Source organism: Micromys minutus (assembly GCF_963924665.1).
Source record: "Micromys minutus genome assembly, chromosome: 28".
Taxonomy (NCBI): domain Eukaryota; kingdom Metazoa; phylum Chordata; class Mammalia; order Rodentia; family Muridae; genus Micromys; species Micromys minutus.
This window is the reverse complement of record NC_137963.1, coordinates 19448295-19736652: the sequence shown is the minus strand read 5'-3', so window position 1 is coordinate 19736652 and position 288358 is coordinate 19448295. Positions and strand designations below refer to the sequence as shown.

Genomic DNA, 288358 nt, shown 5'->3' with positions numbered 1-288358 from the left:
AGCGCAGGTTTGACTCCCAGCGTTCACTTGGCAGCGCTCCAGTTTGAGGACATCTGACACATTCTCTGGCCTCTTCAGACACCCGGTGCACACATAGTACACAAATACACATGTAGACAAAACACTCATACACATAAGTAAATGGAATTTTAAGAAAAATCAAAATGCGCATTCCACAGGCTCACACACACACACACACACACACACACACACACACACACACACACACACACACACGTGTGTGTGTACATTCACAGATTCTGACTACAGAGCCTGCATGTTTTCATTTTTCACAGATGCCCCAAAAGTGATCATGCACTCATCTTACACTCAAAAGCAAAAATATGTGAGAATAAGTTATTTCTTCGGGCTCTTTTCAGATCCAACACACACACACACACACACACACACACACACACACAGCTCAGTACCAAATCTTTTAACACTGGCATGTGAAAGAAGACAGCTATGCTGAGAAATTGAAGAGCCAGGGCTGGTAAGATGGCTCATTCAGTGAAGTCCTGGCACAAGCATGAAGGTCTGAGTTCAGATCCCCTGCACCCGTATACTCAGCAAGGTGTTGTTCGCAATCTGTCATCCTAGCACAGGAGGTAGAGACAGCAGTAGATCTTTGGATGCTTCCAGCCTATCTCAATCAGCAAGGTCCAGGATCAGTAAGAGACCCTGGCTCAAAACCAAAGATGGAGAGCACCTGAGGAAGACACCTCTATGTTGATCTCAGGCATCTACAGACACATCCGTGTGTGTGTGTGTGTGTGTGTGTGTGTGTGTGTGTATACACCCACTGGAAGATATGCAAACAGCACCACACACATACACACCCTCTTGCACGAAAAGAAAGAGAAGCACCAAGGCCAGGTGTGTGGGACACACTTAAAATCCATTTGGGAGGCAGAGACAGGAGGATCACAAGTTCTACATGGGCCTAGGAGAAGACAGAAGAAGAGGGGGGAAATGAAGAACTCACAAAGCCAGACTGGCTGGTGCTACTCTCCTGTTTACCAGCTGTCTGAGAGTCTGAGCCCAGCATAGCTTGTAAAAACAGGCACACATGATCTGCCTCAGTAAGGCTGCCTTTAGGATTAAGAGTGGGTTGTGAGTTCTGGTGCAGCACAAGCCAACCAAACCTGTGCTGTATCCGCTCTACTCCTATAGACGATCACTACCTCATGTGGCCGCTGAACACCTATGTGGCTGGATGAGACCAAGGAACTAGAGTTTTCAGTGTATCGAAGTCTTTCTCTTCTACAGCTTCACGTAACCAATGGCCGCCGCACTGGACGGCACAGCCCCAGCCGTCGGTCAGATCCTGGCGACTTTGTTATTAGATTGATGAACACACTTCACCCATAAATCCAAAGCATTCAGGGCCCCAGGCTCAAATATTTGCAACATCAAGTATCAAATCTGCAAACATGTCCAAACTGAGAAAAACATCAGCATTTCAAACACTCCCAGCACCAAGCACTTCTTAGATAATAGGCTTCTCACCCCCAAGTCAGTTCCATTTCATCAGTAAAGTTATGGAAACCAACAGAGAACATAAAGGTCCTCAGCAAGGAGTCGGGGAGGGGTGTGCCAAACAACCCTAATGGACGGACACAAACCCACTGCTGCGCTCATACACAAAAAAAGGAGCTGTCATTCTCTAAAACACACGGTCCACGTCATAAAGCGATTGCCAACCTGAACCGGAAGCGGGAACCCAGCCGGATGAAGTCGGATCTGGTGGACTTGCTGTTGCTGGGTGTGCGCAGACGGAAGAAGGCGTGGTGCTCCACAGCACACTTCCACAGGTGCTTGCAGGTGCGCGCACTGTCCAGCCGGAACACGAAGGTGTGCTCTTGCTCACGCCCCTGAGGGAGGAAGCAAAGGTCCTCGTGGGGGCGAGAGTCACAGAGATGCCGGGGAGTGGCAGCAAGAAGGACACTGGAGAGCAAGACCTACCTGGTCATCATCCTCCACTACTACGAGGGTCAGTTTGCTCTTTTTAAAGTCCATTTTGGTGATCTTAGGCCTGGTCAGAGAGAAAGCATTTTAAAAAGGGCAGTTTACAGCCAAACTGTCTACACATCAAACAGCTTCCTTTCTACTTATAAAAGCTTAGATTGGCTAAGAGAAGAAAATCATCATTCATTCATTTAAATACGATTATCTAGAAGTTCAGTGCACTGTTCACACCCCCACAATGACAACAGGATGCTGTGATTTTTTTTTTTTTATAAAGCAAATCTGGTGTTGCAAATACCCCTCAAAATCATCCATCACATAAACTTTCCAACACAAAATAGGAAAAGACATTTTTAATATTAGACAAAACTAAATTACCAAAAGAATAAGCCTATTTTGTTAGCTCCTTCAAAGATTAATATGCCTGTCGGGGTCAGTCCAAGAGAATATTCACAGCCATCTCTTCCCTACAAACAAACGAAGTGACAGTCGGTAGAAGGTTCTAACAGGTCGTCACAGAGAAGAACGTAAAAACAATTTCCTCACCAAAATTTACTTTGTTGGCACGCTATACATTTTTTTCCCCAGAAACAGCGAAATAAAATGAAACAAAACACACACAGTTCTTACCCTGACAACATGCATGTCCACCCCATACATTTCCAGCCACTTCGCTTTGTTCAGATAGGAGAGTTCCGCCTGGGCAGGGCTCTTTCCCCTTAGAAAAACCAAGGGAGACACATGTAAACTGGGCCTCACTCACAGGCAGGGATGTGAAGGGCCCGCTGTGAGGTGGAGTGAGTCCCTCAGTAGTTACAGCAACAGAGGGTGCGAGTTTGTAAGGCTGGGAAACTATCTCCAAGAACCCTTAGGATAACCTAAGAAAACAAGAGCAGGGCCTAAGGCAAAGGGGGGGCTTGTTGCTCCTGCCCTTCCTCTGGGAGAAAGCAGGATGCATGTGGGGGCGTGGGTGGGCGGGACACGCTGACTGTACCTCTGCACACTTCCCTATCACGGGACGAGAACGCATCAAGCCGTCTTCTATTTTAAAAGTCACCACAGGACTGAGGGACGAGAAAAGGTCACGCTAAGTGCCAGGTCCAAGCGTAATTATTAATGGGTGGTTTGTGGCGTGTGTGCATGTGGGAATCATTGGGAAACTTCCTTATTGGTCCAGGCTAAACAAAAATAAATTCATTAGGTGAGGGTGGTGGTAGTAGAATGCCATGAGATGTGGCTCTCAGTGTGCTGGGCACACTTCTGGATTGTATGTCACATGGTCTCAATGATGAGTATTCTTTCACCACAGGTGCCAGGCCAAGTGTGAGACCAAAAATGCCTCCCCCCACCAGACTTTCAAATACTAGTGTGAACACTATGAGATACCCGGGAGAGACCCAACTCTGAACATGAAAGTCATTTATGCCACATTAACGAGAGGTCCTTGAGGTGACTTCACACATATCCTATGACTGGATTTCATGCCTGCTGCAGGAAGCCAGGAGTTGGCCTTTCAAATGTGTCACCAGGTTGGGGTTGAAAAGCTTGGGTGGCAGGGATGCTCCCCCTAGATTTCTAAAAGGTCTGCTCCAGAACAGTGGTTCTCAACCCACGGGTTGCAACCCCTTAAGCAGTCAAACAACTCTTCACCGGGGCCACCTAAGGCCATCAGAAAATACAGGCATTCATATCATGATTCACAACAGTAGCAAAATTAGTTACGAAGTAACAACAAAAAGAATTTTATGGCTGGGGGTCACCACAACATGAGGGACTGTATTAAGGGGTCCCAGCATTGGGAAGGCTGAGAAGCACTGTTCTAGAAAGTTTTGTTTGGGAATAAGATAGGACTTCTAAGTGCAGCGTCTCCTCATTATCCACACTTGGGGTGTTACTAGTAAGCAATGATCAAAATCAGACAGAAGCTGTATGTACTTCAAAGACAAAAATACATCATGGCTTGACCTTTGCACACTTCTCAGGGAAAAAAAGGTGACACACAGGTCTTTGGGAAACAGGACAGGAGAGAGGCTATCACCCAGAGCTGTGGCCTTCTGGTCATTAACTGAGCGCCTCTGTGTGAGGCAGTGGACACACTACACTTCGGAAGGCATGCAATAGTTTGTCAGAGGGTCTGACGGACACACAGCACGGAATAAGCAGTTCAGACCACGAGAGAGGTGCATTAAGGTACCTGTACTCTTTCCATCTCTGGAAGATATCGAACTCCATGGCTTCTGTCTGATTTGGGATGAACCGAAACTCAGACACAAGCTCTGGTGTGTGTTCCGGGAGCTCACACTCTCCCAGCTCCGCTGTGCAGTTCATAAAAGGGAGGAAAACAGGAGACATTGAACACTTTGTGTTATGGCTGCAACCGAGTCCAAAGGCATTCTTTCTGATCGGAAAGCACGGGCGCCCCCGATGTACAACCCTTTCATTATCAGGTTCCCTCGGAGTCCCTGAGAGTCATTCTAACACCCTCCTGACAGAGAAGTACACCGCCATCTTAATCACCACTCTTTCTCTTCAATGCTTCTCCCTCCTACGGAGGCCTGGCTCACATTTCCCCAGGAAGTGGAGATTTGCAATAAAAGGCAATTGCAGGCAATGAGGATATGCCCGTGAGCACCTTTTGCACAGGGCTCTCGTTAAGCATAGGTCGGAGCAACACTTTAGTGTTTTCGGGGCTGGGAAGGGTGGATCAAGAATTTGGTGCACACAGAATGCAGGTGAGGGGTAAAGGAGCATCGAGGGAGGGTGAGCAGGCTGCAGGAGCAACTGTGGCAAGTCAAGCAGATTGGAGAAGGGAGAAGGGGAGAAAGGGAGAGGGCTGGGCCAGAGAGGGAGAGCAACAGGAGCCTGCCCGGGAAAGGGTCCAATGTGCACTGCATGATTCTTCTTGCCAGGACACGAAACAGAGGGTCCCAAGGACATGGTGGCCCCTATCTCTCTGGAGCACTGTCTCTACCTCAACCTGTCAGAACTCAGAATAAAAGGAACCTCCCAGTTTCCTCTATAAGCTGATTACAGTAAGTGTGGGCTTCAGGATAGCAGGTATAGATGATGCCCTCAAGGCCTGGATCACCATGCGGACTTGCATGTTCATCCAGAAAAGCCCAGTCTATTCTACAAGATCCTCGGGAACTGGTACGATTTCCTAGGAAAGGCCCCGCCCCACAACAATTGTTTTTGAACGTGGCGTGCAGAAGAATCATTTGGTGGACTCGTTAAAACATGACATCACTGTGTCCCATACCCAGAGTGGTTGGTCTCCATGAGCACCCAGGCCCAGAATTGAATGTAACCGTCAGTGACCTTCAACTTCTGACCCTCCCTCCTATCTCTCTGGAGTGCAGCACTGTGCCTCATTTTGTGTGGTGCTGGGGATGAAACTCAGGGCTTCATACATGCTAGGTAAGCGTGATACCCATTGGGCTGCACCTCCAGCTCACCGAATTTGCACTGCTAACAAATCCACATGTGATACTGGCATAGCTAGCCTAGGAATGAGAGAAAACCTGGAACCTGAGGTCTCAAGACATCGAATCTACCAGTGGATGGAACCCACACATGCCCAGGAGCCCGGGGAACAGCAGCAGCTCACTACTTATCTAATATCTTCTCGTCACCCTATTGGGCCGCCGTGCATGGCCAACATTTGGCTTCTGAGGACCAAAATCTCACAGTCCAACTTTCAGGAAAGGGACTCCATCTGAATGGCAAAATAAAATGTCCCTGTGACCAAGTGTGGTATGTAAGTAACATCCTGAAATCTCAGCAATGAGGTGGGCTATGGTTGGTAGTGAGAAACCCAGCCTCAAAACACGAAACAAGTCAGTTCCATTCCTGCACAGGAGGGAATGAGATCAAACCCAAGAAGACGGAGCCTTTACAAGACAGTGTCTGGCAGAGCGGTGGTCTGATAAATACTTCGTTGGAATGCCAACTTCCATATTGCTGAGTCCCACACACAGAAGTCTGGGTCAAAGAATGTGGCAGTCTTATACCCTGGGCAAGGTGACACATGTGAAGTCTTGTTCTAGAAATAATGGATAGCCAGAGACTGGGTGTACCCAAACTGGAGACCACCACTGGCCTTGGCCCAAGAGGTCACGGTGGAATGGTCCTGACAAGCCCTGAGCTTTGTATAGTCGAGAAAGAGATTCCTTTGGTATTTCCTGTACCCAAAGGCAAGCATGACTCAACTGGACCCTGCGTTTACTGGTGTCCTAAATTGGCAGGATAAAGTATGCCAAGCACACCAGTGAGAAAGAAAGCAGTGTACCCTCCAGCCTTTGTTGTACTGGAGCAGGCCTGAGGACACCCTGGTCACCACTCTGCCTTCCAAGAACAAGCTGAAAGAGCTTGGCACTCCAAGGATCTCCTAATTCTGCAGCCAGGCTCTGGTTCCCTGAAGGCCGTAGAAGGCGAAGGAAATAGCTCGAATGTAAGAGACTAAACTCCAGCAGCTGTCTGCGTGCCCCAGGCAAACCTCAGAGCTGTTCCAGCCCAAGATCTCCACTCGAAACATGGGAGTGGTCATGGGAACAAACAAAAACACTGAACTCAAACGTTCCTTTCGCCCTTCGCTTGGATAAACTTTCAAATCTACGGCCATGTATTCCCCAGAGAGCACATCCTCCGTGGAAGGCCACAGCATCTCAACTCAGGGACACGATTAACTCAAGAACAACGCTAAGATATGCCTGAAAGGCTCAACCACCAGATGGAACGCTGCCCTTTATTTTCTTCACACCACAGAGTGAAGCTAGTGTTCACTCGGGAAGGGGGGGGGGGGGGGAGGAGCAGCTCCCGGCTTGGCCAGAGGACAGCATAGGGCGAGTTGACAACCTGAGAAGGGCTTCCCCATGTGTCCCTCAGTCTTCCAAGTATTTATTCACACTTGGCATAATGATCACTACTAAATTATATCACAGATGTGACAGGCTCACAGACGATTTCTGCAGGTGGACCAGTGAGGGCAGGGATATGCCTCCTCCTCAAGTCACTCGGGACAAGACAAGCTTACAACACTGCCAGCGGCCTCAGGAGAAAGCTTCCGCAATGATTAATGGCCCAGGGCCTGACGCGGGTGCTTGGGTGCTTTCCTTTCATTAACACCACCTTGGCAGAGCCTTAGGGGCTGCCAAGCCTGACTAGGCCTCTTGCAGCTCAGGAACCAGTGGACATGAAGGCTACTGTCTGTGCTGGTAAAATTTGCATGTAACCAACCAAAGAAGCCAGGAGCACTGCCATGATCCCAACTCTGCCTACATTGTGGTGCTCACCAGATCAGCTGCATCAGACTGCACGGGGAGAGAAAGCTTGTAGGTCTGTGTTTGACACCGTTAGTATTGGAACAAACTTCTGTTACTGTTACCACCAGGGCTCTTGAACTACACTGAGGGTCTCTCCAAGCTCATTCCTCTATTCCTTCTACACTTACTGAGCATCTGGTTAAGAGGTGACTAAGGACCAGAAGTATTCAGGAATGGCAAAATGCATATTGTCAACAAAACATCTTCACATATATAACTGTGACGGCATACAGTGACTAGATATAGGAAGTAGGGCCAGTCCTATGCCTCGGCAGGTGAAGGTGCTTGCCACCAAGCCCCAAGACTGAGTCCAAGCCCCATGACCCACATGTAGAAGAGAAGGGACTCCTGCAAGTAGTCCTCTGCATACACACTAAATTAAAATATAACAAGAAACCACACACAAAAACAATCTGTACTATCCTCATCTGAGTTACATTTCTTACAAAAAAGAAAAGTCTAAACTCATTAACAGATGTGGGTGCTGGCGAGCGGCAGGCTGGGACGCCATGTCCTTCCTTTGACCTGCCTGACTGCTGTGCCGTCCTACCTGGAGTCTGTAATCAGTGTGATCTGATCTTGTGATACCTCTCAGATCAGCTCTTCTTAAATTAGTAAACTGTGAGCTGGTGAGATGGCCCGGCAGGTCAAGGCACTTGCACTGAGCCTGAAGGCCTCAGCTGGATGTCCAGAACCCACAGAAAGGAAGAACACACTCCACACACACACACACACACACACACACACACACACACACACACACACACACACACACACACGATCGCTTTTATGATGTTCACAAATACCATACTCCAGGGAAGCACACGCTCATGAAATCCCGTTCTCTTAGGTAGCTCTGGAGACTTAAGTATTTCTTGTGTATTTTAACTGAAGACCCACCAGCCCCTCCCACAGACAGTCAGTCAGTGCGGATGGCGCTGCAGGCAGACCTCCTGCCGACCAGATCCCACTTGCATGCTGGTGACTTCTTGGCCAAGGCCCACACAGCCACTTCTCCACAGGAGCCTCCTTCTTCTCTGCTCACTCACAAATGCCACCACCTACCCTCAGCAGCAGCCTGAGTCATCCCACCCTTTCCTCACCTGAAGGCTCCTGGGAGAATCCAGCTCCTGGCACTGCAGTGGTGGCTGCATTCATCGTGTGAACACCCACCAGCCCTGCTCAGGTTTTTACTATGTCTATTACAGTGACAGCCTTCACTCTGCCCGGACCGAGCCCCACTCCAGTACTTTCTCTTCACACAGCCGTTCCAAAATACACACCACCCAGGCGTGCCGCCTCAAGAACGTGAAAGGAACTGCTGCTGACCCCATGGAGTTTATATTCTTCAAGAGGGACCAGAGGCTGTTCGCCAGTTCACACTATGCCTACACACTTGTCCCTATGACTTCCATTATTGTTTGTTTGCTGGATTTGGGGGGGGGGGTTGTTTGTTTGTCTGCTTGTTTTTTCTCTGGGATGGGGTTCTTATGTAGCCCAGTCTAGACCCAAACTTGTATCCAGTTAAGGATGACTTTGAATTTCTGATTCCCCTACCTCCTTGTGAGTGCTGAGGAGTAAACTCAGCCGAGTTATGTCTCTATCAGCCCCTTATTATAAAACCCCGTGAGTGAGGTACTAGGCATGGAACCCCAGGGCTCTGTGCACACCAAGCATGAGCTGAATCCCTGCTCCTCTTTGTACTTACACCCTGGCTCTTCCAGTCACCTTCCCCCCACTTCCCCCATGGCCCTCCCTCTCCCAAGCCTCCTGTGCGACTCTGCTGCTAGGGAACTGCTGTAGTCTCCGTGTGCATTCCTCAGCAGAGGGCAAGCTCCTGGAGACTGCGACCACGTCCGTGTGCCCTTACATCCTGGGAGAAAGCAAACCTAGCACACAGCACATTCTCACTTAGGAAATGAAAGCAGTGACTTCAAGATGCTAACTGTCACAAAGGAGGAGTGTACCTTGCAGACAGAGGGCAGCTAGCTCCACGGCTGTTTCATAGGGGCACTTCAGTCTGGGGGAAAAAAAGAAAAGAAATTAATACTAAGCAGGAAGGTTACATTTGTAACCATGTAACACATGTCAGTAAAAGTCAGCAGTATCTATGAACAGGTTCTGACTTCGGACACTAGTCTTTTACATTTTTAGTGTCTACATTAAAGAACACAAACTAACACGGCAGTTCTCGACCTGTCAACCCAAGAATCTGTTTTATCAACCACGAAGGGCTCCCCGTGAGTATGGAAAGAACCTGGGATGTTCAGGAACATTTGCAATAGCGTGAGAACCTCACCTTTGTAACACTACCCTAAGTTTACTTTCTCTCGATACAGCCACTGTCTTTTCAAGCTGCCTTTGATCTTCCTTAAAACAACGTCCAGGTGGTAAACACAGCACTGTACACACTACTCCCCGAACCTCCAGATGTCCTCAGTATCTACTGGGTCCAACTGAGGCAGAACTACTGAGGCTACACTGCAAGCACAGTGATTTTACTCAGTCGACTCTCAGGTGAAGCCAGCGCCCTGCTCCCCATTTCCTTCTCCGGATGAGAGAGTGGGGCTTCAGTATCGCGGCTGAGATCGTGCAGCTGACAGGAGGCAGCGCTGGGCTCAGAACTGTCTCGGTTCCACGCTAACTAGTCGGGTGGGAGTGGAGACACACTGAAGCACTAGACACAGACGAAGTACCACCCTCAGCGTTTTTTACAAACGGAAGACAAGTTCTAGAGTTACGAGGCCTTGAGTATGATGAGCACGGAATGGACAGAGATTAAAAGCGCACACACACTCAGCACACAGCTACCAGGAATTACCGCATGGCTGAGTCAGGCCAATGTGTGCACCATACAGTCTACCCATTCCATTACCGCTCAGCAACTGAAATGCTCAGAGTGAATTTTCTACCAAGAATTTACAAACACATAAATTACATTTTAACTCAAATTTTACTTATTTACATAATTCGTTTATATCTGGATTTGTTGTTTGAGACTGGGTCTTACTGTGTAGCTTTGGCTGGCCTAGAACTCACTAGGTGGACCAGACTAGTCTCAGACTCAATGAGACCCTCCTGCCTCTACTTCCCTAGCTTTGCAATAGGAGGAGTGGGCCACCATAACTGGCAAAAATTATCTACTCCATTTCCCTCAGATAACATTTAAAATCAGCACATATTCCTGTTGGTAATATCAGGCACTGCTTCTTAGTCTTAATATAGCCTCAGGGTTTTTTTAATATAACAAAATATTTAATAACTCTTGCTGGGCAATGACAAAAGCTAATTTAAAAAATCCTTCTTTACATTTATTTATTCATATAGATGGTGTGTGTGTGTGTGTGTGTGTGTGCTGGGGTAGGGGCATGCACATGTATGGAGCACAGAGGACAACTTTCAGGTCCCAGGGATTGAACTCAGGTCTTTAGGCTTGGCTGCAGGATCCTTTACCCACTGAGCCATTTTGTCAGCCTTCTTTCTCTAAAACCTCAAAACCAGCCACTTCAGTGATGATGTGTTTGCACTTCATGCTCGCTACGAGCCTAATGCTTCGAGTTTAAAGAGCATCAGTGAGATGAGAAACCCACAGCTCCTTACAGGTCAGACCAGGACCTCTCTACATTGCTGCAGTGTGATGGGGAGGAGTGAGACTGTGTGATCTGCACAAACACTTGTCCATGTACACGTGCTGACGGCATGTGCTGCTTGCAAATAGGACAGAAACCTGCGTGAATGGGGCAGTGATATGGCAGGGAGAAGGTGGTTCCCAAATACACATCACTCAAGATCCTCGGGGCCCTTGGAAATGCTCCAAGCCATATAGGATTCGCTGGAAACGGGGCAGCTGACAACAGTGCAAACATCTGACTCGCCTGACAGGACCTGGTGCACTGCTCTGCATTTGGTAAAGGGAACGAGGGTAAAAGTTAACGGTGAATTACTTATACCCTGCTCTATACCGGGTTAAGAGTTACAACAAAAGCATACTTACTTTCCAGAAAGAATGTCATGCCTGAGTTGTAAAACAAACAGGTACCTGACAAACATATACAAAAGTCAGCAGAGGGGAACCCTCCCCTTCCCCAGCCGCCTCCGGTCCCCAGCCACCCATCACTAATACCCCTGCACAAGCCCTGGGTTTCTGCACTGTCAGAAGGGGAGTCCAAAGCAAATGAGGAGGGAGGGAGCCTCCCTCTGAGCCTGTGGAAAGGCAACCCTGGTCTCAGTGGGCTGGGAATGCACGTGGGAGTTTGCACGATGCTTGTAGAATGGGGTACAAATGCCGTCTGATAGGACCTGCAGGATGGCTTTGGTGCAGGAGAGTCTAGCCCAACAGGCACGGAGAACTCACTGCATAGGCATTCAATGCATCCAAGAAAATGGGCTGGGTGGAACCACTGAGGTGGCAGCTGGCCAGCTATACCTAGCAGATCCAAGGACTTTTCAGAAAGTCTGCACCAGACTACAGAGTCTGCTAGAGACTACTTGACTTCCTGGAGCAGGTTAACTGCTGACTGTCTTTAAAACAAACACTCATGGAAACCATGTAACTAACTAACACACAGTCTCTGTCTCTCTCCCCCCTCCTCCCCCAACCCTATCTCTCCTAGAATTACACTACAAAAATTTACAGGGATAATAAGAAATAAACAAACAAACAAAAAGAGTCAGAAAGCATAAAGAGGGCTTACCGAGTTAAAAATAGATGCATGGGTCTTAAAAAATCTTTCATTTCTAGGATGATGTGGCCACCTATACCACTTTGTATCAACCAAAGATTCCTACACTCTAGGCCTACAGAATCAGGATCCTACACTTGAGAGTAGTCTCGGGCTGGAGAGATGGCTCAGTGGTTAAGAGCTGATTGCTCTTCCAGAGGTCCTGAGTTCAAATCCCAGCAACCACATGGTGGCTCACAACCATCTGTAATGAGATCTGATGCCCTCTTCTGGTGTGTCTGAAGCTACAGTGTACTCATATACAATAAATAAATAAATAAATCTTAAAGGGGGGGGGCTTGCCCCTAGGAATCCAGTTTGGTTTTGACTCACATACCCCCCATCTTTAAAATGACCTACTGTGGTGACAGCTTGGGGCAACCTGTTTTATAAAGACCTCCAAAGAGAAATACTGAAGTTGCTTGATGAGTTGCACCTTGGAAGTCAGGAAGAAGAAGTTCCTTTTCTGTAGAATGGCTTCAGGAGACTTTGGATGATCCAGAAATCAAAGTGGGCAGGAAGGCTGAAGGTTCTACCTCATTTCAGAAGGTTCTGCTTCCCAGCAGGGCCTAATTATAATTGAACTTACGCTTCTCAAATTTAGAACATTAACATGTATAGTGCACCAACTACAGCATGGTGTCCATGTGGCCAGACGTTCTGAATCCCATAGAGAAACCCCGGAGGAAAAGCCCCAAAGGCCCCTGTCATGGGCATGAGTAATGACTTTCAAATGTCACTTAGGTAGTCCTCTCCAAGCTGCTGACCACCAACGTAGGCCACCCATGTGGTACAAGTCACCACTCCAATGCATCTCACAAAAAATCGGTGACAAGGACACTCTGGGGATATCAAGAACTCCATACCGCATTCCATAGATGGAAAGGAAGCTCCGTATCCCAATCCCTCCCTCCCTGCTCACATCCTCCCTTTCTTCTATACTGATTCTGAAATTTAAGACATAAACACAGGCACCCACGACATAAAAATATCCAGTGGGGCTGAGAGATATATGTGGGTCCTAACAAAATCTTTGGTGACTGAGCTGCTTGTGTGAAGTGAGGGGTTCCTTTAATTTCAACAGTCAGAATGTTTTGCAACACATAAAAACAAAAACAAAAAACAAAAACAAGGAAGAGGAGGAAGGAAGGAGGAGGAGGAGGAGGAGGGAAGAAGGAGGAGGAGGAGGAGGAGGAGGAGGAGGAGGAGGAGGGAAGGAGGAGGAGGGAAGGAGGAGGAGGAGGAGGGAAGGAGGAGGAGGAGGGAAGGAGGAGGAGGAGGGAAGGAGGAGGAGGAGGGAAGGAGGAGGAGGAGGAGGAGGAGGAAGAGGAGGAGGAGGAGGAGGGAAGGAGGAGGAGGAGGAGGAGGAGGAAGAGGAGGAGGAGGAGGAGGGAAGGAGGAGAAGGAGGAGGAGACAATTTCTGACTAAGAAACCTTCTTCCAACATCTGCTTTGGTTGTTTGTAATGGAGACAAAGACAACTTGGCAAAGATAAGCCTACTACTTCCCAAGGGCCAAGAAAACCCATCTAATTTGATTCAGATGAAAAATACCAAATTAAGCAGACTTGTGGGTTTCTTAACAGGGTGTAGGAGCCCAGGGAAAGTGCTAGTAACTTCTGCTTAGAAACACAGGACTGAAAGGGACTCAAGCCCCTGGCTGAGTAGATTCCCCCATGCTGGCTGAGTCGGGGCTACTGGACAGAGTCCTGTCTGCGGTGGCCTACCTTGTAAATTCCTCTCGAAGGTTGTTTGGTTCTGAAGAATAGTATTTGACTCGGAAGTGCAAAGCATAGGCAGGTCCAACTAAATGTTCAGAGACAGAAAGGTAAAGACGTTTGTCCCCATCAGACAAAAGGAAACACATCCCACTGACAACTAGCTCACTGCTCCATCTGGAGTTGGCTGCCTAGAAAGATTTAGCTGGGAACCTCTCAGGCAGGAAACCCTGCCTGGGTGAGTTACAAAGAGCTGCCATCTCCCTTTCGTCTCTGATGGGGTTACTCCAGACTGGCACCCACATTTCACAAAACGCAAAGCGGGCTGGAGGCTAGTGACATAAATAGGGCAAGGTGTTCTGTGTGTAGAGACACCGCCAAAAAATAAAAATAAATAAAATAAAATAATAAAAGGATTTAAGAGGATATGATCTCCCAGTGATCTGAGAGTAAAGGGCATTAGAAACCCATGGCTAGCACACCTGTGCGGTTGGGCTGGAGCTTTCCTGTTGCCTCCTCCTGAATCTGCCTTGAAACTTACTTGGCAGCGAGGAGAGGACGTGACAGGTTTCTGAATAGAACATTAGTCAGTTCTCATTGGCAGGGGTGTCTCATGTGAAATGAGAGCACAGGTGGGTTTTAATATCTACCCAAAATACTCACTCAATTTTAAAGCTCTGCTTTTTGGCCGGTTTACACGAAGTAAAAACCACTCATTTAACACTGGATCTATTTACCAATCAAAAGATCTCAAAATCCTGACAAAGCAGTTTACTGTTAGATTTTTTTAAAAAGGAAAAAAAAATAGACATTAAAAAAAAAAAAAAAAAAGACATGAATAGACCGGAGTCTGTGTCTTACCTTTCATCTGTTTCCTTATGGGTTTCGAGTGATCCAGCCAGTGCTGAAAGAAAGACAGCGTTTCTTTAGGAACCAGGTATGCACCCCTAGAGTTCCCCTTCTCTACAGGCCTGGGTGCACTCACAAAGATCTGAGACTGAGTCAGATCTTGAATTTCTCACTGGAGTTCTGCAAATTGCTGTCTAGGACACCGAAAAATCCTATGCTCGGGTTCAGCAGCCAGGAACCCAGGCTGAGTTCTCAGCACCCACGTGGCAGCACTACCTCGCCACCTTCTAGGGGGGATCTGATGCTCTCCTCTGGATTCTTTAGGTATCCGGCACATACTACATGTAGTGCACATACATACATGCAGGCAAATACTCATACATACAAAAGTAAAAGAAATACTTTCTAAAAGTCTTTGCTCACCAATGACTGGCCCAACTTTTAAGACCCATCCTATGGGCAAGAATCAATCCCTGAAGCTATTAATGATACTGTTACCCTTGCAGACAGAAGCCTAGCATAACTGTTTTCTGAGAGGCTCCACCCAGCAGCTGACCAAAACTGATGCAGAAACATAAAGCCAAGCATTCGATGGAACTCAGGAAGTCTTATAGAAGAGATAAGGGAAGGACTGAGGAACCCGGGGCAGACGGAGACTCTACAAAAAGACCAACAGAGTCAACTAACCTGGACCTAGAGACTAAACCACCAACCAAAGAACATACAAGGGCCTAGTCCCACCCACCTACCCCCACATATGTAGCACATGTGCAGCTTGGTCTTCATGCAGGTCCCCCAACAACTGGAGCAGGGACCGTCTCTGATTCTGTTGCCTGCCTGTGGATCCTGTTTCCCTAACTGGGCTGCTTTGTGTGGTCTCAGTGGGGAAGGATGTGCCTAGTCCTGCAGTGACTTGATGTGCCAAGCTGGGTTGGTACCCAGCAGGTACTGCCTCCTTCTCAGAGGACAAGGGGAGGCTGCGATCAGGATGTAAAGTGAATAAATAAATGAACGGGGGAAAGTCTTTGCTCAGGTTGGGGAGAGTGTTCCATGTGTAGTTAGCACTTGCCTTGCATTGAGGCTTAAGAGAGAGCTCATCAAGTAAGAACACTGGCTGCTTTTCCTGAGAACCCAAATTCAATTCTCAGCACCCACATGGGTTAATCATCTGTAACTCCAATTCCAGGGGGATCCAATAACCTCTTCTGACCTCGGTGGATGGTGTACTTACACGGTGTATGACATACATATTCAGGCAAAACACAACACACATCAAATGAAAATGACATTTAAAGTGTTTGCTCTAGGGATCCGAGTTTGGATCCCCAGAACCTATAGAAAAGCCATGGAGGTGTAATTCCAGTTTAGGAAGACAGAGAGAAGATTCCCGGAATGAGGTCACTGATGAGATTACCAGTATCGGTGAGCTCTGGGTTTGACTGAGAGACCCTGCCTCAGTGAGTGAGGTATCAAAGCAATATCAACCGCCTGTATGTGTACCCACATATATGCAAACACACACACACACACACACACACACACACCACCACCACCACCACACGTAAATAGAAAAAACGGAAAACTAATAATTAGCTTGTGCATGTAAGTGTGTTTTTTTATTAGCCAAAGTTTCCCTAAGCTTTTTAAAGTGGTCAGAAAGCCTTTGAGACCCCCTAAGAAACTGATTTGTAAAGTGCCTTCGAAAAAGACTGCGTTCCTGGTGTTATAATCGTCCTTCCCCAGTAATTCCAGGTCTCCACTAATCTAGCTAAAATTACAAACTCCATGCTAAACTCTGATTACATACTGGCCCGTGGTTCTAACACCCTCAAGTCTGACATCAGGAAAACAATGTCCCTAGCCTCCTTCCTCCTTCAACACTCCTAGGCCTCCTCCACTGATACGAAGAGGCAGATGGTTGAGCTGGGGCCAGGGAGGAAATGTCAGCTGCTCCTCTTATTTACCAGAAAACCTACTTCAGTTTTATCTGCCTAAGGAGGTTGCGAAGCCATTTCTCTCATATAAATATTTACGTCAAAATAGTCGACATGCTCAGTAGTGTAACTTCTATAGGAAGCTGCATATAAGAACACTATAGATACATCACCCAGATAATCCATCTGAGACAGAAAACACTGTAAATTAAAGATGCATTTAATCCCTCTGACCTGCACATCAGGCCTGACTACACAGCAGACCACAGGGTGTTAGTTATTTAAGCCTGTGATGACGTGGTTATCCCTGGGATCTTACGGCTGAAAAGCACCAGTAATCAACAACCCAGGAAAGGTCAAAAATCACAATCTGAAGTCTGGTCTCTACTGAATTCTTATTGTTTTTGTAGCACCATAAAGATGAGCTTTCATGAATTGGGGGCTCTCTGTACTGTGAGTCTTTTAGAGCAAACTCTAATGGGGAAGGGAGGTGTGGCCGATGGCTTCTGCTTTCTGGGAGAGGGACCATCCAGGTGTGGCACTTAGCATGTTCTTCCTGGATTGAGAAGTAAGTGTGACTTTCAGAAAATTTTCTTGTGTATGCATGGGTATTCTGCTTGCACTTACGTCTGTGAACCCAGTGTGTGCTTGGTCCCCAAGGAGGCAAGAAGAGGCTGTGGGATCCCCTGGAACTGAGGCTACACTGGTCATGTGGTGCCAGGGACTGAAGTCCTCTGAAAAGGGAACCAGTGCCCTTAATTTCGAGCCATCTCCCCAGACCCAGAGTGGAAACCGTTTCTTAAAAAGGGAGATAGACATGTTCACTATCACCATAACTAACAATGCATACTGGAGCTTCACTGTTCTGAAAAGGAATGGAATGAAACCGGCAAAGTAGGTTTCTCTCCAGCTATGCTGAAACAGAGGCTAATTCCGCTGACTACCGGGGACTTGCAGAAGCAATCTACACGGTGCACATGTTACTGATGAGAAAGGGCGGGGCCGAATGAGCACAGTGTACTCCACACCTAACCACAAAGCCTAAGAGGACTGTGTGGGAGGAGGGGGTGTGAAAACACACACACATACAAAAAAAAAAAAAAAAAAAAAAAAAAACCACACATAACAGATGAATCAGAATACAATGAGCATGCACAGGGTGCTAAGGTAAGGAGGACGTGGGCTCTGTCATCTCTGCCTAGGCTGGGGAACAAAAGCGGATCGCCACAGCAGGGCGCCCACCTCAAAGGCACACTGGCTGGGGTGCTACATCTCATTGTTGATAGCTTCGAATTGGCAATGACCTAAATGTCCATCAACAAAGACGGTTTCAAAAATGGCTCATCTGTATAGCGCATTACTATTTTAAAAGGATGCAGGCTGGTATTTACTGGTGTGGCGAGAGATACACAGCATAATGTTACGGTAGGAATAAGAAATCGGGTAAGATCCTACTTACAGAGAATTATTATTTTCTATCAAGGTATGCTCAGAAAGACTTGTATGTTTTTATTTTTTTATTTTTTGATGGGGGAGGGGTGTCAGGGACTGTGGGAATGTGAATGTCATTTTCTACTTTTCTGAACAGCCTTTTATATTAATGAGATTATTACTTAGTATGGGAGGGTCATCCTTTTCGGATTTACTCACTGTTTGCCTACTAGGCATGTTTATATTATATTCTAAGACAGGGTGTCATGTCCCTATGTAGCCAAGGATGGCCTCCAACTCCCTATGTAGCCAAGGATGGCCACGAACTTGTGGTCATCTTACTCCCGTCTCCTGAGTGCTAGCAATGCAGGTACGCACAACCACACCCAGCCTATGGGAGTGTCCAGCCCAGAGCTTCCAGCAGCCTAGATAACCAGGCCAACACCCGTGCTACATCCTCAGCTCCCGGCTAGGCAATTTCGATTAGGAATTTGCAGGTAAGAATTAGATCTCACCCTTAACCATTCGAGGTGGGGGGGGAGAGCAAAAACAGAGAGGATAGATGCATACTTTGTTTCTGCCAAGCACCACGATAATGTCTATGACCAAACCTGTACTTAATGAATTCACCATTCCCAGGCACACCAAGTTCTCCTGTAGTCAGATTTCTAGTCTAAGTAGTTCCAGACACCCACAGCTTAAAGGAACCCGTTCCTTTCTTTCTCTGGTCTCCTTACCCTTAGTCTGAATAGATCAAATGCAAGTCCATCCTTCATCTCCCCCCCCACTCTCCCTCCCCCTCCCTCTGATGTTAAGCTCCTGCCTTGGTCCAAGTCTAACTTGTGTGATTTCGTTGGCCTGAGTTTCAGCTCTGACTGCACCTCACAGTGCTGGAAGAACTAAATGGATGAAGCTGATACCCAGGGCTCACTCTAGCCCCATCTGAAAGCATCAGGTTCACAGACATTCCTAGTGTGCTGCTCAGTTTTAACCACTCACTCTTCCACATTCTCCTCTATAGAAAGATAACCTATGGGTCTTCAAATGTTGTTAGCTCTATGTGAGCTCTATAAAATCTCAAGCAATCCCAGGGTTTATGGGCTAGTCCAAGAGGTGAGATGGCCAAATGTCCACACCCGGGGCTACTGTATGAGGAGACAGTTGCCAGATGCTTATATGGGCAGCAGCCAGCTCCACGCTGGGTCCACGCTGGTAATGGGGTTCCCGTTATCTATCTTCATGGAAGCTTTTATCCTTCGTATCTGAAGTGGGGCTTGCCAAGACAGAGTTCATAAATATCTGAAGCTCAGAAAGGAGTCAAAAGTGAAATCAGTATTCTGAAGCTCCTTGGCCCCATGGGATTTTCTAGAACAAGGGCTGGTAGCTCCATCAGAGGTGACAAGAAATCTATCTGTGATCCCAAAGCAGAGATGATAAATCTTATCTTGTACCCAAGCAGCTCAAAATGACCTGGCTTTCTTCACAGCTACAAAGGCTTAGCAGGTGCTGATAGCTGGTACCACATCCCACAAGAATCCCTCTCCCTGTGACTTGAATACTAGAGCAACAAAAGGCCTGGCATCTATGAAGTTTTATGTCATGAACATCTTTGCTACTGTATCCAGCAGTAGCAAGACCTGTCTGGAGTGTTCACCTGCATCTTCCCTAAATAAAGCAGACCATCCATCAGTGAAGGCTAAGGCATTCAGCCCCTAAGCCCCTCCACAGACCATTAAACCAGTCACCGCAGGCAGACTGATGCATGCTTTGAGTTCAAATGGACACCGGACTCAGCTCTCTGGTGGGCGTTAGAGGGGTGATTTCTCCTCTGTCTCCCTAGTCCATCTGGCAAAGCCCTTTCCATAGATCAAGATGTGGAATGTGATCCTGGCAGAGCCCATCTGTTCTGGTAGAACATGAGTCTGGAAGGACGGCCAGCATAGGCTGGCTGCAGAACTTAATGGCCCGAGCCCTCGTGGGGAGCGCTGAAGCTGAGGTTAAAGAGAGTCTAAAGTCTCCGCCCATTGCTATGTAGGCTAAATTATAAGACTCAAGATCTAGTACCTAGAAATCTCCTAGGCTTATAAGGAATATGTGATTTGCCTGAACATTAGAGCCAGAAAGGATCTGAAGAGGCATAAAGGAAAGAACACTTGAGATTCGGGTCTGGGGATAGGAGGGTAAAAAGGCTGTGGTGGGATTCAAACTCACCGTTGTTAATGTCAGTGTCCCCAACCCAAGGCTCATCACAGCCAAAACTGATGCCAAGCACCCTACCTACATGCCAGGGGGTCACCCTTCTTCTTCATCCAGAATGGAGCCCAGAAAACTCACAGCAATGACTAAGAGGTTTCCTTAGGGATTGACTTAAGTCTCTCCCACAACAGCTTTAAATTACGCACTGGTCACCTGTTTACCTGCCCCTCGAGGCTGATATTCACGGATGGGCCCCTGTTGTACTCCCTCAGTCCACACGACACCTCTCTGTTCTCCACTGAAGGAGGCAGAAGGCCAGAGCTCCTTTCCTGCTCTGCAACCTTCTGGTATCTGGCCACAAGTGTTTCTCACCACGTGCTGGCCCCTAATATGTCTGCAGGGTGGATGGTTGTCTGCAATAGATACACAGATAGCCACAGACCACATTTATACAGGACCACTTCTTTCTTCTTTCCTAAATGTTAGGGCTCAAATCCTTGCACACGTTGGGCAGGTTCTTTACCCCTGGGTTCCAGCCAGCCCTGCTCCTTTCTCTTCCAATCACATCTGAAGCACAGGTGCAGGTAATGACCTTCTGAGGCACGGCTGGCAGGAAGCCAGGGGCACTGCAGTATCTCCGCCACAACTGTGTGTTAACTGCTGCACAGACCTGACTCACCTGCCAGACTCAAAGCCAGAAAGAACAGGAAAAATAACACATGGCCTGTCTCGAAGGAAAGGACAAAAATCTCGGCTTCCCTGAATCTCAAGCTGTAAAACATACTGCCATAAAAATGCCTCTATTCCTGTTGGGAAGGAATGAGTGAAGGAGACTCCAAGGCCACATGTGTCCTATACACACCTGCCCCTTGTAAAGGAAGGGAGACATCTTCTATGAAGACTTTTGTTAGGAGTCCTGTCCTAATGCCCTGCCTTCCCCCCTCGTATTCTGATGATATCAATGTGCATGTGTACACCACCCCCACACACTCTCTTCTGTGAGCCTGGCCACCCTCTGATGGAGAACTGACCACACTGTACTTACTCCATGGGAAATGTCCGTCCGTCTCCCCAATCCGAATACAGTGTCTATCTAGCTGATGTCTGCAACCAAAGAGCTTGGCCCTGGTATGACCAAGTTTGGCAAACGTTCTCTTTTCCTGTGTGTGTGTATGTGTGTGTGTGTGTGTGTGTGTGTGTGTGTGTGTGTGTTTGCTGTGTATACAGCAAATACTTGTATAGTCCGGTGGAAAGTACAGGACTTTGGAGTAAGATCCAATTTTGGATCCTGACTTTGTCCTTACTTTATTGTGTACAAAGTCTCCAATTTCTCTGAGCCTTAGACTAATCCTCCTGTAAGGCGTCTGCTTTGTGGCGGCTTCACTGATGGATGATGAGTGCTGAAGCCTTCAGCTGAACGCTAGCTCAGAGGGGCTATCACCTACCATGACCAGGTAGCACAAAGGCCTGGAGGGTGGAGGGGGAGAGGGGGAGTCAGGCCAGAGGCCCCAGCTCTCTGCAGAAAGCTTCATTATGTAACCTCACTCCCAAACTCAGCCCTAAGCTGATCCCAAGTGCAGATCCGCAGTGGGTCCCTGGGTGGCCTGCCTTTACGATGAAGGGAAGCAGGAGGTCCCAGCTCCAACTGCTAAAAATAGGTGATGCCAACAGGGTTTGACAGTTGCTTCAGGGCTGGGCAGGGTACCATGGAAACCAGGCTTGGCTCTTTTTAAGGAGCTGGAGATATAAGCTTGGTATACACAGAACTGTGCCAAAGCCTTACCACCACAACCCTTGGCTGCTCATGCCAGAGGCTGTGTGGGGATGTGGATATTTGGGGGAGACTCTAATGTGTGTGGGGGGGTAAGCTAATGAATCATTTCTTCCCAGCATCCCATCTGTTGCTCCTAAAATACCTCCCACGGCATCTGACCACCTCCCAGACCCTGTGAGCACCAGTAACACCCAGCAGCTATCTCAGTAGACTCTCTAAAGGGCTGTTTACATCCACTGAGCGCTCTCACAGGCATCACAGGCTTGTGGCTTCCAATGGGCTGTGTCTTCTCACCTCGATGACTTTGTGTCCCACCCCCACCCTGCCCCACTAGAGGGAAGAGACTGCTATGATCTGAAGAAAGTTGGTTCTCAAGGCTTGTGCCCCCAGTGTGATAGTGCTGAGGTACCTGAACCCTTAAGGTGTGGGGCAGGGCCCAATGGAAAGAAATTAGGTCGCGCACGTGCACGCGCGCGCGCACACACACACACACACACACACACACACACACACACACACACACACACTTTACCGACAAGAACGCCCAAAGCACAAGAGCACAGTGTACAAGGACAGGAGCATATACAGATATTCATAAAACTAAAAACTTGGGTTGGAGCCTAAGTTGTGCTATTAAATGATTCACCAAGGTCTAAAGGCTTTCCATCAGATGGAAAGAGATCTAAGAACCTCTCCTATGATGGCTGCTAGTGGGTATGTGCCTTGCTCCCAAGTAAAGGAGAAGCAGTCATGCGTCTCAGAATGTAGTCAGACAGATCTATTTAACTTTTTAAAATGCATTTCTCTTATGTGTGTGGTGAATGACCGGATATATCATAAGCAGCACATGAGGTGTCCATGGTGTACCACAGACCAGAAGAGGACACTGAATCTTCTAGAACTGAAGTTACAGGTGGTGGTGAGCTACACTGCCATGTGGGTGCCAGGTCCAAACCCTGGTCCGCTGAAAGAGCAGAAGTGTTCTTAACTGCTGGGCCGTGTCCCCAGCGATATTTGTTTATATCTACAAATACAAAACCCAAGGATGTGTAATAAGGCTCCAGCAAAGGCAAATAAGCCCCAAGGTTTACATAGAGGAAAAACACTCAGGGAGCTCAGGACGTATTTGAAGAACCATGAGTAGGTCTGTGGAGTTGATGTAGAGAGACGTCCGGAAATTAAAACGGGGTGAGACATGCCAGTCGGGGGATGGACACCATCAGGACCAGCCTATGACAGAATCCGCTGAAAAAGCAAAGGTCAAAGGGCGGGCCGTGGAGGCAGCAGCCCATCTCTTACATCCTTGGACTTGAAAACAGATGGGGATCCCACACTTGCCTTATGTCTGTAGAGTAAGATGCTGAAAAGACTTCAGAATACCCATAGATGTCTAGTCTGTGCAGGACACCCGGGACCTGCTGTGAACATCTCTCCTGCTACATGGTGACAGGGTACCATAATGGGAATGCCTGCCAGCCAAGTCAGCAGGGCTTAATGGCAAAGCCTTTCCAAACAGTCACATCCAAAGCTTTCCAGGGAGCTAAAAGGTTACGGAGGGGTCCCCTGAGGACTCGGACTTGATGATAGGCCAACAAGCCCTTGGTACTAAAGACAAAAATGATAGATTCCTAGCTGAAGGAGACCCTGGAGCACCTGCACACACTGGTCATTGACCGTGAAGACTGAGGGTTCTTAGGCTTGAGACCCAAACTTCTCTTTACGGGTGAGGAAATGGAGGCCAAGAGAGAAGAGACGGATTATCTGAAGGCCACCAGACATGTCAGAACCAGGACCAGGGTCAAGGACCGATTCCAGTTCCACGGCTAATAAAAAGCACTATCCACCTGAGTCGGGACGGAGCTTGGGTGAAGTGAAAGGCTCAAGAGTGCCAGAGGCTGAGGTGCTCAGAGAATACTGAGCACAGAGAAACTCTGAGCATCATCAGAGAGGAGAGAGTCTCAATTGAGAAAATGCCTCCATAGATCTTGCCGTAAGGATCAGTCAGGGGGTCCAGCCCTCTGTGAGTAGTCCTGGATTCTATAAGGAAGCAGGATGAACAAGCCATGAGAGCTTCCTGGTGCTCATCACAGCAATAGTAACCCTTATGTGGTAGTTTGAATACGCTTGGCCCAGGGAGTGGTATAATTAGAAGGTGAGGCCTTGTTGGAGTAGGTGTGGCCTTGATGGAGTAGGTATGGCCTTGTTGGAGTGGGTGTGGTCTTATTGGAGTAGGTGTGGCCTTGTTGGAGTAGGTGTGGCCTTATTGGAGTAGGTGTGGCCTTGTTGGAGTAGGTGTGGCCTTGTTGGAGTAGGTGTGGCCTTGTTGGAGGAAGTGTGTCACTGTGGAATGGCTTTGAGACCTTCCATCTAGCTGCCTTGGAAACAGTCTCCTGACTGCACTCAGATCAAGACATAGAACACTCAGCCCCTTCCCCAGCACTATGTCTGCCTGGATACCACCATGCTTCCTGCCTTCTACAGGTAACAGAACCTCTGAACCTGTAAACTAGCCCCAATTAAATATCGTAAGAGTTGCCTTGGTCCTGGTGTCTGTTCACAGCAATGAAACCCAAACTAAGACAGAGGTTGGTACCAAGGACTAGGGTATGGCTGTGACAGGCCTGACCATGTTTTTGTCTGGAGGAATGTAGACTTGAGGACTTTGGATTTGGGAAGTAGTAGAAGGCTTTAAGTGAGCTTTATGGGCCATCCTAGTAGGAATATGGAAGACATTGGTGCTAAGGATAATTTGAACTGTTGAAACCTGGCTCTAGAGGTTTCGGAAAATAATTTTAGTATGTGGCTAGAGACTGTTCTTGTGATATTTTGGTGAAGAATGTGGCAAATGAAGGAAACCACTGGAAAACAGGAAGCTGGTAATGATGTAATAGAAAAGCAAGCCACGTTCCATCCCCAATAAGCACCAGGACTAGGCAGCTTCAGCCATGTGCTCTGGCTTTAAGGGAAAGCGTAGACGGGGTTACTGGGACAAACGGTCCTAGTCAGCTGGAGCTAAGAAATTAGCAGTGATTAAGAAGCAGCCAGCACCACTCAAGTGAAATCTTCTGGGAACTGTTTTCTGAAGTACAAAGGGGATCCTGTGTTCCATAGATAACCAAGGTTGTACCTCATGCTGCAGCTGGACTTGGGAATGTGTGAGAGTCACTCAGGTGCTACTGGTTTTGAAGGTATGAGGGGGTTTTGGAGAACAGCTGAGGCTTGGAATTGTGAGAGGTCAAGAAAGGCCATTGGTGAAGGTGCAGCCTCAGCTGTAGTCGGTGGCCCAGGACTGACAGGGTCATGCAAAGGAGTTGAAGCTTGGCACCATAGAGGGAGCCTAAAGAGGTTACTGGTGAAGCCGAGTTGTAGCAGAAGATCCAGTGAATTGGAGATGCCAGTACCACAGAATGACCACCAGAAACGGCAGCAGCAGTGGAGTGGAGTCAACCAGACCCTGGACTGCTACAGGGGGCAGAGCTGGAGAAGTGACCCAAGCCCTTTGGAAGAGTCTAGAAGATCATGTGTGGATCCCAGACATTTGAACAAGAAGCTGTAATGCTGATGTTGCCTTGGAAACTCCCAAGACGTTCGAGATGCCAAAGCCATTGGATACCCGCTGAGGAAAGCTGCTAACAGGGAGTGGAAACGGCCAAAGAGAAAGAATTGTGCTGCAGTTAATAAAGCAGAAAGGAATTGGACATTAGACATGAGATGCAGAGTTTGGAGTTTGCCCAGCTGGCTTTTGTTCTTGCTTTTGCCCCGGATTTCCTCATTATGTCATTTTGGAATGGTTAATGTATATCCTGTGTGATGTTAGAGGTATGTCATCTGCTTTTTAATTTTAATCATATAGGTGATTACAGTTAAGTGACGGGGTAAATCTCAGAAGAGACCCTGAGCTTTAGACTTTTAAACATTGTTGAGCGTGTGATAGACCATGGGAACCTCTGAAGTTGGACTAAATGTATTTTGCATTAGGCTATGACTAGGTATGGCCCCCATAGACTCATGCATTTGAATAAGCCTCTGGGGGGCAAGGAGTGGAATGTGATGGTTTGAATATACTTGGCCCAGGAAATGTCACCATTAGGAGTGTGGCCTTGCTGGAGAAGTGCATCACTGTGGGTATGGGCTTTGTTTCCTAGCTGTCTAGGAAACAGTCTTCTGACTGCCTTCAGATCAAGATGTAGAACTGTAGCATCATGCCTGGACTCTGCCATGCGTCTTGATAACAAACTGAACCTGTGAGCCAGCCACGATTAATGCTTTTCTTTATAAGAGTTGTCTTGGTCATGGCTTCTCTTCACAGCAATAAAACCCAAACTACAACAACAGTGGAATAAACCCTTTCCTCCCCAGGTTGCTTTTGGTCTGATGTTTCATCACAGCAATAGTAACCCTAACTAAGCCAGTGGTTTTCAGGAAGCAACTGGAAAGGAACTGTGGGCTGTGCTGCAGAAGAAAGATGCAGAGGCAGGCCGATTGCTTTACTCGAGGATGGAGTAAGGATAAACAAATAAGAGAGGCTAGAAGGTGCAGGGCAAGAAGCACAGGAGTTTGGAGCAGATGGCCTCGGTCTTCTCTGCAGATAGAGAGCTGTTAGACAGGATTCATGCGGATTTGACTAGAGGTCTGTGGTAGAAACCAAAAAAAAAGAACCCAGGGGCATCCAGGCACCAGTGAGAAGCTCCCACTCCTGAGGTGCAGCCTGGAGGACTGGACTTGGCTGAACCTGTGATCTCTGCTGCCAACAAGTGATACAGGCTCTCGTCTCCAGCATCGTTTGGCAGCCTAGGAAAAGCCACAGAGAAAACAGATGAGCCTGGTTGCCAAGGGGAGGCCAGAGAACAGTTGTAGTGGCTGAGAACCAAAGGCTGAGTGTGGACCAAAGCCTATTTCCTCTAAGGCAGGAAAGAAGGAAAGAAAAAGAGGAGACTGTGGGATAGATGGGTCAGAGGTATGGAAGTAAGGGAATTTGAGATTAGCTTAAATGAGAGGAAACAGTGCCCAGAATATGGTCAGGGCCAGCGACATGAATTCTAAGTTAATCCAGGAAAAGAAAAGAAAACAGACACAGAGATGGCTTCGATGGATGTGACGCTCAGAGGCCATGGGGGCAGAGCTCAGCTTTAAAGCAGACTGGGCTAGAGAGGGAGAAGTTGGGAGGCCTCCCTAACACTACGGTAAAGGAAGTCTCTAGCTGAGAAACAAGGAACCAAGATCAGTCAAGGAAGCAAGAGCTGTTGCAAGGTAAGGAATTTAGAGCAAGTCCTAAGGTACAGAGGGAAGTGGTGGGATCACCCAAAAGATGTCCCCCTCAGGAGGATGTAGCCAGGAGCACCAACAGTCAGATTCTATCACCTCAGGGCTCAACATCTCCCTGATAGTAAACCCAAGTACCAGACAGCACTTTTGAGCAGCTATATCTTATATCCCCAGGGGATATCTGGTAAGTGTCTCCCACATATAAAGAGCTTCAGATTTCCAGGTTCTCAGAATACCCGGTTTCCAAAACATGGTCTCACCCAGCACCCTATTCCTCCTGTCCCATGCTTCTTCTAATTAGTCAGTGTGGTAGGTATGTGTCTATGCATATGCACATATGTGCATGCAGGTATGCGTGTAGTGGCTACGCACTCCTCAACCATTCCACACCTTATTTTTTGAAACAGGTTTTTAATCACTGGGCCTGGAGCTCACAGATTAGCAAGGTTAAATGACTAGCAAGCTCTAGGCTACAACTCTCCCCACTTACCCTAGGGATGGGGATGGAACTTTGCTGGCTGGGGTAGCAGACATGGCTGAGGGGATCGGGAACTTGGGTCCTCAGATTTGCACTGCTGAGTGATCTCCCTGTATCTACCTGTCACGCTGGCTCTATCTTCTGTATCCACCACCTTCTCTTCGATGCTTAGAATAGAGCCTGGTGTACAACAACCACTTGGAAAACACATTCGGAATGCTGAAGCCCAAAGGCACAGCTGGTGGGGAAGAAGGACTAGGAAGTCACTCCTGCTCTCAGAAACGGAAGCGCTAGGACTGGATGGCTCGATGGTTAGGGGCACTGGCTGCTCTTTCAGAGAACCTGGGTTTCATACCAGGAACCACATGGTCGAGCCCAACTGTATGAAACTCCATTCCCAGGGGATCCAAATCCCTCTCTGGCTTTGGGCACCGCATGCACAGGGCACATGGACACAAGACACAGGTAAACACCCATGTGATAGAAGTAATTAATTTGAAAGGAAATATACGCACTGAGCTTTGTGGAGGTCATTCATCCTAGCATCTGTCTCCAGAAAGATGAGGCGAGTCTGTTCTGACTTATCGTTGGCGGTGACCGCCCCGAGACCCTCCCCCATTTCAGCTGTGCTCACAGCACCTGCTTACTTCTCGCCCTGGTTCTGCAAGGTAATGGATCCCCTAGACCTATCACCAAAAAGATGTCTACAGAAGGGTTTCCTCTTCCTCCCCCTACATTAGCAAGGTTCCCATCACAGACCCCTGTGTTCAGCCATGTTCCCAGAAGGTATTCTGTGCACGAAGCCTCCTGGTCAGTGGTTACCTCAAGAGGGAGAGAGTCTGACAGGCGTTCTGCATGCATTTCATTCAGGCACCCGCACTACCTGCCAAGCCTATTACTGGGACAATATCTCAATTTTTCTCTTTTCTCTATCAATGCCTCGGTCTCCATAATTAGCACAAAGAGCCATCGATTTTTAAATGAATCACTGCAAGACATACCGTGACCTGGGCGGAGTCGAGGAACTGCAGACCAAAATAATCTGTTTCCACCAGATCCAAGTGGTACACAATCTGGTCGAACAAATCCTGGCCTTTGGCATGTTTCTGGAAGACAAAGAGGGACATGGAAATTGAGGGGATGATAAATGGAAGCAAAAAAAAATTTTTTTATAAATCCATTTCTCTCTATAAACAGCATGCAGGCATACAAATTTGTAAATTTTTAATTGGTTTTATTTAAGTGAAGTAAGAATTGGTAATTAAAGATAATTCCAATACCAAGTTACCCTGTGGAGTCAGAGGCCCAGCTGAACACTGTCAAATCTCTCCTTCCCTTTCAAGAAGGAAGCTTTTTGGCAGAATGACTTTAGGCAATGCTAAGTTCTGCCCAGGCCAGGCCCTCTGTAAAGTGCTGTGATGAGACCCTGGGCTGGCTGTCAAGGCAGGCCACCTTAGCAAACCCGCTAATTCTTATGACCTGTCTTGTCCAGCCTCCTGATTTTACAGTGCACCTAACCAAAGCCCAGGAAAAAGTCTGCCACAGAGCACAGCGACCTAGCAAGGACTCAAACCCAAATCCCGGGTCTGCTCCAGGGTTCTCTGTGGTCTTCAGATGGAGCACGAATACAGGAAAGAGTCAGATGCAGCAACCACACGCGCTCCTTAGAAATGAGCACAACCTTGGACAAGCCGCCTCTCCTGCTTCCCCTGCTGCTGTGCAAACAGGCTGCTGTCAGGTGCCTTTCCCCAGCTCCTTCTCAGAAAACAGACACCTCAAAAAGGAAGCTACTGCAAGACAACTCAGACTTCTGACTAGGAGGCTTACTGGTACCCACTGAAGCAAAATGCTGATAAAATCGACACCATAGCAAAGACATTTCAACTCGGTGTCAAAGAAAACTTGACAAAGAAGCAAACAGCAACTTCACACGTGCCCGGAGAACCCACTTCTTACTACAAACACCAGCAATCAACAGGAAAGCTGGCATCACACAACCTTCCCGGTACTGAAAAGTAGGTTGCAGCAAACAGGCAAATTAACTGAAGATGGAGTGGGTCTCGGTGGAAGAGAGACAACTGTGAACCTCCCTGCACGGCATGATGCTTTGTGAGCTTGGGTTGGGCAGTGCTTGATGAAAGCCGTCGACAACAGCATAAGCTAAGTAACAAAAGGAGCAGTGAACTATATATCTAAGAATGAAACTTCTGTGCTTCAAAAGCACTGAGACGTCAAAAAAAAAGCAAATCATATATAGCCGACACTCCAGCCTGTGGGGAAACGTTCCAGCGCCAGTCAAGAAGACCAAAATGCGAAGATGCTCAAATCCCTCATACGCACGGCAAATAAATTCTGCACAGCCTCTCACGTGACTTCAATCCTCTAGCGAACTCTCGGCACCTCAGACAACAGCTGTTATGCAAAGACTTGTTCTTACTTCACAGAGCTGTTTAGGGAATGACCAAGGAAGAGTCTATACGTGTTCGGTAAGGACACGGTTTGTTTTTTTTTTTTTTTCCAGTAGTTTTGATCCAGATAGTTGATGTCAAGAGCCAACTGTGTCTGATGAGACTTTTATCCAAAATAAACAAAAGAACTATTATAATTCAATAATGAAAAGACAAGCATCTAATTAAGAACCAGTAAAGAGAGCAGGCCGTGACCTGAAGATCTGCAAGGGTTCGATAAGCACCTGGCAACGTGACCAGCATCAGCAGCCAAGGGACCTGTAAACTATGACAACAATCAGACCCCACTTCATGCTCAATCAGATGGTTGGGATGGAAAAGCCCTAACAAGTGCTGGAGGCACTGGAATCCTCACACGCTGCTGGCAAAATAACGGAATGCAGCCATACTCTATCAGCTCCCAAAATGGTTAAGAACAGATCAGCACACAGCCTGGAAGTCTATCTGGAGGTACGAACGAATGAAAGAATGAAAATTCATGCTCACGAAAATGTTGCACATGGATGTGTTCAGCAACCCTATGCATCATACTCAAAAGGGAGAAACACCAAAAGAAAAACAAACAAACAAAAAAACCCATCAACTGATGATCAAAATACAAAATACTCATTTGGTGAACAATTATTCACCATATAAAGGACTGGTGGGGTTGGAGAGATGGTTCAGTGGTTAAGAGCACTGATTGCTCTTCCACAGGTCCCGAGTTCAATTCCCAGCAACCACATGGTGGCTCACAACCACAGCAATGGGATCTGATGCCCTCTTCTGTTGTGTCTGGGGAGAGTGATGGTATACTCCCATACATAAAACAAATTTAAAAAAAAAGACTGGAATATTGATGTATGTTACCATGGGGATAAAATAAGAAAACCCTAGGCTTCAGTCAAAGAAACTGGTCACAAAGCACCACACCTGTATGACCCTACATCATAAGAAATGTTAGAGCAGACAAACTCTAGAGACAGAAGTTAGTCTGTGGTTACTCAGGATTGAGGGAATTGGGAGGTGACAGCTAGGCTGATGTTTGACCAATAAAATGTCCTAAAATTGACCATGTAGACAGATGCAGAATTCAGCATATGCAGAAAGCCCCTAGACTGGACCCCGCAGAAGGTGACATGTGAACCACAGTAAGCTACTACACACTTGAGTTGTCTTTGTTGAAGAGTCCCAATATGTAAATTAATTAGGAACAAGAAAGTTGCAACATCAACACCTCACAGCCTGAATGGCAGCACTCTGGCAACGCCTACCCTGTGAGGTAGCCAGCGAGCATCCGTTACAGAGTACCCCACCTCCTCCGTCACAATTGCTTTCAAGTCTCCACAAGATCCAGCCTAGGAAAAACTCTAGAAACCCCATAATGCCAACTCTCCAGTTTCCAGTATAGAAAGAAGAGACAAGGTGGAGAGAGGCAACTTTGGGTTCAAAGACTCTTCAGACAGACAAAATCAAACCACAATGACTAGGACAGATGGACAGAAACACACACACACACACACCACTGACAGACCATCTAGGAAGCACACTTGGGTGAAGAAACTTGTAATGACCACACTCAAGTCAGGGTAGCTGCTACTCACGAGGGAGAACCCAGAAGGTGGTTGGACATGCCTGAGCATGCAAGTTTTACCGCAGGAGACAGGATGCTGCATTCCAGTTACTCTTCAAACTATCCCTTGGTTTTATCTGCACATCTCTCTAGGAAATGTACAAAGGGTAGGGATGAAGGGCAAGAACATCAAAAGGTCCTGGCTTCAAGCCTCAGTATCTACCACTAGACTTCAGACTGATGACTCTTTCTGGACCAGCTCCTCCAAAGCAACAACAGATGCAGAGGGTTATATGTACAATGAGGCAGGGGCATGGATAGCTGTACCTCAAGGTGATCTTATGTAAAGTTATAGGCATGTAACAATGAGATTAAGAGGAAGGAGGGTAAACCTTGCTCCGTGTGCTGAGAAGCCTGACAGTACAGGTAAACTGAGTCATCTGGAGCCTCTTTAGGTTGGAGAACCGACTTTGCAGGACAGGAGAGCTGAGGGTGGACTCTGGTACAGTGGCTTCCACCCACCCCCCATCTTCATCTTTCTAGTCTCCCTCTGGGTTTCTGCTTTGAGGGCCCCTGGAACCTACCCTTCATTTCACCTCTGTCCCTGAAGCTGCTAGGGCCACTGGGGATACACTGTTCCAACAGAAGATACAGTAAGGCACAGCTGGTGACATGTTTACAGATGCTCAGGAGACAGTCTTGAGTCCACCAAGGGAGGCTCTGGCATGGCAGAAGGAAGGATCCCTTCCCTATGGAAAAGTCCCTTCCCTGCCTCTACCCAAAGGATAGAGGCAGAACAGTGCCTGGAATGACGCATAGTGGGCCGTGTGCACTGACCCTGTTCACTTCCCATTATCAGTTAGTAATCTGGGATTGGGCCCCATTCATTCAGGGCACCGTGTGAAACCTACGGGGCAAGCCTGGGTTGGAGACGGGTTTAGGGGAACTATGAACTGCTTAGGGTCACAGTGGGTAGTCCGGCTGGTTCCAGGACACAGGCTCTGGCTTCCTCCCAGCCTAGGTCTTCTGCCATGTCCTGCTGCTAAAGCCTTTCTTAACTAGTTCTGTCCCACTAGGAAACTGTTTAATGAAGCACCAGCTCCACAATAGCAGGTGTTGCCTGGGCTGGCTGCACTGGAGAGCAACCGGGAACATATCCGGAGGATTGGTTGTTATGGAAAAGAAGACAGCTCCAGAATTAGGATTTTTTTTTTTCTCCCTCCCAAATTGTATTTGTTGTCTGACAACTGTCCAAAGGTCAGTTTTAAAGAGATGTTTAAAAGAAAACACCCACAGTTTTCCATTTGAATATGCATGTCTATTTTCGTCTCAACAAATATGCTGATTTTATAAAGCAGTCCACGATATATAATACATATGTTTTAACATTTTATTATTGTATGTGCCCAATGCATGTGGCAGGGGGAGGGGCTATATGTAGCACGGTGCATGTGCAGAAGCCAGAGGCCGATTCTACGGAGATGATTCTTTCTTCCCACCTTTACACGTAATTGCAAAGATCCAACTCAGGTGGTCAGGTTTGCATGGCAAGTGTCTTGACCACTGAGCCATCTTGCCAGTCCTGCGATGCATAAACTTTCATGTAGTTGGACTCAAAGTTCATCTGCTTCTTTACACTTCTGCCTCCCTCTCTGTAACTATACTCTCTACTTGCACAATCTCACTGCTCCTGGGCGAGCACTCTCGAGGGCAGGGTCTACCATGCTCACCTGAGTAACCACACCTCTGTGGCTCCATCTTCAAAGCACAGAGCCTAACACATGTGGACCTAGGTAGGTGGTGTATAGGTAGATAATCAGGGAGACATATGGTAGGTTCTGGGGCAAGAAGGAGATGCAGCGGACGGGCTGTCCTATGGCAGTAACCACAGACTGCAGGCGGTGTAGGCACGGGAATGTGTTTACTGCTGTATTTTCAAACCATGAATTCACAAGCAGCACCTAGGGAACCAACTGTACTTCCAAGGCCATTTACCCAAACACAATTTGGTTGTTATTATGTGAAGAGCAGTCTAATGGTTACCATAGGAGATAAGTTACTGCGAAAGTCATCCTTGATGCTTTAAAATAAACGAAGTCTCCCCATCTGTGCCACATTTGTCATTCGGTCATTTAACGAGTATGTGCTGAATGTTCATCGACTTCCAGCCACCATTCCATTCCATGTCCTGCACATGTAACGGGGTTAAGCTTTCGGGGAGTGCAGTGGGACATATCTGTATCCCAACCCTGAGTGCTGGAGGCAGGTGGGTCAAGAGTTCAAAGCCATGTTCCTCTGAGACCTCTAGGCCTCAAAAACAAAACAAAACAAAAACAAGCAAAGAAACAAACAAACAAAAAGGCATAGTGGTGAATGCCTTTCATTCTAATATCTGGGAGATCTCTGAGCTAGAGACCAGCCTGGTCTACAGAGCAAGTTCCACACCAGCCAGGGCTACATAGCAAGACCCTTTCCCAAAATAAAATTTAAGAATTAAAAAGCCTGGGTTGGAGACATGGTTCAGAAAGTGGCATTCGGTTGTTCACAGCACCTGCGTTAGGTGGCTTCCATGTATCTGTAACTCCCGAGGATCCGATGCCCTCATCTATCCTCCAAGGACAATGCACATACACGTGCAAACCTACGCTCACACACACATAAACGAATAATAAGAAATGAAAATGGAACTTTCTTTTAAAGCTTAAATAAATAGTCTGAAACGTGGATAGCTATGTTTGCTCACTGCAGGACGTCCTAGGTGAATGAGCTCTCGCTGAGAAGCTAAGTTGTACAAAGCAGCTTAGGACACACGGCACGTACCTCCCGCCCACTGAGGCCACATGTCCTGAAAGGGAGGCCACAGCCAGGCCTGCGGTTCTTATCGACAGATTTATATGCCAAGCTGTCCCCAGATACCGCAGACTCTACCTTGAGTGCTTGCAACCCTAATTCTTAGGCCTCCCGTCTCAACAATATTGTTTTCCCAAGAACCAGCAGCTTTGATCAGGATGTAGCTCCTTCTGATCTGACAAGACCTGACTGAAATAGCAAGCTCATTAAAATCTGTGTAAGAGTCCACAGTTGCCAACCTTGGTTGGGTTGGGAGGCAGGCAGACAGACAGCTACTAGGGAAAGGCAGGGGACTCTGTGCAGTCGCTGCTGGCCAGCCAAGAGGTTATGTGCTGACTCACTGGTTCCCAGCCATGTTTTTGATAAGGAAGAGAGACTCCTGGACAGCAAGTGTCTTCGCTGCATGTCTTAAATGAAAAAACCACACGACCTTAGATAAGACACTGTTAGAAATGTCTTACTGCAACCTGCCCCAGCTTTGAGGCACATAGGTCAAATCTAGTTGTGGAGCAAAGATGACAGAAACCAACTGTCCAAATCTCATTTCATCTCCAAAGTGGAAACTGCCAGGCATCCCAGGTGGACTTCAAAGGAAAGCATAGGCTAAGCTGGCGCATGCTCAGTGAATAAGTGTGTATGTTCTAGGTGTGAGCTACACTGGGAAGAGATAGCGTCCAAACCATGTAAGCAACTTCAGGGGCCCTCTCAACACACCAGCAACACATCCTCCCCATGCTGTGAGCCTGTGTCCCCATGCTCCCTTCCACCTCCTCAGGAATATGTCATACCCAGACAACAGCCATGGCCCTGAATGACTCTGAAACCTAGAGTTTTGTGTCTGCCCACTACCACCCTTCCCTGTGTCTCTAAGAGGAACTGTCATCCGAGGCACCCTTCTCTGCTCGAAAACACCTACTAAGAGAAGCAAGTTTTTCTTGTGGGTACCTTGCAGCCTGATCGGAATCCTAACAAGTTCTGCCTCTCCCTAGGGTCCTCTGAGTACCCTGAACCCCAGGTCGAGCTCTGAAGCCTGATGCCCTCCAGATACAACATGATGCCACCTTCCATTCCTACGACTGCCGTTTGACTGTGTCCTTTCCTTTGCCTATGATGCTCCTCCCAACCCCGTCCCTCTCCTTACCTACAGCAAGCTCAACTCTAGGCTCAGCACCCTTCCTGGTTCATCTTTTTGCTTTACTGCCATCTGGTGTTTGGAGGTTGACGTAAGCATCAGCGCTGATAGATTAAGAAGAATCCTCTGTCCCCCCAAAAAGTTTTCACATGACTCACTGTTTCAGAAGTCTGATCTCCCCGTTCCAATTCTGTTAGGAATTCTCATAGCCAGCTGAGACTTGAGACAAAACTCTAGTATAACCATGACCCACCCAGACCCCCTTGTCAGCTCTAACACACACGATTACTGGCGTTTTAGAAATCATACCCCACTGTGGCCTCTTTAAGGCTTATACAAATCTATTTATATATTTCTTGTTTATTTATCTGGTTTCTAGTGCTGAACTGAGGGTCAAATCCAGGGCCTTATACATGCTAGGAAATGCTTTCTTTTATTTAAACAAGGGCTTTTATTTCTGTGAAGAGACTCTTTAAAAGGAAAATGTTTAATTTGGGCTGGCTTACAGTTGAGAGGTTTAGTCCATCATTGTCATGACAGGAAGCATGGTGGCACACGGGCAGACATGGTGCTGGAGAGGTAGCTAAGAGTTCTACATATGGATCTACAAGCAGCAGGAAGAGACTGGGAGCCATTAATCTTGGTTTTGAGCTTCTGAAATCTCAAAGCCTGACTTTTAGTGCTATACTTCCTTCACCAAGACCACACCTACTCAACAAGACCACACCTACCCCAACAGAACCACACCCACTCCAACAAGACCACACCTACCCCAACAGAACCACACCTACTCCAACAAGACCAAACCTACTCAACAGGGCCACACCCACTCCAACAAGACCACACCTACTCAACAGGGCCACACCTACTCCAAGACCACACCTACCCCAACAGAACCACACCTACTCCAACAGGGCCACACCTACTCCAACAGGCCACACCTACTCCAACAGGGCCACACCTCCTAATAGTGCCACTCCCCACCGATTTAAATTTACAGGGCCATTTTTATTCAAAGCATCACACTAGGGAGTACAGGCTGGGACTACAGTGCTGACATTACAGGCATGTGTCACCTTGTTCTGTTTTGTTTTTTAAAATAAACTTCAGAATCCCATGCAAGAGTTTAAAAAAAAAAAAAGAATTAAAAGAAAAAACACTTTTTGAAGTGCTGAATATCAAACCCAGGGCCTTGAACAAACGAAGCAAGCTGTCTACTGAGCTGTATCCTGTCTACTATGCTCATGACCTCTGAAGAGAACAGCTGGTTATTTTATGTTTGTTTTCAATTTTGCTCCCATTAAGTTTCACCGTCCCTAAACTGGCCAGAGCTCTACTACACGGTAAGTACATTCTGGTCTCTCACTCCATCTCTGCTATCCGTCTCACTTCGCTGACACGTGCTGGAGGTGGAACTGGGTGAGGACAGCAATGCTGGACCCACAGTGCCTCATTAAAGGCACCTGTGTGGTCAGAGTGTGACTATCACAGTTGTTCCACAGGCCTGTGCTCTGTGGGGACACATGCTGTATTAGAAACCCAGGCCTATGACACCCCCGCCCCAGCAAACCAAACATGACCTTTGCCACTCTTGAGAAAAGGGCAACAATCTCGTCTGTTCTGTCCACCTTGCTCAACAGCTCTATCAGCAAGAAAGCAAGTGGGCATCATGTCCCGCCCTTAGCGGAGCCTAACTTTCACCCAAACCTATCTGCTGGTAGGACTCCTGCTTAGGCCTAACGCCATGCGCTTTTAGTCGAATCTTACTACAGTTCAAGGTATCTGAGGTCTAATAATCCCATCAAAAGAAAGATTGAGGTTAGTCTGGTTTGGGGATTTTTGTAAACCTGCCTTGATCCCTAGAGATCAGTTTCCTTTTCTAACATGTTAATACCCCCAGTCCGAAGGTGTTTCCGAGTCCTACCTGGGATCATGGTTGGCTTCACAGTTGGTAATTCTCAGAAGCCCCTGCCAGGAGGCTAGAGCCCACAGTTTCTGGGAAGTGCTACTTTCACGATTAGTCACTCAGCCTCCTACTCCCAACCCCTGCCGGACTTGCCAGTTTTCTCTCTTTTTGCTTGTCTCTGTCTTCTTTCCTTACCTCCTTCCTTCTGCTAACAGAGCTGTTAGGGTTAGTGCCCAAGCCCTGGTGGCCCTAAGAAGCTCAGCTCAAAAAGGAGATGTCAACCTTGTCGTCCCATTGCTAATTGGAACAGAGCACAGCAGTGAGACATTGTCTACCTCTACCCCAAGTCCATCTTCAGAATCCTGACATGAGGCTTATGTCTAAATAGAGTATCAGGGCAAGAATTACACACACACAAATAAAAGTAATAATAAAATAAAATAAAGCAGTCCTGGCCACGTGTGATCCACCCATCAACTGACCCATCCATTCTGGGTTCCAGTCTCTCCGGTAAGGTATTGAGCAGAAAGGTAGGAAATGTCTTCGGGGCAGACACAAGCCCTTCCTCTGGCTGTCACCAGGTTTCAACATTTTCCTTCTCCCAGCATGAGGTTCCTGGAGAAAGTCTAATTCCTTGGGACTGTTTCTTTACTATTCTGATGACCAAGAACAGAATCCAGAATGTCTTCAGGATCTCTCCATTCCTGCCCAGACGACTACACCTTTCCTTTTTACTTGAGACTCTGAGGGTCTAGTACCTGCCGGGTAGATGTTCTATCACTGCTGAGCCCCAACTGGACAGTCTTCCATGAGCCTTTGTAAAAAAAAAAAAAAAAAAAAAAAAAAGAAAGAAAAGAAAAAAAAAAAACAAAAACTAGTTCTCTGTTAGAGAACACACACATCCCAAGGGGCCTAGGCATGTCCCCATGTGTTGAGAACTTGGCTCCCAGAGTGACACTGTTGGGAGTAGCTTACCTTTTGAGCTTTGGGGGTTGAGGGATGCCTAGTGGGGAGTCTTCAGGTCACTGGAGACATGCCCATGAAGGAGCTTATAAAAGCTCACCCCACTCCCATCTGCTTTCACTTTGTGACTCCTGATGTAAATGATTTTTCCTCAACCACCTGATCTGTGCCTGCTGACTGCAGGCCCAAAGCAACTGGGCCAGCTGCTCTTGGATTGTAACCTGCATAAACACGGGCCAAAATAAAGCTCTTTCTTTTCCAAGTAATTACTATGAATAATTTGAGAGAGTAACAACTAGCAAAGTCCCCAGGGTCGACAGAAGAAAATCGTGATAAACAAAGATAAGCTGTTGTTAACATAAATCATCATAAACAAAGAAGATAAGGCTGTCATAACACAAAACAACTGAAATTACCAAATAAGTCACCCTGACGGAAGAAATACTATTTCAGCAACTAGAGGGACAGCTCAAAGATTAAGAGCACTGTTTGCTCTTGCAGAGAAGAGCCACGTTCAGTTTCCCAGCACCCATGTGGAGGCTTACAACCATCTGTAACTTCAGTTCCAGGAAACACAATTCCCTCTTATGGCCTCTGCAAGCACCAAGCATACAAATGGTCCGTACTCACATTTGTGTGAGAAGAAAGGTACTATTGTAGCCATTAGCAGAACTGGGTTGTGAGCCTCTGGGGTATGTACACCTGTAATCACTGGGCCTTTCTAAGAAGGCTGAAGTAGGAAGATCCCAAGTTCAAGGTCACACTGTCTCAAAATAATGCCTCCTCCCAAAAAAGGAAGTTAGGCCTCACAGAAGTCACGTGACCAGACTATACTATGTCTACCTGGCAATAAAAAGCTTTGGAACCCCAAGGTTTCCTGATTTTAAACACAGAACCATCTCACCTTGGCTCTGAATACATGCAACAAGTGTCTTAGAACAAATAGTATTATTGCTGGGCAAGGCTGTGCATACTTTTTAACCCAGTACTTAGGGGTTCAAAATGTCTACACCTGTTTAAAGCCAATCTGGGCTACGCAATAAGACTTTGCCTTAAGAAGGAAAGGCAGGCTGGGCATGGTGCAGTTTACCTTTAATCCCAGTACTTCAGAAGCAGAGGCAGACGAATCTCTGTGAGTTTGTGGCCAACCTGGTCTACACAGCAAGTTCAAGACCAGCCAGAGCTACCTGAAAGACCTTGTCTCGGAGGGGGAAAAAAGAAAAGAAGAGGAAAGAGATAAAGGAGGGAGGAAAGCAAAAGAGAGAGGGAGGAAAGACACTTTTCTTTTTAAGTAGAGAAAAAGAAGAAACAGATTTTTTTTTCTTGAGACTAATTCAACACACGAATACCAAATGCTGCCTGCAAATATGGGTCTGGTAATAAATGGGGTATAGTCAGATCTCAGAGTAGGAGAGGAAACTCCCCTTTGGACAGCTGGAAATTCACAGCAGTGTGGGAAGTACATTACCTGCTCACACACTGACACAGAAGCTGAGACACTGCAGAGAACTAAACATCAACAGTCTGGGTGGCTCCTAGAAATTGAATTCTGGTGAAGCAGAGCACATGTTATTAATTTCCTGATTTGCCTGGCTACCAATCTCTTAGAAATCAGAGAAAACAACATTAGCAACTGCTCTTAACCAGGAAGCAGGAATCCTTTTAAAAGAACTTTGGTCTGGGCTACTCAATCTGTCAAAGGGGCATTGCTGCCAGGTCCACAGGATCCTCCTGGGCCACCGTGAGGGCTCTTGATGAGGTGAGGAATCTGGACAGGGGCTGTGAGCTATCCCACCACAGAGCCACTGCCATGCTAACATAAACTAATGGAGAGATCGATAGAGAACATGGAGGCTTTGTGCTGTATTATCGATCAACTATTGAACAGCCTGTTCCCAGCTGATAAGCTGCCTTTGGGTCAAGCTGTATTTACATCTGGGCAGAGATTCAAAACTCTAGGCTCTTCCCTTTACACATCCCTTACAGGATGCAGTGAGGACCACAATATTCTACCGGCCTGGATCCTATGAGTTCTGGATCCTATGATCTTGGCTGGGGGCCGGGTGAGAGTACAGCACGGACCAAACTAAGGGTCTCACATATTCGAAGCAGATGTGCTCCCTTGTGCCACACCTCTAACCTCTTGAGCTTTGATATATAATGCATGCTGGAAAGCTCCATGTCTGTCTGTCTGTCTGCCTGCCTGCACTTCCATCCACAGTTAGTCTGAGGGACTGGCCTCCCAAAGTTCAATTTCGTGGATGCCCTAAGAGACTTCAAGCATGCTTCCTATTCTCCAGAAGGATCCTCACACTGCTGGGGGCCCCTTACTACCTCATTTACTACCCCCATTGACAAAGACCTCCCTAACATGATGGCCCAGAGCCGTTCCATTTGTCTGGTATCACGCCGCCTGTCACAGAGCTTCAGTCCCACAGAATTCTCTCAGTTCTCGAGCAAGTAGGAACAGGGATAGAATATACTCTGAATAACCTTTGAGACAGGAGCCGCCGCACAGGGGTTTCTGTCTCCCATCAAAAGGTGGGTAATAAGCCAGGTCACGGCAGTTCTGCCTGGAATTCTAGCACACGAAAGGCTGAAAACTCCCTAGTTTGAGGCCAAGATGCTACACACAAAAAAACAAACAAACAAGAAGCCGATAGAGTGACGTGTGCTGACAGGTCCTGCACTCAGGAAGCTGGGGACCAGCCTGGGCTACTCAGTGAGAGCCTGTCTCAGAACACCAACACCAGCCACAGATGGGCAAAGTACTTAGGGACTGGAAAAGTGTCAAGTGGGAAGGACTTCAGGTATCCATTTTTATGCTTTCCTTCTAAAAGGTAGCACTTGCAACCTGGCTGCAAATTCTCTCCCACCTCTCCCACCAAGAAAGGGTCTTTGTACCCTTCCCTTGAATCTGGAAGAACTTGGCACGGCTTCAAAACAAATGAACAAATGATGGTTGTTTTGTGTTTTCCAAAAATGAAGTAATAACCCCCCACACACATACATTCTCTCATATTCTCTCTCTCATATTCTCTCTCATATTCTCTCTCTCTCATATTCTCTCTCTCTCATATTCTCTCTCTCTCTCTCTCTCTCTCTCTCTCTCTCTCTCTCTCTCTCTCTCACTCTCTCACTCTGGAGGAAGGCCTCTTCAGCATGTAAGTTCACCTACCCTATCATGCTCATCAAAGCCATACAAAGGTTCCTGTCCACTATCCCAGCCTTCCAGTCACTCAAACACATGAGGGCTCCGCCCCTTCCTAGTCCATCATCAATCAAGCATCTCTGCAGAGCATCAGCAGATACCCTGAGGAGCAGAAGGTGTTGCCATGTAAGCTCTGGTTCAATTCTTGACCAACATAATTCACAAACCATAAGAAATAGCCATTTACAGCAACCCTGGGGAAAGATCTATACCAATCCTATATCTGATAGAGGACTAATATCCAATATATACAAAGAACTCAAGAAGTTAGACTCCAGAGAAGCAAATAACCCTATTAAAAAATGGGGGACAGAGCTAAACAGAGAATTCTCAACTGAGGAATCGCGAATGGCTGAGAAGCACCTAAAGAAATGTTCAACATCCTTAGTCATCAGGGAAATGCAAATCAAAACAACCTTGAGATGCTACCTCACACCGGTCAGAATGGCTAAGATCAAAAACTCAGATGACAGCAGATGATGGTGAGGATGTGGAGAAAGAGGAAACTCCTCCATTGCTGGTGGGATTGCAAACTGGTACAACCACTCTGGAAATCAGTCTGGCAGCTCCTCAGAAAAGTGGAAATAGTTCTACCTGAGGACCCAGCTATACCACTCCTGGGCAAATACCCAAAAGATGCTCCAACATATAACAAGGACACATGTTCTACCATGTTCATAGCGGCCTTATTTATTATAGCCAGAAGCTGGAAAGAACCCAGATGTCCCTCAACAGAGGAGTGGATATAACAGAAAATGTGGTACATTTACACAGTAAAGTACTACTCAGCTATTAAAAAGAATGACTTCATGAAATTTACAGGCAAATGGATGGAACTTGAAAATATCATTCTGAGTGAAGTAACCCAGTCACAAAAAATATGCATGTTATACATTCACTGATATGTGGATATTAGCCCACAAAAAGCTCAAAATACTCACAACACAACTCAAAGACCATATGAAACCCAAGAAGAAAGAAGACACACCAGAGTGTGGATGCTACAGTACTACTCAGAAGGGGGAAGGAAATAATCTCAGAAATGCAGGGACAAAGAATAAAGCAGAAACTGAAGAAAAGGCCATCTAGAGATTGCTCCACGTAGGGATCCACCCCATCTGCAGGCACCAAACTCAGACACCATTGATGCCAAGCAGCGCTTCCTAACAAAAGCATGGTATAGCTGTCCCCTGAGAGGCTTTACCAGAGACTAACCAATACAGATGTGGATGCTCATGGCCAACCATTGGACTAAGCACAGGAACCCCAATGGGGAAGTTAGGGCAAGGACTGAAGGAGCTGAAGGGGTTTGCAACCCCAAAAGAAGAACATTATCAACCAAACAGACCCCCAAAGCTCCCAGGGGCTAAAACACCAACTAAAGAGTACACATGGGGGGGGGGGTCCATGGCTCCAGCTGGATATGTAGCAGAGGATGGCCTTATTGGGCATCACTGGGGGAGGAACCCCTTGGTCTTGTGAAGGCCAAATGACTCAGGGTAGGGGAACACTAGAGCACTGAAGTAGGAGTGGGTGGGGGCATGGGGGAGCACCCTCATAGAGGCAGGGAGAAGGGGATGGGAGGCTTACAGAGGGGAGACCGGGAAGGGGGATAACATTTGAAATGTCAGATCAAAAAACCGATAAAAAATAAAAATAAATATAAATAAATGGCCATTTAAGGCCCGAAGCATTCCGGAAAAGGCTTTGTATGGACAACAGATAAGTAGGATAAAAACCAGACACAGCATGTGTGTGTGGCATATGTGTGTACAGAACAGATTTCATACATACCAAGTGTTTTCCAAATTTAAAGCCAAGTTTTTCAAGAAATACCATACGCTGATGCTAACGGGAGTATCACCTGCTTGGAAACAAAGGCGAGCGGGGGGGGGGGGGGTGGGATAAACAAACTTGGGGTGTGGGGGGGAGAAAAGAGAAACTAGAAACCTTTTTAAAAGCCACTAATTTTGTTTAGGAGAAAAAATGCTTACCTATCTGGGGGCCTTAGACACACTGTTAGCCAGCTCCAGAAGGAGTTAGAACAGAATCGGGGAAGAGGCTGTCAGCACAGGGGGAGATTACCAAACTTAACGTGTGACCTACTGTGGCTCCTAAACCAAGTGAAAAAATAACCAGGTTTAAGTGCTGGGTATGTAACATTAAGAGATGGTTATTTTGTACTGGAGATGATAGTAACGTATGAACACATTTGTTACATGCGTATTTGTTAGAGGTGACCAATTAAGAACCAAGAGCCTAAACAAAGTATGGGATTTGCTTTAAAACAGTCCAGAAACTGAGTCAGGGATGTGGGTTAGAGGTAAAGGGGCCTGTGAGAATGTGTGAGGCTCTGGTTTTGATTCCTAGTACTATGAAATCAATTAACCAATTAATCAAACCAGTCCAGGAAATAAATGGCTACTCTGGATATTAGAGTTGCCTCCATATGCCGTCTCTACTTATATCCGAATTTTCCCAGAGCAAGAATTTAAGCAAAATCTGACCAGGTACACATGAACTGGAGACAGCGGCAGCAACATGAGACTAAGCCTTGCAGCATCAGGACCACGTTTGGGAAAACAAATTCCCATTTCCACAGTGAAGATGACCAGGTTGTGGGATGCAGACAAGAAAAATTGCTCCTAGTCATGAGCAGTTAATTTATTTGATTCCATACCATTACAATATAATACAGTAGGAAACTTCGAGTGGACCCAACTCTGCACCAACAAAGTACCTCAAACCACCGTTCCATCCATGGCCTGGCCCCTTGGGCAGCCTATACAAGTGATACCCATACACTTTGTGCTTGATGTCACAGACACAAAATGAGGTACTTTTACAGAAAGCTCTCGTTTGAGCTTAGGACACAATGAAGTTCCCTTTCTTTAACATCCAATAGCACAGAAGTAAGGTCTCTCTCACTCAGAATGGCTCTGGAGGACTGACTTCTGACCTTGAGCTTAAAGTGTGATCATCCTTCCTCCAACAGAGAGGCCATTGTGTGAGACAAGAACAGCCTTGGAGGGCCGAACTAAATGGACATGGCTCAACAGCCAAGTTACCAGGTTGAGAACCCAGGAATGATCTAGACACTTACATGTTCAAACCTTACACCTGACAGATGCGACAAAGGAGACACAGATCAGTAGGTCACAGTGTGCAGACAGCTACGCTAGAACCTTCCGAGAACAATGGCTTTTCTTAAGACCGTTTTGGAGAGTCTGCACTCTGCGGCCTAGGACAGCCAAGCAAGAGACATATTTGCCCTTCTGCTCCCAAAAGGTTGAAAGCCAAACATAAGACACTGGAAAAGTAGCTACTTAGATGTCAAGAACTCTAACATTATAAGAAGTGCTTGGGGGCTGGAGAGATGGCTCAGCGGTTAAGAACACTGACTGCTCTTCCAGAGGTCCTGAGTTCAATTCCCAGCAACCACATGGTGGCTCACAACCATCTGTAATGGAATCGGTGCCCTCTTCTGGTGTGTATGAAGTCAGCTACAGTGGACTCATATAAATAAAAATGAATAAAGGAATGTAATCTTATAGTCTAAAAAAAAAAGTTCTTGATTTGGAGGACTAGCTCTGTGCACTTGCATTTTCTCCCTAACCCCCCTCCCAGCCTCACCACTCCTCCCTCTCTCTTCTCTCCCTTTCCCTCCTCTTCCTCTCTCCTCCCCCACCTCCTTGGAGGCAGCCCACCGACCACTACACAAAAAAAAGCACAAGTGAAATGAAATAAAGCAGTGCCCATCAGAGCAGAAACACGGATGTCTTCTGTGTCAGAGATGGGTGTAAAACAAGCTGCTGGGAGAGGGGCCGCCCTGGGGATAAACTGCAGAAGTACTTTTTTTTGCAGACACCCCCTGCCCCCTGCAGTTCTGCAACTAAATAAGTGTACATCAATAAATATGTAGCACATACCCATGGAAATCAGCCAAGAAACTGTGAGCAGAAAAAAACAAAGTTTTAGTGGATGCAGGTGTTCCCCCAAACTGTCCCCCTACAGCCTATGTGACAAGGGCTCCAAAGTGCTCTGAGCGCTACAGAGAAGACTTGGCCAGTAAAATACCCGCCCTAAAAACAAGATCGCTAGAACCCATGTTAAAAAAGGGGGGGTATAAGGAAGGGAGAGGAAGGGGAAGGGAAGGAAGGGGAAGAGAGGGGAGGGGAAGGGATGGTAAGGGAGGGGAGGGGCGGGGCCAGGCATCCCTGTTACCTTAGCAGTGAGGTGGGGGATGTAACATGTAGATTGCAGAGACAAGTGAACCCGAAGCTCGTTGGGCAGTCTAATGAAATGGCCAAGTTAAGATTCAGTGAGAGACCTTGTCTAAAAAAGTTAAAATTAATAAAAAGTGAGAAATATTATAGGAAAGGTATCACACACACACACACACACACACACACACACACACGGTGAGGCATATTACAGATCTGACTGTCCACTCTGGACAATGAGGACACAGGCTTGGGTTTTTGAGTCCTGACTGATGTTGAAGAGTTTTTTAACCAGGAAAGACTTCTCACAATTACATGAGGCCTAGTGATGAATTTATCAGGGCCTTGCCCTGGTTTGCCCACAAGACACACCTAGAGGTGGCAGCAGCCTCATTCTAGGTAGCATGTCTATCAGCAGAGGGTGGAGATGCATTTCCCCAGGTTATGTGGCTGAGCTGTGTTGCAGGCCAACTTGCATTTTGACCCTTCCAATTCTTACATGGCAGCCCTGACCTCAGAATGCTACAATATTTGAACACAGGACATTTAAATCAGTCGGGTTAGAATAAGGCATTCATGATGAGCCCTAGTCCACCTTAGTTAAGATGGCTGAACAAATAAAGATGCTTACTGTGAAGCCTGGTGACCACCGAGTTCAATCCCAGAACCTACATGGTGGAAGGGAGAGAACTGACTCCCATCACTGGCCTCTGACCGTGTTTTGTGCTGTGGTGCCTCTGTGAACACACACAACACATAAATTAAATATGTGTGAAAGAAAGGAAGAGAGAGGCCAGGACAGGACACACAGGGGGAACACATAAGGAATGAACAAGCCCTGAGGAAAGTCCACCGGAAGTCAGGAAAAGGGCAACAGGGGTACCATCCCCATCCAAAGAGAGGAGTGCTACCAGCACTGTGTTTTTAGCTCTAGGCAGAAAGCAGACTCCCAGGTTTAAGGTTCCCAGCAGGCAGCACACTGCTAGGGCAGCTCTAGCCAACTGACAGAGAGAGGGTCTGGGGCTTCCAGTAAGGGAGGCTGGCCTCTAGGCCAGCACCTAACGGCCAGCACAGGCAGACTCGGACCCTTCTCCTTGTAAAGTTTGCTTCATCTGTAAGGTGAAGCCTGTGCCGCCAAGGGGAGCGGGCAAAATGAGGACGCACACCCAGCAAGGTCCCTGCTTCACGGGGAACAAGAACAGCTGTCTAGGTCCTCTCAACCCACCCCACTGTAAGCAAGGGCCTTCATTCACTGGTGCCCAAGAGGAAGCCTGGTGGCCTGGTCACAGACAAGCACGCAGTGCTCCTTAGGTCTCTGACATCTCAGAAAACAGAATAACACCAACTGTTACACACAGAGCGGTTTAACTAGACGTGTGTGCAACAACAGTGTTAACACGTAGAAAAGCCAAGGGAAGTTTTCCTTTAACACCGTCCATGTTTACAACAGATAGCGGAGGCATCTTTATCCGCGCGCCGGATACAGGCATATATAATTGAAGCTGTTTCTATAGATGGGTTTTAACTTCTGATCTTTCTTTTGGGGGTACGGGGTGGTGACTGTAGTTTTATTGTTCTTGTTGTTTGGGTTTTGCTTTGGGGGGGAGGGTTTTGCTTTGGGGGAGGATCTCTTATGAGTTCTGGGCCCATCGGTTGTACAAAGCAAGTTCCAGGTCAGCCAGGGCTACAGAGGTACAGCTTGTTTCAATCAAACCAACCAACAACCAAAACAAAAAACCTAAAAATCACCGCCTGTCTGCGGGAAGACAGGAAGGCGCTAGGCATGAAGCTCGGTGGCAGAACACAGAGGAGGGGACAGCAGAGAAAACCACAGGTTTTGTGGAAAAAAGGAAGGTGTGTGACTCAGTCCCCTCAGGTTTGGGTCTGCAAGGAGGCGTCAAAATGTCTCTCCAGGCATACGATTTTCAATTAATTCGAGCTGCAGTGATTAAAATTTTGGCTGTAAGTTCACCATACAAAGTCAGCCATTAAGTGGGAGAAAAATAATGCACCCCATTACATATGCATTTTGTAAGGGATAATGGAATGCCAGGCAGGGCAGGAGCTTGAGCTGGGACTGTTGTGAAATGTTACTTTAAAATAGAACGCACATGTAGGAAATTATTTACAGAACCAAACACCTAAGAACAAATATAGTAACTGCCCAGGTTGGTCATAAACTAACCTCAACTTCTACCAGCTCAGGCAGAGCCCTAAGGCGCTGGCACGGAACCAGACTTGAACCAGCCCCAATCCCATGCCTTCTAAGAAACTTAGAGTATGGGGGGGGGAGTATCGATAACAGGGTTGTCCCGCATCCTGAGGAACTAGTGGATGCTGCAGAAACCAAAAACTGATCACAAGGGGTGAGACAGGGCCACCATAAAGACCCAACCCACTGCCACCCTGAGGCAAGGCACAGTACATATCACATTTTTCCCAGTGTTTGAAGAAAATCTAAAAATACAAATTTTTATATAAAATGGATAGCATTGTTTTAAGACTTTGCTTAGACCTCTCATTTCCTTTAAAAAACAAAAACTGAAGTGTGACATAGAAAATGCACAGGTACAGTTAAGGCATTCCCCGTATGGACGCCCTGGGTAGCCACCCTCTAGGACAGGAACCAAACCTCCCCCAGTTTAACTTAATTTGCGGGAGGCTTCCATGCGCCTCTTCCCAGGTTTCATCCTTTCCCTCCCTCAGCACCACAGATTTACTGTGTCTGTTTTGAAGCCCATATGGAGAGAATCACAGGGTGTTTATCTTTCACCAGAGTGCCGGGAGGGCTCCCTCAGATTCCCAGCCCAGCCTGCATCCATGAACAAAGGCACAGGTGGCACTTTATAATTCTAGAAGGAAGAGTAATGACAGCCAGTGAATTCCCGCTTTGTGTGCTCACCCACGGAAGAGAATGACAAGGGGCACAGAGCAGGGAGGAGATAAGAAGACTCGGTGATGGGTGGTACCTCGGTCAAAGTCAGCGGAAGGGAGGGTCTGTTTGCTGATAACAGGGATGGGCAAAGGACTGGGCAGTGCCAGAGGACAGAGGGAGAAGCCAAAGTTCTCGGTGCCCAGGAAAGCAGAAAACAAACAAACCCGGATGACAGCCAGGAAGACAGGGCTGATCCTCTGTGTTCTCTACTGACTGTGGCAGACAGGTTTCCAGGAAGGCCGAGTCAACAGAGGACTGGAGAGGCTGCTTATTTACAGCTCCCCACTGGCTTTCCCGGGTTTGTCTTCCCTGCCCGCTAGCCCGCGGCTGCCCTCCGGGATGCTGCATTTTCCCTCTCTTAATCAACTGCCTCTATCTACACCAGTATAAACAATACAATACATCTCGGACAGTTTCAGAGAAACGTCAACGGAGTGGTGAGCACCTGTCCCCTTGGCTTTAGCCACAGTCAACATTCCATGCCATCTTTTCTTCTCTGGCTCTACAATGATTTAAAAAAAAAAAAAAAACTTTGGAGCAGGCAGTAAGTAGTGTTTCTATAGAAATGCATACATCTAAGCTATCTGACAGATGGGAACATCTGTGTAGCCCTCCCTCTTCCATCCACCAGAGGCAACAGCTATTCTAATTTGCTTCCTCCACAGATGAGTTCTGCCCATTCAGACCCGCATATAAATGGAAACATGGCTCCCCTTTCCAGCGAGGTTAATTGCACTCGGTGTAACGGGCGTGAATATCGAAATGCATCTTCACAATCCATTTTGAGCTTGGCACAGTGGTATACACCAGGCATGGAGGCTGAGGCAGGATGACTACTTGGGCCCAGGAGTTCCGGGCCAGCCTGGGCAACACAATGAGATTCATGTCCTATTTTTTAAAAAATGAAAGGAAGGAAGACAAGATCAAGCTTAAGCCAATCTGACATCGGCACCTCTCTGTCACCTTTCCTGTACTTACCTCTATAAATACCCAGGAAGCCTTGAAAGCCACGTTTCAGATAGGTATAGTCCCCACTGGGACTCAGAGGCATGGCTCTTAATGAACTGCTAGAGCTAGGCTATCCTTCCCAAGTCTGTGTCACAGACCCCAGTTTCTGTCCCTGCTGTGTCCACAGCGTCTGTCCCCAGTGCTCTGACAAGAGCTGGCTTCTGCCATTCTCAGAATAGCAAGGTGGATTTTCATGGTTTCTTTCTCCCCTCCCATGTTCTGCCTCAGCAATTCGTGGTACATCTGTATAAACTATATAAAACCCAAAGCGTTCTCTGCAGTTGTGGAAGGCACCATCTCTATCTTGCCGGTAACTTGGGGAAAGACACACTCTCGGTCTTGACTGAGTCTGGTACCAGGTTTGATTTTGTGTACACAGCAGCACTCAATAAATGCCTGCCTGCTCGCTCCCCCCTCCCTTTGGAAAGTGTTGACACCTTCCGTGTGTAAGGCAACAGAGCAGAGACAGGCACCGCCTCTCTTTCATCACCTGTACCAGCTGGTACGCCCATGCTCAGGAACTCTAGGCTCAGAGTTCACCGGAGGCAGCTAGCTGGCGCCTAGCAGGGCGAGCATCTTACAAGGTCCGCTGTGGCTCCCTTTCCTCCACTGATCCTCCTGGCTATAGGTTCCATGCAAGTCTTCCTCCATCTCTCCCTGGGGGTCTGACCTACTGGTCTCTTGTGCTGACCACATGTAAACCAGCCAGGAATGAAGGCGCCACGGGTTGTGGCACCAAACTTTACAAAATCAAAGATCTAGTGACCCCTTTCTTTAAGGTGTTCACCTCCCTGGACTCTCAGTATCAGCAACTTGCCATGCACAGAACATCTGCTCTTTACCATAAGTCCCACCATTAAATCTAACCACCAAGTTCACTGGCTTCCAAGTTCACAACCAACCCCTCAGCATCCATCCTCCAGCCCAGGCCCAGCACCAGGCTGACAACTGCAATTCAGCTCACCTGTGCCTGCAGACTGTCTAGCACCCTGTAAACCCTAACTCCGCTGCCCAGGAACAGTTAGTGGCCACAGCTATCCTACCATCTCCCCAGCCTCAGCCTTCAGGGAGTCACTGCCTTGTGCCCTCAGAGAGGCTGTTCCTACCTGGACCATCTACATGAACTCTGTCATCTCCCCCCCAAAACCATCCCCAACCAAAGCCTCGTCCCCTCCCCCCCCAGTGAATTTGGTGGAGCTTGGTTGGTCCAGGTGATACGGTGCTTGTCATTCCGTTTCACATAGCAGTCACCAGAAAGGCATGGTGGCATGGCCAATAGCCAGCTCCAAAGTCAAAAGAGCACGCAGAGTTCTCCAGGCCCCGGCTACAGAATCCATCTGTTCAAGATGTCAGAACAAAATACCACGGACTCGTGGCCGAAACAACAGAAATGTACTTCCTCCCTATTCAAGGGCTAGCAGGTCTGGAGGCCTCTTTCCCTGGCTTATAGAAGCCCACGCTCTTCCTCTTGCTCATTCAGTGGCCCCAGTGTGTCCGTGTCCTGAACCCCTGTTCACATGAAGACAAGTCACACTGGACTGAGGACTGTCCCCACACCCTCCGTTTACTTTAATGGCCTGCTGAAAGACCTTATCCTGTAACAGGGGCTAGGATGTCATCGTATAAATGAGAGTGAAGGGGCTTGGCCCAGCCCATGACTGCGATCTCTTCAGCCAAATAACATCAACTATACCATGCCTCATGGGCTTCTCCTGAGGGCTGCAAGTATGCAGGAAGATCCACAGCCTCCAGGCCAATCCTTGCTCCTACCGGGAGCCATATGCACCCAGTGTCTTTTCCACCAGGGACACTTTGGAAGGGTCTCCTTCCCCATGACAAGGTCCAGACTCCCTCGGCTGTTCTAGAAATACAAGCAGCAGTGCAGTGTAAAGACTGGAATGTGTTGCTGTGACTTTGCTTCTTAAAGGGACGGGCAAAGTGTCTGGTTGCTTTTTTTTTTTTTTTTTTTTTTTTGTAATCTTAGGGGAAAATGTTCTTCCTCTTGATTTAAAAGCACAGAACTGTCATGATAGGTAATCACCTCTTCTAATAGAAAACAGTGTTTTTCCTCCTCCTTTTTCCATTTAAGCAACCAGACTGCTCTGTTCTCATGGTCTAAGAAATGTATGTTATAGCCCAAAATGGGGAAGGGGGTCATGCTGGTGTATGGGGACTGTGTGTGGGTATGGAAGCTGAGTGTGACATCACGTCTCAGGCACTTCTGCAACCTTGCTTTCATTTTGCCTTCATGCATGTGCCCCGTGTGCGTGCCTGGCACTGACTGAGGTCAGTAGAGCATATCGGATCCCCTGGGAATAGAACCTGGGTCCTCTAGAAAAACAGCTGAGCCATCTCTCCAGTCCTATCATTATAGCATCTTGGGGTTTTTTTAAATAGATGTTTTTAGTGATCATCTTTCCCCATCTCTGACAAACCTTGCTGATACACATCTCCCAGAGGATAGCTCTAGTATCTTTTCTTCTTCCTTCTCCCATGTGTCTCTTACATCTCCCACACCCACCCCAACCCCACCCTTTGTTGACTGCTTTTTTTTTTTTTTTTTTTTTTTTTTGAGACACTGTCCCACTAAACCTAGTCACCCAATCGTCTTAGCTGGGCCAGAGAGAGCTTCAGGATCTGCCTGTGCTGGTTCCCCAGCCCTGAGATTGTAGGCACACACCACTGGGCTTTTTACACGGCACTGTGGATCCAAACTCTGGTTTCTCATGCTCACTTGGTAAACTCTTCACAGACTGGGCCACCTTACCAAACTCCCCCCACCCCAAATGTTAAAGAAAAGATTGAAAGCTGAAGCACAGAAAGCTGGAATTAGGCCTCCTGGGTCCACCCCGTTCTAAAGACAAGATCCCAGACGAGACTTCGCTGTGTGGCACCTCTGTTGCTTCCTCCATAAAACAGGGAACACTACCTCGTAAAGCACTGGACGGCTATGGAGTGGCGCCAGGGTGGCTTTGTGCATAGCTTGGAGCTCTCCTGGTGCAGTGGAGACACAACCTTTAGGGGATGCCATTTATTTGAGGTAACTGCTACCTTTCAGGAGCCCTCACATCATTTTCAACATAGAGAGCTCTTCCAAAACCAGTTGGCTTACCACACTATACACACAGCTCAATCAATGCTCAACATGAAACATCTGGGGGACACAAACAAAACTGACCCAGTCCATTAAGCCAAGGAACTTTGAACTAATAGTCCTGCTCAACAGCTCCCCAGGAGGAGAGTCTCTCATAAAGTTTCATGCTTGCCCTTCCACTTCAAAGGCTGAGCCTACAGCACAGGCTCAAAGGGTCAAGGTTATGAGGAGACACCAGGAGGTCAGTGCAGAGGCCAGGGATCTGCCTTTATATACAGTGTGCACGCTGGGGGTGGCTTACGTGTCCAGTAACCCTATTTCCCTATTTGTACAGTAAGGGTGTCAGCAGGGCTGTCTGTGACATAGACCACACTAAGCCATAAAACTGGGGTACTGAAGAAAGAAAACGGCTGGCGCACCTTAAAGACATCATGCTAAGTCAAGGCAGGCAGAGAGAAACTACCACCCGTCGTTGGGTTCTACTTAAATGCCCAGCGTCAGCAAATCCACAAAAAACAAAAGATTAGGTTGCCTGGAGCCAAGGAGTGCTGGGGAGTGCCTGCTTAATGGGTACAAGGTGCACGCCTCTGAACATAACAGATGCCCTTCTCCTTAGACGTTAGGTCACTCCAGCTTCACAACAAAAGAAATCATTTGCAAGAATAAAAGGTCAGTAGAGCTATACATTATTCTAGTTGCTACATAAAGAACAGCCATCCCATGAAAAGCATCAGGTCCACCTGTAGCCAAAGTGTCCCTCCAGGAAGTTCCCAGGAAGGAAGGGAAGGAAGGTGAGGAGATGGCAAATGACAAGCTCCAGCCGTGTGGTAGCGGCTGAGAGAGAACCGGGCCCTGAAGAGGTTAAGAGTCAACTGAAAAGAACTCAGTACCAATACCCGCCTGAATCCTAGTACCTGGGAGGCTGAGGCAGGAGGACTTCTGTGAGTTCAGGGCCAGTCTGAGATACACAGTAAATTCCAGGATAGCCTTAAACTGCAGAGCAAAACCTTGTGGGGGGAGGGGTTGGGGGGGGTCATGGGTGGAGAAAAGAAAAGACAAAGAAGAAAAATGTAGATAACAAAAGGGAGGCAAACAGGAATGCTGAATGAGAAGTGGGGGCTAGCTCAAGGACTGCAAGGTGACAGTCGCAGGGACTGTGGGGCTATTTATTCTGCACCTGAAAACAGTTCAAGTCTAGCTCTGTTGGTTCTCGCTGTAGAATGTCCCTAAAATTAGAACATCTGCAACTCTGCCAGAGAGGTACCACAAGTACAAAATAAAAACTAGAAAAAGAAAGAGCCTCACATGAGTGAGTGCGCGCACACAGAACTTTTAGGATGTGGACCTGTAAAACGCTAGTCCTCCCTCTGTTTTAATGATGCCCAAGAAATCACCTAGAAGCCTTGGAACACTCTAGGGATAGCATCCTACCCAACCCATACCCAGCAATCCTGGGGTTTGCCAAGAACCTGAGGCGTGTCCCAGAAAATGTACTTCTAAAACTTCCCCAGGAGATTCTAGAATATTAGAAAATGTTTCTAAAAGGCACTAGTCCATGAGCTGAAGAGATGGCTCAGTAGTTAAGGCCATTGGCTGTTCTTCCAAAGGACCCACATGCAATTCCCAGCACCCACATGGCAGCTCACAACTACCTGTAACAGCGGAACCCACACCTTCAGGCCTCTACAGGCACCAGGCATGCCCATGATACAGTACACAGACATGCCTATCGGCAAAATGCCCACATATGTAAACGAACTAAACAAACAACATCATTATAACCTGAGGGCTGAGCCACACCACTCTGAAGGCTGGCACCTGGACAGACAGGATCCAAGAGCCGGGACCACTTGAAGCCTGGGCAACTGGGAGTTGTGTCCCTTCAGTGGGATCCTAGAATGCTTGAGCTTAGGAGAGTAATAAACCTGAAGCAGGTTCACATCACAAGCCACTCTGTTTTAGGAGGGGCAGGGACAGTAGGAGCCTGTACCCTGCTCTGCATGTGCTTCTGAAAGTGGGGCTCTGCTTCTGAGCACCTGCCATCCCCACAGAGGGTCTTACGTAAGCTAGGCGCTCTATGGCTTACCTCTTTTGATAAGTGAAATTGCTATAACAGAACAGGTCTCTTTGGAAAAATAGAATACTCTAGCCATCTGGGCAACTCCTGAATGGGAAAGGCTCGACTCTCTTCGAGTGAATAAATTAAATGGCGCATTACAGTAATTCCAGTTCGTACAATCCTTTTTCTTTTAAAAGGAGAACACAAGGCCGGGAGGGTGCTCAGTGGGTAGCTTCTTGCTATGCAAGCTTGAGGACCTGAGTTCGAATGCTCAGAACCCATATTTAAAAGCCGGGTGCAGAATTGCAGGCATCTGCAATCTCAACACTCCTACAAGGAGATGGGAGGCAGAGACGGGAGAATCCTTGGAAGCTCACAGGCCTAGCTTGATGGACATACAGTAAACAGGAAACAGATCTTGCCTCACAGTGACCTCCATTGGGCACCTGTCTCACACACACACACACATCTGCACACAAAGACAACACACCAAATGTCCATTTTTCCTTAACGAAGAAACTATGATCTTGTTAATGAAGAAACTGTTTATGGGGTTATTTTTGTTTGTTTTGGGGTTTTGTTGTTATTGTTTTTCCAGACATGGCTTCTCTGTGTAGCTCTGGCTGTCCTGGAACTCACTCTGTAGACCAGGTTGGCCTCACACTCACAATACCCACCTACCTCTGCCTCCATAGCTCTGGGGTTAAGGAGTGGCACCAGAGCCCGGTGAGACTGTAGCTTTTACTTTAGATGTCCTTGCTTTTGCAGACAGGGTCTCACGATGTAACCCTGGCTGCCCTACACTGACAATGTAATGAACTTCCTGCCTCGGCCCCCTCAGGACTGAGATTACAGGACAGGTACGCCTGCATGTACCTCCACACTTGGCTTAGACTACAGACTCATTTTGCTCTGCAGCAAAATGTGGGGGAGGGGCAGAGGGTCCCGCCTCCTCCTCACAATGCTGAGGCTTTCTGGATTCAAAGCTCAGCAAACTCCCAGCTCTAGAATAGTAATGTATCCTGGAAAACATTTTCCTAAGCTTAGATTCCTCCTGTTTCCATTAAGACAGTCCTGATCCCATAAAATCTCCGTGCTCTACTACACCTGCCACTGGCTCAGATGCCTGACCTGGACCCCAGTTCCAAGCCAGCCTGGGCCCCTCCCTGAACTCTGACCAGCCATCCTGACTGTCATCAAAGAGGTACTGGTGCTGACTAACAGACACAGAGCAGGCTGCTTGGGCCTTGGTCTCAAGCCCCAGCCCACAGGAGCAATAAAAGGCCTGCGGCTGATGAAAGCCAGGGATGGGCAGCTGAGAGTGCATGGCAGGTTAATAACTAACTCACCCTGGCCTTTACCAAATATCAGGTGCCTGGAGGACGCCGGTGTCCATACCACAGGCTGGACAACCCCCGCCATGGCTGCTTTAGAAGAGGCAGATAGTGGGACCTCAGGGGGTAGCTAAATGCGCTGAATGGAGAGAGCAGTGAGCATTTCCGGCAGCTGAAAACGTAAATCCACCTCAGAAACAGTGGTCTCCACTTGGCTCCAAGAAGCCTAACACTCAGTCACTCCAACCGACCCACAGTTAGATGGCTTCACTCTGTCTGGAGTGTTTTCTGGCTCTGTGTTCCCTGAAACACGCTGGCATACCCAGCTGGGAGAGACAGACAGGGCTTGCAGCGGGCTCCCTGTGAGGGTAAAGGGAATGCAGACGGGAGAGAACACAATTAAAAAAAAAAAAAAAGTGTCTATCAAGGAGCTGGTGAAGAAACCGAAAGCACACAGAAGAAAAAATGTCCCTTCCCCCATCCACAGAGGGAAATTTGGACCTCTTCAAAGAGACAAGATCAGTGGGAAAGAGTTAGTGCTGGCGGGCACAGAGCTAGGAGCAGGAGCCTTGAACATGCTGTTTCAAAACCCAGTGCCTTTGCATACCCAGCCCCCTGGGAAGCTGACCCCCTGCAAAGTCTCCTCAGGATATTTTCCCATGTTAGGCCTTCCCACTGAGTATCCACATCAGGTACAGTTAAGTGTCTCCACCCACACTTCCTGAGCATAGCAAACCTATCCCAGTGATGTACATGTCCTGATTTAGGGGCCTCAAATGCAACCAGTTGCCAGGGTGACCAAATGCAGCAATATCCAGAAAATTAGGGACGTATATGGGACAGATGTCTCAGCTTCTGCAACAAGTCATGGTAGAAGATGAAAACAAAAAGGAGAGAGGGCTAGCCATGTGCTTCATGGGGACTGTCAACAAAACACAATTAGACCCTGCTAAAAACGGTGGGAAAGCATGACATCAGCTAAATGCACTATACCTAAAAGCAATTGTTACATTATATTGCAATGTTTCAAAGACCTATGTATATATTTTAAAGTGGAACATTATGTTCCAGAGACACCTAATGAAAGTACATGTTTGAAACAGCATGTACACACACACACACACACACACACACACACACACACACACACACCAGCATGAATATGGGCAGAATTAAGCCAAGACTGCCTCACCACCCACTGCTCACCCAAAGCCCCCAGCAGCTGCTACTGCAGCTCATGCTGTTGGGAGTCAAACACCAGCAACTCCTCTTCAGGGAGGAGAGGCTGCCAGGGAAGCCTGCAGACTGTGTTCTCTGGTGGAGGGGTTAGACAAACCCACTGAGGAACGGGTGTGAGGGTGAAAGAGCCCAGCACAGCAGGGAAAACGCAGTGGTAGCAAACTGCGGGCACTGGGGCTAAGGCTAGGCGGTCTAGAAGGAGATTGGGTGACTGAGGCAAGGTGGGGGGTGGGGTGCTGTCTCAGGAGCAGGACACCTTCCCAACAGTCAATCCCCTGCACCGAAAAAGGAAGATACAGAAGAGGCTGCAGAATGCCTGCTGCCAGAGCAGAAGGATCATGAATGTCTTTACGAGCTGCTGGGGTGCTGAGAAACAAGTTGGCATAATATTCAGAGGTCCAGCCCACCCCCATGGTTTATGCATCCTGGAGGAGATACTTGCACAGTGCACACCTAGGGACCAAGTCAAGGAGGTTTGACAAAATGTTTTTTTCCATATAGTTCCGAGCAGGCATGGCAGCCCACATCTAGCACTGCGGACGCGGCGGGCAGGAGGTTCCTTGCGAGTTTGAGACGGGCACAGGCTGCAGAATGAGTCTAGGTCAGCCTGGGCTAGAGTGAGACAGAAGACTTACCAATACCGGGCAACTCTGACCAAAATGTAATGGGAGAAAGGAAACTGGCTCATCACCTCCCACCACCACCAGACTAAGCCAGGGTTACAAGACACTGGGTACAGAGCAAGTACCAAGGGAGACACCAGAGTTCCAACAACCAGGGGGTAAGGGCACAGCAGGTAAGGGCCTGCTCCCACCCTGAGGACCCGACATGGCAAAAAGTAAGCACCAACTCCTGCAAGTTGTCCTCTGCCTGCCAAATATACACCAAGGCACGTGCACAGAGTCCTGTCCCCAAACACACAGTCATTAACTAATTAATTAAATTAAAAACAAGAGATAAGGGCCGAGAGCATCCTCGACTCCAAAGACAGTGGCACTATTGGATGGGGGAGATTAGGGTAATGCAGTCCAAACCCATAAAATTCTCAGACTTGGATATGCAGTGTGCAACCCACCACTAGGAGGTTCGATGCTATATGACACAAGCCTTACACGAAGGGCAAATGCTGTAGGAATCTATTTGATGAGAGCAGCCAACTTCAAAGGGACAAATGGTGGGCACCAGGAGCTGGGGTTATGTCCCTGGAAGTGAGGAGGGGTAAGCTGGCCCTTTTAATACTATGCGAAGTTGTTTTCGAGCATCCCAACAAGGATGCTGTGTGATCCATCTGGATCCAATATGGGCTCCTGGAGCCCCTTTTCCATTGCTTCCGCAGCTCAGGTGCACAAGCAGTCCTCCTGTTTCACGAGTGTCCCTGGAACTCTCTGGGAGGGTGGTAAAGAATCCCGGGAGGAGGGGGGAGGGGGCGATAGAGAGGAGGGATGTAGTGTGGTAGGGAAATGAAGAGTTAGCGTTCAAATGGAGCTGGAGTTTCCTTTCAAAAAGAGAAAAGAATTCTAGAGGTGGATGGTACAATAGTCACACGTTTAAAACTGTTACCTCGGTAAGCTCCATGCTACCTGTAAGTTTTGAAACGCTTGCTTTAGAGTAGATGCAGCTGCACAAGGAAACGGGGTGAGTTGGCATTTTCAGGCCACTCAAAACCTGAGGTCATGACACAGATGACAACGCTCTGACAACTCATCACAAAGCTCAGGGACGTCTCCTCTGCAGGCACTTGTGGGTGTACACTCAGAGAGGCCAGCAAGGTGGAAGACCCCAACCCTAGGGCCGGGAATCGTTGCGTAGTACCACAGTAGGACAGAACCCTGAGGGATCTTCCAGTTCTTAACTATAAGAAGAAAAAAGCTGTGCACACTAGCCAGCTAAGACCAGGGGAAAGAGGCAGCAAAACCTGAGGTGAACCGGCCGAGCTGCTTGTGCACGTGAGCTGGGGGAAGCAGCGGAAAGAGAGTCCAGAATCCCAGACCGAATCCGGATGGACCACATTTACCAGGCACGTGGCCTGTGGCCATCTGCTCTCTGGAAACCCCCTGGAAGGAGAAGCTAATACCTTGCCAGGCAAGGCCATTAAAGAAATGACACAAATTCTGTGAACCTGGGAGGCAAGGTGCTCAAGAGGCTCCAGAGCAGATGCTGTGTACAACCTCCAGCCCCCAGAGACGAGAGAAGGCGGCGGCAGGCATTACTCACCTGCCACACACAGAGAGGCGGGGCAGATTTAAGTCAGCCAGAAGCCGAACCCAGAGGGTGAGAAGCTCAGGAAGCCTGTGCAGTTGGGAAATATTTTGCTAAGAAAAGAACAAGCCTGACAATGGAGAATACTTGCCTAGCCACGTATAAAGCTCTGGGTTCAACTCCCAGGTTACAAAACAAATCAAAACAAAGCCTGCCATGCTTCTACAGAGACAAAGAGTGCAACCCAACAGTTGCTATGCAGCAGAATGAGGAGATGAACAGCCATTTTCTTGATGATAGGGTTTGTTTGTTTGTTTGTTTGTTTATGAGTTTGCTGTCACTTTCTTCAGACACACCAGAAGAGGGCATCAGATCCCATTACAGATGGTTGTGAGCCACCATGTGGTTGCTGGGAATCGAACTCAGGATCTCTGGAAGAGCAGTTGGTGCTCTTAACCGCTGAGCCATCTCACTAGCCCCTTGATGATAGTTTTAATGTTGTTCTACTAGACACTTTATGAAGACTGCTTTTGACCCAAGTGTTGAAGAATGGCATTCAAGTCAGAAGACCTGGCTGGTTGTAGCACACGCCTTTAATCCCAGCACTCAAGAGGCAGAGGCAGGTAGATCTCTGTGAGTTTGAGGCCACAGAGTGAATTCTTGAAAAAACAAATAATAAACCAAAAACCGAAACCAACAAAAAGAAAAAAGAAACAAACTGCCCTCGGTCTACAAAGATGTAAACTCGGGCTCTGGAATTCCCAAATGGCCTTCAAAGGCAGAAATCTTGACTCTGGGGTCCCCATGCACCTATAAATCCCTGGGACAGACTGGAAGCCACTCACCCATCCTGTGACCAGACCATTCTCAGACCATCTTCTTCAGTCTGTGCCTGAAGCTGGACCTTGCTAGCTGTGTGGCTTCAGGCAAGTTTCCTAACTTGCCAGCTAAGTCTGACTCTCCTGTAACACTCTGGGAAGACAGTCTTTGTGAGCTTCACAAAGATCACAGATGAGAATCGCTTGCACTTCAAGGTCCCTCACAAGGCACAGTCAGAGTTTACAGCCCTCCAGACCTGCCCCAAGGAGCCCAAAAGGTGAGCGGGCCTCCTCCTCCTCCTCACTCCATCCTCTGGGCCTTTGCACCTGCCGCCCAGATAACCCTTTAGCAAAAGGTAACAGCTGTGCTACTGTGTATGTTTTGGGACAGCCCCATCTCTACAGGAATCAAAGCTTTTCCAAGTCCACCACACACTTCAGCAGCCCCTCCCCTGTATTGCTTCCTATGCAGTTACATGTCTACCACTATGAACTGAGAAAGACACTCACCCTACACACACACACACACACACACACACACACACACACACACCACTGGCACCGCCAACACACTGGAAGGGCTTCCATAGGTCTTTGTTAACGTCAGAAAATTTCCCTTGCACAAGCACTTTGAAAAACAATTCTTTGTAAACAGACATTAACATCAAGTGACCAGTTAGCTGGAGAGGAACCACAGAGGCTCAAGAGGCAAGATTAGAGACACTGGAATCCAACAAACCAGCTCTGGCTGGGGGCTTTTACAGGTATTAAGGACTGTGACTTCTTCCCTTTCCCAGTTTCCTTTCTGTAACCCGGGTCTGTGCTGTGCTCGGAGGTCCCGGGAATGCTAGCCTTGAGTTTGACAGGAGAGGGCTGGGGGCTTAGCTGGCAGGGTAAGAAACAAACTAACAAAACAGCAGCCGCAGCAGCAGCAGCAGCAGCTTAGGGGAGGAAGGGTTCATTTTAATTCACAATTCTAAGTAATAGGAACCACAAGCAACTAGTCCCACCCACAGTCCAGCAGAGAGAATGAATCTGTGCACACCCACTGCTTAAACTGAGTTCTCTGCTCACACAAATCGGACCGGAACTCAGGGCAACGGTGCTGCCCACACTAAGGCTCCTCTTCCTGTGTCAATTAACAACCAAGACGACCCCCCCACACACACACACAGTCAAGCCCAAGCCAACCTGATCCAGACAATCCCTCACCAGAGCAAGTCCCAGGTTGTTCTACATTATGTCAAATGACACTTAAAACTAACCACCACCCTGTTCCAACTGAAGTTCCTTGATGCAAGGAACACAAGAAAATCCACCAACAGGAGGAAGAACAGAGGCAGGGAGGGCTCCTAGCTTGCTTCTCAGCCAGGTAGAGAGCTCAGAGGACCAAGCACACTGCTCTACATTCCTAGAGTGTGACAAGTGGGGGGCGGGGGCATAGCTCCACTGCAAAGTCAGGGTCCACAGAGCCTCTCCAATTGGCCCTTTCCCATTCCCACATTTCCATATGAACACAAAGATTAAAAGTACTGTCACCAGAGGTTCCAACCTCCCAGGAAATCTGAGAAGCTGTTCCACACTTTCTAACCCTTCTGCAGACAACCTATTTTAGCTGTAGATGTGGGGAGGCCAGCACACTTGAGAAAGCACACCAATGAATCCGCAGGTGACCCCGGCAGTGGAAAGCTGGGGTGGGGTGGGTGGGGTAGGGGTGTGTGTAATGGATAGACAGTGCAGACCCTTCTGAAGAGGGTTTTTCACTGGGTAGAGCAGAGGAGCTGAAGGGGACATCTGCAACCAGCCAGCAAAAGAGGTCCAGCAGTAGGCAGGACACATGGAGGAGAAGGGGGATCTTTATGGTTACCACAGTAGAAGTTTTCTAAGTTCTCACACTTAGGTAAGGAAAAGGCTCACCCCCATGGCCTTCTGCTATTTCAAAACCAGGGACGGAATTCAATGAGATTACTCACATGGGAAAGACTTAGAGAGTTAATGTTTGTTTAGAGCTGGTACCTCTGGAGAGACCAGGAGACCCCACCACACTCATCACCCCGTCCTCCCTTCCTCACACTGACCAGTGTGGCGCCAGCTTCAGGCAGTCTCTGCCACATCCTACGGGGAAGGACGCGGGCCATTCACCTCGCTTACTCCTAGCTCAGCTTACCTTTTATAATAAAGGCACACTTTACAGAAACAACACAATCTCATGGCCCCTGGGGACAGACACCCAAGGCTCCCCAGGGTGGAGCAAGGGCTGCAGGGCTGTCACTCACCAATATCTATTTATATGAAAAGACCTGGGCCCGGAAAGGCAGCTGAGGCAGTCAGACCTGGGGGGTTTCCCTTGTGCCCCTCACTTTTCCTACAATGGAGGGGGGGCCTATCACCCACGCATGCTCCACACTGGCACCTTGTCCTTCCCCCACATGCTCACCTGATCCATCTATGAACTGCCCCAGGGCCTTCTGTCCCTTCTCCCAGAGACGCCCTCCTCACCCTCCCCCTGGAATACAGCATCAAATCCCTCCTCCAGCCCAGCCTCCACTACAGCAAAAGCAGGCTCTCTGCAACACAGGCCAATACCCAGGTCAAAGACTGCCCCACAGCCACCACATACAGGGACACACTCACAGGCACACCAGTCGTGGGTTTGATATGCAGTGCCAGAGCCACAGTGTATTAGAGAATGCAAAGAGACAAAGAGTGACCAGCATCATCTGCAGTGGAGGACTGTGGACAGCAGGGAGCCTGGTTCCCTCAAATACTGAACCCTGAATGCTAGGCGCGAACTCTGTTTGTTTGGGTTTATTATTATTATTATTATTATTATTATTATTATTATTATTATTATTATTATTACTTTACGTGTAAGGTGTCTTGCTTGCCGTGTATGTCTGTGTACCAACTATGTGCCAGGTGAGTGCTGTGGGTCCTCTGGAACCACAGTTTCAGACAGTTGTAAGTGGCCAAGTGGATTATGGGAATTGAACTTGGATCCTCTAACAGCCAGTGTTCTTAACTGCTGAAGCCTCTCCAGCCCTCAGAGCGCTGCAAATATTTGAGGAGGGAAATCACACACACACACACACACACACACACACACACACACACACTTATTCAGATAAAATGAAAACATTTAAGACACGCCTGCAGTCCCAGCACCAGAGAAGGCTGAGACAGGAGGGTTGCCGGGGGTTGTAAGGTTGTAAACTGGGCAACACAGTGAAACTGTTTTAAATTAAAAAAAAAAAATGTACACTGGATGAAAAAACCTGCTTCGCTTTGCACCATCAGAAACACACCCACACACCCCTACACCCTCTCTGCATAAGTAAGACGAGAGAGGGAGAGAGACAGACAGACAGACATTAATGGCAACATCCTACACCCTAGCCTGTGTGTCTTCCTGGAACAGCCCATTCCAGCCCTCCAGGGAGTGACCAAAGGGAAGTCACTTTATGGCCCCTTAGTCACCCATATACACACTGGACAGGGTGTGATTTCTCAATTCCTAAATAAGGCAGACGATCTTTATATTCTAGCAGTCCTTGTAAGAGCCTGTGGGGAGGCGTCTTTTCCCGTCCAGCGCCCAGCTTCCCGTTCCACTGAACAAGAGCCTGCCCTGCTACAGCTCACTTTTATTTTTCTAAAGTCCATATTACAATTCTTTAAAACTCCACATTCCATAGAAAAGGACGAGATGGTTATAAAATTAAGGCTTTCTAGCAATCCTCCAATGCCTTGCCGTTTACTGAAGCATTCCAATTTGCTTTTGATCATTTCATCTCCCCATTTTCAAAATGGGGAAGCCAACGCTCGGAGCCCAAGTAGCCCAAGGTGGCAGTCGGGCTATAAAGTAACGCTGAAATTCTCTGTGTCTGCACAGTACCCTGGTGAGTCTATGCCAAGTTCCAGATACACTGAGAGCAACTGTGCCAAATGCTACACTGGCCAACCAGCCTTCCCCTGCAAGGCATGGCGGGAGTGCTAACTGGCAAGCCACTGGTCCCAACGGCTATGTACACGGGGCTGCTGAAAGATCACACGCACTCACACCGGCAACAGAGGCGGGGCTGAGACTAGCGGCCTAGCATGAGCCACGCCAGGGATTTAGTCAACAGAGAGCTAATGAGTCAACAGTGGGTGCTGCTGCCAACACACCAAGCAGTGGGATCCACAGACACATTCACAGGAGGAAATGCCTGGCTCTCTCAGACCAGACCACACCTGAAGGCTGCCCATGGCTAGACTAACAGGAGGAAGATGCCCGGCGGTGCTGCTGTCCCCCGGACACTGGGGACTTGTACACCGAGCCGGCTTTGGACTGTGTACTCTAGGTGAGACCTTCTGATTCATTTCTTTTATTCGGTGTTTATTCAGAGAGTCTGACTCTCTACATGAAGGACTCAGAACATCCAGGCATGCTGGCAGATTCAACCAATCAGACCGCCCAACTCCAAGTCTGTCGGGAGGGGACTCACTAGAAAAATGACAGTGACATCTTTTATTAGTGGCAACTGGACCATGGCTTTGACAAGTGACAGTGGATTTAACCTGTTCCCATTTCAAGCATCAAAAGCTTCAGGAAGTTCTTCTTACCTAACACCTCTGACACCTACACCCCAAACCTGCACACCTCAACCTTCTAGAACATCCCACCAGGGAGTATTTCCCCTGCTCGCATCACTCCGGATACAAAACATCTTTCCAAATGTGTCTTCCAGGAGTCTCCAGGCCATATCTCCCTGACCTCTGTGTTGACAGTAAGTGGCTCGGCACACTCGGGACACCCCATAAACAATGAGTAAGTGCACTGAGGTGCCACAGCCTGGCCATTCTTGAGTGTGTTACTGTGTCTGGGGCCATTTTGGAACACAAGTGTCTGTCCTGAGAGGGGCTAATAAAAAGGTTTATGACAACACATTACCACTTTTGTGAGCAAAGGACTTCTTGAAGCTACCAGAGGGTTTAAATTACAAAGGAGTTATAGTCTGGCCAGGTCCCTGTGGAAGAGATTCAACATACAAGGAAGCTTAGGGGTACCAGGTCAAAGGTAAATCTCATCTGTGTGACAAGCATCCAGGAAAAGGCCAGAGCCCGGAAAACAGTAAAAAATAAAAATCCAGAGACAGAAGAACAAGCACAGTGGGTCAAATGCCTAGAAGGAGGACTAGAAGGGGATCCAGTAAAGTGGGTCTGAGGAACAGTACAAACGCTACAAATCCACAGGGGACCCACCGCCTGGCGGTAAACTGAGTAACTGGGAAAATTAATTACAGGAACTAGCACTCCGATCTGGGAAGATCAGTGGAGGAGACTGATGCAATCCCAATATCTAATAAATCTTTAAATCAATGGGCTGTGCTCACTGGCAATCTTTCTTCATCTCTCCTCCCTGAGAGCTCACGCGACAAAGCCAGCCTTTATGCGCTTTTTATTTGTCTATGGGGCATGGCGCATGGTCATACGGCTATATGCAGAAAGAAAACTCGGGGTTCATTAAATCACACCTATTTTTAAAAGGCACCGAAAAGATCTGCCATCCAAAGGAAACCCGAGATGGAGGAATTATTCTGTGCCCTTTTATAAAAAAGAAAGAAGCCGTTCAGGATGCCACTGTTCCCCCCTCCCCCATGGCCCCATCAGCTTCCCAACCTGTTCAGTTGTGGACCTGTTTGGATCTCTTCAGAACACAGGCACTTCACTCCGTTTGCAATTTTTCATCTCAGAAACACCACTTAAGCCTGTCGTGCAAACCTGACAGTAGCAATACATTTTATAAGCCAATTATCCCTGGGGAACAGACAAGAAAACTACCAGGCAAGGGAGCACCAACGAAGTTTCCAAGGATAGCATTCCTTTGCCAGATGCAAACTGCGCCACATCCTCTCCCAACCCAAGCTGCCCACTCGCCTAGCCTCTGCTCGCCGCTCTCAGGCTGCCTCTGCATCAGAGAGACTCCTTCTTGGGGAGCAGTGTCATGTACGCTTTTTAAAAGACAACAGCTCCGGGCTGGGGAATGTTGGCACCTTTTCTATGAAAAGGCCTCGAGAGGATATTTTTGTGACAAAATGCTCTCCTATCGAGCACAGGAACCACAAAAATGAAACTACCATAAATTGAAACTGTCTCCAAATTAAACCCACACGAAACAGCACTAGAGCCCAAGCCAGCAAGGCTGATTTTTTTCCCATCTGAAGCCCTTACAGGTTAAGTGGTCTCTTCTTGTGTCCGAAGAATTTCTACCACCCAGTTACAGATTGTCCGGAGGCCTAAACGCTCCGGACAATCTGTAACTCATCTAAAGCTCAATTACTGCGGTGTCTTTTGTCATGCTCAAAGATTCCCGAAGGCACTGTCTGCCGCAGCGCAGTGGGCGCCCGTTAGTGCGTCGTTTGATCGGATCTGACTGGCCCCTTCGGCCAGAAAGGCTCTTTTTGGCGGCAGGGCTCCCTGTCAGAGACACTGGCGCTGGCCTAGCTTGCCCCTGGAACTGGGCCCTGGTGCAACCACCTGTGGGTGTGTGGCCGGGACGCAGGACCTGGTGCTGCCACCCCGGGATGCCCTGCACGTCCCACGCACACTGCCGGGTGTGGGAACGAGTGGGTAGGCCAGTCCGGAGGAGGGGGCCGAAGCCAACTCCCAGCACCCCTAGACTTCGGTCCATTCAAAGCCGACCTGGCCTGAGTTGGCTCCCAAGTCACTCCACTCCCTGCGAGGTTGTGAGCCAGGGAGCACTTTGGGATAGGCTCCCTATGGGGGCCATCCACTGGGAATCCGCAGAGGGCAGAGAGGCAAAGCTGTTCCCTAAGCCTCTCCCCAAACTTGGGGCACCTGCTGAGCACCAGGCAAGAATAATTTCCCCCTTCTACTAAGGCCTGACACCCAAAGCGGGATAGCCCGGAGCAGCCCTGCGTCGCTTGAATAATTCTACTCAACCCAGCATCGGCAGGGAATGCCGGCCACCTGCGCCAAGAGGAGGGGACCTGGGGACGTGTGCATGGGGTAGCATGGGGTGGGAGTGAGGTACAAAAACCCTAGGTGGTCGCCAAAGAAGGGCCCCGCAACCCTGTGGTTCCAGATGTCAAAGGCTGGGCCCCAGAGCATACTCTGGCTGGTGGTCCGGGAGGGTTCGTGGCTGGGGAAGACCGGCAGAAGATGGGGGGAGGGGTCCCGAAGAGCGGCCCGGGAAGCTTCCCGGAGGGAAAGAACCACAGGGGCAGGGGGCTCTGCCCCAGGGAGCGCAAGGCTGCCATCGCCCCGCACGCGCCGCGTCACTCACCGGTAGGTCCACGCTCACTTCGGTTCCGTCGAGCAGGAAGACACGGCAGTAAAGGGTGGCCTTGGCAGCTCCGGAGGCGGAGATGTGCACAGCCGCGCCGCCCGTGAGCAGGGGCCCGCCGCCGGCCGGGAACACGCTGCCCCCGGGCGCGGCGGGCAGCACGGAGGAGCTGGCGGCGGCGGCCGGGCCCCCTCGCGGCCCCCCGTCGCGCTCGTCCCCCAGCCCGGCGGCCCCGCGCCCCGCCGCGCCCCGCGCGTAGCGCTGCATGGAGCGGCGGCCAAAGGTCCGGCGCAGGAACCGCAGCATCCTGGCCGGGGGCGCCCCCTGCCTCCGCCCCCTGCGCTGCCGCCGCGCCGCCGCCCGGGAGCGCCCGGCGCCGCCGCCGTCAGTGCCCGCCGCGCCGCGCCGCCTCCCGCGGGCTGCGGCCCGGGGCTCGCTCCCGCCCCAGCCGAGGCCGAGGCCGCGCTCCGGCCGCCCGGGGGACGCGTCGGCCGGGCCAGCGCCCGCCGAGAGTAGCCGCGCGGGAGAGAGCGCGCACGGGCGGCCCGAAGGACCGTCCCACCGCTGTCGCCGCTGTCGCCGCCGCGCGCTTGGGGCAGTCGGTCGGGGGCCGGCTGCTGCGTGGCCGCTGCCCCGCGAAGAGCGCCGCGGGGAGACCCGGCTGCGGGCTGCTCCCGCGCCGCGCGCCGGCCGAGGGCCAGCCGGAGCAAAGCGCCTGCGTGCTCCCGGCGCGCTCGCTCCCACTCGCGCCGCGCCCGGCCCGAGGAGGCCCCCGCCGAGCGCCCGCTCCCGGGGCGCCTTTTCCTGCGCCCGCAGCCCCCGCCTCCCACCTGGGAGGGCTGCACCTCCAGCCGCCGCCGCCGGCACTGCAGCACGCCCTCCTCCCCCGGGGCTGCGCCGGGCTTGTGCTGCCCCCTGCCGGCCCGAGCGCCCCCTGCTGCTGTAGGTGCGCTCACGTGCGTCCACGTAGGTGAGCACACACGTGTTTCCGGGCGCGCAGGACCCCCGAGAAGTCCGAGAGTCCCCCCCCCCTTGACCCGATGAAGAAAATAAAGCTGCCTCCTTCCAGGGAAAGCTTACCCCTGGGGCAAAGGAAAACGCGTCTCTTTCTGAGCGAAAAAAGCAAAACAAAACACCAAAGGTACTCAGTTTCCCCTTCTGCAAGAAGTGAAGTAGGCGACCTAGGTTCCTGCCACTTAATAAAATTCTATCTGTTTAAAATCTCAGCCCTGGCTGGAGCTTTAACCTTCCAGTCCAATGAGCCCGTTCCAAACAAGAAAATTGAGGCCTTTGAGGAGGGGGAAGTACTTTTCCATACTCCTGGGGAGATACGGTGCTTCAAGGTGCTTCCTTAATTCGCCCATGTCTAGAATTAAGGAAAGGGCCTGCATAAGCAATTGCTACTGAGAAGGTTGGTCAAGGTTGGACACACTTCTGGGAAGCGAAGTGGAACAGGAGAATGAATTACATAGGGCACCTGGAGGAAGCTGGAGACAGCGATTTGCTAACTGGAGACGGCGAATAGCTAAACGAGCAATGGCTATACTCACTGGTTCAGGGTTTGCCCACAGACAAGTGGGTTGGTCCGCCCTGCAGAATGAGGAGTGTGGGAAATGAGGCTGAAAGGAGGCCAGGCCTTTGGGGAGAATAACACTACTGTTTATCAGGCCCTAATGTGCCAGACGTTACGGGAAGCCCTTGCGTGTGTCTTAATGTAGCCTGTGAGCGTACAGGCTATCTCCGTTGCACAAAGGAGGAAACTGAGCTTAGCGAGCTGGAGACAGACATACACACTCGTTGACTGGACTCCAGAGCTATTGGTGGAGCTTGTAACATGATTAGCGAGCAAATGATAGTTTAAGAGAGGGTTTGGGGAAGCAGTGACCTCAGCAAAACGCACCGAGAAGACAAGGGATGCGTGTAGGAACCATTCCAAAAGAGACATTTATTGAAAGCCAGGCATTGTCTTTCTGCACCTCCATTAATCCTCACTCCAGCTCTCCCAGACAGTTCTGTGCCTTCCCGTTCACCCAGATGGACTGGGGAGCTTAGGTATGTAACATGCTTGCCCGAGGTCTGAGAGCTGCCCCGAATTCATTCTATGGTATCATGGGGACCGCCCATGTGACAGGTCACTCTGTATAATGGCATCTACAATGAACCCACTCCGCTCTCGCCCCCACACCACGATTTAACACGTACTATGTACAAATGGGTGTAGCCCAGGTCAGCTGGTTTCTAAGGATATCCCCAGAAATGCTGCATCATACTAGCAAAGGAGAGAACTGTCCCAATAAAGGTCTAGAAGCTAAGGGATTCATGCTAGAACTGTGGTTCTCAACCTGTGGGTCGCAACCCTCCTGCGGTCGGGTATCAGGTAGCCTGTGTATCAGATGCTTACGTTATAATTCGTAACAGCATGATTACAGTTGTGACGATTGTGACACAGCCATGAAGATAATGTTATGGTCGGGGGTGACCATAACATGAGGAACTGTATTAAGGGGCTGCAGCATCGGAAAGGCTGAGAACCAGTGCTGAGAAGCAGGAAAGGTAAAGGGTGAGCCGTGCCCTAGAGAGTCTAGAAGGAATAAAACATTGGCTTGAGCCTCCAGCGTGGCAAAATGACACTTTTGTGGTGTTCTAAGACTCTGCATCTTTACGTTAGCCGAGGAGGAAGTCAAGCAGGAGCACGAGTGAGGTCACTTCGGAAGTCAGGCAGGCAAGCTACGAGTGATGTCACGTTGGAGAATCACGGCTCTCAAAGCTGTTCATCTGCATCTTCTGAGTAGGTAGGTAGGCAGAGCGACTCTCCTTTGAGCTCCAGGCTTTCTTCAGATAAGACGTTTTCTTATTTATCTGTGTATCCCCATCCAGAACCTAGCCCCTGCTGGGAAGTAGTAAGTGCTCATCAAAATCAAATACTTATTGAGTGTCCACAAGATCCCACTTCCTCTTCCTGGTGGTTCTTTAGGGTACACATTATTTCCTCTTAGCGATGAGGAAGATGAAGGTTTTCGGGCCTACATCCCCACACTGTGATTCTGTCCAAGCTCAAGGGCTACTGACCGTGACATGCTGAATTGTATGAGGATTCCTATATGTCAGGCCCCTGCTCCCTGATGGATCGAATCCCATTTAGCTCTTAAACGGAGGAGAGATAAGTATCCAGGTATTACTAACAATGGTTCTTGTCACTAACATTACAGACTCAGAATTTGAACGTTTAATGAGCAAACTTGGGCCTTACTGTTACAGGACTGTTGTCTTCAGACCCGAAAGTCCCTGTTTCATCCAAAGTCTACAACTAACCCCCCAAAGATTTTAATAGTCTTTTCTTAGACCCCCCTTTATAAGTAATATGAGTGAGTCAGAGCTGCCTGCATGTGATTGTATTGGTCCTTCTTTATCTACTGGTGTGTAAGTGTTTGTGTGTGCACGTGTGTACGTGTATGCCAAAGCCAGTGGCGGATGGTGGGTGTTTTCCTAGTCTTTGAGACGAATTATCTGACTGAACCTGAAGCTCGCTGGTTCAGATAGAGTGAGGCTGGTAAGTCCCAGATATCAGGCCTTCTCAACTCCCCAGCACCCGGATTACAGGGGAGGACTGCCGTGATTGGCTTTTATATGGCTTCTAGGGATTAAACTCATGCTATGTGACAAGCACTTAACCAAGTCTCTACTCTGCTCCCCAGTGTCACACTTTAGTGACACTGTTGGGCCTTAAACTACTTTAGAACCCTGGCGCTATGAATCTGAATGCCAGAGTCCTTTCAAAGCCCATGAGTCACGGCCTTTGTGAGGTGATTAAGTTGTGAGGGCTCTGCTTCTGTGAGTAAAATAAGGTCTTTGTAAGAGACTCTCTTTCCCTTTTGGCCATGGGAGGACACAGCTAGGTTTCACCTGTATATCAGAGAAGAGGTCCTCACCAAACACCTAAGTTTGTTGGTGCCTTCATCTTGAACTTCTCACCTTCCTGGAACTATGAGAAATAAATTTGTGTGTTATTTATGAAGCCAACCAGTTTGTGCTATTTGGTTGGAGCTCCTAAGTGGACAAAGACACCAGTGTTTCTCTGGCATCTTTGTCTAGAACCACCTCAGCTGACCCTCAGGAGAATCTATACTAACTTCCTCTCCTGGATTACAGCAGTGACTTCATCTTAACTGTGTAGCAGCGGTCCTCAGCCTTCCCAATGCCGTGACCCTTTCAGGCACTTCCTCATGTTGTGGAGACACCCCAATCACAAATTATTTTCTTTGCTACTTATAACTGTAATCTTGCTACTGTTGCAAATCCTAATATAAGTATCTATGTTTCATGATGGTATTAGGAGACCTCTGTACAGGCTCATTACCCCCAAAGACCCACAGCTGAGAAACACTACAGTGTTGTTTCATCCAGAATAGAACCCATAGCTCCTGACTCCTGACCATCAACATTTTACCTCTCTGCCCAGGACCTCGGCTCACAAACACTTTACATGACCCTTCCCATCTCAGTAGTTTTGTGCTGTCAACAAACCCTGACATTTCCTATAGATCTGCCCCCCTCCGGTGTAATCAAATCACTAATTAAATAACCTTTACCCTTCTTAGTAAAGCTCCTCTAGAAATGTTCCATTTGACCCAATCCTTTGTTTCCGGGATTGGGGCTCAGTACATTTGTGCCTGAATCCCACAGGGCTTCTTTCCCTCCTCCCAGAGAACAAGATGACACTTTAACCTAGGTCGCTACTTCTTCCTTTGTAATTTTATTCTTTCTGGAACATTCCTTGAGGTTATTACGTAATACAAAATCTTTTTGCAAATGTTGCATACGTATTAGCTTACTCGTTCATGGATGCGTACATGCAAACACAAGCCAGAAAGTCACTGTAGATGTCATTCCTTAGACAATGTCTACTTGAAACACTGTCTCACTGTCCTGCAGTTTTTGGTTGGGCCAGGTTAGCTGTCGTAAAGCCAAGGAATCCGCCTCCCCGTGTCCCCAGTACCGGAGTTACACACACTTGGCTTTTTACATTTTCTTTAATGTGGGTTCTGGAAACCAAACTCAGGTCCCAGGCTTACAATGCAAGCAAGCGCTTTACCAGCTGAGCCCTCTCACCAGCTCCTACATGTCAGCTTCACCTTGCGGAGTGGGCCGCTGTGCTTTCTACGAAGCTAGCGTCTGCCGTCCTTCTTTGAGTCGCCATATAAACTCATTCTGTCTTGACTCAAAGACTTCAAAGTCTAGAATGCTGGTCCTCAACTTTCCTAATGTTTCGACCCTTCAATACAGTTCCTCATGTTGTGGTAACCCCCAACCATAAAATTATTTCATTGCTACTTTACAACTATAATTTTGCTAGTTATGAATCGTAATGAAAAGATCTGATATGCAAGATCTCTGAGAGGGTGGGGCATCATCCACGAGTCTAGAAGAAGTCGACCTCATCTTCTGCCGCAGATTAGCCCTGAATTTCAATGGAAAGAAATTGCTGCAGCATCTGCTGGCTTTGCACTGCTTCTTATAGGCCCGCTTGGACATAGTATAGAGAAATCCTGAGGATGGTGCCAACACAGAGAGAGGCAGAGTCAAGAGACACAGGAAACACAGATTTCTGATGACAGTGTGTTCTAAGTACCTAGATCTGGCCATTGCCTGTGATACGAGTTTGAAGAAGATAATGGCAGACTAAGATATAAATATATAAATATACAAATACATAAATCATGTAACACTGTCTAAGGGCAGAATCAAGATCGAGATGATTTCCGGAGTCCCAGGTCCTCCCTTTGTGCCTCTGTTCTCTCCCTTGAGCAGGAGACAAACGGGACTTCGAATAAGCATTCAGTTTGTCCCCACCTTGAAGGACTTGGCCCCAGGCAAATAATTAACAACACTTCCCGTCTCTGAATTTCGAAGAACTAAATGAGCAGTTATAAGTAACTTAAGCTCTTAATCCAGAAGTAGAAACAACAAAAGGACCCAAATCTGTGGTTTAGGCCAATCTTTTCCTTCTGCTCCACATCATAATTGGGACTTCTGCCTGAATATCTGAGCCCTAGGTCCCCAATACAAACACCCGCTATCTAGCCTTCGGTCTAGACACACGAGATCCTATCTGGACAGAAATGGTACCTCGTCTTTGCCTGCTGGCAGCATGAGTGTGGGTTTCCTAAATGAGGAGCCATGTCTTCCCTGCAGGGTATGAACACCACACTGAGGAAGCATCCATGGCTCCGATGGGGTGGCTCCTCTAGCCAAACCCAAGGTACAGTTAGAGGGAGCGAGGGCATTTACTGTGGTGCCTGGTCAACCTGCTTCCTCCGTCTTCCCAGCTCCAATATGCCCTGCTCTTCTGAGGTCACCCAAGCTAGGCTTGCTCCTATTGGACATCTCTGGTGACTCTCGCTAGGGAAACACTGAATGGTGGGAACCAGGTCTTTCATCCTAGAAAGGAGGCTGATGACAGACTACAGAACATGGTTCCGCCCCTGTTTAGCTTGGTAGACCAGTGAGTTTATAAGGGTTTCTTACTAAGGATTCAAAGGCAACTGTATCACTAAAAGCCACCTCAGTACAGGTTACAGTTCATGAAAGCGGCATCATTGGCGCTCCCCACCCAACCCCAGCCTCCAGTAACTGTTTCCTGCTCAGAACCTTCTGAGCATAGAAGCCTTGTAAAGTTGCCTTAGCTTTCTGAGTCTTCTGAGGTGCCCTTCTCCCTCCAGGAGGGAGTGGTAGCCACACAACGTTTATTCCTTCCTAGAATACTTTTGGCCTTTGCTTCTTTTTCAACCACTGGAATAATATCAGTGCTGACCAGTGGAACTTTCAACAGCAGTAGGGACTGGAGTGTACGTGTGTGTTTGTGTGTGGTGGTGTGTGTATATGTTGTATACGTGGGGGTAATGCAGTGTATGTATGTGTGTGGTGTAGGTGTGCAAGTGTGTGCATGTTTATGTGTGGGTGTGCTTGTTTGTGTGTGATGGGGTGTGTGTATGTGACATGTTTGTATGTGTACATGTTTGTGTGTGTGCATATTTGTCTGTGCGGTGGTGTGTATGATGTGGTATATGGGGTGTGTGGCGTGTGTGTGTGTGTTTGTGGTGTGTGCTGGTGTGTGTATGTGGCATGTATGTGTGGTGTAGGTGTGTACATGTGTGCATGTTTGTGTGTGTGGTGTATGCATGAGGGAACACATGGGTGCACACACCATTCACATATGTGTAGAGAGGGACATCAGGCATCCTGCTTTCTCATTCTGCCATACTCCCTTGAGACGGGGCCTCTCACTGATCCTGAAGCTTAGTGTTTTCCAGCTAGACTGGCTGGCCAGCAAGCCCAGATCTATCTGCCTCCCGCCCCACCCCTTCCCCAAAGGTGGGGTTAGAGACGTGTGCTGCCGAGCCTCCACTTTTTATGTGGGTGTTTAAGATCCAAAGTCAGGTCCTCACTCTTGTACTCATGCAAGTACCCTACCTATACTGCAGAGTCATTTCCTCAGCCCCGAGCAAAAAAAGCAAACAAAAAAACACCCTTTTAAAATATTTATTTAGGGCTAGAGTGATGGCTCAGTGGTTAAGAGCACCGACTGCTCTTCCAGAGGTCCTGAGTTCAAATCCCAGCAACCACATGGTGGCTCACAACCATCTGTAGTGAGATCTGATGTACTCTTCTGGTGTGTCTGAAGACAGCTACAGTGTATTATATATAATAAATAAATAAATAAATCTTTAAAAAATATTTATTTTGTGTGTGTGTGTGCGCGCGCGCGCACGCACGCACGCACGCACACACTCTCTTTCACTAAGCATATGTACCACATCATGCATGTGGAAGTCAGAACACAACTTTAGGGTAACTGACTCTTTCTTCTCCCTTATAGGTTCCAGGGACTAATCTTAGGTCCTCAAGCTTGGCATCGAGCTCCCTTTCCCACTAAGCCAACTTGCCAGCTTCTACCAGACAACCTCCCAAGCCCCCTCCTTTTTTGGTTGGTTAGTTGGTTGGGTTTTTTGGGGGGATGGAGGAGGAGAGTTGGCCCTGGCTGTCTTGGAACTCACTCTGTACACCAAGCTAGCCTCGTCTACAAGTGGGCCTCTGTCTCCCAAGTGCTGGGATTAAAGATGTGTGCCACCACCATCTGGCCTTACCAGCCATTTTTAAACAATCATTGGTCACTGGGAAGGTGCTAGTATGACTAAGGTGCTAAATATTACTTTGATCTCATTTGAACTTAAATAGTCTCGAGTAACTAGGTGGTCCTATTGGGCAAAGCAGGCTTACACAGCACCACACCCTATCACCTTTACATGAAATAATTCTTCTTGCCTTTGGTCCACTCCAATTGGAAGGGTCTAGATCCAAGGAGTCACCCTGTGCTGCATGCATCCCTAGTGGCTGCTGGCTGATATTAACTTTAGATGCCTGACCAAATCATAAGATACAAAAGGCCTGCTATCTAATCACCACCAGAGGTGCCGGCCTCTAATCTCAGCCATTTGGGAGGCTGGGGCAAGAAAGCTGTAAATTCGAGTCTAGTCTGGGTAGCTTAAACTTGGCTTCAAAAGAAAAAGGCTAGGCACACAGCAAAGTGATCAAGGATTAGCCTCAAATATACAAGGCCTTGGCCTTAATACCCAGCATTGAAAAAAAAATAGCATCACTTTTTAAAAAATCATATATCTAGCTGTTGTCAGCTTAGTCCAAAACAAGATGACTCTTCTTCTGGGAGGCCCTCAACATCTGAGCTGCGGCTGCTGGCTGATGTTTGAGGACCGTTGTCACAAATCAGAGCTCCCAATGGAAGCAGCATCCATCCTGATGTGGCCACGCTGACCTTACACAGCCAGCGAGGCAGGAGGCGCAGCCACAGAGACAACTGTCCCCACTGGACTCCACTGTAGACTTGATGTTCTTATGCAAGCCAAGGAGAGAAATGTCGTTGAATATTTTTAATCCTGATCCAGGGGTTTTCCCCACCTTTTGACCATTTAGTTCCCAAATAAAAACATACAACCTTTATGTTTACAATAAACCTCAAAGCTGGGCAGATGTCTGTCCCCTCTGCTATTATGTCATTTCCCGATCAACAATCCCATTTTATAATTTGCCATGTTTCATCTGCGCTGCTTTGAACTCCAATTAACCAGCCTGCGTGGCCATTATTTTAAGATTCTTACTCCGAGGCATCTTTCCCCCATTTCAACTTCTTCTCTCTCCTCCTGGTCTCCTCAGGCCCAAAGCCCAGGAACCTAAAAGCCTTCCCATCTGTCTTCTGCCCAACTATCAGCAGTAGGCATCTTTATTCACCAATCAGGGATGATTGGGGAGGGGCAAGATGACAGTGTCACTTGGGTCCATGGGGTCTCTGGGAGCTATCAGTATTTAGCATAGCAAAAGACCAATCCTCAACCAGGAAAGAAACTGGAGGAAGAGAAGGAGTAGTTAGAGTCACATGCATGCTGTGGAAACACTGGCAGGCACCAGGTCTACAGAGCGCCCAGAAAGTAGACCTGCTAGGCTCGGCCTTCTTCTGCACAGTATGACTCAAGACACAATGAAGACTGGGAGTGTAGACGGTAGATCCAGACCAGCCAAACATCTTGGCATCAAAGGGAGGCAGTGAAGGGTCTGAAAAAAAGACCAGGAACTTCCTGCTGATTTCGGTCAGATACTTCTTTCCTCCATAAAATGGGCGCATAATCCGGCTAAGTTCGTTGTGTGATGTCACCGTATGGCCAAACAGATAACCAAGGCCCCAGATATGTATTGTATGATCTGCAAAGCTCCATAGAAATGTAAGCCCAGGAGAAGTATACAGTACCTGTGCTGGGTGGGGCTCAGAGATTGGACAAAGGTTTGGGTCATGGCTTTGATTTTAATATTTACAAGGCTAGTGGGACGGTAGTGACATGCACCTCTAACCCCAGCACTTGGGAGGAAAAGGCAGGTGAACCTCCGTGAGTTCAAAGCCAGTCCAGTCCGTTCCAGGAGAGCCAGGGCCCCACAGAAAAACTCTGTCTCCCAAAACAAAACAAAAAAACAAACTTCACATTTTAGAAAGGAATGCTGTGGAAGTGCTGGCTTTCTAAAAGACAAATGGGGTAGGGAGAAGAGCTTAGGGAACAGCAGTGGTGTTTCCCCGACTAGAAGGAAGACAAGCAAGCTAGAGGAGATGGGTGGGGCAGGATGCTGACAAGTGTTTCTCGGAGATGCCCTGTTTTTTTCATTCCCAAGGGACTAACAAAAAAAGGATCACACCTCTGTATTCCTGTAGAGATTTATGGCTTATTAAGGACTGCCACAGAAACTTATTGCCAGGATTAATTACCCTTCCCACCCCTCCCCCACCCCAGCAGGGATGTGTCTACTGAGGATCCTAGGACTCAGAACAGCAGTGGGTGCCCCGGGTCACATAACTACCAAGCAGCAGCAGGCTGGTTTGGGAGTCCTTCTGTCCCACAGCCATGTGTCTGGGCCTCTCTAAACTGAAACCAGGCTCTTCCAGGGGCCACACCCAGCTCCTCCCAAACTGACTGACTCATTGGGAGGGGACAGGGGCCCCGTTCTTTTGCTCCCCAGAGCTAGTTTCTGGCCTGGAAGGCACCACTCTCTCTTTGGCTCCTGCTCTGAAAACACCCGCCCTTCATCTTTCCAGCCTTGTTTTCTCTTTTGTCTAAGCAGTTAGAAATAAAGGCGGGCGTTCTGGTGAGACTAAGTGGGTGCCGCTGCGGGAGAGCCTTGCCCTGTCACTCCCTGCTCTGCCCTTGAGATTTCCAAGGGACAAGACCACTGTGGGCTGCAGCTACTGGATACACTGCTCTTTGGCTGCGTGAGCCCAGTACCTTCTCCAGTCTCTGACCTTTCCTTCGCTTTGGGATATTTCCTCCTCCAGTCAGTGGCCGCTAAAGGAGCAGAGGAGACTACTTAGGTGTGGGTGTGAGGAACAGAGGGCTACATTCTTGAGTGCCATTTTTCCTTTACGCTTAGTGACCCAGCGCACAGGTAAACTTGGCCTCACCCTGGTGCTGGCATCCAACCCATCAGATTAGCATTCTCTCGTCTTAAGAAGAGCTGAGAGATGGGCAGGAGTCCTTGCTGCTGTGGGAAGTCGGGCATGGCCTTTCTGTCCACAGTTGAAGCTAAGCTAGAAACATGTATCTCCCCTTTTTCACTCCTTCTCCAGCCTCTGTCTACCCACCTCCAGAATCTTCATCACCTTTGTGATGGGCCAAGGCTTTCTCTCCTACTTACAAGTGTGCAACAGAGCTGGTACAAGGGACACTAGTAGAGACGGCAAAGCAATAGTAGTCTAGAAGGGGTACCTGGGCTGTATGCTGCCTACTGGGTGAGCCACATGAGAAATGTAACCGGTCTGCATTTCCCAGGGAGACTGCACACAGATGCTCAGAGGCCTGTCTTTAGATGGGAAAAAGCCGTCTGATAGTGTTGCTATGGAAAAGCTGTCTGATGCTGTTGCTATGGACAGAGCTCTACCATCCACCCTAAATGGTTGCTCTAAATCATTGCTCTTCGGTCACCCTAAGATTCCTTCCCAGACATTATAGGTGAATCTGTGAAACTATCTCAAATAGTTTCTCTTCTTCCCACAGCAAATACTTATTCACCCTTGGGGATACGGGTGAGTCTGTCCTGTAAAGCCCTTTCTGACCCTGTCCATTGCCAGTACCATATACATACACATCCCCTCTGCACGTAGACTAGGCTGCCATGCTGTGCTTGCTAAAAGGTAGCAGTGTTTCGCAGTACCAGAGTGCGAGGCTTGAACTAGTGCAGAGAAGGAAGGAGCCCCCCCCCACACACACACTGTATGGTGATACATAGACTTTGAGGGACAGACAAAAGGTAACTCTGTGTTCTCCTCTGGCTGCCAACACTGTTTCTTCTCAGATCCAGAGGACTTGAGTAATTAGGTTTTCCCATCAACATGACACAAGCTAGGGTCATCTGGGAAGAGGAAGCCTCAGTTGACAAAATATGTCCATTAGATTGTCCTGTAGGCAAGTCTGAAGGACATTTTCGGGGGGAGTCTGCAGACTGTTGCAGGTGGTACCACCCCAGGGCATGTGGTCCAGTATAAGAAACCAAGCCAAAGCTGGGTGTGGTGCTTCACACCTTTAATCCCAGCACCCTGGAGGCAGGGGCAGGCCGATCTCCGGGAGTTCAAGGACAACCCGGTTTACAGAGTGAGCTCCAAGATTGCCTAGGCTACATTCTAAGACCCTGTCTCAAAGAAAACAACAGCAAACTAAAAACAAACAAACAAATAAACAGGGAAGAAAGGAAGGAAGGAAAGAGAGAAGGAGAAAAGGAGGGAAGGAAGAAAGGTAAGCAAGTCAGAAAAGCAAGCAAGCAAGTCACAGAGAGCAAGCCAGTAAGCAGCACTCCTCCGTGGCATCTGCTTTAGTTCCTGTCACCAGATTCCTGCCTTGAATTCCCACCCTGACTTCTCTTGATCATGGACTCTAAGATGTAGAGGAAAATAAACCTTTCTTCCCCACATTGCTTTTGGCCATGGTGTTGCTCACAGCAAAGTAGAAACCAGGGCTTTGAAGGGTAGCTCTTCTTCCTTACGTCCTTATCCTTCTTGTACAGGCCTCTTGGAGGGAATGCCTTCAGAATGGGCAGGCTTGAACCTGCCAAGAATGCAGTATGAGTGAGTATCAGTGAGTCTAGCCAAGAGGGGCAGAGAATCAAGCCCAGCCTGTAAGTAGTGCGGTGTTGTGTTCCAGAAACTTCAGTTATCGGCTGCCTGATTTTGTCTGCCCCCCTAGCCTTTCATGGCCCTCTCTAGAGACCGTCAGTGTCTAGGGAGGATTAGAAAGTCAAGACACATATCTTTGCTAAAGCTCTCCCCTACCCACTCCCCAAAACACACACACACACATACTGACTCAATCGCTGTCAGTCAGGCAGTGAGGATGAGCATCAGAGGTGTCACATTAGTGACAGGCAATATATGAACCCTGATTGTGCCACTCACTGGCTGTGTGACCTTGAGCACAGAATGTGAGCCCTTTCGACTTAGTTTCTTGTCTGTTACAGGAGTGGGGTAATAATATCGACCTCAGGCCTGCTGTGGGTAGTTAACGATGCAAGGCATGTAAACTATGTTTGGTAAGTACCCAATAAATGGGAATTGTCATTGTTAGCATTGCTGGTTGTTTTATTATCGATAATTTTATACCCATTAAAAAAAACATAGGAACCTTCTGGGTTGGAGCCTGACTGGTCTTGGCAGGGGGCCAGGGGAGGAAGGGCACACACGTAGGCAGGCCAGTACAAAGGTCAGCAGCTCAGAGCCTTGGATCTGGGGGAGTGGAGGGGGGTGAGAACCGTCTACATAGAGGCTGGGAGAAAAGAACGGAGAAAGGGAAGGAATACACTGTGAGAGAAGAGGGGGAAGCAGAAAGAAAGAGAAAGGGCAGGGGGGCAGGTTGTAGGCTGTGACTAACTGAGCCAGCTCCAAGGAACAGAAGCCTGCAAACCGGTCTGAGCAGTCCCAAGCAAGGCTGTTTGGGTGGCATCCAGAGGGAGCAGCCTGGCCTAGCACAGCAGTCCTTGGGTGCTGCCTGAGGCCTCGGCTACCTGGGAGGTGTTGTCAGGGGTCCCACCCCACCCTTCTGGCTCTGGTAAGGAGACAATGAATGCCTTAGAGACAACTACCGCCCACACTCTATTACAGATTTACCTTCTCACCTAAAGTCCCTCAGAGCCATATCTGAAGCCCTTTTCCATCAAGGGTGCCAGGATCGGTCAACATGAAAGGGACAGTCTCTTCAACAAACTGTGCTGGGAAAACTGTCATATCCTTACCTTATACCATATGCAAAAACTGGCTTCAAGTAAGTCAGGGGTCTAAATGTAAACACTAAACCTTAAGAGACACACACATCGCAGGCAGATGCTCTTGGCACCAGATTTGGCAGTGACTTCTTGGATAGGACAACCGATAAGCGCATGCTAAAAATAGCAGCAGAAGAAGGAAGTAGATAGACCACATTAAAATGACAAACTGTTGGGCTGGAGAGGTGGCTCAGTGGTTAAGATCACCGACTGCTCTTCCAGAGGTCCTGAGTTCAATTCCCAGCAACCACATGGTGGCTCACAACCATCTGTAATGGGATCCGATGCCCTCTTCTGGTGTGTCTGAAGACAGCTAAAGTGTACACACATACATAAAATAAATAAATAAATAAAATGATAAGCTGTTGTGTACCAAACAATACTCTCAAGCAGGTGAAAAGACAACCTAGAGAAAAAGAGAAATATTTGCAAATTTATGCTTCATAAGAAATTAACACCCAGAACATATACGTGTATATGAAGAATACATATGGGGGTTATAGAAGTGTCACAGCCAAGAAACATTAACTTTGATTCCCAGCACCCATGTGGCAGCTCACAACCTGGGGTAACTCTGTCCCAGGGGACCTGATGCCCTCTTCTAGCCTCTAAGGGGTTCAGGGATGTAGGTGATATATACTCAGGTCAGCAGAACAAACAACTGTAGAGAGAGATTATACAAAGAATGCCTAATACACTACAACATTGTGTAGAACCTTCCCCTACAGTAGCATCCCTAAATTATACATAATACCCTGTGAATAGTTGTTGTATCGAACTGCTTAACAAATAATGACAAGAAAAAGTAACGTTTAAAAGTGTTAAGTAAGGGCTGGAGAGATGTCTTAGCAGTTAAGAACACTGACTGCCCTTCCAGAGGTCCTGAGCTCACAGCCATCTAATCTATAATGGGATCTGATGCCCTCTTCTGGTGTGTCTGCAGACAGCTACAGTGGACTCATATAAAATAAATAAATCTTAAATTAAAAAAAAAAATTTTAGTAAAACACACATTTCTCCCCCTGAAAGTAAAAAGACATCTTTTGGGGATACTGAGGTAAAGGCTGGGGCCTTGCCTGTGCTAAGCATATACTCTACCACCGAACTGCAACCTCTCTGAGTATTTTTTATGCCAAGCTACCCAAATCTTTGAATATAAAACCTGTGGCTACGTGGGCCAACTGAGCCTCTGTTCCAAGCTGTTTGTACATAGTCTAAAGGGAATAGCATTGGTCAAGCGAAGCAAAAAGTGTCCAGTGAATATTTTAAACACACATTTGAAAATAAAGTCCAGTAAGACACAACGGTGCAGGCTGAAGGGGAGTCTGTAATAGACACGGGTTCTCTGACTTTAGACAGCTTCATTATCTTATGTATTTGTGTGTTTTAGCCACTTGTGTGTCTGTGCACAGTGATACAGTACCCTCAGAGGTCAGAAGAGGACATGAGATCCCATGTCAGCTGCAATGTGGTTGCTGGGAATTGAACTCAGAACCTCTGGAAGAGCAGCCAGTGATCTTAACCGCTGAGCCATCGCTCCAGAAATTGTGGAAGAATGGCCTGTGTGGATTGACATTCTTGCCTTTGGACACATATTCTGTTGGGGGGGTGGTTAAGAAAAAAAACAAACATGATTATAAGGCATAGGGTATTATTATTATACAAATGTGGGTGTTTCTGACAGGCCCTTTAGTAACATTGATGCTTTGGTTTTTTTCAGTGTTAAAGACTGAACCCAGGGCCTTGGGACACGCTACACAAGGCCCACCATTAAACTATATCCCAGCCCTCCTTAGGCTCATTATTTTTCATCAAAGTCACATTCAGCTATCCAGGCTGCCCTTGAACTTGTTTCCCCTTCTGGAATAGCAGAGATAACAAGTCAGCACCAGGCCTGGTATTGTTTTGTTTTGCTAATGAGACAGGGTGTGGCTATGTAGCCCAGACTGGCCTTGAACTCATGATCCTGCTTCTGCCTCCAGACTGCTAGTATTACCCTGTGTAGTGTGCTATATGCTATGCCACCCAGCCTGACTCCTTTTTCTTTCTTCTTTTTAAATCAGTACTGGGAATCAGTGCCCAGGGTCTCATGTCTTCAAATGCTTTCCCATTTAAGCCATCTCCCAAACAGCCAAATGGTTATTTCCAGTGCTGGTAAGGCTGAGGTGAAACTGGCATCCCCAGTTAATCGATGACCCTAGCTTTATACAACCTAACTGAAGGCAGCATGCAGGGCTGGAGAGATGGCTCAGCGGTTAAGAGCACTGAGTGCTCTTCCCGAGGTCCTGAGTTCAAATCCCAGCAACCACATGGTGGCTCACAACCATCTGTAGTGAGATCTGATGCCCTCCTCTGGTGTGTCTGAAGACAGCTACAGTGTACTCATATATTGAAGAGTAAAAGGTTGACACGGATTCCTTGCCCTAGGGATTTCCTCTTTCAATATCATAGATAAATAAGTCTTTTTTTTTTTTTTAAAAAGACAACAAGTAGCAATAAACAGAACAATAATTACCTCTTTGGTACCATTAGGTATTGACTAGGAAGCTGACTCTGAAGTTTCATCCATCAATATTACAGAGCAGGCTGTATAAGAAGATAAAGCTTCCAGCAGGGGGCTGGGTGGCGGTGGTTGTGATGAGGTGAGGTAGAGGTGGCCTGTCCAAAGTGAATAAGTATATATTAAATTAAATTAGGTGGGTAGCCATAGGCCTACTTGGAAGATTTTTAAAAAACAGTCTCAGGCTCTGCCCAATTTATATAAAACCAGCCTCTCCCCTGTCTTTGTTAAGGTTTCTATCGCTGTGATGAAACACCATGACCGTAAACAACTTGGGGAGGAAAGAGTTTTATCCAACTTCAAACTCTCAGGACACACCCGCCACCGAGGGAAGTCAGAGCAGGAATGCAAAGGTCTGAAGCGAAGGCTTTTGGAGGACTGCCGCTGACTGGCCTGCTTCCTACTGCTAGTTCAGTTTGATTTCTTACACACCACAGGGCCACCTGCCTGGGGTGACATCATCGGGAACATACCCTACAGATTTACCTACAGGCCAACCCCTACAGAAGCATTTTCTCCATTAAGATTCTTTCTTCTGGGCTGGAAAGATGGCTCAGTGGTTAGAGCACCGACCGCTCTTCCAGAGGTCCTGAGTTCAATTCCCAGCAACCCCATGGTGGCTCACAACCATCTGTAAATGGGATCTGATGCCCTCTTCTGGTGTGTCTGAAGACAGCGACAGTGTATTTATATACAATAAATAGATAAATCTTAAAAAAAAAAATTCTTTCTTCACAGATGACCCTGCCTATGGCAAGCAGACATGAAAAATGGGCAACGCAGGCACAGAGCTCCCTAAATTGTTATATTTGGCTGTCCCCCTTTTATTCCCAACTGTTGTGGGACATCACATTCTCCCTGCCCCCAGCTCAGGGTCTAGAGAAGATGACTGGGAAAGAAATGGGAGGCATTTCTTTTGGTGCCAAGTCATAGGTCACAGTCAGCTGCTGAACTCGGTTGCTCTGGGGTCAGCTGGAGGTGGCTGGGAAGTAGTCCAGAGTGCAGCCCCCCATCGCTGCCCTGCCTCTCTTCTTCCTGTGTGAGGAAAAGTCAACCTGCATTGCAGAGACAATCGTGAAGAACACTCTTGCCTTCCCTTCCCACCTCTCTCTCCACGTGCTCATGGCCGGCCTCTGCTTCTCTACCGTCTCTCCTGCCTTCCTCTGCCTCTACCACCCTCTTAACTCCCCTCCCCATGCCCCAAATAAACTCTACTTTACACTAAAAAACAAAAACAAAAGACAATCATGAAAATCTCCTTGGTTGGTGTGGGACCAGATTATGATCCCCAGATTTCTAGTTGATAAAAATACCAACCCACAGTTCAGCTTGAGGAAAGGTGGAAATATGCTCAGCGAATACAGCTGGCTTCCCGGGCCAAGAGGGAAATAAATATTCTGTGGCCAACAGCCACTGAGGCAATTAGCAAACTTAACCTCCATAGGCCTGGTCTTCGGCCTCCCACAAATCTCAGAAACGCTGCCTCCTCTCCTGTCAGGGTTTTAAGTAGCACTTTCCCAAATTATTTTAGCAAATTAGCAGCTTGGAATCTCACACTCCACATCAGCAGCCCATGCCAACCTCATCCTGCTCGGAGGCAGTCTTTTGGATGCAGATAGCACAATGTGTCTTCCTGCTGAAGTCTGGCCAGTGCGTTTCGGTTAATTGAGGAGGGGCTGTGTGCTTCAGTTAACTGAGGAGAGGCCTCCACAATGGAGCTGCCAGGGACATAAAAAAAAAAAAAAAAAAAAAAAAAAAAAAAAAAAAAAAAAGCCCAGGATGCAAGAAAAAAGAAGCTAAGAAGAGATAAAGATGCTGTTTAGTCTTTCCAAAGCACCAAGCAGATGGCTGCTGTGCTGTGTGTGTGTGAAGTTCACTCACCACCTATAACCATCAGTTAATTAACCAAGGAAGTACTAGGGCGGGAGGGCCAAGTTTTGGGGACAAGGTCTAATTGTATAGTCCTGGCTGGCCTGGAACTCACAAAACTAGCCTTAACTTGCAGCATCCCTTTTGCCTCTGCCTCCCGAGTGCTGGAATTCCAGCTACATGCCACCTTCACAACTGGCAATTTACAGAATCGAAATGAACCATCTTTTGTTATTTATAATCAGTAACTTATTAGGAATGGGGTTCTGTGTCGCATTATCATGATGCATATAAGGTCCTTCAACTGTATTCACTCTTACCCTTGTCTTCTTCTTTTAATTGATTGATTGATTGATTGATTGTATGGTTGTTTTGCCATCGTACATGTCTGTGCAATGCTTGCATGCCTGGTGTCAAATTCCCTGGAACTAAGAGTTACAGACAGCTGTGGGCCACCATGTGGGTGCTGGTAATCAAACTTAAGGCCTCTGGAAGAATTCTTCACCACTGAGCTACCTCCCAGGCTCATTGCCTCCTCTTAAATGGAATGAATGTGTAAACTTACATTCATCTGTTTCCCAAGACAGCATCCTTGTTCAGTGACCATTCGTGTCTAGGAGATGCTGTATGAGGCAGTGTAGATGGGGAACACTCAATTCATGGCTGCAGAAAGAACCTCTGGGTTCTTTCTTGTAAGCATGTGTTAAACACATGTGCCCGTTTTGTGGATAAAAGAACCCATCTGGAGATCACTGAGTAATTCAGCACTTGCACTTGGATGCCTAAAGAGACCCAAACCACATAATCTAGGTCCTCCAAAGAACATTGCATCTTTCCAGGAAGCTGCCACGGGAGGCTCCCTGGAGGGTAATTCTGATGCTCTCCTTCTCTGAAGAGATAAGCATGTACAGTGGTACCCTGTTTTCTGTCCTTTCCAGCATGGTGGCCATTGTCTTCATCATCATCATCACCACCACCATCATCATCACCATCATCATCATCACCACCACCACCATCATCATCACCATTTCCACTGAGCTGGCTAGCTGTTTCTTCGTCCTGTCAAGGCCTCAAAGAAAGAGACTTTCCAGGACTTTTCATGTCCTTAAAGTTTGGGGAAAACAAGGAAGACTGTAGCTTCGGAATGAATTGGTAGCTTGACTGCCTCCCACGTATGGGTACCGGTTTGATTTAGGACTGCTCCAACCTAGTGTGATGGTGCAGTGCGTATAAACCCAGGGCTCAGGAGACAGAGGCAGAAAGATCAGAAGTTCAAGGTCATTCTTGACTAGATGTCAAATTCAAGCCAGCCTGGGCTAGAAACCTTGTCTGAAAAATAAGCCTGGCATGGCACACATTCCTTAATGTCAAAATTTAGGAGGCAGATTCGGGCCAGCCTGGTCTATATTTCAAGATCCAGGCCATCCAGAGCTACAGCTTCAGAGTGAGACTTGGTTTCAGAACAAATGAAAACAACCCTCCCACCCCCCCCAAAAAAAACCCAAATAAACAAAACTGAGCCTACCCCCCACCCCAGACCAATCTGGTAGATTTTCTGTCAACAATGTCCTTCAGAAAAAGCCACAGGTAAAAGCCACTTCTCTCAGCTAAGTCCCAACCTCCAAAAGTATTGTTGGAAAGGGACAGGCCCTGGGGTTCAGAGGTCCCACCTGTTGCTATCCCCCCTCTATTCTAGTCAGTAGCAGGGTGAGGACTGCCAGCCCCTCTCTCATGTAGTGCCCCCACCCCCAACCTCGGGCTTTCTCTTCTGCATTCCCAGTCTGCCGAACCTCCAGACAGGAGAAACAGAGCTATCCGAATTGTGCGCTGCAATCTGGCCAGCCCCATTGCAAAACATCCTGATGCTACCCACCCAGGTTCCCATCTGAAAGGTTTGATTTTTCTCCAAGAGAAGCTTTAATAGATTAATTAGTTCTTCGAGTCTCTCAGGGATTTGGCAAATAAACAATGTTGCGTTTGTACAGACCTGAAGTATAAAAGGACCAGTGTTTCTTCACTGAAATGAGCCAACGTGACATTCACAAGGGGCAAGCCAGAGTCAGAATCAAGCGTCAAAATCAAGTGTGTTGGAGCAGGAAGGATGAGCTTGGTGGCTAATCCTCGGGCCCTTTGGATAAAATTTGTCAGAGAACAGATGGAAACACGTTCCTGCACTGTGGGTGTGACTGCTTCCCCATCTTTAAGAAGTTACCCTACAGGGCTAGGCTCAGTACTGCCTGGATCACCTTCCGAGAACACAGAGCTCATTAGCATTTCAATAGGGTGAAAGTGTTTGCGATTGTATTGGCATGTTTATTCCATTCACTGAGGTTCCCACTGCACTTCACCGAATGGTGGTTTTTCTCTGCAATCTCCATTTTAGGACTAAGTGGGTTACCACACTTCACAATTGAATTTCTGAGGGGCAGAGGAGCTGGGTCAGCGGTTAAGAGCACTTCCAGAGGACCCAAGTTTGTCTTCCTGCACATAAGCCCCTGTAACTCCAGTCCCAAGGGATCTGACACCCTCCTCCGGCCTGTGCAAACACCTGACACACATACACAGCATTGAAAACAAAGTAAATCTCTTTTTAAAAGATTTTTTAAAATTTATTTTATGTGTGTGAGTACACTGTCGCCGTCTTCAGACACACCAGAAGAGGGCATCAGATCCCATTACAGATGGTTGTGAGCCACCATGAGGGTGTTGGGATTTGAACTCAGGATTCTGGAGGAGCAGTCAGTGCTCTTAACCGCTGAGCCATTTCTCCAGCCCCAGTTATTTCTTTTGATGTGTGTGTGTGTGTGTGTGTGTGTGTGTGTGTGTGTGTGTGTGTGTAGGTGCATGTGCAAATACATGTGTGAACTAGCACTTATGACATGACAAGCCTGTGTGGGTCAGAGGACCCGGGTGGGTACTGTAGGTTCTGTTTTTCAACTTGCTCCAGAGTCCTGAGTTCAATTCCCAGCACCCACATGATGGCTCACAACCATCTGTAGTGGGATCTGATGCCCTCTTCTGGTGTGTCTGAAGACGGTGACAGTGTACTCACACACATAAAATAAACAAATATTTTTAAAGAAGAAATGACTGTAATTAATTTAAATTTTTTTTCTTTATTTTGAAATTAATTTCTGTCTTTGGTAGGCTAAAAATATAGATAATAGAGAAATTCAAATTTCAATCATGAGGTCCAATATAAACTTACCAAGTAAACGTATGTGGTAGAGCATTTTCTAAATGTTTTATTTATTCTGAAGTATCTCTGGTGGTTTAAAAAATATAGATAGTAGATGTACTCAAATTTTAATTAAGAGATTACACACACATTAAATATTCATCCACATTCAAAAACCATGATTATTAAATCCCCCCTACTCCCTTTCTAATGAAGTCATTTAAAGAGCGTTTTCATCTGTCACCCACGAAGCAGCATCAAAGTGTCTAGTCCTTTCTGCACAGCCCTCTTGCTTTTCCAGGTTCCCCATTCCTGTTCCCCTCTCCACACTTTAAGCCATATGGCTTTGAGGTGCAGGACCTCTTCTGTGTCTGAAGCCCTTTGCAAACTCTGTTCCCTCTACTTTCCATTCTCTAGCCGCTCAGCATCACCTTACTATTTAAATTGCAGAAATTAGCTGGGTGATAACAAAACAGATACTGTTCGGCACAGCGAACCAGTTTAGCTGGTTCCCACTTACCAGGGAGGCCTGGCTTCTCCGGAGACTAGACCACTGAGCGAAATGGGCCTCTCCCTCCTGTCCTAGCTAGTCCAAAGTCCCATTCTTGAGCTCTGGTCACTGTACATTAGCAGACAGGTTCCAGAGCCAAAAATTTGAAGAGGTCCTTAGATCCTCCCAGCCCTGTATACCCACCATTTTCTCTCCCCAGGTCTTGCTAGAAGACCTGGAAGCCCCACCCACACTGAGGGCGCCTCCCGGAGAGGCACTTCAGAAGGGGCCTTGGCCTTCCCGTTTGGCATGGGAGCTATTTGTTTGGCCACAGTCAACTGAACAGTAAGTGTCTCAGGGGAAAGGCTTGGCTGTCAGCTAGCCCCAGGAAGTCTCTCGCCAGTGGAATGCTGTTCTCAACAAAGCAGAGGAGGTGGGATTCGTTGAGAAAGCAACTCTTTCACAACCTCATGTTTTAAGAAAGAACTGATGAGCCAGAAGCTAAGACTAACTGACTCTACACTGATTGAGCACCTACTGTGCACACATTCTTACACTCTGTCTGCCGGACAGGGTCTTACTCTAAAGCCGAAGCTGGTCTCAAACTTACGGTGACTCTCCTGCCTCAGCCTACAATGACACTACAGGCGCGCACCACCATACCAAACTCGAATGACTATGTCTAGGCTTCGAGAGCTGCCTGCTTCTCTTCTTGATCCTGAGTCCATCTTGAAGCAACACAAGACTGGTGTGCTGATGTAGTAGTAGTTCCAAGGGTCAGGTTCCTCATTGACAAGGCTCTGCCCAGCATAGCAGTTAAAGTCGGGGGTGGGGGGGTGGGTGGGTGGGGGAGGTGATTAGGAGCAGCCCAAGTGCTTATTTGACATCGTTTCTTACATAAATAAATTAGTCAAATATGGTTGCTGGGAGAGGTCAAACCCTGGGATGATGAAACCAGGCAGAAGAGGCAAAGTCCTCAGTCTGAGGAGGACAGCTGGTGCCTTCTTAATTCACAGACAAGGCGGAGTTGACACAGAGGCACCACATAATGAGCTTGTGGAGGCAAAACATGGCAAGCGCCTAAAATCATGTGACCACAAACAGCCAATGACAGATGGATCTAGCCCGTGGGTTAGCATCCGTTGGAGTCCAACGGTGCTCTTTCTGCGCCTCACATGCCTCCCTCTTAAAGCCATAGGGGAAGGTTATGGTGGTGGAAAACAGAAAACAAGAGGGCTGAATGCTAACCTCTGGGATTTGATGATTCTTGACGTTCTTGCTTACAGTGCGGCTGGGTGATCGCCGAATCTCTCGTACCCCCTAGCTCCTGCAGGCGCGGTGCTGCCTGTAAATAGAATACAGGATTGAGTGCTTAATGTTTCTCCAAACACTCCTCAGCTTTTCGTTTGTTTTGTTTGCTTGTTTGCTTTTGGTTTTTATTTTGTTTTCTGAGGAAAGGTTTTTCTTTCCAGCCCTTCCTGTCCTAGAACTCACTCTGTAGACCAGGTTGGCCTCAAACTCAGAGATCCTCTCCTCTGCCTCCCAAGGGCTGGGGTCCATCACCAGCTAGCACATTCTCCGTTTTTACGTATGCTGTCTTTACATTTTTGCTTTGATGAACTCCGACTTTCTCATTCTTTCAGGCCATCTATCCGTCTGATCAGTGGGGAAAAAAGTGGCCTTGGGTGTGTCAGCCAGTGGAATGACCCCCTAGCAGGTGTCTGTCACTCGTGGGTCACAAGTAACAGAGGGATTGTCTTTTTCCTCATTAAACTTAAGTGCTGGAATGCTAACTTATTTATAGACCTCTAAATGGTTTTCTAATGGTGGCCAGAATGCATTTTAAAGTAAGGTATAAAAGAATATAACACCTAGTTACAGATAGGACATATGGCCATTAAATTTATAGGGTTACCGATACATTAAAGCCTAGGCTGACTTTCATTCTTGGTTTACATGTGGGTATCACCTGGGGACCCTAAGAGACTCTGAAGTCTGAATCCCATCTCCTGATGATTTTGCCAGCTACAAAAACCCCACTGCTTTTCGTGCTCACCTAAATAACATGCCATATAACCCTATGATTCTAGCTTTTTTTTTTAAAAAGATCTAATTATTTATTATATACACAGTGTTCTGCATCTAGATCTGCAGGTCAGAAGAGGGCACCAGATCCCATCACACCATGTGGTTGTGGGATTTGAACTCAGGACCTCTAGAAGAGTGATCAGTGCTCTCAACCTCTGAGCCATCTCTCTAGCCCATGATTCTAGCTTTAATGGAAGTACTTTTAGTGTTACCACAACACAAATAAGCAAATAAAATATGCTGGACCAGGAAGCTACCTGCCTGGGAAGATGGATCTAGGGGGAAATGCTCAGTCTAAGGGTCACAGACAATGCCATCTTCATCCTTGGGGGACAGACACACCACTAGCCTAAAGCCTACCTTACTTGCTGAGAGGTTTCCCTTCTTTTCTGCACTTGCCCAGTCACTGTGGCCTCAAGGGACCAAGGGCTATGGCAGCCACTCTTTACGAGCCGTCCAAAATGAGTGGGAGGGGAACTCCAAGTCAGGAACTCGGGTCTTTACCTTCACCTCCTCCTCAGAACTGTCCCAGTCCCTACTTGCCAGCCACTTGTTTGCTGGTGACCCTGTGCCTTGGATAAGGACAATTAGCCACTATAGTCCCTCAAGGGGCTGCTGAGAACTTGCACAGCAAGTTCCACAACAAGGTCTGGCCTTCAGCTCTGAGAATTCACTCTGGGCTGGGGACTCTGGCTGCCCTGGGCTAGGGTGGGGCTCCTTTCAGAGTCTCCTCACGTGGACTTTCTTTGACAAGCCAGCGAAGCCTAGGCAGCCTCCCAGCTGGTCATCTGCGGATCTACAGATTCCCGACCACACTTGTGTCAGCCACAATAACCAAACTCTGTTCCTGACCCAAGAGGGATGCAGACCTGGGAAGAGAATGCCCACATTGTTAGATTCTGAGATCGGGAGTAGCTTTCCCAGTGGTAGAGGGAAACCCTTAAATGCCTTTAATATTTCTGCCAGCCCCGGCAGGCTCTTCGCATTCTTCACTAGGCCACAGAAAACTAGTTTCGGAGGGCCTGACAGCGCCCCCTAGTGTAGACAATTCATTCGGCATCATTTGAACATCAAAATTCTATAAAACCAATGGAGAAAACTAGAGATTTGAATTAAGATGTAGGAGTTATGGTCATCGTAGCAGTGGGTTTTGACACATACATAAGTAAATACATGGAATAATCACATTAAATTATAATATTCAAGTACGATAGTCAGGCCTTTTTAGTGACTTGAGAGAATGCCCCTAACAATTATGCTGATGAACTTGTAGTAAGGGTATGTCTAAGGAAACACTGAAAAGAAATGTTCCAAAGTGTTCTCTCTATATATATGGGGTATAGGTAGTTTTAATTCTTAGTCTCTATCTGAAATATCTATATGAAACATATATATATATATATATATATATATATATATATATATATATATATATATATATATATATATATATATTGGGGTACAGCTTTAACATCAAGAAAACATCATATCACTCTGGGTCTCAATAAGAAACAGTGTCACTGTCAAACCAGAAAGGTCATGAGTGTGGGAGACCCACAGGGATTCTGGAACTTGGCTAGAGAAGAGACAAGGAAATTGTTACTTAAACCTAGGAAGAGCAAGAAGTATAGATTAGGCATAGTGAGTGACTTCCAGTTGGGGGACCAGCCAGCCACAGGTGATCTCACAGTCGTTGGCCTCCCAAGTATGACCTCCCTCTAGGAACCACGACTAGAAGCCAGCAGGCAGGGAGGCTGTGACTCGGGGAGCACAGATCTGCCCTGTGTGGTCCACAGTGGAGCATTACACTCACAAGAGGGAAATGAAGGGAGAGGGAGGCATACAAAACATATGCAGAGGTGTGTGTGTGTGTGTGTGTGTGTGTGTGTGTATGTATATGTGTGTGTGAATGTGTGTGTGTGGTGTGTGTGTATGTGTGTGTGTTGTGTGTGTGAGTGTATATGATTGCCTGTGTGGTGTGTTGTGAGTGTGTGTGTGTGTGAATGTGTGTGTGGTGTGTATGTGTGTGTGTTGTGTGTGTGAGTGTATATGATTGCCTGTGTGGTGTGTTGTAAGTGTGTGTGTGTGTGTGTGTGTGTGTGTGATGTGTGATGTGTGGTGTGTGTGTGTAATGTGTGTGGTGTGTATATATGTGGTGTGTGTGTCAGTGTGTATGTGATGTGTATGTCAGTATGTGTGTGATTGTATGTGTGGTATGTGTGTATGAGTGAGAGTATATATGATTGTGTTTGTGTGGTATATGTGAGAGTGTGTGTGGTGTGTGTGTGACACGTGTATATATATATATATATATATATATATGTATATATATATATATATATATATATATATATATATGTGCAGGTTCTCAGGGCAGTGCCCAAGCCTGAAGACCAGAAAAGGAACCCAGGTGTCATGATCTGCCTTATTCCCTTGAGTCAGGGTCTCTCACTAAACCTAGAACAAGGATGGCAGCCAGCAAGCCCCAGAGAGCCTCCTATCTCTACCTCCCCCGCCCATTGCTACCGGCATCTGTGCTACCGTGTCTGATTTCATTATTTCATTTCATTTCATTTCACCTGCATTGGTGTGAGAGTGTCAGGTTCCCTGGAACTGGATAACAGACAGTTATGAGCTGCAATGAGGGTGCTGGGAATTGAACCCAGGTCCTAACAGTGTTCTTAATCACCGACTCATCTCTCCAGGCCCTCATGTCTGTCTTTTAAAATGTGGGTCCTGAGAAACTCAGGTCCTCGTGCCTTTATGCACCAAACCATTCTCCCAGCTCATAAACAAGTTTTTGTAAAGAATTTGTGAGTGCCTGAAGAATTTATTAAGTCCACATTGTAACGGCTCTTGAGGGAGTTTTATTCTAACTCTATGTCCCATTCTGAAGTGTATGGGAAGGTGAGGTGGGGTGGTGCTTGCTATGCAAACCCAGCAACCTGAGGTCAATCTCCAGAGCATTCATATAGGTAAAAGGAGAGAACAAACTCCTCTACTTACATACCTTGGTGTACACACACACACACACACACACACACACACACAAACACACGCACATACACATACAACAGTAATAATAATAGATAAGTAATGTAAGTAAACCATGACAGAACTATAACCAGAATCCAAATATCATACACCACACATACCGCATACACACACACTATAGCACACACCACACACACTCACAACACACCACACAGGCAATCATATACACTCACACACACAACACACACACATACACACATACCACACACACATTCACACACACACATATACATACACACACACACACACACACACACACACACACACACCTCTGCATATGTTTTGTATGCCTCCCTCTCCCTTCATTTCCCTCTTGTGAGTGTAATGCTCCACTGTGGACCACACAGGGCAGATCTGTGCTCCCCGAGTCACAGCCTCCCTGCCTGCTGGCTTCCTAGAGGGAGGTCATACTTGGGAGGCCAGCGACTGTGAGATCACCTGTGGCTGGCTGGTCCCCCAACTGGAGGTTGTAAAAATTCTCGTTTATTCGCCAGATGTAATTGTTGACTTGGAGGTTTACCACTGAGTAAGCTCACCCTTTCTAGTTCTTTCTGAAATCTAGCTGACTGGTTCAACTCAGCTGTTCTGGCTCAAACTCCTCTCCAAGATGACTGATTCAAATTTTCTTTTCCTGGCTTCCGATTAAATCACTCTGCTTGGAAGAACTGAATGTAAACTCCATGAACTCAACTTTCTCTCTCTCTCTCTCTCTCTCTCTCTCTCTCTCTGTGTGTGTGTGTGTATGTGTGTGTGTGTGTGTGCTGCTCTTAAGTAGCCTCTCTTTCCTCTGCTGTTCTCATGAAAGTTGGGTGTATCCTACCTCTGACTTATTCTGTCAAATCTTTCTCTGATTCATCACTTTGTCTGCCCCTCAATTAGACCTCATTTTCAAGTATGGCAGCTCCCTTCTACAGATTAACTTTACCTTCATTGTTCGGGATTAAAGTTGTGTACTAAGGGCATGTCTTAAAGGTGCCAGAGGGATTAAAGGTGCATCATTCCAGCATGATCACACAGACCTAGAAGGTCTTTGGCTGTGATTCTTTGCCAGAACTGCCATATTGCTAAATTAAAAATTCCTCTACAGAAGCTCACTCACTGCAATTAGATCTATCCAATTCTTGCTCTTCCTAGGTCTACATACTGAGTTCTAGAACAACCAGAGCTACATAGAGAGTTTGAAAACACCATTGTCCAGTTTTGATAGCATGGCCATTTGACTTCATGGGCAGATCCCTGAAAATGGCCAACTCTTCACATAGAAATAATTATTAATGGGGTTGGAGAGATGGCTCAGTGGTTAAGAGTACTTACAGAGAAACCAGGTCTAGTTTCTAGCACCCACACAGTGGCTCACAGTTATCTGTATCTCCAGTTTCAGGGGATCTGACACCGCCTTCTGGTCTCTTCTAGGCATACACATAGTACACATACATACACGGAGATCAAACATTTATACATCTAAAATAAAATAATTTTTAAATTTTGTAATGTTTAATTTTGGTCCATTTCCTTAAATGGAAATTTCTCACAGGACAGATTTGTTTTGGCATTTAGGAGACATAGTAGAGGGGAGGGAACTTGACAGGTAGTTGGTACACAAAGCATTCTGGGTAATGAAGTTGAACCTGAACCCATCTATCTCCAAAGTCCAAGACAGGATTTCACTTAGCACCTTAGGCTGGCCTTAAACTAGCAAACATCTTGACTCAGCCTATAGGATACTAGGATTTTAGGTACAAGCCACCATACCTGGCTTTTCTAGAAGCTTCCACATATTGCTCCCATAATGACCCAGAGCACATCCTCTGTGTTTTTCAGGATATTCCTTCTCATGGTGGTATGAAGAAAATACAAATATCTCCCTGATATGTTCTCTGCTTCAAGCTAAGCATTTATTCTTCTTTTGACCATTTCTATTTGTTAAGGTGTTTTTCTCCTCTCCAAACAATGGTCTCACACGTTCTGAGGTGACTCATCTCTATGGCTACAGGGCATCACCACAGAGAGCATATTTGACCAAAGCTGGACAAAAACTAGGCTGGTGCCTCAAAGTGTGTCAGACACTCTTCTATTCTGGCAGGAACTGAGTGCTCTGAGGAAAGGGAAACATTGAGAGACATGCTGTTGCAGAAAGGCACTGTCCAGGAAGGTGGGTGAAGGATATGGGAGGGTCAGAGACTGGGGAATGAGGGCGGAGTTCAGGCATCTAGTTACTATAGCAGTGGAAGCTAGGGGGCTGTACTCAAGCCTGCATGGAATCTGGGAGTCAATAAAGTCTCTGTGTCTAAAGCAGTTTCTCATCGGGTCTCTGAGACTCTCAAATAAGAGAAGCACATTGGCCACGTTGGAAAACAAAGATGTCTGGTGCTTGAGTTTGATGTGTGGACTTACATCAGTGATATCATGACTGGGAACTGTCCCTCCACTTGTAAGATGTGGATGGCACCAGACACCTCTCCATCTCAGTTCAGGATGAAGAAAGGTGACTGTGTGTAATGTTTAGCTCTGTACCCACTGACAAGCGAAAACACATTACTAACACTTCTAAGCCTGCAGCTAATTCAGCCATCCATGCAAGCTGTCACAAAATGTCCTTCCCGCCCCGAACTGGCACTGACTTATTGAGCCCCACCCAGTGTGGGATTTTAAGCATTTCCCTGTTTGATTTCCCCTTTGATAACTCCTGAGGAATTTTTTTTTTTTTGTAGGAATGCTGACATTTGTGGACAGACATACAGACACTTGCTCTGCTCTTCCCAAGGATGCTTCTGATCTGTTATTTTCCATGTTTCAAGACCAGGGTGATGGTGACAGCAGTCCTCTAAAGTAATCTTTCTCTCCACTGTATGTAAATTCTTGGGCCATTTCCCAGAAATGGCTTTCCAGAATAATCATCATAGAAAGTTACACACAGGCCTTCTGCCTGCTGCTGAATGTCCAGCCACATACTGGGGTCAGTTCCCAGTTCCCAACATTTATTTACCATGGTGACGTGTAAAACCATCTTGGCTTGGAACTAGAAGATTCTGGATTCAGGGTCCAGTTCTACAAGTTTCTAGATTCCTTCCTGGGTTTTAGGGCAGGTTCTCTGGAGGTATGGAAACACCAGATGAAAAGATTCATTGACTCGTAATTCAGTCAACACGTTTTTTAATGAGCCGACTTGTGTTCCAGGCCTTATAGCTGGGCGGTGGAGTTAAAGAGGCACCTGCTCCTGGCCTCAAACAGACCCTAATGAAAGGGATAGTAACTTACCTATAGTTTAATGTGTGTAGTAGTTAGAAATGAGTAACAGCTGCTGCAACAGTAGTATAGCTTCCAAGTCTCAATGGCTACTCACCAAAAAAAAAGAAAGAAAGAAAGAAAGAAAGAAAGAAAGAAAGAAAAGAAAAGAAAAGGAAGGAAGGAAGGGAGGGAGGGAGGGAAGGAGGGAGGGAAGAAGGAAGGGAAGGAAGAAGAAAAAGGATAAAGGAAGGAAAAAAGAAAAATTGGGGGGAGGCAGAAATCTTTGTGTTCATGCCAAGTCCAGAATAGGTTAGGGAGCCCTTTTTCTTTCTCCAGCCAAACCATGCATTGTGAACGCATCCTTGTTGCCGTAGATAAACAGACGTAGGGGAGCCGCTGCTTTGGTTCTTAACTGGGCCCAGGAGTAACACAATCACTTCCACTCAGAGCTGACCACACGGCCAGCCCTGAACTGATTTCAATAGAGGCTGAGAAACAGAAGGGAGCTCATCGTGAACTGTTTCTGTTCCTGCAGGTAAAGCTGTGACCTCGGTACGCAAGGCCAGTACATTCATTAAACTCTTTGGATGGAAGGAACCGGCTTGACTTAAGATAAATAGAACACGAAATCACAGAGATTCCAAGGGTTTGGAGGTTGTCTTATAGAATTGATTTGTGTGGTGAGAGAGACACATGCTTGCAACTGTACGTGTGGGGAGGTCATAGGTCAACAGCCAAAGTCAGTTCTCCCCTGTACCCAAGTGGGACTTGGGGATCTAACTCAGGCTATCAGACTTGACAGCTAGCGCCTTGACCTCTGAGCCATGTTTATAGCCTGTGTGATGGTATCTTTAGGGATCAGTTCTTAGAAATACAACTGAGCATAGGGAAGGGGCTCAGAATCAGGAAATGTAAAGGCAAAAGGCATTGTCTCTGGCCTCTGAAGCACTCTGAGAAGGAAAGGGGAGTGCGTGGTTTCAGAGATATCTTTATGGAGCTGAGGGATTCCTGAGCAGGAGACTCGCTTTGTGTTAAGGAAGGAGAGAGGAAAGACACAGTAAATGCCCTCCTTAAAGTGTTTTTCTTTAAATATGTATTTATCTTTTTAAAGATGTTTGTTAGCTCCCAGCATGGCTCTGAGTCTGAAGGTTAAAATGGGAGTTTGTTAAGTGAATTAAAAAGACTAAGGCCAGAGCTGGAGAGATATCTCAGTGGCTTGGGTTGGAGGCATGGCTCAGCCCTTACTTAACAGCACTTGCTGCTCTTTCAGAGGACCCAGGCTCATTTCCCAGCTGATGGCTCACAACTGTCTGTAATTCCGCTTCCAGGGGATCTGAGGTCTCTTCTGACCTCCTTGGGCTCTTGTACAGACATGATGCGCACACACACACACACACACACACACATACACACACACACACACACATACTCACTCTCTCTCTCTCTCTCTCTCTCTCTCTCTCTCTCTCACACACACACACACACACACACACACACACACCATGGCCATTTCAGATGCAAAGATGAGCTTAGTATATGTCTGGGCTGTTGCTCAGTGGTAGATCGCTTGCCCACTGCGCTTGAGTCTCAAGTCCCCGGGCTTGATCCTCAGTACTAGGGAAGAACATGCTCCTTCTAAAGTTTTCATCTTTTCTTTCATTTTGTAATTTTGCTCCGGGTTCTGCTTTTCCTCTCCTGCAGGAAGTGTTTTTTTTTTTTTTTTTCTTTTTCTTTTTTTTTTTTTTTTCTCCTAGGATTTGACTTTTCATTTGTCTTTCATTTTAGGTCTGAGTTTCTTTTTAGCACTCACTATGGTGCGGATTTGGCTGGAGGCAAAGTCATCTTTTAAAATATTAGAAATGTTCTTTGTTTCGTTTGGGACAGGGTCTTCTAAGTCCCCAGGCTGGCTCTAGGTTCCATCCTCCTGCCTCAGCCTCAGGAGAGTTGTTTTTCTTGCAGTACCTGCGAAGGCGGTTTCCACTGGGATGGTCACCATACTTTGCCACCTCTCTGGTCCTTACTCCCGAGTGCACCCTCTGGCTGTGCTTTCCTGTCGGGATTTGCTTGTGAGTGAAACCCTGTGCTTTGTTCATGTGGAGCAATGGGCTCACGTTATCTTACTTCACGTCCATCCAGCAACGTACATTTAGAACCTTGAAATTCTCTTAAATTTTCTTCTACTCCAGTCTCCTTTTCTCCTTTCTGGGACTTCGGCTCCAAATTCCTCACCCCAAGACAGGTTACAGTTACATGTATGCACAGACATGTATTGCTATGACCTAACAGATCCCTGGTTTTCTGGTGGCTTTTGTTTGTTTAACTTTTCTTTTCTCTAGTCTATAGTTATGGCCCACCATTAAGTCTATTTATTTGTTCCTTTGTTACTCCCTTTTGACTCTGATGTGGTTTGGATGAGGGTCCCCAAAGCTTCCTACACAGAAATTTAATCCCCTTGTGAGGTATTGAAGTTGGTACCGATTCCAACTTCGCTGCTTAGAGCAGGGACGTTGGGAAGTGACCGGTGAGCTAGGTGATTAGCGTGGCACTCCCGTAATCAACTCGTGGTGATTTATGAGAAGAGAGAACAGGAAGAAGGGGGGGAGAAAGAGAACTCATTATAAGATGTATGATAAACACCCCCTCCCCCCAATTTAGAACTTGGTGTCAAGTACTTTCCCTCCCCCCATCTAATACTTTGGTAAGGAGACCAGGGTCTTTCAAGGCATGGTGGTCTACACTTGAGCTGTCCTCCAGACCTTACATGCCAGTGTCTTCACAGCTGCATTTTTCAGTCATGAGCACCACAGTCAGAGCTACAGAAGCGAAGCGTTCTCCAGAATGCTAGAGTGCTAGAGGTCTCCCTCTCTTTAGTTAAGTTTCACTTCTGCGAGACTGCTGCCGGTCAAGTACAGCTCTCGTGACCTCTGGCCCCACCAATGTTGCCTGTGAGTGAACGTAAGAAAACAGAAAGGTTTTGGGGCTCAGGGACGGTAGCTTCTGTGCCCAGGGATCTAAGTATGCCTTCGCTTTGCCACACTCACTCTTTATGTCCAGAGGCCCCTCCAAATCCTTCAAGCACAGGAGGCATACCCCATAGGCCTGTTATGTTTTAATGTTCTCACAAGAATCTTCTCGATGCACGAGACAAGGGCAGAGGTACTTACTATCTGCAGCTTGCGGTGCTGCTCAGCGTGGAAGCTGCCAGTCTCCTGTAGCTGTTTAAATTTAAAAACATTTAAATTAAAAAAAAAAAAAACAAATCTGTCGGACTGGAGAAATGACTGCTCTTCCAGAGGTCCTGAGTTCAATTCCTGGCAACCACATAGTGGCTCACAACCATCTGTAATGGGATCCTACGCCCTCTTCTGGTGTGTTTGAAGACAGCCACAATGTACTTATATATGTAGAGTAAAAAAAATAGTTTTAAAGAATCTGTTAATCATACAGCATTTCAAGTGCTTAGTGACCGGGCACAGCTAGAAGCTACTATCTTAGAAAGACTGGATATTTATGGACATTCATCATGGGGGGGGAGTACTCTCTTCATCCCCTCTTCCCTTTCTCTCTTCTCATAAAGCACCACTAGTCAATCACAGGAGTGCCACACTAATGACTTAGGTTTACTGGTCACGTCCCAAAGTCCCCAGCTCTTAGCAGCGAATCAGTGCCAGCTTCAGTACCTCATACGGGGATTAAATTTCTGTAAAGTTCTGTCTTTCTCTGTGTTCAGCCACAGGTGCCACCAGCATCGAGGTGCGCGTGATCAGGGGTTCAACCAGAGCAGAAGGGCTGACACTTCCACCTCCATTCTGAGGAGAGGAGAGGGGAGGGGAGGGGAAGGAGATTCTGGGAGCCCATTACTTCCATGGGTGTGTCAACAAGTTCCAAGAATTCCAAACACAGACCATACCCAGCTCCGTCCCTCCGGTCACTGCCTGTCACCCACCTCTGATGGGAAGTTCTCATTAAAACAGCTTATGGCTTTCCCCCTCAAGATAAAAGGAATAGAAATTGTTAAAAATAAGGAAAAATGAAAAGAAAAGGGCATTTGTTCCTCAACTTGAAGGCGGGCACACAAGTCGCGCTCTAGGGTTTTTCCTTTCCGTAGCCTTCAATACAGTGTTTTCCCCAAGAGTTGTAAAAGTCGCTTTTGAAAACGAATTTTCCAGAACATGACTTAGGCCCAGAGCTTTCTGTTTTCCTTTCCTAGTCTTATCAAAAAGCCTTTATCTCTACAAACACCGGGTCAGTTTTCAGTCCGTGGACACTTGGCTCACTCATGACTTGTTCCATGTCACTGAAGTGCCTGAAGGTTGTGCTCTCCACACGTTCCTGCATAGACACCTCACCCAAAAGATGAGGGTGTTAGGAAGTGGGGCTTTGGGAGGCCAGTAGATCAGGAGAGTAAGGCCAGTGTCCACAGGATTGATACTGAGGAGAGTCTTCCCTCCTGCTAGTTAAAGACACAGAAAACCACAGGCATCTACGAACCAGGAAGAATGTGATAACCGAGTGCTTGCAACTAGAAATTTTCTGTCTATGTGTAAGAGAGGTCCAGCCACAGGCTCTGTGTTTGCCTAGGAAGATGGGAGTTGGGAGTTGTCTGGGGGGGGGGGGGAGGAAGGACAAGAAAAAGAAGTGTACCTCTTTGCTTCAGACTGTGTCCAGGTTCGGGGTCTGAAGTCGTATTTGCTGCGTGCCGTGGGAATTCTAAGTGAAGAAAAATTTAAGTAAAAACTTGATCAGAGCTGATAAAACTGAGCAGACATGAGGGTCTGTGAAGTCTTGAGGATGGTTGTTAGAATTCCTTCCCAGGGTAGCAACAGCTACCCCATCTCCTTAGGTGAGGGGTCACTTACAGTGGTGTGGATGCTCCTCCAAAAACAGGCCAAACCTGGAAAGCCTTTACCCAGCAGTCACCAGGGCTTTCTGGTAGCCTCATAGATGGAGGTCTGCCCCTCTCCCTGGCCTATATACTTGAGCCTCTCCCCGAGGCCTTAAATCAGAGTTGCATAGAACAGGTTAAAGGTAGGAAGTGCCTGGTTCCTCAGGCGAAGGCTCATGACCCTCCCAGCCCTCCGTAAGGTTGTAAACAGTCAGCAAGCCTATCTGAGACATCCCTTTGCAGTTGGGCCTGTCCCTACCCAAGGTGGTGTTTGCTTGTCTCAGAGACAGTCACTCAGAACAGTACACTTCCGCTGGCAGAGCTTTAGGAACTCATAGAAATCTGACAGAGGGCCACTGAGATGCCTCAAACAGTTAGGGCGCTTGCTGCTAAGAGTGACATCCTGAGTTTGATCCCCAGAAGGAGCAAACTGACAACTGGAAGTTGTGCTCTGGCCCGCACGGGCTTGTTACGGAACACATTGTTCCTTCCCTAGTAAGTAAGAGAGAGAGAGAGAGAGAGAGAGAGAGAGAGAGCGCTAAGACAGCAATCAGATTTTGTATCTCAAGAACAAGAAACTAGCATGTTTGAAATCTTTGAAGAGATAAATAGTTCCTCAAGCCTAAGGCAAGAGCCGAACAGTATGAGAATAGACAATCTTGAAAACATCACAAAAATGTCACTCACACAGGAACTCAAGGACAGACGTAAACAATTATCAAAATTAAAGCAGCCCACAAAGTCAGAAATGGGAAAGGAAAAGGAACCCAACCCTTCTCAGGTGGCTTCTGTTCCTGACAAGGCTAGCCTGTAAGCCAGGTGCTATGGTGCACTTTGCAAGTCTACAAACGTTCTAGGTCTGTGTGCACAACTGCTCTCTGAAGCTCTGAATTCTTTTAAACTTGTATCTTTTAAAACTCTGGACTTCCTTACCCACCCCCCCCCCCTTTTTGAGACAAGGTTTCTTATTGTGTATGTAGCCCAGGCTAGCCTGGAACGCACAGGCCGGACATTTTTGACGGACCCGAGGAGGAGCCATCTTCAGGCTAGTCATGGAATAATAATTCTGTGAACACTGTTACGTAGAAACTAAGGCATTTTATGGGGCTCACTCAGTGGTGGTGGCATCGTCACCTCCATTTTGTAAACGAGGACATTGAGTTTCTAGCCATCATCTCTCAAACGTCTAGAAAACTGTCAAGCAGTTTAGTTAGCGTTTAAGTCAAGGCAGGTTGAAGACTTTGTCCAAGCTTTTCAGAACAATACTAAGGGGCCCGTAGTTGCTCGTAGTGACTGTAATGTCTAGTACTAGGCGTCACTGATTCCTATAGGTTCAGAGGCTACTCCATTGTCGTCATAGCAGGAAGCATGGTGGCGTGTGGGTAGACATGGTGCTGGAGAGGCTGCTGAGAGTTCTACACGGGATCAGGGAGACAGCAGGAAGAGAAAGTGAGCCACTGGCCGGGTATTAGCTTCTGAAACCCCAAAGCCCACCCACAGTGACAGAACTTCCTTCAACAAGGCCACACCTACCCCAATAAAACCACACCTCCTAAAAGTGCCTCTCCCTATGAGTCTATAGGGGACATTTTCATTCAAACCATCACAGATCTGACTCAAAACAAAGAAACAAACAAGTAAATAAACAAACAAACAAAAAAACAAGATAAAACAAAATAGCAATGCCTGAGGAGGAATAACACCCAAGATAATTCTTTGCCCTATATATTGTGTATCTCCCTTCACGAGCATGCACACATTCACAATCACCTGGCAATTATATAAAAGCATCTCCTCCAGAGTTGTGAAAAAATGTAGATGTGTTCATTGTTACATATAACTGTAATCTTCAGAGTCCATGTACACACCACACACACACAGACACACATACAGTCACACACATACACTCACACACACACTCATACACACTCAGAGTCACAGACACTCACTCACACACAGTCACAGACACTCATACACACACACACTCTCACACACACACTCACACACACTCTCACACACACATACTCTCACACTCATACACACATACTCTCATACACACACACTCACACACACACTCACATACACTCACACACAAACACTCTCTCTCTCACACACACAGTCACAGACACTCACACACATACATTCTCACACACACACTCACACACACTCACACATACTCAGAGACACAGACACACACACAGAGTCACAGACACTCACACACACACTCTCTCTCACACACACACACACTCTCACACACACACACTCTCACACAGTCATAGACACTCATACACATATACTCACACACACTCACACACACACACTCACACACATACCCTCTCACACACACATACTCACACACACATACTCACACACTCTCACACACTCTCTCTCACACACACACACACTCACACACACACACACACTCTCTCTCTCTCTCTCTCTCACACACACACACACACTCTCTCTCTCACACACACACTCTCTCTCACACACACACACACACACATACTCACACACACACCCGGATACTCCCACTTGCTTCCTGCTGTCATTTGAAATTTTACATCATCTTTTTTTTCCTGTCACTTCAGTGTCCTCTCTAGGTAGCATTTTCAAGATTTCAGTAATCTTCTGTTCCCTGACCACATCAGAATTGATCAGTGTACATCCTTATTAATAAAAGAAAATAAATAACAATCCTTAAATAATTAATTAACCACTTACATTGCCTCTCAATACATTGGAAGCTTCAGCTTTAAGTGTCAGTGTGCGCATGTCACTGTTCAAATTTGCTTCACTCCTTAGTCTCTTTTGTTGTAATAATTAGAATGAGTCACTTGAAAATGTTCTTACCCATATTCTTTTCTGGCTATTAGGATCAATGACAAGTTTTCGTGGGCAATGTAAATGTCTCAAAAGTGCTTAATAGTTTCATTTAATTCGCCCTCCTAAACTGCACATGCCTGTATTTTCAGCACCGAGGAATCAGAGGCAGGAGGATTGCTTCAATTTAAAAATGAAATCAGATAGATTGCTCTCCTGGAAGGTTAGGCCAATTATGTTTCAATCAGCTGGTCCTCTCACCTACTCCCTTACACTACTGAGTTTTATCAGCTAAAGGTGATTTGTTTGTTTTTAGATGGAATCAATGGCGCCCAAGATGGTCTCCTACCCTAAGCTCAAGTCATCCTCTGGTTCAGTTTCCTAAGGAGCTGGGACCATTCGCATACACCACCAAGCTTGACTCTGCTGAGTTCTGTGTCTCTGGTTATACACATAATTCTTCTTGGTTTTGAAGGCCAATTGTAAAACAACAAACCCTGAAAACAAAACACAGACCTTCAGGTAGCACACAACACAAATCTTAGCACTTAAGGGGATGAAGAAATGGGATCTTGAGTTTGAAATTAGCCTAGGCGATGTAGAGAGTTCTGATCTCAGCAAAACCAAACAGAAAGTAAAAGCCCCTCACCACACAATTTTGGTTTAATGTCACTACTTTCCAGCTTTTTAAAATCCAAATATTTTACATAAAATTGTCATTGACTGTGCTTCAAAAACACGAGTTTCAGTTTTTGCCAAGTCTAAGCTAAAAAAAAAAAAATGGCAGCTCATTTTAACTTGTCATATTGGCTGCAAATATTTTTCTCAGTGTCTTGATGACTTTTTCATGTATTTGTAGTGTTCTGAATGTCGATGTGGTCAGATTTAGAAACCTCACTCTTTTATCTTATTGTGGCTCTTAAAAATGTCTTCCAGTGGGGACAGGAGTGTTTAATCACACTGAAAAGGAAGATCATGGAGTTGTTTGCTGTGTCTCAGTTGATAGAGCTTAGCATGCAGAAAAACCTTGGGTTCAATCCCTAGTACTGCACAAACAAAAGGTAGTGAAGCAACTGTTCATGGCGTCAGCAGGATCAGAAGGCTACCCTGTGCTGCATAGCAACCTACATGCACTTGGTAGCTATTTATTGATACCTGCTGTGTGTGTGTGTGTGTGTGTGTGTGTGACACGTGATAGAAATGAACCACAGATGACCCTTTCACTGGGAGGAAGAGAAGTTGAGTATGAACTGATATAGATACCCAGAGAGCTTCATCTAAAAAAAAAGTGCAAACAGGAAGAGCTTCCTAGAGGAGGAGGTGTCTGAGCTGGACCTGGGTGGCCATGCTGGCATGCATGGGGCATGTGGATATGAAGAAAGCAGACTCAGCAGAGGACATCCTGAAGATATTCACTGTCACATTCTTTGCAGGACAGGAGCAAGGAGACACTGTGGGGTATTGGCCAGAATACTTATCCTTAAAGTATTGGCAGGTATGAGCTTTCTCTACCTTGCAAAGAGAGCTGAGTTAAAAGAGGCCATTTGAAGGTATTTGACCTTCAGTTTCCAAACTGAAGTGTTCATTTAAGTCATAATCACATTTGTGGTAAGGATGTAAATGGAAGCAGGGCACAGGATGGAGGAATCTGTCTATATTGAAGACTTGTCCTTGGGGTAATAGAATTTGCATTTCAATAATATGGGCCAAGACCAGGGTAGCTCCTGCAGCTGGAGAAGAACCTTCTGACACTCTCCAGGGTCTTGTGCAGTGAGGACAGTATGCCAAGCTGTTTTGGTCTCACTGAGGACAGAGCAAAAATGTCGGGGCTTTTAGAGCTTAGTCTAGTTAGAAAACTACTCCATCCTTCTGAGCGTGAGCTTCTGTGTCCATCTTCCTGTCATGGTCTTGAGCCCAGAAGCTCATCACTGCCAGGGATCCGATGACCCCTTCTGGCCCATGTGGAACCCACACACGAGTATATACACAAGTTCACAATTAAAAATAAAATTAAGTGGGCTGGAGTGATGGCTCAGTGGTTAAGAACACTGACTGCTCTTCTCAAGGTCCTGAGTTCAAATCCCAGCAACCACATGGTGGCTCACAACCATCTGTAATGGGATTCAATGCCCTCTCCTGGTGTGTTTGAAAGACAGCTACAGTGTACTTATACATGAAATAAATAGATCCTTAAAAAAATAAATAAAATAAGTAAAAACTGTCCTAGAGTCATATAGTTCTCTTGGGTCAGAGCCTCAGATGTGACGTTCTTGTTGATAAGGTTGCACTTTGGTGCCCTTTGCAACCACAGGGGAAGGGGTACTCTCTATTCCTATGTTTTTTTGTTTTTGTTTTTTTTTAAATGAGTATGTGCTTGTGTACATGGTGTGTGTGTGTGTGTGTGTGTATGTGTGTGTGTGTGTGTGTGTAAGCCTTCAGAATCTAGAAGAGGGCATTAGATTCCTTAGAGTGTGGTGAACCCTGTGTCAAGAATGTTGGGACCCAAACTTGGGCCTTCTGGAAGAACAGCAAGTGTTCTAACCACCTAGACATCATCTCTTCAGCCCTTGAAATTGTTTATTCTGGATAACTTATAGAAAAGAAATCATGTAAACCCCTGGGACTGGTTTCTTTCACTTAATACTTTTTTAAAAATTAGTTAATTAATGTTGACTTATGTGTGTGGGGTGCACATGCATGTGTGTATGGTGCACATGCATGTGTGTGCATGAGTCGGGGTCTGAGTAGGATGTGTTTAGTTCCTGCCTTAGTTCTTTAACTGAACCTGGGGCTAGGCTGGGAGCCAGCAAGTCTAATAATCCTCCTGTCTCTGCACCCACACAGAGCTGGGGTAACAGGTACATGTCACCACACCTAGCTTTTTACATGGGCCCTAGAACTCAGGTTCACAATGTCTTGGGTAACAAGCAGTCTTACCCACTAAGCCCTCTTCCCTGCCCTTGACATTGTTTTTAAGGCCAGTTCATGTAACATGTATCAGCATTTCATTGCTCTTAATGACCAGGTAGTGACACTTTCCTGAGAAAACTCACCCCATCTTATTTACTAACTCACCAACTGCAGGATGAGTAGTTGTTTCCACTGGGAAAGGGGCATTTATTGCAAAGCATCTTGCTATGAACATACACACACACACACACACACACACACACACACACACACACACACACGTACAGATACACAGACAATTGGACATACATACATACATACATACAGACAGACAGACAGGCAGGCACATTCATAGGTCTGGGAGAACTTGCTCAAGGATATGTTTAACTAAGTAAGGAGAAACACAAGACGTTGGTGTGAGGGGTGGTGTGAGGAAAGACCAGCCAGTTCTTTGATCTTTGAGCTCCTATGATCCTGTTGACCCAAGTCAAAAGGCAGAATTCCTACGAGCGATTTGTAATTAATCACAACATAGACTGGGCGAAAGTGCTTCAGTACTTTCTTTAGAATGTGTTTCTCTAGACTTTTCCATTCCTGTTAGGGCAGTTTTTACGGTGGCTGGTAAGTAGTGTGTGTGTTTTGTTTGGAAACCTGACTTCTGGCCTTGATCTCTATCAAGTGCCTTCTCATATGCACACCACCGCAGCTTGCCAGGCAGGCCTCTCTCTACAGGCCAAGTGAAACCCAAGGCCACAGTTCCTTCCCAGAGGGCCAGAGTGATGTCATACTGGGGACAGAGCCCAGCAGCTGCCTCGCTCCTGGCAGTGCCCTTCCCAAGAGGCTCCTGCAATTGCGTTTCCTCCTGGTAATGTCATGTATATTTTATCTCATGTTTTCTCTTTGTCACTGTTTTATCAGCTGTGCAATTTAGTTTATACAGTACAAGAAAATGAGATAGGATTGTGAAGGAATAGGAGAATAGCGGTGTGGGATTGGCAGACTTTGTAGTTGATTAGGTTTCACTGGGTCTTTGGGGAAATGGATTTCCAGTTATACAAGGTTCTGGTCATATGTCAGAATCATTCGTGTACTTCAGAACCAGTAGTCTATTGAATAAAGCAAATGGGACTGTAGGGAGACTGGGTTTTAGTGATCTAGCTTTCTGCATCTGGAGACACTCTCATCCTATGAACACTGACCACCTTGCACCTCAAATTACAAATGCTGAAATGTGAGTGGCCACATTTCCATCATCCCTTGCATATGCCGATGACAAATTCCAGTCCTCATACTCTGACCAGAGCTCAGAGGTGACAAGAAGCAGGCGCTGTGGCAGCTGTTTGGAGAGAGAGGCGGTAGATGCTGAGCCAGTTCAAAATGTCTACAGCACGGTCAGCCTGGAGGTGTCTATGGACCACACTATTCTCTGTGACCAGGGGTAGTGGTACGGGTTCCTCAGAAGCAGGTCCGACATTGTGCCTGGCCACAGCACTCTAGAAAGTCTCTTTGCGGGCATGTCTATTTAGTTTGTGTAGGTTAAAGAGGGGAGGGGAGACAAGTTCTCATGGTATTGGCAATTGTTCGCCTGGCCCCGAATGATGGAGCACACGCTAAAGTTGTCAGGTATAATCTTGTCTCTCACGTATGCCTACTGGGCTGTGGACAGTTCTGAAAGATTAACAAGTTCTAATCAAGTCCTTAAAGTCCCTTCCATTGAGGCTGGGCATGGCGGCACACAAGCATTTGGGAAGTTGAAGCAGGAGATTGCCACTCATTCAAGGTCAGACTGAGTTACAGAAAAAGAGAAAAACACTGGAAGGCAGGGCTAGAGATGGCTCAGCAGTTAAGAGCACTGGATGCTCTTGCACTCTTCTTGCAGAGGACCTGGATTCTATCCCCCCTCATCCATCTGGTGACTCAACACTGTCTGTAATTCCAGATCCAATAGATCTGATACCCTCTTCTAGCGTCCTTGGGCACAAGACATGAATGTGGTACCCAGACACACACAATTGAGGGGCCAGGGAGCCAGCCATGGAGAAAGCATTGGTCATGTTGGTGACTGAAGTTGTACTCTTCACAACCAACATAATGTCAGGTTGGCAGTGCTGGGAAGGCCAGAGACAAGGGATCTCCAGAACAAGCTGGCTTGCTATGTTAGCTGTCTCAGTGAGCTCTGGGTCCAGTCAAGAGACCCAGCCTCATTGAATAAGGTGGAGAGTGATCAAGAAAGACTCCTGTTACCAGTGTCAAACTCAGATCTCCACATGGGCATGTTCCCATGTGTGTGCCCACATACATACAAACATATATACATATTACACAAATAAGCATGCAAAAAAAAAAAAAAAAAAACCCAGTAGGGAAAATAGCCTTTCATTAACAAACTGGATGGCATTCCAGCTGGGGAGAGCATCTAAGCTTAGGTTCACAAGAACTCTTTCACTGTTTTCTGTGAGTTCCAGGACAGCTCTTCAGATTATGACACAGTACCTATTACAGTCTGTGTGAGGAAGCTGTCACCTTGTAGGGTCCAGGGGACAGCATTCACGGTATTGTCTAGGAGAAATAGAGATGGTGAGGATGTGAGGCTGGTCATGAGGCCGGTTGTCCTGGATAGTCTGTAACTTAGACCAGGCAGGAGTGGGGCAGAGGAACAGGCATCTACACCCCTGCAGGGAGGAAGGAGGTATGGTCACCCACATTAGAAGTTGAACATTATCAGAGGAAACTACACAGAGTGCCTATGTCAAGACTGTCAGCCAAAAGAGGACATCAGGACCAAGGCTAAGAAGAACCCAACCTACTGTCTACTTCTAAGACCTACTTTTAAGCACCCGTGAATCCTCAGAGTTCTGGTACACAGAAGAGAGGTGGAGAGAGAAAGTTCCTGGAGAATCTTCATCTCTAGAAGTGACCAGGACAAATGAGAAAAGCTAAAAGACCGATCAATGCATATGTTGATGCTAATCTCTCTAGTTAGATAGTGTGATAGGTTTTACTTCCCACAGTGTGGAATCACACGGGAAGGTCTCAATGAGAAACTGCCTAGATTAGTTTGACCTGTGGGGTTACATGAGGGACTTTCTTAACTGAGCTGGGGGCCCTGTGCAGAGCGAGAGAGTGCTAGGTGAAGCATGCAAGCATTTGTTGCTCTTTTCTTTCTGACTTCAGGCTTAATATGACCAGTTCCCGATGCCCCGACTTCCCAGCAACCATGGGTTTAACCTGAAGTTGAGAACCAAATAAACTTTGTCCCTACATTGCTTTTGTCACGCTGCTGTTTCTTTTCTCTAATCACAGCAACAGGAAAGTAACTAAGACAGATGGACTCTGGAGATGGAGACTCTGGGAGGAAACGGGTCGGATGAGTTTGTGAAGTAGAGAGGGCCCTCATGACAATCTGAAGGGCCTTAAAAGAAAAGAAAGAGGCCAGGAAGGATGGCTTAAAGGAAGCCCTGAGAAGGCTGAGGTTTGCAGGGACCAATCAGCCAGCATCTTGGTTTTATACTTCCTACCCTGCAGAATGATGAGAAACCAGTCTATGGTTCAGCCACCCACCTTAATATTTCTGTTTCGGTAGCCTCTGTGAGCGAAGACAACTAGACATCCACTAAAGAGGCCACCTTGAGTTTTAAAATACTTTATTCTTGTGCATGTGCATCTAAATGCAAGTGCTCACAGGCCGGAGGCGTCTTGCTTCCCCTGGAGCCAGGCACTTGTTGTAAGCCGCCCAATATGGATGTTGGGAATAGAACTTGAAGGTCAGCATGTACTGTAGCCTGTTTTTCCCAGGGGCTTCTCTTTTTCTTTTACTTTTCTTGGTTATTTTATTTACTTACATTTCAAATGTTTTCTCCCTTTTCCATTTCTCCTCTGCAAAACCATCCATCTCTCTCCCTCTGCTTCTATGGGTGCTTCTCCACCCACCCAGCCACTCCCACCTCACCTCCCTAGCATTCCCCTACACTGGGTCATTGGGCTCCCCCAGGACCAAGAGGCTCCCCTCCCATCGATGCTATACAAGACCATCCCCTGCTACATATGTTCAAGTGTTATTCCCTTTTCCAGTCCCTCTCTCCCATCTCTCCTCCCCCTTCTTCTGAGGGTGCTCCACCTCCCATCCACTCCCACCTCACAACCCTGGCATTCCCCTACACTGGGGAAACAAGCCTTCACCAGGCCATAGGCTCCTATTGATGTCAGGCAATGCCGTCCTCCTCTACATGTAAACCTGGAGCCGTGGGTTTATGTGTGGTCTTTGGTTGGTGGTTTAGTCCCTGGGGTCTCGGGGGGGTCTGGCTGATTGATAATACTGTTCTTCCTGTGGGGTTACAAACCTCTTCAGCTCCTTCAGTCCTTCCCCCAACTCCTCCATTGGGGTCCCCATGCTCAGTCGGATGGTTGGCTGTGAGCATCCACATCTGTAGTGGTCAGGAGTCCTCCGGAAGAGCAGCAAGAGGTCTTAGCCATTGAGCCATGTCTCCACCCCCACGAGAGGGACATTTTAATAAATATATCTGGACAACAACGCCATTTGAATAGATTTCTATATAAATAAGAATGGCACATAAATCAACTACTGGGCCAACTGGGGTGAACACAACCCAGAGATGTCTGCAGTGAGGGTACTGCGTAAAGACAACAACTCGAGAGTCTAGCTACATGTCTTTAGACTTCAGTTCCAAAAGACGTTTCGTTTCCTCCCAGTATCTAGTACTTGTCTGTGACACCCACATCCGTCCAACTATCATCCAGAAACAGTCCTGTCATTAGCTTCTCCCTCTGAGCACTTGCCAGACAGGGAACAGACTATCCGTCACTCCTTCCTGAGTCGTAGGTATCAAAGATGCCAACTCACCTCCGTTTCTGTCTCTCTGAGGCCCTTTGCTGCCGTCTCCTAACAGAGTCTTTCCTCTGTGCTTGTCCTCTGGTTTGGAAGGTTTGCAGCATCCAGGATTCGGCAGTGGTCAGACATGAAGACTGACCGTTGGAAGTTCGTGTGAAGGGCGGCTAAGGGACTTGTGTTTCTAGGGGAGGCTGCCGATTGTGCCTAATCATACCCCCCTCCCCCAACTTTGCAGAATTGAATTTTAGGGCTGGTCGAGCTGTTTAGATGGTTCACCAGTTAAAGCACCGGCTGCTCTTTCAGAGGACCCGAGTTTGGTTCCTGACGTCATGCTTAGGTGGTGCCTCTCTCTAAGTCTAGTAACCCGACACTTTCTTTTAGCCTTCGAGGGTAAACACGATCATGTGTGCAGAAGTGCACGGGCAACAGACATACAATTAAAAATAAAGTAAAATAGCCCTGAACTCTGGCTGCAGAGAGTATCATACAGAACATAGGCATTGCCTAAGCTCTTGCTGCAAAATGTGCAGACTTAGCTTAAAGAGGAAGGAAAGCACATGCTCCTCCTCTCCTTTCCGATTTTCTTTTGGCCAGGATGTGGCTACAAGAGTTGGCACTAGCGGGGCCATTTATAACCGTGATGGGCCATGTAATGGAGACTGCACTCCAACAGAGGAGTAACCACGGGTGCGTTGCAGGCTGCTTGTTGTCAGAAGAAAACTACATCGCTCCAGCCACCTTTGCTTTGGTTTTCGGATGCAGAGTTGGATACGTAAAACTACATTATAAATCACACCTACAATGTGCCCAGGAGCCTCACGGCTCGGTGGGTCAGCAATGGCAAAAGTACACATGTGACGAAATTGGCTTCTGTACTACTCTGGAAGAAAGGCTACCACGGTAACAGAGCCAGTGGTGGCAGGATGAAGACGTTTGAACGTCGGTCCTTGTCATCACTTTTCCCAAGGTCTTATGAATGAGATGAGTTAGAGCCAGTCGGAGACAGGAAGGAATCACGCCTTGCTCTGGAGTTGGCAGTCAGTAAGACATCTTCGAGCACCCGAAACGTGCCAAGTCTTTTGTCCTCCCAAGTACATAGCCTTCAAGTGGGGAGACACCAGACCAGGGTAACAAGTAAGGTTTTTTCCAGTTGAAATGTGTGACCTTTGCCATCTCTGGGGGGCAGCCTGTCAACCCAACTTTTCAGGTCACCACCTTTAAACTGAAGAGGCACAGCTAGAAGACGTGGGACAAAGTCAAGACTTCGTAATTCCAAAGCCTCATCTCTAAGAGCTATGAAAGCAGTTGGATGGACCTCCAAGTAAGTCTTCCCCAAGAGTAGGCAAGCTAGAAAAGCTATGTGGGCCCAAGGGTGCTCTCTGGGAGTCTCATTCTGAATGTGACCATGGAAGGACAGGGATCCTCCCGGAGGGCAGGGTTGGGCTGTTGGGTGCCCATATTGGGCAGACAGCCTGGACTGCCGGAAAGATGACTGCTTTCTGTGTCTACTTCAGTGCCACTTACAAATTATGTGAGCACTTGTTAGTGTTTAAGTTATCAGAGCCTAAAAAACAAACAACAGAAACCCATACACACATCACCTTTAATCCCAACACCCGGGAAGGAGAGGCAGATGGATCTCTGAATCTGAGGCCAACCTGGTCTACAAAACAAGTCCCAGGACAGCCAGGACTGGTACACAGAGAAACTCTAGCGTGGAAAAAGAAATCCACACACATCCAAAGAAGCCTGAAAAATCACTAAGTAATTTTCTTTTAGTCATATGACATGATGACATTTAGTTTACGTTGTTCTCATGGGAAGAAGAGACTACATGGGAACAAAATGTTCATTGTTCCTCAAATTCCCTCTCAAAAAGAGGCCACCTGAAATTTAGTTAGGCATACTGTCTTCTTGCTTTCTTTCTTTTTAAAGACAGGGTCTCACCTGTCCCTGGCTGGCCTGGAACTCACTATGTAGACCAGGCTGGCATTGAATTCATAAGAGATTTGCTCATCTCTTCTTTCTGAGTATTGGGATTCAAGGCATTCCTCACCACACCCAGCCCTTAAAACATTTTTCCAACATTTGATTTGGGGATGGAGGCCTCAAGCTTGACAGCAAGTGACAGTACTCACTGAGCCATCTCACCAGGGTCTCCTGTCAGAGGTCCCAGCTGCCCTTGAACTTGTTCTGTAGAGAAGGGACACCGACCGCCTTCTTTTACTTCCTGGCTTGACCCCAGGGCTTTGTGCATATTCTGCAAGGACTCTACCAACTGAGCTTACATCCCTAGCCCCAGCATATGGTTCCGTGGCAAAACTACCTCTTTGAACAAGATAGGGCCCTGGGATTAAGAGTACTGTTCTTGCTTTCCCCCCTCCCCTTCCTGTTATGGTACCAAGTGCATGAATATGTCTGGAGATCAAGGGAGAAACTGCATTCTGAAGGTGGTAGAACAAGCTGGAATAACCTGGAACCCCACTGATCACTGAGTCACTCAACAACCCTGCAGACGAATGGTAGGACTTTGTGCAAACTACTGCTTTCACGATAGCAGAACCCAATTCTGGCCTAAAACTGACCACCCAAAGTGAATGCCAAGGCCAAATACTGCATGAGAAATCAACCAGAGGGAGGGCGAGACGGATGGACAGCATTCAAGTTGATAGGGGTACAAATCAGACATAGAAATAAAAATGTTGACAGACAATAATAGTGTCGCATAGCTTGAACACTTTTTATATTGATCAGGCTGTTTTTCAGTAGAGTCTCCGACAAGTCAGATTGAAAAAACATCCCAAATGTACAGAAAAACATATTGCTGATTGACTGAAGGTAACTTTACAAAACATGGCTTAGCACAATCTTATGGCTGCCCAAGCAGTACGAGAGCTATCACGAAACCACATAGTTGTCATCAGTCTTTGAGGTTTGATTGCTCAGGCTGAGGTCACAAGGGACTCAACCGTCTTTGCTAGGTCTGCTCTAGGATGACAGGTAAGTACCAGGAGGGTGGTGATCGTTATCTTTGTAATTCCACAGTGATGAGGGCTGGGAAAACCAACCCCTGGGACAAGTCATAGACTGGGTGTTTCTCGGTGGAAGCGCTTTGGTTAAAGGTTAAATTCTGTTTCCCTGAAATATAACTGTGAGCTCATCTATTCTACCAACCTTCAGTGTTTATGTTTCCAATATAAACTGACAGAAACTGGCTGAGGGCAAAGCCCAGGTCTGGACCAAGTCCCACTAATCTTTCCCTGCTGATGCCGCCTCTTTGTTGCCTTGGGAGGATGAATAGGCAACTTACTGCCCCCCCCAAAATGGTAAATTTTAAGGATAAAGGCATGCAGGGGGGAGGGGGAGAGGGGTAACCATGAACACACCAGTGAGAGAGCCTACACAAGTCTCAGAGCATATTTAAGTCCCATGGGACCCTAGGAGGAAACTAAAAATACTGTTACATGTTTGAGATCCATCCACCCTGCTTCCCTACCCCTAAATGAACTTCACTGAATTTTTCTCTCTGGAAAAGTAACACACACCATGTGTGGGTTCTCGAGAGTGGTACCAGCAGGGAACCCACCAGGAGGAAGGAAGTACAATGGGAGCATCTAAACTGCTCTTTGGGAAGGTGCTCAAATGTTGGCTATAAATATCTTCTCCGTTCACAACCAGCCAAATTTTCCAGGCAAAATATTTAGCCTGATTCTGATGCAATTTTAAGGATGAAACATAGCTTCTTAAAAGCAACCGTGGAAGTGTGGGATGCAGGAAAACGGGAGCTCGGAACTTTGGCTTTTCATTTGGGCATTCGGCTCCTTGGGGTCCTTTTCTTGTCTTGTCCTTCCCAAGATCCCATGGACTTTGTGAACTGCTGGCCCCAGACGTTGGCAGAGAGGGAGGGAGAGGCAGATGCAGCTTTTTCAAGCCTCACAGAATATTATGTAAGTGTAACAGCAGCATTTTCATGACCACACTCAACAGCTTGCTTCCAGAAAAATAATAAAACAATCTCCAAGGACGTTTAGACTCTGCAAGTGCTTTGCACACGGGGTGGTGATAAACATTTCTATCAAATAACAATTTGTTAAACAGCCTGATACCACTGAAATATACCCAGCCCTTTCTCTCCTCCTCCTCTTTTTGGTGCTTCACTAAGAGCGTTCTCAGAATCCATGTTGAGTAAAGGTGTCAGTCCTGTGGTCCGTGCTTCCCCTCTACAAGGTCTTTTCTACGAAAACCTGATGGGCTCCACTTGTCTGGGGCCAACCAAAGAAGTCAACCTCCTAGGTTTCCAGTGGCCTTGGTTTATATATTCCAGAGGCTGGAAATTAGTTTTTATACTGTGATCTAATTCTCGAGTGTCCTCAAGTTCCAAGAGCTGCTTCTCTTCATTTTATACAGAAGGAAAGAGAGACACACATTCCAGGTTCCCAGGCTCAGAGTGGTACAGGGAACCAAATTCCAGTTTCTCATTACACAGGGAACCGGGCAGTGCACCTTCCCACCCACATCATTGAGCACTAAGATATGCGTGGCTAAAAGACAGGCAGGAGGGAAGTAGACAGATAAACTGAGCCTGCAGATAAAGAACCTTCAAAGACCTGGGATCCTTTGTACAGGTCCTTACGCATCTTGTAACTGGGAAATGCTTTAATTGGTCCCATACCTGTTAAGTATCTATGTAGCTTTGCCTACATATATGATAATGTCAAAAGTATCCTTTTTCCCACAGGACTGACACCATTAAGAAACCTACTAACATTCTTCATGATACATAAAAACGGCTATTTAAAAATACCACCTTAAAGCATTCATGTAATTTATTTTCCTTAAATATTAATTCGCTACAGTCCTGCCACAAATTAAAAAAAAAAAAAAAATTAACATGGTATTCACAGAGCAGAATTCTTTAGGACAATCAAAATCCCAGAGTACTTAGAATAAATTAACATCAAATTGTGTTTATATTCAGATAGTCTGATTCTCTCCTATGAAATGAAATGGAGACCATTGTAACCTAGGGTGAATGAACACATTTGTTCTACTGTAAAGAGATGAATTCTTTACATAAACTCAACAGTAATTTGAATCAAGTTAGGAATCCTGAGAAGGTCACCCACCCACACACTCTCGAGTGCTTGTACGTGCTCGCGCGCGCGCACACACACACAAACACACACACACACACACACACACACACACACACACACACACACACACACACACACACCACCCTTGATTGAGAAGCAGTGTTTCCCATGGTCACTCACTAGAAGGTCATTTCTCAGAAGGGTCCAAAACTCTGAATATTTGGATGCTATCGATTCCCCCGCCCCCAAGAAAACTGTCTTGTTTCAAGTGTGAGAGCTTGAAGTAGCAGCGATCCAGAGATTCAGTAGTCAGCGGCTTCAGTCATGGCCTCCGAGGATACAGTAAGGGAGGAGCAGAGGCTCGTCTGCTTCCGAGGCTGCGACTCAGCATCATGCAGTGTCTAGTTCCCAGTCTAGGCTGAGGATTCACCTGGACGTATATTATGACACTGGTTCAGGCACTGGGCGTGATCCTGAAGAAAAGAAATCCGGGGTGGGGAAATGACCCCGGGGAAATGGGTGCTTTGGATTGCAGAGAAGGGGTAGAGATGAGGCAGAGGGAGGGATGGAGGGACGGAGGGAGGGCAGAATAGATCCTGTTCATCCTCCAGCCTGAAGTCCCTTACGCCCTGCCTGTGGTACATTCATCTACGTTTTCCCTGGTATCAGGGGTAATGGACACTAATTGCCAAGGAAGTTCAGCCCTTGGAGGCTCACACAGAACAACACACAAAACACCCTCGCAACCACAAGTAGCCACATTGTCTGGCTTCTGGCGGGAGGGTGTCTACAGCCCTGCTGGCGTCCCCTTCTCATTGCTCAAGGTTGAACTGACGGGACGGTGATCTGTAGGGAGAAACACAGTTCCAAACTGGAGATCCCCTGTTGCTTCTCTCTGGGCCCAAAGGAGTCATAGCTGCATGCATATCTACACAACAGTTCTTATGTACAGAGTATCTTCTCCACAGAAATCTAAAGTGCCCGGGTTCGGATAAGCTCATCCCTTTCCCACAGTGACCAGCATCTCTGGGGTCCTCCAGGGGAATGTGTTTCCCCTTCTTCAAGAAGTCGCCCTAGGGAAGGAGAAATGACCACTTCACAGTTGTTCTAACTGGGATCCAGCCTCTGGATTAAGCCTTCTTCATACACTCGAAGGATAGCTTCACACACAAACTTGTATTGGCTCTGGAAGAGAAAAGAAGGCTGTCAAGGCCAGAGCCAGCCCCGAGAGTATTGCCTCTCTCCATGCTTGAGAGGATCTATGAAGCACTTACATTTACTCCTGGTGTGCCAACTCTGGGCCTCCTGCTGGGAAAGATGGAGGTGAGCTCAAGTCTTAGCAGATGGGGTGAGCGAGTGGGGTACCCCAGAAGTATGGGCCAAGGGGAGGTGGCTGCTGAGCGAGGCAGTGAAGTGTGTGAGCTCAGCACCAGCGTCCATCTTTCTCTGCTTCATTACTAAAAGCAGCAGCAGCTGCTGCTGTCATGCCTTCCTTACCTAGAATTAGGAGCTCAGATAAACCTCTCTCTCTATTCGGTTCTTGGCCACAGCAATGAGAAAAATAACTAATTAAGGCCCCAATGTGGAAAACTGGTGACAAGGGACATCTGCTCTGTGGCGTGTATGTAAGGACCCCACCATCCTGACCTAGAGCACCTGGGCATGTGTAGGGGCTGGGAGTGGGGTAATGGAGGTCATGGACACAGGTGGGCTGGGGTTTGGTGTGGGACGACGAATGTAGATTCCCTTTTTATTTAAGACAATTAGGGAAAGAGCTAACTTTAACTATTTAGATAGCCCTTCAGTATCCACGGGGGATCTCTTCTAAAACTTACTATAGACACCCAGATCCTCGGTTGCCCCAATCTTTCCTGTGGGTACCTTCTACATATCATCTTGTATACTTAAAAAAAAAATCACTTTTTTTGGTAAGGCATAGTGGTACATCCCAGCATTTGGGAGGTAGAGGCAGGTGGATTTCTTGCGTTTCACTACAGACAGGACTAAGTTAAGATCCCGTCTTATGGGTGTTAAAAAAAATCACCTTGTGAATCTGGGTGTAATGGCTCACATCTGAGCTGTAGTCCTAGCATCCAGGAAGCTGAGGCAGGAGGATTACCCTGAGTTCTACAGCAGTCTGGGCTACAGAAAAAGACCCTGCCTAAATGCAACCCCTATTGCAAGTATCACCAAAACCCAAAAGAAAAGCAAAAAATTATCTCTAGATTTTTCTAATATCTAACACAGCATGAACAGTTATTTTGTATTTTGTGGAGAATAATAGCGCTACATCTTTAGATAGATGATCATTTGAATCCTTCCTTGGATGTGGGAGCCACAGATACAGAAGGCTGACAAGGTCTTGGTAAGTTGCCCAGGTAGGCTTTAAGATTGTAATCCTCCTGCCTCAACCTCTAGACTACCTGGGATTGGACTCTTGCACCAGCAGGCCTGGCTGAGGGGCATCTGGGACTTTTAAACCAGCATGATTTAGTCTCCCATACTGCTAAACAGCACAGACGACGGCCATAAGTGATTGGTTGTTTCTTTTCCTTAGTCATCTGTGTGGTGGCGGGAGGGCAAGGTGGCCTTTTTGGAGATCCAACTCAGGTTGGTAACAAGCATCTGTACCTACTAACTTATGTCTATGGCCTGAGTTGGTTTTTCTCAACTGTATTTCCCATGTACAAACTAAGGATTCATTACTTAGGGTAATCTTACAACCTCTGCCCACCAGCTAGTTGGTGAATTCTAACTGCTCAGAGCTGGTTAGAACAGACATCTATCCTGTTCCTTGCTTTGATAACCCTTCTCACTGCCCCCTCTCCCCTAAAGCCCTCCCTCCCAAGCTCTAAAGATTTTGTCAGGAGGCCACTTCTTTGTCTCTGCCAACTCATTCTTAAATATTCTTCTAGAACATTCTTAGATACCCCTGGGACTTTGCCCATTATGACTGAGATTACAAACTAAGCCTGTTCTACTAGATGTCTACTATTTAGACAACCCCGTCTGCTGAATGAATTATCAAAGGCAGGATGGCTCCCATTTGCAAGGTTCGTCAACTGAGGCCTATAGAGGGTTTCAGAGGTTACCCAAAGATTGTCAGTATATGAGAAGGAGGCCAGCCATACCCTGCTCTTCTTGCAGCTCAAAATAACAAGCAAATATTTCCTCCTAAGGACATGTGTCATGACAAGCGTGTGAAGCTACCTGAGTGACATTGCTTTCTTCTGATATTTCTTCTGATAGCTAATGGTGGAATGCCAGCAGGGCTGCTCAGGGGTTGAGTGGCAAATAGGATGCATCAGAGGTAAACAGAATGCATATCAGCTAGGCCTGGGTTACACAGTTACGGTGTCTCTGACAAGCTGTGCGATTCTGGGCACCTGACTCAGTTTCCTTGAACTCAGTTCTCTCTTCACATTGTCCCTGGCTTACAGATGTTCCTCCAAGGGAGTCAGGAAATGCAGATCTCTCTCTGCCTTTTTGTTGTTGTTTAGACAGGGTCACAGTATGTAACCCAGACTGGCCTGGAACATTTATACAGAACAAGGTGGCCTCAAACTCAGAGATCTACCTGCCTCTGTCTTCTGTGCGGGAGTAAAGGCATATACGGATACACCTAGCCATCACCGAGTTTCTACTTACTGATGTCTGCACCATCATGGCACGCTGGTCTCTCATTTTCCGGACAATATCCAGCGGGTAAACAGGCAGGTTCCTCTCAATTAAGCACATGGCCGTTTCCATAGTGACTAACACACCTGTTCGACCTATCCCAGCACTAGGGAGGAGAGAGAAGCAGAGACTCAGGTTCTATCTGTGAGGCAGAGTTGAATCCCTAATCAAGGCCTGTGTTTACCCTGGGACAGCCCTGCTGTTGATTTCAAGAATAGAAAACACACATTCAGGTGTGATCTTAAGCTTCTTAAACAAAACAAAACAAAACAAAACAAAACCATCCCCACAGGTCCTAAGGCAGGGGCAAGAAAACCATCCAGGAAGTGCAAAATCCACTTTCTCTAAATCGTGCCTGCTGCCAAGGTCAGAGACTTCAGGACAGTGAGGCGCGGTGAGGTTTTCCCCTTCTGCACCCAGCTGTGCTTACATGTTTATCATTTCATTACGTTCCAAATATTTTGAAATTGTCCGGAGCGTAGTTTTACAGGAGCATGTGACTTTGTGGGATAAGGGTGAGTTTGGTGTCTGCCCATTTCTTCTGGCCTTTCCCAAGGGGTAGAACCATTAAAAAGAGAATGCAGCGAGGCTCAGTACCTGCAGTGAACTAGGGCAGGCTCACCGCCTACCCTCAGTGACCTCACGTACTTCACAAACTCCAGGAAGTCTGAGGAATCATCAGGTACGCCGTGGTCAGGCCACGCGACATACTGGAGATGGGTCACTGTGTGTTCTTCCCCGGTCTGTGGAGGATGTGGTGACCGTAGTGAGTCATCAAGCCAATGAATCCTGCCTTGGATACTAGCCAGGGTGGCCTTATCCTCGGTGTCCTCTTGTGTCCCTGCACCCAGCTCTGTCATAGTCTCTGTCAACTCCCACCCTCCCAAAATACCACTCTTGCCCCCAAGACGCTGTCTTCTTGATCTCTTTTGCCTCCGGACTTGCCCCTATGCATCCTGCCTTCACGGTCACCCACGCTGGCTTTGTATACGTGCACGTTCTTCCATATGGTGTTGAGGATCTAACCTATGGCCTTGCTCATGATAATTTCACTTCCCAAACTATAATTTGGCTAGACACCCTCCTACTGCTGATTCCTCAGTGCGCACACACATAAAACGAGGTTTACCATTTTAGCTAATCTCAGAGATAAGGTTTACTGGGATTAAGTGTAGTAACAATGCTGCCCAACTGTCGCTGCTATCTCCTTCCAGAACCTCTATTTTTATCACCCAAATATAAACTCTGCAGCCATTACAGTGTAACTCCCCACTCCTCTTCCCCTTCTATCCAGGGCAAACACCATTACCCTCTGTGCCTGTGAGTTTAGGTATTAGGATGGACACAATCTTAGTATTTACCTTTCTGACTGGCCTCTTTCATTTGGCATAATGTCTTTCTTTCGGTCATTACAGGATCCCATAGTGGGCTTTGCACCAAATGTCCCCCTTTGGAGGTTGATTACATGTTTACCCATACAGCTCTTGGTGGGCTGACCCCAGGGTTGCCTCTCCTGCTTGGCTACTGTGAATGGTGGAGCTATACACATACACACACACACACACACACACACACACACACACACACACACACGGTACCGGCTCTCTGTCAGTAAGAGCTTCGTTTACTGACCTAACACCAGATCCCACAGGGACTACTGACTGTGCCTGCCCCTCCCCTATGCCCCTCAGAGCACTGCTCACCTCAGTGTTTGTAACTAGCATCTCTCGGGACACATAAGCAATGGTACAGTCCTCTGCCTGACACTGGATGTGAAAGATACCGTAGTCCATGATGTCAGGGGGATCTGGCCAGTACTGGTGACATTTGGTCTGTAAGGAACCAGAGAGTACAAGTCAGGCTTTTCTGTAGGGCATAATCAGAGGCAGGTAACTGCATGGTATTCAGTCACATCTGTCCAACGAGACAGGAGAAGAGAAACTCAGATGAGACCCACTTGTGCCTATGAGAGTCGGCTTACCTTCTAGGGCTTGTTCACTGAGAGAGCAGTAGGGCCTGAGTTTAGAGGCTACCTAAACTGTAGGTATAGCCCAGGCTGACCCAGGCTGATCCAGGCTCCTTGGGCCTCTTTCTGTTCTCAGCACCTGTAGATTATCCTGCAGCCGTTTGTATGTTTGATGTTAATTCCACTGCCTAGCCACTTACTCATCAGAACCTTCCCATTTTAATTAGTAAAATAAAGGCTAGGGCTGGTGATTGGGCAGGGAAAGGGAAGGTAGAGAGAGGGTTGGGAGGGAGAGAGGGGGAGAAGGAGAGAGGAGGATTAAGATGGAGGTCGGGAAGGATGAGCTGGATCTAGGTGGACTTGATTGGCATTAGGTAGTTATGAACATTTAAAGGATTTTATAGGTCTTCTATCTCATATAAAGGCCAGTCCGCATCTTTGTCTATTGGATGTAATCTTATTGCATAGAGGGTTTGTAGATTGAGAATTTGATATATAAACCTATATAAAAAGCTAGGGCCTTAGAGTCATGTTTGTGCTGGGCAGAGCAGTAATTTCACCCGAGATGGGGGCACCAGGGCGGGCGGAGTAAACCGCCAGGGAAGGGAACTGTTCGGAGAATACGGCTTTCGGACCGAGTGACAGAGTCTGTGTGCGAGGCTCCGTACTAGAAGCGGTGTCTGTGGAATGAGACCGAAATGCCGATAAAGAGATAAGCAATTGCTTTCATAATATTTACTGCAACAAGCACCCACCTCTCCTACCTCAGCATTGCTCATCATCCACCCTACCTCTGTCGGGAGGCTTGGGACACAGCAGTTAAGAGCTTGCTTAGGTATCAGGGTCCACTGGAAGAACTTCCCGCCTCATTTATTGGCCATTTGACTTCCAAGAGCCCCTGAGCTCCTTGAATATCAGATTTTCAAACACTGATGGAGGCCAGAGGGTACAGCCTGGGGTCACTTGTGAGTAAGGTCAACTCGCATAGTGGGAGCTATAGCAACCGAATTAGGTTGGTCGTGTCCCTCTAAGTCCCGATTTAAAAAATCTCCAAGCGGAGACAACGATCCTTTTTCATGTGTACCCTTGCCTTCTACGCCCTCAAATGCTTTCAGAGGAAGTCGGGTCTGGAACTATAGACTCCGAACTTGCCCTTCTGAGGTGGTGACCGGCTCAGTGGGTAAAGGCACTTGCAAGCAAGATGATTAGTTCGATCCCCAAACCCTGGTGGAAAGAGAACCGACTCCCATAAATACTTGTCCATTTCCACATGTGTGCTGTGCTCTAACACATTGAGTACACAAGCGCGCGCGCACACACACACACACACACTCGTGCACACACACACAGTACACTGATAATAAGCAAAAAAAATTTTTTTAAGGTGGGATGGAGAGATGGGCTAGAGGTTTAAAGAACTGGTTATTCCTCCAGAGGACCAGGGTTCAATTCACACCACCCATGTGGCAGCTTACAACTATCGTTGTGCTAGGGGATATGACCTCTTCTTCTGGCCTTTGTGGGCACCATGCACATACTAGTACACAGCCATACATACAGGCCAAATATTCATATACATAAAAGAAAATAAAGGGCTGGAAAGACGGCTCAGTGGTTAAGAGCACTGATTGTTCTTCCAGAGGTCCCCAGTTCAATTCCCAGCAACCACATGGTGGCTCACAACCACCTGTAATGAGATCCGATGCCCTCTTCTGGTGTGTCTGAAGTACAGCGTACTTACATATAATAAATAAATAAATAAATCTTTTAAAAAATTAAGACAAGTAAAAATGAATAAAAAAGAAAATTCTCAATGGAGGCAGGACTTCCTATACATCAAAGGCAGGATTCAGAGTACTGGGCACTAAGGGAAGCGTCCTGGCCAGAGCTGGGTAACAGTCTAGCATTTGTCCTGTGGTATGCCACTGACTCTCAATATGGTGGCTGTGGCTTTCTAATGTTACTACCTTCCCAAGTTCTATCTGCCCATAAAACACTGTAGTTCTTGCTTCTGGATTCCACACCAAGTGCCAATCAAAGTGGTCCATAGTTACTCTGCCAAATTTTGACTCATTTAACACTGACAATATTATTACCACTACTGTTGTTACTATAGATGTCTCTGTGTTGGCCCAGCTGGCTCAAGCCAGTTCCTTGCCTCTTGAATAACTTGCATTGCAGGAATGTGCCGTCATGCACAGCTTAAAGAAAAAAAATGTTTCTCCTCGAATCTAGACTGGTTCCCATGTGAGTAGACAATGACATTTGTTTATCACAGAGAGCTGATATAGCCAGACACATGGAATTTGTTGGGGGAAACAGCTTTCCCAGCCTTCTTTTTAAATGTCACAGTGAATATCTGAAATTAAGTGTGCTGTGGGGGCTGGAATTAAAGGTCTATTGGAACAGTTTAGCTTGGTGGGGAGTTGCTCTCTGACTCTCCAAGATCCAGAGGCTCTCTGACTTCAGGACTAGAGACAGAGTTGCCAGACACAGACTGTACTCCTTGTCTGTCCATCTGAACCTACATCTATCTCATGTATACAGCAGGAGAAAATGGCTGCCCAGGCTCTCCAGGGTCCTACCACAGGATAGCCGGGGGGACAAAACCCTCCAAATCGATCCCCTTGTGCAGAGCAGAATTACACAGGCCGGTGCTCCCTGGGTATCTTTATCCACAAGGAATCTGCCCGGGGAACTGGATTTATTTTAGATGTGTTTGGATCTGGATACACTGGGGATGCATCAGAAGAATCAGAAGGTCCTGGCTCTCGAACCCAAGTGTGTCTTGGGAACCTGCTTCTTATGCCTGCTGGGGAGGAGTCCGAAGGCCCCACATCTCCAGAATAGTATCTGTTAAGCTCCAGGGGATGCTTTTGTGCACAGTGCTCATTTCTGGCTTGAGACCACTCCCTGAGGTAGGGACAGTGACTGTCTGGTTAGTGACTTAACAGAGGCTTAGAGGCTCAGAAGATTCACCCTGGGCCAGGTCCCAAAAACTATGGGGACAGAGCCCAGTTTTCATTTTAGGTTGTTGCCTTCTGAAGGGACAAAGGCACATCAAGGCTATGAGGAGACAAGAGTAAATCTGTCACCATGGGGAAGCGGGTTGTAGAAGGACAAGGGCCTCTGGAGCTGATTGGCTATGGGCTACAGGCAGATGTGGCCATAAGAATTCAGAACACTGTCTCCACAAGGATTCAGTCACAGGCTGATGTGACTGCTCTGTTCTTGCAATCCCAAGCCAGCCACTCTGAGACAAAGGTTGGGGGTAGGAAAGGTGACATAAAAATGGTTTTGGAAAGGAAGCGCTTTAGGGGACCAGAAGAGCATGCAGAAGGTTAAGCTCCTGGTAGAGGAAGACAGGCCAGATGGGGTTGTGGGAGAGGACAGCCGTGGGCCCCAAGCAAGAAGGCTGTATCATTAGCACTTGATTTCTTGCTAACTTAGTTGGTCAACAAGCATCCCTGGGGAGGGTTGGATGAGTCAGGGACGTTAGGGCATTGTCTATCCTCTGGATGCTCTCCAATCCAGCCAAAGTAATGCAGGAAAAAAGGAAAGGTACAGGTGAGGGCAGGTGAGGCTGGAGTGGACAGATGTCGTGGACACAGTGGGCAGGGTGCTCAGGACTCAAGGCCTGTGCCAGATGAGGCGAGGACAAATCATTCAGGCTAAAGGAAAAGAAGGCAGAATGTGAAGGGTCCACTTGGGTACCTAGGGGACAACAGACCACTCGGCAGAGATGCACAAAAGGTACAAGCTGGTCTGGGGACATGCAACATTTTGCTCTGTGCATCCATGAGGCATACAGGGCATGGGCAGGAAATGCTCAACCAACCCTCGGGCAAGGCCCGAGAAAGAAAGAAGCGTGGGTGGTCTAGTCTATGAAAACTCTGGAGCAAGTGAGCCTCTGCGTTTGCTGTGGGAGACAAAGGAAGGTTCTAGAAATAGGCAAGAGGGACACAGTGTGAGTTGTGGGTGCCAATGGCATTAAATAGTGAGTGGATGAGCTGAAGAGAAAGGAGGGCTAAGGTCAGCTCCAGATGGCTGGCGGCAGCGCATACGTAGATATGTGCCCGTGGCTCAGAGGTGGGTTCATGGAGCTGGGCTGCATATGTGCATATGTGTGTACACACAAGGGGCTGATTGGTGGCTTTGGGACCATCTTACAAAACGGCACTAGGTAGATGTGTCCGAGCAGAAAGTAAGCATCCAGACCTGGGGTTAAACCTCCCATCAGGACATGGAGTCAGTCTTAGCTTTGTGAGACTACCCGAGTGTACCAGGAAACCAGATGTAGAAATAAGTTCCCTGGGGAGGGAGCTGTCTAACGTCCATGTGCACATTTAAGCACACGCCACAACAAGGGAGTTGCAAGAGGTCTGTGCTACCCTAGACCTCTTCTCGTTAGCCTCCTGGCAGTCAGGGGCCTCACTGCCTGCTACTCAAAGCAAATCCACTGCCTCTGGTCCAGTGAGGACTCTGGGGCCTAGTCCCTAGACATTCATTCAATACTCAGAACCACCCAAGAGATAGTCATTGTGGTGATGTCCTTTTCTAAGCCTGTACTTTAACTGACTGGTGTGAAAGAAAGACTATGCATGTCACCCATGTGTAGATATAAAATATAGCTCCCCTCAAGGGGGAAGGGGCATCTGAGAGAAGGCACTGTTTTTCCCAACGGAAAAGTGATCCATCTAAGAAGAAACCCCCAAGTACCCAAGATAAGGACAGAGGTCATCGACCCTGCAGGCTGCAGACTCTCTGACCTCAGGTGATGGGGGACTCTGCAGGGGACTGGCTCCCTAGACACAGAGCACAGGAAGGGTATGGGACTCTAGTGTGTGCCTGCTGAGAGACCCACTTTCCTTCTGGCACCACGCAGGGACAACAAACAGGATGTCCTGAAAGTTCATCTTACAAGGGCAAAGCCATTCACGTGGAATGGCTGATTCGAAAGTGGGCGTGGCCTGGGACCGGAGGACAAAAGGGCACAGGTCACCTGAGAGTCTGTAACAGGAGAGGGAAGCAGGCACCTGGGACTTTAAAGAACAGGTTTCTAACGATTGATAAGTGACAGAGTAGATGCTGAAGGGATGGGCAGGCCTCATGGGAGCTCTCGAATGCGTGCAAGCAGGTGATGAGTTACAGTAAGAAGAAAAGGTTGGGAAGCAGAGAAGCAGGCTGGGTCACAAGACCTCAGATGCAACTGGGAGCTGGAGGGGCGGCCCTGGAAGAGCGGATGGACGAGGACCGTAGAAAGCTTCCCCGCCCCCCCTGCACTGGAACAAGCAGATCAAGGGAAGCTGAGTTTGCCACTAGGGCAGAGCATCTGTCACCTGCCATTCCTTCAGGGGCGTCCTGTTCTGAGGATGAATGACTGAAGCCTAACACCAGCGTTGGTGCTGAGTCACTGGGCGGATTCGGGTGCTCTGGGGAACTGCATCATGAGCTCAGAGACCTCAGGGGACAGCAGCAAGCTAGCTCCACAAACTGTTCCTGGGGACCTGTGAAGTCTGAGCACCAAAGTTTCAGAATGCAAGGCAGAAAGAGCACAGAGTATCTGCGATCAATAATGTACCAGAGGGGCTACCAGATATGGGGGCAGATTCTTTTTCATGCCAGTCAAGAAAGGCTTACTGTGCCACCAAGAAAGCCTTCACCTGGGTCTAAGGCCACTTGAGCATCCCAATACAGAGAACAGTATGAGATTAGTGTGGCTGGCCTCAGGTGCAGGGCTTAGAAGAGAACACTTGGGCCTTAACCACAAATGTTTTATATATATATATATATATGTATGTATGTATGTATGTATATATATATATATATATATACACACACACACACACATATATATATGTGTGTGTGTATATATATTGGTTGGCTCGCGTTGAGAAAAAGGTATAAATGTAGCCAAGGTAGGCCTCGAACTCCTGATCCTTGTACTTCTGCCTTTCAAGTGCTGGATTACGGGTGTTTGCCACTTTTGCTAGGCTTTTTTTTAGCACCTTTTGAGATTTTTGCACATACCTTTGGCAAATGATCCTAGATCTATGTCTAAGAAACATTAAGAAAATAAAGGTTAATAACATTAAAGCAAAAAAAAAATTACTTTAAAGAAAGTAAAACTATAAAACAAATGTAGTGCAATTCTGGTAATGGTCATTAAGCTAAATACAAACAGATATTGTTGGCACTGCTGGCTAACATGTGTATAGCCTTAATAGTGATCACTTGGGTGTGATAGCATATGTGTTCCCTCCTAGCATATGGGAGGGCTGAGGCAGGAGGATTAACACCAGCTTGGTGTATAGAGTACCCATTTCTCCAAAAACAAAACCCACAAAATTAACAGTAACCAAAAAAACTGACCATGTGCCAAGCAAGTGCTCTTCAGAGAGGCTTCCTGTAGCAGCTAGCTCAGTCCCCTACAGCCCGGCAAAATGGGTGCTATTTCACATGATTCCTTAATCATACAGGTAGAAGTAACAGCAGGAACTGACCCTGGCTGGTTGGCTGGCTGGTGGGTCCACCTTCTTACCCACTATGTCAAGTGACTAGACAGATGCAGGCACTGTTTTAGGAAAACAGGGTGCAGCGCCCCCCTGAGCTAGCTTAGGGAGCTGGGAGTCTCTTAAGTTCAAAAAAAGGGCCGAGCAACTCCATCTCTTATTAGGGGATAGGCAAGATGAAAATGGGGTGTAAGAACAGATCCTAGGATCAGCAAGCACCCTTCAGAGTGTGTTTGCTCTCAGGGCCTCCGAGGACCAGCATCCAGGAAGGGGTTTCTACAGCCCCTTGGGGACGTCACACTCTTCTATTATGAATTATGGGATGAGAAGAGACTCTCTCTGGCTAACCTGTGAGTGACAAGAAGCTCAGAGTCACTCCTCACAGGAGAGAAGTGAAGCACCTGAAAGTCCCAAACTCCAGTGACAATGACGATGTCTAGAGGACACTGTTACTATCTCTACTGCACATTCAGGAAAGCCGAGGTCAGACAGGCTAATAATTTACTCAGGAGGAATTGTACTTCAGCCCGAATCCTGCTCAGTGCTGGATAAAGATGTCAGGAGTCAAGATAAAGATGCACGTATAGCAGAGGGAAGAGACATTGCCTCCGAAGACGACAATCTTATCGTGTGAGACTTTGATCCCAGGTAGGCAGGGACACAGGCAACACAGGGGTTCTGGGGCAGTTGTGTGGGGGAAGGGACAGAGAAAGTACTATCTTCTAGCTTGTCTTTTTTAGATTTATCTTATGTGTATGGCCTGCGCACTACAGCGCATATCTGTCTGCGCACTACATATATGCCAGTCCATGGAGCTCAGAAGAGGGTGTCAGAACCCCTGGAACTGGAGCTGCAGATGGTTGTGAGCTACCATCTGAGTGTTGGGAACTGAACCCAGGTTCTCTTAACCACAGAGCCATCTTTCCAGCCCCTGTAGCCTGTTTTAATAGATGTATGTGAGGGTGTAGGCAGGAAGAGGACTTTCTTATCATTGTGGGTGTCCATTGGAGATTTATAGGTCAGAGGGAGGCCCTTTCCAGCCCCGAGACTCATGTTCTACAACAGCATAGTCTACACACAGTTGAGCTGAAAATCAAACCACTTACCCGCCCTCGCTCTGTGAGAGTCGTCAGCATGACAACAAGAGACAACTTCTGATCCCAGACAACTTGCCAAAACTGTGCACAAGTGTGTGGCAGCGGTCCCTGAGTGGCAATGTACTTGTTCACAAGGTTAGCAGCGGGAATCTCCATCTATTGGGAGAGCAGTAAGGTATTACATATAGGCTGTCAGCTGACAAAGGAGAACAGGGTTCTCCATTTACACTTTCCTAATTGCTTAGCTGAATCATACCAGAAAAAGATCTTCTCTACTCACAGTAAGAAAAAAAAAAAAAAAAAAAAGGTGCAGTAAAAAGACACTTCCAGATTTGACCATAATGGGATGGAGCAGTGAGTAGGACTTCTGAGGGGACCAGGTTTTACAGGGGCACTTCTGCGAAGTTATGGTTTAGCACACGAGGGACCAAGTGGCCAATTTTGCCACCTGGCTAATACCTAAGAGTAGTTTTTCGTGTGGACCACTGAAGTTTGCCGATCCTGGCTTTAAGTGGAAAAATCGAACGAAGTTCAAGTAAGTTGCCCATGATGAGTGTTGCTCATGTATGTCTCCAAAACAGGCAAACCTTTTCCTTTGTCCTCTCTTGGATTATATATATATATATATATATATATATATATATATATATATATATATATATATATATATATATATATATATATATATATATATATATATATAGAGGAAGTGTTTCATTGACTTAGAGACAGGGGACGCTGATAACACACGGGCAAAACACTGAAAGTTACAAATGTACCGCCAGCAGAGGGAAATGGCAGCTGATGATGGGAGAACAGTGTTTGGACCCCTCTCTCAAAGTTCTGTGGCTTCTCAAGTTATCCAGTGACCTGGCTTTGCACCTCTGTAAAGTGAGACCACTCATAGTCCCATCAAGCCACTGTACCACCATGATGGGGTGAATGGGAGCCTGCTCTGTCATAGAAAAAGTCCCCCTTGCCGGCCCCACCCTCATTATTAGGATCAGCATGTCCTTTTTTATCACCCAGACTTCCAGCTTACGTTCACATAACTGGCATTGATATAATCTTCATTTCCCTGCAATAATACCCGGGTGGTGTCATCTGTGGAAGAGAAAAATTTACCCTTATTCTGAATGCTATTTTTAATCGTCCAAGTAAACAAGGGTTCAGTTCCCAGCCCTATCTGCAGCTCTGTCTCGTTAGCATAAACACCATTCCCCAACTGTTCTGAGTCTGAGATGGTTGCAGTAAAGACGATGGTGTTTACAGACACACTGAAAACCATTCCAGAATCCCAGACAATCTGTTTTAAAATGGAAGCATTATCTCATGTAGCGGAAGGAGGCATCGGGCCAGATACTCACAAGGCAACACATCTTTGTATCGGTTTTTATCCAAATTTTGAGGCAGCTTTGCAAATGTGACGGATAAGCCGGGCTTCTTTCTGTAGAGTTGCTATTAGACAAATAAAGACATTTAAAAAACCCCATTGCTATGGGAAAAAAAAAAAAACCCACGAACGCATATCCTAACAGCAGAGGTCTTCATGTGAGACCCCCGCCCAATCTTAACATTTCAACATAATCCTGTGTTACACAGAAAAAGGAAACTTCAGTAAGAAAGTCTGGTAAAACAAATCAACTAAAGTCTTAAATGTATTTAAACTTGAGGCTCTGTAGGGGAAAGATGTCAGGCAGAGGTTGAGTCACAGACAACAGTAATTTTTATGACAATTGACAAGTGTGGAGGATAGAGGGGAATTCTGACTCCCCTAAATTAGTCTAAAACTACATTTTCCTCCAGTTCAATGGAACGAGACATATTCATTGCTTAAGAGCAAGAATACTTCATTCACTGTTTCAGCAACATGTACTCAAAGCACGCAACACTGATCCTGATATAGTAACTTCATTTAAAGAGACATTTCCCTACACATACAATTAGCACTAGAAATGAAAAGAGAGCCTTCTATGCACACACAGACTGGACTCGTTGATATAGTAGCTGATGTGATTTTCACCGCAGCTGTGGGAGGTATTAGTAGGATTTTTATAAGTGGCAGGTGGAGGCTAATTGCTTGGCCCAAGATCATAAGGACAAGCCCAGGTCTGAGGGCAGTGGCCATTTCTATACAGCTGTTTCCATGGTTTTCACAACTCACCAAGTCCTCACGCAAGTGCTTCTTAACACCCTAGGAATTAAAACCCTTATTTTTCCTTCTCAATGTTGGAAGGAGTATTTTGCTTTTCTTATTGCAAATTTGGAAAACTCAGACTGGCACTAACTTAAGGAAAACCAAAAAAAAAAAAAAAAAAAAAAAAAAAAAAAAAATCTACTTGCAAAAAAGTCTGAGGTGGTCTTTTCATGTTTTCCCAAGCTTATTATTTTCTGTATATCCATGTATGCAAGTATATATAAGTATATCTGTAACATACACAATGCACATATATACTACCTTCTTATGATTTTTTTTGTGTGTTTGAATATTTTGCCTGCATTGTGTTTGTGTACCATGAGAGTCTGGTGTCCATAGAAACTAGAAGAGAGCCTAGGATCCTCTACAACTGGACTTAACAGACAGTTTTGAGCCATAAGTGGGTGATGGGTACCAAACCGGATCCTCTGGAAGAGCAGCAAGTGCTCTTAACCACCGAGCCATCTCTCTAGCTCCAATATTACCTTCTTAACATCAAAAGATGAGGCCGCAGTCCACAGAGGTATTTCTCATTTATCATCAATAGAGATAAAGTATCTTAAAGGAAGAGGTATTTGTGATAGCTAATCTTGACTGTCAACTGGATTGAGAGACACTTAGATTGGATCAGTACACCTCTGAATATGTGATGTCCTCCGCAGGGACATAATGCAACACTGAGTGTGGCCCATCCCATCGAACCAGGATGGAATAGAAGGCAAGAGGGGGCTGTCTATTCCAGGCTCCTCCTCTCTGTGTCCTGGCCGATGTGAGGCAAGCAGTTCCTTATGCCCCACGCCTCAACGTTATCTCACCACAGTCCAGAAACCACGGAGCCAGGCAACCATGGGCCACGACTCCCAAAACTATGAGCCCGAACAAATCCTTGTCCCTTTAACTTGGGCATTTGACACAGTAACAAAAAGCCAACACAGCCAGGACTGGTGGAGCACTCCTTTAATCCCACACTTAGGAGGAAGAGGCAGGGAGGATCTGTGAGTTCAGGGCCAGCCTGGTCTACAGAATGAGTTCCAGGACAGCCAGAGCTACAGAGAAACATACAAATAAACAATTCGAGAAAAACAAATGAACAAACAAACACAAAATTCCTGGGGGTGGGGGGAAAGATCTATTTTCTTTAACTCATGTTCTATGAATCTCTAACAAGACAAGTGCTATGAAGATGTCTTTAATTCTCACCAGCCAAACATCGCACAAGCTAATTTAAACCAAGAAATCTCAGCATCTCATAGCCAGCGCTCTGGGAAACAGTTAATTGTGAAGCCTGCCTCATCCCCATTATTAAACAGTATCTGTTTCCCATATTGCAAGCTATTCTCCACACCGATGATTTCTAATGGCTCAGAAATTTAATTATTATAATTTACCGCCATTCTCGGTCTACTTTGCTATTAGTCCATTCTACAATTTTTTCCCCTCTGCTAAACATCCGAGAACAGAATTACAGCTCCCGAGTTTATCTGCAAGGACTCTGATGTATAGAACCAAACTGCCCTGCAGGAATGAATATACACTGGTCCGGTCCCCAAGCTACAGCCAACATCCTCATATAGATTTCTTTGCATTTTGAATAGAAATGCTGAACACCCACCCCCAGCAGTATTTCTGCCTACTGTACTGTTTTGTAAATGCACATTTGTTAGGTCTGTTTTTTCTTTTAGAATAAATTGTCTCCATTAGACAAACCGCATAAAACTTATCAGAAGAGAGTTAACGTGGAGACTCAGTGTCATGATAACGGTATTGTATCTATAGCTTATACATCTACTGGATGTTCTGAATTTGCCAATTCTCCCAGGACTCATCTACGGACCTGACAGCTTCAGCACCTAACACTCTAAAGGTAGCTGCTCAACCAACCCTAAAACCTGGTAGGCTTTTATAGACAGTGCGGACTTTATAGACACTCGTGGTCAACAGGAGGCTCTGGCACAAGCCAGTCACATTTATCTACATGGCCTTTTGCTTCTGACAGATTAACCACGTGGAAGTAAAATCTAATTAGGTGACTATGAACCAGCACCTCCAGCCTACAGATAAAAGACGGATATATTTTCAAATAACAGAAAGGTAAACGCGATCAACCTGAGCTCGATCAGACAAACACAGACCCAGAAAGAGGTGTGATCATAAGCTTCGGAGGAACTATTTGGCAAGGATTAAGAGATACAGCTTTCTTGGAGGAGGTGTGTCTCTGGGGATGGGCTGTGAGGTTTCAAAGCACATTCCCATTCCTCTGTGTCTTGAGGTTGTGTCTCAAGATGTGAGCTCTCAGCAATTGCTCCAGAGCCTGCCTGTTGCCTACCATGGTGGTCATGAAGTCACAGTCATGTAAGTCCCTCCATGAATGCAGGAATCATGTTTCATCAACCCCATAAAGGTAAGGGTCAGCACTATGGCTGCCACAGAATAGGTGCTCAATAAAAACATGGCAGTGTTGGGAGCTGCTATTTAAGAAGGGTTAGAATCTAGTTGTAAGCTTGGAGTCCTGGGCTACAATCCTTATTGCTTGGAAGGCTAAGGCAGAAAGATCATTCCAAGTTCAAGGACTGAGTTATACAGGGAGCTCCAGGACAGACTAGAAAACATAAGATCCTTTCTCAAAGAACAAGTAAGTAGGGGCTGGAGTAATGGCTCAGTGGTTAAGAGGACTTCTCTTGCAGAGAGAGGACTTGGGTTCGGTTCCTAGATGACAACTGTCTATAACTCCACTTCCAGGGAATCTGGAAACCCCTCCACCTCCTCTTCTGACCTCTACAGGAATCAGGCATGTATGTGGGGTAAAGACCTCATACAGACAAAACACTCAATAACATAAAATAAATCTAAAAGAAAGAATAAACAAATACAGACAAAACTTATAAATAGAGGTGGGGGATGTAGCTCAGGGGCAGAACACTTGCCTGTCATTCATAATCCCTTAGGTTTAATCCTAAGGCCCTGCACAAGAAAGAAAAAAAACCCGAAACCAAAGGCGTAAACCACGCTACTAGCCAAGCTTTCTCAGACACAGTGCCATAAAATTAAGCTAAGGAGAACCTATTCTCAGGATGGTGCCAAGACGTGGTTTTCCTGGCACTTTATCTTGTAGAAGCATTAGTAGTTTCCCCTTCATGAGCAGCTCACCCACACTGTGGACATCTCTTCTCCAGAGGTCAAAGGACACCGTCCACAAGGCATCTGGGCTTCTGCTGACCTGTCTGTGAAGGCATGCTGCAACGGGACAGGTGCCAGCGGCGCTGTGGTCCTTAACGGTCCAGGCGCATGTGTCTGGCATCCTAACTAGGACCCTTCAGGTCCGTTTCACAGACAGACAGACAGACACACAAGCTAGGAAAGCATGTTCTCCGGAGGCATGGAATGTACGCAGGGACATTCAAGGGCCCCAGTGCTTCCCACTGACATGCTTCCTTTCTGGGCTGTTTTCTTTCTTTTTTGATCTTGTTCTGGTGGGCGGGGCAGGGGGAGGAGCATGGCTCTCACCACTTAGCCCTGGCTGGCTTATAACTCATGGAGATCCACTTAACTCCTGAGTGCTGGGATTAAATGTGTGCGAGAAAATTGTCCTCTGGCCACCACATGTGCACTGTGATCATGTATATGCATGTGATGTGATGTAATATAATATGTGTGTGTGATGTAATATAATGTATGTAGTAATGTGCAATGTATGTATAGGCAATTATGCATTTTTAAAAGGAAAAAGCATTTAATTTGCTTTGTTTTCTTTTTTGAGGTAGGGTTCTATTCTGTAGCCCAAGGTTGGCTTTGAACTCACAGCAATACTCAGCCTCCTGAGGCTTGAGTATAGGCATGAGGTATGTAACTTACGCTGGCCTAGAATTCTCCATCCTCCTGCCTCCGCCTCCTGATTATAGGTGTGGGCCACCCCATCGGACAGAAACTAATTTTTTAGATGCGATCAGATCTAATCTTGAAGGCACAATTGTCCTTGCTCATTGCAACATGGACGAATCTCAATCTCTGGTCAAGTGTCGCTCTGCATCTCTAGCCTCCCAAATACAAATTCTGTAATTACTGCGGGAACCACTGAGTCCCTTGTTTTGACCCTCATGGGCAGTTCCTTGAGTGGCAACATAGGCGTCAATTAAAAAATGGGTCAGTCAGAGGACTTGGTTTTGATACAAGTAGAGGACGTGTGGCAACACCCTTGGGGTAGAAAGGACCCTCGGTGGCCTCTCCTGGATACTGCTTTCCACCCACCCAGCTATCCTTCCACCCATTCACCCACCCATCTAATGATCCATCCACCCACCTCCCCCATCCACTCGTTTATCCCTCCATCTGTCAATCCATCCGCTCACCCACTCACTTGTCCGTTCATCCTGGGAAGAGGTTATTTATTCCCTCGCCAAGCTTATTTTCTATCAGCTGAACTCCGTGAGCCTCCAAGGAGGCTGTAGCTAACAGCAGGCAGGAAGAAGCAGCGTGGGCAAGAGCTGAACTCTACCCAGAGCTGCTGATAACGATTGGATTTTTGTTTGAGTCAAGGTCTTGTCTAGGGTAGTCTCAAAACCTCAAAACCCCTAGGTTTAAGTGATAATCCTCATGCCTCAGTGTCCCAAGCAGCTTAAACTATAGGTGTCCAAAACCTACCATAAATACCATAGATTAGGGTTTTACTTGTTTTTAGATATTATTTTTAGATAAGTTTCCGAGTGTGTGTGTGTGTGTGTATGTGTGTATGTATGTATGTGTGTGTGTGTGTTGATTTGTACACACATGAATGTAGGTGCATGATAAAGCTAGAAGAGAAAGAGTCAGATTAAAATCCCTTGGAACTAGAGTTACAGGATGCTACGAGCCACACAACACAGGTGCAGGGACATGCACTCGGTTCCTCTGGAAGCCCAGTATGTGCTCCTAACAGCTGAGCCATCTCTCTAGCCCCAGGTCTTCATTTTCAACATGGTTCTAATTCTAGGGCTACGCCTGATGAGGTGTGGGCACTGGATGAGTACCTTAACATCTCTGAGCCTCCTTTTCCCCATTTCTAAGAGGGATCTGGGGTTATGGTTGTGGCTCAGTGGAAGAGTGCACTCGGCGTGTGGCACTCGGCGTGTGGCAGGGGTCCTGGGTTCAGTCTTCAGCATGGAAAGCATATACAAGCAAAGCGGGGATCGATTCTAATAACCCCCGCCATATCTATTCCACCGAGAGTGTGAGGATTAATGTAGGTCACATGCGAGACATACCCAGTAGATTGCCAAGTGCTTCAGAGATGCTCATTGCTATTCTGTTACACGGGGGACCAAATGCCCTCTGTTTACTGAGAGGTGTACACAGAAAAGGATGAAGGAATTCTCTTAATGAAAACAAAAAGGTTTAGAATAAGCCTTACAAGAGTGAGGATTAGGGGACCTGTCTGCAGGCCACAACCCCAAAGCTGGCATTGTGTCATAGAGGAAGCAGCGTGGATGCCTGCAGGGGACCAGGACCTTTTCTCAATGGTCTCTAACTGAGCAGCGCCCTAGTCAGGGTCCTGGAGGATGGGAGAGCCAGACAGCCACCACTCTGGAATTGACAGCCGAGGGCCCCAAGCTCAGTGCCAAGTGACCATACCTTATGCAGCTCTGCATGCTGTTGAAGTCTCTTTGGGTTTATAATTAATACTAGCTATTCATTTTTTACAGTGTTCTTATCACAGGCGAAAGTTTGGCAACCTGAGTTCAATCTCTAAAACCCACAAGGTAAGAAAGGAAATGACTTCACAAGGCTGGCCTCCAACTTCTACTCGCACGTTGTGGCACCAACAAATCCCCACATCATCCACTAATAATAACAAATGAATGTCCCCAACACACACAAACCCTTGGGTGACCTTGTTAGAGAACCAATGTCTAGAGCTGTGTGTGAGGCTCACAGTTCCCCATGTGATCTCCATACACGTGGCTACAGGTTCACCATTTAAAAAATACTTTTAAAAGACTTTCAAAAGCCAATGAAATCACCGCAAGGAGAACCTTAAGGGGGCCCTGTATGGAAAAAGCACACCAAGGCTGAGTCACAGCACTGGGGTGGCGTTAGGGAAAGAGCACAGTTCAAATGTTCCTAAGGAGAGGCCACAGTGCCTCCTTGTGGATTCTCGGCTCAACTGGAATTACCAGTTGCCAGGGAACATAAACTCACTATAAAATCTTACCCTATATTGCTTGGTCTTACGATACAGCCCCCTAAATATACCAAAATCAGACAGCAAGCTCCTTGCAGCTAGAAGCCTTCCTTCTCCATCGCTCTTCAGGCCCCCAAAGTACCTCTGATAAACCATCCGAGTCAACAAATAATCCACCAACACGTCTTCCAGCTTCCAGCACCGAAAGGAGAAATCTTGTGCTGTCCCAGCCTGGATTTGAATCCTTATTTGAATTAATTATTCTGGGGCGTCTAAATATCATCACCACTGGATGTGAGCCTTTACGTTTATCTGTCCAGACAACCAGTTAATTAAAACATTGAGAATCTTCTATTGGTGGGGGATGGAAGGCGAGAGGCCAACCACCTTGGCCTTTTCTCTCATGGAGTCCTTTCCAGGGCTGTTCAAGCCCCATGGCTCTGGTGTCACTTACATGCAGGCCCCTAGGCTGCCATAAGGCAAGCCTTTGGCTTAAGGCTTTCTACTTTGCATTCCTTTTTGTCTGCCAGCTGTAGGAGTCACTCTGCCGTGTAAATACATTTGACAAACTGCCTGCTTTTCCTTTCTAGGGTTTTTCTGGAACAGTGTGTTGCTGACCTGTTTCTGAATCTAACTGGAGCCCTCATTCTTGTATTGTGAGCCTAGACCATGCATGACACTGTTAAAACTCTGATCTAGGGCTGGAGAGGTGGCTCAGCGGTTAGAGCACTGACTGCTCTTCCAGGGGTCCTGAGTTCAATTCCCAGCAACCATGTGGTGACTCACAACCATCTGTAATGGGATCCGATGCCCTCTTCTGGTGTGTCTGAGGAAGCAACAGTGTATTCACATACAGAAAATAAATAAATAAATAAATAAATAAATCTTTAAAAAACAAAACTCTGATCTAGTTTTTTGTACTAGATTCTTCCTTCTACTCTCCCTGCCTCAGGTTCCTTTCTGAGACAGGCTTACTATGTGGTCCAGGCTAGGATCGAACTTGCGATCCTACTGCCTAGCCTTGAGGATACCGAGGCGTCATACATTTTTATCTGTTCAGTGCATGAACAGCTGCTGTCATCTACCTTCAAACATGGAAGATGAACACATCCTATTTTCACTGGGTTAGTGGCGGATAAAAATGACTTAAAAGCAGGGCCTCTCTCTGCTTTTGGGGGTGGTGTGAAAGGCCTCCTTGGGGTGCTGCTGCATTATGCCACCTACGGCAGATCCATCTCTCCCGAGAAAACACGACAGACTTTAAATTTCTGTGATCTGGCGTACTTGGAGGGCCAGACACTATGCCCTCGTGGGATGATATAAATTCCCAAGTATACTTAGGGGCACGCCCCTGTTCTGTGGATGGCACCATTTTCTTCCCTGTGGAGTTCTTCTGGCAGCTCCGTGGGTTGAGAGTCCCCCATTCCCGGCATCCCCTGCCTACAAACCACTGCTAGGAGAGAGTGGGGGAGCTGAGCACCTGGAGATGCCCTGGTCCTGCACCTGATGCTCCCCACCAGTCCTTCTTATGCTGTTCCTCACGGAGACCTGCTGCCCGAGGCAGTCGCCTGGACCAAGGAGAGAGGACCCTGTTCCAGCTTTGCTGCCTGATGCTCAGCTCACACGGTGCCATGCAGTGAGTGACAGTTAGCTGGTTGGAGACTCCAGCCCTGGGGTCCCCTTACCTCAAACTGGATCAGTACTGTACCGCTTTCCAGACCTTTCTTTAGCAGCTCCATGGATCCCTCCAGACTGTCCCCACCCTCAGGACATGCAGGAAACATGGCTTCTGGGAAAAGCTGACTCAGCTCATCTTCCGATCTGATCTCCGCCAGTGAGCGCACAGCTAGAATAGACAGAACAGACGGGACATTGGGCTGCTCACTCTGCTTATCGGCCCAGGACACCACATTAGACGGTCATTATTTGTACCCTATGTTACTTGTAGATGAGTGACCATGGTAGGCTATGGGCCAAAGGTGAGACTTGGGAATGGATGTCGTTAAAGAAAGAGCTCATGGGCTGGGAATACAGCTTGGTGGTAAAGAGATTGCTTAGCATGTGTGAGGCTTTAAGTTTGGTTTCCAGAGCCCAAAAGAAAGAAAGAAAGACATACAGGAACTGTTTGCTCTCTGGTTCCCACTTGGCATCTTTTAACAGTCAGTCTTCCAGGGACACAGGATGTTCCTGGCTCTCCCACTATTCCCCTCAGTCTAGTTTCTTTTTAAAAAAATTTAAAATTATGTTTCTATTTATCATTTTGTGGGCCTGCATGTGTGTGTGTGTGTGTGTGTGTGAGTGTGTCAGGGATAACAGAGTTGGTTCTCTCCTACCATGTGAGTCCTGGGGATCGAACTTAGATCAGCAGACTGGGTGGCAGGAGCCTTTCTCTGCTGAGCTATGGTATAGCATGTCTCATTGTGTTGTTCCATCCCCTCAAGAGCTTAGCTTTAAATTTGAGATCAATTCTGCTACATGATAAGCACTAGTGCTGACATTACTATACCCCCCCAACTTCACGTTCAATTTCTCTCCTGCATGTCAAACTCTATGGGGGAAAAAATAGAGGCTCAAGGTCCTCTCTTGTGTGTGCACAAATGCATCCGGAAGTTGATGTCAGGCATCTTTCTTCCTTCCTCTCTGCCTTATATACCAAGGCAGTTTGTCACTTGGACCTAGAATTTAGTGCATTGACTAGTCAGGCTAGCTGCTTGTTCTGGGGGTCCAGTCTCTGTCTCCTACGTGCTGGGATAATACATCCTGTTTTTCACATGGGTGCTAGAGACCTGAATTCCAATTCTCACTCTGACTGCTGAGGCATCTCTCAAGGCTTATACGATACTTCCCCTCAAATGCCATCATCAACTCATTTCCTCTTCCTAAATTGGAAACATCAGGATCATTTCTGAAATTTTCCTATAACTCAGAAAAGAAAATTACTCCCTCACTGAACTTTTAATGGCACCCTGTACCCAAGGAAGAAAGCAACTAAACAACTTTGAATTTCCTCATAGAGTTGAGCTGAATCCTCAGAATCCTGAGTCAGCTGTTGAGCTTCCCATTCTGGAGAGCTTGTCCAAAAGTCACCCAGCCTGTCTGGGTAGGTCATGGGAATGCAGTTTATATCTTTACTTAACTTTAAAGTCCACACTCACAGGTCAGACCAAATCAGTTTTTCTTGCATTGTGTGGTTTCTGTCATATTTGCAACAGTTTGTATTAATTTAGTTGAATTATTTTTCTTTAAATCCATTCATTGTTCTCATGTATATGCTTATGCTAGAAATAATAGTAAAATGACAGTTGCTTGAAAGTCGCTTAACAGTTCATGCTGGGTTTTCCTTACCTCCAGCTACCTCCAGTCCCTCATGGCCAACAGAAGTAGCCTTTCCCGTGGGTCTGGACACCCAGGATGTCACAGATGGCGGACTAGCACTTTGACCCCTTATCAATGTGTTGCTATAACAACCATATGGCAGCATGGCAACTACTTCTCCATCCTGAAGCTTTATTCCCTGATTTTTCTGCATAGGGATGAGGATTCTTGTACTTGGGGGGGGGGGGGGGAATTGGGGATGCCGCCATAAACTGGTCAGCACAACACACACTTTTCTTGGCGTGTCCTGTCACTGCTGAACTCCCACCGGGCCTCTGAGCTCTAGAATGGATTTGTAGAATGGAGTGTTGGGATAGAGGTCCATAGGAGCTGGAGCGCTGCCCTGAGGCCTCCCGGAAGGGTGAGCATGGCTCCAGATGGCTCAGGAAAGGAATCCTAGCTGGAACAGAGAGCAGGGCATCGGGCTGTGCCTACACCAGGGTCAGAGCTCCATTCACGTTAGTATTTAAAGCTATAGAGGAGCCAGCAAGATGGCTCAGTGGGTAGGCGTGCTTGCCATCAAACCTGACAACCGGAGTTTGGTTCCAGGGACCGTTGGCCTCTCAGTGCATGTACACACAGTAATTATGCATAAGTACATACAAAAATAAAACAGCTAGATTAATGTAAGGACCAAAAAAAAAAAAAAAAAAAAAAAGTGTGGGGAGCCAAGGAAGCCTTGAGTAAATTTATAGAGAGCAGACGAAGTTCTGAGTTATTGTTGTAATGGGTACAGCTATGTCAAGCCAATTCCTTAGACCCATGAAAAGACAGAATAGCGAGCCCCACCCCGCCCACGTATTAGTATTTATGTGTGTAAAAACTATTAACTACAGCTTCTTCCTCTAGGATGATTACAGACCAAGACTGCTCACCTGCAGACACTGCCTATGGAGACCAGCTAACTCCACCCTCTGTGCTGCACACAGTAAACACACTGAACTGTTTCACTAGGCTGCTGATGTAGGTGGTGGCATCCATCAAAATGGACATAGCCCACATACACAGCCATCCTGTGTCCAGCTGTGCGTCCATCTTTTCTACATTCTCTCAATGTTCCTAGTTGAGGGTATTTGGCTCAGTATAACTAAAGCAATAACAGTAATAGTAACAATATTTAACAGTCCTTTCCTTACGTCTCTACAGTGCATACACTGAGGATGTCATTTAATCTTCTTAAGATTACCTAAGCTCATGCTATGTTTGAGGAATGCTGGTTAACTCAGTGTAGAAGGTGGAGTCAGGTCTCTGCCCTCTGATCCAAGCTGCCCCAATAACCAAGTCAAACATACAAAGTAAGATAAGACTAGGCAAGCTAACAGTGAATGTGAGGTACTTGGGCTGGGGCTGACAGAATTCTGGGTCTCCAGGCCTATATAAAGGGGCACTGGGGCTGCCTCTCTCCAAAGGGCCTGGGAGCAGTCAAGGCCTCTGCAGACAGATTTTTCTGATGTTGTTTCTGTCAGTGACAAGCTAGACATCCTAATTGTTAAGAAACAAAAACTCTTTGTTTTCAAACGCTGACTGCTATGTAGAAAACATAGCAAGCAGCCCAGTATGGAATTTCCTAACTGTAGCATCCAGGAAGCTGAGACAGAAGAATTGGTGCAAGTTAGTTAGAGCCTGGGCTACAGTGTGGAAGCCGGCCCAGAAAACAAACAAACAAACAAACAAACAAAAAACCCAAAGCAACTGGGTTGACAAGCCGCCACTCCTCAGGTGGCGTCCCTGTGGCTCCACCCACAGGAGCCTGTTACCTTTCCTTCTGATCACCAGAGCCAGTTCTCTCGAGTGGGACTCCCGGCTTGCTTTGATGAACATCACCACCTGGTCATGAGTGTGCTCTGAGATGTCCCGGCCGTTGATCAACACGATCTGATCCCCTTCATTCAGCTTAGGCATGCAGGTATCTGCCTGGTGGAGGGATGTTCTTTGTTACCATAGCACCAGCCTCACGGGGAAGAAGAAGGCCGCCTCCCTCTGATCCCAGACACCTGAGACTGTGATCAAGTTTACCTCCTCCCCCCTCATCATTTGTGCAGCTGCTGCTAGGTGGACAGACTAGCTGGTGGTGGGATTTTAAAGTGGTTCGGAACATACACTGTGAGACACTTCAGAACAGGTGAGCCGAGTTTACTGAAGCCATTTCTGCATAGAAGTCCACCTTACTCATTAGAATGACTCTTGATGCCTCCAACCTTCTGTTTGTTGGATATACTGTTTGAAAATGGTCAGCCAGTTATGAATGAACATTTAACTGTCTCATATGGGAGAACTAGATCCCTATATGGGAGAAATAGATCACCGTCAGCCCAAGACCAGGGGCAGAAACCACTGCACAGAAAGGAGTTGAACACAATGTTGATAGAAAGCCAGCCTCCCTAATCCCTAGAAACCACAAACAAAAAGCTACTGGGAAATAAACAAAACAAAAAAACAAAACCAAAAAAAAAGCCAAAAAAACCTGTTTGTGTGTGTGAGTCTAAGTGTGTGTGTGTTCACCTGCACAGACATGGATACATGTCTTTAGTGATTGTCTTCTGTTTTTACCAAGGCAGGGTCTCTTGCTCATCCTAGGGCTTGTCAATTCATCTAGCTTAACTATCCATCTTGTAATCCCCTGTCTGACTCTATTGACTCCCACACAATAGGATAACAGGTGGCCATCATGCGTGGCTTCGGACTTTAATGTGGGTATTGGGGACCCAAACTCTAGTCCTCATGCTTGGGCAGCATGAATGTTGTCCACCGAGCCATCTTCCCAGGCCCCCGTTATAAGCTTGACTGAGGAGGTCTCCTCTGAGAAGGCTCAGTGTTCACATTTATGTTTTATAAAAAGCAAAGCGTCACACAGAAACCAGGGAAGATGACAGGTGCAGTCACCTGTCTGAGCCAATACAGGCTCGGCAATCATGCTACATCTTAAATATGGACACAGCAAGAAAACAGAAAAGCTGCACAGGGGTGGCACCTGACTTCAGTCCCAGCACTCAGGAGGACGGGTCAGGTGGATCTCTGTGAGTTCAAGACCAGCCTAGTCTACAGTAAGTTAAACCTGGTCTTGACAAACCACCCCCACCCTGGGAAAAAAAAAAACCCAAAAAAAACAGAAAGAGCTGAGGGATCTCTACTGGAAGCATGTGGAAAGCAAACTCTGCCTAAGTTTCTTTCCCCTGAGTAGTACTTCCCAAAGTTACATGTGCACACAGATCATCCAAGGATCTTGTTACAAGCAGATCTGAGTTAAGAAAGGAAGACCTGGGCTGGTCGGTACCTGTGCTGGGGCCAGAGGTACTGCACATATAACAAGGCCCCAGGTGACATACTGCAGTCAACGGGCATCCCACTGTCTCCATCTATCTTTGTCCGTATTGCCAAATAAACATACATGCTGCTACCGGTCAAACCAAGCAAGCAGCTGCTCATCTAACCATACAAACAATCGGTCAAATGAAAACTAGATCCCAACGAAATCCAGGAAGGGGACTTAGAAACAGAGGTGTGTTTGACGTAGGGGGAAAGCAAACACGGGGAGTCACATGGAATGTGTTTACTTACAGGCGACTCTGGGTTTATCCTTGAGACCACAAGCGGCATCTTCTGATCCACCCCTCCCTGTAAACATTTGTTTTTTATTTTAAAAAAAAAGAATAAAACAGAACACTTGAGGAGTTTTGCTAACAGTGACATGCAGACATAATAAATACGAACCTCAGGAGTTCAGGAAGGTTTTACAGGAAGACCAATCACGGGGATGGGGACCCCTTTTGGGATTATACTGCACACTGCTGACCCCTCTTTACCCAGAGCATATCCTGGGAAGGAATGGGTGCTTGCTTCTTCCAAAGAGGAGGCACGAGACCTCAGGAAGAGCCACGTGCACTGGGATGCTCCCTGTGTGAGTCCTTAGAGGGCTGGCGGCCAGCAGGGGCTCACAGGAGTGGGGGTGGGTGAGGGAGTGTGGTGGTGGGCATGGTGTGGGCATCAGTGAGAAGGAAGTTAGATACTTCTTCAATAGATATTTAAGTTGTGTGAGATAGAGGGCCCCGAGGCTGTAATCGAATGGATACAGCACCTGTTTCAACAACGCTACGTACACAAACAGATGGGTACTGGGTGGAGGCGGCAGTTTGCAGCCTCTGTCTAGAGGGACTCATTAGACAAGGAGGCCCAGAGACTTGAGCTAGCTGCCTTCCCACATCAATTTAGCAGGGCTGTACAGTTCTCTAAATAATCCCTCCTGGGTGAGCCGTGGCTGCATCTGATCACCAACTACACACTCAACTTTCTGAGCCCCGGGGGGTTCATTTGGTAAGATGTGTTTAACGGCTGTCATATACTTTATTTCTTCATCTCTTTTGAGATAAGGTCTCCATAGCTCTCTGGCTGGCCATGAACTTGATATGCAGTCTAGGCTGGCTTCAAAATCATAACTGTCCTGTCTTATTCTCTGAAATGTTGGCGTTAAAGGCATTTGTCCCAGCGCTCTGATTATTCTAAGAGCTCACTAAGATGACAGGGATCTAGCAGTTTTTCAAATGCTGGGCACATAACAAGAACGTAATACAAGGTAGCTGACCAACCATATGAAAAAAGTTCTTAGCCCTGAGTAGTTTCTTAATCTTTTCAAAGATCCATTCATTATGTCCGAGTGCTGTATCTGCAAGTACACCTGTGTACCAGAAGAGGGCGCCAGATCCCATTACAGATGGTTGTGAGCCACCATGCGGTTGCTGGGAATTGAACTCAGGACCTCTGGAAGAGCAGTCAGTGCCCTTAACCACTGAGCCATCTCTAGCCCTGAGTAGTTTTTCATGAGTGTGTGCACATGTGAATACATGGGCATGAGTGGGGGCCCACTCCTCTGCTGCTATCTAGCTTGTTTCTTGAGACAGTGTCTTTTACTTGCTTGCCAGGATGCACCCACTTGTGCCTCCCCAGTACTGGGATTATAGGAGTGTCCTCCCACCTCCATTATAGCCCCCCACCCCAATCATTGCTAGGTAGATCCTGGGGACTGAAACTAAGTCCTCATGCTTGCATGGCAAGAACTTTATCAACTGAGCTCTTCGTAGCTCTAAGTGAGTTTTTCTGGTTTGTATTCATTCATTCATTCATTCATTCATTCATTTATTTATTTATATGCAGTGTAGGTAAGATAGCAGATATCTGATTAAAACTCAAAATCCGTCTGGAGACTGTTCAACTGCATACAACCTAAGGAAGTTACAGAAGTTACAGCATACCTTAAGATTAAATCCGAATCTTCCATCCTCATCTGGTGTGATCCGGATTAGGACTAGGTAGCCGTCACCGTCATCGTTCTAGAAGACACAGGAGAGTGTCGTTTACACTACTTCCTGCTGTAGTGGCTGGTGACAATGTATTTTTCTCTCTGTGAGAGTGAGTCACAGAGTCACAAGCGAGTGTGACTGGACCCGGAAGCCTCTCACCTTATCACAGTAGTACTGGCTGGCATCCTCGATGGAGCCCCCTTTGGTCACCTTGTGGTAGTCTTCTAAGAACTGCTGGTCAACTCCATCTGGGGAACAGGAGCCTGGCTCATTTGAAGATGGAGACACAGACGTGGATGACTTCTGGGTCAGGCAGCTTTGTGCTGGGTTGTTTTCGGACAAACTCCTTCACGGTGGGGAAAAGGATGTCTTAATGAGCCAATCAATCAATATCATTGGAGTAAAGATCATTGAGATTGCCATGGAACCTGAGCACTTCTGCAAGTCCTTGGGCCACCCTTGCTCTCATCTAGGTTAAATAAAACCACATCTGACTTAGGGCAGGAGGGTCGGGAGGGGCCAATGACCATGGAAAACGGCCCTGCCCCCAGCTGCTTTGAAGGCCGATGGTGAAATGTGTAGAGCTACTCTGGTTTAACATGAGAGCTGTTGCCTAGGCTGGTTTTGAACTTCTGGCTCAAGATACTTTTCTGCCTTGGCTTCCGAGCTGAGACTCTGCCTAGAGCCCACTAATTTGAACTTGCCAGGCAACAGAGCACTATTTATGGAATAATCAGTCAGGGGCTATACATTGATAATTGTTTTAACGAGCACAGAAGCCTGCAAAAGCCCCCATGGTTGGCTTCTCCACATATCCCACACATCCCTCCTCTGCTTTTGTCTTTCGCTAACCCTCTATCCCAGGCCCTTCCCTAAAGATTGTTCTTTGAATGATGCTTCTGTTCACTGTCAATTTAAAATTGGGGAACAGAGGTTGGTTTTTGTTTTTTTATTTTTTTACTTCAGTGTTGAAAACCCAGGGCCTCTCACATGGTAAGCAAGAACTGAGCTATTCCACCTACCCCACCCCTGCCTAAATTAGACTACTCTAAATATAAAATCTGTACCTATTCAAACACAATGATTCACAGTCTTAATTTATTTGAGCAAAATATTCACTGGGAGACCAGTATGGAAACAGATATGTGTAAGAAAAGAATTTGGCCTGAAGGTTTACTGGTTGTCATCTCCCAAGCCTGTGATTAAAAAAATAAAAAGGCACTTTCAATAAAATAATATCAATAAATACCCCTGTTTACTTAGGGTCTTAAAATTTTAGACCATGAGTTTTTATTTCACAGGGCTTCAAAGTGCCTTTCTCTTCCTAATACAAAACTATGGTCGAAAGCCAGATGGGGGTCTATATAGTAAATTCCAAGATAGGCAAGGTTATATAAAGAGAGACCCTGCCAAAAAAATAAATAAAACAAAACCAAAAACTAAACGAATTCCCTGATCTAGCTAAAGCAGCAAACTTGGTGCTGGAGAGATGGCTTAGGGGATAAGAGTTCCTATTGCTCTTGCGGGGGACTTGAGTTTGGTTCCCAGCACCCACTTGGTGGTTCATGACCATCTAAGTTTCAGTTCTAGGATTCAATGCTCTCTTTATAAACTCTCTGAGAATCAGGCACATATGTGCTGCACATAACACGAATGCAGGCAAAACGCTCATATGCACACACTCATGATCACTACAAACGCCGCCATATTCTAAGACACCCCACACCCCAACCTTCTTCTAAGTAGGGTTGGAGAGTTGTTGTTGCCTAAGAATAGTGGAAGAGAAGGAAAAGGTGGCAAGAAGAACCATGCTGCTCAAAGGAAAGTAGGCAGGGCTGCCAGGGGGACTGGAAGCCAATGTGGCATATGCTCTAAGAGCCTGAGGCAGAAGTGACATGCTAGGCCAGCAGGAAGTCGCAGAGCAGAGTTTGAGAAAATACAAATGCCCTTCAGTATCCCCTGAGGAGTAGGCCCAGCATGGCATCCACCGTAGATGCTTAAGTCTCTTAGATTAAATGCTCTAATGGTTTTATTGATCTATGTGCACAATCCTGTGTTTTTGGAAGTCACCTTCAGGTTACTCACGGTACCCAATTCAGTGTCAGTGTTGTACAAACAGTTGTCCTATCCTGGTACGAAAAAATAAAATCTGTACACATTTAGCTCTGACCCTGTGACCAGGACAGGTCTCATGACACCAGACATGCAGCCCATTAAGTCTATGGTTGCAGAGCATGTAGGCAAAAGAAGGTCAGCTGTACAAACAATCCGAGTGCCTAACAGCACAACAGACTGCCTGTCACACTACAGCGACGCCCATCACTGGTAGGGCTCACAGACCCCAGGGGCACAGAAGATGGGCCATAGGAACTCCTCCTCTTTGGTTGTAGATCGACACAGATTGCCCAAAGGCCCCTTCCAAAGTACACATCTAAAAATGAATGCAAGAGCTATTTTGTGTCCTGTGCAAGAGGACAGGCCTTCAGGAAAGAGGCAAACAGTCAATGAGTTACCGTGACAGGAAGACAAGAATCTGGGGTACCATGCTGGTGACCCACCAAAACAACTATAAAGAAGAAACATTGATATGGTCTTTGGAATACAAATTCACGCTGCTGTGACCCTTGTCTCCAACAGCATCCTCGAGGAGGGTGAGCTCTTCCTTAGCATGCGCCTCCTCCTTTGTATCTGGGTGAGGGGATGGGGAATTTTGGTTTTGTTTTGTTTTTTTTAAACCATGAAGAAAAGCTGCTTCTCTGTCAGCATTGCAACATCATCCCCTTGGAAGCAAGGAGAGGTTCAGAGCAGCGCTGGGAATAACAAAAGTGCCCAGCCTGCCTGGGCACAAAGCACACTGCCAAGGCTTCAAAACTATAATCATAAACTCTGCAGCACCGCTATAAATATGGAACAAACCAGCAAGTGACTCATCTGCGGGACGATGTTCCTTGCCTGTGCACCGGGGGTGAGGTGGGAGGGAGGATGGGTGGGTGAGGATGGGGCTAAGCTTCCCCCCCCTTCTCTCTTCTCTTTTTTGAATGAGCACAAAACACTGCACTTCATAATTGTTCAAAGGAGCCCGCCTAGCTGTCTGTGAGCTCGTTCCTCCTCTGATTTCTTTGACAGAATGCTTCTTTTAGATTCTTAGCACAAATCTGCTGCAGAAAACATGTCAAATGCTTCTCAAACATTTCGTAAATACGGTGTTACAGGCTGAGTTTCTTCTCAACTAAGTTCAGACCAGCCAGTATCGCTTGCTTGGGGAATAAAGCCTTCCCCTGCCCCCCAGATGTTAAGGCTTCAGAAAGCCCAGAAGAAAGCTGTTTCTCTCCAGTGAGGAGAGGTCCTAGATGACATGGAGGGGAATCCAGGTTCTGGTTTTCCAACCATCTATTACCTGTGAAACCAAGCCACCAGACAGACTCTCGGAACTGTCAAGAGTCCCTTTGCAATGCCACCACGTTTCTCTGAACCCTGGGCTGCAAAAGAGAAAGTGCTCTGGGAGTCACCTTACAGAGAAGGTCTCGTGGAGACATTCAGAGAATCAGCATTTAGTGTGAACAGGGCAGGAAGAAAAAAAAAAACCCGCTAAAGCCAACAGAACCCAGACAAGCAGACTTTAAATTGTATGTCATTCTCAAGAGTTTAAATGTAAGCAGCCTAACATGGATGGTGGCCTGCAGATCTGCCTGTGAAAACCTAGACATGCTAACATCTCTTGTGGCTGTAAAACACTGGGAAAATCAGTGTAGACCATGCCTTACCCAACCCTAGCAGTTCTCCCAAGCCACAGGGTCCCCACGGTGTCACAGTGAAGGCAGATGACATAGTACTGACCCAGGTCTGGGGGAACCTAAAACTGAAGCCTCATTAAATTCCACTTTGTGAACCCTTGTCCACAACAAGTAAGAATGTTTAAAGAGAGACACAGAAGGAATGGGGCTCTTTTAAATGTCCACTGGATAAGAGACAACAGTCTAGTACGTGGTCTTGACCTTAGTCACGGGAGGCACAGAAACGCAAAGACTCCCAGAGGCTCCCAGCTACCCTATCAATGTACAGCTGGGTGACGGTGGCAGGTGTACCACTGTTAAACCAGGTGATGATTCTAACCTTGACTGGTTTGCTTTACTTTCAGTGGACGGCAGAGCCATTCCAGGAGCGAGCGGAATGATGGGAATGAGCAATATCCGCTGACCGATATGGTGGGGCGGTCCACGTGACTTGACGATGCTTAAAATCCACAACCATTTCCTAGTTGCTGAACACACATCTTATTTCAGCTGACTTAGAGCTGAGCAGCTTGCCTGTGGTGGGCGGGTGCTGCCCCGACCAGTGAAAATCTAGATGTTCTTCAGGGAAAGTGTATGTGGTGCCAAAGTAAGTCTAGAGGCCACGGAGGACTTGGACCAGTTCTGATCACCATCTTGTATACTCTGGCTTTGCATTTCTAGATCGGCGCATAGCCTGCAAAACCACAGGTTTATACAATGAAACTCACACCCACCTACTTCGGCCTTCCCAGCAGAGCATCAGGCTGCAAAGCTGCAAGGACCGTGATCAGTTCAACTAAAGAATCCTGGAGTTTCAGTCACAAGGAAATAATGACCACAGGCGTCCTCTTAAGCAGAGGCATTACAAGTGCAGATCTGAAGACCACGTCTGCTGTGGGCAGGACCCCTGCACGGAAGTGGAGAGACCTGTAATCCACCTAGGAAAGTCTAACACACATGCAAGATGTGCTTAATGTCTATGAAGCCTCGAAGCTTCCACGGTAGAATTACAGATTGACTCAAGCGTCTGCTTGCTAATCTCCCTCCAATAGGAAGACATCACCTTTCTTGGTTTTGGCTGTTATCTGGGAGCTTAACAGTTCAAGTATCAAATATCCAATGGCTAAGATTGACCCCCTAATGCCTTACCCTTTCCTATCACGATTTAACTTAAAGATATGGTTTATGATCGATCTACCGTTCACCTGTTTCAAAAACTCAATTTGAGATAGCTTATCTCTAAACGCTCAGATATGAGAGAACTGTAAAGGTAAGGTATCAAGAGAAGAAACAGACCTGGGTCTGGGAAAGCAAGAACAATGGAGTCTAACAGTTGAGCGCCCTGATCAAGGTAAAAGGGAGCAGATGCATGGTACTACTGAAAAACTAAGACTCAGACCTGTCTTTCAGAACAGACATGCTCTTTGCTGGCCTTTATCAATGGGGGGGGAGGAGGGGGTGGGACAACTCTTTGGGAAGAGCGGATGTAAACTGGCTGTGATGGTATGTGTCTGTGACCCAGCATTTGAGAAGGACAGGAGGTTCAGAGTTCAAGATCATCCTCTGCTACACAGCAAGTTAGAGGCAAGCCTGGGCTCCATGAAGCCTGTGATAAGCGAATATTATACAGAACAGCAGAAGACAAGAATGCAATGGTCCCACACTGTAAGCCACAGTAGAAAGGTCACTGCCTCACTGGTTCCAAACAACAATAGGGTGGCCACAGAAGGCTTGAGAAAAAACCGTCCTTGACTAACAGTTGACAATAAAAAGCCTACTTTCACGTTTTTTAGCTGGTGTGTGTGTGTGTGTGTGTGCGCGCACACACACACACGCGCATGCACACACATGAGTCAGAGACAACTGTTAGAAGTTGTCTCTCTCCACCATGTGGGTATCAGGTCAACAGATTTGGCAACGAGTGCCTTTGCCTGCTGGGCCATTTTGGTAGCCTTGTATTGTTTTGTTTTTCTCTTTGCAATATTAAAATGAAAAGGAAACAAAACCCAAGGGCAGATGGTTGTTCAGAGAAGGCTCCTAGACGTCAGTATGGTCCTGATGAGTAAGGTCACAGGGTGGTCAAGCTCATGTGATGTAGAAGAATCAGGGTGAGCATAGACTTGAGTCTGTACTTGTGCTATATAGAAATATCTCAAACCAAGTTCTGCCTGTGCCTTGGGCAGGCTCTAGGAGAGTGGTACCTGCTCTTCTCCTCCTGTACAGACAGGCATTAGGATTTATGTTCCCATCTCAGGAGAGCACCTTTGGGAGCTTGTAGCAGGCACCAGATCCTGCCCCTCTCAACTGGCACCCCGGGTTGAGAAAACTCAACAGCCAAAGCAGATACAAAGAAAGACACAAAAGTCTTACTCGCGGTGTGGGCTGTGGTTCTGGGAAACTTCAGAATCACTGTCTTTGGGGGATAGGGAACCCTTGTACGTGTAGAACACGTCCTCGGTTTCTGTGATGTAGGTCATTTCATTGGCCAGGTTGTCTGCGGAGGAATGCCGGGGCTTGCGGATTTCATGCCGGAGCCGTGGACTTCGCCTGCAGAGGGGAGAAGGGCAGCAGTACACAGAGGTTTGACCCAGTGGTAGCTGTGTGACCTTGTGACCTGGCCTCTACCTGGATGCCCTGACTGGTGCTTAGAAAGTCAGACCCAGAGCTGGGTGTGGCGGCACACACCCATAACTCCAGCACTAAGGGGGATTAAGTGTTAAGGGTCAGCTGGGGGAAATTAATAACCTCTCAAAAATAACCAAAACAAATGTAAGTCAGAGCCAGTGAGGTCATTCCTACTCCAGAACCCAGACAGGATGACACAAGTCCCAGGCAGGTTTGGTTAAGTGGTGTGGCTCCCAGAAACATAGCCTCCATTTAGAAATGGGAAGAGCTAAACTTACGCCACTGGTCAGTGAATATTAAGGATGAGTTACTCTTCTAGAAGACTCAGGACCTAACAATCCATTCTGAACTTTTATTGATTCGACCATGTCCACTGACAGGATAGAAGGTGGTGCTAACTTCTCGCTAAATTTCACTTGATCCAAGGAATAACTGGCCTAAAAATTTGTGTGCATGTGTGGAGTATGTCTCCGTGTATATGTGGATTCCTTGTCCATTCATGTGGATGTATAGAGTCAGAGGTTAGTGTCAAATGTCTCCCTCGGTTGATTTCAAGCTTATTTTTTGAGATAGGGTCTCTCACTGAGCCTGGAACTCAACAATCAGCTAGGCTGGCTGGTCCCTTTGATCCTCCCATCTCTAACTCCCAGCCTGGATTTAAAGGCATCTACACCCATAACTTGCTTTCCATGGTGTATGCTAGCATCTGAACTCAGGTCTTCCTGTTCACACAGCAAGCACTTTCTAGACATCTATGAACCGGAGATGCCATCTGTAATGTAACAGGGACCAGCATGCTATACAGTAGACAGGCAATCTCAGATAAGTCCCGTCACCCTCTCTGGACCTCAGCTGTACTTACAGCCCCAGAGAATGAGCCCAGTGGGACAATGTTTATGGCACACATGGGGACTGCCCCTGGGTGTCTGGCCCTCTATCACATGACCTCAAGCTCTCTTCTACAGCACTCCCAGCTTCCCTTTGTCAGCTATTTCTCTTTGGGACTCTCTGGGACCTGGCAACGCTCCCCCCACCCCGTTCCTGCACAATCAATACTGTGTGCCCATTGTGTAAGCGGGATGGTTCTTGTGACTCCTGGGGGTGGATCTATAATTAGCAGCAAGAGCCAAGCCAGTGGTACAACCTTGCTACTTCCTGGAGCTCACCCGGGGCTCGCCCCACCTCCTTGACAAGTTTCCACATAAACTAAGCTGGCTCTTTACGGAACACGTCATTATTGTCATCACGACCGTTGCCCAGGACACGTGGTCCCCTGTGGAAGGTCCTTTCCCATATCCCTTAATCCCATAGATCCTAGCTAAGAGATGCCCGCCTGTCTTACAAGCCACAATGCTAACTCTACGGAGCCGGAATACGATCCTTTCCTGCTTTACTTCTCCTCCTGAGGAGGTTCGGCTGTTAGGAGACAGTCCCAGAAAACAGCTGATGTCTTTGCGGACCATTAAAATAACGAGTAGAAAATTTCGTTTGATCCTTCTCCGAAATAAGCTTATGAAGAAGCATTCATACATTATTCCATCTATGGTAAACTTAGAACCCTGAGGGTCTCACATCTTTCCATCCGTCAATCCCTTTAATGTCTGTACCATGGGACTTCTTGGAGCTTAAAGACGCTAACCCTGCGCTAAGATTGTAAATCAGGCACTGCAGGAGGCCTCAGGCCAAATGTTATTATTAATTTATTTTGCAGGGTTGTAGAATGAAACCAGGGTCTGTACATGCTCTATCACTGAGCTGTGCTTTCAGGCCTGGCCTGATTTATTAATTTTTCAACAAAGCCTTTCAACGAGTGTAGTCAGGTCGGTGGGATAATGTCTAATATTCTTGCATAGCCGGGTAACTCTGATGTACAATAATCAGTTAAGTAATCCAAAATGGACAATAGAAAGGATTTGCTTTTTTTTTAATTTATGAGAGGCTAGGTCCATGTATCCCAGGCTGGCCTTAAGCTCCTGAATGCTAAGCTTGCAAGTGTGTACCACCATGTCCAGAGACCAGGAGGGGCTTCAAGTTCTCAACACAAAGAAATGCTCTTTGTCTGATGGACAGGACAGCTCACTTGACCTGAGCACTATACATGTATTAGAATATCACAATGTATTTCATGGACAGATGAAATTATTTAGGTGACCTTAGTACAATTTTAAGGCCACCTGGGCTTTATCAGAAGACCGGCTCCTGCAGCACGTGGGATGCACGTGGGAAGGCTGACTATAGGCCATCTCTGTTGAAGATTTTAAACGCAACTCTGTGTTTAAAAGAGAGAAGGTACGGGCTGGTGTGTGGCCTAAAAGACGTCATACCAGTTGGGGGTGATGGGAGGGGACCGGGAAGGCAGGCTCTTCGTTTCTAGCCGTTCCACCGATAAGGATCTCCTCATGACTGGGTTCCACACCATCCCTCCAATCACCTTTTTGCAATATTGGTTATTTATAGACCTGAAAAACAGATGCAGGGTCAGTGTCCACATTGACTTGCCCAACAAGAAAGCAAGTGCAAGCACCCAGAAAACGTAGCCTTCCTCGAAGAAGTCACTTACTTGGCATCACAATGACAATGGCCCTGCTCAGACCATTTGGGCTATGACCAGTGGACGCAGTCAGTTTCCAGAGTATCCTTTCAAAATTTTAAAGATTCGATTTATTTATTTTGTACGGGTGTGCGTACGTGGGTGGGAGTGTGCCACGGTGTGCTTGTGGAGCTTAGTAACCAACTCGAGGGGTTTTGTCTTTCTACCATGTGGGGCAGGGGATCGAACTCAGTCCCTCAGGCTTGGCAGCAAGCGCCTTTATCCCGTTGGTCCCGGACTTCCTTTCTTGTTCTGGTTTTTCTGTAGGTCTTCTGGTGAAAAAGATGCTGTGTTTCTACTACTTTAAAGAGATGAACTGCTTCTAGACTGTACCAAAGCTACCTCGTTAGAAGGAATGTCAGAATAGCACAGACCAGCACAGCTCCAATAACTTCAATGGATCTACCTCACTTGGCTCCCACTGACATGAATAAAAGCAGTCATCCTTGCAGAAGATCTCTGTCCCATCGGCCACCAGATGCAGCGGCCATAAGTCACTGGGAACTCTTTGATAGAGAAGCAGAGGATGTACTTAGAACAGTTTCAGGTCCTATCCTTTGACTGAAGGATATTTCTGGATTTTATTTATAGTTAAGAGAACTGACGTCCTGAGGAGTAGACGACCTTAGTCAATGTTTGAAGTCTTGTTAAGGGTAACAGCTCTGGCATTTTAAAATTTTACACCATACTCTAATGCCTTAAACATTCCATGTATGTCTTTATGTCCCAAGACCAACCGACAAAACAAGAGAACGCAGAAACAATGAAATTCAGATTCTAGTCTACAGTAACGAACGCGGCCTCTGCTCTGATCCAAGTTCAGTGTAGCCTCACTAGCCTTCTTCCCCTGCAGTCAGTTACACCAGAGGTCATGTGACCACCAATTAAGTCTGTAAATTAAAGTAAGGGAAGCAGGCAGCAAGGCTGCAAGGCTTAACGTGGCAGATCCCTAAAGCACGTGTCATGGGTTATTAATAGAAATTTGGGACTGTTCCATTGTCCCTGGAAAATAACGAACAAATTTCTTCTTTCATGGAACCTAGCAGAGGGCCCAATACAGACCTCTGTACATCTATTAGAGATGAACGTATCTCTGAGGCTGAGCTGACCATGGCTTCCTCATCTGTGAAATGAATGGAGGTGACGAGGGCTGTTGAGATGACTCAGCTTGGTGCTCACCACCAAGTCTAATGACTTCAATTCAATCCCCATGACCTACAGGACAGAAGAAAACTGACTCCCAGAAGTTGTCCTTGGACTACTACATGTGGACCATGGCAGGCATGTGTTTCCCCCCATACCACCCACACATACATACATACATGCAAACATACATACATACATACATAAATGTAAAAAAATTTAAGAGTCAGAAGTAGAAATATTTTATATATATATATATATATATATATATATATATATATATATATATATATGTGTGTGTGTGTGTGTGTGTGTGTGTGTGTGTGTGTGTGTGTGTATAAGGCCAAAATAAAACATTTAAAGAGACAGAATTAGAAATATATATAATATATAAAATCAAATTATATATATTATATATCTAATCAAAACAGTATAGTAAAAGATGATACCAATAGGAAACTGATGACTTGTACCCCAAATTGCCTTCTATTCCTCAAGTGACCCTATTAAAAAGTTTATAAGCGGTTGCTTTAAAACTCTGTGTCACAAAAATCCCTGTGTAACAGGGTGAGCCTAATGGAGCAGAAGAGTCCCCGGCAAAACCCTAAATCCCTGACCCACAAATCTTGAGCTATAATAAACTATTGCTGCTGTACACTCTACAATAGGGGTTCTTATGGCCCGGCCAGCACCCTGTACTGTTTGCAGAGGGAGAAGTTCGCAGCACGTTACAGCTCAAGGGAAAGAGGGATGTGAACTCTGTCACATGGTATTGGAATATAGCCTTTCAGTCCCTCCTATGCCACCTTCCCATCTGCCTGGAGAATCAGGGCTAGGCGGTTCTTATTTGGAAGAAAACTGCCTCCTTCTAATGAACCCGTGGAGTAGCATCATAACATCTGAGTGGGGGCCCCACGAACACATCAACAATAAGGAGGCGCCCTGCCAACTGTATGCCATCTCATTGTCAACCGGACTGGAGTGAGATTCCTCTGCAGCACAGAAGCTGTGCACAGCACAGACACTCACCAGCACTTCTATGCCTTACGCTCAACTATACGTTTTCATGCTAAACTGATTATATGTCTCTTTAACCTGACTTTCTTAACTATACAGATCTGTCTGCAGATCTGACCTGCTGGAGCACCTAATCTGACTCCAGAGTTCTCACAGACATGGGTCACTAATCTTCGATGGCTGCTGCAGCTGCTGCTGCTGCTGCACACGCTAGGTTCCCGAGGCTACTAGTGAGGGATGTCAGGCTTGGAGTGGAACATTACTTCCATCAGGGAAGTCCCCCGGGATGGCATGACCCCGTGAATGTTCACCAGCTGGCCCTGCGAAATGGCAGCAGCTGAGCCCTCTGCAGACAGCGAGGCTATTGCTGGTGGCTGATTGCATCACGCTTGGGAACAGCTCTCATCTGAGGCCTCTGGCTGGCTAGAGGGACCACCACGCAGGAAGAGGATTCAGCTTCCATCATGGGGACAAGGTTCTATAGTTGTCCCCAACCTACATTATTCTTATGGCCTGCTCAGTAGTAGAATATTGAATGCATGGAAAAGTAGACAGAAATGTAACAGCTAACCACTTTAAAGATAATGTTTGTTCTTGGCTCATAAGAAATAATACCACCCCTACCAGAGGCAATTTGCCACTTACTAAATCATTATATTACCCAAAGACTGACATTTCATAGGAAAGCCACTAGAATATTCTTATGAAATTTTATATCAAACAATAACTCGTACTTGAGCTTCACTTAGAAAGCCACATTAATGATAATCAATCACAGTTTTGAAAAACCAGCAAATGGTTTAGAAATTCTAGCAACTGAATAAACAATTTTTGTTGCGCCTTATACAAAGCTGGCTTAGAATAAATAAACAATATATATACACATATGTATATATATAAGCTCCACAGTTAATTTAGAGACCCAAAGACTATTACTTTAAAAATTATAATGTACATATGATATATGTATATAAATTTATTTTAATGTTCTAACCATTAAGTATTTTGAATATCATTTCTGTAGGTACCATTCATTTCTCAGGCTCATTACAAGAACTAAATATAATTAAATATATCCCTTTCTGTTATAAACACCAGGTAAATGTCAATTATAATAATTATTTTGTAGCTATTATAGGTAATATATTCTGAAGTTACCGGACTCTGGAGGCCTTTGTTCATTTTTATGGTGTGCCCTATGGATGAATATTGGGGGGAGGCTAAGTGGTCTCCAGCTGTGGAAAGCCTACCATGTTGATCCCAGATTGACAGTTGGTGTCCTTTACTGGACAGGGTGTGGTGGCAGTTGCAGTATTAGCTGTCTGGGAATTCAGACAACAGCAGAGTTGAGGGGGCAGAAGCTAATGCTGGAAAAATAACATATACTTGAGTGTGTGTACAAAAGGCTCAGCCTCCCCTGGAGAGATTCAGCCACCACTCAGGGATCTGCAATCTGGAGTCCAGCCCCAAAGTTGCCTCTCTGCCCAAAGATGTTCATGAGCCAGAGGCAACCGGCACACATTAATATCTCAGGATAACATGGATGGTCTCCTGAAAGTATACTCACTTTTTGGGGTTCCTGGAGCCTAGAGTCCAGTACTGAGACAGAACATTCTTTTCCTGAGGTAGTAACTTTTTTGCCTGAAAGAATGAATGGTGCTCGACGCAGGATTTCCACAAGTTTTTGCAAGATCGGTAATTCAGCATGTTGAAGGCCACGATATGTTCCCTGGATTCAGCCTGCGAGGAAAAGCAGCAGAGATTTCGCTGTAAGAGTGCAGGATGGTAAAAGTGTGTCAAGCTTGCTACCCATATGTGACAGCCAGGGAAGATGTGACAGAGGAAGGGGGCAGGCTTCCAGATGCTTCGGACGCACCCCAATGGCCCAGGAATATTTTGGAGCACCACTGTGAACCCTCCGTGGCTGTGCTGGCAGAAATAGCTGCGTTCATGTCTTCCTGCCTGGGATCCTTCACATCCACTCTTGTCTCAAGCCTGCTCATAGTTCAAGAGGGGGCTTATCTGCTGCTACCGTCTGAAAACCGTAAAACTCAGCTCTGTGGACATCTCTTTCCTGAAGAAATACTCTTTTCCACCAAGCAGACAGTGGAGATGCTAGAACCCTGAGCATTCGTTGTTTCTTACCCCAGAGTACATGCCGGTGCACGTATGTAATAAGCAACTGTCCTTAGTTTTGTCTTCAGGCTATTTGTGTTTACGTTTCTCAATTCTATATGCATTTTGGTACCATCTGACCCTCCCCACCCCCCGCCCCGCACCAGAGGTGGGGGTGGGGGCCATCAGACATCCGAAGTTCCAGTCCTTGGCACTCTGAGCTTTAGTGATCCCATTTCTAAGGACCCATCCTCCGTGTGGGCCCAGTCTAAGGGCATATCATATTTGAAAAGTTGGGACAGTGACAGCCGGTGACAACTACACAGCATAACAAGACAGGGTGTGGTGTGGAACAGGCCTTGGTTCAAATTCCAGCTCCCTCACTCTGAGGCCGCGGGAGCCTTGACTTCTTTACGGGGTGTACTTCTGCTGTGGCTTAAGCAAACAAACAGGGTTGTCTAGGATCCTGCCTCTTGTAAGAACCCAGTCGGTTCCTGCTATGCCCTGCCAGGGGCCCAAACTGGACCCTTTTGTCTGATGCATACAAGCTCCCGGAAAAGTGGGCATTTGTTACTTGAGCGTCTAGAAACAAGGTAATACGGGCTAGAGGAGATGAAAGAAAATGTCCAGCTGTTAAGGGGAAGAGGCAGAGTCTAGACCTAGAGTCTAACTATAAAGCAAGTTCATTCTCCACACAGGCGCCGACTGACTAATGGAGATGACCACAGGGTCTGAAGACCACAGTGACAGCCAGTCTTTCCTTCCTAAGACACAGAAAGCAATGCCCAAGGAGCTGAGAGAGGAACAATCCTCAGCAACACAGCAAACACAGCAAGGAGGGACGGAACTCACCTGTTTTTGCCGCTGGTGTATGAAGAACTTTTTCCTTTTGAAAGAGATTTTGAGTATGTTCACCCTGTAAAAAGCAAAGCAAAACAAAACCACGCATAGCACAAAAAATAAAGCGAGATGCAGATCAAACAAGGACATTGGGGCTCAGCCGGGCTACGGCTGACCCTCTTCTGCACGGGTCCTCCGATGACGGCGGGCTGCTAGGAGTGTGTCTTGGCCAAACTCAAGGAGCTGACAGAGCTGGATCTCCACGGGGCCTCTGGATTGTGAGGCAGCTTTTAAATAACCAGGAGTGTGCGCCATGCGCACGCTTTGCTGTAAGTCTCTTTGTGACACTGAAGCCCTGCAGGAGCTGGTGCCTCCATGGGGGAAGACAGCTGAGGGCAGTGTGGAGCAGAGGGAGGACAGGCCTGGGCTGTACCCCAGCTTTGTTACTTAACAGCCACGTGTGCATAATACGGAATAAGAGGCACCAGTCATTCCCAAATATATATTCACGTACCAGGCCACTGCCACGGGCTTTAGAAACTGTCTCTATTTTGCAGCAGTCCAGAATGGTATATGGTTATCCATATCTAGAAGAGGAAGCTGAGGCTCAAAGATGTCACTGCTTGTTTGAGCCTTGGATCTTGGACCCTTTATCTGCTGAGAGGTGGCCCATGACAGCCCTTCTCATCACGATCTTAAGACAATTTAGATGGAGTAAACACGCCAAGTTCTTACATGATGATTATGGTACACCATAGGCTGGCAGTGCTGGGTATCTTTCCTCGGGTGCTGTCTCCCTCATTCTGAAACAGGGTCTCTCATTTGACCCGAGCTCACCAATTACGTGAGGCTAGGCCAGCATCCTCAGAGATTACCCTCTCCTACCCACCAGGGTTGGGATGACAAAAGTGTGCCATCGAGCTCAGCACGAGCTCACCTTTGAAATAGATTCTATTCACTATGACAAGCTACAATAATCCACACAGTACTGGGGGAAGAAAGGAAGTCTCCTGGTCTCTAGGGTCACATCAAGACCTTGCTAAGAGCATTCTGGAACAGAGACATGGAGTACATAAAGTGAAAGTTTACTCGAGGGCTATTTCCCCAGAGGAAGACAGACCGACACCCACACAGCACACTTGCATATATATTAAAAGCAAACACCTATTTAACTAGTCAGTCTTGGGAATGACTGCAGGCTAGTAAGGCAAGATCTGAAAGCTCTTATGTCCTGTTTTTCTGAGGCAGCCATAAATGGAGCACCCCACTCCGAGGTGGTGAGGTCTTCTCCATACAGTCCCCGAGGAGGGGCACAAACTGGACGTCCTGTTTCGAGGGACTCTGGGGAACCTACTCATACTGTGTGAGTTCCCACCCTTGTCTTGCTGGGCACAGACTGCTTGTGTGCTGCTGGCTTCGCACGGGGGTCTCCTGCTTGGCCCCCTTGTTCAGAGGGTTCTGCCTTCAGCACTTCCAACTCTGTCTTTTGACTGTGTTCTTCACGAGGGCAAATCTGAAGAACGCAGAGATGATTTCCAGACAGCAGGTTCTGCATTGGGCTGCCTACTGCCCTCTGGTCACAGGAACTATGAAGAATACTGTGTGTCTAGAGGAACCAAGTCCTGTGCCAAGTCCCAGGGACAGAAGGACCAAGACAGTAGGTACTGCCACCTGGACATATATAACCTAATGAAGGAGACAGGTGCTAAAAGGTGCAGACAGCCATACCCTGTGACCACTGCACTCAGGAAGATCTAGTTCTCATAAGAGCACCAACAATTGAGTCTCCACTCTGGTGTCCTGTGAGGCTTTCTGTGGCCAAGTCACTTCCTAATCACTGGCCACAGCACAGCATGCTCTAGCCTGAATCAACCATCTTCCCTGGCCTGACCACTGTGTTCTCCCTGTTCCTGGAAATACACATTCTCTGTACCTTCTTTCTAGAATGTACTCCCTAAGGCCAAAGCCTATCCTCTTTAGAATCACTTCTGTAGGCTCTGGACCCTACTGTAACCAGCCCTTGCTCATCCCCAGGACCGACCTCTCTATTGGTCTCTGAGATTTTTATTTGTTGATAGTTGGAGTCTGAGGTGCTCATGGATTTGAACACTCTATCCTATTCAAGGGTCCATGTGTGCCCAAGGTGTGCCAAGAGTCTCTGTCTGGCCTGTCCCAGAGGCTTTTGTTTACAAACTTGCTTTGTGACTTTTTGGCTTCTGGATATCTTTAAGGATATCCAAAGTCAGATACCCTTATCAGGTATCTGAAATATCCTTAAGGGATCCAAATATGCCTCTAAATGTGAACCTACTTATGGGAACTTCAGAGATTCAGCCACAGACGGAGCCAGACCCTGGTGGCATCTGGGTTACAGTACTAGAGGATTGGAGGCACTTAGAGAAAATTAGGCCTGTGCCTACTGCCTGGTCCTTTGCTCTGAGCTGGCGAGAGAACTCCACAGGCCACACCCCAGCTAGCCAAGTCATAGCTGAGGTTTCCTGCATCGGTGGCTCAAGAAGGTCTTATCATCTGTCATACTGACTCTGGTAGCACTAAAGCAGGATTATAGCATGATTTGTTGAAAATCAAATGTACATAAAATTGAAAACTAGTGTCTCTAAGTATACATCCTATGGAAGCATTTAAGAATAAATTATACCTGGAGTGACAAACTGAATGTGAATTTCTTTTCTTTTTTTCTTTTTAAAGATTTATTTATTCTATATAAGTACACTGTAGTTGTCTTCAGACACACCAGAAGAGGGCATCAGATCTCCTTACAGATGGTTGTGAGCCACCATGTGGTTGCTGGGATTTGAACTCAGGACCTCTGGAAGAACAGTGAGTGCTCTTAACCACTAAGCCATCTCTCCAGGCCTGGATGTAAGTTTCAAATGCGCCATTATTAGCAGAATGAACCTGACAGTCTTACAAACTTGCTGTATAGCTTTCTCTGCTGAGAAGTCAGGGATAAGAATGGCTTGCTCAAGGTTTAAGCGAGATAAGAAGAACACAGAGTAGCAGGACTTGGATATTGCCGACACTCAGTAATACGACAGCTGCGATCATGGTTAGTGCCTCTTAACTTTATTTATAGGTTATCATCCCTGTTATAAATAATGCTGTGATCAGCCTTATCCTGTCTCCAGTTGTGAAGTCCTAAGTGGTCAAACTGAGGAACAGGCATAAACCTAAACATCAAATCTGGCCTCCAAAACTCTGCCACCCTTAGCTCTTTCTATAAACTCCCATGTGGCTGCTTTTCTTTGCACGTGTGCACCACACACGTATCTCTCACAGCCTGCAGCCTCGACCTGCCCCACCCCCGCCTTGCACACGACCATGTTATCATTTATTAAAATGTATCATCTGGGTGGTATATTTCCCAAAGAAAGCTCCGTTGCCTGGGTACAGTGAACTCAAACTCACCTTGAAAAGAAAAATCAATCGAGTTTGCCCTTGGCTATCTCTACTCATGCTTTCCATAGATTCAGTTGCCTGGAGTCAACCACAGTTTGAAAATACTGCGGCCTTGACTTGGTTAAGAGAGAGCGAGGGTATATCTACATATTTTTCAGTACAGTATACATCTCTCAGTGGACATAATTCATAGATGGAAACTTTACCATAGGCATGTATGCAGAAGAGAACACAACATTCACACACTTAGTTCTATTTGCAAGTTCAGGGTTACCAGAATCTAAGAGCGACTGCACACACATAAAACAGGACGGAAGCATTTCTCAACAAGACCGGCCTCGTGTCATTACCCACCAACTAGCCCAACCACAAGACAACTGCTGGAGAGAAGTTAATGAACACCAAGGGTAACTTTTTCAAGTGCCAAATATGGATCAAATTCAGAGCTCAGAGCCTAAAACTTGGAGGTCTGCGGAGTGGAGGTTGGGGGACGGGGGAGAAGGGAAGGGGGAGAGCGGCGAAGCTCCAGCCATTCTTCAGAAATAAAGGTTTAAAATTAGAGCTAGCGTGACTTTTGCTCGGCATATTTTTATAGCATGATTCAGACAATATGAAGTGTTTGCACTTACCAAGGGTAGAAACTTGTGCAAATGTATTTCCGGTACACCGCAATGCCTGCAGACGCAATTCCGATCATTAGATCTAAATTGTGCAGATCCTGGGGGTGGGGGGGAAATGAAGTGTCCAGGGTCACAGTGTGTTACTCGGCTAACTTTAAAGAACCCACGCCTTTATAAATAGCAGTATGCATCCGCTCAAGAGGGGGAATGCCACTGAACACAGGGAAAAAAAAACCTCACTTTGCAGCCATTTAAGAACAAGTAGCTGGAACTCAGTTCTTTTTAAGAGAACACAGCACATCAAGAACACGTGCGCACACATGCACACACAAACACACCCACACACCATGTCAGGATACCTGGTTTTGGATGTTACCAGATACGATTATGATTATGTACTCCACAGAGTCACACGTAAACATTCTTGAATTTTCAACCATCAGCTTTTGGGAGCTGCATTGAGACTCAAACAGGCCTCTTCCCCATACAGATCCGTACAAATCTCAATTTCAATTACGGAAAAAAAGCTTTAGCTATTATGAAATGATAAAGAAAAATTACACATGCAGACTCGACGCTAAACCCAATTAAGAAACAAATGTTACTTATGAATCCAATGGAATTACACTGGCTAAGGTCTTTCCTGCTTGGCACTGCCATCCATATATTATACAGACACAGAAGGAAAACAGAATTTAAAGCTGTTTTAAATCTACTTGAGTATAAGCAAGTAACATTCAAAGAGACGGAGTTCCTTCCTCAAGTCACATACAATTTATGTTTCCAATCAGATATTACGTACAAACATTGGGCATTGAGGGAGGGAGTGTAACCTGCTGGCCTTCCTCTCAGCCTGAGTTACCTGGAGCTCAGGAGCCTTCATTTCCCCCTCTTTGAATTGTATAAATTTTGGGATTCCCTCAAAGGTTTGTACCAGGCTGAAAGTACAGAATAGAAGAACCCAGAACAGATCTGTGGATTGGCACTTGGCAGGTGTAACAAATGTTCATTTTCCGTTACGGTTGGGGCCACCGTTTATGAGCAACAAAGGAAGATGGGGAAGCACTGAGGGTGGACAGGGAGGTGGTACTGATGCAGAAGAAGGCCTGAGTAATTTGCACCGGGCACCAGGCTAAAACCCCCACAGGAAGCCAAAGCCAGAACGGTGAAGAACAAGGCCGCCACAAGTACAGGAAGAACGGACCAGCCAATGGCGCTGCGCGAATGGCGCGGTGGGCCGAGGACTGAGTCTTGTCAGGCATTCTGTTGTCTTTCAGTGTACACCTTTACTCTGGATAACCACAGTTTACCCCAGTTAGCTACTTCCTAAATTCCCACACCAGCCCCAGACGCCAGAACAGATCATGTGACCAACTCTGGCCACCACGCTCTGAGCATTAGTGACATGATTGTTCTTGTTGGAAGCACTGACAAGCTGTGTGTCACCTTTGCGCTTCTGACAACAAGCAAGTCACATGGGAAAAGTAGGAAGCTCTGGAGAAGGAGCCTAGACTGGGAAGGGAGTTACTGGGTGGTAAGAAGCTGCCTGAAGAGAAGGAACTCAAGGACAATATAGAACTCTACTGTGGCACCAAGCTACTCAGCTATGGGAGTATCCATTTAGTACTGCCTAATGCAAAGCAATCCCTCTAACAACTGGAGGGACTGAGGTTGGACCTCAGCTGATCATCTGCCTCCAAACCCGGAATAGCTCTGTGTGTGTGTGTGTGTGTGTGTGTGTGTGTGTGTGTACACTCGCATGCACATATGGAGCGTTTGAAATTCTTTTTATTCATTTTATTTTATGTGCAAGTGTTGGGTGTGCATGTATGTAAGTGGACCCTGTTTGTGCTTGGTGTCCTCAGAGGGCACTGGGTCCCCTGGTACTAGAGTTATGGATGGTTGTAAGCTACCATGTGGGTGTTGGGAACCGTCTTCTACATGAGTAATGAGTACTTTTAACCATCACGTGATATGTTTTTTTTCTTTCAGGATAGGGTCTTAATATGTATACCATGCTGGCCTAGAACTCACAAAGTAGCCCAGATTGGCTTCAAGGTTATTACATTCCTTGTGCCTCAACCTCCCAAGAACTGGTGTGCACCCTGCTAGCCTGAGGGGTTCGTTTCCGAGGGCTGAGGGTAGAGAAGATGAAGGTTAAGTCTGGTGTCAACAGAAATTCCCATTCTGCCACTGACTAGGTTCTCGGAAATATTCTATCAAGAGGAAGAAAACTTGAAAAGGGGCTAAAAATTACGACTTACAATCCAAAGCTGTTAACGTACAAGAGCAAATATATTTTCTCCCTTTTATGACCCATGTTACAGAGCTCAAGGGACAGAAGGAAAACGAAGTTCAAATGTTTCTATAAGCTTCAAACAGTGTGTAGATTTTTATTTATTCTTATTTTATTTTATTTTATTTTTTATTTTTGTTTTTTCAAGACAGGGTTTCTCTGTGTAACCTTGACTGCCCTGGAGTTCACTTTATACCATATAGCATGGCCTCCAATTCTGTCTCTGCCTCCAGAGTGCTGGGATTAAGGGCATCCTGGTAGTATAGACTTTTAAACAGGCAAAAAAAAAAAAAAAAAAAAAAAAAAAAAAGGAAAGAAAGAAAGAAAGAAAGAAAGCTTGAATTAACTCCCACAGGCTTCGTCTGTAAATGAAGATGATTAAGAACACAAATTTGAGGTTTCTACGACCCTAAAATGAGATCGAGGGTCTCCAAGGAAAACACCTGGAACAAAGACTAGCCTCTAGCTGGTGTTTAATTAACTGTGTGGGTGTGTCCCTGCAGGTGCTCTTGCATGTGTGTATTTTGTGAGTTTGGAGGTCAGAAGCTCATCACAAAGGGAAGCTGGTCTAACTTGGCCCAGGAGTCTCCTGTCTCCAAAGATCATCAGGCCTGGCTTCTTACACGGGTGCTGAGCTTCTGCTTTTCCAATGACAACTTTATGAAGTGAGCTATCTCCCCAGCCCAGTAACCGTTTCTTTGTGGGTACAAGAGGGCCGATAGCAGGCAAATGTTAGGGTGTCAGCACTAAAATGCTGAACATGCGTCAGTGTGGTGATTTGAATGAGAATGAACCTCATGGGCTAATATATTTGTTTTGAGACAGGTCTTTTTATGTAGTCCTGGAACTCACTATTTAGACCAGGTTGGTCTCAAACCCACAAGAGATCCTCCTGCCTCTGTATCCCGAGTGCTGGGATTAAAGTCACACACCACCATACACTGCCCAGGTTTATATATTTAAATGCCTGGTCCCCGGTTAGTAGAACTGTTTTGGAAGTATTAGGAGGCGGGGCCTTGTTAGAGGAGGTGTGTCACTGGGGGCAGGGCATGCTTTCAGGTTTCAAAAGACCAGTACCAAAAGCAGTACCACTCCCAGTTAGCTCTCACGTACTCTCTGCCTCATGTCTCATGATCAGACTGTAGGTCTCAGCTACTGCCCCAGAGCCAAACCTGCCTGCTGTCATGCTCCCTACTGAACTGTAACTCTCAGAAATCATGAGCTACAATAAATGTTTTATTTTCTAAGGCCTCAGCCATGGTTGTCTCTTCATAGCAACACAAGTGACTATGCCAGTGCTGAGCCAATGTACTGACCACCTAGGTGCTGAGTGACCTCTGTTAACACCAGAGAATCAGCCCCCCATCTATAAAGTGGGGAAAGTGATAATCCGCAGGGTGATGGAATTTTTGGAAAAAACTGTCTACCCGGACACAGAAATCTGCCCAGCAGACAGCATGTATTGTTTTCTAAACTAATCACTATGTAAAATATTTATCAGTCTCACAATCATGCCACCGTTATTTCTTCTATAAATCTAGTAAACTCAAATAGGGCTGGGGAGCTGGCTCAGGCGGTCAAGTGCTTGCTGTGTAAACATGAAGGCTGGAGTTCCAATCCCCAGCCTCCAGGCACGGTCTTGCATGACTATGATCCCAGCACTGAAGTGAAGACACGTTTGGATCCTTGGAGCTTACTGGGCAGTCAGGAAGCGAGTATGAAGTTCAGTGATAGATGTTGTTTGAAAAGATGAGGATGGAGAAGGACTAACCTCTGGTCTCCACAGGCACGTGTGTACCTTGCATCTAGCTATACCTACAAACACACCCCCCCACATACACACACACACACACAAGCAGCACATATACACACCATATACAAACATATACATGTTACTGTATTTGAATAACAGTTTCTAATCTGAGTACAGCTTAAGATGTAGTAGAAACCTTGGCTTAGCAAATTGCCACTTAAAAATGTCCTTATAAAGTAGTGTAAATGTAGAAGAGGGAACATTTGAAGGGAAGAAGTGGGTGGGGGGGGAGGACAGACAGGGGAGGGAGACAAGTGGTTAAGCATGAACAACATATGATATGCATCCGTGGAAATAGAAACACCTTCCCGCTTTGCCATGAGGGCACCCACCGGCCTCTGTCTTAGTATGTGGCTGAGGGTGACCTTGAACTGCTGATCCTCTTGCCTCTCCTGAATGCTACGATCAGTGTACACCCCAGCACTCCTAATTTATGTGGTGTGGGAAGAATTGAACCCAGAGCCTCATGAATGCTAGACATGCATTCTACCAGCCTAGAGACATCCTCGGTCCTTAAACCAATCATTCTGTTAAAAAACAGGAAAAAAAGGGATTTTCCCCCATTGAAAACTTTTAAGTCTTCTACGCCCTGATCACTTAGAAGTGTGGAGAAAACACCAACTGAATGGCCAATAAGACCCTGATAAACTCAATCAACTTTTCAAGTATCTCTCTTAAAAAATAACTTTAGATTTGCTTAATTTATTACTTTGCGTGCGTGCATGTGTGTTTTGCCTGCATGCATGTCTGTGCACCTCATGCGGGCCTGGTTCCCAACAAGGTTTTGAACCTCCATTTGAGTTCCAAGAATCAAACCCCAGCCTTCTGCAAGAACAAGTGCCTTTATACCTTGAGCCACCTCCCTAGCCCCCAAGTATCTTCTAAAAGAGCTCGTTTGTGATAACAGGAGGGAAACAATCTCCCAAGGAAGTTTGCAAACTTACATGATTAAAAATACAATAGTTTCTGAGCTAAACGGTACGTACTCTGCCTCCATGAAGCTCCACTCCGTAGAAGTCAAGGGTTCGAGCTATGTTGATGTAGCAAGATTCGGCTTCTGACTGCTTCAGCCCACTGCAGAAGAAAAGAGAAAATGCAGAACTCACCCAATAGACAGAGAATATTAACTTGAACTTTTAAAACTTAAGAATACCTGGGAAACGTTGTAATAGCTCTCTGTAAGTCATTAACAGTTAGTTACTCAGTGCCTCTGGCCAGTCCCGTGAACACTCTATCTCTAAGTCCTAATGAGGCAGGTTTTTCTTCTTGTCCATGGAACCTGACCTCCTCTGGACCCTTCAGTTTTTACTAAGACACCTCCCCACTTAGTGGGCCCTCTGGGAGGTCTCCCGACAGTACAAACTGTATCGCTTTTCAAGATGCCTGCCCTCTCTTCCTGCCATGTTGCTCAATTAATAGGTAATCTTTGATCATTCTGCCTGTCTGTCCTCTCAACAGTGGCCTCACGCTTCAAACGCCCGTGGCCCTGTGCTATTTTAGGATGCTGACTTCTGTCCCAGGAGCAATTCCGGGAGAAAGGGCTGGCGGCGCCCTCTGAGAAGGTTCGCTGCTAGCTTGCCCTTTGTTTTTATGGCCCTTCCCAAGAAATGAGATGTCTCTGGAGGGCTGGCCTAGGTCATCATGGTTCTCATTTAATTGGAACAGAACAGCTGCCACAGTAACACTAAGTCACGTGAGGACTGGGAAGACGAGGCTAAGAGTGGGAAGGATTTGGAAGAGGCAAAGCTCGTTCCCTTTGTGGAGGAAAAGCAGTCAACGTGGGACTACCCACTCCACCAGCTCCCCATTCCCTCCAGAGGGAATGGCCTGCTTTATTACACGGGGTAAATGCTAAAAGGCACGCCTGGCTCAATCAGCTTGCAAGCCAATCAATCAGACTGAAAATGGGCATCACCTTGAGGAATTAACCAAGGTCAATGACATCTGGAAGGAGGAACGCGCCAGCTAACACCCTCAATTCTTATGGCGCTTCTAGGCTTCACAAAAAAAAAAAAAAAAAAAAAAAAAAAAAAAAAGCAAGTGATGCTAAATATACATTTGTCACCATCCTAGGTTAAAACATACAGAAAACTGCGGGAAGGCAAGAGGGACATCAAACACAAAGTAGGTAGGTTATCTATAAAAATACCCAGCCTAAATTCCTAAGCCCCAGCCCCACCCACCACAACCCACTCCCTGCCCCCAGTGCCCACACCTGTGTTGTTCATGGAGGGACTCCACCTTGCTTAAAAAGTCGTCATTTTGATCTGGTATGAACTGGCTGTCGGCAAGATAGCCTGGATGATGTAGGGAAGAATTAAAGTCTCCAATGTGAGCTAGCAAGATAGAATGAGGGAAAATCAAGGTTAGCCTCGCCTCTACCTTACAGTTCTTATCAACAAGCACCGATAACATCGATAGCATCGGAAGAGATACCTCCATGGGGAACAGGTCTGATAAACCCTGAGCCAAGTAAACCAGCTCCTTATTAGCTCCCAATTCCATGCTTCTAATGGGAACCCCTGCTTAGGGCTAAATTCCACGAAAGTGCAGGCGTAAGGGGTCGAGAAAGTTAAGCTCACAGTAGTGTGCTGTAGAAGATATCCCTGGGATGCTCTTACAGGATGCCCAGTGAGAATGAATTAATATATCTTCATCAGGGTTCACGTTAAAGAGGAAGAAACAGACCCAGGGAGAAGAACCCCACCCCCAACCCAGGCTATTTTCAGTAAAGACCCAGGTGAGAGGGATCACTGTAAGCACCCCATTTCCCCTGTCTGTCCGTCCAGTGAGTTGCTGAGTCCAGAAAGGCCAACAGAATGCTGCAAATGCCTCTTTAATTTTCCTGTTGGCTTCGATAACTCAGGGAGAACCTTCTGGATCGTTCTATTTGCTCATCTGTCCTGTTAACTAGTCATCCGCACCCAGCTTCCATCCAACAGGAATAAACTCTAAGCGTCCTGCTTTAGCAAAGTCACTGACAAACTTGATCAATGTGAGAGCAGAGAACGTTCCCCTCGGGGAAGGTTGAGCTCTGGGATGACCACTAGGGGGAAACTGCAGCCATACTCATGTGGGGGTGAGGGGCTGCTGACGGTGTCAATGATATCATATCACTGGAGGGCTTGAGACACACCAAGCCCTCACACACCACACAGCACAGGTGACTCTTAGTAAACAGACAAGAAGACAGAAGCATCCCTGCATCTTACCACAGGGCTTGTCTTATCTGCTGAACACTCGCCCCAAGTCTGAGTCCCAGGTTCCCATGTTTCAAGCAATCCACCTGGCCAGGGGGCGAGACCTCAGTTGGCTAGTCTTCTAACTCTACCTGCATCTTGGAGCCTTTTCTTGGGGCTCACTTCTCTGACACTTTTCTAGATTCCCTTCCCCTCCCCAAGCAGCACAGGGCACACACTGTGTGCTGTTTCTCATCTCCAGTAGGCTGCAGAGCTCCCTTCATCCCAAGGGAGCCTGCTTGTGGCAGAGGCTCAGGAAACTTTATAGAGTGACTACATATTTCCCAAGCCCTCTTTTTTGTGTGCCGTATAAGACCCTGACTAGCTAGCATCAATGTTCAGCCACTGAGCTGGAAGTATTTTCTCTCTTGAACATTGTACTTCTTTTTTTAAAAAATTTATTAATTGTATTATTTATATGAGTACACTGTAGCTGTCTTCAGACACACCAGAAGAGGGCATCAGATCCCATTACAGATGGTTGTGAGCCACCACGTGGGTGCTAGGAATTGAACTCAGGACTTTGGGGACAGAAGTCAGTGCTCTTAACCGCTGAGCCATCTCTCCAGTCCTCCCCGCCCCCTAACTTCTTGATCTAATAAGAAACTACCTAGCTTAGCAGATCAGAGATAGGTCTTAAATACTAGACACCCATCTTGAAACAACCTGACAAAATGTATCAGACAAAATGTACTTAGTTTTATATCTAAGAATTAGTCCTATGAGAAATGTCAGCAGAACATGCAAATATATGTGTATTCACTTAGGAATAGAAAGAACTTAGACTTCAATGGCCTATCTGGTGACCAGTGATTTATTAGTATGACAGTAATGTTGAGTGTCCGGCCTCAGCCAGCGTCTACCTTTGAGGTTCCGGGACTGCCTTCGGTCGCTCTTTTATCAATCTCCCACAGTAGGAAGCTTGGAACAGGATGTCTTAAATGTAGGCCTTTAATTTCTAATTACAGCTTATTGCTTCTCATGGCCAATGTTTACATTTACTTTTTATTCTCTACGGTATGTGTGGGGGTCAGTTGACAACTTCCAGGAGCTAGTTTTCTCCTTTTACTATGGGCTCCTTGGCTGACCTCAGGCTGACAGGCTTTGCTGGCCAAGAGTGTTTTGACACAAGGAGTCATCTCTCCCACCTTATACACAACTTAACAGTTTTCTTCGGGACAGACAGGAAAAGACGCTACGGTAAGAGTGCTTCATACAGGGGCTCATGTTCTCTCCTCCACAGTCCTACAAAGTAGATCAGATACTTCTGGTCCTGCTCGCCACACAAGGGTCTGGAAGGTCAAGGCATGCAGATGGGAGGAAAAGCTAAGACCCAGAAGACATTGGTTTCCATCCCTGTTCTCAATGACTCCTTCAGTGTAGACTCGGTACTAAGGGATTTTTGACTACAGGCCACCTTCAAGAGCACTGTTTAACCTGAAGCAGCCATGTTGCTAAGCACCAGACACCCCCATTCACAGGTGAGAAGGAAGGTGATATCTCAAAGACAAATGAATAGGGCGAGGTTAAACTAAGCCTTCCTTAAGTTCTTGCTGATCAGCTTGGATGTTCCAGCTGGCTTCAATGTGAGAGGATCCCTGCCTTTGTCACTCATGGGAGCCATAAATCTAGAGATTGATGAGGACACAGACTCTGACTATTTGTTATAAATGACCGCCCTGTGTCATGACATGGCAGACACCATCTTAATCATAGCAGCTGTGACTAGAGCCCCAGAGCCTCACAAGACAGAGTCTCCCCCCCCCCCCCCCGCAGAAGGAGTGAGGTAAATTATCAGCCCTTCACTTCAGATTCCAGCCTCTCATTCTCTCCAACCTCAGCTCTTCCTGGTCTCAAAAGGTGCTGAATTCAGTACATGGTATGTGGAATGTTAGCTGAAGGAGAGGTTATCTGTGCAGCCTGGGGAGGTCATCCATGTTGGGTGGGTCTCTGGTGAGGCAGCTGTTCCTGAAGTCAGCCACAGTCCTTTAAAGTATAAACCTGGCAGTTCACTAACCTGGATTTGGATGGAATCGTTTCTTTGGTCTATTGTTGGTGCCCTAGCTCCTGATCCATGTCTTCCTAGTGGACGCAACGTGCTGATCTGTCCCAGAGGACAACCTCTTCTGAGTTGTTTGTCATGCAAAGAGGAGGCTGGTGGGATGGGGCTGAAGCTGAGTGTGTCTTAGCAGTGAAAAAGCTTGATGTATGCTCGACATCGTGGGGACACCCTCCACAATCCTCCTTCCTCCACTCAATGGAGGTAAGCTGTGGCCCACTGGCCTAGTTCTTCACCTTTGTTTCAGGGGAATACACCTGGGGCCTCCTCAATAGCCCAAGTGTGTGTCTATCTGTCTTTCTGTCCTCCTTTCCTTCCTTCTTTCTTTCATGCTTGTGAGACCACAGTAAGATTTGGCCTGCACCTGCTCTGAGACCTGATCATCCTGCTTTCTTAGCTACCTGACATGCTGTGAGCTGAGACTTCTGGAAAGGCAGAGGGGACTTCAGTCTTATGCTAAAGTATATGACTCTATACAACCAACAGGGCACTCTGGGAAGGTGTCACACAGCTAATGAATGGCCAAGTGGCATTTCACCTTGTACAGGATCTGACACAGAGTATGCTTAATTGCTGATGGGAAAAGGGGATTTCTTCTATGGTTTACAAAGAGCCTTGGTTGGAAAACTCTACCCAGACTTTCTACCACGGGACCTGCAGTTAAGTGTGGCTTGTTCAACTGGAAGAGTATGGAAATTGCAAAAGCAAGACTGGATCTCAGAGACTTAGTTAAAAAGCAAAGCAAAATAAAACAGAACAACACCCCCCCCCCACAGCTCATTCATTTTTATGTTGATTATATATTAAAATAATATTTAAATGGGCTACATATAAACCTTCAAATTAATTATACATAATACACACACACACACACACACACACACACACACACACACACACACATATATATATATATATATATATATATATATATATTTTTTTTTTTTTTTTTTTTTAAAGGAGGGTCTCATGTAATTCGGGTTGGCCTTTGGCCTTATGGAGCTGAGGATGACTTTGAACTTGTGATCTTCCTACTTCTGAGTGGTCATAGATCCTGGATAACCCATTAGCTACACTGAAGCTCTGAATATAAATTTGCAAGCTCTCAGTAGCATTTTAGGTAGGTAGCAAGCAAGCAAGCAGCAGAAGTGCCTTCCAGCAAATTCCTCAACCTAGCCAGGTCTTGGTTTCCATGTTCAGAGGAGGTGAGGGATATAAATATTGTTCCTCCGGGGTTTGTACGGAGACCAGATCCAAATACCTGGGCAGAGACTCTGGAAAAAGCTGGTTGTAGCTGTCTGCTGTTTCATAGCTCCCTGGGGGGAAATACCACACCATTCCTTCCCCAGGCACCACTCTGTTCATCTGGTATCCCCAAGCAAGAGGAGTGTGTGGCTCAGGTTAAATGTTCTACTATTAAGACAGCAAGAGATGTGCTCCACCCCAGCATCCTGGGGAAGAGACTTTCTCAGCGAGCGGCCAGTGATCCGCTGGCCCACATGAGCCAGCCACCACTAGCCAACCTCCCTCCCAGCCACCACCAGTCAACCTCCCCCGGGACTCACATTGTACTGCGTAGGATGCTAGAACCACGGCTGAGTTGAGAGGGCAGGTTAACCTGTCAGGAGAAATAAGGATTAGCTACGTCAGAAGAACCACAGACACGCACCAATCACAGACAGCCCAGCCCATGGCTTTCTTTCCTCCATTAACTGTTAATGAGCAATGTGAGTGAATCTTAAAGACAACTCCAATACAAATCAATCTCGAATGGCACACAGAATACAGTAAGGAGCTTTTTTTTTGGGGGGAGGGGAGATAAATAACATTTTATTTTGGTTTAAAATTGTAAGTGTCACAAATACCAGGAAGCTAATGGCCTGACATTGGACAGCATGCTCACAGTGTAAGAGAAGAAGTGAGAAAATAGAATCTGAGATAAATCTGTAGCCTTCCGATCTTTCTAATAAAGACCTGAGACTTTCTGTAAGGCTCTGACTACCTCCTAGGCTCCTAGAGACTTGAAGACTCTAAGTACCTCTATCTCTTCCCAGAATGGTGATACTTTATACAATGGAAAAAAATGGGGTAAGGTGTGGAATTCTTCTGTATTTTAACATTTGTAATTCTGTAATTAAATTACTTAGTTCACTAACTACCGACTATTCCTACACCCACCGACCTTGCTGAGGTTGACAGGTTTCAACCATCTCTGCCTCCCTCGCTGTCATCTATTAGAAATCCACAAACTTGGCCTGGATTTGTTCTTATTGCCAGCTAAGCTCAGCCCTCCCGAATGCCTATTCCCAGTGATGCTACCTGTCTGGATTTTTCTCTTTTCTCCATTCAAACCTGACTCTGTTCTGCTCAAGAACAGCTGGCGGACCTTGAACAAGGGCCACTGCTGAATGCAAGAACAGGCTGAAAAAGGCTGGGGACAGCGACCGGGCAAGTGAGCCATCCTTGCCAGCAACACTGAGACAAGAGGATGTTAAAAGCGTCTTCCAGTCCCGTGGCAAGTTGAGAGAACATGTAGTTTCCATGGCAGCCCATGAAGTTCCCGAGTGAGTCATTCCATTTGTCACTGTAATCTGGTTGGCCCCCACAGCAGTTTCCCTCTCTGTCCACCATACTCCTGCTGGTTCCGAAGGTACATCTGAAGGTAGCATTCCCTACCTGAAGTCCAGATGCCCACAAGTACCTCTGTGTGCCCCGGGTTGCTCGTTATCTATCTGTTCTGAGCGACAGCATCTTCAGAAAAGGTGAATATGTGATAAACACAGGCTGCCACTCTCCTACTAAGACGAGCTGCACTTACTACTCAGTCTTTGCTAGAAGATGGACAGCGGAGTGGATTTGGGGGACAGCCTAGAAACAGGCTATGGAGGCTCACACTAGACAGAAAGAGCCTGTGGAGACTGAAGAAAACAAATTCCCAAAGAGTGATTAGTGCTCAAAATACATAGTAGAGAACTACGTCCGCCTATACTCCTGTCTCAACATTCCACATGCTCCTGTGCACATTCCTTTGTCTCTGTGGTTTGGGCCTCTAGGTGCCAAGCGAAGGGACGGCCATCTCTGCACAGAAGAGATGCTTCGACATCTCAACGAAAATGCTAACCTCACAACAAAACCCTTTGGAGATGAGCTTGAGAGCAGGTGGAGACATGGCTCTGCTGGAGACATGACAATGACAGGGCTCTAGGGGGATCGAATCCAGGATGTGGGGCTCCTACCAGCTCGTCTGGAAATTCCAAAGGGCATCCTGTTTGGGAAAGCAGAGAGGACAGTGCGGTGCCAGGGTTTGGAGTGTGGGCAGGCAGAAGGGGAGACCCTGGCCTGGTGGCCAGCACAGGCTGCAACCTGCCTCATAATGGGTGCGAAAACTATTTATGGACAAACAAAGCATCTGCCTATCTATAAGGGAACTCTAGACCAGGTTTCCATGACTACACAGAACAGTTCCAGAGGACAGAGATGGGCATTTCACACAGGGTTCTCCTGAAGTGTAAGGAGGCCGTCTTGTAGAAGAGGAGCCCTTTGCACCTGGTCTGTCGTCTGTACTGGAGAAAGGATGTTCTACTCCTACCCTGGGAAAGGAATGCACAGAATTCGTGAAGATTCTGAACTCTGTGATCACCAAGTCGTCAACGGTTCTGCCAGCCCCTTCAAGGAGGCTCTGGCTGGCAGGACTGTGGCTGAGGGAAGCCCTGGTCTATTCCAGCCTGTCCTAATGCACACGGACACCATCCCTCCAGATGGATGTCTTATCACAACCTTCGGCCTGCTTTCATACCCTGAAGCTGTTCTCTTCCGTCCGGTGAGCATGAAAAAGTCCCTTCTTTCCCCATCGGCTTCCAGCTGGAATGGGGGAGTCTTTTTGTTGTCCAGGGAAATCTCTTTTCTCTCTGGCTTATCCCCAGCACCCCACAGAGACTTTTCTAGGCCTGCAGAGTTCCTGATTCCTACTGTGATTCCCACCACCCATACAGGTCTCATTTGCCTCATGGGCTTCCTGCCTCCGGTCAAGAGTCATAACTGCCAGCCTCCTTGTGACTCAGTTGGCCAGTGGCCTCTGATGACCCTCTACAGTAGAACTAAACTCACAGGATGAAGAGAACTGCAGTAAACGTTCCTGCTGCCATTTTCTCCCTAAGGTAAAATAAAATGCTAAGGTGCTGGCAGGCAAGGTCACTTGCTGCAAATGCCTGGGTGAGTCAAATTCAATCCCTAGAACCCATGTAAAGGCACAAGGAGAGACCCAACTCCACATATGTGTATTACTGTGCATACATGTGCACGTGCATATGTACATATACACTCATCCATTCTGTCTCTAATAAGTAAAAAAAACTTTTTGTTTTTTTAAGAAAGAGTATCCCAAAGATTTGGAAGATGAGATTTTTGAGGGCTTGGAATTTTAATTCTCTTTCTGGCCACTCTCAGATACCGTCCAAGCACTGAAGCGACCCTGGGTACACACACCTAGTGTGCCCACTCACAGGCAGATGCTCATCTGAACGCAATGCTTTCCCGGGAGCCGACAAGTCACCCGTAAGTACCACGGTCTCTGAAGTGGCTCTGACTTACACCTATTTGCTATTGGAGCTGAGGCCTGTCTTACATTCAGCATCTTTCCTTCCCTTTTAAATCTCCCCAAGTCGTTACCAGAACAGCCAGTGTATGTTTTGTACACATTGTAGTAAAGCAGAATGAAGCTTCTCCATCGTTAGCCTCAGTAAACCATGAGGGAGTTGAAGACAGCCTAACACACAGGCTTGGTTTAAACTCAATACAGGAATGCATGCTCATTAGATTCAAACCGGGAAAAGAAGAATTCAAAATTTTCTTTACCTTCCTTCACAAACATCCATCTTCAGTTGCAAGAAATACAAATGCCTGGGGAACAGAGGTGTTTGTTAACAAGTGCTCAAAATCCAGCAAGAACAACAGAAGCACACATTTGAAAAAACAAGAGTATCTGCAAATACCATTTCACCTATTTGCAAACTGCCTAGGTGCTCTGTGCTGGGGCATGTTGAGGGGATGAATGGGGTAGGAACCAAGGGAGACTCCACCTTGCTGCATGGGCTTTTAACTGGGGCACAGGGACCCACAACATTCTGTACAAGCTGCCCACACACTCACAGGCTGCTGTTCTAAACATGGGCACACACACACACACACACACACACACACACACACACACCCATTCCTCTGTGAAACTGCTAAGAGAGTGTGGGTCTGTGGAGATCACAGGTTGGCTGAAGGGCAACACCCAGCTGGTCTTTTTCCTGGAGCCTAAGAACCACAGGAGCTGGTGGCCTTGTTGCTAGGACCTGCGATCATCAGAGTCAGCTTTGAAAGCCAGAGCTGTCCTGGGGGCAAGCTATTCCAGGCCCCAGAGCTCTGCAGGCTGCATCTTTGTTCTGGGACAAAGAGAAGAAAAGGAGGCCAGCATCAACAGCCCTGGTAAGGCCAGAAAGCACCACGGAGGCATTTATATTTAGGGACCGGCATACATGTGACGCTTGGCTCCATCTCCTACTCTTTTTTAAAACCCAGATTCAAGCGGGATTGACATTCCAGGGTCTGGCCAAAGATGACAAAAGGGAAGCCTCCTGAAAGCTAATACAGCCGGGGCAGAAGTGCTGGGGCAGGGAGAGATCATCCTGGCAACTTAAACAAACCAGTCTCATATTCCTTGGGGTTGACAAAGGTCACGGAGCTGGCTGTTTTGAGACTTGGATGTTTGGAACCGCACTGCAAGCTCTTGTGTGCAGTCTGAGGCTGGGTGACTTTCTTCCTCATGTCAGCCTCCCAGTGAATCTGTGAGGCTGTGACACCATCTCTATTTTAACTTATCAAACATCTAAGATGAAGAACTTGCAAATAAAAAACATCACACTACAAAATTAAGCAATATACACCTCAATGAACTCTCTACTGTCAGAACTGCCAATCTGGAGAGATGCCTTCCCTTATCCTGGACAGACAAGCTACAAGAACAATCTCTGTGGGCTGCATATAAGTCATTACTAAGCTTAGGATCTATGTCATAATTCGGACACAATTGTCACCACTCCGTGTTGTGTTGAACACGGGCAGGAGTGATTAACCTTTTTATCTATTTGACTGGATTTACAATCAGTATGAAAATATACCTCTGGCGTATCTGATGGCACTTCCAGAAGGTTTAAGTAAAGATAGAAGACCCACCCTCATTCTGGGGACATAAACTCATGGACCGGGGTCCCAGACTGAATAAAGGGAGGAAGTGAGCTGGTCAGGTATTCATCTGTGCTTCCTGACCATGGGAACACCGAGATCAGCTGCCTCATACTCTCACAGCCACACCTTCTAACGTGATGGAAGGTAACCTCTAGGACTATGAGCCAAGACCACCCCTTCTTCCCTTAAGTAGCTTCTTGTTTAAAAAATTGGTCACAATAATAAAATACTTGTGCTAATTCATGTCCACTCAGTAGTGGGATCATCTTTCCCACCTAGGACAACATAACCAGTTCTTTCTAGTTGGTTTCTATGTTTATCCAGGCTAACATTCAACCAGAATTAAGTGTTCTCTCCTCCTGGAAGGATACTAGGAGAAAGAAGAGAGGGGCAGTGTTATAAATGATCCACTGGTAAAACCCGCGCTTTCAATGATGGCTACAAATGAGACCGTGAACACTCGGGAGATCCTTCAACAAATAAACGCCACCTGGTCCTTTACAGAGGAAATGAGAACCAACCCCACAGAATCACATATAAAGAAATGAGAACCATAAAACGCGCCCCAAACTTAGGAGGCTTTGTCATTTTCTTCAGGGAGCTCAAACTGTCATTAGAGGGTGTCGGTAAGAGGAATGCTGCTGAGAACAATCTAAATTTATCAGTAACAGCAGTTGTGGGGGCTCACAATAAACAGACATGTAAGAACCCTTGAGAAGAAAGGAAAGCTATCAACAGGAGAAACTCGGCCATGTCTAACTTTAAAAAAGTTTGACCCCCTTTGAGAATGTACTCCATCCAGATCCTGTGATGGCCAACTGTCCAGAATGTCTCCATTGTCTACATCAGGCTGGCCTGTGGGTATGTCTACAGGACAGCCTAAATTAAGTTAATTGATACGGGAAGACCCATTGTGGGCAGCCCCATTCCCTAAGAAGTGAGGAAACTGACTAGGGAACACAAGTAAGCGAGTATGGAGTAAGTATGTTCTTGACTGTGAATATTGATGCATTTCCTCCCTTCACTTCTCCCTCCCCTACATAGCTTTTGGTTAGGATATTTTATCACAGTAACAGAATTTAAAATGGAACGGACCTCAACTTCGGAAAGACAAAAACAAAACAGAAACAAACAAACAAACAAACAAACAAAAAAACCAATGATTTGCCCCTTCTGAAATAACAAACAAAAGAACCAACACCACCATCACCACATTCCTTCTTTGACTCTTGGGAGCCAAATTTCCTTAAAAGGAAAGTCCTCTTTGGACAGGCTGCAAACCTAAGAAGATCGTATGTGCCAGGAATGTAGGTTAAAACCTTCACATAAACAAAACAAAATAAAACAAAAACCAACCCAGTGTCTGAAATAATGGAGGAATCCAACCCCAATGCTAAGAAAAAGATCAAATAGTCCCTGAGGTTCCCAGCTGCAGAACACCATACTGCCCCTATTCCTGCTGAGTCAGACTGACTGTCCACTGTGCAGCTCAAGGTGGGAAGTGAGCCCTGGGGTGGCGGTGGATGTCAGAGCAGAACCAGTGACTTGAAAGAGTAACACAGACAGACCTAACTGACTTGCAACTTAGGTTAGAACAAGTACTAAGTCTGCCACAGCTAAAGCCTGCTCCCTATTGTCTCTCTGTTTGTTCCCCATCCCTGCAGCTACTCCGGGAATTTGAAGATGGCCTCATTTCTCCACAAGGCTTCTCTCTACTCCACATTTCCCTGGATGCTCCTCGGAGACAGGAAGACTCACTCTACAAGGTCTCAGCTTCTTTCTTAAGGGGTGTAGACCCTGATGACCGTGAAGGGCACTAGAGGGGACCGTGAGATGAGGCTAGCCCTGGGAGCATCTCCCTTGAGCTTTTCCACTTGGAAGTTTGAGCGTGCATACGGGGTGCCATACACTTGGGGCTCCAGCATCCCAGGGACAAGATATGGACGACAGTGACAGTGACCACGCATGAGCTGGAACTTAAGGTAAAACAACTTGGTGGGTCACAATGGCCACAGGGGGAGAGAGAGAGAGAAAGGGAGATGGGGGAGGGGACAGTACGTACTCTTCAAGGGTGTCTATTCATCTTGATTTTTTGATAGGGTCTTGCTAGGTTGCTTAGGCTGGTCTCAAACTCCTATGATCTTTCCTCTGCCTCCAGGTAACAATTAGGTGTGCACCATTGTGTCTGGCTCTTCTTGCAAGAATCCCCCAACCAGATTCTATTCCACACTGCTCTGGGGAAACCTTAGAGAGGTAGTTTAAAACACGTGCTGACAGATGATGTCATCAGTTTTTTGCCAGTTAATTTATGTCCTTAGTCCAGAGCAATGTGGTGTGTGTGTGTGAGTGTGTGTGTGTGTGGGGGGGGGTGAAGGTGAAGGGTAGGCTCCAAAATGATTCAAAACAGCACACACTGTGGTTTCCCAACGAGCCACCTAGGCCTCCCTTACACTGACGTCACATTTACTGAAGTGATAAATGCAGTCCCACACCAAGGTCTGCCTCTTGGGGGGTGGGGAGGATATACAAACACAAGCAGGAAAGACCGAGCAATACACCAACAGCTGGCCTTTAAACGTAACAAAAGCAAAAATACGATGTGTAATTGTCATTAAAAAAGAAAGAAAAAACATGAGAGAATATTCTATATCTGAGCTAAGAGCATCTCTTTGGTGAGATTTTTCTGCCATAAAATGGGACTCAATAATCCAGAACAGCTTCAGCTCCTTCCCAGGGAGATAGTTTCCTTCCTTGAGAACAGCAAAGGGATGCCGACAAGGGCTTGCAGGGCCCTGAGGCAGGGGAAGCGGCTGGCCGACCTCCCATCCCGAGGCTCTGGATTTCTCAGAGCACTCTTCCGGTTCTGCACCCTCCACTTTCCCCACCCAGAAAACCTACTTGCCAGGGCTAACCAGAACCAGCACAGCCTGCAAGCCCTGGGGGGTAAACAGTTCCTAACAAGGCCTTCCTTCCCTTATCTATATCTTCCTATGCCTGCTGATTCACCACAGACAAGCTGGGTTGTCACCTCCGCAAACAGGGACCTGGTGGAAAGTTCTGGTTTCAGCTAATCCTTGTCAACATCCCCAAGGGACTTCATCCCAGCCCCTCAGATTTCATATTACGCATGCCCCGTGGGGTGACTGCTCTACCCCAGGCCTGCATTACAAGAATTGACTGACAGTCTCTGTTTTCACACTGCTTACCAGATAGAGTCGGGAAGAGGATGTCCACAAGCTAGACATTATATCAGAGTGGGGCTGAAGGATGTAAGCCACAAACTGAAAACAAACCCTTGATTAAAATTTCAATCCAACTTCTTACTTGGAGTTAATGATGGTCGGGGGGTTATACCCAATCAAGTTACTTGTCCATAGCTAGAAAACTAAGCGTACGTTTTTTTGTTTGTTTGTTTGTTTGTTTTGGCAGCTACTACAGAGAAAGTCAAGAGGAAAAGGTTATTACCTGGTTTGTTCCTGCTGCAAGGTGTTGGGATCGGGTATAAAATATCTTACTCGAAAATGCAGGGTACAGGGGAAACCTCCTACAACATTTTTCAAAAACAAATTAGGTTTTCCCTTTAAGCAACATAAAAGCCCATGCACATAGCTGCTACTCCCCCATAAAGCAAATACTCATCACTCCAACACAAGCTATCCATTACAAAAGCCCCAGTTTCAAATCCGGAGTCTCTGAGTTAACCGCTTACACAGCATGTGCACTAGAAGTTTTTATCCAACGTCAGCCTTGAGGATGGCACCACCTACTTCCCCGCTGTACGTTTGCCTTAATTCAGACAGTATTTGTATTAAGAATGTTTAACAGTCTTGACTTAGCATCTATATGTGAAACTCACAAAGAACTGCAGCTGATGGCATTTACAAAGTGACTTATGCTTTCCCAACGTTTCTGTGCAACATCCTGAACCTCGACACCACCATGGCCACCTGCGGGCCAAGTGGCTCTACGTTACAGATGGAGCAATGTGAACAGCTCTCTGGGATCAGGTGACAAGACAAAAACATTCGGTGGCACTGAAGTTTCTGACTTGACTGCTTTTTTAAAAAAACAAACAAGCAAGCTGGAAACCATTTTTACAACTTCAGTTCAGAGCACGCTGCACAGTCACCAGGACACCGGGCGCTGCACAAGTCACTCGGATATTACTTAGGTATCAACACCAAGTGCCGCTTTGCTTGTGTGGCTAAAACCAGCCATGTGTCTGACACAAGATCAGACCAGTCAGGGTTAGGGCAATGGAAGATCAAGACGTCTTGCCAAGACACGGGGAGACCTTTTGACTTCTTGGTAAATATGCCAAGGTCCTGTCTACTGGCTCACGTAGTGCTTTCGGGCTCTCTGAAATCCAAGTCCTTCCGTGGGCTGCCCAGCTGGCTGATCCTTCCGTTCATTTTTCCTTCTGCCTTGTTCATCATGGCTCTGCACCTTCCCCGCCATCCCCACCCCCTCCAACATCTCTTAGTTCCTTCCTTTGTCACCTCTGGGCTGCCACCAAAGGAGTCTTTAATGTTAGGTGTGTGCCTCTGTATACAACCCTGACTACCAGTGGGTGGCGCTAAGTCTGTAGCAAAGTTTTTCCACTCCCTGTCTTTGTCCCTCCCCTCCCTCATTTGGTGTCTCAGGCATGGTCTGTGGTGTGTGTGCATGCGTGTGTGTGTGTGTGTGTGTGTGTGTGTGTGTGTGTGTGTGTGTGTGTACATGCACATGTACTAACATAGAATTCCTCTTTTCTACTTCTACTCTTGACCATGAGAGCAGGGTTCAGATCTGGTTTGGGCTGCATTTTCCAGGCTCAGCACAGAGGATGAGTTGCTGCAAGGACAAGCCAGAGAGAGAATGACAAGCAGTTGTGCCTCATGTGACTGGCCACCTCCTGTATGTCTCGAATCCTGAAGGGTATGGAGCAGAGCTGAACAGTTCTGACAGGCAGTCAAAGCGCTTCACTATGAGACAAGAGATAGCAAGAGTGCTCAGCCACAGGGACAAGTGACAGGAGAGGAGAGAGCTAGTGCTTTCCTTCAGATAAAAGGTATCTGAGGAGCCCCGAGGACTAGGGCATGGGCTCAGAAAAGGGAGAAAAGGGATGGAGGAGAATGAAGGGAGGCTCTGACAGAATCCTGCAGACTGGTCGAGCTAGTCTGGGGCACTAGGTACACGTGGGGCCAACGGGAGCCATGAAGGAAGCCAAGATAAGGAGGGCTGGCCAGGGGGCAGGTCAGGCATGACTGGAGTAGCTGTCTCACTGGGAGCTGAGACCCAGTCATGATGGATGAGAGCCACCCTCTGTGTTGCTGGAACGTATGAGGGTTTGTGTCAGTCTCCCTTTATGTGTGTGTGTGTTTGTATGTATTTGTGTGTGTGTTCGCGAGAGTGCACTTGTGTGTGCAGGTGTCTGGATGTGCACTCGAGGACCACAGGCTGACGTCAGGTGTTGCCTTCCACTGTTCTCCATCTTTGTTGTCTGAGGCAGGGTCTCTTACTGAACCTGGAGCTCACCCATTGGCTAGACAGCCCGGCCAGCAAAGTCCAGAAATTCCTGTCTGTCTCCAGCACTGGTCTTACGGGCATGCACCGCGGAACCCAGCTTCATATGCTGGTTCTGGGGATCTGAACTCTGGCCCTTAAGGTTGTACAACCAGCATTTTTACCAACTAAGACATTACCCTAGCCCTTTTATGTCTCTCTTCCTTATACCGGGCTAAGAAAGACTGCCCTTCATCTAATGACTCTCTCGGAAGAATAATTAAATGCTCCCTTGCCCTGAGCTGCCTCCTCTCCCGTCACCCTCGAGGTGGCTCTGTCTGAAGCATCCCTCCCTGACCCCAACGCCCCCTCAAGTTCCCAATAAGAAGAAGACAGTTTACCACACACCCGATGACCACGGGAAGCGAGAGCATACCCACCTTTCAGCTGCTTCCTGAGAGGTTTGCTTGCCTCGAGCCATCTCTGTTGAGAGAGAAAAACAAGCTATGAAACCAACCCAAGCAGCCAGGTGGCACGTCTCACATGTGGGCACTTACAGGGGAGTCCACGGGGTCATCACCGTGTTGCAAGCCGAAGTATTCCTTCTCTGTCACGCCCAGGTGGCCGTAGGCCATATCCAGAAGCGACTGGCCCAAATCCTGTTTCTAGATCAAAACGATCAAGGATTAAAATGAACCAAGAAATAAAAGTCACAGTATTTTTTTTTTAAACAGTAGGCAAAGAGTAAGTAACATTTCCCAAGATTTTATGATATAAGTACTTCCCAATTTAACAAAAGCATTAGTATATTTCAAGTTACAAGGCTATAAGGAGGGATTTAGAAGTAGAGCTAAGACAAAGGCCATTAAATGTGTTCAGACACTCTGGATGATAAGGACTGAGGAGAAGAGTCAGCAGACTCCTTGCCTTGCAAGCGGGAGTACCTGTACGTACACTCAGGGGAAGATACAACCCTGGAACTTGCTGGCCCAGCAATCTAGCTAAATATGGAAGCTCTAGGTTCAGTGACATCATGTCTCAAAAAACTAAGGCAGGGGGCTAGAGAGACGACTCCATTGCTGAATGCTTCCAGAGCTTGCAGAAGACTGAAGTTCTGTTCCTAGCACCCAAGCGGAGCAGCTCACAGCACCTAAAACACCAGCCACAGGGGCCTAATGCCCTCTTCTTGCCTGACTGCAGGTACACTAGTAACACAGAGACATGAAAATAAAAACATATCTTAGTGGTGGTGCACATTTTCCATCTCTGCACTCAGGAGGCAGGGCAGGCAGATCTCTATGGAGCTGAAGCCAGCCTGGTCTACATAGAGAGTTCCAGACCAGCTGTGGCTATACAGTGAGACTCTGTCTCAAATAAGTAAATAAATGGATAGATAGGTGATAGATGATTGATTGATAAAGGGATGGATGGATGGATGGAATGTAGGAAAAATAAAACAAAACAAAGAATAATAAAGGAAGGTACCCAATGGTGGCCTCTGGCCAGCCTGGCCAACTTGGCCAACTCAAGAAGCTCCAGGGTAATGAAAGGCTAATGGCTTCTGAGAAATAATACTGCAGGTTGTCTTCTAGTCTCATACAGACACACACACACACACACACACACACACACACACACAGACACACACACACACACACACACACACACACACACACACACACACTGAATGAGCTTAACTCAGCTTTCGTAGGTTATCCATCCCTTAGCTGAGGTTCTCCAGTGACTTCTCAGTTGGAAAACTCACACATTACACAGCAAACACACCATGACTTGCTGCGGATTACCCACAGCAAATGCTAATCCCAGGTCAGCTCCTGTTGGCTGCTGGGGGCTCAGCTGCAGCTCCTTCCCCTGGAGGAGCCCAGAGCGTGTGCAGGGAGGAAAACTCTCTACTAATAGCTAAAAATACTCGAATGCCATCCAAAATACCCTCAAAGTTACTTGGCCTGTGTCCCCCTATGGGATTATCTGCCCTTCTGCTTCTCGTCATCTGAAGTGAGAAGCCAGTGGGGACATTTAGCCACACTTCACTCCAGGGCGGGACTCAGCGGCCTGCACCAGTGTTTATGGGGCAGTCCAGTGTGGGCATTGGGACGGTGCCACAGGAAGAACCTCTTTCCTTGCTTGGCTGAAGGAGGGGTGAATAACGTGGAGTGTCAAACGCTGTCAAGTGCTTTGAATCGGTCAAGGAACAGCAGACAGATATTTTAGGTCACAGCATGGACAGCGGGGTCCACCTGGGGACAGGGACAAGGAACCCTTTTGTGTTTAGTGGGATGACAGAGTGGAGTGTCACCCCTCCCATCTTGCTAGTGGGCCCACCCAGCTTGAAGCTGGTCGCACAAACAAAAGACAGCCTCGGACGGTGTGAGGCATGCACACAAAACCGGCCCAGAGCACTTGGGAGATTTGGGATTCTGTTTTAAGACCTCCCAAGGAATGCTTTGAACCCGACTCATTCAACTTAGGACAGTGCAAGTCAGAAATAGACAGGTATAGAAGAGGTTCTTCCTGGGAGCTTCTGAGAGCAGGTAGTGTGCAGAAAGTGGGTCGCTGGGACCAGGGTGGGGAGAACAAGGTAATGCAGACAATCTTGCAGCAGCTTCTTCCACATGACTTCGTGGGATCTGGTCTGTTGTGTATGAACTTGGCTAATTTCAGGATACAGCACCTGTCCATCCTGAAGGCCTCTGGACCTGCCACCAATGTCACAAGAGAGTCCTCACGGGTTTTTTTAAAAAACAATACAGCTCCAAGTTACACACACACTCCTCCAAGTTACCAGACTTGCACACATGCATGTGTGTGTGCACGTGCATGTGTTTATGTTGTGCACAATTATGGGTTTGTGATAGCCAAAGGTTGATGCTGGGAGATCTTCAATCATATCCCACCTCATTTTTGGGACAAAGTTTCTCACTGAACCTTAAGTTTACAGTCTCAGCCAGACCGGATGTTCAGTGAGCCTTGGAGCTCTTCTATTCCCAGCCACGTGTACCATCAGCCATTTTCTGTGCTGAGGATCTGAGCTCCTCATGCTTGCGTAACAGGCAAGCACCCTACCCACTGAGCCATCTCTCCAGCACACGAGACAGCCTCCTAATGCATCAGAACCAACTTCTCCTTTACTCTAATTATTACTTATATGTTTTGGGATATCATTTACATAATTTTGATTTATTATGTCACTAGTAACTGTCATTTACTGGACACCTGCAAAGTAGCTCTCAACGTCGATTGGCTTTGCCACTGAGGACCAGGCCCTGCTAGGTGCCATGCCTGACACACCCACACCAACCAGTAGCTGCATGATCACCTGACTTGGATTCTGTGCAACACCGCCCTGTGAGCCTCTCGCCTCCGAACTAGAGAATAATTTCAGGTGTCAATTCTGTTCAATTCTAATTCCCAAAGGAATTAGAGTAGAATGCCACGTGCGGTAGCTCACACCTTTTGTCCCAACATCACGGAGGCAGGTGGATCTCTGTGAGTTTGAGGCCAGCCTGGTCTACATCAAATTCCAGGCCATCAGGAGATAAATACACAGTGGAAGCATAATTAAATAAATAGACACATAAATAAATAAAGTAGGGGAAGGGAAATACAAACCAGAACAGGAAAACAGAACAGAGAGTCCTTCCAGCAGGTCCAATTGGCTCCATCTTCCTGGTACCTCCTTCTAGCCAAGCTCTTAAGACTGTTGCCCACCACCAGAATCTTTCTCGGGGACCGCCACGGTAGTCTCTCTCTCTGCCCTCTTCCTCCCTGGCTACTTAGGGATGAGTAACCCTTAAATCAGGCCATGTCAGGCTGCGATACAGTGCTCTCGTCATTACCCCGCGTAGAGGCCAGCATGCCCAGGCTCCAGCTGGCCTCTCACCCCATCCCTACGTGGACCCTCTGACTTCGCTTATCTCTGACTCTCCTCCCCAGGGCTCATGCCACCGCGGTTAACTGGCCTTTCACCATGTGGGTCCCACGGCTTGTCAGGCGTAGTGGCAGGCACCTTCAATCCCTGACCCATCTCGCCCTTCAAGAGCTGAGCACGGCCTTAGAGACAGGTCCAGAAGAGAGCCGGCAGTGGGGAGGAAGGCTGGAAAACAAGTCTTCAATAACCATTGCCACCGTCTGCGCACCTGGGTCCCGTATGCTGCTGCACACATCCTCATACATCCACAGTATGGGGCAGCTCCCTGGCCATGGTTCGGAAGAACTGAAAATTGTCTTTTGTCTGCACAGGATCACTGATGATGGTGACAGACAGAAACGGGGAGGCAGGGGCAGGGGGAGACAGGGCGAGCAAGGAGCATGGAACAAGGTGAACCCAAGTCTTTAACCCTAGCTCTTAGAAAGCAGGGGCAGACAGATCTCGAGCTTTCCAGGGAAGCGCAGTCTACATAGTGAGTTCAGGCCAGCCAGGACTACACAGTAGGTCCCTGTCAAAGGAGAAGGTGGGGCAGGGAGTGGTAGCAGCTACAGCAGGGGTCTGTCTGTTTTCATTAAGGTTTAAGTGCTACGGCCTTTTCTGGTTACCCCCTCCCCAATTTAGTTTGTTTATTTGAGGCCCAGGCTGGCCTTGAATTTCTGCTTCTCCGGTGTCCAGCACCCAAGTGCCAAATCTTGGGCCTGTACCATCACATACGGCCTGTCTCCTCTACCACCTTCCTCTCTCCACAAACACTTTAAAACTGGGGCACAGGTGACTTGGGACTGGAGTGGATGCCATCAGGACTGAGAGACACAAGAAGTCCCTGGACACGGGTGGTGGCTGCTGTGGAGTCAGCTGAGGCAGCTGTTGTCCCCCCCCTCTCAGAGTGGCTTAAGGGAAGATCTGAGATCAAGGGCTCTGAGCAGGAGGCAGCCAGGATCTTCAGGACTCCTGCCATCCAGGAGTCCAACCATCTCACAGAGCAAAGCTGTGTGCCCAGGCGTATGCCAGGACACCCGTCCTGTCCTCAAGGGGCTCACACTTTAGTAGGACACTTATATCCTAGTAATTTTTTTTACTATTTTTAAAAACACAAAGTCACGTGGGCTCCAATAAATCACATACAGAACATAGTCGTCCAAGGACCAGCTCTGTCTAGGGGAAGTTCGAGGTGGGGAACAACACCCCAGACATATCAACTCTGGGAGATACCAACAGGTTCACATCCCTAAGAAGAATTAAGACAGAAGCACAGGCCCCATGCTCAGCCCCACCTCACTGGACCAGTTCTGAAAGCTCAGGTTTCCTTGTTCAGCTGATCTCTTTTTCCTTTTGTAAACTAAGAACTAAAAACTATTTGAGAGGATTTAGGCAGAAAAGAAACTTATGGAGAACTTACGTTAACTTTAAAGGTCTGTACCGAGCCATCTAAGAAGCGTATGCTGCAGATGACCTCGGATCGAGTTTTCTCTTTGGGCAATTCGGAGGTTCTAGCATTATTAATTCTTCCACCCAACGCACGTAACCGGGAGGTCATAACGGCCGCCAAGTAACCTGCAAGAGGAGACACCCGTCAGTGCTTTCCAAGGCAGAGGCTTAGGTCTCACAGCTCCTCACAGATTGACTCGGATCTTCACAGCATCAGCCGCAGAACCTGTAGGTAGGAGAGCAAGGTACCAAACCATTCTGAGCCAGTGCACTGTGAGTCATGGCCCCTTTGGGGGGAAAGGGGGAACCAAGCCACCTGTTCACAGGGATCACCTAAGTCCACTGGAACACACAGAGATTTATAGTACAGCTCACAACAGGAGCAGAATTATAGTTATGAGGTGGCAATGAAAATAACTTTATGGTTTGGGGTCACCACGACATAAGGAACTGGATAAATGAGTCACAGCATTAGGAAGACTGAGGGCCACCGCTAAGCAGAATATGTTGCTCAGAGATGTGACACCATGTTAGGTCAAGGGAATACACACATGGCTTACTGATCTGTTTGTCCTGTTACCTCTAAGGTAGTCTACCTTCTCATTTCCCAGAGCAGAATTCCTACCTTAGGTATTTGTAAGTTTTGCACACTACAGTAAGTTATATTATATTAAATATTAAGAACTTCAACTTCTTTGTAAAAGACAATTTTTTTAAAAGATATATTTTATTTTGGCTAAAGAGAGGGGTCACTAGGTATGAGCACATACTGTTCCTGCTTCTAGTCCCAGTACCCACACCAGGTGGCTCCCAACTGCTTATTAAGGCCAGCTCTGGTGGAACCAATGCTCTGCCCTCTGCCGGCAATGCACACACTCAGACACACGGGCATACGGAACATAAAGGGAAAGCTTTTTCTTTCTAAAAACTGGGAAAAAATGGAAGTTCTTAGGCAATCACTTGTCAAAAAAATGCAAAGTAGGGTCAAAAAATCCCTCTGCAGTGTGTAAGGTGTCCGTCCGTCTAGCTGTCCTACTCTCTGAGCTGCTGCATAGAACGTAAATTAACCCGACTGCTTTGGCAGACTGTTGGGGAAAATCTGTAGCCAGCTGAACACACGTTCTGTGATACGACAATCTGATTCCTAAGTATGTGTCCAGTAAAACAACACATTTGATTCACAAATATATACATCTAAGACTCTTCATAATACAACCAGATGGGACGAGATCGAAGTTTCTGGCAGCTGAAAGATGGAAAATTATGGTATGCTTAGACCATGCACTGGTACGCAGCCAGAGAAATGCATCCTTGTTGTGTGCAAAGCAGGATTTTCTTTAATGTTATTTTAATGTTTAATGTTAAGAAGCCAGACATGACGTATTACCAAGTGCCCAATTCCAGGTACTGAAAGTTTAAGACAGACTAGTGGCTGCTTCTGAATGGTCCAGAATGCTTTCGTATGTCCATTTGTGTGGGGATGCCTGCAAGTGGAAGCCAGAGGTCAACAGAGGCTAATGATGCTGTGTGACTTTTCCCCATTTGTTTTTTATACATCGTAAGAATGTGTGTGGGCTGGAGAGATGGCTTAGCGGTTAAGAGCACTGACTGCTCTTCCAGAGGTCCTGAGTTCAATTCCCAGCACCCACATGGTGGCTCACAACCATCTGGAATGGGATCTTTTGGTGTGTCTGAAGACACTCTTCTGGTGTGTCTGAAGACAGCTACAGTGTACTCACATACATAAAATAAGTAAAAAAAAATTTTTTAACTCATAGTGTGTGTTTCTGGCTGCATTTCCTACTACACACCTAGCTTCGTAAGGGTAGGACTAAGGTCTGGTTTGGTTCAATGTGCCTCTGACACTCAGCTCTGATGAGCAATCGTTAAGAATGCCAGTAAAGCAATAAATGCACAAAAGAATGAAGCAGAGTCAAGCATCTCCTAGTCTTCCAGGTGATGCTGAAGTCATCTATCCAGGCTTCATCTGCTCTGGGGACCAAGGCTAAGAGAACACCAAACACCAGGGCGGGGCAGAAGGAAGGACCTAGGTGGTCGGAAGAGAGATGTATGTTGCTCGCCTGTGGGAAGGAGGGCAGAGCAGACCAGAGACTGAGAAATCAAACCTCTGGGATAGCAAGGACCTTAGACTAGGTACAGAAGACGACAAAAGTTGTGCACTGAGTCCCTAGCAATACATCTAAGGTGCTCTAGGTCATGTTCTATAACTAGCTAGGGACAGGAAGCCTCACATATTAAAAAAAAAAAAAAAGGTTTCCTAGGGACTGAAAGTACAGAAAAAGAAAACGAAAGAAAAAAGCCAACACACACACACACACACACACACACACACACACACACACACACTCACTCAATCACAGAAATCTCCACCCACCCACTCACCACCTCCACCATGCCCTTTTCAATAAAAATGTCACTGGAATCAGGGGTGTATTTTCTGAGTAATACAAAAAGTTATCAAAAGACAACAAATGTGTTCCTGAATGCTTTATCCCACACGGAACTGAAAATGTCAGCTGTCTCTTGCTTCTTCCTTAAGAATCCCAGGTGGACTGTGTGCTTTTAAGGCACAATAGCATAGTTGTGAAGTTTATTATTACTGGGTAGCGGCCCTCAGAGCCTCCTTGGGAACTTTCATGGATGATTCTTGGTCCTATCTCCCATGGGCAATTTAGTGTCCTGGGCCTCTGGGAATCTCTCAAAGGGCAGCCTGGGAGCTCAAGTCCAGACACTAGCTCTTCTCATGGCTGACCTTAGAACACAGTTAGGTCTGCAGGGCAGATGAAGTGTCCTCTCACAGACCCTGAACAGAAAACCCTCAAGGATTTCAAGCAGGAACCCCGAGAGTGAAAGCAACAGGAGCCAGCATGCCGACCACAGGCAGGCCTTTGCAAACTGCTTTCCCCCAGGCCTCCAATGCTGAAAACTGAACCATGTGTGATGATGCTTTCCAGCAAGGCCACAGTGTATATCCAGGGAGACTGTTCCCTCCTCCCTGATTGTCACCTGAAGGAAGGCCTTGGAACCTAAGGACAGCGTCATTGAAAGCTATTTCACAAAAACTACAGAATATTCTTCCTGCGACTGTCCCTAAAACAAATCATGATAAGAGCTTGCTTGACTACATATTACCAAGCCAGGAGGTGTTTCCAGATTGTCTTGAAACTGTATCTCAAACAATCTGGCTGGACAATAGATGCTGACTAATTGCCCTGTTTCCTGTGCCGCAGCAATTGGGGAACTCTGGGTTTCTATGGCTTCCTTTATAAGCCTCTTAATTCTAAACAAAGCCAAAACCCAAACAGGAACACACTGGCCTCAGCAACCACGGACATCACAGCTGCAGATGAAGCCAGTGACATCATGGGAGCCGAGCCTATTTGCACAATGTTTCAAATCAAAGAGGTCTGGGATCACTGGAACCGTGGCTGTGGATTCTACTGTGATTCAGATCTTAATCAAAGATGATATTCCAAAAACGTATTATAGAAAAAGCATGAACTCATTATACACACAGCTGGGGCTCAGTAAAGATTGCAGAGTTAGAGATGGAGTAGATAGGTGTAGATAGGTGCCTAGCCTACTCTAGGGGACACGGGCTAGACATACAATAATGGACACTGTTAATTACCACTGAGGTGGGGTCTCATGTAGCCATAGCTGAGGTTGGGCATAATCCTCCTGCCTCCAACTCCCAAGTGCTAGGATTACAGGTATATGCAATCATGCCTGAATACAAAGCTCTGAATTAATGCTATTTCTGATGTGAACAGGAAGGGACTATAGAATCCAGACTTTGCAGGGCCATCTTAATGTCAAGTACCTTACACATTTATAATGGCTTTATTCCTTTTCTTTCTTTCTTTTTTTTATAGAAAAGAATATTTTATTGAAACAGTTTCTCAATTAACATCGGAACAAAGTACAACTTGATTCAAACCTGTCCAACCAGCCTGCTAATGAAAGAACTCAAACACACAGGACGGAACAGTGTAGGATCTTTAGATCCCTCTGCCAATGTGGCCAAAAGGGGGGTGGGGTGGGGAGACTGACTTATCAGTCAGTTGGCTCTGCTCCTGCACTGGGGTGGCCCTAGCTCCTGCTACAAGTGCAATACTGAAGGACAGCCCTCTAGCCATGGCTGCAGCAAGGGGCTCTCCTTCCTAACAAAGTACACTGTCAAGGTGAACCCTGAACCCCTCTTCTTTACCCAAAAAGCTTGCTTGAGAGTGAGGTGGTATTTTTACATTCACACCATGGTCTCTCTGAACCCCCCCGGGGCCTCGGGAAAGGGGCTCACAGTAGATAGCACACATTTTTGGTCAGCCTTATTCCTTTTAAAGCAATTCACTGGTGTTCAAAGGCAACTGCTACTATAGTTATATATGCCTCTGGAAAAAGAAGGAAATTATGCATGTTTCAGGGCCCAGGGATGGAGCTCAGTTAGTAGAATGCTTGTTTGTGTAGCAGGCCTGGGGCCCAGGGCTTGATCCACAGCCCTACCTAAACTGGGCAACAACTGCCTGTGACCCCAGCCCCTCAGGAGTCAGTGGAGGTAAGGACAGCAGAAACTTAAGGCCATAAGACCGTCAGAAAAAGATAAACGGATACTGATTCGATTAAATTTAACTTATCTGAGACAGGGTCATATGTAACCTAGGCCTAGATGCTTCTAGTGGAGTGGGGGGGGTAGACTTGAACATCTTGGTGATCCTATTAGATGCCAAGATTACAGGCACCGCCCCACCCACCACAACCAAATCTTTTTAAAACAAAACAGTCTAGATTTATAAACAAATGTGTGAGTATTCTGTATAAGTGAACCGTGGGTGAACCTCGTGACTAGAGCCAACCCAGGTAATCATCTAGTGGCCAGCAGAGGGAAGCACCCGCCTGACTTAGGGGGTGACACAGGTTGGCTCTGGTTTACCATGTAATCAGTCTCCGGTATATAACAATTTCTCTGCAGCTAGGCACCTTTGTCTTAATCCTTCCTCCCTGCTGAGCTGAGAAAAACTTTCCCCCCCCCCCCTTCTTTCTTTCTAATACAGATGATGAATCTGCAGCTGGAACACAACAGCCTCGGGAAGCAATGGCTCACCAAATCAATAGCAATTCTCATCAATTATCAATATTTAATGGATGGAACATAGATGGTTTATTTGGTCTCTGAGAGAGCATCAGTAGTGCCTTTTTTTTTCCTCTTTTTTTTTTTTTTTTTTTTTTTTGCCAGGAACATAGAGCTGGACTGCACGTAGTGTTAATTTAGTCCTGATGCAGGAGAGACAGGGATCAACCAGGCCCCTAACAATCACCTCACAATGCTTTATGGTTCTCAGAAAAACAGTAATAAACCAGTTAGTTCTTCAACCGCTGCCTCCATCTGACAAACAACCCCTGAAGTGAGAAGGCCTCCGTACAAATAAAACTACAGGGGTGGGGAGATGATTCTGTGGATAAGGCACTCAGCATCTGTCTGAGGACTACAGTTTGAGAGTTCAGATCCCGGCAGCTACATAAAAACCAGGCAACATGGTCCCCTGTAATCCCAGCACTCAGGAGGCACGCCATCACTAGCAGAATTGCAAGTTCCCGGGTGAGATGTATCAGTAAATAAAATGGAGCTTAACTTTGGGAAACATCTGCCATCAAAGTCTGGCCTCCTCGGGTACCTGTACCTGGGTACAGAGACGCATTTACACATCATTTAAAAAATAAGAAAAAAATAGGTGAGAGTTTATCCCTTAATTCCAGAAACAGGTGGGCCACTTGCACATGCTTGTGAGACACAGTCACACATGCTCCAGGCACACACACGTACATGTTTACAGAACCCAGGGTTTGCTCTCAAGCACATGCTATAGCTCTGATTATCATTTTACCTCTATATATTTTAGTACGGATCTCCAAGTCCAGGTTTATTTACTTCGAAGCCACAGTGAAACTACAGCCTCAAGAACACAAACACCGTCCCAGGAGGCAATCTGAAACCATGCTGTCAGAGAGAAGACATACTTTAATAATCCCCTACAGGCAACCTGAGAGCCACAAACTGGGAAACAAAGTGTCAACCACAATGTCCAGGATTTCTTCTGGTTCTGCTCATCTGTGACTATAACCAGGGTCTTGGGGGGGGCCAGAGTGCTGTGTCGTTTCTGAGCCTCTGCTTCCAGAGCTACATAAAACTGGCCAGGCTGAGCGTCTCCTAAATCACTGCTGATGAACTGACAGATTTTCCAGTCTATAGGTCAGTGCTGGGATTAGCCCAGATGTCAAAACAGGAGTTCATAAGTGCTGTCACCTTGCCATTATATAACCAGATGTCACCCAGACCCCAAATCCTCATCACTCCATAACACCTGAGAATAAAGACCAGGACATAAACACACACTGTATCCCTCTCAGATGAGTTTGGAAGAGACAGCTAGCATTTTCTAAAAAGGAGCAAGGGGGGAGGGGGAGAGAGGGAGAGGGAGAGAGAGGGAGAGGGAGGGAGGGAGGGAGAGAGAGGGAGAGAGGGAGAGGGAGGGAGGGAGGGGGGAGAGAGAGAGAGGAAGAGGGAGGGGGAGAGAGAGAGGGGGAGGGAGAGAGAGGGAGAGGAAGAGAGAGAGAGGAAGAGGGAGGGTGGGAGAGAGAGGGAGGGAGGGAGAGGGGGAGAGAGAGAGGAAGAGGGAGGGGGAGAGAGAAAGAAAGAGAGAGAGAGGGAGGGAGGGAGAGGAAGAGAGAGAGAGGAAGAGGGAAGGGGAGAGAGAAGAGAGAGAGAGAGAGAGAGAGGGAGGGAGGGAGGGAGGGAGAGGGAGAGGGAGGGAGAGAGAGAGGAAGAGGGAGGGGGAGAGAGAAAGAAAGAGAGAGAGAGGGAGGGAGGGAGAGGAAGAGAGAGAGAGGAAGAGGGAAGGGGAGAGAGAAGAGAGAGAGAGAGAGAGAGAGGGAGGGAGGGAGGGAGAGGGAGAGGGAGGGAGAGAGAGAGAGAGAGAGAGGGAGGGAGAGGGAGAGGGAGAGAGAGGGAGAGGGAGAGGGAGGGAGAGAGAGAGAGAGAGGGAGGGAGGGAGGGAGAGAGAGAGGCCTACATTGTGTATGATTAGGCTTGCGAAATGCTTTCAAGTTCAATTCAGACAGATGGATTAAAAATGAGCGGTTTTCGTTTTTGTTTGTTGAAAACAAAAACCCTACATATGTGCACATCAGGATGTTTTGTCTGATCAATTTAAATGACGTGCATCTGAGAAAAATTACGAAGTGGTACATGGAATCTCACCTTTTCCCTCGTGGCTGTGACTCTCTGTCCAACCCTGTCCACTGTCCTTTCCTTTTCAGGGCTGAATTTCTTAAACACAACACCACACTGCATATCAACACAAAGGGGCTGACTCACTATTAAGGACACTTGTCATTGCTCACAGTACTAAACACTTGGTAAAGAGAGGCGCACACTGGGCAGGTATGGCAGTCCGTGCGTGGATAACCCCAGCATTCAGGAAGCAGAGATGGGAGTGGAGGCCTGGTCCTTGTCTCAAAGAATAAGCTGGGGGAGTGATTGATAGTCCCAACACCAACCTTGGGCCTTCATGGGCACACATACCCATAAGACAACACACACACACACACACACACACACACACACACACACACACACACACACACCTACTAAGTTAGCAAAAAGAAGCCTGTTCATTAAAACAAACCATCTTCATATTTATTGCTAAATTAATGTTAAAATCCAGTTTAAAAAAAAACAACAACTCAAGGTTAAATACAAAAACAAACAAACCACCAATAAAAACTTTTAAAACAACGCTTTTAAAGCTTAAAGTCTAGGAGCTGGAGAGATGGCACAGAGGTTAAGACAGCCGCTCTTCCAGGACCCTGGCTTAATTCCCGGCACCCACGTGGCAGATCACAACTGTCTGTAATTCCAGTCCCAGGGGTCCTGGTACCCACACACAGGCAAGAAAACCACCAACACACATTAAAAATAAATAAATAAATAAATAAGCTTAAAGCCTGCTAACCAACGATAATCACAAACCGTGTAAAAACAAGCCTTGCGTGTGCACTTATAAAATGAATACTTTCCATCAGAAGGGCTCTTAAGAATTAGCAAGCAGTCTTGACTTTTCACGAAAATCTCTGCTCAACTGTGTCCCACCACCAAGCCTCAGGCTCCCGGACTACAACTGCAGAATCAGCTCCTTGGTTCCCTGGGCTTTAATTTGTTCCGGGAGGGTACCTCCCAAAGAAGGCCCCACCCCCAAAGCTGTGCTGAAATAATCTGACCAATTCAATTCAAACCCAGGCCGGTAACTAAATCCCTGGCTCTCAGACGACTTCAAGATGTCAAAACAGTCTTCTTATTCTAGAGCCCAGGGTTTATCTTCGGTTCCTATTTATTGGTGGGACACCACGACACTTTCCAAACTAACAAAATAAAAAAAGTGAGCTTGGGAGCTTGGTCGCCAGAGAGGTTAAGTGACCTAAGCTCCTCAAGGCACCGGATAGAGAGCAGGCTGTGGTGGAGAGCTGGCCTATAAACTTTACAATATAAAAGGAAACAGGTTCCAGTCCTGCAGGCCTCAGCTACCTTCACACATGGCTGCCCCAGGCAAGAGGAAGCCAGGCCCGGCCCAGCAGGGTGTCAGCCCTGGGCAGGAATGAGAAGCCTTTTTTACCGGGGTATCACACAGGTTCCCTAGCCTCCCTCCGGTGACTCTTCTCCTCAGCTGATACCTGTTGGGGAGACAGTTGAAAACAAGATGTTTATTATTTTAATGTTTGGGAAGATGTTACCGTGCTAAGCCACACCCTCGCAGTTCACAGAACTCACCACTCCTCTCTGGGTTGTTTCTTGGGAGACACAGACACTCCTGGAGCTACGAGTGTGCTGTCCCTTGCCCGCCCAGTCACTAGTGAACCTCCCTGTTCTCTGCCAGTCTGGTGAATCCAGAGTTAAGAGTCACAAACCTGCCTGCCTGCTGGGGCAAACAGGACAAACACAAGCTCCAGGGACATGCAGTGGTAGGAGACACTCCTAGAGCTTAAATTTGGGACAGGGTGTCTTCCAACAGTTCTCAAGTAATCTATAAATTCTGGTCTTCTTCAAGGGTATTTCGGTCACCCCCTTCCCCTGCCCCCAAAACCTGTAGATCCTGTTTATAATTACTTTTGGCTTCCTTTGTTATTACTTTGGCAAAGGAGTTCCGGACCATTCACTCACTCAAAATTCATTTACTCAGCCACCCGGCCAAGCCAGGAAGTGGCCAGCGGGTGGGGGAAGGTAGAGGTGTGGGGAGCCTAGCTTCCATAGGATGTGAAGCCCTAGGGGACTGAAGACCGAGGCGAGGTAAGGTGGGTGAGAGGACCAGCTGAGGTCTCCAGACGTGGCAAAGTCTCCACACCCACAGAACCACAGTGAGAGGTCAGGAGGGGAAGTTCAGGGAGGTTTTATGAGCTCCAGGGCAAAAGACGACCCGGAGGGATAACGAGTATCTCAGCGGTGAATTACGGGAAGGATTAGGCCAGGTTCTTTTACATAAAAGAGGAATCAGGATGTGGTGAGAGGTTTAGCATCACGTGGCGGGAAGGTGGAAACTCCAACCTAATCAGGTACCAGTGGAGGTTACCTCAGTAATTGCTTGCCTTTTCTAAGAGTTATCTAGAAAAGAGCAGAGACACCCCCCCCCCCTTTCCAAGGGTAGTTTTGAACTTTGCAGAGAATATGTACTTCAATTATGTAAGGTGCCTTCTGGGAAGGCTCCCCGGCCAGTTAACCTAGAATACTGTACTGGGAAATGAAATGCAGAAGACCCTAAACTCCAACACTGAAGGATGCCAAGGGTCAGCGTTTATTCTCTGACCGCCACAAACACGTAAGGACCCTCACATAAGCACCCCGCTTACACACAAGCCAAAGAAGGAAATAGACTTCTGCTCAACAGAAGAAAGAGCCCAAGGGAAAGGCTGCGTAAACACGGAAGATACTGAGCTGTCCATTGAAAGGGGGTTGGGGGGCGGGGCTCTGAGGAACCTGGTGGCGGGAGGTGGGTGGTTCCTTGGTTGCTCAAAGCCTATCACTTGAGGTAATCAGATAAAGGAACGCTCTGACCCTCGAGTTGAAAAGGCTATGGAAGGATATGGAAAATGAGCTTTAGCCTTTGGGAACCAAAATTCTATCTTCTGTTTCGAAAGTGCCCAGGGCATACTTCTGTTTATAGATGCCGTATTCAACTGTGGCACGGCTCAGCATCTATCTCCCTACACAGATCTCCACAGATGCCTCACTTCTGGAAGTTTGAAATGGGCCATCAGATCGAGGGCGAGGAGGACGAGTCCGACTTAGAGAGAGCAAAGCATTATGTAAAGCTTAAAAACAGAATGAAGGATGTTCAATTCTTAGCACTTTCTACCTAAAATTAAGCAACCAGCCTCTTTTTCTCTTGCCTGTGGACAGTTCCACCAAGCTCGGAACAGACTAGAAGAAACAGGATGGAATAAATTTACTCTACAGGAACATGAATCAAGTTGCGTAAACTCTACAAAAATACTGTGTTAATATTTGCCCTCGGCCATGGCCACGCCCTTTTGGGTGTCAGCCTCTGATATTTCTGTCTTGGGCTCCGGCCCCCACCCCTTTACAGCCAAAAAAGTAGCAGAAGCCTTCACTAAAGAAAACGGCTAAAGTCACTTTGAAAGGTTGGAGATGTGTTAATCATGGTGCATCCCAGCCAAGAGGCTGGAATCTCACAGTGGAATGTCCTGCCAGCCTCCGCCCCTGCCAAGATGTCTGAAGCCAGGGCCAGCCAGGCCAGAGAAAACCCATACTCACCTACCATGGAGCAGCCTTCCTTCCCCATGGTTTTATCTCAAGGAAACACAGGAAAATGCTCCAACCCTTATCCTTGCTCCCATCCCCACCCCTACTTCCCAGCATCCTGAAAAGGCTTTTCTTCGGCCACCTTTTCCTCCACCGGTTTCCTAGGCAAGAGCATGTAGACGCTGGAGGCTCCTTCCAGCCCTAAAGCCCTCTGCTTGGAAGGCTTCAAACCCAGCAGGTCACCTTGGGTTAGACCAAACACAGTAACCATGCCAGCCACTACTGCCTCTAGAAACTGAGAGAGAGGTACTTTCATGGTGCCTGTCCAACTTCCTGGGGTATTTTTTCCCCCACGATAAAATGAGAATAGAAGATTAATAAATGAAATGTATATGAACATTCAAAACACCACGTTCTAGAAACTAGACATTCGCAAAATGCCTAAAAGTATACTTGCTCTTAGTACTAATTAAAAAAAAAAAAAAAAAAAAAAAAAAAAACGCAAGTGTTTAAACGCTTATGGGAAAAGTGTATTTTGCTGGTACTGTTGCATTTATTTGGACTGCACCCCGACACATGCTGAGACCAGGAGTGCTTGGTGAATTGGAACAAAACCCATTCTAGAGGAGTAACTTAGCAGGCCTCCAGATCTGCCAATGGTAGGCTAACATGACCCTGGACGAACTGACTCACTTCCCAGGCTACTATATCCCCTGTACACAGTTCCAAGGAGCAGGGGAGTCCCTGGTCTTCCGTCCCGAGTCAACACTCGACCCGCCTCATTCCTAGGTCCCTGGGCCATTCCCAAGCAGGAATTGCTGTGGGAGGAACAAGAGAAGGTCCCACAGGGCATCAAGAGGTTTCCAAGTGCTTTTGCCTCTTTAATCTCTCCTGACATGGTGGCTTTTGAAGGCACTGAACCTCTGTGCAGGTCAGTAGATTAGCCTCAGGAAAGCATGCCCAGTCACGGTCACTCCCAATAGTCATATGGGTCCCTCCTTGGTTCTAGCTTACACAATGGCCAGCTCCAAGTCTCCTGACCCATGCTACTGGGCAGGAGGTGAATTACAGGTGATTCACTACAGGTAAAACAGGGCCCCATACTTAATCACGCTGTGTCTGTAATTTACAGACTACAGGTCTATTCTTACCCCTTTGAGATAATCTTTATAAGCATTCCTCAAGGCTCACTTGGAGGTGAATTTCCTCTTATGAAGGAAGTGGCCCAGAAAAGCCGTCTTTCTCCCCAATTAATTCTGCAACATTAGAAACTCAGGTAATGATATGGCACAATGCCTTTAACAGGTGTCTCAGAAAAAAAAAAAAAAAGGAACAACACCAAAAGGACAGTCCTTTTTCTGTGAAGGTCATGGGCATTTCAGCACCTTTCCAAATTGAGAAACAAAGCCAATCATTTCCTTGGTTTTCTAATAGCGTCATGTGCCAATTAAGAGCCTTCCGGCAGATCAGAAGCCATCTGAAGGTTAATTATTAGCTTCCTAAGAGCCAACTAGTACCTGAGGCCTGACCCTGGAGTTGACTTTGGGCCCCTCCTATCGTATGACCCCAGGGAGGTCCTCACAGCAGCCCGGACATCATAAACTCGAACTCAGCCATCCGGTAGCTCTTCCACATTTGCAGGTGCACCTAATGATTCCAAACAGAGGACCTAATTGATAAAGGCTGTCGCTGTGGGGACTGTAAGCAAGGAAGACACCTAGGGTATGTTAGGGACCTGAATCTGCAGGAAGATACAGTCCAGCTTCAGAATCTAAACCGAAACTCTGTACCCATTAAGCAACACACATCTGCCCAATTCCGAGCAACCTTGTGTCTCCGTGGATCTACCCAGTTTTGATCGTTCCTGTAGGAATGTAAGTGTGCCCTGGTTTGCTTTCTATTGTGATTAAAAGAAAAAAAAATGACCAAAATCAACTTGGGGAGGAAAGCATTTATTAGGCCTACGGGTGACAGTGATCCAAGGGAAGTCAAGGCAGGGTGTGAGGCAGACCATGGAGGAATGTGCTGCTTACCAGCTTCTTCTTCATGGCGGCCTCAGCCCACTTTTACACACCCCAGGAACACCTGCCCAGGTGTGATACCTCCCAGAGCGAGCTGGGCCCTCTAGCAGTCAAGAATATGCCCTACTGACTTAAAGGCCAATCTGATAGAGGTATTATCTGAATGGAAGAGATATTCAGCATATTCTCTATGTTCTTCTAGGTTCCAGGGTGTGTGATGGCTCCTCTCTGTGCCACACCACCCACATCCAACGTTCAGTGTCCTCAGCTCGACACATCTTCCCACGGGCTTTCGCTCACTTGGAATCACTTGCGGGTCAGTTGTGCCTAGTGATGCAATCAATCAACTTTAGTGTGCAAGAATCCACTTGGAACTGAGCGTGGTGGCCCACACCTTTAGTCCCAGCACTAAGGAGGCAGAGGAATCTGGATCTCTGAGTTCGAGGCCAGCCTGTTCAACACAGAGAGAGAAAGACAGACAGACAGACAGAGACAGTCAAAGAGAGAGAAAGAGAGAGACAGACAGACAGACAGAGACAGAGTGTGTGTGTAAGTTCCAGGACAGGCAGGGTTACCCAGAGAAACCCCGTCTTAAAACAACAAATCCAGTGGATTTTTTTTTCTGTTCAATGCCTATGGACAGACTGCCAAGTTATATGAGAATTCCATATCTACCCTTCCCAAGATGTACTGGCTAGTTTTATGTCAACATTACACAAGCAAGAGTCATCAGAGAGCAGGAAACCCCAACTGAAAACAAAAAAAGCCTCCATAAAATCTGGCTGGAGGCAAGCCTGTGGAGCATTTTCTTAATTAGTGATTGGCTGGAGGAAGGACACGCCCATTGTGGGTGGTACCATCGCTGGGCCAGAGCTGGGATCTATTAAGAAATCAGAATTGGGCAGTCTTGTCATGAATCCCAGCACTCAGGAGAGAGGGCGGAGTCAGATGGATATTTGTATGTTCCAGGCTAGCCTGGTCTGCCAAGCAAGTTCCAAGGCAGGCAAAGCTACACAGAGAAACCTTTCTGTCTTGAAAACCCAAAAGAAAAAAAAGGAAGGATAGCAAGATAGCTGAGCAAGCCAGTATGCAGCCAGCACCCTTCCCTCTGCATCAGCTCCTGCCTCCAGGTTTCTGCCCTATCCTGGCTTCCTTCCATGTGGAAGTGTAATTAAAATAAACCTTTACCTCCCCAAGTTGCTTTTGCTCACAGTAGTTAACTCTGAGAGACAAGACCAGCTGAACTTTCCTGCAGACCCTAGCCCACTTCACATTTCTACCAGCAATGTGTCTCCTATCTCCCCACATCCCTGCTAACACCTGGGGATCCCCCCTCCCTTTTCTGCTGGTTCTGACCACTCTCCTGGGTATACAGTAGTACCCCATGGCTTGGACTTTCCCAGCGATAATGACCGACAACAGTGAATGAGTCTCTTCATGCAATGCTTACTGGTTTAGAGAGATGTCCATTCAAGTCCTTCGCTCACTACTAAAATGAACTTGTCAAGATTAGAGCTGGTGAATTTTAGGACACTTTTGGTAAGGATTTGCTTTTAAGCGTATATGTGTCTACGTGTGAGCGTGTGTTGACAATTGCAGTGCCCACAGAAGCCAAGGTGGGTCTGGAAGACCCTGGCTGTTAGGAGCTGCTTCTAATATGGCTGCTGGAACACAGGAACGTGGGTCCTCTGGATAACCACTGAGCCATCTCTCTAGGCCTCAGTTTTAGGAAGTCGTTCCTAATGTTAAACTTGTACGTGGTTATGATTCTAAAAACACTTTCACCTGTTCGCTAGACTGCCATTGCTTGCTTGGATGCACCAACATTCACGTTTCAATGGAACTCAATGTACTTCTTTTTTCCTTTGTGGCTTAGGCTTGTGGTATCGCATGCCAAGAACCCACTGCTAAACCCAAGGCAATGAAGACTGATCCCTATGGCTTTCTCTAAGAGGTTTTGTGGCTTTCACCTTTTATACTTAGGTAATCAACATGTTTAGAGTTGATTTGGGGGGGGTTGGGTATGAAGCAGAGGTATACGAGCCTGTAAAAGATCAACCCCCAATCGATAATTCACTGTGGGTAAGCCACTTTGAGCAGAAAAACCATCCCAGGGCATGCATACTCAGACCATGCTACCGACTGCCATAGGACCACACACAGCAGGCAGATGTTAAATCTGATCAACTAAACAGACTGACAATTAAATGTGTGTGAACAAACCATGGTGTTTACGCACACCCAATGGCTAGCCAAAAATGACACAATCAGCTAAACACCGCTAAGGAATGACAAGACGGAGTGTCCCGGCCCAGGGACACTCAGCTTATTCTTACCGGCTTCCTGTCTTGGGTCCTGGTCACATGGGTGAGAAACTGAGAATGGAGTGAGACAGGGCCTCCCACAGCCCAGGCTCCAACTCCCAAGGCCTTACCCAGGAGCAAACAGTAGTCTGCCTGGCGTTGGCCGGCATAGATATGCGGGAGAGATTGTGTCACTGTTCCGACTGGCTTCAGAGGGGGTGGTAGCGTCCAGATCTCCCTTAGCTACCCAAGGGCTTTGCACATTCCGGTTATGGTCACCTCTCTCCACCATATCCAGTCTACCTAGCCACACCCCCCTTGACTGTCCCCAGCTTCTGCAGGGCTAATTTTACCCCTCGGGTTTGTACCCCTGTTCCTTCTTCTGTGGCACCTTTTAGATATTAATTTGCCCCCCCTTCCCTCATGTGTCTGGCTCACATTTTACCTTATTAATATGGCTTTTCAGGTCATTCCTTATGCCTAGAACCCCACTTTATTTTTCTCCCGAGCGTATGAGTAAGCGATACAAGACAGACTAGTGCACTCAAGTCTGTACGATCCCACTAAACATCACAAGTCATCTAGATGGTTCCATATGGCCATATGTGGCCACAGAGGCACCCACACTTACTTTTGGACTGGCCGGCTGTCTGACTGGGACCCCTGAGCTGTATAAAGGACAAAGAAAGGCAGGGACATTACATGTCATCCAACACTTCTACATCTGACAGTCCAGCCCAACTCGTTGGTGGCAACAGACTTCGCAACAGGAGATGGGATCTCCACCCATAATAGATGTTTGTGAGATGCACGTGTGAGTGAGTAAGAGGCTGTCCTACACTCAGCTTGTGATCACACTGAAAGGGCTGTTAGCCTTAACATATTTCAATGAAGCCAGAAGGTGGTTATGGTCCATGATTCCCAGGAACCTACTGCCAGGAAATTTTCAGACATGGGGAAAAGGTTGTAGTTGCAAAGTTTTTCCTCCTGGTGGTATCTACCACACTAAAAAAAAAAAATTTTTTTTAATTAAAAATAAAAAACAAAAACAGAAAGGCCAGTTGCCAACTTTTCAGGGCCACTTAAGTGTGCTACAAAATCGCCACAAGACAGCCATGAAAATTTCACAGTATGAACCAGTATGATGGTGGTAGCAATGGCCAGGACACATCCCGGTACTCCCAGCATTCAGGAAATAGAGGGTCATAAGGGTCAAGAGTTCAAGTTTACCTTCAGCTACACAGTGAATCTTGGGTTATCCTGGGCTATATGAGACCCTGTCTCAAAATGACAGGCCAAAATAGGAAAAGAAATTTTATAATATGAAAATACAAAGTACTAGGTTTTTGAAAGCCACATGGATGGTGTGATTTTTCTCTAAGAAGCTATGATGAACTTAAAGAAAATCAAGCAGAGAGAGTTTATTTTATTTTGTTTTGTTTTTTTTTTTTTTTTTTTTTTGAAGAAATGCAGTCACCTGAGACTTTATGGTGCCAAGGGATTAAGACCTTAATCCTCCCTCCCCTGCCTGACACCTCCCACCTTCCTTCCATTTGCAACCTTCCAGCCTAACTTCCTCTTCCAGGGGTGGCTCTGGCCCTAGGTCCCACTCTCAGAACCTCTTGGGTGAGTGTCTGCAGTGTTCTGGCCTGTTCCAGACTTCCTGCAGACACTCACCCAAACTGGCTTTACTGCAGCCAGGTCTCCTCCTGCACTCCCAACCCTAAACCTGAAGCAAATGCTGGAACCTTGCAGAGAACTGAAGAGCTCAGGCCTCATTCTTCAGAGGGGTGCTGACACTGAAGGCAGCATCCTAAGGCCCAGGAGACCTGATCCGAGGCTTGGGTAGGTCCTGTCTTCCAAACAGCAGGGAAAAAAAAATCTGCTCTGGGTTTCCTCACATACTGCTGGCATCTCCAGAGAAGTTTCCATTCCTGCTGTGAACACTCATTCCTCTCAGAGAAGACCTAGTCTGGTCCCACAGTCCCAGCCCTGACTTGGAGGCCTCAAGTATATCTATCCCTGGTGGGTTCACTGAAGAGGGACTCCATACCCGTTTCTCCCTGATCAGCTCTGGGCTTTCAGGTAGCTAGAGGATCTCCACACTGGAAGAGACACATCCTCCCCTCTCGAACCCTGCACTTGGTCTGCTCAACAATGCCTCAGACAGAGCGAAGGTCCTCTAAGTCATCAGACAGGCAATGAGGAGAGTGAGTACTGAGCTATATTTATATTATATTTATATTATATTTCGATATAATGAGTGCCGAAAGAAAGGGTACTGTCCCCACAGCCAACCACAGCACCTTCTAAGGGAAATTTAGCTGTGAGGTGACCCTGAAGAAAACACATCAACCAACATCAACACCCCGAAATCTCAAACACTCTCTAGGGCTCTAACTGCTAAGATCGGTCATCAGAACCACTGCCATGCCCTAGATCTGGGTCCACCTTCCCCACTAAGGAGCTGAGTGTAAGGCCAAGGGTACAGCAACGACAAGAATAGCTTTCTAGAGTTTCAGCTACTTAAAATGGATGAGCTCTGGAAACATAATGGGAGGTTCTAGAAGTAAACAATTCATAAGGGTGCTTTTGTTGTTATGCCAGAGATAGGGACCCAGTACCCCAGGGCCACGCCCAAGTTATATACTTTAACCTTTTCATTCCTAAATTTTATGTTTGATTTTTAGGGTCTCACGTAGACCAGGCTGACCTCAAACTGGCCATGTAGCTGATGGTGGTCTTTCTTGAACTTCTGGTTTCTCCACCTGAGTGTTGGGATCCGAGGCCTGAGCCACCATCCTTGGTTTATACTGTATTTATTCTTGGTGATGGTATCCAGGACTTGGGACATGCTAGCTCATTCTACCAACTGAACTATTCTTCCCAACTCTTACATACCTTTTCATTTTAATTTATTTTGAGACACTGTCTCATTACATATAGCCTAGGATGCCCTTAAATTCATAGATACCCACCTGGCTCTGCCTACCAAGTCCTGGGATTAAAGGCACCCACCCCCAAACCCAGCTAAAGATCTTTTTTTTTTTTACAGTGCGCACCGTTTTCTATTTTATTCCTCGTTCTTGATTTCTTACTGTGTTTAATTTACAGGTTAGAACACCTAGGCGCGTACAGTCAGGGAAATCCATACATTAGGATTTAGTACTGTCCTCTCTACAATTCTCACCACCACAGAGCAAGTTCTGAACAATGAAGTGTGGTCTCTGACCGACAGTTTAGGATCAGAAGGAGCCTGTTAGAAATAGACTTTTGGATCCCATCCCACTCCAGGTCTGGCAAACCCAGTCACTGTTCTCACTGGAGCTGAAGAGGCTTTGCTGGTACGTCCACGCCAGCTCCCTACATCTTTCTCTTCCTTCTTTCTGCAGCCAGCTGCCATTGCTGGTGGCTGTCACCACCCACACAGCTCAGGCATCAAGAACAAACTGCAGCTCTCCCCATCCCAAAGGCTGCTGGTTCAAACCGGAGACAGACGTCACACCACAAGGAGAAACCAGCAACAAGCACTGTCCTAGAAATCAACATGTCACTGTGCCATCAATCGGTCAGGTGACCTCAGGAGGGAGGGAGGGGTGCTACTGCCATTCCTTACTTGCAGAACAGTGAACAGCTGTTAGGGGCTCACTGGGGGCTAGAGAGGGTGTGGGTCGAGTCTGCCATCTGAGGCTTACACTCTCCCGAAACAGGGAGCGGTGTGCCCGAACACATCTCTCTGCTCAGTGAGCACTTGGCACTGAGGAGAGAGACATGTGCATTTCAGTGGGAACAATCATCTGCCTGCGAAACTCTTCAGAGACAGGAGGAAGGTGGGCAGGAGGTAGTGAAGTTTGGGGAGCCCCTCTCTCTGCCATCCATCTCATTTCCTCAATAAACAACCCCAAGATCCCTACTTAGGAACTTACCACCCTCCCAGAGACCCAAATGTTGCTGCTGTCTGACTCCCAGGTGCACAGAGCCCCAACTGGCTGCAAGCTCAACCTCCCACAACCTTCAGCCTTCCAAAACCCCCACTCCCTGGCTCCCGGAAACTGCCAGAACATATGGCATGAGTCAATTTAGAAAGACAGGCTGAAGGGCCCCTCAGAAGACCCAGTGTCAGGGATGTCCCCCATCTGGAATCTTGTTTGTTTCCATATTCAACTCTTCCCAGCCTTAAAAGCCCCTCTCCCTCACATGCTGAGCCCTGAGGGCAAAGCTGAATAGGAGGGTGCTTCTACCCAGGAATCCCCACAGAGGGGTCCCTTTCACACCTTCCATGCCTGAGGCCTAAGGTTAAGAAAATAAAGTTTTTCTAAGTTTTCTCTTAATATCTCATGGCAAGGAATCTGCCTTCCTAATTGTGGCCCTTTAAGATCAACTTTATATAAAACAGAAAGATTAAAATGACAACTTAAGAATCCTTGCAGGGGCTGGGGAGATGGCTCAGAGGGTAAAGAGTTTGGGCTCTAACTATCAGGGCTGGGCTGGAGCTCTGATCCCTACACCCATATAAAGAGTTCCACAGGCCTAGGCCTAATGACCCCCATATAAAAAGTTTCAACAGCTTAAAACCCTAGCACTCAGGAAGCAGAGACAGGCATCCTCAGCGCGGGCTGCTTCCTTCTACTGTCCTTATAAAACACAACCAAGGCCACTTACAAAAGAAAGCATTTAAGACCGGGTGGTGGTGCACACCTTTAATCCCGGCACTTCGGAAGAAAAGGCAGGTGAATCTGAGTTCAGGCCCAGCCTGGTCTACAGATTGAGTTCCAGGACAGCTAGGGTTACACAGAAAACCCCTGTCTTGAGAAACCAAAAGATCAAAATAAACGACAAAACCCATTCAGTTTAGCTAGCATTTCAGAAGGGCTAACAGCACCTGTGATGTGGGAACAAAGTAGCAGCTGAGAGCTACTGGGCAGGCAGAGAGAGTCAGGAGTCAGTGCCTGTGCAGTGACACACCTCTACAAGGCCACACTTCTTAACCCTCTCGAAACAGTTCTACCAACTGGGAAACAAGCTTTCAAGCATATTAGTCCGTGAAGGCCATTCTCATTCAAACCACCATATCAAATTAGCCCCAAGCAACCAGGATCCAATGAGACCCCACCTCTCAGTCACTCACATCAACTTCCCGCCTCCACACGCACGCTTGTACATGCACATACAAACACACCCCCCCCCAACACACACACACACACACCTTGTAAAGCACAGGTGTGTCCTGGAGTCTACCTGTGCCACCGCTGGTGGTGTGTAGACCACATCTGGGAACTTTCTGGAAACGAAGACTATAAAGCTCACCTAAGCCCAAGGGAACTGGCATCTCCAAGAGAACTTGGGGAGGCCTAGCTTGGAGTCACAGTTTGAAGTGGTGGTGGGAAATGGCAGAAGGCGAGGACAGACGTCACCCGTTCATACACTGTAGGGAGTAAACTTGATCTGTATGCTTTTTTAGGGGAACACAATGTGGGGGGTAGTAAGGAGCGGTCTGAAGATATGCAGGGGGACCACTGGCAAAGGGAGAAACAAAAGTATTGGGAAAAGCTGGTTTTGAGAAAGGGGTGTTAGGGTGGGGTGGAGACAGAATCTGTGAGGGTGATGAGCAGGTGTGGGGACCAGGGAAAAGTAGCTGTAGAGTTCTTAAACTGGAGGAGGGTTTTTTTGGTTGTTTTTTGAGACGGGACCTCACCATGAAGCCCTTCCTATAGAATTCACTATATAGACCAGGCTGGCTTTGAACCAGCATTGATCCACCTGCCTCTGGAGTGCTGGGATGAAGGACATGTGTCACCATGCCTGGCTCGATGTTACTTACAATTAGTGGCATCAGCCAGACAGTAAAGGAACAGTGCTGAGGTATTTCAAGACCGTCAAATCCGCCGACAGAAACTAGGGTGGCACTTGTAGGAGCTGCAAGGACACGGGAAGCTGCTGTCATTTAATGGGTGTCTATTCCCAAATGTGAGATGTGGGGTTCTGTACATGGCAGGGACCACTGTGCAGTGGCACAAATGTTACTGAATGCCCCTAACCTGGGCACTTAAAAATGGCAAAACATAACGAAAACGACCACAAACCTGAACTGGAATCGAATGGGAAATCTGTCCGGAGAGGGGAGAACCGCTTTCCAGGGAGCTCCCTGCTAGAGAGAAGATGGACCGAGGCTAGGCAGGAAGTGGGTGGGGCTTTTTCCTCCTTTAGGTGGTGATTGGTTAGAAAAGGCCTAAGGCCACACCAGAAACATTCATTTTCTCAGACTGGAGGAAAGAAAGTGAGGAGAGAAGAGCCGGAAGATGGAGAGAAATAGGAAGGTGAGGCAGTTCCTTCAAGTGCCTCCGGCATTCCAGAGCGACGGGCAGAAGTGGTAGGTAGGCTAACCTGGAGAAGTGAGGGAGTCCTGGACAGAATTAATGCAGAGGGCAAGGCTAAGGTGTGAACCAATCGGAGCAAAGGACTACGCGGGTGAACCAATCAGAGCAAGCGAGAACCACACAGGTGAGCCAGTAGGCTGGACGGACTGAGCTGTCATCTGCAACCATCTCTACCCGAACATAGCTCTGCAGCCCGAGTCTTATCAAGTCCTGCAGGGGATTCTGAAGTTCTGAATTCGAGGAACACAACCACAGACTCACCAGCCTAATCCCTGTTGTATACAAGAACAGGACATCTAAAGGCAACATACTTATTTGTGTAGTAAGAGAAACGCCAAAGAGTATTAACAAATAATAAAAATATAGAGCCTGTCTGATATACTCAATAGAAGCAGACCTAAAAAGTACACCCAAGACCTGGGGACTGGGAATGAACGCTCCTGAGATGCGGGTCCCAGCTGCTGCCCTGTGCCCAAAGGACCTCCATCTATGAACGGGAAGTGGACTTAGGTTGTTATCAGGTCCCTTAAAGTTTTGACACTGACATTTTGTCTAAATGGGAAACTCAAAGTGAAAATGCCCTTGCCTCTCTGAGCCTTCTTTTACAAGTTTTGTTTTGATTGACATTCCTGTAGTACCCAGGCTTTGAACCCATAAACTTGCAGGAGATCCACAATCATTCTGCCACTGAGCCACCGGCCTCAATAACTTTCCCAGGCTAAACTCCAACTTGCTCTTGTAGCCCAGGCAGTACTCAAACTTATGAGCTCCTGGCAGCCTCAGGAGTAGCTGGGATTATATACCTGTGACACCAGGCTTGGCTGGAAAGGGTCTTCTTCTCTTTTTTGAAACAGGGTTTTCTTTGTGCAGCGCTGGCTGTCCAGAAGACCAGGCTAGCCTCGAACTCACAGAGATCTGTCTGCCTCTGCCTCCAAGTTCTGGGTTTAAAGGCCTGTGCCACCACCACCCACGTGGCAGCAAATTTGTTCTTAAACAGCAAAACCTAACAGTAACCTAGAAAGTATTGACGCTCAGCAATGTTAGCACCGTGTGTTCTGGGAACTGGGACACTCCATCACCTGGTTCTCTAACAGGTGCCTGTTTATAAAAGCACCCCACTGAGCAGGGCCCACTGATCCAAGGTAGGAAGGCTAAAGCAGGGGGACAGCTCTAAGGCCAGCATGCGAGTCCCAAGTCAGCCATGTAACACATCTAAAAGGATGACACCATCTAAAAGGATCACAAATCAGGCTTTCCCGGATGATGTTCTGAAGCCCACCTGGCCAGCTTCCCAGAAAACAGCTGCATAACTTCACATTTCCATCCTACAGTTCTTCGGAACCCAGGAATTCTGGTCAGTGTTTTCTGAGGGGGAGATGTAGATTGTCCTGAAGCTGTTTGTATTTTAATGTTAATTCCACTTCCCCAAGAAGGGCTGCCTAGTCATATGACTCCAACTGAGCCTTCCCATTTTAATTAGTAAATAAAGGAAAGCCAGTGACTGGGCGGGACGGGGGAATTAGAGAGGGCTGAGAGGTCAGAAGAAGGTCAGAGGACTGAGGTTAGAGGTTGAGGCAACAAGGAGCTTCCCAAGGACCAGCTGGACCCAGGTGAGATTTATTGGTGTTAAATAGATATGAACATTAAGGATGTTACAGGTCTAATATCTCATATAGAAGGGCAGTTTGTATCTTTGTCTATTTGATGCAATCTTGTTGTGTAGAGGGTTTGTGGATTGAGAGTTGAATATATAAACCTGTATGAAAAGCTATCAGGTTGTAGAGTTGTGTTTGTGTGGGATTTGGGGGTAGAGAAACACCCCGGGACAGAAGCGGAGAACAGGAGGTAGAAAACTACCAAGGGAAGACGAGTTGAGCTGTGGTGGCAGCTCAGACCGGGCGCCAGAGGGGCGTGCAACTCCGAACTAAAACCGAGCCTGAGAAGTAAGACCTCAGGGCCGGTAAGGAGACAAACCGATTGATATTTTTTAATATTTACTGCAACGGGGAGAAAAAGAGTGAGGGACCTGCCCCCACACAGTGCCCACTGAACCCTGGGAACCTAGGCTTACTGATTGATGGCCCTGGAGTGACACTGTCACTAGGATCTTTCCAGGTTGGCTTCCTGCCTGGTTTCTCTGCATCCAAGCCTCAGTCTGTACCTGCTGGGCATCGAATACCCAGTCCCTGGTGACTAGGTTCCCAATGCCACCTGCTTGCATTCCTCTGCCCATGAGTCTGATCACAGAACTGAACTGGGAGTGGTTGGGAAAACACACCCTGATCTAAAGAGACTGTGGCTCTACCTGGCTTACACATCTGGCCTCTGAATCCCATGGGAATTCCCTTGGGGTAGGCAATGGGGGGCAGTGGGCTTGGCAGGCTTCTCCCTGAGGCCTTATATCATACACCCACCCTGTTGCTCCATCCAACCTGAGCCTGGAGTGAAGTGCCAGGCAGAAAAAGAGCTGTACAGGTAAGGGCTGTAAAGAGGCCGTGACGGGAATGGTCTGAGGGGGTAGGACCACAGCAGGAAACATGTAGGACCCCTAGGCAGTGCCAAGGGCATCGATGGGTTTTGCCTTCATCCAGATGGAGGATTTCCAGTGCCAGCAGGGTTGCTAGGCTGGTCTGATTTCAACCCCAAAGTCAGACTTGGGTAAGCTAGAGCAGATCAGGTGAAGCCTGCCAATCAGATGCGTTTACTAAAAACAAGCCTGTTCATTCTCAAAATGTTCTTTTTGGATGATATGCTTGAAGCCAAAGAGCACTTGGAGGCTATCTGCGGGCAGGGAAACCTGAGCAGTGACCTCCTTCCTCAGCGTATCCTACTGACCTTTCAATATACCCGTCACCCGTCACGGAGGTTCCTTGTGTATCTGTGCCAATGGCAGGCTTACTATCCCACTCTTTTCGGGGGCTAGCACTATGATAAAAATAGGTTCACTCATCAAGTATTTACTGAGTACCCGGGACTGTCCAGGCGCTGTGCCTGGCTCTAGGGACACGATCACGAGTCAAACGAGAAAGGCCTAAGCTGAAGGACCCGTGACAAAATGACCGAGCCGTGTAGAGGGAAAAAATGCCAAGGTCCCAGTCAAGCCACAGGGCTGTTCTGCTCTAGAGCATTCTAACGGAGACACAATAATGGAGCCCACCGCACTCAAGCAGAGGCTTTGTTTTTCCGCAAAGGACATTACTGGGCAGGTGGCATGCGCTCTAAGGTGTGCTGACTGAGCAGCAGCACCATAACTATTACTAGTCTAAAAGTTACAGGGGTGAAGGAGATGGATGGGGACGAGGCTCCCTTGGCAGAATACTTCTCTAGCAGACACAGACCCCGGGTTCCAACACCCTCAACAGCATGTAAAGACTGAGGTCAGCTGAGCCTTCTGAGACTCTATCTCAGAATCAAAGATCTTTCTCGGGCTGGAGAGGTGGCTCTGTAGTTAAGGGCACTGACTGCTCTTCCAGAGGTCCTGATTTCAAATCCCAGCAACCACATGGTGGCTCACAACCATCTGTAATGAGATCCGATGCCCTCTTCTGGTGTGTCTGAAAACAGCTACAGGGTACCTCATACATAAAATAAATAAATAAATCTTAAAAACAAAAAAAGAAAATCTTTCTCTACACATGCACCAGCACAAGCACTCGTGCATATATAGACACACACACACCTGAAACTGAAAACAGAAGAGGGGAAGGTGCCAGCGGGAAGGGAGGGACAGGAGGGGTAGAAAGATGGTTAACTGGCAAAGTGCAACTGTACGGAGAGGTCATAAACCTGTCGTCTTTGCGCTCTAACTAAAAAATGAATCGTGTAATGCTGTAATGTCAAAGGATGTGACTGCTCTCAGCAAGTATCTGGGGGAAGGGCCCACCAGTGATCCTCAAATGGTTCGAGGAAAAACATGGGGGTAGGGATGGAGATCTATCCTGTCTTGGCAGCAGATAGAGAGGCAGGTGCTAAAACAAACTAGGTTAATTACCATGACATTGCCGCTGTGACCCGGGCTACAGAGGCAAGGCTGTGATGGCCAGAACATTCCAGGCTCGACCCTGGCTGGCGCTAAGCTCACCTGGGTGGAAAGGAGCCATTTGCAAACTCAGTCTGTCCCAGGCTGTAGGGACCAAGAGGCAGGGCTGGAAGCTCAGGGCCAGAGTAGGTGGATCAGGACCAAGGGAAGAGATGAGCTTGGATCTGTCCTTACCCTAGAAGCAATAGACCAGACGGGTGACAGGACATGTGGAGGCCACTGTGGTGGTGGTGACAGCTACCTCTTGGAAAATCACCATCTGTGTGTTTCTCCTGCCCCCCCCCCGACACCGTACTGTTCTACAAACCACATGCATGGCACTTGCCAACCAGACAAAGGGAGGGGATGTGCTGGGTATGAAGGGGTCAAGCCATGTGCCGAGTGGGCAGGGGACGGCTGCCAGGGAGCTGTTGCCTCTCCAGTTCGGCCCTCAAAGCTGACTCATCTAAGGGAGGTAGGTACAGAGGCCAGGACTCCACCCCACACCCACGCCTATCTCCACTCATAAACACAACACCCAGCCAGCAAAGCCCACCAGCCTGATTCCTGCTTTTCTTCAAGAGGCCTTGGGAGAAGCCCTCCACAAAGAAGCTACTGAACAGTAGTGACTCCAGGACTCCCATACCAAAGGGGGGGGGGTGACTTTTACAGTCCCAGACTTTAGTGGATCATTGGTTCACTTAAGAAAGCCTGTGTAAGAGACATAAGTTTTGTACTGCTCTTCACTTCACAGATGTGGGTTCAAATCCTCACCACGCCGCAAGGCCTTTTGGGAAGTCACTACCATCTCTCAGCCTTGTTCAATGCACCTGTGAAATGGACTCAGTGGGAGGAGTCAGTGTGTCTTAGAGGCAGGGAGGGACACCATACCAGAGACTCAGCGCTGAAAGCCCATGGCTGCAGTCAGTCAAGCTGCATGTTTGTCAGGGGCTTGCAGTTCCCAGAACGATCCCAGTTCCACAGCCTGTGCTCTAACTCTCCACACAAACCATCAAACTGCTTCAGAAATTCCACTCCCTGGGTATCCAAACACCTCCCGGGCCTCCTCTTACAGAGAGCGCCTGCGCCAACATTCTTTTTCCACAGGACGGAGCCCAGCCTTATTTCAGAAAATACTGTCAGCTGAACCCACAGCACCAGGGAGAAAAACACAGGGCCACCAGGTCTCCCCGGAATCTCCCGTTTGGTAGCTGCCCAGCAGGAACTTCTGTTGCCCATACCTGTGGGAGCATTGCCCACTGAGGGAGGCGAGCAGGTTGACAAGCTCAGCCCTCACCTGCCTTCCAAGCAGCCCTCCTGGGGAGGCAAATGGCCAGAGGGTGGCTGAGGGCTCAGGCATCGGCTGGTGGCCTGTAAAGGCAGTCTAATTTGAAATAAGAGACACCGAGGGGCATCTCTGGCACAAGGTACTCCAACGCAGAGAAAGAAAATCCAGCAGTTAGCTCTACAGAGTGAGGCCTGCCTAACTCCACAACTAGAGAGCACCCCAATTACTCTGAATGCCAACTACCTTGGAGGCGTAACGTACGTGCTAAGCCGTACCCTTCCCTGTGTACTTCCTGACAGCCAGCCATCCTCGCTGCTTAATAAGGACTTTCAACTTGACAGGATCTGGAATCACACAGGAGGTAAGCCTGACTACCAGGCATTTTCTAGATAGGTTAAATTAAGGTGGGAAGACCATTCACAGCGTGGGTGGTAGCGTCCCCTGATCTGGGGCCCCGGACTACACAAGAGGGAGAAAGTGAACTGACCATGAGCAGATGACTCTCCCTACATCCTGACTGTGTATCCAACATGTGCTGCTTTGTATATGCTTGGCCCAAGGAATGGCACTGTTAGAAGGTGTGGCCCTGTTGAAGTGGGTGTGACCTTGTTGGAGTAGGTGTGTCATGGCGGGTGTGGGCTTTAAGACCCTCATCCTTGCTGCCTGGAAGCCAGAATTCTGCTAGCAGCCTTCAGAGGAAGATGTAGAACTCTCTCTCTCAGCTCCTCCTGCACCATGCCTGCCTGGATTCTGCCATGCTTCTGCCTTGATAATAATGGACTGAACCTCTGAACCTGTAAACCCCAATTAAGTGTGGTCCTTATAAGAGTTGCCTTGGTCATGGTGTCTGTTCACAGCAGTAAAACCTTAACTAAAAGACAACCTGACCAAATAACTGAAGCCCTTGCAGCAAAGACCTTCCTGTCACAGTGAACTATACTATGGGAGCCAAAATAAACTCTTCTTTAAGTTGCCTTTGTCAGGTATTTATCTGGTTACAGTCATGAGAAAAGTAACATACTATGGCTGCCACCCCAGTGTCACCTGTGGTTAAGTTGGTCTTCCTTCCAATCACTTAGGAGACAGACAGGTAGAGAGATGCACATATGTATGTGCACGTGGTCATCACAACCCTGCTGTGCACGTGTTCACAGCCCAGTTCATCTGGCTCTGCGGCATCTCCGAGTCTCTAGGCCTGACACATATTAGAGACCACACAGAAAAATCTGCATTTGCTACTGGATCAGTGCTTAGGAGGGCCTTGGGATAACCAGGTAACTTGGAGGTAGAGGTGGCTTCAGGTGCAGAAACTTTAGAAATAAATGCAAGACTTCTGGATTTCGGCCTGGGAACTACAAAGAGCTTCACAGAATCTCTTCTGCCAAAAGACAGGAGACCTCGGAGGTCAGAGCCTGAGGTCACTGGGCCCAGACAAGACTGATGTGGACATAACTCGGTCCTCTCTCGTCTACAGCATGAGGGAAAGGTACCAGAGAATCAGCCCGCACAGCCATGAGTTGAGACAGACCAGGGTACCACCAGCACGCTAGCCTGCCAGAGTCTGAGGAGAGAAATAGGACCAGGCTTTGCTTTCCAGGAATTGATGATGTAAGACGGTGAGACCTGTAATTATGGTCAAGAGGAGGGCCACACATCACCGATCCCTTCCCAACATACCAGACCCCGGAAACTGAAAGGAAAGAGTGTGTGCCACGTCTTCGGGCTCCCTCCAGCAATTTATGCCCATTCTAGAAAACAGTGCCTCTTGCACTCACAGACCTGTGCATAGCTTAGACGGCCACAATGAGTCCTTTTACCTCTGGTCTCTATCTTTTGCTAGCTCACATATGTGTGGGGTGTGTGTTGGGGGAGGGCACAGCACTGTAATTAAACTTCCAGGTCACAGCCAACAAAAACTAAGAGCAATTACCATCTTAGGACGGAGACCAGTGATCAACCTACAGTCCCGACTTCTTCCTGGGATAAGATCTGCCTATGATGACCTTGTCTTGCTGGCAGGGAGTTGAGTCCTCAACAAACATTTTAAAAGGTACCAAACCTTTGCTATGAGATCAGGTAAAAAGAGGGCTTCGAGCTGAGATCTTGGCCAATCACAGATCTGGCCTGAGCTGGGTAGAAGATGCCCTGGATTCCAGGTTGGGGGATCCCATGATTGCCTACCCACAGCCCCACACGTGCCAAATGGAAACATTTGCTCACTGACATGCCTCAGCTATTGTGAATGCCCTCAGTAACCCCCAGTCTGCCATTCATGTCTAATTTGTCTTTGCAGGAGACAAATCACCTGGGACCATACAGATCAATACGGAGTATCAGGCATGTTTTATTCTATCCTAATTGTAGGCAGATTGCTATTCCATTAACTGTATGCTGGGATTTATGGGGGTGCTCATATACTGGAACATTTAACTGGAATGGCCTACTCTCTGTCAGAAAATAGCTTACCACTGTTAATTTTCAACTAGTCAATCTCAGGAAGGCTTCCAGTTTCCAATACAGTCTAGATCTCGATGTAATCATCAGGAGAGACATCTGTGTAAGGTCTTTCTACACCACACATGGCAGTCCTATCCGGAAGAAAATCTCTGCCCCCAGAACCAGAAGCCTTGGTTCCCTTCCTTCCAGTGATGCCCAGGACGGTACAGTTGCCTGCTCAGAGCCTCGATTTCTCTCTCTGTGAAATGGGACTGACCTGTAAAACTGAAATGGGATGACCCTCACATCCAGCACAGCTCTGCAAGGTGACTGCAGAGTTTCAATATTATCATTAAAAAAAAAACCCTCCAGATGAAATAAGTCCTCATTTAGTCCCGATTATACTGAAAGCAGAGGCTATCTTAGTTGATTTTACTAAAAGAGGAAAGTGGGGGCGGGGAGGAAATTCAACCTAGTCAATCTATAGAGGCATTCCTGGTAGGCAGTTGGAAGCAGGCTGCTACTGGAACCTACTGTGCAGAGAACAGTTCGTCACTCTATAATGTACAAGGGGCACCTACCACAACGAAGGCTGAAACCCACCGTGAGAAGCCAACAGACCCTGATCCAAGAACATAAGGTTAGTAAGTATGAGAGCTTTGCTTCACAGGCATCTGTCTCCCAACCAGGTTTTCAACTCATCCGCTTCGACATTTGCAAGACAGATCATCTTGCAAAAATAGTTCTTTCTGTAAGCGAGGCCCGAGTGTCAACTTCTGGAGTTTCTGAACTCACAGACTGCCATTAAGCTCACCACCGCTCCTTTGAGTTGCTTTTCCAAAGCCTCAGCAGACGTTCTCCTGGGGCACAAACACAAGACCCAGAAAATGACTGCCTAATTCTACCTTCCTGACGAAACGGGAGCCACGAGGGTCTCTAACTGAATTAAAATCACATCACACCAACTGCTCGCTTGCTTTGTGCCGGGCACCGAGCCAAACACCTCCACACCATTTATCCTGCTTAATCCACCACCAACCAGGCGAGGTGGGCATCATTACTGCCTGCGTGCAGGGGAGGAAATGGAGGATCAGAGAAGTTAAACGACTCGTCCAAGGTCACCAGCTGGCCAAGGGAAATAGCCCAACATGAACCTAGGTCTCACATTTCCTAACCACAAGTTCCCTGTGCCTTCACGGAACACCCAGGTGTCAAGTTATCTTAACGTCTCATGAATTTTCTAAACGCAACCCTCAAGTTCGTAATAAGTTTCGGAAGCAGCAACCGGGGGCGGGGGGTTTCTGGAGTGCGCTCTCTCCCCGCACAACGCAGCAGTGTCACCTCAAGTTAGGAGAAGCCACCCCGGTCGCCCGCGGAACGGGGCGGATTGGTTTGGCACTGGAGTTTGTGCCAGGCCCAGGAAATGCCCTCTTGGCAATCTGGAGGCGAATTCGCCCGGGCGGCTGAGTCTCGGGGACCACGGAGTGCTGGATCCCCGCAGCCGTGCGCCCCCTCTGCTGGGCTTCGGATTCCTCGGCTCCGAGCCCAAGGCTCGGCCAGACTGGAGCGCACGCCCACGCCCGCGCCGCCGCGTCCAGAACGCCCAGCCTTTTGCCGCCCACGCCCCGCCCCAGACCCGCCAGGTGATCCGGGCCTGCGCCCCCCGGATGCCCGACGTGGCGCGGGGACCTGGGGCTGCCAGCCCTCCTGCTAGTCCTCCCGCGTGTCCGCCGAGCCCCGGACCGGGTGGGGGTGGGGTGAGCTCCGCGTGTTCGCGATCGCGGCAGCCCGCGCTCCGACCCTCCCCGCGGAGGACCCAGTCTCTCATACCTGCAACATCCGGGGGCGCGGGGCGCCCAGGTAGGTCGCGCGGGCGGGCGGCGCGGAAGCTCGCTCGCGCCGCGACCTGGCCGCCGTCTGAGCATGCCCAGTGCAGCCCGCGGGCGGCTCCCGCCGGCCCGGTTGTGGCCGCGACGGGCCCGCGCGCGGGGCGGGGGGACCCGGGACAGGGGCGGACCCGGGGCAAGCCCGTGGGACGGTGCCACCGGCCTCCGCGGACCACCTGCCGAACTCCCGCAGACCTCTGAGTCCCCTGGCTCGCTCACGCACGCAGCCGTTCGGGCCTTTAGCATTTATTGAACACCTACTGTGTGCCTGGCTTTCCGGGATTGCATGCCTAGGAATGGCAAAGGCTTGGCGCTCAACGAATCTGAAATGACAGCGAGCCTTGCACGGTGGTTCTGTGGCTGAGTTGGGGGTCGCGCTGACTCCAGAGGTTCCGTAGCTGAGTTGGGGGTCTCGGGGCTCCTCTGCTGGTCCTAGGACACCAGGCAGGTTAGCCCTTCCCAAAGCCTGCAGGGCCCCTAGTGGCGGGCGTTCCAGCCGGCCTCTTCCGCCTCCTCCCACACCTGCCTTCCTGCGCTCCGACTGCACCTTCCTCCCCATCACACCCTCCGAACCTGCCTGGAGCCGTTTGCACTGCCTTTCCCCCGGGGTAGGACGTCTTCTCCCCAGCTTTGCCAGCGCCTTGCGCCCTCTAACCGTTCAGGTATCTTCCGCGAGGGAGACCTTTCTGGCTACCGTTCTAAATTAGCCCTGACCTCTTGCTCCTCTCCATTACCGCCTTCCAAACAGTACCACTCATCCACCCAACAGCTACTTACGTTCTTCACACTTAATATATAGACACAGTTTCAGTCCCTTGTCGGGAGTTTGGAAGGGAGTTTCTCGCAACAAACAACAGGTCCGCAGACAGCGCAGTGTATTAGGTGATTAATTCTTAAGAACAAGGGAAAGGGGCCAGGCAAGAAAGCTAGGGGGTGGCCCGGTGAGAGCTGGTGGAACAACCAGATCAGGTGACAAATACCATTCGGTCACACAGCTAAACGAGGAAGCTTTCTTGGGACGAAAGCGCCGGTGCAAAAAAAAAAAAAAAAAAGCGCAAGCTTTGTGCCTGTGAAACGGAAAGAGGGGCAGCGGGAGTCGGTTACCGGCTGTCTCTCTGGACTAGACTCCCCCTTAAGGAGGACCTCCCTTCAGTGTCACCTCGGTAGCTCCGCCTCTCAAGAGACCCAGCCTCTAAACGACGCTAGGCTTCCAGGAGGAACTCTAAACGTCTTGTTGAATGAATTTGTTAACAAAAGGATGGAGAGATGGTTAGGATCCTACGGTCGGACCTGGGTGCTAGAAGTCCGGAGGACCTTTTGTTCCCCTGTCACCATGAGACCCTCGGCCGAGCCTGACTTCCTGCCTTAGGTCTCAGTCCTGGTCCCAAGGTAGCGCACCGCTGCGGGCGCCGCCAGAACGTCGCGTCCGGGGAATTCCGACAGAGCCGGGAGTCCTAGGGACTGCACTGTCCTGGCCCCGCCTAGGATCGCACGCAAAACCTGGAGCTCCTGCGCCAGGGCAGCTCTCTGCGGACTGGCGGGGAGCGCACTGGGCATGCTCGGAGCCTAGGGAGCCCAGCGTCCGGAAGGAAGAACCCCCTAAGAGAGGTTGGCTAGGCTGCCCACTGAGTCCCACCTGGCCATATCTACCTCTTCGGCTGGGAGTGATGGGTCACCCTCCTCCCCCAAGCACGGTGGGAAGACTTGGAATTTAGAGACAGCTGACGGCACACAGTGTCCTCTACCAGCTGCTGTGTGATCTGCTACCAGAGCCTTGCGCTCTCTGTGCCCTAAATAATACAAATGCCTACGCTTGGATCTGGGGGAGTGTGGGGATTGAGAAAAAGAACGTGAATTTATTCAGTCCACTTTAAATGTTTTTCCCCTTCTTGAGGCTTGAAGTTAGGGCTTTGCACACGGTAAGCACGGATCTCTTCCGGTGAACTAAGCCCTGCCCCAAAGACTCATTTTTGAATACTTTTCTCAGTTATCCATCCTCTAACACTCGGACTGCTAAGACGAGAGACTTGGGAACCGCTAGAGTTGTCCAGGTTAAAGTCTGCAGCAATAAACCTTTTCTCTGCTCATCACTGTTTGAGCAGTGTTCTCAGATCTGAGCTACAAAAATGGCTGAGAACTTCAGGGAAAAGCCCTAAAAGTTATTTTTTAATTAGTTAAATTTGTGTTTGTTTTCTTGGAGACAAGCGTTTCTCTGTAGCTCCGCTTCTTCTGGAGTTCGTTCTGTCGACCGGGCTGTCCTCAGATTCACAGAGAACCGCCTGCCTCTGCCTCCTATAGAGGGGCTTAAAGCCATGCACTAGGACCGCCTGGCAAGATTTTTTTTTTTTTAATTCCGTATTTGAAATGACCATAATAGAGCTAGGAACATAATGAAAGAATATACACCCAACTGGAAACAAAGTGGATGTTAAAAGGTAGATAAAGTAATGAGTGATTGTGTTCTGATACATTCATTGAAATAATTATTGCAATTAAATCTCACTGGGTCTTTAATATGGCTCAGTGGGTAAGAGCCCTTGCAGCCAAGCTTTGTGCCCTGAGTTCCACCCTCCCTCCTCCCTTCTCTCCCTCTTTCTTTCCCTCCCCTCTCCCACCTTTCTCTTCCTGTCTCTAGTCTCTCCCTCTTCTACTCCTGGGCACACACATCTCTCTATCTTCCTTCCCCCCCCCCACCATAGCGACCCCCCTGGCCTTGATCCTTGGGGCCAGTGAACTCATCCCCCAACCCCCAGAGCAGGGCTCCTCAGTAAACACGGTCCTTTAATATATTCTAATCCGGCTTGAATTGGCTCATTTCACTGACAAATAACCAACCTATCAGATTTCTCCCTGGAGCTCATTCTATAGACTAAGCTGGCCTTGAACTCAGGGACCTGCCTGTCTCTGCCTCCTGGGTGCCCACTTTCTACAGTTTAGTGTTTTGTTCTTTTAAAGTTGATTAATGTCTTGATGTTGTGTGTGTGAGAGTAAGGACATAAAGGCCTGGGTATAGGGGCCTACGTCTTTAATCCTCTTGTTGAAAGCAGCTCCCTCTGTTCTAGGCAAGCTTCATCCACATAGCGAATTCCAGAACTCTATAAAGAGACCATGTCTCAAGAAAACAAACCAAATATGAAGAGGGGCTGGAGAGATGGCTCAGTGGTTAAGAGCACTGGCTGCTCTTCCAGGTGACCCGGGTTCAATTCTCAGCACCCACATGGCAGCTTACAACTATCTCTAACTCCACTTTCAGGGGATCCTGAATATTATTACTCTGACATATATGCAAGTAAAACACTAATGCACATAAAATAAAATAAACCATTAAAAAGAAAATGAACAAAATTATTTTTAAAAAGCCCATACACGATGAAGAAAATTCCTCCCTAAAACAAATAAACATACAAAAGATCCAATTAATTTCCCCTCGTGTCTATCTAAACTGCTGTGATTAAGTTCAAATACGGCTAATGTTTTCCACGAATTTTTGTTCCGTCTTTACGGTAGTTGGTTTGGTTTTGTTGGTTTTTTAGCTCAGTTTCATGGAAAACTGTTGGTGACACTGGAGAAGATCTGAAGCCAAGCCCACTGACCTCCTGACTGGGTGTCAGGTTTTACGGTCTGTTACACACACACACACACACACACACACACACACACACACACACACACACACGTAAAGGACCTAACCATTGATTACTGAGTAGAGGAGGCTGGCCTTTTAGTCTGTCTTTTGTGTGCCTTGCTGTCCCTCCTTTGATGTGTCTGTAGACCGCAGATTACTTTTACCCCTCTGGTCTCCTGTTACTGTTTTGTTCTCGGGGCCAGAACACTCAAATCCAGCCTTTTAATCTGGTGTGGCTGGATTGGCATGATGTTATAAAGCCTAAATGACAGGTGATTTGGAGTCTATACGCCCAATCTTAGGTGAAGGGGGTTTCTGGCTGGACATGTAATCTTCGCTGTTGAATTTAGCCAGCTCTAAAGCAAATGGGGTCCAGTTACGAATAGGACTGTACTGAGCCCTTGACAATGGATCCAGGCCCAACAGGACTCATGTAGATAGATCGTATCAATGGACAGTCATTTAAAAGGCAGATTCACAACTCACTAGAGACACACAGTCCGCAGACGCCTCAGGTCTCGGCTATGGGGAAATAATCTTGCTGTTATTTGCTGAAGCAAAGCAGGGGCTCCAGGAGCAACCCTATTGCTAGTAAGCGCAATAAAATAAAATAAAATAAAATAAAATAGTTTGCTCTTTGTCTTAGTGGTGCTGGCCCCCAAATGCAAAAATTCCCAAACCACAAACCGAGGGGTGATTTCACGAGAGAGGAAGATACACAGCAGGCTAAAAGTTCGCCAGTACTAATAGGGCCAGATTAACGGAGGAGGGGTGCGGTATGAGCAGCAAGCAGAGTTAGCAGCCGCCCCAGGAAGACACCATTTGTGTAGAATATCCAGTGCCCGATGCTCCGTAGCTGCAATTGTTTGGGAGAGTTAGTGGGAAGAGCTGACCGGAAAAAGCACCGCAGACCACCTCACATGGAGACTCAGGAAATCTGGACCGACCGTGATTGATTGGCAGGGCTCCCCGCTGACTTGCTAATGCTTATGAATTATTTGTGCTGTTAATGCAAGCCCACGAGGAGTTCCTGAACAGAGAGGGAGCCGGGTAAGTGGTGTTTGATGGAGCACGTGAAAAGAGCGAGGCTTATAGCATTGTGCTTTGGAGGGCCTCCACTGAGACTGAAATCACCGGGCTGAACCACAGAAGGTTGCGATGGCGTGGGTCAGAATGATTGGGCAAGCGGCTTCCTGTATCCCAACCCGATGGGTGCACGAGGGAGTGAGTAGGGGCCGGTCTTACTACCGCATTTAGGGGTACTGAAGCAGCTGTAGGAGGTATCACATACATGTAGAAGATGTCCTTTGGGCTCACAGGCTTTCGTTTTACAATAAGCCTGGTTTCTTCTCTTGTGGGGGAGGATGAAGCGAGTGTCAATGTTGGCCAGAGAAAGAAACGTGGAAAGAGAAGAAGATTATTATATATTATATTCAGAGATTACAAGAAGCCGGAAGAAACTTTCCATGGAGAACCAAGCAGGTCTTTCTCTTGCGGTGACTGTGGGTGGCAGGTCCCTGACCCAAGAAAAGAGAAAGGAGGAAACCGTCAGGTATCAGTAAAGACATTCTCACCAACTCTAGGACCCCTCAAACGGAGAGCATTTGTTCAACCACTTATTAGGCACCTACTGTGTGTCAGGTGCTGCTCTATGTGTTTGGGAAACACCAGCAACAGTGGACGAAACAAACAGCCCTCCCTCTCCTCTGGGAGATGTATTCTAATGCAGGGAGACAGGAGGAACAATAGGTAAGTCTCAGGGACATGGCTCAGCTACTAGAGAGCCTGCTTAACATGCACATGGTCCTGTTCCAGTGCTTTCCAACTCGTGGATTGCAGGGTTGCGTACCAGATGTCCTGCATATCAGATGTTGACATTATGACTCACGACAGTAGCAAAATTGCAGTTATGAAGTAACAGCAGAAGTAATTTTATGGCTGGGGGGGGGGCACCACACATGAGGAGCTGTATTCAAGGGCCATTTGTTCAGAAGCTTGAGGGCCACTTACTGCTTTCTCAGCTAAGTGCCACATTAGGGGGATGGCATATCCCTGTAATCTCAGCACTTGAAGGTAGAGGTAGGAGATTAAAAAGTCATGCTTGTCTGACATAGTGGTTCATCCCTTTAATCCCTGCACCCAAAAGGCAAGAGCAGGTGAGTCCTCTGTGAGCTCAACGTCATCCTGGTCTCCCTATGTAGTGACTTCTAGGCCAACTGGTGAGACTTCGTCTCAAAAAACAAACAAATAGGCTAGAGAGATGGCTCAGTGGTTAAGAGCACTGACTGCTCTTCCAGAGGTCCTGAGTTCAAATCCCAGCAACCACATGGTGGCTCACAACCATCTGTAATGAGATCTGATGCCCTTTTCTGGTATGTCTGAAGACAGCTACAGTGTACTCATATATACTAAATAAATAAATCCTTTAAAAAAAATTCTATCTTTAAAAACAAACAACAACCAAAACCAAAACCCAAGGTCATCCTCGGCTACGTGGTAGTTTAAGGCCCTCCTGGGCTACTGGAGACAGCTGTCTTGTATACAACAGAGAAATTTAATCACTTAAAGGCCTAAAGAACAAGAGGGAGTTATTCACACAGGGTTTAGGAACAGAATCTTCAATCATAATACACTTGGGGAGCATTTATATAAGAAGGAAGCCTGAAACTTTGAAGAAAGTTTCAGACAAGAAGTTAGAGATCTTTGAGGCCTGAGATAAGAGCCTTCTCTACCACCCCCAGGAAGGACTCAGCTCTCCAGTCAGAAATGGCCAGCTTCCTGGCAGGTAAGGTAAATCTATCTTCCAAAGGTAGATGCTGTTCCTGGTCCACTTGACAGCGATCACAGAGTCAAATCAAAAGTTGAAAAATCATGTAGCAGTTGTCACTCACAAGAAGGTCAGCTGGACCTTCAGAGGGAGAGGCAGCCCCTTCAGGAAACCCTGAGCAGGTCCCTCAGGGATGAATCTTAGAACAGAGAGAACCAGACCATAATAGGCCCTGTGAATTTGCTGCTGTTTGGGAAAGTAAAAGGGTAAGCTGAAGGACTTTGGGGTCCTGTTCCGGAAACCTAACAACGTACTGATGTTTTAGAAACCAAGACAAAGAGAAACCAACGGAAGGAAGCCTGAGCTATGGGTGCCCTGTTTAAGCAGTGATCTCTCCTGAAGTGGGTACTGTCACTTGGCAGAGCCTAGAGAGAATGGTGTTTCGAGTGTCCTGGCCATACTCTAACTACTCCAAACGAAAGGGCAGAGGGGAAAGGAGATGGAGACAGGGTGTCCCCTACAGAATTCCAGATGGCAGGCTCTCTGCCCTTGACCTTGGCTCCCTCTCCTGAGGCCAATAGCAGCTAATCATGTGACAGGAGAGGAGGGAGTGATGAGGGTAGTAATCATAGGGGTGATGTTTGCTAAGGGGAGTAGACCTTAAAATAAACATATTAGAGTAGGTAGGACACACAGAAAAACAGCCCAGAGTCGCCCTTGGAGGGTGAATGTTTACCTCTTACCCTAAACATTGTGGTGTCTTCTGAATTTTGTACCATGTGATCTCTAGCCTGTTTAACAATAAAGTTATTGCATCTCTGGGGAAAACAATCATGGAAGAATGTGTTTTTTTTGTTTTTTTGGTTTTTTTTTTTTTTGGTAAAAATATTTTGCTTTTAGTTTCTGCTACCCAAGAGCAAAGGGCTGGTTGTTTGACATGCCAAGGAGAGGGTGTTGGGAGTGTGCCCTGCCTCAGGCTCTCCTAACTCCCACTGGAAACTCACATGGTTGAGGGGTGGAACAGGAAACAGAGCTTTGGATGAGGATAAAAGAGAAAGAAAGAAAGAAAAATAAATGGCCACAGTCACCTCGGGGTCAGGAGTGATGCTTTTCTGACACAGTGGATCCAGGACTGTGTTGGAAGAAGCCAACGGGAGAATGTGGTGCCCAGGCCTTTGTGGGAACTCACATACAGGCAAAGACATCAGCTCGTCTGGCTTTCCAGTTCATCCCTGAGACACCAGAAACTTGATCCGTGCCCAGAGTCCTGTGCTCCACCTCCCGGTGACATTTCATGAACAGAGTTGCTGCTGGGCCGCCCAGTGCTCTGGTGACCTTCTAGCATCACACAGATGACACATCACAGGATTTCCTCAACTGCGCCCTGGCGTCCTGCTGGGATGGCTTTTTCATTTTTTCCATGGGACACATCCATTGCATCACGGTACAAACAGGCTGTCCCGAGATGCCTCTGTAAACATGAGTCACATGTGGAGTTAAAGGGCTCGTGTTCGGTGGGGGACAGCAGAGTTTTCAAGGCACACCGTCTTCACGTAAGGGACGTGGCTGGATGAGGCATCTAGGGTTCCAAGCAGTGCTTCGGAGAGCTCTGCCCACACACAGCTTCTTCTTCATTCCAGCTTTGCCTCCCAAGGGGCAGCTTCCCACCAGTCACATCAGAAAATGTCACTCCCATTACTTCACCATCGTCTTCTGTTGCTATTGACATGGGAAGGCTTCATATTACTCCGTAAACGTGAGAGGAGGGCCCTTCAGGGGTAGTGAGTGAGAAAGGCTGCCTTACTTCAAACCATTGACTGCTTTTTAAATTTCCTTTCTTATGTTTTTCGGTGTTCCTTTCTTTCTTTCTTTCTTTCTTTCTTTCTTTCTTTCTTTCTTTCTTTCTTTCTTTCTTTTTCTTTCTTTCTTTCTTTCTTTCTTTCTTTCTTTCTTTCTTTCTTTCTTTCAAGATAAGAGTTCTCTCTGTAAAGCTGGCTGTCCTGGAACTCACACTGTAAACTATGGTGGCCCGGAACTCCGAGATCCACCTTCCTCTGCCTCCCAAGTGCTGGGATTAAAAATCTGCACTGCTACAACCCATCTGTTATTTTGTTTTGTAACAGAGTCTCAAAGTAGCTGGAATTGGCTCTGTAGCATAGCTGGTCAGGAACCCCTCCTACCCTTCAGCCTTCTGGGGACTGACTATCTAGGATTGCAGGCACATAGCACTGCTATATAATCAGTTCTCCCAATCCTGGGAGAAAGATGTCAAATTTTAGACCCCCATCACCACACAATAAGTCAAGTCTCAACACAAGTTTTGGAGGGAACAAACCCACCTCAAACCCTAATAACTTTCCCAAGCTTCTCTCAGGTCCTTGATATCACCACAGGCTTGGTCCTTGCAGCCCACGTGTCTTGCTTGCTTCCCCTTGAGGACTGAGAGGTACCCACACCATCCTTCTGCAAGGCCTCAGACCACCAAGGCTGCCTGCTGAGGTTAAATCTTGTCTCTAAGCTTTCCTCCTTTCCCAGATGATCTTCCCTAACCTCCTGCTGCACAGTGCTTGGGTCTCTTTTCACATCACCTTTGAGCTTCGTTTTACTATTCATGTGCATCTGCCCTTTAGAAAACTGGAAATCCCCTAAAAGTTCTTCCCAATGGCAGGGATCTGTGGCTGTTATCCACCCCCCCCCCTTTGTTTTCATTTTGTTTTTTTTTTTTTTTTTTTCCAGAAAGGGCTCATACTTTGTGATTGTGTAAAATCTCCAAGGGCACAAACCCTGGGCATATCTGTAGGAGAATTTCTAGACTGGGTTAATTAAGTAGGAAGCCCTGCCCTCGGTATGGGCATCATAAGCCAATGGACTGGAGTTTCCGGCCAAAACAAAAGGAGCAAGGAAGATGAACAGCAGCATCCCTCTGCTTTTGGCTGCCATGCCTGCCCTGCCCTGATGGTGGGGCTAGAGAGATGGATGGGCTGTTAGGGGCATTTGTTGCTTTTGCAGAGGAACCAGGTTTGGTTCCCAACACCCACATGTCAGTTCATGTTTGTTTGTCCCTCCCTTGAACAAAAGAAGTTTTGTTGTGTCTGACAGTTGTTCAAAATACTTTTAGGACCTGGCTTGCTAAGTGATCAGTTGTTAAATGTTTGATGGCAGTGATGTAGAGAGAGGGGATGAAATGAACCTGGCAGTGTCCCCTGAAAGGCAGGAAAAAAATCTGGATTGGGTGTCTAGATGCAGTATCAATGCCTTGCCTACTTGAAGCAGCCAAAGGAGTTAGGGCTTTGCAGTTCTCCTCCCATTCTCCACAACAGAGTCACGTGCAGGTGAAGGCCACACCTTTTCCTCATCTCCCTGCATTGCTGAGTGAGGTGTTTTCGAACCAGCTCTGGGGCTGCAACTTCCACTTTTAGACAGAAGGACAGACAATAACACAGCCAGTAAAATCCTTATCAAAATTACCAGGCAGTAAGAGGAGGGTAAAATTCCTTTTGTGTCTCCATTGCAATCTGGGATCAACTGCAGTCTCAACCACAGGAAGCTGCCCAGTTCTGTAACCACCCCCTTCCGAGACAGTGTTCCATCTTCATACTATTGGATAAACACATTTGGGCAGCCTTTAGGTATCTCCCTTGTACAGTCTGTGGGAATCAGCTTTGTGTACATGGGCAGGTGAAGCCCTCCCCCTGCATTTTTATTCTTCAAATTCACATATTTACACCTTATATACAAGTGTGCCAATCTGTCATCCCAACTGCGAACTCCCATTTATTTTGTGTGTGTGTGTGTGTGTGTGTGTGTGTGTGTGTGTGTGTGTGTGTAGATGAGTGCAGTCACCCTTGAAGGCCAGAAGAGTTAAGAAGTCGCAAGTGGTTGTGGACATGGGTGTTAGGAATCAAACTCTGGTTCTCTGGAAAAGCAATTTTTGCTCTAGTTTTTGTTTTGTTTTGTTTCTATTTTGTAATAAAAATATTTAGTGAAAACACATTTTAACACCCCTTGATGGATTAAAAATACAAGTAAAGTTTTATCAATTTGGTATTCAGGATACAACTGCCTCTACACATAGCCTTGGTTTATTTCCTAAAATCATACTGCAGTTGTCTTTTGAAAAATTAAATGCGTTCATTAGTTGTATTAATAAACATAAATATTTAAACAGCAGACACTTCCTGGGTCTCTTAAAAAGAACTAAAAAGTCTTTCCGTAAGTTTAAAGTTTTAATATTTATAAATGTAAAAATGTTACACGTGCTGGATGCCAGCAGGGGTGACATTCTATGACCATTAAATCACAGCTCACAGCATAAAGCTTCTTCCTTTGTACAGAGAGTAAGATCACAACACCAGGATTTGCATTTTGTCATAATGTTGTGGTAAAACACACCATACGAGGAAACCTGGGCTCAGAGCACGCTTGAGGTCAGATTCCCTGTCCCCACCCTCAGTTTTTGCTCTTAACCACTGAACCATCTCTTTAACCCTCAGTTTTGTTTGATACTGGAGATTGAACCAATGCTAAACAAGTTCTCTACTACTGAACCATGCTCACAGCCCTTGAACTGTGCTCACGGCTCCAAAATACCTTTTCACATATTTGAGTCAAGCCAGATTTGTTGTATGTTTTTGAGATTAAAGTCTCATATCTTTGAGGCTACCCTCAACCATATGATGTAGCCAAGGATAATCTTGGGTTGCTGATTCCTCTACTTCCCGTATTCTGGGATCACAGGTATGCAGTACTACCCTTGGTTTATACAGTGTTAGGGAGCAAACCCAGGACCTGCCAAAGCCAGGATAGTACTCTACCAACTTAGGTGCACTCCCATCTGTAAGCTAGGTCGTTGGCTTATGAATGCTAATGCAGTTTTTTCCATTGTACTAGCTTGAGTAATATTCAAAAAGTACATAAAACCAGTACATAGTTCAAATGCCAGTTCGTATGAGGGAACAATTCCTAACAGTGTTATCTAGATGTTTCTCAAGTTCCCTGGGTTGAGGTCACTCTTTGTAGTTTGTGTTGGGCTCCTGACCCAAACACAGCCCATGCCAGTTATGAGTAACAAAAAGGCCAGTTTTCCATAGTTTGGACAAAGGCAACCGTGGGAATATGTACAGTTTTCTCTAGCTGTGGTAAAATCGGGGGAAAGCCAACTCGGCTAGGCTGTCCTGCCTACTCACATGGGAAACAAGGACAGATGAGGACTGTAAGCTAAGAGGAAACCAAACAAGAGGAAACAGGCCCATTCTGAAAGGCTTGGCTGTGCCTGGCCAGCTTTTCACTGAAGCAGAGGGAAGAGAGTTGATCTGTGCGGAAGAAAACTATCTCTTCAGCTATTCACTGAGAAACACTGAGGCAACCTTGGAACACCGTACACTGAAGTCAGGGGGGAAAACATGGACTCAGTACATTCAAAGGGAGAAGAAAAATCCAAGAGCAGATCAAGACTTCTGAATGAGTCATGATAGCATGGCTGATAATAGCTAGAGATAGGAACCGAGTGACTGAAGGAACATTAAAATAGTATGTCTCATTGCTTATCTTGTAACTCGGTTATTTGGCAGGGGTTGTAATTGCGTGGGGCATTTTTAGTGGTGCAGTTCAGGTGAGCATAATAAGGCACAAAACTGTACTTACGACATTACATTATAAACAAAGATAGTTGTACACATGCAATCAACTAGAAGAACAGCAAAGTGACCTGAGTTTCAGTCTCAGACCTACAACACAAATAGATCTCTCCATAAGGCACCAGCATATAGCATTCTCTCTGTCTCTGTCTCTCTCCCACAACTTTGCCCCCAGAAACAAATACCCGAAAGACCCAGGAGTATGTCTTTAACTCAAGGCGACTGTAACACTGGCCAGAATTTCCTGATGCTCCCATGTCAGGTTTAATGGGTCCTTGGCAGCAGCCCAGTGAAGATTCTTACATGCCCATGAGTAAGAAGCCCCAGGAGTCAGGGGAGGGCTTGGCATATCCACTAGATCCCACATAGGAGAGAGGGGGCAGGGAGAGAACACAAAACAGATCGAGAGTCAGGAGCCTGACAGAATAACTGATACATCGTTATAATAGTGACAAAGACCCTCTGGTGTCGCCTGTCCTTCCCTCTCACTCTGGGTTCAGCATAGCTCCATCTTGAGTTGACCAGCGCGGCACATCTGTCAATGCCGCAGGTAAGGATTCAAGGATGCCTGCTTATTGATACTGGCCTTGGGAAAACCCTGAGACATTACCCAGGGAAGAAGCCTAGCATGGAGCTAGCAGTGCCTGCTTGTGCTGAGCATGTGCTGAGCCTGAAAGAGGCCCTGGGCTCCTCCCTCAACACCAAAAGAAAGCCAGGATTAACTTCTCTGTGGGGAGAGACCCAGCATGCAATTTAATGCAGATTATGAGAGTTGCCTGCCTACGCACTGAATCATAAGAAATAAAAAAGAAATCAGTGCCCACTTCCAGCCACTGTTTTGAACGGAGCTTGTTGCTAGCAACATCTAACTAAGGCAGTCAGGGTAAGGGATCCCTGTGGCTTTTACCAGTCCTTGAGTTCTTCCATAGGCAAACTGCTCACCAAAACCCCAGCTCAACATAACCCTACAATAGCTCCTTGTCATTTGAATCTTAAAAATAGGTGCACAATGCATCGAGTAGCATTATAAAACCTTCAAACAAATTGTGTTTTGTGGCTCTCTTTCTGGTCAATTCTCCCACTTCTGCCACCCTTCTCTTTCTCTGGTGACACCCCCCTCTTTTTTTTCCGAGAGAGAAAGGATTTCACTATGTAGCCCTGGATGTCTTGAAATTCATCCAGACCTGGTTGGCCTTGAATTTACAGAGATTCATCTGCCTCCGCCTCCTGAGTGCTGGTTTTAAAGCATGGGAGACTACAGTCAGTTCTGGACGTGACTGGAGCCTTTCCTTGGTGACTGTCATTTGGCATTTTCTTTCCTTGTCCATCTTCACCCCTTCTGTGTCTTTATGGGCCAGCTCTTTCCACACACCTGTGGTTCTCAGCCCTCCTGATGCTGAGACCCCTCAACACAGTCCTTCATGCTGTGGTGACTTCCAACCATAAAATTATTCTGTAAAACCATAATTTTGTTACTGTTACGGATTTGTGATGTAAATATGATATGCAAAGAATATGTGATGTGACCTCCAAGGGTCGTGACCCACGGATTGAGAACTGCTGTCATAAACCAACGTAATATATATTCACCTCTTTCCTTAGTCCTGACTCAAAACCAGTTACCATATCCAGAATGTCCTTTATTGTCTCTCTACACACTCTTGGGTCTTCAACCTTTAGTACCTGCTAGTGTCAACCCATCTGTCCACATGTCATTGGCTGATCTTATTTAGAACTCCATCTGGATGTTTACTCAGGGCCCCTAAGCATGGTTGTTTTGGGGGATGTGCTTACATTTCATCCCCCTTCACCAGCTCCCCACTGACCAGCTCCTTGATGGCAGGGACTCCTTTTATGTTGTCTTACAAGTCTCTAGCCCTAAGCACAACTGTGCACATTCAGAGCAGGGGTTTGCACACTTTTGTTGGTTGAATGTGTGCAAGCCAGGGACATTCCCCTGCAGAAGTGGCTGCTCACTCTGATTTTCTGTTTCTGGCTTATGTGCTTTTGGTACCCACAAGATCCTTGTCTGGTAAGGGCCATCTAGCAGGTGTAGGAGAGTTTGCTTACACGGTGTTCTATGTGGGTAAGATGGACGTCAAGGTTGAATTGACATGTTAATGAATATTGCTTCTGAAGATCTGGTGCCCACTACATCCTCCACCTGAATGTCCCATGGACGCTTTCAAACTCAGTAAGTCTCCAACTGACAGATAAGTTTTGTCCCATAAGAGCTGTTCCTTATCTGTTGGCTCTTTTCCCAGTTGCTCAGACTCCAAGCCCTACACGGTAATACTGTCCCTCTCTGCCACAGAAAATGATAAAGTCTCTTCATTCAACTCACATGATACGTCTTGTCGCTTTCTAAGCTCTGCTTTCCGTTCCTAGACCTACATGCATTATCCTTGGCCCCTTGAAAATAACCTCCTAATCAATTTACCAGTTTTCCACCCACCCCCACTCCTCTTCAAATTCAGGCAACGTGCTAAATCGTACTTTTGAAATGGCCACACTTCTGAAGGTAGTGTGCAATCACCTCCACGGTGGACAGAGCCCAGAACGTCATGTTTCACAGCCATTGAGCCACCTGATTTAAGATGTGGTCTTTGGGATATAAGAGCTTGAGGAAGAGGAAGCAAAGGGTGTTTACTCTTTTATTCACTTGGCAAGCACTGATTAACGATAACAAGAGGCCAAGTGCGGCTCTAGGTCCCAGAGATCCACAGAAGACCTTGGTTTTGTGAAGTTTATATGTGAGGAGAGGCAAAGAATGAAGTCATTGGTATCTGCTCTTAAGAGGACCATGCCACTACAGCTCCGCCCAGAGAATGAGAGAAAGTAAGTTGTCTGTGTTCTGGGCTCTTCTATGGCTTTGTGGTTTCTTCTAGGCCAAGCAGAAGGCTTTCCTCTGCTTGACTTTGGAGTTGGCTTTGTTGGAAGATGAGATGCAGTGGGGTTTGGGATAGGCTTGGGTGGCCGTGCTTATTGTGTGTGGTTCTTACTCTGCAGAGACGGTCCCAGGTGACTCTGTGTGTCAGAGGAAGGAGAAAACTGTCCAGTACAGCTAAACTGCAAACAAACAGTTGTTTCGAGACATTGACTTTTGGGAGTGGCTTCTCATTCAGCATCGATATGGAAGTGACAGATGGCTAATTCTCTCTTCTGAGAGATTTACATGACAACCTTGAATTGGAAGTACTGGTTCAGAGGGACGGACCTGTATTAGTATGGGGTCCCGTATTTCTTATATATGAGAAAGTAATTTCATAGAAAAGGTACCCTCATATAGTAGTTTCAGCAGCACCTAGGAAATCCGAGACTCTTTTCCATATAGCGTGAAAAAACCATTTGATGAAATACTATCTCTGGACATCATCCAGAGGTCCTGAGCAGCAAGCCTTTTCTTTTTCTAAAGATCAGTTTTTATTATTTTTAATTCATGTAAAAGCAAATGCACGTGAATGCAGGTGTCCTCAGAGACCAGTGGCATTAGATCCTCTGAAGCTGGAGTGGTTGTTCTATGGATAGATGGGAACTGAACTTTGGTCCTCTGCAAGGGAGTACTTACCCAACCATTGACCCCTCTCTATAGCCTAGCATTGTTCTTGATTGACACATAGACACAGAACATGTGGACCTATCTGGAATAATCGTCTAGTTCTAAAGTCTGACTTAACCGCTGTTAAACTAGTTAGCTTAATGAGATAGTTTGTCTGGTATCTTCTCCTGGATGATCCCTTCCCAAACAAAAAGCCACAGTTAATTTGGTTTATCTGTCCTTTTACCTACTCACCCATCCATGGTGGCTAGAAGATACTTTGAATGCATTAGATGTAGAGGGAAACGGAACATGAATAATCTGCTTTTAGAGGGATCAGAGACGAACAGAAGGGGCATGCCTTAGTTCTTTTTCTGTTGCTGTGATAAAATACTGTGACAAAATTAGCCTAAGGAAATAAGGGATTATTTTTTGGTCCACAGTTCCAAGGTGTAGTGCATCACAACAAAGAAGTCAAGGCAGCAGGAAGTTGAAGCAGCTCGTCACATCATACCCATGATTATGAATAGAGAACATGAGTAACTGAGCTGCTTATACAGTCCATGATCCCAGCCCAGGGAATGGTGCCACCCACAGTGGCATAGTCTTCCTATCTCACTTAACTAACACATTTAAAATAATTCCCCCATAGGCATGTCCAGAGGCCCATCTCCTAGATGATTTCTAAATTCTATCAAGTTCACAGCACCAACCTTTACAAGACCATGGACTGCTATAAGATGGCAGAATGTGCCTTTAATCCTAGTGCTTGGGAGAAAGAGCCAGGATCATTGTGGGTTTGATGCCAGCCTGATTGACAGAGTAAATTCAAGGAGAACCAGGGCTACATAGATAGACCCTGACTCAAAACCAACCAACCAACCAACCACCAATCACCAACTACCAACCAACCAACCAACCAACCAGCCAACCACCAATCACCAACTACCAACCAGCCAACCACCAATCACCAACTACCAACCAACCAACCAACCAGCCAACCACCAATCACCAACTACTAACCAACCAACCACCAATCATCAACTACCAACCAACCAACCACCAACCAACCAACCAACAACCAACCAACTAACCAACAACTAACTAACCAACCACCAACCAACCAACCAGAAGAGAAACATTCTGTACCAATGCAGAGGGGAGAGTGTTTTTGGAAAAAACCACTTACTTGTGTCTGGCATTCCTCACTCCTCATCCACGTATGTTCTTGATTTCCAACCTTTTTGCTCTGAGCCCAGAGAAGCTGCCTTTTATGGCTTGTACCCTGGGCTTCCTTGGCTTCTATAGGGGTTCCATCAACGAGAGACAACACCAGGATATAGGAGAGTAGAGAAGGGAGACCGTGGGATGGATTTTTACTTCACCCCGCCCACCGGCTGCCTATTGGACACTTGCCATGTTCTTTCCCAGCTCTCCTCCTCTGGGCCTGCAGATGCCCACACACTTTCTCATCTTTATTTCCTTGAACCTGTCCAGCCCTCTCTCAGCAATCTCTCTGAGACACATGCTCCAGTTACCTCTTCGAGTGTGCCCCGTGCTTCCTGCAAAGACAGGGAAATCAAAAGCATTGCCTGGAAAGGTGGGTAGTCCTGGCCTCTGTGCAGTTTGGCTCAATTCAATTTAGCAAACATTGACTGAGTGAGGTCTTCTCTCCCAGGCTCTGTGCCAGGAACTGGGGTCAGAGAAAACCCAGACAGAACCTATCTGCAGGGACTGAGGCATAGCTTCCTGGGAGGTTAGATGCAGGGAGAAGGGGAAATCATGAACTGTACCTTAAGTGGTAGGCAAGAAGGGTACAACTGGGTCTGGAGCTTGGGGTGCTCCCTCCTCTAGTCTGCCTGTGTTGGTTGGGCACCCCCTATCATCTTCTAGTTGTCATAATTTTGGCTTCTTTTCAAGGAGCCCTAAATATACTGGCCTACTTAGCTAGGCACTACTGGGTCCCAGTGGAGGGGAATCTGGGAAAGAAAGAGAGGCCTGGCAGATTCCTGAGTCTATGACATAGAGAGGGTGAACCTGGCAAATTCTGTATCCCTCAAAAAGTAATGAGATTTCACCTCCTCTAGTTAAGAAGAAAACACTAGGAAGAGCAGTGGTCTTGGGACCCTCTGTCTTGTGTTTTTTTCTAGTGCTTTCTTTTTCGATCCTATTTACAATTGAGAGTAACTACTCTACTACTGAACGACTCTCCATCCCTATTCCTACTTCCCCCCTTTAAGTTAAGTGTTGATAAGTTGTTGAGGCTGGCCTGGAAGTTGTGATCCCTCTGTCTCAGCCTCTAGAGTAGCTGGTATTACATGTCTACAGCACCAGGCCTGTTTCTAATATGGTCTCAGAATTTGTCAACCATGAGCCTACACAGCACCTTTGCTTGCTAGACTCTTGGGCATTTGACTCTGACACACTCATCCATTTCTTTCTAGGAAATATCTATTTTGCTGAACTAAAATAATTTCTTTTTGGCAGTAGAAGTTGTAGGAATAACAGTGGTGTTATATTGAAGAATGAGATACTCTCCCAAACTCCCATGGACTAAAGCACCAACCTTTGTGCACACACTGAGAGACCTATTGATTCAGCTGTGTATGCAACTGAAGATAGCGGTGTCTGGCATCAATATGAGAAGAGGCTTTTGGTCCAGGGAGGGCGAATTTTCTCAATGTAGGGAAATGCCAAGGCAATGGGGTGGAGAGGGTGATTAGGAGAAAGTGCACGTCTGTGAAGGCAATGGAGGGGGAGGGGATGGGAGCGATGGGGGGGAGGGGGAGGGATAACATCTGAAATGTAAATACAGAGTATCTAATTAAAAAAAAAGAAAAATAGATGGAATAAAGAAGGAATGAGATGACCCTGGTTTGTGACAGAGAAGGGACCTATGTCATTGATGACAGAGCTGGGATTTGATGCCAAGGTCCATGATGGCCAAGACAGTTGACAGGAATTCAGCTCGATGGAGCATCTGCTCCTTGCTGGAGACTGGAGCAAGTTAACCTCAGTTCTCTCTGTTCTGAGAACAGTGTTGGAGGGATGTACGTGGACAGCACCAGGCTTTACACGGAGCTTCGAAGACGAAAATGAGGATCTAGCACCATACCAGGAAGAGGCAGAACTTACACCCATGTTTTGAGCCGCTAACTTCATTCAGAGGCAGGAAGGAAAGGAGGAGCATCCAGCCCAGTCACTCACTCGTAAGACATTTATACCCACATATGTCCTACACCGTGGCTCAGTTCCCCTTCACCCGCTCTTAAAGAAAAGAAGAAAAGGAAAAATTTAAAAACATGCACGTGAAGCATCTGGATTTTAGGAACTGAGATTTTTGGGGAAATCTAGAGCAATTTTATAGTGACTTGCGTGAACCTGGGGTGGGGGCAGGGCTTCCTCGGTACTGAAAAGCCGCGTGTCTTTGGGCTTCGTTTGCATTCTCATCTATTTTTAGAGAACTTTCATGACAATTTTTGGGGCGGCCGTGGGGGTGGGGGTAGTCCTTGAGGGGTGCATGATTTTAGCGTCAAGACAGGTCTTTATCGCCCCCTACTGTTCAGCTACAGCACTGTTGATCTGATTCCTTAGGTTCTCTATAAAGCAAGCTTTTAAGCCTAAGTAAGCGGCGAGCTACCAAGTTTATCCTCAGAAGTCCATAATGTAACAAGAGAAAGCCAGTTCTCTCTCTCCCATCCCATCTGACTTGGAAGTCCTGTGGATCCCGCCCACACAGTTTCAATTAGTTTTTCTAAGTGCTGCCTCCTGACTGTTCAAGCACACACCCTCTCCACCAGGACCCAGAGTCACTCCATCATTATGGTCACCACACAGTGTGGCAACTGCCCTTGGACATGCTTGTCATTTTAGCTCAAAGTCCGGTGCCCCTTGCCTTTGTGTTCTCTCCCCACTCCCAGCCCCTGTACAGCATATGACACATGAGCTCTCCAAACAAGTCAGTTCAGAGGATGACAACCACATGGAAGAACAGAAGAACAAAAGGAGATTCGTGAGCTGAAGAAGGCTTGGGGGTGAGGAGGAGCTGTGAGGGTTTGGAAGCTTCTTATCCAGGAAACTCCCTAGTTCCAAACTTTTTGGGGTTCAGGGCATCAGCAAACACAGGGGACAGGTGTGCTCACCTTGAGAAGATGCTACCCTCAGAGTGCACTTAGGGTTTGCATGTTACTCGACAAGAAACATGTTCTTTGAATGGCGCTCGAGAGGCTTAGCCGTCTATCTGTGGCTTGGCCAGCGTTTCTCCTTGGTGTCCTTCAACTCTATCTGGGCTAACCTGCACCGTGGCCAAAGTGATCTTCCTCAATTTCTGGTCCATCCTCTATCCTTGAAGTATAGTTGTAAGGGTAGGGGCAGGTTATTGGGTTTCTTTGAAAGTGTTTTCCATATTTGTTGTCTTTTTTAAAAATCATTTTCCCCACATTTGTCTTTAGTTACCTTCTTTGTTTGTTCCCTGACCCCCCCCCCGTTCACCCCCTCCCTGTTCCTCCCTCCCCCAGAGCTGAGGACTGAACCCAGGGCCTTCTGCTTGTTAGGCAAGCGCTCTACCACAGAGCAAAAATCCCCAACCACCATTTGCTATCTTTTTTTTTAAAAAAAAGAAAGATACTTTGGTATGTGTCCATGTCAGTTTCCATTAGTCTGTCTGTCTGTCTGTGTGTGCGTGTGCACATGCCTGCATGTGTGTGTACATCTTTAATACAGGCCGGAAGGCCAGAAGTGTTCTGTGGACTTTGCCTGCAGCTGGAGTTGGTCGTGAGAATCTGGGAATCTTGGATCTTCTAGAAGAGCATTAAGTGCTCTTAGCTGCTGAGCCACGTGTCCAATCCATATTATTTGCTGCCTCAAAGTCTATCTTAGTCACACTTGCTGGGCAAGCACTCTGACTCTGCGTTACATACCCTTCCAGGTAGGAAGCCTGGGAGTCTTTGATCACCCCAAGCCTCTGAAATTGGTCTCTGGTGGTCAGAACCATTGACAATGATTCGAACAAGGGTGTTTGAATCCCTTGAGCACTCTCTCTTAAACTACTCCGTTCCTAGTTTCTAGAACCCATATTCCTGGTCTCTTTTGCAGGTATCTTTTTTTCCCCCAAGAACCTCACTTTGAAATTCTGACTGCTGGGCTAGGCCTGTTTCATTTCTAACTCTGCAAATTCTCTCTGGATGACCTCATCCCTTCTCCTGACCAACCTCAGGCTCATGACTCACCAGGACGATCTCAACCCATCATCACTGCGCCCTGGGGACCATCTATCCAGATGTCTTTTTGATACCTCTACTGGAACATCTCCGTGGCAACACACTTGGTATGCTCTAGACAGCTCCCTTCATCTTCTCCAGCCTCCCCAGAGAGGCTCTTTTCTCTTCTGTGTTCTTTACTTCAGTGAGTGACCCCCGGAACTGGCCTGGCTTCCTGTTCTAGAATATATTACTGTTATCCAGTACCCACAGTCCCTCACCATTTTGACTCAGAGGGTCTATTTCTTAGACTCAGTTCCTCTGGGTCTTTTCACAAGGGAACGGCCACGTGACATTTTCTAACAGGCTCTCGTGGCACTGGGCTGGAGTCTCCAAAGCTAGAGATGCTACAGGTGGCTGATATGCCTTCTGCCTGGATCCCTGGATGGGAGATGCTTGGAGCGGACCTGATTTTGACCTGTAGTCAGTAACCCAGCCCAGCTGAGCAAGCTCGAGCCCAGCGAACTCACAGACAGAATGTTAAGTCCGTGCATGGTACCTCAGCCAGCAGGACTTCTTACTCATTCATCCCATCCAGCCTGTCCATTTTCCCTCCCACATCTATCCCGATTCTTCCGGTTATCTCCTTTCCCATCATGGCTGTCCCTGGCCGGGTTTTTCACCATTCACCATCTCTTGCTCAGACTCTTACAAAACTTTTTCCTGAAGTCCTTGTGTTCGGTCTTGGGCTCCCTGGTCTAATCTCTGCACATGAGCAGAAATGATCCTCCTAAATTCCAATTCTGCCACAGTCCTTAGTCCAGGTACCACACAGGGCTTGTCCTAAAGAGGAACCCACACCTCATGAGAGGCTCAAGAGGCACCCAGTGCTTCAGGAAGGTCAGGATCTCTGTGCTTTTCACACCGCTGATCTTGAACCACTCCTGTTCCTGTCTGAGCTGCATGCTTTTTCTTGCTCAGGTCCTTGTGCTATGTCTTTTACTCTCCTTGGCCCGTGTCACCTCATCTGAAAACAGGTCCCTGGAGGAAAGACCTCAATCACTTCCAATAGTCATTTTCTATTCGCTTGCTTAGTAACCTTGGCTTTCTCCTCAACACACTTATTTCCCAGACTCCTTCCCATCTTTAGTGTGCTTGTCTTTCTCACTAGACTTCCGCGAAAGCGGGGCTGTTCTCTAGCTGTTCAGTGGTTGAATGGGGGCCTCAGTTATTCTCTGAACTAGAGAACTACTTGTTGGATGAGTGTTCTGTGGAAATAGCATGGCTGGCTTAAATCATTTTGAGATGAGAATCGAGGAATTCGGAGAAACTGAGGCATGGTGAGGTTGTGGCAGGTCTGGGGTCTGGTTGGGATCCTGCAGACACTGTTTATTTTGTTATGCAGCTTACTTACAACTAGAGGAAGCCTTGTCTTCAGCAGCTCCCCAGAGGGAATTAGTTGATTCCTGGATCCTTTCCTTACCCTCTCCCAGAGCAGTCCATTCAGAGTTTTCATTGTAATGAGATCTCTAGGGACTTCATAGACAAAATAAAGGTATGACGGTTTCTTTGAGTGACCAACAGGTTAGCTAAGATTTAGTTTATTTGTAATCATGTGTAAGGGGGAGGAATGTACACATGGCAAGAACCTGCAGAGCCCAGAAGTGGGCAGTGGGTCCCTCAGAGCTGGAGCTATAGGCGTTTGTGGGCCACTGGGCATGCGTGTTGAGAACTAGAGCCGTCTGAAAAAGAAGCACTTAAGCTCTTACTTAGCTCTTAAGTTCCGAGCTGTCTCTCTAGCCTGCCGCGCCCACTTTTCTGATCTCCTCTGGGTTTGCTGTAGCCTTTTATCAGACAACAGCGTCTATAGTCCCGATTCACGGCGAAAGAGCCAGGTCTTAAATGTTCGTGCTAAGTGGCAGGGGAGGGAGGTGGGGAAGTTAGATATTTACTTAGTGAATATTTGAAAACTACTATTGGGGGTTATATAGAGGAAGTGTACAGAGGAGAAAATACCAGGAAACTCCATGATCTCGACTTTCTTAAGTCAAAGGCATAAAGGAGAAAAATACTCACTGAACTCCATCAAAACGAAAAGTCTCCACATAGGCAGGAAAGAACCCTACAGCAATGTAGTAACGAGCGAATCCACAGAGTCACCCCACACTCAGAATGATGGAATAATCTTCAGACTTTCAAAGGAGGGGGATCCTGACACACACATGCTGTAACCCTAATAGACCTGGAAAACGCTACATCCAGTGAAACCAGACAGCCACACAAGGACGGAGCTGTAGGTGTCTGGGTCAAGGTCAGAGGCACCGAGAGGAAGGTGATGGGGTGTCTGGAGTAGGGGTGCGGGGTTCTCAGAAGTCAGTGTGGGGAGGTGAAGAGTACTTTGTGTTGATGGCAGCGTAGCACTCTGGACACACAGACCTGTGCCTACAGATGCTCGGAGCGGTATATTTCACGTGTATTTTGTTACGCTCATATATTTTACCATCATGAAGTTTTTTTTTTTTTAAGTAACATACAAACACATGCATCTCCTGATCTCCAGTTTCCCCAAAACTGCATTCGATAGGCCAAAAATAGTGCTTTTAAAAACCCATCAAAGGGTGGCACACACCTTTAATCCCAGCTCTCTGGAGGCAGAGGCAGGCGGATCTTTGAGTTCAAGGCCAGGCTGGTCTACAGAGTGAGTTTCAGGTTAGCCAGGGATCTACATAAACCCTGTCTCAAAAAGAAAAATCCACTAAAGGGCTGGTGAGATGGCTCAGTAGGTTAACTACTGAGGTGCTTACTCCAAAGGCCTGGCAACCCATGCTGAACTCCCAGAACCTATGTAAAAGATGGAAGAGAAGCAACTCCTCACAGTTGCTCTCTGACCCCCCCCCCACAACAATAAACAAAAATATCCATTAAAACCAGGCACGGTGCACCTGTAGTCCTACCACTCTGGGTTCCGAGACAGGAGGATCTGAAGTTCAAGGCCAGCCTAAACCACATAACCACATATATATATATATATACACATATAAATTATACATATGTATATGCATGCATACATGTATGTATATATATACTGTAGCTGTCTCCAGACACACCAGAAGAGGGCATCAGATCTCATTACAGATGGTTGTGAGCCACCATGCGATTGCTGGGATTTGAACTCAGGACCTCTGGAACAGCAGTCAGTGCTCTTAACCGCTGAGCCATCTCTCCAGCCCAGAGACTTTTGAGAGTATCTGTAAGAAAGCTGGGCATGGTGGCACATGCCTATAAATCTCAACAGCACCTAGGAAACTGAGGTAAGAGTATCATGAGTTCTTGATCAGACTGGGTTATGTTTTATAAAGAATGTGCCAAGAGTCTACTGAAAACTGGGGAACGGTGATGGACAGCCGCAGGGATGAAGAAACCTTGGTGGTTGTTCGGGAAGGTAAATGGGGCATTCTCTGGGACAGTCCCTAAAGCAGATGACCTGGGTGGAGAACTTTGAGTTTCTAATAGGTACAAACTTAGGAGCTGGGTAAGGCTGGCACAGACGAACTTGTCTGCTCTCCCTTCTTCACCTCTCTGGAAAGACACAGCATCTATCCCAGGTAGAGTGCAGGGGCCCAAAAGGCACCAGGGCTCTCCATACTACAGACATCTCCCAGGACTACAGAAACTGTTGCCAATCTGTAAGCTTAACAGATTTCTGAAGTCCAGAAATGCCTCAGCTAAGATGAATAAGTGAATTAATACATGAGAAAGTAGAGTCAGTCAAACCAACATTGTCCACACACACACACACACACACACACACACATACACACACATACACACACATACACACACACATACACACACACATACACACACACGCACACACACATACACACACATACACACACATACACACACACACATACACACACATACACACACACACACATACACACACATACACACACATACACACACATACACACACACACACATACACACACATACACACACATACACACACACACATACACACACACACACATACACACACACATATACATACACATACACACACACATACACACACATACACACACACACACACATACACACACACTATTCTCATACTTTAGAGATACAACAAGGAGGAAAAAAAAGAGAGGAGAAAGAGGCTGGAAGAAAACTGTTAACCCTAATATGCACAAAATACACTAATACTGAGTTTGGTTACAAACTGGAATTAATTCCAGTTGTTTTAGTCATTTTTAGGCCGTAGGCACTCTTGAAAGCCCCCCCCCCCCCATCCAAATGAAGACTACATCCAGGCAGATATGGTGGGCCACATTTGTCTACTCAGCAGTTTAAAGGCTGAAGCAAGAGGACCATGAGTTTGAATCTTCTCACTACACAAAGAATCTGCATCTTTAAAATAAAACGGAAATGAAAAGAAATCTAGAATAGATTCATAAATGGAGCAGGTCTATTTCTGCAGAAGGTTTCCTTCACAGCCAATGATCCTCTATAACTCTCCTTCCATCCCTCAGATGCCTGCCTCATCCTCATATAAACGGAACCAAAGACTATGTCTGTGACGTACACCCTTCTTGTGCCTTGTAGCAGTACCTTGTTCTTTGTCATTGTATTCCACGGATGAGTGTCACACTACTGTTGGTGGACATTCAGGTTCTTATCACTTAGCTCCTGTAACTGACGCAGACCATTTATATGCATACATGCTGAAGAATATATGTCTCGAGTCTATGCTGACTGCCATTGTTTGACTGTAGATTTACTTGACTTCAGTTAATATCATCCAGCATCTGAGAATTTCAATTGTTCCATATATTCGCCAACACTAGACAACATTATTGTTTAAATTACTATAAACAGTAAGGGAGAGGCATGTGTAGTTCCAATTTGCATAATCCTAATGTGTAATAATAAGTACTTCTTTATACACTGACCATTTAAATATCTCTCTTCAGTCTTTAGTCTACTTTGTTATGGGATTAATTTTTTTTATTGATTTGTTAAGGGTCTTTACATATGATGTATACTAGTCTTTTGACAAAAGGTATGTGTATCTTTAGCTATTCTCTGCCAATCTGTGATTTTCCTTCTTGGTCTTATAATTTTTGTCTTTTTGTTATTAGAAGTTATTCGCCTTAATGAAATTGCTTATCAAGTTATTTGTCAGTTTATACGTCTTTGTGTTCTATTTTGAAAACCGATGCTTACCTTCAAGTACATAAAAATATTCTGCCAGTGTTTTCTTTTAGAAAGATTTATTTTATTTTTAACAGTGGGGTACAGGGTATATGCACTCTAGTGGAGCTACCTTCAGAGGTCAGAAGAAAGCACGCGACCCCTAGAGCTGAAATTAAAGATAGTTTGTGGCCTGACTGGTGTGGGTGTTGAGAACAGAGCTCAGACCCTCTGTAAGAGCAGTGAGTGCTTTTAACTGATGAGCCATCTCTCTAGCCTTCCTTTTAAAATCTGTATTATAGCAATCACTGTGTCTTTATACCTATAATCTAACATGTAACCTGTATGTGTTGTGAAGGATCCTGTTCTTCCTTTCTTCTTTCCTCCTTCCTTCCTTCCTTCTTCCTTCCTTCCCAACTCTTTCTTTCCTGGATCCCCAATTGACTCAACTTCACATAGTGACATTTCACTGATGCACACCTCCACTGACTTGCTGGTAGAATACCTGTCCTAAGTCATGTGACCGAGTGAGTGAGACCGAGTAGACCCTCCAATCTATTTCAATGGTCCATCTGCGGTAATTCCATTAGGTTTCTTTTGAACAGGGTTTTTTTCTGGTGGAGGTGGTGGTAGTAGTGGTTCATTAGGTAAGACCTCAATTTGTAGCTCTCTTTGGCCCACAACTCACTATGTGGACCAGACTGTTCCCAAATTCTCAGAGATCCACCTGCCTCTACCTCCCAAGTGTGGGGATTAAAGGCCAGCACCATGCCCATCTGTTGGTTTGTTTTGCTTTGGTTTGTTTTTGTGTGAGACGGGGTCTTGGCGCTTTCCGTGTAGCTGTCCTGGAACTCCTTTGTAGACTAGGCTGGACTTGAACTCACAGAGATCTACCCCTCTTTCTTTCTCTATCTCTCTCTTTTTCTATCTCTCTTTCTTTCTCTCTCTCTTCCTCTACCTCTTTTTCTCCTCTCTTTTTCTTTCCCTATCTCTCTTTTTCTCTATCTCTGTGTGTACCTGATTCGCCTGTTTTTTTTTTGCTACAAGATTCTACAGCCTGTCAGCAAAGGCTGTCTCTTTAAGGTTTCCGCACTGAGACTCAAATGGCTCTGGCCTGCTCTTACTCAGAAAATAAGCATTTTTTATCTAATTTAATATCCATCTGTATTCACTCTTCTGATGTACAGACTCTTCTTAGTTCCGAACTGCTGGTGAAAATTCCCTTGTGATTCAGTTAAATTCTATCTCTCTTTCTTTCCCTATCTTTCTCTCTCTCTCAGGAAACCTGTCAGGAAAGGCTGTCTCTTTAGTTTCCGAGCTGAGGCACCACGTGACTCAAAATGGTGCTGGCCCGCTCTTACTCAGAAAATAAACTCTTTCTAACCCTTAGGCTGATAGCCGCAAACCTTTTAGTGGAGTCTTGCCTAACATGTTGGTGCGCCACCTGTTGCAGTAAATATTAAAAAATAAAAAATTGGTTTGTTTCTTTACCGGCCCTGAGGTCTCACTCCTCAGGCCCGACCCTGATACGGAGCCGCGCACACCTCTGGCCCCTGGTCTGAGCCAACACGACCCAACTGGTCCACGAAACTCCCTTCCTTTGGCAGCTTTCTACCTCCTGTTCTTCGCCTCTGTCCCGGGGTGTTTCTCTACCCCAAAATCCCACATAAACACAACTCTACAGCCCGATAGCTTTTCATACAGGTTTATATATTCAACTCTCAATCCACAAACCCTCTACACAACAAGATTACATCAAATAGACAAAGATACAAGCTGCCCTTCTATATGAGATATTAGACCTGTAACATCCTTAATGTTCATATCTATTTAACACCAATAAATCTCACCTGGGTCCAGCTGGTCCTTGGGAAGCTCCTTGTTGCCTCAACCTCTAACTTCAGTCCTCTGACCTTCTTTTGACCTCTCAGCCCTCTCTAATTCCCCCGCCCCGCCCAGTCACTGGCTTTCCTTTATTTACTAATTAAAATGGGAAGGTTCAGTTGGAGTCATATGACTAGGCAGCCCTTCTTGGGGAAGAGGAATTAACATTAAAATACAAATAGCTTCAAGACAATCTACGTGTGTGTGTGTGTGTGTGTGTGTGTGTGTGTGTGTGTGTGTGTGCATATATGTGTGCGTTCCTATGTATACTAAGAGCTGTCTCTCTAGGCATGAGTATGGCAGAGTTACCATAAAAGAGCAAAAGCTAGTGATGATAGCGGAAATTAGAAAATGACACTAGGGACCAGCAAGATGGCTAGGTGGGTAAAGGTGCTTGCTGCCAAGTCTGACAACTCGAGTTCCATCCTCAGAACACCAGGGAAGGACTAACAATCACGGGCAACTGAGCGGTCAGTACAGCGAGCTGAGCACTTAAACCTGGAAAAATAAACGTACTGACTGCAGATAGGGCTGAGATGTCCTGAGGGTCTTGGGTTTATCTCAGGTCGTCAGCCCTGAGGAGGGGAGAAAGGCAGCCTCGAGATAGATGAGGTAGGAGTATCGGGCCATTCATTTGCATATTAAGAACAGTGATGTCAATCTGTGGAGAGGCACTATTAAAAGGCCTTTAATGAATGTAATTAAGTCATTTGATCTTCGAAGCAACCTCACGGAGTAGATACTGTCATCATTCTCATCTCTCCAGGTGAGGGAATGGAGGTATTCAGCAGTTAAGTCAGCTTCCCCAGAACCACACGGTCAAGTACACTGAGCCTAAGTCCCAGAGATCATGTTCCTAACCCCTGAACCCCAAGCAGGTGAACGTGGGCACACGAGTCTTCATAAAGTCACCACGTCACCATTTCTACTTAGTGCTTTCAATATTTCCCACTTTGCAATGTAATAGGCACTTCTGCGCATGTCATTTTTCTCTCCCGCTGAATCACCTCTTCAGGACTGCCTCCCGCAAATGGCATGACTCCGTCCCGGGCGATAAAACACTTTATAGTCGCTGTTCATGTTTTATTGGCCAAACAGGCAGTACCGGTTTACAGTGTGTGCCTTTGCCACTTTCACCACCAGCATAAGGAGCAGAGGAGGAATCATCAGTCGACTTTAAGATTACCCAAGTCTATTGTATTTAAATCTAATAGATACACAGCTGGTGTTGGCGATTTGCAGCACGTGACGTGGTAAGCAGCCTTTCAGCTGGGATTCTCAAAGTCTCTCTGAGTTCCAGGCCTTTTAGTTCATTCACCACTTCAGGGTTTGCTGGAGTTGAGCTTTTATCCTCCATTGTTCTAGGCCCTGTGACCCCAGTCTACCTAGAATACGTTGTGTGAATTAAGTTTATGACTCACTCTTCCTTCCTTCCTTCCTTCCTTCCTTCCTTCCTTCCTTCCTTCCTTCCTTTCTTCCTTCCTTCCTTCCTTCCTAATCCTGTTCATACTGAAAGGGGCCCTGGGACCAACAGAAAGACAAAGCCATTGGAGCTGAGTGACCTTGTTCCAAGCCTTGGTTTGCATCTTGTTCTTCTAGTTCTGGCTGGGTGGCCTTGGCTACATCCTCTAACTTCCTGATGCTTAGGTTTTACTTTTCCTTATCTTTAAAGTGAGGATAATAATACTCTCCCTGAGGTTTTTCCTGTAAGAATGAAAGATGATGTTTGCAAACCTCTCACTCTTAGGTGTTGGGACCTGTAATTATTAGTTCTATTGTGCGAGACAGGTTATCTCCCACTACACATCCTCTGTTCAGCCTCAAGCTTGTGAGCATCTCTAGAGACCATCCTGGACCGGCTTTCTCTCTGCATCCCAAAGCCCAGCCTAGGACATGGTAGAGCCCAGGAGGATTTGCTTACTGGAATGGCTTGGAAAAGAAAAGGAAAAAATTCTCCCACAGCCTGCCCCCAAACCGCCACACCGTGAGGGTACACACTCCAAATCAAGAGTATGAGAACCCATTTGAAATCCTGGTCTTTGAATGCACAGGCAGTCTTTTATGTTGATAGGGATTTGGTTCCAGGACTCTTCCAGATACTCAACTCCTGGATGTTCCAAGTCCCTCACATAAAATGTGTTAGTATATGCATGTAACTTGTACAGTACTCTGACCACATACTAAGAATGCCTAACCACATACTTAGAAGGTAAACCCTGTGGTCTTGCTTCAAGACTAACACAAGGAAGGAGGCTGTTAGTGATTAGTACAGTTGAATACTTTTTCCTAATCCTTTTGCCTGGTCTGAATCCTCAGACATGGATAGAGCCTTAGGATCTCATTACTGGGGGGCTCGCTGTGTTTCCTCTAGGTTATGCATAGCAGATGTTCTTCCCTCCACGCTGTGGCTATTACTGTCTCACTTTCCAAATGAAACCAAGGGGAGAACGTTGGCAAAGGTTTTGGTAGCACTGGCAACCCGGTGCTTAGAAGTACTTGTTTTATCACTGAGAATCCAGAAAACCTCTTGGGCCCTGATTTTCTCTCTGAGTGGTTGATTTCTCTAGCACCACAAGGTGAAGGCAGCAGATAAATCATGGTAACAAGCAAGATTCAGGTCTGAACCCTGCCTGCAGTTTGACTGGATTGGCTCTGTTAAGACGGCAATGTTAGAGCTTCCACAGTGTAAAACAGATGAAAGTCTTGTTCTGTCTTCATTCAAAAACTGTAAAAAGAACTATTTCATTTATATATGTGTGTGTGTCTTTTTGTGTGTATGCACATATGTGTGCAGGGACCCACAAAGGCCAGAAGAGGGCATCGGATTCCCCATAGCTGGGATCATAGGCTCACAATTGCTCAATACGGGTGCTAGAAACCCAGTCCTTTGAAAGGGGAGTTCTTAGCAGCTGGGGTATCTCTCCAGCCTCTTGTTCAGTTTTGACTCAGTATAAATAAGTGGTCTAGCTGGCGGTTTTAACGAAGCCGGTGTGCATTCCTTCCAACATGCTAATGTGACCAAACCTGACATGTCAACTTTGCATCCGCGCTCCCCTTCCAAACCTATTTTCTGACTACAGTCTGTTCTCGTCAAAAATAGGCTTGCTGCTTTGGTGAGGTGTTGGTGCTGGGACAAGTTTTTATAGTTTTTATGAGTAATCCCTGCAGGAGGAGGAAGTAGATTAATTTGGATGCCCAAAGCTCATGGGATGTGTTAAACGGTGGACTTACGGTGTTTTAAAAATCATTTTGAAAAGTACTTTTTTTTCCCCCCACCCTAGCTAGCATTTCTGGATTTGAGTTTGGCAGAGGGTATTTTTAGTGATTTAGCTGAAAAGATGACCTGGCAGGTGTTTTGTACCTGGGATGTTCTTTATGATCTCTCACTGGGCCAGCAGCCGTCCCAATTACCTTTGTAACAATTCATTTTCCTACTTGTTAGCCCTCTACTCAAATGTCCCATGCAAGCCACAGGCCTAGCCAAGTCATCCTCTTACTTGAAGGCCTTTACTGGCTGTTCTGCTTCTCTTACAACCAAACCCAAAGTCATCCTAGCTTGAAAAGAGCTGGTCCTCTCTTGATGCTACCAGTTAACCTCCATGCTCCCCACAGCTTCCTCAGAGCCCCCCCACCCGTCTATCTCTCTCTTTGTTTATAATCAGGGTACAATCCACGTATCCTAGAATTAAACATGGGTTCCTCTTGCTGTTATGAAACACCACGACCAAAGCAACTTCGGGAGGGAAGGGTTTATTTGCCTTACAACTTCCACATCACTGTTCATCATCAGAGGAAGTCAGGGCAGGAATTCAAACAGGGCAGGGGCCTGGAAGAAGGCGCTGATGAATAGGAAGGACATGGAAAGGTGCTGCTCAGCCTGCTTTTTTACAGAACACAGGACTACCAGCCTAGGGGCATCTTCACCCATATCACTAATGAAAAAAAAATGCCCCGCAGGCTTGCCTACAGACTGATTTTATGAAGGTGGTTTTTTTCTCAGTTGAGGCTCTCTGCAGTGACTCTAGCTTGTGTCTAGTTGGCATAAAACTAGCCAGCACTGGGTTAAATAAATGAGTCCTCTGGCATTTAGTTCATTTACAATGCTCTGCAAATATTCATCTGTCAACCTCGGGGGATCTAGAATGACTCCGGGGACAAACCTCTGGGTATGTTTGTGAGGAAGTTTTAGTTTGGGTCAACTGAGGTGTTAGGGCCCCTCCCATGTGTGGGTTGTGGACTAGACTGAATCGAAAGGAGAGCTAGAAGTAAGCATCAGCATTCATTGCTCTCTGCTTCCTGACTAAATACGATGGCCACACGCTCCTGCTGCTGTGTCCTTCACGTCGAGATGCACCTAGAACTGTGAGCCAAAGTAAACCATTTCTTCCCTAAATGACTGCTTTGTCACAGCAAAAGTGTTAGTGCAATTACAATCTAGTTTCTGGGGATGTTTATTGCCCCCAAACAGAAATCCTGTTCTAAGGAACCTCCCATTTTGGCTCTCAGAAGTAGGTAATTCTGTCTATAGGTTACCTATTCTGTATGCTGCATATACACCAACTCATATAGTTTCAGGTTTTTGAGCCTGGCTTCTTTGGCTTAGGTTAATGTTTTCACATTTCACCTACATGGTTGCATGTCTCAGAGTCTTCTCTTTAATGGCAGAGGTTGAACTGATCGTCTCCTGTCTGGACAGTTCACATTTGATTTATCCAGTGACCCACTAATGGGCATTTGGGTTACCCCTATATTTCTTTCTTTTTAAAGATTTATTTATTTCATGTATGTGAGCACACTGTCATTGTCTTCAGACACACTAGAAAAGGGCATCAGATCTCATTACAGATGGTTGTGAGCCACCATGTGGTTGCTGGGAATTGAACTCAGGACCTCTGGAAGAGCAGTCAGTGTTCTTAACTGCTGAGCCATCTCTCCAGCCTGGGGTTACCCCTATCTTTTGGCCAGTGTGAATAATGCATATATGTGTCCACGTGTGTTTGAACACCTGTTTTATATAATCTGAGATATGATGTATATCTATCCCTGACCTTGCTGGCTCACAGGGTAGTTCTATATTTAAGACATGAAAGACCTACCAGATTTTTTCCTTCTTCTCTGTACGCATAACAGCATATTTAAGAGAATCTGTGTCATAGTAAACTATGAGATATCTTTAGTAATAACAGATTGTACAGGTATTTAGGGGGGCAGGGATTGTGTCTGGAATTCATGTGTCAGCTTCTAACATCTCACACAGAGGCTTCACAAAGATATTCAATAAATGCTTGTGGATTGGATTGCCTTTAGAAGTGTGTGTGTGTGTGTGTGTGTGTGTGTGTGTGTGTCTAAGTCATAGGTCAACCTTAGGAGCCATCTTTCTTTTCGTTTTGGAGACAGGGTCTCTCACTGGCCAGGAATTAGGGTATGTTGGCTGTCCATTGAGCCCAGGAATCTGCCTGTCTCAGTCTTGCCAGTCCTGGGATTACAAACACGTATTAACGACAATACAATGTAAAAACAGTGTGTCTGGAGATCTAAGTCTGTTCTCTGCTTGTACAGCAAGCACTTCAGTGGTGGAGTAACTACCCCAGCCCACGAACAGTTGTATCTTTAGGGAAAAAGTGGTGAGGCTTTGGAATCAGAGATAACCCAGACAGGAAGAGGAAGCAGGTCCATCTAGAGGGAGACCATTGCGGGAGGATTGGTCCACATTCTCTCAGGCTTCTGTTCTTGGTTTGCCTTGACCGCATAACTTTATGGGGCCTCACACTCTATTGCCAAATGAAAAAAGATCAAGTATTTCAGTGATTCACAATTTTTTTGTTGCTTTATGTAGTGGAAACACAACTTGAAAACTATGAACGGAGGCTGGAGAGGTGGATCAGAGATTAGGGGCACTTGTTGCTCTTGCAGAGATGTTGTGGGGCAGGGTTCACAGCCATCCACAACTCTGACCTCTGAGGGCAGTAGGTACACGTGTGGTACATATACATACACACAGGTGAAACACGCACAGACGTAAAATAAAATACATGGATGAAACAGTAAAGAAGGTATGGCGTCATAGGTGTGAGCCTTTGGGGCTCATTTGATGCAGGAGAGAGTGGTAGTATGGGTGGGGGGAGGGGCAGGACACAAGCATGACCTGGAGAGAGTCAGCATGGGTAGGGAGGAGGCAGGATTCTTCACATCCCAAGAACCTCAGCAAAGCTCCAAGACTCCAAGTCCCCAGTGTATTCTGAACCTCCCAAAGATGAAGAAAGCTAATAGATCCATTGTTCTTCAAAGGTACATTTTCAAAAAGCGGTGCAGGGGACCTTAAGATTTAAATGGCAGGGACTGAGAGATGGCTCAGTGGTTAACAGCACTTGCTGTTCCTTCAGAGGACCTGAGTTCAGTTCCCTGCACCCACACGGAGGCTCACAACCATCTGTGACTCCAATTCCAGGGGAATCTGTCACCCTCTTCTGGCCTCTTCGAGCATCAGGTATACAAATTCACATACATACATCCATTCATACATACATGCAGGCAAAATACTCATGCACATAAAATAAATACATCCTTCAAAAAGAGATTTAAATAGCAGCTGAGGGGCGGGGAGTGTGGCTCCATGGTGTATATGGTGCTTGCCTTTCATGCATGAGACCCAAGTTCCATCCGCATACTGAGAGTTAAATGCAATTTTTTTTTTTTTTAAAGAAACTCAAGTGAGAACTGAATCAGAAAGCTTTCTTGAAACATAGTAACGTGTTCTTGGCTAAGAAGGGTGTTCTCCAACCCCCTCCTCAACTTTTCATATTAAAAACACGAAGATATTTAGGGCAGATTTCATGACCAGAACTGCCAAGCTTCTTTTACTATGAACTGAATAGATTCCTGACTCATGAGAGAATTTCCTGTACCAAGGCTCAGCACAGGAGAGGGCAGGCCGTGTCTTGTCCTGTGCCTGGTTCCTTCGCTTTCTCTGCCTCTCCTTGAGAGCATTTACCGTTTCCGTCCCCCACTCCCCCCCCCCCACCATGCGCCTTAACAGTGTCCCCTGCTGACCTGACCCCTCACTACCCCTGGCCCCTTGGCTTCTTCACTGCCGCTGCCACTCATGAGCAGGTCATGTTTGGGGCGATCCTGCCTGAACCTCGGATTCTCCTGTGCTTTTTCAGCTTGAGAGGCAGACACTGTCTCAGGCGGTGAGCCGGGAAGATAGCTTACACAGATGTCTGAATTACTGGGAACGCTTAAGGGCGGACTGGCTGTTCGAGAATGAAAACCACCTCTAGCCTGCTGTTAGCCCCCTCCGTTTCTGCTTTCTGGGGGCTCTTCGGAATGCTGCAACTCTATTTTTAAAGGACAGTTCTAGAGACCCGGATCTACCTTTTCACAGGAGAGCCCCGGTGATGATGAAAACAGACAGACATTTCAAGGTTAACTTCCTCAGTATTGGCTTTCGCTTCAAAATGGGAATAAACGTTAACACGCTACCACAATCCCTCCACTTCTCAAGAGAACTCACGGTTGTCGTCGGGTGGCCCACGTGGTGGTAACCCCTCTTGCTCCACCATACTGCTGTTGGCCTGATGCGCTCTGGGAAGCAGTAATCCTTTAACTAGCACTTCAGAAAAGCTCCGGTCTGTCCTGCAGACCTCGGGACCTGTCTCAGAAGTCTCGCCTCCATCGGCTTCCAAGCCCTAATGTTACAGGATTATTTTCTTCTGGGTAAACCTGCGAAACAGGTCTTCAGGCTCCAGTTTGTGTGTCAGAGTTTTTAATTGATTCTTCACCAGGTCTATCCACCCCATAATAGTAGTGCTGTGCACAGGACGTGTTTTACAGGAATAGTCACCCGGAGCTTAATTTGTTGTCACATAGCAGATGGACTGTTTCACAATGCAAATAAATTTGTTTTGCTTGAGGAAGAGCTCTCTACTGAGGCTGAGTGTCCACGCCTCCTGAGCACGGCTTCTTGCCAGTCCTGAAGAAAGAACAGTTCAGTAGAAAAGAGTTCTGCGAGGGGCCTAGGCCACCCAACAACAGTGACCCAACATCAGGCACCATTTATGTTCCCTTGCTTAATCCTCCTGATAACAGTGTAAAGAGGGAAGGATGGCCACCTTTATGTTCATTTTAGAAGAAGAATGGGGCCCAAACAGGCTCATGCTCTGTTCACGGAAACACAGGGAGTAAGTCAAGTAAGGTTAACTATCAGATGTTCTGCCCAGTAGTCACATCTTCCCTGTAAGAGCCAAGGTCATGACAATGACACAGGTCTATTTTCTATTTCATAAATTTTAGAGGCAAAAAATTTTATGTGTTTATGTTTATGCACCACATGCATGTAGTACCTCAGGAGGCCAGAAGAGGGCATTAGACCCTCCAGACTGGAGCTACAGATGAATGAGAACCACCACAGGTGCTTAGAATTGACCTGGGGTCCGTTGGGATGTTGAGTAAATCAAACCAATTTTCAAGTGGTCTTTGTTGTACTAAAGCAGTTACGGTCTTGTACCTAGGGCCTCACCGAGCCTTCCCCACCTCTGTAAGGGCTAAATGGGTTATCCCCATGTGGTGAATAAAACAAGCCTGATTCAGTACTCTTGCCTAGTCATTATTATATGCTGAGCAATGCAAAATAATCTGAATTTTTATTCCTGTAACTCAAAAAACTCCTGAGGGACTCTGTGATAGATCTGTCGGGATCCTGTCATGTCCTGTCTCTCTCTCTTCCTATTTGCTTTAGGTAGCCATCTGCCTGCTCTGTATCCACCCACCTACCCATCCATTCCTTTGGCTGTCTGTCTGTCTGACAATCTGTGTGTCCATTCATCCATCTGCTTGCCCCATCTGTCTGTCTGCCTGCCTATTTCTATTACTTATCATCTAAGCTAGTTACCCATCCATTTTTATGTGCTTATATGAGTATCAATATTTACCATCCATTCCCTTCTGCCTGCCTTAGATCTGTCTTCGTTTCCCCAGTCAAATCAAACCCTAAGTCTCTCAGGTTGAGATAGTATAGTGTTTAAAATATTCTCAATTCCTCCCCATTTTGTTTTCTCTTTCTCTTTTTTTTTCTGCTTGTCTCTCCCCCCCCCCCCCGATCTTCCTCTTCCTCTTTTTCTTATTTCTTCTCTTCTGACATTTTCAAACCTGATAACACTCTTTTCCTTTCAACACAAGTAGAAATATTCCTTCATCTGAACGGTGCAGCCAGGGAAAGAAAGCAGTGAGCACAGAGCCACCAGTAGTGGTTGTGATAACGGGGGTGGGGGGCAGCAAAAGGGGGGCCAGGGAAGCGGGGAAGCAGACAGTGCTTTCTTAGTAAAAGACAAAGGCTATTTGCTAGTATTTTTCTTTTTTCCTTATCAAACAAAGGAGGGGGACAGAAGCTCCCCGAGACCACACAGCTAGTGAACAGAGCTGTGCCTTGAGTCTGTATTGGTGACATGAGTCCTGCTTGTTTTTAAGACAGGGCCTTTCTATGTATACCTATGTCTTGATGCTCACAATGTAGACCAGGCTGGCCTGGAACTCAGAGGTCTGTTTGCCTCTGCATTCTGAAAGCTAAAGTCTGTGCCACCACGTCACTTGACACCCGTGCTTATGCTATGAACACATGGTGAAATGGCTGCCTTCTGTACAACTCTGAGGAGAGGAGTATTACTTATTTTTTTTCTCATTGCTTTGACCAGTCACATGCTGGGGGGGGGTGTAAGGTGAGTGGGGAAATTACCTTGGCTCACAGTTTGAGGGTACACAGTCCCTCATGACCAAGCAGGCAGCGGTGAGAGCGGCTCTCAGCTGTGGCAGCAGGAGTGTGAGGCTGCTTGTTCACACATGAGTGAACCAGGAAGCGGACCAAGGGGAGTGTTTGCTCAGTTGTTGTCTTCCTTTTCTCCTTTTTAACTGAGTTTGGGACCCCAGGTCAGGCACTGGTGCCATGCACATTTACAACGGGTGTTCCCTCATTAGTTCTTTCCAGAAACTCCCTCAGAAGGACAACTGCAAGGGTGCCTGTAGTGGCCGTTCCTGGCTGCCAACTTGACTACATCTGGAATGAACCACAATCCAGAATTGGCAGGCTCGCCTGTGATCCCGATCTTGAGGCTGGGAGATACAAGTTTCTGACCTGGATTGTGGCATGGAGATCTTGAGGCAGAGTGGCTATGAATCCCAGGACACTAAGGCAAAGAGATCTCTGAGTTCAAGGTCACCTGAGACAAAGCAAGTCCCAGATCCAGGTACACACCTTTAATCTGGGACACACCTTCTGCTGGAGACCTACGTAAGGACATTGGAAGAAGGAAGGCTCTCCACCTGCATACCTTGTGGGACTGAGCAACTGCTAGACCCTTGGACTTCCATTCACAGCTGCTGCTGACCATTGTTGGGGGGTTGGGCTACAGATTGTAAGCCATCAACAAATTCCCTTACTGTAGAGAGACTACCCATAAGTTCTGTGACTCTAGAGAACCCTAATACATTACCTCATTGACTTCCTAGTTGTTTCGTAGTACAATATGGTTGACAATCAAAATTAGTTATCACAGGTGTCTGGAGAGATGGCTCAGTGGCTGAGAGTGCACACTGCTTTTCCAGAAGACCCTGGTTTAATTCTTGGCATGTTGGTTGGCTCATAGTTGCCTGTAATGCCAGCTCCCTTGGATCTGATGCCCCTTGGCTTCTGTAAGCCAGCCTTGGGTGTACATGCCTACATAGACACACAGAGATATACATAATTAAAAATCAAATACATCTTTAAGAATTATTGCAGGGACAGAGTGAAACAATTAAGAACCCACCCCCCTTTCCTGGGCTAAGTGCTGCCAATCACTAATGCAGAACTGTCCGTGTAAAAGAGTTATAAAAACTACTCAGAGGTATATGAGATCCATTGGTCTGTATCAGCCAGTCACAGGGCAACCTGAGAGGCATCGGCCAGCGTTGAGGGGGACACAACACACCCACCAAACAAGGAGAAGAGAAAACTTTAGCCCTGTTCTCCCATTGCAGAATGCTTTAGAAAAATGAACATACAGGTGTGTAACCCTCAACGCACACACCTTAAAGAGTTCATCGTGCTTGTTTTTCTATTCAAATAGTAGGATATTGTTCACAGCTTGCTCTACATTACTTTAAGCTGGCTAACATGTGCTCTGTGGCCTAGGATATCAAGAATCTCGGAGAGCGTTCTGTGTGAGCTGAAAGGGTGTGTATCCTGCTGTTTGTGGTCGTACTCAGTGTCAACCCAGTTAAGTTGGTGGGAGTTTGGAAATTTGCTCTTATCTTGTTTGTGTGTGGGAATGTGCGTAAGTGTACTCATATATGCAGGAATAAATGTGTGTATGAAGGATAGAAATCACTCTCAGGTGCTGTTTCTCAGGAACCATCTGTCTGTCTTCTTCCTTCCTTCCTTCCTTCCTTTCTTCCTTCCCCTCCCTCCGTTCCTCACTTCCTTCCTTCCTTTCTTCCCCTCCCTCCACCCCCTCTCTTTTTCTTCTATATACTTACAGACAAGATTTCTCTATGTAACCCTGACTGTCCTAGAACTCACTCTGTAGACTAGGCTGGCCTAGAACACAGAGATCCACCTTCTTCTGCTTCCTGAGTGCCCCATGGAATCAACAAAATATGCCATGGCTTCCCTGCTTTCTCTTTCTAAAGGTTTATTTTATTTTTAATTACATGTATGCATATTGTCTGTGTGAGTATGGGCATGCATGTATAGGATCTGCAGCATGTATAGGGTCTGCAGAGGTCTTCAGAGGGCCTTGGATCTCTTTGGAGCAGGAGTTTCAGGGTATTGTGAGCTCCCTTATGTGGCTGCTGGGAACTGAACTCAGCTTCTCTGCAAGGGCAGTGGGTGCGCTAACCTTCTGCTCTCTTTCTTTCTTCCTTTCATCCTTCCTTCTTTCCTTCCTTCCTTCCTTCCTTCCTTCCTTCCTTCTTTCCTTCCTCCCTTCCTCCCTTCCCCTCCCTCTCTGTCTCTGTGTCTCTGTGTCTGTCTCTGTTTGTCTGTCTCTCTATGCCTCTGTGTCTCTGTCTGTCTGTCTCTCTGTCTCTGTCTCTCTCTGTGTCTCTGTCTCTGTCTCTGTCTCTGTCTCTCTCTCTCTCTCTCTCTCTCTCTCTCCTGGTTTCCTGGTTTTTCAAGACAGGATTTCCTTGTGCAGCTCGGTAGACCAGGCTGGCCTCAGTCTCAGAGACCAGCTGCTTCTGCTTCCCGCATGCTAGGGTTAAAGGGCATGCCAGCATACTTGGCTTTTTATGAAGGTTTTAGGGATAGAACTCAGGTCCCTGTGTTAGCATAGCAAGCACGAGCCTGACAGCTTTCTCCACAGCACCGAGGTTTATTATGCCTTTCCCAGCTTTCTGTGCATCTCTACCAGTTAGTGAGAGACAGAACGTTTCAGCTATGATTGTATGTTTAAGTTTTTATTTTGTGTGTCATGTAGTTCAAAGATTTGTTCTAAGGACACATACTTTTATACCCACAATGTCTTCTAGATGTAGCAACAGAAATGAACTTTTTGTTACTATGCAATATACTTCTTTATATCTGGAAATAAATATTCCTTGCAATGGTGTCTACTTTGTCTACCTTTAATTAGTGGTTTTTGTGGTATGTGTTTTCCTATTTTAGTTTTATTATATCTGTCTAAAGTGAAGAGTGGTGTGTGTTCGCGTGTGTGCACGTGCGTGTGCACACGCATGTAGATATAGGCATGTATGTGTCATTGTGCTTTGTTAAAATTAGGGCTGCTATAACTATGATGAACCACCGTGACCAAAAGTTAGGGAGGAAAGGGTTTATTTGGCTCACACTTCCACATTAGCAATCCATCAGGACAGGAACTCAAACAGGCTAGGTACCTAGAGGCAAGAGTTGATGCAGGCATGGAGGGGTGCTGCTTACTAACTTGCTCCCCATGGCTTGCTCAACCTGCTTTTCTTTAATACTTAGGACCATCAGTCCAGGAATGGCACCACCCACAGTACACTAATTAAGAAAATGCCTTACAGGTTTGCCTACAGCCCCATCTTATGGAGTTATTTTTCTCCCTCCTCTCTGATGACTTTAGCTAGTGTCAAGCTGACACAACTCTCCATCCAGCACAGAGCAAACACGTATGGAGCTCAGAGGATAACTTTTGGGTGTTGGTCCTTGCCTTTCCTGAGACAGTCCCTTAACTGCTTTCCGAGCTGGGCTAAACTGACCTTCAAGCATCTAGCTACTCTCCTGTCTCTGCTTCTCAGTAGGACAGAGTAGCAGGGACTACACAGCTGCATTATTGTTTCTGGCTTTGTCTGGATTCTGTGTTCGGGACTTGGGTCACTGGGCTTGCACAGTGTGGTGGTTTAAATGAGCAATGTCCCCTTCGGAACACTTGGTCCCCAGTTGGTGTTTGGCTAGGGGGCCATTAAGAAGTGCTACTATTCCAGAGGAAGTACGTCAGCGGGAGCCAGCTTTGAGGATGTGTGCCTTGGCCCACTTCTCTTGTTCTCCTTCTTTGTGGATAAAATGTGATCAGCCTGGTGAGATGGCTTAGCTCACGGGCTGCTCTTGGAGTCTACCCTGATTTAATTCCTAGCACCCACATGACAGCTCACAACCATCGATGACGCCTGTTAGAAGACACCAGATGTCCTCTTCTGCCCTCCAACGGCACTCGGCACACACGTGCACAAACATATACATAGGTAATTCCCTCACACACACATTAAACAATGTGATTAATCAGATTCCTGCTTTGGATGCCTGCTGCTACACCCTCTCTGCCGTTATGGTCCCCCCCCCCCAACCCCAGAACTGTAAGCCAAAATAAAGTCTCTCAAAATTGCTTTTGGTAATGGTATTTTATCACAACAACAGAAAAGTGACCGATGCATACAGCAGGCATTGTATCCACTGAGCTGACTCCCTAGCTTCAAAGTGTGGCTCTTGTAGATAGTATGTGGTTGGACCTTAAACACAGTAAACTCAACAGTGATGACAACAATAGCAGTGCAGGGGGAGAGCACAATACATAATGACAACCCAGGCATTTTAATATTTGTTTCCATTTATATATAACGTGGGAGGACTAATGTATGCTGGGGTGTGTATACACACGTGCACATGTGCCGTGGTGCTCATGTATACACACGTGCACATGTGCCGTGGTGCTCATGTATGCATACGTGCACATGTGCCTTGGCGCTCATGTATATACAAACACACATGTGCCGTGGTACTCATGTATGCACATGTGCCGTGGTGCTCATGTATACACAAACACACATGTGCCGTGGCGCTTATGGCACACAAAGGACAATCGTGGGAGCTGATTTGCGCTTTCCACCTTCTTGAGGCAGAATCTCCTGTGGTTTTGCAGTGTGCCCCCACCTTCTGCCTGCAGGTTTCTGGGTGTCTCTCCTGTCTCTGCTTCCCATCTCACCAGATGCCCACCTCTGCTCATCACTGTTTAGGGGACTGAACTCAGGCCACGGGGCCTGTGTGGTGACACTTTTCCCACTCTGAGCCCTCTCCTCAGACTTCTTGGCTGTTTACCTTTAATGCAATTCCTGATGTATTTGGATTAATTCCATTGCTTATCATTTTCTGTCGGTCTTGGTGTTCTTTCCTTTCCTGTCTTCCTCACACCAGATACACTTGATATCCTGTTTTAATCGGCCTTTGCCTAGGACTCCGTAATTCCTGTACATGCATTTTTATTGCTTCCTCGGTATAGCATGCACATCTGACATTTTGTTTTACATCTTTTTCAGAACTGAGGTCCAAATATAGACTTATACGTGTGAGGCAAGTATTTTACCACTGACCTACATCTAAAGATTTATAGTCTACTTAGAGTTAATATTTTATGAAAGAAGGTAAAATGTGGCAGCCTTAGGACAGTTTGTGTTTCCTCCCCTCGATCGTGAGAGCACTTTTGCCCATAAAGGTTCAAAAACCCCACCAGACAACACTAAATGTTTGTGCTTCCAACGGTCGTTGGTCAAAGGACAATTTGCATCACACTTTGTGGGAGTTGGTTCTCTCCTCCCTCCGCATGGGCCCCAGGAATTGAAACCAGCTTATCAGGCTTGGCAGCAGGAGACTTTACCTGGCCCGTCCAGCCTTTCCGTTTGAGATCTTCGATGTTTCCATAATCCATTGCTGTTGCTGTGTTGTTATTGTTATGGGGAACATTTGGAAGGTGGCTACGTCAGGACTATTCATGGGGAAAACCATGTGGGGATTCATACTTACATCAGTTCAAGTGGCTTTTCTGTTTACAAGGTCGTGACCCGAATGTGACCTCCCTTAACCTTAGTATCCTCACCGAAACAATGAGGATAATGATAGTATCTGCCACGGAGAATTACTGCATTAAGGAAGGCAATGCTTATAAAAGAACTTGTGCGGTGTTTTAAAACTTACTAGGGGCTTGACACATGGCAGTTACCGATATGGTGACAGTGATAATTACTGTTATGGTATATGATGGGACCAAGTCACCACACTCGTGAGTCAAGTACAAAAGGCTTGGGAGGCAGTCACCCAGCCATAGTCTGTATCTTAAAGGACACAAACACTTGGTATGGGCGTGAGGTCTGAACTGACAAGGCTATGTTGGGTTTTTAAGGATCAACAGTTTGGAAAATGAAGATTCTTGGATACGGCACGGTTCACGTGTCCCTCAGCTCAAGTCAGTGGAAAGAGTGATGAAAACTCCTACGTCCCCTAAGACAGCGACTTCCAGGGTGGGGTGAACACCACCCAGTGCCCTCAGGAAACGAATTCTTGCTACCCACTATTGACCTAAGGAATTGGAAGCGTGAATCAGGCCTGAGAATGCACAGTAAACGGAGTTTCCTGCTAATTCGTTCATACTACAAAATTTGTGAAACACGTCTTAGAAAGAAGTGAAAGGTTAGGGGTAGGAGGAAGAAAAAGGAGACAATAGCATGAGGGAAAGACGAGTTGGGCTGCTGCTATGGAAGAGAGTTCCATCAACCCCCTGTATGTCTTTGTGTGCATGTATGTGTGTTCTTATGTCTATGTTGATATGCCTGTATGTACATGTATGTGGGGGGAAGAAAGTTAGTCCTAACTCTATTCACTTGCTCTTCACCTTATTTTGTTAAGACAGGCACACTCGTTGAACTTGGGGTTCACTCATTCTGCAAGAATATCTGGCCAGGAACACCTAGAAAGGAAGTAGAAGGTGACTGGGTAGGGTTTGAATTTAGGTGTGTGTGTGTGTGTATGCAAGAGTGTGTGTTCATGTGTGTAACCTTAGGTGACATTCCATAGGCCCATCTACCTTTTTCATTTCATTTCATTTCATTTCATTTCATTTCATTTCATTTCATTTCATTTCATTTTATTTCATTTCATTTTATTTCATTTCATGGGTCTGGAGTTTGCTGAACAGGCTGGGCTGTCTAACCAGCAGGCTCCAGGGGTCTTCCCGCCTCTGCTTCTCCAGCACTGGGATTATAACCAAGTGCCTGACTTGTTTACCCAGGTTCTGACGATTGAGCTCAGGTCCCTGTTCTGGGAGGGCAAGCATTTTACCAACTAAGCCATCTCATCAGCACTTGCTTAGATTTTTTCTTTTTTCTTTTTGTCAAAATGAAAATAGCTTTGCAGATTTTTCTGGTGGTGAAGATTGGGAATGTCAACAGAAGAATAAGAAGATACGACAGAAAGACGTAAAGTAAAAGTTACCTGGAATCCCAATCCTGGGGAAAATCTACCAAGAACTTATCATCATTTTCTTTCTAGATGTTTCTATGTGGATAGCCATGTACATGCACACACAGAAAAATTTAAAATGTCACACGTATTACTAAATAGTGACTCTCAATCCTTTTTCGCTTGATTTTTTTTTTTTTTTTTTTTTTTTTTTTTTTGGTCTTATTATGTGGCTGGCTGTAGTTCCAAGTTGGTCTGGAACTCTCTATGTAGACAAGGATGGCCTAGAACTCTCTATGTAGATCAGGGTAGTCTGAAGCTCATAGAGATTCTGAGTTCTCTGTCTCTTAAGTGCTGGTATTAAAAGTATGTGTCACCACATTCAAGTTCACTTGATGATTTTGTAGAATATTTTTATGTGTATGAGTGTTTTGCCTTCCTGTGTGTATACACATGCTATGTGTGTGCAGTTTCAAAGGGGGTCAGAAGAGGGCATCAGATCCCTTGGAACTGGAGTTACAAATAGTTTTGAGCTGCCCTGTGGGTGCTGAGAACTGAATTCAGATAGTCTACAAGAACAGTAAGTGCTCTTAATCACTGAACCATCTCTCTAGTTCCTTGGCAATTTGTGGTAGTTTGAATATACTTGGCCCAGGGAGTGGCACTATTTGGAGGTGTGGCCTTGTTGGAGGAAGTTTTTCACCATGGATGTGGCTTAAAGTCTCTTCTCCTAACCATGTGGGAGCCAATCTTCTCCTAGCTGCCTTCAGATGAAGATGTAGAACTCTCAGCTCTGACTGCTATATGTCTGCCTGGATGCTGTCATGCTTCTGCCTTGATAATGGACTGAACTTCTGAACCTAAGTCAGCCCCAATTAAATGTTGTTCTTACAAGAGTTGCTGTGGTCATGGTGTCTGTTCACAGCAGTAAAACCCTAAGAAAAAGGTTGGTACCAGGAAACTGTGATAGGTCTGACCATGTCTTTGTTTGGAAGAATGTAGATTTGGGGACTTTGGATTTGGACAGCAGTGAAATCCTTTAAGTGAGGCCTTATTCGCTCTCCTAATAGGAATATGAAAGACTTTGTTGCTGAGAGTGATTTAACTGTTAAGACATGGACCAAGAGGTTTCAGTGGAGAAAAATTTTAGTATGTGGCATAGAGATTCTTTTTGTAGTATTTTGGTGAAGAATGTGGCTGCTTTTTGCCCTTGTCTGAAGAGTCTGCCTGAGGCTAAGGTAAAGGGATTTTTGTTAATTGCATTGACAAAGGATGTATTAGAAATGACCAGCATAGACTTTGTTCTCTGGTTAAGTCTCATGAAGAGCATTTTGAACAAGTATAACACGCTTTGAATGGAAAAATATAAAGGGGTGCCAGAAAGTGAAATGGAGCTGAACCCTGTGTTCACAGATATTAAACTGGATTAAGGAAGTGGTGACCTTGGGGCAAGATCCCGCCTAACTAAGTTTATGTCCAGGCATTTAGGCAGAGGAATTTAATCTTAGGAGGCAAAGGCAAGCCAGTTTCTGAGTTTGAGGCAAGTGCAGAATAGAGCAGGTTCTAGGTGAAGAAAAGCTTAAGTTCAGGCATGGTGCACACACCTTATCCCAGCATTCAGGAGACAGAGCCATGCAGATCTCTGAGCTCAAGGTCAATCTACAGAGCAAGTTCCAGGACAGCCAATCTTAGGCAATGAAAGAGTTGGAAAACAGAAAGCTGGTAATAGAATAAAGGGGGCCATGATCCAGCTCCAGTAGGAAGTAGAACTTGACAGCTTCAGCCATGTGGCTGAAGCTTGGCGCCATGCAGAGAGCCTATGAGAGTCTATTGGTAAAGCCTATTTGCAGTGGAAGATCCCAATGTATTGAAGATGCCAGTACCATGGGATGATCAAGAACAGCAGTAGCTGTTGGAGTAGAGTCAGAGCCTAGAGAGTACAGAGGGCGGAGCTGGAGAAGTGGCGCAAGCCCTTTGGAGGAGCCCAGAAGATCATGTGTGGATCCCAGACATTGAAACAAGAAGCTGTAACACTGAAGTTGTCTTGGGGACCCCAAGATATTCGAGATCACAGAGTCCTGGGATATGTGCTAAGGAAAGCTGCTAACAGGGAGTGGAACCAGCCCAGGAGAAAGAAGTTTGTTGCAGACAACAAAGATGAAAGGAGTTGGAGATCTGAAGAGCACTTTGACATCAGACAAGGAGATGCAGAGTTTGGAGTTTGCCCAGCTGGTTTTCTGTCTTGCTTTGGGGATTACAATTATGTGATTGGATGAATCTCAGAAGAGACTTTGAACTTTTAACATTCTTGAGACTGCTATAGACTGTGGGGACTTTGGAAGTTTGACGAAACTGTATTTTTTATTATGTTATGGCTAAGTATGACCCCCATAGACTCATGTGTTTGAATAAGCCTATGGGGGCCAGGGAGTGGAATGTAGTGGTTTGAATATGCTTGGCCCAGGAAGTGGCAGTATTAGGAGGTATGGCCTTGTTGGAGGAAGTGTGTCACTGTGGGCATGGCTTTAAGATTCTTCCCCTAACCACATAGGAGGAGCCAGTCTTCTCCTAGTAGACCTCAAATGAAGATGTAGAACTCTCAGCTTGTCCTGCACCATGCCTGCCTGGATGCTGTCATGTTTCTGCTTTGATGATAATGGACTGAACCTCTGAATCTGTAAACCAGCTCCAATTAAATGTTGTCCTTATAAGAGTTGCTATGATCATGGTGTCTGTTCATAGTAGTAAAACCCTAAGACACAATTTTTAATTGACATACATTAAAATTATTCATTTAGTTATATGTGTATGACTGTTTTGTCTTCATGTATGCCATGTGTACTACACATGTGCTGGGTGCCCATAGAGGCTAGAGAAAGGCTGTTGGATTCCACAGGACTGGAGTTGCAGATGGTTGTGAGTTCATAGGTACTGGTAACCGAACCCAAACCCTAAGTGTTATTTAGCAATTAAGCTATCTCCCCAAACCCATGTGAATGTCTTTCTATTCCTAAATTCAAACATTCTAGTCATGATTTTAGAATTTTATGCATTTGAGTGCTTTGTCTGCATGTATATATGTGCACCACATATATGCCTAGTGTTTACAAAGACAGGACACTGGATCCTCTGGAACCAGATGGAGTTAAGGATGTTATGAGGGGCTGGAAAGATGACTCTAGTCAGAGATGGTTAACTTCTCTTTCAGAGGTCCTGGGTTCAATTCCCAGCAACCACATGGTGGCTCACAACCATCTGTAATGGGATCTGATGCCCTTTTGTGGTGTGTCTGAAGACAGCTGCAGTGTACTCATATAAATTAAATTAAAAAAGGATGATTATGAGGTATCGTGTAGGTGCTTGGGTCTGGACCCAGGTACTCTTAAGAGCAGTAAGGGCTTTGAAGGGGCGAGCCATCTCTCTAGCCTTAATCACCATTTCTAATAGCAATGCTGTTCCATGACTTCCTTCCTAGCCTCCCTCCAGGCTGTGCATTTCTCATTTGCTTATTCTATGTTTCAGTTTCCTGCTTAGCTATTCCTCCTCATTCGGATCCACCACTTCCTTGGTGCCCGTGGTTTGTCTTTGTAGTCATAGCGACTTTTCAGTTAAATGCACTTCCTGGTCTGTCACTGAAACACTTCAATGGCGCTCTTTGGCCTTCCGGATGAAGCCCTTGCTTTTCCAGGCTTCCCAGTAGCTTTCTTGTAAAGCTCTCTGCTCTGTTTCTCATCACCTGCTGCCAGTCTTCCCCTTCATCCTTGACTGAGATCCCAGAAATACAGAACTGCTTGTGTTTCCAGATGCCTGTTTCCTTGCCATTGCTTATGACGTGTCTGCTGCCTGGCATGTGCCGGCACTCCTCAGAGCATCTGGGCTTACCTAGCCAATGTGCCAGCTGCCTGGCATGTGCAGACACTCCTTAGAGCACCCGGGCTTACCTAGCTGACTCTGATTCAGCCTTTAGGATTCCAGTCATTGCCTTCATTGGAATTGTCTCTGATCTGTGGTCTAGTTAGCTGTACTCCTGTGTGTTCTGGCAACCCTGAATTTCCCTCTGCTCTTGCTCTGATCACACTGTATAAAGTTATTGTATTTCCCTGCTTTATAGGTTTCTTATCTTCCTCAGGTTAGGAACATATATCTGTTGAAGGAACAGACCTTGGTAGGGATCCTCATTCCCAGATGTCAAAGTCTGTCCTGTGGTTTTTATTTGTGCCTTCACTTACCCCTTTCTTCTGCCTCCATGAACACCACCAGGCCTACTTTTGCTTCCCAACTGCTGAGATTAAAAATATGTGCCACCACACCTGGCCAGTTCCCATTTTGTTTCCTATATTGTTTTATTGAACAATTGTTCTGACCAGAGTTGCTGACCTGGAATTTTGACCCTAGTCTTACTTCAGTAATATATAAGACCTACCTTTCTCTAAAAGACAAGGTGCGATGCCTTGATACTCCTAGACATAACTCCTCACTTTCTCAATACCTCAGGTAGTTCCTCTACTTTAGAACTTTCTTTCCTACCACTTTTTTTTTTTTTTTTTTTTGTGGGATTGTTGAGTGAATCAACATTTGTCTTGGCTCTTCTCTTTATGGTATTGGTTTGGTTATCTGTTTTTTCTCTTCTTAGGCCTCTACTGAGTTTAAAAACAAGGCCCAAATCTGTCTGAGGCACCGCATTTAGCATTAAAGGTAGTAAATATTTATTGAATAGATAGATGTCGAATAGTTAAGATGGATGCATAAATGGATGGGCTTGTGGTAGGCTGAATGGCTAGCTGGTCAAATGGAATAGTGGATGAGTGAATGGATGGCTGGGTTTATATATGGATGGATGGATGGATTGATGAATGGATGGACAGATGGAACTTTAAGTAGTCATTTCAAACCCAGGTATTTATTATCAAGAATGTGTTTCTTCTTCCTCTTCTATTTTCTCCAATGGAAAAAATAAATTTCTTCAATAGAACACAAGAAGTAACACTTCTTTCTCTTGGAAGTATTTCACTATTGAACTGAGAAGGAAACACAGTCTTTGGCATCAGTCTCTGCTTCCCAGCTGCCAAAGTGCCAGTCAAAGTGTTCTTGGATTATAATGTCTTGGTTATAGAGAGAACTCCTTATATCAGGCCTCCATCTGCAGTTCTGATGTGTATACCAAGTTTGGGCTGTTTGAGCCAACATATGTGGCAATCCTTCTTCCAAAGGGTGGGTTCATATTGCATAATTCATGACTCTGCTGTAAGCAATGAAACCCAGTTCAAACCTAGTTAAAAACAACAACTACAATACCAACCAGTGGTGGCAAACCTTTAATCTCAGCACTTGGGAGGCAGAGGCAGGTCTCTGTGAGTTTGAGGCTATCCTTGCCTACAGAGTGAGTTACAGGACAAACAAGGCTATATAGAGAGACCCTGTCTCAAAACAAAACAAAACAAAACAAAACAAAACAAAACACAAAGTCAAGCCAAACCAAACCCACCCAAACAAAAGCAAAAAAAGTCACTAAAATAAACAAAGAGCCCTCCACATTGTTCCCATAAGCCAGGTGCAGAATATGAGATGGATCTATATCCACCTTGATGAACCTATCACTCCTCAGACCACTGCAGATTATGTGTTTATCTGCAATTTCTATCTCTACCCAATGACTGGGTACAAGTCTTACTCCCTCTACACAAACACCCTTTGTCCTTTTGCCCACAGCCCAAGGTGAGGAGATACAAATTCTCAAGAAGTTCTGACTTGTATGGTTCATGTGATGAGTCTGCTGCCCTAGGGACTTTGGTGCATTGCACTGTAGTTAGAAGTCCTGCCAGAATCCCAAGGAATAGGAACAAGCAGGTCCCCTGCTCTGGGTGGAAGGAGGCGGCGGCAGAGGGCCCTGAGTAGCACAAAGCAAGCTCAACTTCACTCACCTTGGTACTGTCAATCATGTTTCCTGATTTTAACACGTCCTCACAGCACTAGCATCATAATAGATTCTCAATACAGTGCCGGAGAAATGAAGTTCCCAACAGATCCTGCCTAAACAGCTCCTTCAGAAACAAGGCAGCCCTTGCCATTAAGATGCAGTGAAGATGATGTGTTCACCTGGAGGGCCTGTAGACCTCATCACATAGACGAATGCACCTGGGGAGGGCTCTGGTCTTTGAAACTTTAAGTCTATTTGGAATGAACTGTTCCTCCCACGGTTGTATAGGCAAAAGCACTTAGAGATGAAGATATTTGTAAAACCCAAACATATCCTTTTATTGCCTGTGGCTTGGTGATAACAAAGGACTGAAAGAGCAGTGTAGATTTTCTTTTAAATATTTGTTTTATGTATGTGAGTACACTGTAGTTGTCTTCAGACACACTAGAACAGGGTAACAGATCTCACTACAGATGGTTGTGAGCCACCATGTGGTTGCTGGGATTTGAACTCAGGACCTCTGGAAGAGCAGTCAGTGCTATTAACCACTGAGCCATCTCTCCAGCCCTAGGTTTTTTTTTCTTTTCTTTTCTTTTTTCTTTAATGGCAAATGTCCCATAAAGGATTGTAATAAAAGAAGTTGGAGCTATCTGGATGTGGTGGTACACACCCTTAATCTAAGTACTTGGGAGGCAGACATAGGCAGATCAGTGAGTTAAATGCCAGCCTATCTTTTGGGGAAAAAAATCAAGTTGGATGGTGCAGTGGTTTGAATTAGAATGGCCCCTATAAGCTCATGTGTTTAAATGTTGGTTCCCTGTTAGTGGAACTGTTTGGGAAGGGTGATGAGGTATGTCCTTGTTAGAGGAGGTGTGGCTTTGTTGGAAGTGTGTCACTGGGAGTGAGCTTCAAAATCCCATGTGAGGCCCAGTTCCCCTTCCTGCCTGCTGTCTGCCACCAGTATGCAAAATTCTTAGCTATTTCTCTAGTGCCTGTCTGCTTCCCACAGTGATAATTATAGACTAACCCCCTAAAACTGTAAGCAAGCCTACAGTTGAATGCTTCCTTTTCTAAGAGTTGACTTGGTCATAGTCTCTCTTGAGGCTGTAGAACCATAACTAACATAGATGGATAGGGAAGTGGAGAAGATCTGGGAGAAGCTGGGGGAAGGGAAAGAATATAGTCAAAATACATTGCATGAAAAAATAAAAATATACTAAAGATGAGATAAAACGCTGCTTAACATACATTCTTTATGAATAGTTTTGTTTGAAATATTTTATTATTTTAAAAATTAATAAAAAAGAATAGAAATAGGTAAATCACAAAAGCAGAGGCAGAGGCCAGTGAAATAGAGCAGAAATCCCAGAAATAAATTTGTACACATCTAGGTCAACTAGTTGTTAACAAAGAGGTCACAGGTACACAAATAGGGGGAAATGTAGTTTAGTAAATGCCAAGGGAAAAATTATCAGAATGGGTACAGACCCATGATATGATAAATACATACACATATGCACACCCACACATGAATGTACCCACATGATTATATACACGCACACACTCACGCCCTGCACACCGGTATGTACCCTGGCATCAACAACTATTACTTAGAATGGATTAAACAGAGATAAGGCCTGGGACCATAAGCACTTGAAGAAGTCAGGGATAGTGCTGTGACATTGGTCTTGTCAGGATTTTTGGATGTGACACCAACATAACAACAGAAGCAAAAATAGATCTAACAGGAATAAACAAATCTTTATAAGAAAGGAAACAACAAAGGTGCATCATGGAGTGGGAGATATTATTTGCATATTGTCTTAGGGTTTTACTGCTGTGAACAGACACTGTGACCCAGGCAAGTCATATAAAGGACAGCATTTAATTGGCTGGCTTACAGGTTCAGAGATTCAGTCCATCAGAACATGGCATCATCCAGGCAGGCATGATGCAGGCAGGCAGAGCTGAGAGTTCTACATTTTCATCTAAAGGCTGCTAGCAGAATATTGACTTCCAGGCAGCTAAGATGAAAGTCTTAAATGCCCACACCTACAGTGACACACCTACTCCAACAGGGCCACACCCTCTTGTTGTAGTAAATATTAAAAGGATGGCTTAACCTTTTATTGGCCCCTGCGGTCTCACTCCGCGGACGATGCTCTAGTGGCAAGCTGAGCACACGCATGTGGTCCCCACACCACTTGGCGCTCCAGGCCGCTTCTAAGAACTCGGGTGTGGTTTACTCCACCTGCCCCTGCTGCTTATGTTCCTGGGTGTATATAACTACCCCGACATGTTTTCACACAATCCCCCTTGGTGTGTTGTTTCCAGGCCTTACACACACCCCAACTCTGTGGTGGGCTTTATGTGACCCACCAGTACACCCTCATTTGAACTCAATTAATTCACCACATCAAAGAACACACCAAAACACTCTGATCCAATTGGTAAAATATAATTTGCCCACCTAGATAAATCAAATGACTTTGTACAATTCCATCCCTTATAAAACATTCACAATAACCTTATTTATGAAGAGATGTGCTGAGAGAAACAAACATCTGCCTCTACCTCCTCCAGCAATCTCCTCCCGGTCTTCTGCTCCTCCACTTTTGCCCGCCCATCTCTCTCATGTCCAATCATATATTGCCTTAACATAAATCTACACCTTCTAATAGTGCCACTCCCTGGGCCGAGCATATTTAAACCATTACACATATGGTTTGCTAATAATTATCCCATATACCTGGAACCCCAACACTTGGGAAGCAGAAGCAGGGGTATCACCCTTGTCTGAGTAGAGTGTATGAGTCCAAACTTGGCTCCAGGAGACCCTACCTCAGAAATTAAAATTATAAGAAATGTAAATAAAGTCCCTAAGTAACCCAATAAAATGACTAAAAGATCTCAATTTTAGGCAGAATCACTAATTACCAAGGAACCACATTTCCAAATAGGCAAACACAAGGAATGGCTTAGTAACCTGGGACTATGTTGGGTTTGGGTTAACAAATATCCCTCCCCCATTCTAAAGCACTTGGTGATTTCTCAGCTCCTTCACCTGTATGTAATAAGTAAACCTCACCCCCAACAATGGAAAGACAACACTGCAACCCTCCTGCCCGCACTGGGCTACTCCTGCAGTGTTCCTTTATGTAGACAATACAATGTTTCTCCTTTGCTAATAACTGTTGAACTTAGTTTGCATTCAGATCTATTCCTAATATCAGAGCCCCTTGAAGCAAGAAAAAGTGCAAGGATTGAGGATTGCAGGACTCTTGGGGGTGTACAACCTGACATATTCCAGGTCCTGAGGTCTAATGCTTCAGAGGGGTCTGACACCTCCACCCCTAAAAGAAACAAATTAGAAAGTTATCTGGTTGCCTCTGGAACTAAGTCTGGTTAACAAGCCTTCTGTTTAGATACACAGGAGAGGCCAGATGCAGCTGTTAATCTAGTGTCTAGGATCCAAGTGAGATATCACTGGATCTCTTCAGGTATATGGATGTGTGGTAGCCACGTGTTTATCTCTCTCTCAGTGTGTGTTTTTGTATGAGTATATTTTTCCATATGTGCATTTCTATCAGTTTTGTTTCCCTGTATTGATTGGCCAGTGTTTTTTTTTTTTTATGGTTTGAGACCCTCCCTCTGCCCTAGTTTAAAACCTGTACCCTTCCTATTTGAGTCCCAATCCTTTTGGCTCTGCCAGATCTCCCAGAGAAACCAAAAACAAAATTAAAAACTAAAACCAAACCCAAAACCAAACCAAACCAAACCAAACCAAACCAAAAAACCCGCCCCTTATCCATTCAGGAGCCAAGTACTTCCTTGTTTTTCTTGACTCCTGATTAGGTCAGGGTTGGTCCTTGTGTGGAGGTGGTGAGGGGCTGGGCCTTTTATCCAGACGACCCTACCATCTAAGCAAACTTCACACAGGGAGGGGGAAATAGTTCTGTTCCCCAGCACTCCCTCAGCTCCCTGCTTGCTCTAAGTGGCCCGGGGAAGGGGAAATGTTCCTATGCTGAGCCAGAAGGACAAGAGAAAGTTCTACTCCTTTTTTCTTTCATAGTTTACATAACCCTTTCAACCGATGATGCATAAAAGCCCATGGGTGGAGCGGAGGGATCACCAGGCAACGAATGCAGGCTGGACACAGAAGATTTTTTTCTTTTCTGTCCAACACTGACCAGTGCTAGGTACTTTTTAGAAAGATTAAAGACACCTGCTAACACTATTTTCTTCATCACTCAGTTGGTCCCTGTCTTAGTTAGGGTTTTACTGCTGTGAACAGACACCATGACCTAGGCAACTCTTATAAGGACAACATTTAATTGGGGCTGGCTTACAGGTTCAGAGATTCAGTCCATCAGAACTTGTCAGCATCCAGGCAGGTATGGTGCAGGAGGAGCTGAGAGTTCTAAATCTTCCTCTGAAGGCTTCTAGTAGAATACTGGCTTCCAGGCAGAAAGGATGAGGGTCTTAAAGCCCCCCCCCCACAGTGACACACCCACTCCAACAAGACCACACCTCCTAATAGTGCCACTCCCTAGCCCAAGCATATACAAACCATCACAGTCCCAGATATTAGAGAAATGTTTAAAAAGTTAGAAACATTTAAAGGTGTAAGCAAGTACCAGGGACTGTAGGTAGCTCATGAGGTTTTTGACAGTAGAAACCCATTTGGGATAAGACCTTTTTACGTAAACTCAAAGCCACCATCATCTCCAACAATGAGCTGAAGTCGTACTTAAGTGTCTTAACTTTTGTCAGAAGACTATCCCCTAGCTGAAATTTCTGCCTCCCATCAAAAGATACAGTTAGATTAGAGCTTATACTGACAACAAAGGTTCTCCAGAGTATGAGCAGAAACAAACCTCCCAGAGCTAGCTTGTAATTATTCAACTAAGAAGTTCAGCTACCTCCATGACTAAAGAACACTCAATGTCCCTGGAAACAAATGTCATCCTGCTGCTCTGCCAGTCACCCTGAAATATACTGTTATGCCTGTGAAGAAAGCTGGGACCTCGGATTCTTCCAGAGAAACAGGTGCACACCTTCATGGACCTGAAAGATACATTCTTCAGCCATCCACTGGCAGACATGAGTCAACCTTCCTTTGCTTTTAAGAGGACTGACCTAGAGGGAGGTTACAGTGAGCAATATACCTAGACCAGATTGCCCCAGAATTTAAAGACACCACCTGCAGACTTTCTGATCTTCTGTCAGAGGTTTCCTGGGAAAATAGATTCTAAAAGGACTGCTGAGGGACTGCTGTCAGAGTTGTAGACCTTGGGCTACAGAACATCTGCTAAGAAAGCTCACCTTTGTAGAAGGCTGCCTATTGTGGCTACCAGTTAAGGGGAGGCAAAGGAGCCTGTCTTAAGAGTGGGATTGCTGCTATCCTTCAGATCCTAACTCCAAGGATTGAGAGACAGATTCAAGAGTTCCTCGGTGCAGCAGGGTACCGCTGTCTTATAGAGCTTATAGAAGTAGCAAAATCTCTATTCACCAGCATGGGGGAGGGGGAAAGGGGGAACTAAGCCCCTAGTCTAGACTGAGACTAAATAAAAGACCAATGGGGTTTTAACCCAAACTTTGAGGCCACAGCTACACCTTGTAGCATACCTGTCTGAAGGACTGGATCCTGTAGCCACAGGATGGCTCCACCCATCTAAGAGCCGTGAAGGCTACAGCTAGGGTCATGAAAGAAAGTTAAGTTCTGAGTCAGGATCTTCTACTCACAGCATCCACAATGTGGTTGAAGCCCTCCTCTGAGGGGTACCAGAACACTGGCTGTCTAATGACTATGTGACTTGGTACCAGGCTCTACTTCTGACCCACTCTTGAGTTCCCTTTGAAATACCCATCATCATCAATTTGGCCACCTCTTGCCTGATGATGCAGGTGTGTGTCCATGTCTGTCATGAGATGAAATATGGAGCCAGGAATGAGGGAGCTTCAATAACTGCCTTCACCATAATGATTTGGATTCAAGCCAGGTAGGTACCTCATTCTAGAGAGAAGGGCTGATTGCTCTGACCCAGGTTCTCAGATGGGGAAAAGGAAAATCTACCAACAAACGCATAGACCATCAGTTGGTGTGTTTTTACTACCAGGGATGTCTACAATATGATCTATAAACAAACAATCAAAACAAAAGAGAGGGCTTCTCACCACTGGGAAAAAGGACATAAAAAAACTCTTGGCTCTCCCAGAGGCTATCTGGTACCCCTCCAAATTGCTGTCCTCCGTTGCCAGGCTGCCGACCTGGCTACTCAACAAACAGCCCTAAGACCAGGGGGGCTATTGCTACTCTCATACCATGACCCGGTGCTACCTGAGACTCCATGGTAAAACAACAAAAGCAAAAAAGACAGCTCAAACCCACAGGTTGGTGGGAGACAACTGGCAACAGAAAGAACTGTCAGGACTCTGGTAACTGACCTTCACCAGGCTACTCATCTGGGGTCGACATAACTTTCTGAGCTGCTCAGACCAAGGTATGTTATACCTACCTAGACTGGACAGTCTAGTGTGGAAGGTCTCAGGCAGATGCCAGTTTGTGCTCAAGGAAAACCAAAACAGAGAGCTCTTACCCAGGAAGGGGTTGAAACCAAGACCTTACCATACTCTGGAGATCTGGTCTGCAGAGGGGGAGGGTAAAAGTACTTGCTAATTTATTTCCCCATTGTGTGTGCACTGATGTTTTGCCTGCATGCATGTCTGTGTGAGAATGGCAGATCTTGAAGTTACATGGAGAGCTGCCATGTGGGTGCTGGGATTCGAACCCCAGTCTTCTGGAGGAAGTCAGTGCTCTTAAGCAATGAGCCATCTCTCCAGCCTAGGACTTGGCTAATGTTTGTGGATACATTTCTTACCCAGATGAAACTGTTTAAATAGTAAACGAAAAGCACCTCCAGGAACTGTTCTCCTGATTTTGGTCTCCCAGGCTAGCAGTGGGGTCTGACAATGGCCCAACTTTTATCACCCAAACCTCACGATAGCTAAATCTTGAGATGGAGACTGAAATCTTCATTGTGCATATAGTTCTGAACAAGTAAAAAAAAAAGATACAAAAAAAAATCCAAAATAAAAACAGAAAAAAACCTCTAACAAAACTTTCATCAGAATCCAACAAAGGTTGGATACACTCCATATAGGGAGGGTTTTACTTTCTATGACATTAGTTTGGAAGACCGCTCCTATCTCAGGCTCAGAGACCAGCAGTTGGAAGAACCATTCCTCTCTCAAGTCACTACAGGTCCTCCAGTTCTCCATGCATGATGCTGTTCATATATGGAGACCATGGGAGAGACCCAGCTGAACTCTGAGTTCACCACTATTGTCCCTCTTGTTTGAGGCTAGTGGTACCGTCAATTGGGCAGCCAAAGGGGGGGTTGCAACTAATCTGAAAAGGACCCTAAGAGGTGATTCTCTCCACTCTGATGATGGTGAAGGTAGCTGGCATCATACCATGGATCTACCTAACCCAGGTCAAGAAAGCAGATTGTCAAGTGATCTGTCTCTGGACTATGGGCCCATTGATAGTAAGGTTTCTTTGGGCCCTGGGTCCTTGCACTTTCTGTCCCTCTACCTTCTTCTGAGTCTTGTGCTTTGCACTATGGGTGTGAATACAGGGTCATTCACGGCCCTCAGGCCTGGATTGGAAATGGAGGAAGATAGATACAGATGTTAGCTAGTGTGACTACAGACCAGCAGCCCATGTCCCATCCTGACCTTTACTTGCTGGTGCAAAATATCTTCTTGTATGGAGAAAGATAAGGATATGGGAATTTATCTTTTGATCCAGGGATACAGAGTTTGCAATTTTATGCCTGACCTAAGGCTGGTCCCCTAATTTCCAAAAAACAAGGGCTTTTCCGTTGTAAAACTTGGGGTTGTAAAACTGAGGCTTCCCAAACAATTTTTTAAAAAAGATTTTGGCCTTTGGGAAATAGAAAAAAGCTGGGGAATCAGACTCTATGCTCTAGAAGGGACTCTGGGGACAGAGTTAATTATTCCCAAACAATAGTCAGCTAGGATTGCTGGCTATGCTTAGATACCTGGACCCTGGACTACAAAGAAATAGGAACTAACCAGTCTATCAGCCCATCGACTGGCAGAACTTACTGTGGCTGGAGGCAGCCCAAATTAATGACAGAGAACTTAGAAGGGGCTAAAACTTGTCTAATATCCACAACCTTTAACCTTGTACTTCCTCTACGAACGTCTGCCACCCTGCCTTATGGGTTAATTCATCTGGGTAACAGCAACACTACCAAGGCCCTGACACTACTTGGTGGGCACGTTCTAATGATTTGACTAGATACTCCTCTTCTAATGCTTCCCAAACTAGGGCAGGTTGATCAGAGCCTAGAACTATTAAAATTTCTGTTTCTGAATTAAACCAACAGATTCCCTTGTAGAACTAACTGATCCTATAAAACTGAAAAGGCTTAGAGTTTTCAGGAGATCAAACTATGTATGGCTGCAGGACCAGGACACCAGCAAGGGTCACTTTGCCTGTCCCTCCATCCTCTCAGATAACTCTTGCGTTAGGCAGGCACATCCTCCCTTCTTAGCTGTGGTGAGTGCTCCTTAGGCTAGATTCCTCTGCCTCTGGCTAAGCAGAGAGGTCAGGAGACCTCTCCAGCAGCCACTCTTCCCCAGGCAGGACTCCAGACAGCACAAGCTACGAGCCTTGGAGTCCTCCAGGACCCAGGAAGCAGAAGGGAAGCACATCAGTAGAGCTGCAGGACAGGACATGGACTCAGTTCAAAGCTGACCAAAAAAAGAGCTGGCCAGAAGAGGCAAGATCTCCAACCCCGCCCCGAAGGAACATTGTGGGCTGCATAATTTCTCACGGGTGGAAGGAAGGAGACGAGCCAATCACAGAGTGGAAAGGAGCTGTGCTGGGTCAGGTGCCTATTAAACCCTCCCTGTACCTGGTGAACTATGACGGAACCGACTGTGTCTATGGACTGGAACTTCACAGAGACGAGAGGGTACTGTCACTTAAAATTCTTTCTGACAGGGTGGCATCATCGCAAGTCACTGATCCCAGCCTTGCTGATGCCATAATTGGCAAATCAGTGGAACATGTGTTTGAGGGTGAGCATGGTGCTAAGGATGAGTGGAGAGGGGGTTCCTGGGCCCAGCACCTATCTTAGATGCTGGCTTTTACATTACTTATGAGAAAGATCCCATATTGTACATGTACCAGCTACGAAGACAGCGACCTCCGTATCAGGGCAGGGAACAGTGAGCCCCCTCCTTTAGACATCGACCCGGAGCTTGTGGACGGTCTGATAGGCAAACATGTGGAATACACCAGGGATGATGGCTCCAAGAGAGTAGTTGGCTTGGTCATTCACAAAGTTGAAGCCAAGCCCACTGAGTACTTCATCAAGTTTGACGATGATTTCCATATCTATGTCTGTGGCTTGGTGAAACAGTTCTAACTATATGCCACGGCGTTGCCACAGCTGTAGAAATAAAGTTGTAGTTTCTTTGGAAATAAAGTTGAAGTTGTAATTTCTAAAAAAAAGGAAAAAAAAAAAAGAAAGAAAAAATTATGTATGGCTTTGGAAAACAAAACCGACCCTGTTGTTTCTAAAGGAAGAAAAAGAAAGTTAAAAAAAAAAATTCTTGCCATAGCTGGGGAGCGGACGACCCAAAAGACGTAAGTCAGATAATTGGTACCAGCCTCTATTCTCTTAGTCCTCCTGGGCTAACTGCTCTTCTATCAGCACTGGCTGGGTCTTTCTTACTCTGATAGGATAACAGTGAGACCCTGAAATTTTAAACACGAGTCCATCATTTAATTCACTAAAACCAGCGGGGAATGTAACAGGGTCCCAGACCTTGGTAGTCCTTCAGACCTTAACACAACTGACTCCATGCTAAGCGCCATTTAGTCTGTGAGACTCAGCACAGAAGGCAGCACCATCTGGCAAAATGAAAACAAAGGTCTAATCCATCAAAGTCTATATAGTTCTGGGAAAGTCTCTAAATGTACTGTGATGGTTTATCTTTGGCCCAGGGAGTGGCACTATTAGGAGGTGTGGCCTTGTTGGAGTAGGTGTGTCACTGTGGGTGTGGGCTTAAGACCCTCACCCTAGCTGCCTGGAAGCCATTATTCTGCTAGCAGCCTTCAGGTGAAGATGTAGAACTCTCAGTTTCTTCTGTACCATGCCTGCCTGGATGCTGCCATGCTCCTGCCTTGATGACAATGGACTGAACGTCTGAACCTGTGAGCCAGCCCCAAAGACAATATTGCTGTGTCTCCACATCTTGCCCCATGCAGGAAATTGTCATTGACTGAAAAGGCCCAATTCACATGGAAGATTCTGTAGCAACTGACCAATCAGTAATCCAGGCTGGGAGACCGGGGCGGTTGTAGGTCAAGTGCTAAAATGATCTCCTTAAGAGCCGTTAGTGACCAGCCTCGGTATCTGACCGGATGCCATGAGTACTATCAGTCAAAACTTTTGCAGTGACTGTGTACCGCAAATACATTCATATATGACTTTTTGTTCTATATGTATGAATGCTTGAGTAATCTTTTCCATGCAGCAGAGTACCATCACATTTGAGGTAACTTCCATGTGAGTTTCTGTGCATTGGCCATTCATATTTGGCTCAAGACAAATTCTCTTATTCCTTTTGGGACAAGAGCTGTGTTTTGCAGTTTTCATTTAAGTAGACAAAGGTATTTCAGATGAGGATATAGAAGGATCATTTAAGAACAATCTAACACCATACGACAACACCCCATGAGCTCAGCTCTGCAGTCACAACTGGACACATTCTCCATGAGCTGGACAAATTGGGGAAGAAGAAAAGACCCGCCAATTACTCTTTCCAGCTTTACGAGTTACGGGCAGGGTGGGGCTGGGCACTGCTTCCGTTCCCTTAGGCTCTCCCGAGGCCTGTCACTGGGCAACTTCCTCCACATTGCTTCCTTTTAAATTTTGCTTTTGGGTCTGTCGACCCCAGGCATCTTGCGACTCTAATTCTCATATCTCCTCTGGACCTGGCGTCTCATCTTTGTCATAATTCCACAAAGTGGAATTTCTGGAGTCAAAGTCGTGTCAGGCAAAGAGCTGACTTTCCTGGGTTCTTCCTACCCATTCTTCTTACCCATGAAGAAAAGGAGGCATGTTTCCATCTGGAAAACCCTAACAACACTCTTTGCAACTTAGTTCCGAGCCGGTTCCTCTGCATATACATTGCAGCTTTCAGTTTTTAGTATTTCCATGAGACTCCCGAGTGTGGGAACCAGTCTCTCAGGTTCTAGTGCCTTCTCTTGGGCTCTTTTCCTTCTGTTAGTCTGTCCCATCCAACTTCAGTGTGATGGCTTTTGCTTTAGCTTCTATTTTGGTAAACCAAAACCTTTTAGAGTGTCTTAATACTTCTGGGACACCGACCTGGGTAGCAGGTGATGGCAGTTTGCCTTGATTTCCCCTAAAGTTCAGACTTTTTTTTACCCCATCCATTTATTATATTTTATTTTTCTGATTCGAAGAATAATAAAACTTTCAGTTAACTCCCTAGGAGGACCAAGTAGTTAAAGCCCAGCCTAAGGCCTCAGGTGAACTTCTTAGGATGTCAGAAGAAAGGACAGCTCCTCCCCCACCTCCCCAGGTATTTCCATTCTACACCTTGGAGACCTACCTCTGGTTCCAAAAGTCCCAGATAAATCATGGCGTTTGGAGAGAGGTTTCTTCTATTCCAAAAGACCAGGATGAGAATCCAGGCTCTTCTCCCAAGGGTATTTCTTCCACCTTTCCAGAGGGAGGTGGGGATGGGAGGGGACACAAGGACAAACAGCTGCTTCTCTCTTGGATACAAATAAAGGAAAGTATTTTATCTGTCATGGCTATGGGTTGACTGCTGGTTGAACCCATGGGACTGGATAGGAGGAAGCAGAATGGGCTGTGTGTCCTGCATCTTTTTTTTTAATCTCCAAGAAACTCTTACCCACACCCAAGTACCTCATAGTTTTGTAACATTCATTCATAAATACAAAGTGTGTCAAATTGTGCAAGGTGAGGTCCCAAACCCTTAAATATCTTGACAAAGTACTTATCCACTACTGGAACTGACCATCTTTTTCAAATCTTGCCGGTGATAGGTTTGAATCGGCCTCCCAGGGTGACAGGTTTCGTTTTCTTGGCTGTCTGTGAAACTGAACACAGGTCCATTTTAGATACTTCTGTTTTCTTGCTTGTCTACTTGTGAGCACTGCCTTTTGTGCTCGTTTTTAATCTTTTCACATGGACTCTGTATTAAACAAGGCAGTAGCAGACTAGGTATAGACCAAGATAGAGTGACAGTAAAAAAAAAAAAATCCTGTCAATTCTTTCTCACCATCTACTTTTCTTCCACATTTTTTCCCCATTCTGTTCTTTCCACAAGGGTTCAGCCTGTTTTCTGTTACCAAACAGCAAGAAGGTCCTTGGTCTCCACCTTTTGCAGATCCAAAAGGGAAAGATTGCACTAACTTCCCAATTGATGGGAAAGAGCCTCCAGCCCCCTAGGGAGTGAGGCCCTTTGAGGGGTTTGCTGAAGGAAGGATGTGCCCATTAGAAACATCCTGTCTGACATGGAGGGACAAACCAACAAAAAGGGTCCTAGCTCCTTCTGTGGAGACTCTGTAAGGAAGAGTAGATACTGGTTTGGATTCTCAGGTGTCTTGTATCTACAGCCTGGAGCTTGGAATGCATTCTCAGTAGGAAGGGTTATGATGACTTGGGTCCCACTTCATTATGGGTCAGCTGGGGCAAAAGCAGCTCAGAAATAGAGAACCAGTCAGATCCCCATCCCCTTGGGTTACTCGATCACAGAAGCAGTGGCTGAGCAGCACCTACACACAGCCAGAAGAAAGAGCAGGGTATCTGGAAGCTGTGTGTGCATGGCAAATGAGCCAGCTGGTGAGAAGAGAGGAGGCAGAGACCAAGGCAGCTGGGGTACAGCCCAGCCTCAGGGCAGAGGACCGACAGCATACGACTTACAA

The 288358-nt window shown here is 46.8% G+C and overlaps 2 protein-coding genes and 1 pseudogene across 11 annotated transcripts in view; 1 reads left to right on the top strand and 2 right to left on the bottom strand.

Moving 5' to 3' along the window:
• Positions 1-68239, bottom strand: part of EPB41L4B (erythrocyte membrane protein band 4.1 like 4B) — a gene marked incomplete at both ends in the record, with an annotated part of 145129 nt that extends 76890 nt beyond the window's left edge. For all 4 annotated transcript variants that reach the window (XM_080940135.1, XM_080940134.1, XM_080940136.1 and 1 more), the window contains 11 exons: positions 1708-1877; positions 1969-2038; positions 2350-2438; positions 2602-2689; positions 4166-4286; positions 9260-9312; positions 11287-11331; positions 13740-13818; positions 14592-14634; positions 28659-28763; positions 67934-68239. In XM_080940135.1, coding sequence (XP_080796261.1) covers positions 1708-1877; positions 1969-2038; positions 2350-2438; positions 2602-2689; positions 4166-4286; positions 9260-9312; positions 11287-11331; positions 13740-13818; positions 14592-14634; positions 28659-28763; positions 67934-68239 — 1169 coding nt within the window. The remainder of the gene's footprint in view (positions 1-1707; positions 1878-1968; positions 2039-2349; positions 2439-2601; positions 2690-4165; positions 4287-9259; positions 9313-11286; positions 11332-13739; positions 13819-14591; positions 14635-28658; positions 28764-67933) is intronic.
• A 48274-nt stretch (positions 68240-116513) lies between these two features.
• Positions 116514-226285, bottom strand: PTPN3 (protein tyrosine phosphatase non-receptor type 3). 6 transcript variants are annotated; one of them, XM_080940155.1, is made up of 26 exons: positions 226186-226285; positions 193710-193864; positions 188919-189026; positions 188802-188844; positions 186343-186421; positions 181501-181545; positions 178212-178264; positions 173564-173684; positions 172335-172422; positions 167249-167337; positions 163212-163275; positions 161812-161984; positions 157819-157953; positions 155240-155416; positions 149256-149442; positions 149049-149126; positions 147361-147417; positions 145560-145716; positions 142113-142273; positions 133444-133534; positions 133119-133180; positions 132086-132232; positions 124205-124333; positions 123099-123244; positions 122472-122607; positions 116514-120008 (listed from the first exon to the last, which is right to left on the bottom strand). In XM_080940155.1, exons 2-26 carry the CDS (start codon positions 193845-193847, stop codon positions 119931-119933), a joined length of 2742 nt encoding a protein of 913 aa, XP_080796281.1. In that variant the 5' UTR covers positions 193848-193864; positions 226186-226285; the 3' UTR covers positions 116514-119930. The 6 variants fall into 6 exon arrangements, with proteins under 6 accessions (XP_080796281.1, XP_080796280.1, XP_080796282.1 ...); XM_080940154.1 differs by lacking the exon at positions 226186-226285 and adding an exon at positions 224840-224897; XM_080940156.1 differs by lacking the exons at positions 181501-181545; positions 186343-186421; positions 188802-188844; ... (1 more) ...; positions 193710-193864; positions 226186-226285 and adding an exon at positions 179768-179785 and having other exon boundaries at positions 116517-120008.
• A 22770-nt stretch (positions 226286-249055) lies between these two features.
• LOC308438706 (spindlin-2B-like) lies at positions 249056-284801 on the top strand (annotated as a pseudogene). The gene is made up of 2 exons: positions 249056-249101; positions 284011-284801. The product of its transcript is annotated as a spindlin-2B-like (transcript).
• The last annotated feature ends 3557 nt before the right edge of the window (positions 284802-288358 follow it).

Excerpts from the sequence above, each read along its gene's own strand:
- PTPN3 (XM_080940155.1), bottom strand. The coding sequence starts at position 193,847 with ATGACCTCCCGGTTACGTGCGTTGGGTGGAAGAATTAATAATGCTAGA. Across the intron at positions 181,546-186,342 it reads TTGCAGCAGGAACAAACCAG|GCATTTGTATTTCTTGCAAC; the intron begins GTAATAACCTTT and ends TCTGTTCCCCAG. Across the intron at positions 145,717-147,360 it reads GGATAAACCCAGAGTCGCCT|GCAGATACCTGCATGCCTAA; the intron begins GTAAGTAAACAC and ends TCCCTCCACCAG.